This window comes from Pogona vitticeps, chromosome 12, assembly GCF_051106095.1.
Source record: "Pogona vitticeps strain Pit_001003342236 chromosome 12, PviZW2.1, whole genome shotgun sequence".
Taxonomy (NCBI): Eukaryota; Metazoa; Chordata; class Lepidosauria; order Squamata; family Agamidae; genus Pogona; species Pogona vitticeps.
The window spans coordinates 24487039-24718572 of NC_135794.1; the positions used below are offsets into that span (position 1 = coordinate 24487039).

The 231534-nt window shown below is 45.5% G+C and overlaps 4 protein-coding genes across 14 annotated transcripts; 3 read left to right on the forward strand and 1 right to left on the reverse strand.

The window, feature by feature from the left end:
* Nucleotides 1-8797: 8797 nt before the first annotated feature.
* SHC4 (SHC adaptor protein 4) lies at nucleotides 8798-34040 on the forward strand. Of its 4 annotated transcripts, none has more exons than XM_020790172.3 (13): nucleotides 8798-9146; nucleotides 9447-10448; nucleotides 17891-17961; nucleotides 24240-24303; nucleotides 25148-25267; nucleotides 25651-25704; nucleotides 25942-25993; nucleotides 26583-26709; nucleotides 27033-27153; nucleotides 27767-27827; nucleotides 28390-28599; nucleotides 29758-29981; nucleotides 31075-34040. In XM_020790172.3, exons 2-13 carry the CDS (start codon nucleotides 9855-9857, stop codon nucleotides 31222-31224), a joined length of 1848 nt encoding a protein of 615 aa, XP_020645831.3. In that variant the 5' UTR covers nucleotides 8798-9146; nucleotides 9447-9854; the 3' UTR covers nucleotides 31225-34040. The 4 variants fall into 4 exon arrangements, with proteins under 4 accessions (XP_020645831.3, XP_072837702.2, XP_072837703.2 ...); XM_072981601.2 differs by having other exon boundaries at nucleotides 28420-28599; XM_072981602.2 differs by lacking the exons at nucleotides 8798-9146; nucleotides 9447-10448 and adding an exon at nucleotides 11092-11427.
* A 1489-nt stretch (nucleotides 34041-35529) lies between these two features.
* Nucleotides 35530-65694, forward strand: CEP152 (centrosomal protein 152). Of its 5 annotated transcripts, none has more exons than XM_020790157.3 (28): nucleotides 35530-35591; nucleotides 37001-37161; nucleotides 39646-39737; nucleotides 39937-40006; nucleotides 40490-40822; nucleotides 41526-41697; nucleotides 45341-45481; nucleotides 46417-46556; nucleotides 46814-47014; nucleotides 47933-48080; nucleotides 49093-49184; nucleotides 49877-50037; nucleotides 51047-51245; nucleotides 52206-52313; nucleotides 53238-53368; nucleotides 54380-54508; nucleotides 54648-54783; nucleotides 56118-56309; nucleotides 56807-57070; nucleotides 57586-57720; nucleotides 58689-59342; nucleotides 60552-60726; nucleotides 61182-61403; nucleotides 61975-62065; nucleotides 62528-62631; nucleotides 62865-63021; nucleotides 64078-64181; nucleotides 64406-65694. In XM_020790157.3, the coding sequence occupies exons 2-28, from the start codon at nucleotides 37075-37077 to the stop codon at nucleotides 65341-65343; spliced, it is 5376 nt and encodes a 1791-aa protein (XP_020645816.3). In that variant the 5' UTR covers nucleotides 35530-35591; nucleotides 37001-37074; the 3' UTR covers nucleotides 65344-65694. The 5 variants fall into 5 exon arrangements, with proteins under 5 accessions (XP_020645816.3, XP_020645815.3, XP_072837686.2 ...); XM_020790156.3 differs by having other exon boundaries at nucleotides 35563-35682; XM_072981585.2 differs by having other exon boundaries at nucleotides 35563-35682; nucleotides 60555-60726.
* An 8846-nt stretch (nucleotides 65695-74540) lies between these two features.
* Nucleotides 74541-220578, forward strand: FBN1 (fibrillin 1). Of its 4 annotated transcripts, XR_013538980.1 has the most exons (67): nucleotides 74541-74625; nucleotides 75089-75698; nucleotides 97474-97556; nucleotides 97945-98043; nucleotides 103184-103279; nucleotides 106845-106940; nucleotides 128069-128266; nucleotides 130735-130860; nucleotides 135566-135691; nucleotides 140267-140425; nucleotides 141618-141779; nucleotides 142256-142408; nucleotides 143799-143918; nucleotides 145378-145503; nucleotides 147975-148097; nucleotides 151633-151755; nucleotides 153501-153653; nucleotides 154408-154461; nucleotides 154835-154960; nucleotides 156943-157068; nucleotides 158603-158722; nucleotides 159460-159597; nucleotides 160380-160430; nucleotides 162139-162264; nucleotides 163133-163360; nucleotides 165131-165256; nucleotides 165538-165666; nucleotides 168257-168382; nucleotides 170066-170191; nucleotides 171245-171367; nucleotides 173526-173651; nucleotides 174670-174795; nucleotides 180431-180553; nucleotides 181586-181708; nucleotides 182113-182238; nucleotides 183154-183276; nucleotides 183949-184071; nucleotides 184741-184905; nucleotides 185316-185384; nucleotides 185505-185630; nucleotides 186647-186769; nucleotides 190310-190468; nucleotides 191064-191135; nucleotides 192003-192128; nucleotides 194681-194803; nucleotides 196599-196724; nucleotides 197342-197458; nucleotides 198049-198177; nucleotides 198987-199106; nucleotides 199527-199652; nucleotides 202335-202484; nucleotides 203480-203545; nucleotides 203960-204076; nucleotides 204321-204440; nucleotides 204968-205090; nucleotides 206199-206330; nucleotides 206829-206954; nucleotides 207849-207918; nucleotides 208042-208248; nucleotides 209205-209330; nucleotides 210098-210220; nucleotides 211274-211390; nucleotides 211804-211932; nucleotides 212920-213039; nucleotides 215965-216196; nucleotides 216508-216685; nucleotides 219257-220578. XR_013538980.1 is itself a non-coding variant. In XM_072982080.2 (66 exons), the coding sequence occupies exons 2-66, from the start codon at nucleotides 75394-75396 to the stop codon at nucleotides 219644-219646; spliced, it is 8754 nt and encodes a 2917-aa protein (XP_072838181.2). In that variant the 5' UTR covers nucleotides 74541-74625; nucleotides 75089-75393; the 3' UTR covers nucleotides 219647-220578. The 4 variants fall into 4 exon arrangements, 3 of the variants coding, with proteins under 3 accessions (XP_072838181.2, XP_072838184.2, XP_072838185.2); XM_072982080.2 differs by lacking the exon at nucleotides 207849-207918; XM_072982083.2 differs by lacking the exons at nucleotides 74541-74625; nucleotides 207849-207918 and having other exon boundaries at nucleotides 75020-75698.
* LOC144584609 (uncharacterized) lies at nucleotides 78119-83746 on the reverse strand. The gene is made up of 2 exons (XM_078381007.1): nucleotides 82625-83746; nucleotides 78119-82558 (listed from the first exon to the last, which is right to left on the reverse strand). The coding sequence occupies exons 1-2, from the start codon at nucleotides 82789-82791 to the stop codon at nucleotides 78934-78936; spliced, it is 3792 nt and encodes a 1263-aa protein (XP_078237133.1). The 5' UTR covers nucleotides 82792-83746; the 3' UTR covers nucleotides 78119-78933.
* Nucleotides 220579-231534: the final 10956 nt, after the last annotated feature.

Here is a 231534-nt window from a genome sequence, read left to right on the forward strand (position 1 = left end):
GGATATTCTCATGTTTTAATAGCACGGAGACAAAAAATAAGTCCTTTTCCTAAAGCTGCTGTTTTCAGGAATAGTCATAGTCTTTGTGTTTGTGTGTGTGTGTGTGTGCGTGCGTGCATGTGCCAAGTTGTGCCAAGTAATCAAGATAGTTCATGAATTCACCATGTTTTAAACTCTTAATTCGGTAGGAAGCCTTTAAAAAGTAACAAAGCCATACATGGAATTTGTACAGCTTTATGCCCAGTCCTGCCCTGCAGAAACAGTAAAGAACGGGACTAATAAAACTTTAAAACCATTAACAGTTTTAAAAAAAAGATCAAAATAACTGACACAGCCCAGTTAATGTTCCTATGTGGTTCATGTATTTTTAAAGACTGTAATAAAGTAATGTCTGTTAATCTTTGATACCTGTACACTTGTAGTAACAGAACGTAGGTTTAAAATAGAGAAGCATTATGAGTTTACTTCATGAACAGGTTCTGTCTGTGTTCTCCTTTTATGAAGGATAATTCTGTCTACCATACTTTTTTGGAGTAATAACTGCTTTTTGCACTATGTAAATACTAGTGGGGGTTCTTCTGTAATGAATAAAAAAATGATTATAAAAAAGCGGTGTGATAATTACACCAATCTGTTTGTGTTCTGTGTCAGCCTCGTAGTGCGAGGGTGCGACGTTCGAAGGGGAGTTAGCTTTCCGACTTGGTTGCATTCGGTGTAATGACTATGGTAAGTCACAGGAACCTGACTCTTAATAATTGTGTTATTAATCCAAAATATAGAGTGTATTCTAGCTTATCCTGTAGAATACTGTACTTGGTTTCTACCTCACCTCTCCATTCATCTGTCCGCTTGGGGAACAGGTCCCACACAGAGAGAGGGGAGGGACAGATCCTCGTAGAGGGATAGTTTTATGTAAAAAAAGAATAATAAGAATAATAAGAAAAAAAGTACCTGTGCCAGTTTGGTCACTTGCGCTTTCCAGAGGTCATTTCTGTTAGCCATGGATTGGTCTAGATTTTTTCTGGCTCGTCTTCTATCTATGGATGATTATAACCTTGTTAGGATCTGTCATTCCGCACTGCAGGGGTGTTAGCAAGGAAGGGAGATAGCTCTTTCAACTGTAGATTTGAAATGTTGCCGAGAGGGAAAAGACTTTCCTTGACTGCCCTGAAGGTAGTAAAAGGCCTACAGACAACTTTCCCGTCCTGTGGCCGAGTCTATATCAAAAGTCCAGTTTTACATGATGAAGCAAGAAATAAAACCTAAGTATTCTCGAAGGCAGAGAGCCTAAGCCCGTGGGGACATGGAAACTCTGATCCCATAGACAAGGAGGTTCTTCTGCCTGCGTTTCTGGTTGAGAGTTTGCCCCTGTGATTCAGCCCAAGAAAGAAGTGTTGTGAACTGGAAGGAGGGCTCTTGTGCACCCATGGCCCAACCTTAGCTAAGAGGGTTTAAAATAAGACAAAGCCAGGTAAGGGTATGAGTTTAGCTGCATGGACAAAACCCCAGGCTTTAATGCTGCATGCAGCCATAGTGACCGGCAGAGAACAGCTGGACTTATGACGGTGTGCAGCATTAAAATTATATCTACTGTATACACATACACTTTAAGAGCAAAGAAACCATTGATCCAGACCTTTTCATGAAGAAACCATGTGTTGTAATACATGGCATGCTAGAATGGACTCCATATTGTGGGTGTATTATTATTATTATTATTATTATTATTATTATTATTATTAGTGGCTTTTGTCTATATAGGGGTTCTATGGAGTCCTAGAAACAGGCTTAAAAACTCTCTGACCATGAGGGGGGGGGGAGTTGGAGTCAAGAGACTCGTTTTTCCGACCCCCCTCCTCCAGGCCACCCGAGGCCCGCGTGGGTAGGATTTGGGTGAGGGAATCGGATCTGAAAAAGGTGGCGGAGAAGGAAGCCGATCCTTGTGTTGTGGTCTATGTGGGAGGCGTCTCTCGTGTTGTGAGAGAGTTTAGGATCTCTCTTCAGGGATGGGGGGGCCTTCATCGCCTCGCGGTTGTCCTGCCAGAGGCTGCGGCCGGGACCAGCGAGGCGGATTTTATTGTGGACAACTCGCCCTGAGAGGCTGCGGTACAATCTGTTGATAAGGCTGTCCTGTAAAAAGATTTATTAGATCATGGCCGGTGTTTCTCTCCCCCAATCATCCCACATGGGTTCAAGGGGCTCCTGTCCTCCTCCTCCCTCCTCCCTCAGTTGCTATGGCCACTGACTCTTCACATGTGAGAGAGTCAGAATGAGAAGTGGTTTGTCTTGTGTCTTGAGAGGAGGCCGGGGGGGGGGAGTGGGTTTGGGGTGCAGGAGGGGGGGCTGGGGTGGGGGTCTCCCCCTTCCCCTTTCCCCCCTCCCTCTGTTCTTGCCGGGGCTGCCTTCCTTCAGCCCCTCGCAAAGACAGAACAGGGGAAAACACCCCCCCCCAATGATGCACAATGGCAACGGGGCTTTGCTGTGGAGAAACGAGACGAGGCAAATGAAATGGGGGGGGGGGAAGAGAGACAAGCCTCTCTCCCCCAAGACGGTTCCTCAGAGTGGGAGTGGGGGGAGGGAGCCAAGCGACATCCCCCCCAGCAAGCAAGCAGGCAGGCAGGCAGGCTCCCCTCACGTGGGCTCCCTCATGCTCAGCCTCCGTGTGTGTGTGTGTGTGTGCGTGTGTGTGTGAGTCCGTGTGCGCGTGTGGGGTGTGTGTGTGTGTGTGAGAGCGAGCGAGCGAGAGAGCGAGAACTGCAGTCACACGCCCTGCCTTGTGAGCGAGCAGGGGGCGGGAAGGGAACCGCCGGGCATGTGCCTTCCTTCCTTCCCTCCCTGCTTCTCCTCCTCCAGAGAGAGAGAACATCCCTGGTGGAAGGTTTTGCATTTCGTTGTTGTTCTTGTTTTCCTCAATTCATTGGCCTCCTTTAAAAAAAAAAAGACAAAAGCACACCCAAGCCAAGCCCCCCCTCCTCTCCTTCCCCCCCCCCCAGTTTCCAAGGGGAGCGATCCTGCTGGGCGTGTGACACGTGCCGTGGCCCTGTGAGGAGAGGAGGAGGGGGCCGGATCCCGTCTCGGGTGGGCGAGCGGGCAGGCCGGCGGTGGCTTTCCAGGCACAAGGACCGTTTTATCTCTGGCAGCCCTGCTTTCCCCCCTCCCTCTCCCCGCTCTCCTCCTCCTCCTCCTCCCCCCCCCTTTTCCAAACGGAGCAGACCGGCCTGTCTCTTATATAAGCCGGGACCCCCTGCCCTGCTTGGACTCCCTTCTCCCTCCTGGGCCTCCCGTCCTCCTCTCATGTCTCCAGGTGGGCTTCCTGCCACGTCCCCCGCCCTCCTTCCTGTAGGTATTTGGTCCACCTGGGTCGTGGGGCCTCTTCCCTCTCCCGCCCCCCGTTGTGCCACCACCATTTGGTGGGGGGACCCCCCCCCCCAGCAGCCCAGGGGTTTCCCCACCTGGGGTCACCCAGATGTTATTGGACTGCCATGCCCAGAAATCCAGGCCAGCACAGCGGGTGGGGAAGGCTTCTGAGAGGGGCAGTCCAAGAACATATGAGGACCCCAAGGTGGGGAACCCCTGCGCTATATAGGGTGGGGTGCAGAGCAAGGGGGGCAGGTCTCAGGGTGTGAACTGGAGTCTATGATTTTTGCCCTCCCCCCGCAGGTCCCTGGGCGAGGGGGTCAGGGGAAAAGCAGGACTATTTTTCTTGCTTGCGGTATCATGCCTGAGGTCCTTGTCTCTTCCTTGCTCCAAGCTGGGTCCAGGGCTCATCGACGTGCGTGGTGTGATGGGGTGTGTGTGTTTGTTTGTTTAAGCTATGCATGTTGCAGACACCACCTTTGTTCAGCAGGCAGTGTGGGAAAGGTGCCTCTCTCCCTCCTGTGCCCACACACATCTTGGCTGAAACCCAATAGCAAGTCACAATCAGAGTTGGCCCATTCACCCAGGGGAACCCTTGGAGAAACTGGCCCGCCGAATCCAATCAGATTTACCCGGCCTATTCCAATTGCAGCTTACTGTTGGATTTTAGCCATTGTTGAACAACTTCTATTTTGCAATAGTTAACAAGGGTGTGGGTCTGTTTGTCCAATTCCATGTCTTGAATGCTGCTGTCCATTTGTGGAGGTCCTGAAATTCACACTCAAACCTGGAGTGGATTCACCACCCCCGTGGAACTGGAGCCGCCTGCCTCCCCTGCTAACTCTTTGTCTCTTTCTGGCCATCACGCCCACAGTAAGTCCATGATGTAACAGAGACTGAAGGACAAACAGCCAGTGCATAGAAATAGGGACATCTCTTGGTCAAAAGTGCTGGTAAAATATTAGAAACGTACAATACATTTATGAACAATTTGCTCAAATTTTATGATCTCTAGAGCCAACTTTAATTATTTCATTAAAAGAGAAAGCAAAATGAGATGTGGGAGGTGAAGAGGTCCATCTATGTGTGACCATTTAGAAATTAAAAGGATGTAGTATTGTGAAACAAAGAAATAATCAGTGACTAGCAGGTTTAATTATAAATGAAGGACAAACTAATATACTGACAAAAAATATGACAGGAAAAGAAGAGAAAGAATTGGAAATTAAGACAGGTTAAAAAGTAGTGAATAAAGTGAGATACCTGGGTATAACAATAACTAAAAAGACAAAGGGCTTATTTGTACAAAATTATGAGAAGAAAGGGAAAGAAATTAAGAAAAATTTAGAAAGATGGAAACACTTAAAAATCCCATTGATGGGCAGAATAGCAATTATTAAAATGATGGTATTACCTGTGTTCATATTCCTATTTCAGAATATCCCAATAATAATAAATACTGTAACAAATCATTTCATTTGTGGAGAAAACAACTCTCAAAATTTATTTATCACTTATTCCAAGTGGACTTAGGCTTAAATTAGAAGCAGAACTGCTCTCAACAGAAGTAAAAACAAAGTAAAGCAGATTTTTAATATGGCTATAAAATAAGAATTGAGAAAGATATTATTAAGATTGCAAAGAAAATGTTTAGTGGAAAATAAGGAAGTAAAAATGTTAAAGACTTACTCTATTGCGAAAGAGATAATCAAAAGTTATTTTGGTATTGTGATAATTATTTACTTATTTTTATAATTTCTTTTTAAAATGCAATATAGATTAAAAGTTAAAGAAAGAAGTTAAACGGATGTGTGCCTTCAAACATTTCCTGTACCCACTATGATTATTTTAATTTAGTCTGGGATAGGAAATAACCCCACGTTCAACTGAGAACAGTCTTAAAAGTAGCTGGCAATTTTTTTTCTGGCTATGCAGAAAAGCAGCTGATGATGAAGAGCAGAAACAGCTGCTATTGGGGGCCCATGATTAGAAGGGAAAGGCTGGTGCTGAAGAGGGCGCGGAGGTAGCGCACGCGTTCTTAGCTGGGGCGAAAAGAGTTGAGGTCCTCCTGGCACAATGACAGACTTCCATAAGGAATTTTAAAGTGCCTCTCCCCTCACCAGCTGATAGACTGACAGGAAAAAAAATCTTTCCCTCCAAAGTCTCTGTAATAATTGGGATAAAATGTCTCTACAGTCCTTTTCTCCTTGAGAAGCAAAGCATGCACACACGTGCACACAACAAAGATGCAAACAAACAAACAAACAAAAAACCAACCTTTAAGTGCTTCAGATTCTTAAACAAACTACAGTAGTGGTCATCCCAGTTTTGGGGCAATTTGCAGAACTGTGTGGATTGTAATATTCTGTGCAAAATATAGTTCTTTCCAAGCTGGGGTCTCTGTTAAAAACGCTGGTCTATTCCTTGCCTCTTAGGGTTGATAAGAGAATGGTATAAAATGTATTCGCGAAGGCTTTCACGGCCGGGATCTAACGGTTGTTGTGGGTTTTTTGGGCTCTTTGGCCATGTTCTGAAGGTTGTTCCTCAGAACACGGCCAAAGAGCCCAAAGAGCCTGAAGGTTGAAGATGCCGGCCACAGAGATGGGCGAAACGTCAGGAAGAACAACCTTCAGAACACGGCCAAAGAGCCTGAAAAACCCACAACAACCAAACAAATGGTGTAAAAGTTGAAAAAGCCCGTCAGAATGCCTCTAAAAGAGTAAATACATGTCACCTCCTCTGTGTCTGAAGTGCAGTTTAACTGCTACTTTAAAGTGCAAATTAGCTAGTAACTGTAACCTCCTTACCCTAAAAAGTAACCAGTTACAGGTAGTGACAGTAACTAGCTGTGAGCAAAGAAATGAGTGAAATTAAGGAGGTGCATTACTTCAGAACTGTGGCCTTCCAGATGTTTTTGGCTTGCAACTTGCATCAGCCCTAGCCAAAGTGGCCAAAGGTGAGGGATGATGTTATCTCTTTCTGAAGATGTTCTGCAATCCCAGAACATCTGGTGCATTGTTGATTTACGGTACTTAGCTTGGTAAACCAGCTCCAGGTTGAATTTCAGCCAGCTTCCCATCATGTGAACAGGGAGCATTGATCAGAGCCTTCATCTTTCTTTCTTCTGTAAAAGTGTGTGTTTGTGTGTGTGTGTGTGTGTTTTCCCTCTCTCCTCCTCCTTTTCTGTTTTGATTCAGAACACTTCTATTTCTGATTGTTTCTTTTTTTAAAAGAAAGAGCTTTTTTAAAATAAGAAAATCTTGCTTCACGTGTGCAGCACCCTGTGACTTACTAAAACAGTGTGTAGTCTCCTCCTACACCCCAAACTCACACGCTGGCGCCACTTGTCATTCCCCTTTCGTGGGAAAAAAGAAGAAAATAAACCTCCTCCCCCCAAAGCAACAAACCGTCTCTTTTGAAGTTCCCATATAGGAGCTCATTCAACCCCAAACTTCATAGTTTTCCTTGCGGGATCACAGCCTTATGGGGCACCCCAGATCGCAGGCCTGGATCCAGTGTGGCAGGAAAGGCTCTAAAGCAGTGGTCCCCAACCTTGGGCCTCCAGATGTTCTTGGACTTCAACTCCCAGAAATCCTGGCCAGCAGAAGTGGTGGTGAAGGCTTCTGGGAGTTGTAGTCCAAGAACATCTGGAGGCCCAAGGTTGAGGACCACTGCTCTAAAGAGTTGTAGAATTGGGGCATCTGTTGTGGTTTAGTGATGAGGGCCAGGGCGGTCCAGGTGGTTGTGCTCTATCCACAAAAAGCTCTCAGAAGACCTTTCAGATCCCAGAGATCCCCCCCACTCCCAGTCAGCAGCTCATTTGTGCTAGGTTGAGGCTGGCTGAGAGGCATCACGGCAGACAAGCCCATGGCCAGCAGAGGGGCCCGGCTTCTGTAGGTCACAAGGCTATGTTGACAAGGCTCTGTTGAGTGTTCCTCTGTCTACTCATGTCCAAAAAACTTAGTAGCTGGGGGTGCTCTGATTTTGAAGAAGCAGGGGAGAGGGTTTGCCTTTTGGACATTGTGCCTGTTGTTTGGGTGAAGGGGGCCGTACTTAATGTGCTGTAGGCCCTGGTTGATCACTGGTGGGGAGGGCTAGTCTAAGGCTGAAATCCTACACTTAAAGAATACTGTAAACCAATGAGGGAGCATGGATCGCATCAGACTGCCCTGATAAATCTATGGCTGCCTATGTGTTTTTCTATCTCTTCATGGTTCTGTGCCAGAGTTTCTACTGTGCTGGAGAATTCGGCATGGAAAGGGAACTGAAAGCCATACACCTGTCTCTGTGGCGTGATGGGTGGAAGGACCACCAGTGCTTGTTCAAGTCCAGACTTCTCTTAGGGGACAATGAGGGTGAAGCAAGATTTCTGGTGGTTAAGAAATGGAGCTTTAGCTCCCTGCAAACACCTTCTCCCTCTTTCAGAGAGAGAATAGGTCGCTTTGGGCGGGGGGGGGGACCTCTAGGGTTCAGTTCCTGGGAATCACTCCTGTTCCAAGCAACGGATGGAGCTCTCTGGCTGGGTTCCTGCAGGCACCTGCCACTGCTCGTTCTTTCCCAGCCTGGTGGCCTCTAGGTAGGATGGACTACGATTCCCATCCTCTGACATTGCCAGCTGCACACAGCTGGATGCGTGCAACCCAGCATAATTTGGAAACAGACAGGTTGGGATAGACTGGGATGGACCATAAGCAGAGAAATACTCTGATAGCTTTCAGGCTTTCCCCAAGACAATTAGGTTGGGTGTCTCTGCGTGTGTGTTTATATGTTTGCACACATGTATTTACATGATATAGGCAACCTGCTAATTCAGCTTTCTTTCCTTTTTTTTTCTTTTAAGCACTGTGCTTGTAAGGAAGAACGGTAGAAGCATCAGATCAACTCCTCGGTTTGATTCCGGGTGTCCCACCCCCCCACCCCCTGTTCCTTCCTAAGGGCTTTCCGTTGTCAGAGGATGCAACATACTTTATGATATTGCTCACTCCTTTGCAATTGTTTTTATTGTGTCTTCAGAGTAAATTGAAAACATGCACAGGAAGTGTCTTCAGAGAGTCGATAACTAGGGACTCTATTTCTAAAAGAAACGGGAGCTCGAAGCTTCCCTCCTCTTTTTTGGCAGAATTTTATACCATATGAACTAATGTCAGCGGGAAAGATTTTCCTTCCTCTTCCACCCCCACCCCCCCATGTCACGCTGCATTGCAGAAATAACTGCACATTCTCACAAATCCACACACGTTTTTTCCCCTCAACAGAGGAGGGAGCTTTGAGATGCTTTGGCCATGCTATGATGGATGTCTTCATTCATTCACTACCTTCGAGCACATTAAGAACTGCCCCCATCTCCAAAAGTCACATTTTGCATGGCTACTAGTTTACCGTATTTATGGTGTATGAGTCATCAGGCTTCCTCCGGATTGGCTGAAAACTGAACACCCCCGGGATTGTCAGTCAGTTCTCAGCCATTCTCAGCTTCATTCACAGATTTATTTAGCTTGCACACAGTGAAATTCATTCAGAAAACTTCATTCATAAAAACCTGCAACCTCTCTCTGTTCTCTCTCTCTGTCTCTCTTTCTCTCTCTCTTATAGAAATAAGCTACCATGACCTGGCGATTGAGAAAAATCTACAGATGACTCATTAGGCTGCCCAAGATGCTCGGCTATAATCTTTCCATTGATAAATGATGGTGCTGAAGGTTGGAGGTCCAATTGAGCCGGATCATAAACCTATGAGGACTGTTTGGGGGAATATTTCCGTGCAAAGCGATCTTTCCAGAATTCAGAAGGTGGTTATGGTTGTTGTTTTTGTTTGTTTGTTTAACTGATGCAAACGGAGCCTTATGGACCAAATGCTTTAACAGGGCATATGTCCCACCTCCATGTGTATGAATGATTCTTAAAAATTGCAGCTAAGTGCTGTTCTTTTCCAGTAGAAGAATTCAGTTGTTTATATATGCTTTTGGTTGTGTGTGTTTGTTTTTAAATGTAGGTTGTTGCTGATGAAGGAAACTTTTGAGTTCTCTCTTTTGGTTTGGCATGACATAATGTTTTCTCTTTCTCTCTTTTTATTTCATTTTTAACTGCAGCCTGGGCTTTGCTCTTCGTGATACAGAGACAGGGCAGGGAGTCTTCTGAGTCGAGGACGTCGCTCGCCTGCTTCAAGATGTCGGGGTGAAGGAGAGTTCTTCAGAGAAAGCAGCTATAGCTTGAACTGATGCTCACCTGCCTGCACATTGGCTTCAGTGGGGCTTAAGTTCCACATCGCCAGATGTCAGGACAGAATGAAAGTGGGTTCACAAAGAGGAAGAAGCCACATGGAAACCTGCCAAGAACCTCAGCAATGGCCAGATCTGCTTTTTTCTTCTTCCTTTTCAAAATTGTTCTGGTTTGCTTAATTCCATATTACTTTCTCTTATTCTTGCGAAGGCACCTGGCTTAGGGGGAAGAAAAAAAAAGGAAAAAAGGAAGGATTTATTAACAGAATTTTGAAGGCTATGAGAGAACGCATTCCACCCAGCCTCGGTGGACACATACAGTGTGTAGGACCATCGACTGACCCAGGGATGCTTCACCGAGCCAAATACAGTCGTTTTAGAAATGAGTCCCTCACGCCATTGGAAGAAGATGCGCTGGGCGATGCTCTTCGTCTCAAAAACTCTTCCTCTTCTCATTCCTCAGCCTCTCTCGGGCCTGCTGAAGACCTCGCGGTGGGCCCTTTGGACAGTGCTCTGCCGTTGGGTGCCTTGATACCTCGCGTGGCTAGCATGAAGCTGGCCAACCCCTCCACCCTACCGAGCTTGAAGAACTTTTGCCTACGGACTAAAGAGGTGCCGAGATTGAAACTCGCGGAATGCGTCGCGGTCCCCAGCGGTCCAACTTTGCCGGAGATCACCTTGACCACTTGTCTTGCCACCACGTCTTGCCCCCAGGGAGATCCGGACAAACCTTCCAAGGCAAGCGTCAGCATTGAAGAGGCCAGATTCTCTTTGGCCCCCGAAGACTCTGCCTTCCTCCCCAAATGGGACAAAGATCTCGGGCAGAAAGGAGGAAGCTCCGTGTTGGAAGCCGGGGTATCGTATGCCGTCCGCGTAAGTCGCTTCGTTTCTTATTGGTTGAAAGGATTTCGTGATTGAAAATATATGTCAAGTGTATATATTTTTTTAAAATAATAATGATAACAAGATCACTTTTGAATGTAAGCAGTGTGTTTGAATATTGTCCAGAGCACCCTAAGAGGATTGGATCTGGAACCAGCATTAGAGAGTATTTTATTTAACACTGAAATATCATAAACGGGATTTTCTTAAAGTCATACAGGACTCTTCCTTGGGCTGGGCTAAAACTGGAGCCATGTGCTGGTAGAACAAGCAGTATAGAAAATCCAAGAACTGTCTGGTAGCCATTTCTCTGTCGAGATGGAAAAGGACCACCAATTCTACCTCTCCTGCAGTAAAACATAATAACAACACACCAAAAACTGATTCCTCAAGATTTCAGCTCTTCATCTTGGAACTTTAATTATTTATCCTGCAGCTTCCGTGTTGAGCTAGACTTACTTTCGGCCTTCAGTGTTTTGCCCCTTCCTGTCCAAATGCTGCAGCAATGAGTCTGCTGAAGAGTCCTGTGTGACCCAAGGAGCTTGCCTCTTTATCCCCCCCCAACCCACTTTTGGACTGTGCACATGCCTGTGTTTCTTCTTGGTCTGTCAGAGTTTTCGAAGCCCTTCGCTTCACGTTCTCTCCACCCTCGTCACGGCCCTGCAAGACGGTGCCAGGGTCGCTTTCCTCTTGAGATGGAGACTCAGGGAGGGTTTGCTTTGCTTTGCAGCGGCCTTCTGGATTAGCATGAGTCGCACAGGGAAACTCTGGATTCCCACCTCCTTTGCCGGGTGTTTGCTATGCTAGCCCTTAGCCCTCCTCGTGTTAAAGGTACCCGTTGGATTAGACTGTAAAAGACGGAGGGAGGAGGAACCCACACAATTTTCTGGGCATCTTTTCCTGCACGTGAACAGAGATGAGGCTGTGGCCATGTGGACCCACGTGAGAACATTCTGCATGCAGGACAAAGGTGGGGTGCAGTTATTTTAAAACCAGACCTAAATCGGATCCAAAACAGGGCTGGTGTGCTATTTTTGAGCACAGTGGCATCGTGAAAGACTAACAGCTTTATCTCAGGATGAGTTTTCGTGGGATAGAATTCACTCGCTGCTCAGGGAGGAGGTGTCTGAGGGAAGTGGATGTAGCCGATGGAGGCTCACAACGAAATAGATCTCTTCGTCTCAGACACTTCTGATTTTATTTGCTTTTTGCTAGGCATGCAGGACCTCGGCAGTCGCTTTGAAAACTATTACATTCATATAGAAAATATAAAGGCAAATGTGTCATATAAGGTCACAGTTTTAAGAAAACCAAGCTTTTTTTTAATGCTGAGAAGCAGTTGTTTTATAAGACTAAAGCATCTGGATGCAGGCATGAATCATGCATGCTCTGTCAATGTATTGGCCCTAGGCTGCCCCGAATCTGATCGCTTCCCTCTCCGGCCTTACGAGGCCACTGTTAGGGCCGGCCCTGTCGTTGGGCAAAGAGAGGCAACCGCTTCAGGCAGGAAATCTGGAGCATCGCAAAAAGGCAGCAACTGCTCAAATTCTTTGTTGCTCCAGGTTTTTTTACTGCCAGGGGTGTCGTAGAGGCATCTTGTGGGATTTTCTGTCTCCTGGACAAAAATAATTTCCCAAGATTTGGGTATCATGCATCTTTGGCTTATGGAGGGGGGAGTAAGTTTGGTTTTGTTTCTGTGTGTGTGTGTGTGAGTGTGGGTTTTCAAAGCCTCAGTGTGTGGCTCTGTCTAGTCCCAGCAGACGCCCGGACTCCTTGTACGTATACTCTGTTTGGAAACAGTTGGTGCCCTCGATAGCTGGCAGCCAAGGAAAGGAGCGGGAGGTGTCGCTTCTAGCGGGGGCAGCCAGAGGCAAGGGCCAAGGGGTAATTTCCCCCTCCTTTGAAAAATGACAACTCTTTCTTCTGGCGTTCCTCTCAGGCCTGTAGGATAAAAGTTAACTGTGGCTAAGAATGAAAAAGAAAAGGGGGGGGGGAGGAAACAGTTGGAGGTGGATTTATACAATAGTAATGATCATATATAATAATAATCGTAGAACAGCAGAGCTGGAAAGAACCCCGTGGTTCATGGAGTCCAGCCTCTGCGAAGGAGGCCCGTAGTGGGGGGACCCAACTCCCAACCTCTGGCTCCACGGCCGCCTGGCCTAAACCACTCCACTTCCCAGCTTCATCCCTGGGAGGCCAGGGGTAACCGGTTAGGGTTTCAGGCAGCCTGTCCGGTTCTATTAAGTGCCTCACCTAGACTTATTGCCGTCATCCTTAACGCAGCCCCACCCTGCACAGAGCAGAGGCGCTCTTGCCCTGGGGAGGGTGTTAGCGGTGCAATAAGGCACCTCTTGAGCAGGGACAAGGTCCTCTGCCTCTCCTGTTCAGAAAAGGGCTAGGGGGCACTGGCTGGACCGGTGAGTTAGAGCAGGCAATGCTGGGCGAGCCATCCGGTGGGATGCAGAGTGGAGCAAATGACTTCAGGCGGCAGATGGGAAGGGGTCAGCCTTGCAGCCACCCTGCCAGCTGACCTTCTTGAGCCATCCCCTGCCCTCCTGCGCCCGCTCTAATCCCCCCCCCCAGCGGATCTTGGTTCAGGGAGGAAGAGCCGGATCCCTTGGCAGGTGGCTGCGCTCGTGGTCTTTTCCTCTTGGGCCGCGACGCAGGATGGCCCTGTTGGCTGGCAAAAGCCTTGAGCCCCTTACTGGAGATCCCAGGGGGTGGGGGGCACCCATCTGAGGATGCACGGTCATTTCATGGGAGGTGCTGACCACCACCAAACTCTTATCCTTCAACAGGTGGCCAACGAAGGCAGACTCTGCTCCACCCTGCTTGGTGCATCAACAGTTCCTGCCTCTAATCCCCCCCACCCCCGGCCATTTCATCCCAAGCACGAACATTTTGCTTTATTGTTCATTCTTTTGTGCATAAAGCTCATTATTTAGGTATATAGTTCCGGTGGAATTCCCCGTCAAAATTAACACATCTGTTGGTCTGGCTAGCTTTATTTATGCACACAGCTTCCTTTCTGCTTCCTGCTTCAGTAGCTTCTTCAGAACCACACTTTCCACTCTCCTTCCACGCCCACGGTGGGCCTTCCTGTGTCGTCTTTTGCTTCTGCCCTGGTGCAGCTTCTGGCCGCAAATTCACGCTGGGTTTTACACAGCTCAAGGTGCGGCCCATAGAAATATTAAATTATGAGTATTTTAATATAAAGTCCGTTAAGAAATAACACACACACACACACAGCATTGGAGAGAAGGCAACACATACCGGCGTGGCGAGAGCACAGCCGACAAACGCTCTATGCAGCTTCCCAGTGGGGATAAGTCTGCTCCGGGTTTTAGATGAACTTTACAGAGCTGTCCATTGTGCTGAACCGGGTCCAAGGCTTGGGAACCCTGTGTAACGTGTGGGGGCCTGACCTGCAACCTGTGACTTTTAAAAAAAGAAGTGATATGATATGAAATGATATGAAAAGCCTCCCTAAAGGGAAACGTTGTACATTTTCCTCTGAATTGACAGAAGGGAAGGAGTCAGGTGTAGCTCCTCTGGAAGCTGATTCCATAAAGTTGGAGTCACTGTGGAAAAGGCCCTGCCTCTACTAGCAGGCTTTCCGGTCTCCTTTGGGGTAACCACACAGAGGAGCCTGGTCTGGGAGGATCTGGTGGGTCGGGGAGATAACATTGGGGTCAGACGCTCCAACAAATCCCGTGGTCCCAAACCGTGAAGAGCTTTGTATGTAACGGTCAGAACCTTGAACCTGATCCAGGACCCAACGGGTAACCAGTGGAGGCGAGCCAAAACTGGAGTAATATGCTCACATTTGCTCTCGCCGATCACCAGTCTTGTTCTGGACTGACTTTAATCTCTGGGTCATCTTTAGGGAAAGCCCCACGTCGAGAGCCTTCTTCCATCCCAAGCTATTCTCTTAATTGTTTAGCAAGAAAAAGTGGATTTCATCTGTTCACCTCTGCTATGAGGCCAGGAGAGCTTCTGAAACTATTCTACACACGTGGATCAGTCTGTGTACAAAATGAGCCGTTTTCTAAAATTAGAAGAAGTAAGCTTGTCCTCCAGATATTTCAGTCTCTGCTGTTCGATGCAAATGAGGAGGGGGGAAGAGAGAGAGAAAGAACAGCCAGCATGTGAGGGAATCACAGCTTGGCAGCCGTTCCTGGCTTGACTCCCCCAACGGTATTTCTTCATTCAGCTCAGCCAGATTCAGTGGAAATGGAGCCGTAGGGTGTGCTCAGCCCGCCCACATCGCACCAGAAAGGGTCCCTGTGCTGGGAGCAAACCCTTCCCCGCCGAGAGCCACCCTTTTCTTTGGGGGGGGGATCTGCTTCAGGAAAGTCCCACCACCATCCCAGAGAGAGAGAGAGAGAGAGAGAGAGAGAGAGTCACTCTACCACCAGCTTGGCTACAAACTGGGGGCCGGGCTGGAGTGCTATCATGCGGTTGCTGGGAAATAGCTCGGAAGACCCCTTCTGTTATACCTGGGTGTGGGGTGCAAACGTGGAAGATTTCAGAGGGGAAGTTACTTTGCTCTTAGAAGTTTCTAAATACAGTGGTGCCTCGCTAGACGATGATAATCCGTTCCACTGAAATTGCTGTTTAGCGAAATCATTGTCTAGCAAAAAGCATTTCCCCAGTGGAATGCATTGAAACCTGTTTAATGCGTTCCAATGGGGAAGAATCGTTGTTGTCTAGCGAAGATTGGCCATTGGCTTTGCGAACTGCCGATCAGCTGTTTAAATCGCTGTCTTGCGAAGCTTAGGTCCCGAAAACACCTGTTTTGCGAGCGCGGAGGAAGCTGTCAAAATCGTTGTCTAGCGAAAATTGGTTTGAGAAGCAGAGACCAAACGTTGTCCAGCGAAATTCCCCCATAGGAATCACTGTGCAAAAGGTCAATGTCTAGCAAAAAAACTGTCATGCGGCGTGACTGTCTAGGGAGGCACCACTGTACCTCCCCCCTCATTTGTACCGCTCGTTTTTTCTCTTGAGGTAACCAGGTACAACAGCCATTAAGGCCTCGAGCTAATCCTGCATCGCATCCCCCGGTTGCTGCTGATCCCCCCCCCCCGCTGCCCCTGCCCATATCCTGGTCTCTCCTGGGAAGGAAATGAACTCCAGTGACTCAGTGCTTCTTCGGCTCATCCGTGATTCTGGGGTGGGGTGGGGTGGGGAGGGAGGGATATTTTTAGTGTCTAGATCCAGGGCCCAGGGTGCAAACATTTAATCAGAATATCCGGGTGATGGTAGCAAAGCACCCTCTGGAGCACAGGTGTCCATTTGGCAACCGCTGGGCGCTCCCGCTCGCCTCCGAGCGAGGGAGGAAGGGAGAGTGGGCCGCAGCTGCTCCCTCCATTTCCTTTGTGATGACTCCTGATGACTCACGAGGCTTGGCATCTGGTGGGCAATTGACCGGGCACAGAGGCCAGGCATTTGTGCTCGGTCCGAACCTCGCCAAGCTTTGCCCTCCACCCCACATGCTGGGAGATGCTTCCCAGGCAGCTGCTTCTCTCTCTCTCTCTCTCTCTCTCTCTCTCTCTCTGAAATGACAGATACACATGCAGGGGTGCTGCTCAAAATGAGGACCATGGCACACAGGTGGGGGAGGTCTTAAATTTCCCCCTATAGCATCCCACCCCTACATTCACTTCTCACCCCACAAGCAGAGGGACCAGAGGAACAAAAAGCCGATGGAGGGCTATGTGTTCTTTCTTTCCCTTTTAAGCCTCGTGTGTGTGTGTGTGTGTGTGTGTGTGTGTGTGTGTGTGTGTGTTTTTTACATTTCCTCTACATGTCCACCACCTGGGATTGGGGTCCTGCATGCTTAAGTCATAGGTGAAAACTGCTGTACAGTTAACAAAGCGCATCGTTTGAGTGGGACCCCAGCCCCAGGTTAAATAGCTAACTGCCTTGAGAAAGCTCTCTTTTTTGCCTCTTAATAATAAGTGTGTGCCATCAAGTAGCTTCTGACTTATGGCGACCCCTTTACAGGGTTTTCTAAGTACAGTACAGTAGAAGATACTCAGACGTGGTGTCCCATTCCCTTCGTCTGGGGGTGGGACGCCCTGGGACTGTGCCGCTGGCCCAAGGCCACCCAGGCTGCTCTAAGATACCCATTATTTATTTATTTATTTATTTATTTATTTATTTATTTATTTATTTATTTATTTATTTATTTATTTATTTATTTATTCATTCATTCATTCATTCATTCATTCATTTATTTCATTTATTTCATTTATTTATCTTATATGCCGCCCACTCTAATACCTTTGGGCTTTAAAAAAATCCAGTGAATGCAGACAACCTTCTGGATTAATTTACTTCCTCTACTCAACTTTTTTTTTAAAAGTAAAAGTGACCCTGGTGGAACAGGGATAAGATTAGCTCTCTTCAGGAGAATTTATGGCAATCTCCTGGTATTGATTTCTGTTCTCTCTCAACACTCTTCCCCACTGAAGTCTTGGCTCTGTTTAGCTTCCCACGCATGTATTTCAGGGCGATCTTACTCACAGTCATATGATCTCAGCCTATGACTCACCTAGTCTTCCTAATCTTTTGCTTTATCAAGGATGGTGAAGCACAGCCGGCCTCTTTGCAAGATTTCTGCTCATACGTGGAAAACACACACACACACATACAGAGAGAGAGAGAGAGAGAGATGTATAAATACACTTGTCGCTAAAGGATGCTTTTTCAGAGCACAGACTGTAAATGTGGCTTAATGGCTATTTAACCTCCATTTGCAAAGATGTGATTTGTGATTTGGTAACATGTTGGGTTTCTTTTTTCTTTTTTAAGTTTCTGTATCTTCACCTCATGCATCGTTTTCTCCAACTCTTTAGACCCGGGAATTAATGGCAGGATTTCTACTTAATGGAACGGTTCTTTCAGAACACTCTCTGTGCCCAGGGTTGGTAATCACCCTGGATCAGAAATAAGGAGGGACTCTTACCCACTGCCTCTCCGGAGGCTTGCTGGGGAGGGAAGAGAGTCCTTCATTGAAAGGGCTTCCAGGGGACCATATGTACTTATTTTGGAAGGCCTCCTCTGGTTGAACGGGGCCTTCTGGGCACATCCTCACTGCAGAGTAGCTAGAGGTTGGAGTAGAGATTAACGGATGATTCGAAGAGGTTCACCCACTGAATTCTCTGGAGGTGTGGCAATTGAAACACCATTTTGCTTCCCTGGTGTATGCAGGATAATATGAAAAGATTTTTATTTTGGAGTGAAAAAGTACATCTCGGAGCTGTGCTTTTGGCACCGCCTTCTGTGTTTCTGCCTTATGGATCATGGTTTTAAATTGAAAGAGCATGTTCTGTAAATATATTCTGATTGAAGCCTCTTTATTTTTTTTAGATAACTTTTAAACAGCTGTGATTTCCCTCTCTTTCTCTCTCTCTCTCCATATTTAGTATATGGGCTGTATTGAAGTCTTGCAGTCAATGAGATCTCTGGATTTTGGCACTCGGACCCAAGTGACTAGGTAAGTGGCTATAGACGGATAAGAGTTCAGCCTATCTGAAGGGCACCAGCACAGGTGAGGAGGCCTCCGCGTAAACCTGGGGAGGGCCTGGAAAGAGAGGCATCTTCCTTTATACAGAGCGGGGGCAGGATCTGTTCTCGATCATCCCCGAGTGCAGGACACATAACCATGGGCTCAAGCAACAGGAAGCCAGATTTGGGTTGAATATCAGGGGGGAAAAAAACTCCTTAACTGTTAGAGCAGTACCACGATGTAACCCATGACCTCAGGAGGTGGTGAGCCCTCAACGCTGGAAGGCATTCAGGAGAAAATCGCACCCCCTTCTGTCAGATCTGCTTGGATCGGGATTCCTGCCTCAAGCAAGGGGTTGGTCTCCATGGCCTTCGAGGCCTCCTCCCCACTCTAGTGATTCTGTGATCTTGCCCTATCCAGATGTGAGCCACTGGAGCTGGGGTGGTGGAGGAGGAAGAAAAGACCTGGGTAGCAACATTACATCCAACTCCAAGCCTGTCAGAAAGGTCCAAGCCCTGAAACAGGATGCTGATGGTTAGGCTGATGCCCATCTGAGCCTAGGGAGGGCCCCCAACCAAACTCTTCTTCTTTTAAGTTCTGTACACCAACAGGTGCCTTGTTTTGTAGTGGTGCGCGCACACACACACACACACACACACACACACAGAGTGTTCCTGTGGATATCCTTGGACGGCGTCCTCTGAAGCTGACAATAGATGCCCCTTTTTAATAGGTCACGGGTATGTGCTGGAGATGTCGCTGACCGTAGCAGTCGGTGGGCAGTTTATACCGCTGCTGAGGGCTCCGATGGCCCTGGGGTGGGTGTGTCATGGCTTGTACTGAAGGCAGTGGAAGGTTGTGTTCCATGAAGTCTGAGGTTTCTATATGATGAGCCAACAAGAGCCTGAAGCTAAAGATATAATTCTATGAGTATTATACTGGCTGTCACTCACCAGGCAGATGAGCCTCATAAAAGTCTCCATTTGGGAGGAAGTCGTAAAGACTGCACATGGTTCCAGGGGGGCTCTTTCAGCCTTGAACTAGCTTGCGCCCTGATGTCATCAAGAGAGCCCTGTAACGTCCTGTGAAACTTCTGCAAGCTGGTTTTCTTTTTTGCCATCCTGCTCTTAAAAGGAAGCGTGTGGTTTCCGAATTGAAAAATGAGCGCTGTAGAGAACTCCTTTTGAAGGTTTTTTTTTGTGGGAGGGAGAAACCTCACCTGTCTTTTACCCTCAAGAATTCGCACTCACTTTCTGACCTCCTCAAGAATATGGAGGAATAGCAGGGTGGGGTTGGTGTGAATTTCTAGTGGGTGCTGTAATTCTTCATTCTCAAGTTCTACTTTGAGAGACCGACCTCTTAGGGAGACCTCAGTGTGTTGCTCCCCTGGGAGCAAAGCTCAAAGAGAAGACCATGACTTTTCTGTTTTCATAATGAATAGAGAAGATGCTGAAATAAGTTCAGAAGAAAGCACCTGGTTATTCAAAAGGGCCCTTTCTAAGCTGAAGCCAGGCCTTTAAAAATGAATTGTTGAAAGCTTAAATCATTAAAGCTCTCCTCTGCTATGCTTTAATGCAGCCATAAAGGGTGCTCAGCCTTGCCTTGCCTTGCCTTGCCTGGAAGCTTTTGTGCTGTTGCAATTAACTTATGCATCCCTTAATGCAAAAAGGAAGGGGAAAAAAGGATGGCATATGCAACAGTTTAAAACATTTTATGTTTATTTTCTTCCATATAGTGCTAGAAACAAAACCCATATAATTCTTTAATTGCATTTTCTATCCATTTGCATTTTGGAAAAAGAAAAAAAAATGAAGGCCGTTCACCCTTTAAAATATAGCTCTTTGTGTCACGTTACATAGACGCGATGCAACCAAATGTTGCAGCATGAAGGAGAGGGGTGTAGCTGGAGTCCTGAAACGTTCACCCAATAGCTTGTCGGACATGGGTAGCCAGTCCGTTGTTCCTGAAGCTCTTCCAAAACCAACCATCGATAGCACAGCAGGCACACCCGTCAGCACCCGTCCCAGATATCTTGACTGAAGAACTGCACCCACGGGAGAGAAGCTTGTCAGGGAGACAATTCCTCCAGGAGCTACGGAAGGCCTGAGCCTCTCTAGTGGGCACGAAGTGCTGGGTCACCTTCGGGGGTGAGACAGCATCTTGGAAAACCCATATTCTTAGCAAGGATGGGACCTCCGTTCTCAATTCTGAAACTGTTTTTCCAGAGCTTGATTCTGGGGACTGTTTGAAAACCACAGGAGGGAGAAGGGAGACGGGTGTTCGGTGGCAGCCTCCGTCTTTTCCTCCCTTGTCCGAGCCTCCCGGTCCCAAGCGTGCCTCAGAGCGCAGGTGCTTCTGCTGACTGGTCTGCCTTGTTCCCACCTGAGCATCCTCTGCTGTTTTAGACGACTGGGAGACGGACGTGGCAACCAAAGGGAGATCCATCCGTTGGCGTGGCTGTGCGAAATGTTGATGTTCGCCAGGCGAGCCGCTCAGAAGAGCAGGCCTCTCTGAAGCTGTGGGCTTGTCCGCCGAAGGAAGGCTTGGCCTTCGTGAGGAGCAGACCTTTGGCTTGGTCCGGGGAGACAGTCTCTTTCTGTTCTGGGGGGGGGGGGAGGGCGAGGCGCAGGGCCTCCGAGGCTTAAAAACCAATGTTCAACAGCTGCCTTGTTCTTCGACATCAGCCCACTTTCCTTGCTCTCCGTCTCCTTCTGGAGGAACAATGAACAAAACTGGCCCCTGTGGCTGCGGGCGGGTGGGCGGGAGGCTCCCCTCCATAACCACATTCTTCTCCATCAGCTGGCGAGCGGAGTGCCGCGCTCGCTCGGGGCTTGACGCCCAAGAAGGCTGGCCTTGTCTTGGCGCACGAACGTGGCCGGCTCTCTTGCTCCTTCGGAGAACCAGGCCAGGGTCTCCAACCATTGGGGTGGCCCCGTTTCTATGGTCAACGTGCCACATTCCGGCTTCGCTAAACAGGAGCAAAGTGTCTGGATAGGTAGGGTGGCAGTTCTAAGAGTCCGAGGCTACCATTTGCACATCATGAGCAGAACATCCTTTGAAAGGCGGAAGACTTCTTAGCCTAGCCGGGGGTTGCCTTATTGGGCAAGTGGCAGATTAATTTGGTTCGGTTTTGTGATTGGCTGTCTGGGCACGGTTCACATTTTAAAATCTGATTGCTCTTTCTTTCTTTCTTTCTTTCTTTCTTTCTTTCTTTCTTTCTTTCTTTCTTTCTTTCTTTCTTTCTTTCTTTCTTTCTTTCTTTCTTTCTTTCTTTCTTTCTTTCTTTCTTTCTTTCTTTCTTTCTTTCTTTCTTTCTTTCTTTCTTTCTTTCTCTCTTTCTCTCTTTCTCTCTCTCTTTCTCTCTTTCTTTCTCTCTTTCTTTCTCTCTTTCTTCTTCTTCTTTTGGCATCTTGTGAGGGCTAGACACTTCACAACGAGGGATGGGCCAGCTCAGATCCTTTACCTTTGCTCCTTTACAGACCATCAAAAGAGTCGCAAGGAGGTAAAGGTTTGGGCTAGCTCCATAAAAGTTTTCTGCTGAATGATAAAAATAGCAGAGACCGCTTGGTAGCAACGTTGACCTCTCTCAGGCTCTTGTGGAGGGCCGGGGGGACTGGAATTACTGGATCGGCTAATGACTCCTGGAATTCTTCTGTTTTTCTGCTTTCAAGAATGAGGACCCTTGTTACTGGGTTTGCTCTTGGCTTATTCATTTTACCCAGAGCAACTGAGCGTTCCTTTATTGCCCAACTTCACTTTGGCCCTCCCTTTCCCTGGCAAGTTCATTCAGCTCCTCTCTGGGCTTGAGATACATAACAAGCTGCTCTGTTTCATCCATGTTCGGGCCCCTTGTCTGTGCTCAAAGAGAAGGTCTTGGTGTCTTTATAAAGGGCAATTCAGCCGCTTGCCGTCTGGCCAGGACCGTTTCCCCCAATTTCTGCAGTGTGGGAATTTAAACAGAACTTCAACAATAACTATAAACGTGTTTATATCGTCCTTTTCTACTTGGAACATACACGGGGCATGGCATGGCATAGCCCAGCATAACATTATAAGCAAGAAAAATTGCAAATTGAGCAGCAAACATTTCTGAAAATTCATAGCAAACAAACAAACAACCAAACTTTACAGCAGAGCAAGAGGTACTGAAAGGGAAGAGTGTTTGATCTGATGGCATGTAGTAGCTTTAACCAAAAATGATAAAAGAATCAGGCAGAAAAAGAAATATGATCTACTCGATAGGATACATTAAAAGCCCATAGATATAAAAGTGTCTTTATTTTCTGGTTTATTTATTTTCATGACACCCAACCTGAAAACGGAAGTTGCCGTCTAAGATAAGAGGAATGCTAACGACTGCTGGGCATTGATTGTCTGTTGATGAGAACAGGCGCATCTAACTGTTGATGACTTCACCAAGTGATTGCTTGATACCAGCTGGAATGAGGCTGTTTTACTTGCAAATGTTTATGAGGGCTTATCTGTGTCTTGATGACTGCTTCTGGGTCAGTTCGATGTGTGGAATCGTTTTAAGGAGCCTACGTGCCCACGGGTGTGCATGGCAAGCATAGGCAAACAGCACGCCAATAGAACGCCTTTGGACTCAACTCCTTCCTTGCAAACTGCAAGATGGACAAGGAAATGATTGCATCCGTGCCGGAACAGAGGATCCAAAATGATCCTGCTATCAGGCGCCCTTTTGTTGAACCACCGCTTGGGAATGGGGGAGGAGAGGGGAGAATTCAGCATGCCAATTTGCTATCCGGCATGCCTTTGATATGTAGGCCATTAAATGCCACACGTACTTTATTAGCCATCTGCCTGGTTCACCCCCCACCCTGCATTTCTTTTACAAGCTGCACACAGAGAGAATTTTTACCAGAGAGGAAGGCATACATTTCAATTTGGGTGGGAAGGAAATTGGATTAGCCCTTCTTGTCCTGTCTAACTTCCATCCTGGCTGATGGGAGGTTCCCAGGGCCAGGGCTGACTGGCTGAGAGCTCCAGGAACTGCCATGCTCCCCCAGATCTCTGGGTGAGGAGACGGACTGGGGAGAAGCTGCCTGGTGGCTTTAATGACTGGGCACCCCCCTCCCGAATGTTATCAAGGCTCACTGGCAATGGGTGAAGGTGCTTGGAGGTGTTTTGCTGCAATTGCAAAGCGTCTTGCTCCCTGTGATTTGTGGAATCCAATCTGGGGTCTGCCCCCCGTGACATCTGCAGGATCTACCCCTTCTCCTTGGTCCTGACATTTCAGAGAACGGGAAGCTGCTGATGTGGTAAACCTGCGTCACCAACTCCTGCCTATCAGGAAAAGCAAAGTATGCTGCTTATAGACCAGTGTTTAGGTGGCTTACAATTGAATTTTGCAGGTTACACATTGTCGTCCCCCCCCCCCGGTAAATTGAGTGCTCAGTTTACTGACCCCAGAAGGATGAAAGGCTGAGTCGACCTTGAACTAGCCACCCGAGCCTGTCAGGATCAAACATAGGCCACCAGCAGAGTCTTGACTGCAGGACTGCAGTTTAGCTGCTGTGCCATGAGGCTCAGGTAACTTAGGTGGCCCAAGAAAATCCACTGAAATGCCATGTTAAGCAAGGATTTAACATTTTTTTTTAATCCAAATCTACTCTGGCATTGAAAGAAGGGAAGGACGGTGAAACCCATCACATTATTGGAAACACTTTGATAGACATGCAAAGACACAACAGTGTTCTAGCTCATTTTAACATAGATCAATTCCTTGGATAATGGTTTTGCAGCATGACATTTAAGATCATGTTTACTGATACCTGAGAAAAAAAGCATCCCTAAAATTCGGCCAATCCGATCTTTGCAGGCTGCTCATAGCCGTTTTCTGCAATTGCTTTTCCTCCCCTGGAGCTAAAGGTAATTTAAACCTTCAACAGCTGCCCCATGCACTTCTCTGATAGCTGGAAAAACCTTTCTAAAGAAGAGGAGTCTGAAAAGGCAGACAACGTGCCAATGTTTTATAGAAAAAATAGTATTTGTTGATAAAATGATTAAAATGACAAGGCGGGGGGGGGGGGGGTGAAATGGATCCTTTGTGAGTTTTTGAGTAGAGCAGACCGGATTTGGAAATAGTGGTTAACGTTTGCCACGTTGTCTTCTCGCAGAGCCATTAGGTAAAAGGAATCCTCAGAAGGGCGGGTTGCTGGCTAAAGCTAAGGCTGAACCAGAAGCCCTGTTAGGAAAGGACGCACCAGGATTTGAGCGCTTCTAATCTTTTTGTTTTTCTTGGAAAGGGAAGCAATAAGTCGGCTGTGTGAAGCTGTTCCCGGAACCCAGGGGGTGACGAAAAAGCGAAAGGTAAGACAGGATGCCCCTCTCGTTGGCTGGGATGTCGTTGATTGCAAATCCTTGTTTTCTATCATTATCCTCCTTTATTTTTTTAATCGTCATAATAATTTAGAACGGAAGATGTGGAAGGGATCCTGTGGATCATGGAGCTCAGCCCCTTTGAAGGAGGCACCGTGGGGGAATTCGAACTCCCAGCCTTTATCTCTGCAGCCAGAGACCCCAAACCACGGAGCTGTCCAGGAGTTCGTAGTCTTCTGTCCCTCGTGTCTGCTGCATTATCTTTATTTTAATAGCTGTTGATCTAGATAAGATGCTCTCAAACAAGTAGTCTAAGGAAACATAATCCCCAATAATAATAATTGCATGCCATCAAGTTGATTCTTAGTTATGGCCACCCATTTTAGGATTTGCCCAGGGAGAGAACACTCAGAAGTGGTTTTCCATTCCCTTCTTCTGGGGTCGCCCTGGGATTGTGCAGCTTTCCCGAGGACCCACAGGTTGGCTCTTTGCCCAGGAGGCTCAACGGAGATTCAAACTCCCAACCTTTGGCTCTGCAGCTAGATACCTAAACCACTGAGTTATTGAGCCAGCCAATCCGACACACAATTTCTCTTAACAACCTCAGCATCCCCTTTGTCTTTCTGAAAGTGTCCGCACAGTGCGATATTGGAACTAGTCAAAAGAAAGGAACTGGGAAGGATTCCCCTGTATTTTCCTCTCCTGCTGCTAAGAAGAAGTTCATGAGCGAGCCTCCGCCAGGCTACTTAGTCGTAACGTGTAATGCAGTGGGTTCTTTGCAAAGTAACCTTCGGTGCTTCAACATTAACGTACACCCTTTGTGTTGCTTTTACAGCCTCCCGCTAAATTTCTCTCTCCTGTGCTCGGTAAAAGTAACCTTCAGTTTTCTGGCATGAATATAAAACTGACCATCTCAACCACCAGCCTTTCTCTAGTGAATATTGAGAACCAACAGGTAGGTCGACACATGCTGTTTCTCATGCTTCAACATCCACAGCCCTTCGGTTTGGTTCAAGCCCCGTGGGAGGCAGAGCGGGTGTATCAACGTATCCAACCCTAAGCGTTCATGTCAGAATTACTTGTTCAAATGCTTCCTTTCCAAGGAGTTCTAGACTATGCTGGCAAAGGAGCAGGTCTGTATTTACCATGGAGTGGGCTTTAACTCTAACCAGAACCACCTCCGTTCTAAAGGAATTCTTCTGTCGGTTGGCCACCTGTGGTGAAGACTCAGTCCAAAATGTACAAATCAGAGCCAGCTTGTGAATGTTACATCGATCATGGTTGGATGTTTTTGGGATGGCTAGAACGTGGCCTTAGCGAATTCATTATCTTTTCCAGATTATTGCCAACCACCATATGCAATCCATTTCGTTTGCTTCTGGAGGCGATCCTGTAAGTAAACGTAAAAAACCTTGTTGTTTTGGGAAGAGGTTGCTGTGTTAGTTTGGGCAAGCCTATCAGGCAAAATCCAAGGAAACAGAAATGTTATTGTCACGTGTTGGCTTTTCAGTGTCCCGTCCACTTTCTTTGAAAGAAATAGTAAAGTCTGCTGTAAAATGGCTTATGATCTCTTATTTATTATTCAGTAATAGACTTCTTCCACTTTTTTGCATTTATTGTCTGTTTCAGGATACTACAGACTATGTCGCCTACGTTGCTAAAGATCCAGTTAATCAGAGAGGTAGGCACCACCGTTTGCAAGAATGCTGCATTGGTTAAAAAAAAACAAATCTCTACTCATTTGACAATGTTGGCCACCTTCCTGTCCTCTCTTGTTGTGGAAAATTTAAAAGTAATTTAAAAGGCATACATGGACATTTTAATCTGGATTGGGACTGCAGCCCATAGAAGGAGGAAAGTTTACTTTTTTTTTCACCTTGTTTGGTTTTCTCATTGATCCCTTCCCTCAGAAACAGCTGTTGGTCCTAGGAAGAAAGCGTTGATTTTTGTCTGCGGTTCTTTCCCTGGGGATGGTGGGAAATGGTGTGGGAAATGCTTCAACTACTCCTGCTTCATGCCGTTGCTGCAGTATGGATCAGGGCTCCTGGAGATGCTATTAAATATTGCCTTGGTTCTCTGTTAAAGACACAGATGTTTCCTTGCTTTGGGCCCATTGTGACGGGAACAGGCCAGAAACCAAGCTGAATACATGCTCCTGCCTTGCATTACCTTTTACAGCCCTTCGGACTATTGCTCTGTTAAATCTTTCCTGATGCATGAAATCAATTAATTTGTCTTCCAATACTCCCTCCTCCCCGGAACCATTTTAGCCTGCCATATATTGGAATGTCCCAGCGGAGTGGCCCAGGAAGTCATAAACACCATCGGACAAGCTTTTGAGCTCCGCTTCAAGCAATATTTGAAGAATCCTTCTGCTGTGATGGCTTCCAATGAAAGGTCAGCAAAGGTCATAGTTCCCAAGGGCTGCAGATGATCATTGCTTTCCTGCTGTTTGTCCTGAAGGTGTCTTCAGAGCCCCCGTGTCTCTGTAAACTCCCTTACCTTGTTCCTCCCATCAAGAGAGCTTATATATATTGCTGCCTGTTTCCCGCCACCCACCATTGAAAAGATTTCTGGATTTTGCATTTCTTTTCTTTCGACTGTGAAGCCATTCGGGGTGTTCTGTGGTACCTCTAGAGGTCTTGATTTTCCTTGATGTCATTTTGAAATGTCAGGAAGGTGGAACAAACACATTGTATGTTTTCATTGATTTCGTACAGAGAAGTGGTGAATCTTGGTGGCTCCACATGGAACATTCAGGAGAAGGAAGCGCATGAATACTATAACGAAATCCCAGGGAAAGAACCCCCTGCCGGTGGATTGCTAGATACCAGAGTGAAGGTATGCAAAGAGCGAACTGTCCCATGGGCGAGACTGTAAATGGTTTACATGTACTTCCTCTGGCATTTGACCTTCTCTGTATTAAGAGGAACTCCATAATGACTAGATAATCACAGCTCTCTTACTGAGTGTTTTGAGTCTGATGGCCATTGGCTGATACACTTACCTATCAATCTATTAGATCATCAGCCTGGTCAATGTGAAGCTCCCTGCTTGCCTTCTAGTGTTTTTTGTTTGTTTTAGAAGTTGTCCATCTCTGACCCTCTGATTCTCCTGCCCTTCTGAACTCCAGCTTTTGCTGGTAGAACCACAGGGGAGCATGCCAAATCAACAACATTGTGTGGAATTTAATTCTTGTTGCTGAATTCAACTCACTTTAGTTCGTAATTTGAGAGATCACCCTAAACGTAGCCTTCCAGGGCACAGGTGTCTACTGAGTTGCTGAGGAAATTCATTGAGTCCACATAGTTCTTGACCGGTGGCCACTTTTTGCCTTAGAGCAAAAATGGTCGCAGAAGAGTTTTAGAGGCCAAAGAGGAAAGCAACAGATTGGATCTTCCTGGAAATTATCACCCGCTAACAACTTGCATGGTTATTTGCTACTTTTTTTCAGAATGACAGCCCAAAAGCCATGAATATTTATGAGAATTGCCCAGAGGACAACACGGCAATGGGTAGGTTACTTGTGGTTTCTATGAGTTAATTCACCCCTCATCTTATCAGATGGCTGGGAATGAGCCTTGTAAGTCTAGTACAGTGGTTCGTAACCTTTGTTACTCGGATGCTTTTGAACTGCAACTCCCAGAAACCCCAGTCAGGACAGCTGGTGGTGAAGGCTTCTGGGAGTTGCAGTCCAAAACTCCTGAGTAACCCAAGGTTAAGAACCAGTGGTCTAGTAAGCTATTTTAACTCTTTGTAGCTTTCCATCCTCTGAGATGGATGCTATTCCCACAGTTTGTGAAAATTAACTCTTTTAGACAGCAACTTCCAGAATCCCCCAACTGGAAGGAGCAAACTTTCCACGATTATGCAACAAGGAACATTAATGAATTGCTCCCAAAACACCATCATGAGTATTAAGAAATTTCTAAGCTCTTCAAATACTATGAAGATGTGCTTTTAAAAAGAGAAGAAGAGCCAAATATGTTACTGGACTCATTACCTTGTTCCCATAAGCTATGTTGGTGGATCACCGTCTTCTACATTTCATTGTGATTTTAAACTTATTCATTTCAGGGAATGTTTTTCTGTTGCAATTAAATGCAGATCCTTGTGAGCAAGGGAAGACGGCAAAAACAGACGCTTCCCTGCTGAAAGAGGCAAGCAAAATGGATCTTTTTGACGACCCCCGGTATATCAATACCCAGAACTTACAACCTATGCCTTGTACTACCACTGGAAGCCCTGTTTCAGTTGAGCCCTGTAGAAGTTCAATTCGCCATTCAAGTACGTAAGTCGGTGCCCCTGCTAATCTTACCCCTGGGGCTTGGGAAGAGATGCAGAACTTTGGAAGTAATGCAGTGGGCGTCCACACTCTGCTAAACATCTCTGTGTGCTGAAGAGCCATGGCCAGTTCAGAATTAATGGGGAACAGCAGGGCTAAAGCAGGCAAAGTCTTTCAGGAACATGGGGTAGACATGCAGGAGTCATTCTAAGGAAATGACATATGACTCCAGCTTGAGGCACACAAGTTTTAAAGTTTCACAAGAAACAAACAGACGAATAAAGCATCAGGCCCAAATATCGTCCACTTATACAATATTCTAGCATTTATTCCCCCCCCCCCGCCGATAAAAGCCAGGAGCCATAATTTAAAAATGGTGCTTGAGAAACAGGATGAGGATAGAAATCGTTCTTTCCTCTTATCCAACATAGAGTCAGCCCCATGAACCAGCAAACCAATTCCGAAGTCCAGAACTGTTTGCAACACAAATTTTGTGCTGAATAAAAGGGTTGGCTTAATAAAGATACTACCTCGATACTGACCCTTCCCCGTCACCCTCGCTGTTACTAATGTAAGGCCAATCCTCATGAGAGTTTTGCTAATTTATTTATTTCTTGGGGAAACAAAATCTTGCAAGGAAGCAGCTTTTGGCTAAACATTAGGAAGCAAAAAACATGTAGTTCTCACGGGATGTAGTGCCTTTTCCGTGTGCTGGGAGTGTTCAGGCAGAGGCAAGGCAGGTAGTAGATGAAGGATGCAACCCACATGTAGGCGGTCAACATGACCTCTGAGACAAAGCCGTCCATTGTGACAACCCTGCCAATTGAACACATTTTTGGAAATGCACTAGGTGTATTTCTTTTCGTTGTATTTTTTAAGCAAGAGAATCATTTAACAAGTTATGCCCTTACAGCTAAAGGTTCTGCATTATCAATCTGAAACACTCCACTGGATGATGGAGATCCTAATGACTAGTACTGTAACTCTTCAAAAATTATTTGATCAATATGCCTCTCAGTTCTGTTGAATGGGTAGGTGGAGGAGGGAGGCCAACTCATCCCGCCTGGAGATTCTCTGTCTTTATCCTGGTTATTTATCACACATCCGCAGGTGGAAATTAAGCTAGGTCTCTCTCTCCGTTTTCTTCCTTTTAATTTCAGAATCCTTGGAAGCTGTTGCAGGAGGTGCGGCTGATGGCAAGCCACAGCTGTGGACTCAAGACTGCTACCACGGAAAGTTAACCAGGAAGTCAGCGGAGAGTCTTCTAGTGAATGATGGGGATTTTTTGGTGAGGGAGAGCACCACATCCCCTGGCCAGTACGTCCTGAGCGGTTTGCAAGATGGACAAGCAAAGCATCTGTTGCTGGTGGACCCTGAAGGCAAGGTAGGAGGAATAACGGGCATGGATGCCGCTGTGACAGCAAGAGGGCCAGGCCCCTGAACCTCTGCTGGATGCACTCGACTGCCTGAGGCTAAGAACGCGATGCCGCCTCCCCTCCTTTCTGTGCCTAGAAGCCAAAGGGGTGGATTGGCTTCCACAGCAAGCCAAGGGACGGGGTTCCTTTGTCCACCCAAGGGAAGGCAGGAGAGTTTAAGAGGTGCAAGGAAGTGGGAAGATACGTTCCTCTTTTTCTACCAAGGAGAACTTGGGAGAACTAGTCTGGTGGGAAGCAGCGGCCACGGCTGCCTCCCCCAAGCATTTCCCACCCAAAGTAAATGACTGGTCGAAGGACGGTAACCATCCATGGATGGGCCCCTCGAGCAAAGGGGTTGCTGGTGCCCAGCGGTAGGGCTGGCCTTGCTTGTTGCCTCCGGCCCATTCGAAGGAGCAGCAACCAAGGCGGCTGGAAGGCCCAGCACCGCGGACAGCTCCCCGTGGGAGCCCCTGGTTCTGAAGAGAGAGCCAAGGGGGGTGGGTGGGAGGGAGAGGCCTCCTCCTCCTCCTCCTCCCGTCACCCAGAATGGGGACCGGACCGACACTTTTCTCCGCTTTTAACTTCTCCCCACCAAGCAGGAAGCTTCCAAGCTTTTAATCCCCTTGGATGCGGGGGGGGGGGGCTCCCAAGGAGCTTCTGCCAGGCAGGTTACTGTCAGCCTCCTCCTCATTGAAGAATGGCAGAGCTGGGAGGGATCCTCTGGATCATGGAATCCAGCCCCTGTCCAGGAGGCACACAGTGGGGGAATCGAACTCCCAACCTCTGGCTCCATAGCCAGGGACGTAAGCCCCTGAGCTATCCTTCTGTTCATTGATGCACTGCTCCCAGGAATAATAATAATAATAATAATAATAATAATAATAATAATAATAATAATAATAATAATAATAATAATAATAATGATGATGATGATGATGATGATGATGATGATGATGATGATGATGATGATGATGATGATGATGATGAAAGTGCCATCAAGTCAATTCTGACTTACAGTGACTCTGATAATGGGTTTCCATTTTCTCCTGTTTTTTTTTCCAGGTTAGAACCAAAGACCATGTATTTGACAGTGTGGACCATCTTATTCGCTATCACATGGAAAATAAATTGCCAATCATCTCCTCTGGAAGTGAATTAAATTTGAGCCACCCAGTAAGGAAAGGGTCTGGACACTTGCAATATAAGAAATAACTAATACAGGCTTACATAACCTTCAAAACAATTCTTCCTTCCTTGTTTCTCCCTGTCTATCTTTAATCTTCCTTCCTTCCTTCCTTCCTTTTTCTTTCTTTCTTTCTTTCTTTCTTTCTTTCTTTCTTTCTTTCTTTCTTTCTTTCTTTCTTTCTTTCTTTCTTTCTTTCTTTCTTTCTTTCTTTCTTTCTTTCTCTCTCCCTCCCTCCTTCCTTCCTTCCTTCCTTCCTTCCTTCCTTCCTTCCTTCCTTCCTTCCTTCCTTCCTTCCTTCCTTCCTTCCTTCCTTCCTTCCTTCCTTCCTACCTACCTACCTACCTACCTACCTACCTACTCTAAGGACTATTCTGAAATGTGGTTCCACTGAATGAAGCTCTACCAAGAGTCGATGTTGCCTCTAAATAGTGTCAGAAGAGACTTCTTTTTGTATGTGTGGAACAATAACGTCAACATGTTTGTCTTACATCTATTCCGTTTTTTTTAAAATCAGCTAGAACAGTTTCATTTTAGCAAAACGGAGCCCTAGAGAATGAGACACTGTGGAGAAATCATGCATCAGTGTTATTTACAAAAACTATATATATTTTGTAATGTAAAAGCACAACCCAACCTTCACAGGAAACAAAAGCAAAATTGTCTTGAAGAGACCTTTGAAATGTTAGTGTGTGCCTTTTTATCTAGGAGTTACAAGTAAATTAAAGAATATTTCTACTGGGCCTTTTTGTGAGAGCCAAAAAGATTAAACAAACAAATTTCCAGGTTCATTTAAAGGGGGAGAGGAATCACACATTTCCATTGTTATTATGCTGTCTTTCCTTGGGTTGTACCACTCCAACGCTCATGTTCGTTGTTCATGTTTCCTTTTTTTTTTCTTCCCCTTCCCCAGTTTAGGAGAAAGGTAAGTACGCTTAGGAGAAAGCCCATGGTGTTAGTTCCATTCTATACTTAATTTGTTAATATTAATAGCATTACAATTTCTCCCCTCTTTTTATTTTTCAAGGTAGGAGGAGACCTAACTCTCTAGGTTGCTCGGTTTTTAATATTATGCAGTGTTTGCTAAATTTAAATATATAAATGAAAAATAGTTTAGAAACAAAAGTTTGGCCAAGAGTTAGATTTAGGTTTTCAGGGTGTTTTTTTTTTTTAATACATCAGGTCGCCTTTATGCCTTTAAACATCAGTATGGCATGCATTGTGTGTATCTTTGAATAGCTTGGTAAAATGACAAATAAAGCATTATCCGCTACACACCAGGCAGGGTGGGTTTGATTTAAATTAAATTGATTTTAAAATCATTTTTAAAAGTTTACATTAGAAATTGAATTTTTAATTCAAATCGCGATTCAAATCATGAGTTAATTCTATTTGATTTTTTTCAAAAAAAGCATTGATCTTTATCCACCCGGATGCCTGCAGACCAAACTTGTGTTGAAGGCAGAGGCTATGAATCTGCAGAAATATAACATTAGAAACAACAGCAAAACCTGTTCAGATGCTAATCTTTTTGAACATCTTCGATATGGTTGTACTAACATGGCCAATGAATAGTGGCTATACCTTTCAGTTTTATTACCTTAAATTCCATTACATGTTTATGATATAGAAAAAACAATTATACATTATATTTTTCAGGGACAACTGTTTTAAGCCAACAACCATCTTTTTCCTTTCCATTCCTTTTTTTTTTAAACATGGCATGCTGTAGATTTCTCTTTCCTCTCCCTAATTTGTGCTTTCTTTATGCTACACAGGGTTTTACTTCATCCTAAACAGTTAAGAAAAGAAGTATTTTATAAACAAATAAAAATTAATGCTGCATTGTCTGTGTACCTGTTGTCAGTCTGAAATACCCTGTAGATTTACATATTTTGGAGTGATCCTGTAACTTTTAAATACTGGGGGGAGGGAAGTGATGTGTTTGGGACCCTAGAAAGAAGACCACACTCTTAAGCACACTTACCGTGGAGAAAGCCTTACTGAATTTAGCGGTCAAGATCACAAACCGTTGAAAGCCTGGAGTCTTGTTTTCATTAACAACAATGTCTGGATAACCAAGCTAGGTAAAGAAGGGCTTTGTGTGACATCTCAGCTGGGATCATGGCTAAGTGCTTGCAAACAATCCAGGATTGGCAGCACCATATAAATCTGGTTTAGTATCCTGGTTTGTTTGTCTGCACTTAACTAAAATCCCCAGGTTGGATGCAACGTGAAGCTATTGCTTCCTAGCTTGTTTACTTGCTCACAAGACTAACCAAAACAGATATAACAGGTGCCTTTACAACCAGAAGGGGAGAAAGTTAGTCATCTGGAAGAAATAATGGGGTCTTTTTCCATGTTGATTTTGCAAATGGGGGCAGCTCCAATTCTGCAACGATTCATGTCTTTATCTCCTCCAGTTGTGAAGCTGCCTGATCCTTTGTTTTGGCCCTTATACACTGCATGAATTACCACAATGATTGATGGTGTCATGATTGAAATCTATATACATCCTGATAATCATGAATACCTAAAGCCACAACTGATGGCTGAAAGTTATATGTCAGTGTGACCCGTAGAATTTACTCTCAAGTGCACATGCTTACGAGTGCACAGTTCATGATACTGGATGGGGCCCAAGGGGGGGGGAGAGTTTTCTTTTTATATAAGAGCAGAGTGCCACCAAAACCACTTTGAAAGAGCCGAACACGTTGGTAGAGCAATAGACTGTGATTCTCTCCTAGGATTCCCCAAAAATGCATATTTGAAAGGTATAAATCAGGAATGAATTTAGCTTTTAAAATCATGACATTTGAAAATAAACTTTTATCTGTGCACCTCTGATTATCCCGTTTGCTTCTTCCGTTGTTCTGCTACAGCCTATGTGTTGCCGGGCTCCTGACCTCGGTAGTTTGCCAGGAATGTGGAAATATGAGACCGTGAGAGACAATGATGTCGGCTGATTTGTTGGGTTTTGTGATTCTGTTGAAGGGAAGGGAGACCACAGTAGAATGAGTGTGACATTTCAAGTGAAGGGTGGACTAAGTTGGGGTCTGCGACAAAATGTTGCAGCACAGAATGCTCAGATCTGGGATACACACACACACACACAAACCACATTTCAGAATCCAAAGCAGTCTTATGTTTTGTTGAAAAAATGTCACAAAATAGTGAGCCATCTGCTACATCTTCCGGACATCTTCAACAGGCTGGGCGTCAAGTCAGTGGAAGGTAGCGAGTGGCTCCACGTTGAAACTGGGCGTGCGCGAAGGTAGTCGTCTTAGGAGGGCCTGCAGGCGATCGGCGGCCTAAATTCTGTCTTCTTCTGGACGCAGTGAGGGCGGGCTTCCTCCCATGTCCCAGCTGTCCAGCCTTGCCTTGGCCTTCAACCTTTCATGGGCGAAAGACGAATTCTTGTCCTGTGCGGTCCGGCTCCTTCTAGGTCCAGCCATTCATTCCCCTTTGCAAGGCCTGTGCTGGAAAACGGCAAAGCTCATGACAGGCACTTGAGTATCCAGAGCATCCAAAATGGCCTGCCAGTTGTGTGATCTGGGCAAGGAAGCTGTCAGGAATACAGTGGAGGGTCACTCGCAGAGAAGAGAGCGCTTGTATGGGGGAACCCCAGTCATAGAGCTAGGGGGCTGCCAGGGTGTGGGAAGGCTCGGCACCAGTCCTCGGGGAAGCTGAAGCCCCCTCCCCAAATGTCAGGGACAGTCCAAGCCCATCCATCCTGCCAAGCACTGCGTACCATTGGCCAGCCGCCCCTTCAAAGGGCGAGGACGCTTCTCCCACTGGGATTGGATGGCCAGCTGTTGGGGATGCTTCCGTTGTAATTCTTCTCCATTGGGAGAGGGCTGGACTTGATGACCTCTGGGGTCCCAAACAAATCCACACTTCTACGATTTTAAAAAGTTCCCTACAATTAAAAAATAAACCAATCTATAGATGATTAGGAATATGTCTAGACTTTTTTTAAAAAAATGAAAAACCATACAACTAAAAACAAATCTACCCCTAGTCCCCATGTTCAAATAAACCACTCTGAGCTGGAGAGAGGCACATCTGAGTTATTGGACTACAGTTCCCAGGATTCCCTTCAGCACATCTGTTCAGGTCTCTCCCCCGCCGCTCACCCGATTGGTTAAAATATCCAGCCAATCCCGGAGCAGATTTCCCTTCCCGCCTCACTCCGCGCCAGCGTTTAAACCGGGGGAAAGAAGGCACGGCGCAACCGAACTTGAAATAGAAAACCATGAGATTCAGGACGCCCCGCCCCTCCACGGGAGTCCGCCCACTTAGTGGCCTCAAACTCACGCCCATTAAAAAAATAATCTTCGGTGATTGGCCGACCTTCGTCGTCGTCCGAAACCACGCCTCCTGGAAGGAAAACAGGGTAAGTTGTGACACGGCAGCGAGAAAGCGGAGGCGAAAAAAAGGGTGGGGGCGTTTAATCCGGAGTGGGATTCGAAGCGGCGGCCAAGAAGGTGAGGAGGAAGCCCGAGGAGGAAGCCCGTGTCCGTTTGTGAGGAAAACGGGGGCGGCGGGGGAAAGGCCTGAGGGGTTGGGGGGGCGGCGGTTAGGTGTTGCCATGGAAACCAGGCGCCCCGGGCCTAAGTTGGTTGTGGGTCTGCTTCTCACACGCACACACACTTCATACACACGCACACCGGTCCTCCTTGGTGGGAAACAAATAGTCCCCTCCCTCAGGGTCAAAAGGCCAGCGCAGCGCCTTTCTCACCAGGCGCTCCTCGTTGAGGACTAGACCCTCTTCATGACCTGAAAAGGTCTAAACAGGCCCCGTTCGTTAGCCTTCCTCGGAGACCCTCCTCCATCACCATCATCCCCCAGGCAAGGGCCTGCTGAGCTGGAGAGTTCCCCTCGGCCCCTAGGGCTGCCAACTGGATGGTTTCCCCCCCCCCAAAAAAAACACACACACTCCTAACCATTTTAGGGGGGGGGAAACAGGTCTAAAATGTTGCTGGACTACAACCCCCATCATGTCTCACCACCCACTCAGCTGGCTAGGAATGACACCAGTTGCAGTCCAGCCCCCGTGGAAATCTCTCGTTTATGGTACCGCCTGGTTGTGCAGCAAGAGCGGTGAGTCTCGTCTTTGAGAAGGTCTGTCTCGTTTGGTCCGCAGGGGCTTCCGAAAACAGTCGTGGGGCATGAAATGGAGAACAAGCTTCCCCTCCCGTCTCCTCTGGGGTAAAGGTTGGGTCTGCCTGCTCTGCAGGTAGAGAATTAGCTGCTGAATTGTGGGGAGGGTGAGTGTGTGGGAAGATGTCGCTGAACTGCAACTCCTGTCATCTGCAGCCAGCCCGGGGAGAGGTGATGGGGGTTGTAGTCCAGCAGCACTGGGTGGGAGACAAATGGCCCGCCCCTGGAATAGATGATAAATATGGAGACATCAGTCATTTTGAAAGACCTAATGATCAAGGTTAGCTGGCCATCCCAGAATTCATATGCCTGAACCAATGCGTGTAGAGCAGAGTCTGACAACCAGACATGGCTTTTGAAAATCCTCTGAAGTCAAGAGCGAAGCATAAAGTCAATTTCAGGAACAAGAAAAGGTACTTTATTGACTGAAATGTTACAGTATTTATTGACAGTATCCTTTTACAATACATCATTAAAAGACAGCGTTGAAAGCTAAAAACAGGGAATATACAAATAGTAAAAAAGATCAAACAAAGCCTATACACTAAAAACCTAAGCAACCCCAAAAGCACATTCAAGGCAATAAGATACAACAATCCATTTAAAATGCAGCCTTTCAATCTATCACTTTTTCTTTTCTAGCAAAGATCTGAACCAGCAAAGGATTAATTGCAAATGATATTTTCACCTGACTGGAGCAAGACACCTTGGCGAAAATGTCACTCGACTTTGACAGTGCCGCTTTACAAATGCACCAGGAAGATGAAGAATATGATCAGGAGGATTATGCCAGGGAGCAAGAGGTAAACATTAAGATGTGACCATATCTCAGGGTCTTAATCTCCCCCCCACTCCAGATTTCTCTTACAATGGAAACGGTGGCTTGTTCAAATGCTGAGAACCACATTGGAAATGAATCTTGAGCTGGAAGCTTGTGACTTAAATGTGGCCAGTGTAGCCTTATGTTTATAGCATAAGCACACCCTTTTTGAATCTGCTGTTTCTTGTTAGGCGCAGACTGCGTAAAGGAGCAGGCAACTCGTCTGTGTGATGTTGTAACAGTCCAGGGACTTCTGGGCGGTTATTATTTTTAAGCCCAGCTTCTTCAGTCTTTGTGGGTTTTGGTTATTGTTTATTTTCAGTGAATCTTTAATTTCGCTCCATTTGGTGGTCTAATCTTTTATTCCATCTTGTTGCCGCACCTGCAGTACTGTTAACAGACTCTGAATGCTTTCCCTGTCTTAATTACGCTGTCCCAATTTGGAGAATTTGGTCATCATTTCTTTCAAGAGTAATCTCTAGCTCCTTCTTTTTAAAGCCTAATGCCTTGGTGTTGGGAAGAAAGATTTCTGATGACATCATAATCTCCTGAGTCTCCCATGACGTCACCCAAGCAGCTTCTTACTCATGTAGCTGCTTTCTTACAAAAAATACACCTTAAAATAAAGTGCCTATGTCATTTGTTGTGTCTAAGGCTTCTGTCTTTGTTGGGAGTCAGCCGTTGTAGCAGGAGTCTGGATTATGCTTCTTGTCTGCAGTATAAGGGAATGTGGGTGCTCCTTTCCAGAGTGAAGAGAGATTGTCTGATCTTCTGCCCAGCACTTCACTATGTACTTTTTGTAAGGTCAGATTTATTCTGGTATGCAAAGAAGAATTTGAGGTTGCTAGTTTCACTTTTTATTTGTTCTGCAGAATGTTGACAGTTTCCTAGCTTGTTCGGAATGCTAACCATAAAAAGGAGTTGATGATGTGTTGTCTGTAGAGTTTGAGCTCTCCAAGAACTTTTAAGAGGGCAGCCTTTAATTATACTTTGCTGTATCAGTTTTAATTTAGAATTCCAAGATGTTCTTAACTGCTTTGCCAAAAAAGCAGAAGTGTAGTTTTGCTGGTGGTTTGGACCAGCTTTATGGGTACCATTCACCTTTTTCGGTGATACAGTAATAGCTGTGTTCTAAATGAGATAGTGTTTTCCTGCTATTTGTCCGTCTTTCTATTTGGAAGCTATTGTTTCTGCTCCAGTTAGCAAAATATGCATAGGCTTTGTTAGTATGGAAAAGAAAGTTTGAGTGCCAAGCCCAGATGCAATAACTGCTCATGTTGCTATGTGTAGTTTTCTAGTAACCTTCTGAGAAAAAGAAAATGTACTGCACAGATGTGTCAGTTGGAATCCATTCTGTGTACCAGAACCTCACTGAAGGTTTGGAAGAACAGGTACACTCTATACAGGCTTCCTTGCTCCAAGTAAGTAAACAAGGCTTTCTTTTTTAAAAAAAAATGTAGCTGCTGAACAGCAATTGCTGTAGAAAGGGATTGTCGCTGAAATATTAAAGACTGGGGTGAGCTGGTGTTCTGAGAGATGTCAAAAGGTGTGCTATCTTTCCCAAAAAGCTTTTGGTCCTGCGGGGATTCACACAATATATCCATCCTGCTGCTTTGCTTTGAAAAAGACACCAGCTTAAACAAACGCAGCCTTCCTTCGCTATGTGATTTTGGTGGGCGTAGCAAATGTCATGTTGTTGGCATCTTTTCTGGTTTTGAAAGAGAATTAGGATGACTGCCTCTCATCCCAAATTACCGCAAGCGCCTCTGTAGGCCAGTGTCGTAGCATGATCAATATAATGTTTGCAACATTTCCCCATTAATAGAGAGCAGAATGAATAGCCTTTGCCCATGAAGATTTTTCTTGCCTCATAGGACTTGAGGAGGGGAATAGAGAGTGTGTGCGTCTAAGTGAAAAGGCGTGGCTGCAACCCTGTGTTTTGGAACTGGGCACAAGGGGAACGTCTGGTAGACGAAGGGAGTGGAGATCTCATGTTGGGTGACCGGCCAGTCATCCTTATTTTCAAGAATGAACTTGATAAGTAGAGGAGATGGCCTGAAAAGCGCAACCTTCTGGCTCAAGAGAGATTGCTGATGTGGTGCTTGGCGTTGATCTTTCTGGTTTTGCCAGCTGGGCCAAAACCTGCCCTTCAGAGGCATAGGGAGTGTCCCCTGCACAGCAGTGAAACGGACATGGCCGTGTCATGACTCCCTTTCTTTCTCTTGCGCCTGCAGGATCTGTGAGGAGAATGCTCTTTACTTTTTGGCAGAAATGTGAATGGCGCAAAAGGGGATTCAAGCATCTTTAAACTGTTGGGGTAGCCCCCTGGCCTTGGCAGGGGTTTGTCAAGCAGTCTAGCCTGCCTTGAACCTCTCTTGGCACAGGCTTCTCGTCTGCAGAGAAGTCTAGGTACTGGCGGATAGAGGGGTGTTCCTCATTAACATAGCTGTAATATGCTGTCTTTCAGCTGCAGCAGCTGCTGACCGGCCTTCCCCATGATATGCTGGAGGACAGCGGAGATCATCTCTCTGACTATAGCACACCTGAGGACCATGAACAGTAAGTCGCTTGAGCTTTTTCAGTTTCTTTGCTGCAGTATCTAAAATCTACAACAACTGTATTGCTTACTGTCATCCATGAAATAGAAGTTAGTCCTTTTTATTTAAAAAAAATCCTTATAATGACATGCAGTATATACATCACAGTTGCATTGCAAATATTAACGTGATTCCTAACCTCCTGTCTGCTTTCTGAGTAGAGCACATGAACCCTGGGATCAGGAGGCCCCTCGATGGGATGGCCACCCACTTGCAGCAAATCCACAAAGTGTAAGTTCTCCGGCTACACAGGGAGACTGGAATGGCTTGTTAATATTTGGCCTGGCTATTTCGGACGGGCTTGCAAGGTAGACTAATAAATCCTCCCTCCCTCCCTTTTTTGGGGGTGGGGTGGGGTTGGCCTGTTAAAAAAGCAAAATGAAACTTTGGATTGCTGTTTACAGCTTCCAAGTGGCCGTGTTTGGAAAGTTACCTTGTAAATTGAGATCTGTGAATTCTGCAAGAACTTGCGACCCTGTGGTCCTGGCATGGCCTTTCTGCGTCGATGCCTGTCTGCAGCGCTCAGAGCGAGCGGCTCGCTATTTATGTCCCCGCCCTCTGTCCGCTGCTGTCCTGACCCCTTTTCCCATCACCTTCTTTCTCATACATGGTGTCTTAGAAATCCTTTATTAATGCCAGTCAAACAAGTGTTATTTCAACTGGCCCCCTGTGTTGCATATAACGCTCAGTGACGTTAACTTTAACCCTTGGCAGGATTATGAACAAGGTCAGGATATGTACGTGGAACGTTACCTTTACGATCAAGGGAACCTCCAAGGGGAGATGCACGCCAGTGACTGGCCTGACCATCCTAATGAAGGTGAAGATAGAAGCATGTTTGAGATCTCCGGCGGGGCCAACGAAGAGGACTCCAGTGATGTGTATCTCGGAGGAACTGGGTGTAAAGTGCCCGGCCGCTACCAACAAACCAACGTGTATCATCTTCCAGAAGACTTCAGACCTTACACAAATGGCCACCAAGAAGAATTCAGTAACCAGCATGGCAAAAGAATGAACACGGCTGAGACGAAGAAGGAACACTTGAAGGTACATGGCATGAAACGGTTCTCTTCTGTGGTGTCCAGCTATTTATTTCCCTCCTTGTGTGGCCACGGCGGCTGGTGTTCCAAAAAAGAATGAACTGTCAGCCGGCCACTTTGGATCAGGCTGTTTCATGGCTATTTTTTTGGGGGGGGGGGAGGTGCAGGTGACACCAGAAACAGTGAAGGTCGGGTGCAAGGCCTGTTCACAAGGATTCCCCGTTGCAATCCGTAGGTCTTATTTCTTAATAGTTGTTTTCCAGTAAAGGTTTTGGGTCTCTTCGAATCCTGCCCTTGCAGTTCAAAATATGTGCCACCTACGGGAGGGGCAAACCTATTTAGCAGTCGCCTGTTGTCCTTTAAAACAGCGGTCCCCAACCTTTTTAGGACTGCAGACTGGCTGAGCCTCTGAAGAAGGTGGGGCACCCCGTGTGCGTGCTCTCAGGTGCATGTGTGCGCTCTCTTGGGCACATGCCCAAAATGGTAGGGGAGCATGCTCTCCAGCAGTGCCTCTCCCTCTTTCCTTTAAAGTGCCTGCCTATGACGAGGAGGAAGGGGTGGGGATTTGGTGAAGTTCCTTAGAGTGGAAAGTCAGCCTTCCAGGGGCTTCTTTTTTTAATACGTGCCAGTGCACTGGAACTCTGGGAGATATATAGGAAGCAGCTCTATTTTTTTTAAAAAAGCTAAGTCTTAATGTGTTTATGTTTCAGTTGCAGTTTGGCGCTTCAGAAACAACTGATAATCAGCCTGTGGAGGCTTACAAAGTCATATATAAGCCATATCAGAATAACATCCAGCAGCCAGTCACTCTTTCTCCAGATGCAGGAAGAAGAAACGAAGCATTTGAAGAGATGCAGCAAGAATTTCTGGCCACTGGTGAGAGTGAGTGATCGTCAGGACTTCTAAGAACTTATTTTCTATTCTGTGGCTTTGTGGTGATATTTTTCTGAACCTGGGTCAAAATGGGAGAAGGGATTTCTCCAGAGAGCTAGTGGGATAATTGGGTGTGATTCCTAGCCTAATTTTAATAATAATAATAATAATAATAATAATAATAATAATAATAATAATAATAATAATAATAATAATAATAATAATAATAATAATAATAATAATAATATAATTTATTGTCATTGTAAGTATATACACAGTATACCATACAACGAAATTCACAGACACCCAGAGACCAGACACATGCACACACATAACATTCCCCAAACACTCCCCACCCCCTAGAAGTCCCCCACTAAAAATACAAACATGTACACCTCAAGCCAAGTAACACAGTCCAACTAATTAGTCACTACTGGTGGTCTTTAAGCTCATTATTAATTGCAATTATAGCTCTAGGATAAAAACTATTGAGAAAACGTGTGGTCCGAGTCTTAATTGTTCTATATCTTCTGCCAGACGGTAACAGTTCAAAAAAGTTATAAGCAGGATGGGAAGAGTCTCTCAGGATGCTGTGTGACTTCCTCAGACAGCGGGATGTGAAGATGTCATCCAGGGTTGGTAGCTGGAGCCCGATGATATTCTGGGCAATTTTAATGGTTCTCTGTAGAGCTTTTTTGTCTGCTACAGAGCTACTCCCAAACCATGCCAGAATGCCATAAGTTAGGACACTCTCAATGGTGCTACGGTAGTAGGACAGAAGTAAATGCTGTGATAAATTTAACTTCCCAAGCATTCTCAGGAAATACAGCCTCTTCTGTGCCTTCTTTATTAGCATGTTGGCATTTATAGTCCATGAGAGGTCCTCTGAGATGTACGTACCCAGAAATTTAAAACTACCAACTCTCTCCACTTCCTCACCGTTTATGTACAGTGGTAAATGTACATTTCTCCTCCTCCTAAAATCAATTATGAGTTCTTTAGTTTTTTTGATGTTAAGTGTGAGATGATTTTCTTTACACCATAGTATCAATCTTTGTACTTCCTTTCTATAAGCAGACTCATTGTTCTTATTTATGAGTCCCACCACTGTCGTATCATCCGCAAATTTAATAATTGCATTGGTGTTATATAGTGGGGTGCAATCATGTGTGTACAGGGAATAGAGGAAGGGACTTAGCACGCAGCCCTGGGGAGCTCCTGTACTTAGTACCAGGGTAGAAGAATGGTGGGATCCCATCCTTACTGACTGTGGCCTATCTGTCAGAAAATCCTTTATCCACATGCAGATCTCCTGAGGTAATCCCAGGTTGATCATTTTTAAAAACAACCTATTTGGTAGAATGGTGTTAAAAGCAGAGCTATAATCCACAAACAACAGCCTCGCATAAGTTCCCTGTTGTTCTAAGTGGCTCAATACAGTATGGAGTACGATGGACACAGCATCATCAGTAGATCTATTTCTCCTGTATGCAAATTGCCATGGATCCAAAGAAGGTGGAAGACTAGCCTTAATGTAATCCAGCACCAATCTCTCAAAACATTTCATAATAACAGATGTTAAAGCTACTGGTCTATAATCATTGGGAGATACCACAGCTGACTGCTTCGGGACTGGCACTATAATAGATGTCTTCAGGCAAGTGGGGACAGAACACTGCAACAAGGATAGATTGAAAATATCCGTAAAAACTCCAGCTAATTCTGCAGCACAGCCCCTAACAACTCGTCCCATGATTCCATCTGGTCCAGCTGCCTTTCGAATATTAATATTCTGGAAAGCACGTCTCACATCTGAAATCTGCAGTACTAGTGGTTGTCTGTCGATGGTAGATTCTAGTGATGTATTATGGACAGTAGGTGCTGGAATAATGGTTGTTTCCACCTCAAAACGGCTGAAAAATTGATTTAACTGCTCAGCCAAAAAATCACTGCTGCTACACAGACTGTTTTTGTTACTCTGACCAGTGATTTGTCTTAGGCCGTGCCACACTCGGCGAGTGTCAGAACTTTCAAGGTGTTGTTCAATTCTCTGGCTGTACATAGCTTTGGCATCCCTAATGCCCCTTTTCAGTTTAGCTCTGGCCTCTCTATACTGTAGTTCATCACCAGAATGAAAAGCAGCATTTCTGGCTTTTAATAAAAGGCGCACTTCTCTATTTAGCCAAGGCTTGTTGTTAGAAAACACTCGTACTTGTCTTGTTGTAGCAATAACATCGATGCAGCTTTTGATATAAAACAGTACTGTCGAGGCATAAGTATCAATATTGTCCTCCTCAAACAGTGTCCAATCAGTGCTCCTAAAGCAATCTTGAAGTTGCTCAGTTGCATCCACTGGCCACACTTGTATTTCTCTAATTGATGGTCTGATTCTTTTAACAAGGGGTCTGTACGATGGAATCAAAAAAAGAGATATATGATCTGACTGTCCCAAGCTAGGCAATGGCTTCGTCTTATATCCATGCATGATGTTACAATATACCTGATCCAAGGTATTTTCCCCTCTAGTGGGACAGTCCACATACTGATAAAAGTTAGGGAGGACGGTCTTTAAATTGGCTTGATTGAAATCACCTGCTACCACCAGCACTCCATCTGGGTAGGCCTGCTGCTGTTTGCTGATAGCAGTTAACAAACAACTCAAAGCTGTGGTTGTGTTAGCATCAGGAGGTATATATATTGCCGTTATTATAACAACATTAAACTCACGAGGCAGGTAAAAGGGGCGGCATTTCACTGCCAAATACTCCAAATCAGGAGAACAGTGAATGTCCATTATTTTAACATCTGTGCTCCAATTATCGTTTGTGTAAACACAAACCCCTCCACCTCTGCTCTTCCCAGATTCAATAGACCTGTCTGCTCGATGTACTCTGCGTCCTTGTAGTTCAATTACCTCCCCTGGGATGGAAGAATCAAGCCATGTCTCTGTAAAGATCATAACACAACAGTCTCGAATATTTTTCTGTAGGGAGATAGTAAGTTCCAACTCCTCAATCTTGTTGGGTAGAGATCTAACATTTGAGACAAAAAGACTTGGCAATGCAGGCTTGTGAGGATTTTTGCCTAACCTCACTCGTAGACCAGCCCTGCAACCTCTTTTCTGCTTGCGTTTTCTCCGTGTTCTTTTCTTCCTGACAGGGAGAGCAGGCCGTCTTAAAAGCTCAGCTGGGATGTTGTAAGTTGAGACCCTCGATTCAAAGTTGCAACTGTTTCTGCCAATAGATAATAATTCTTGTCGACTGTAAGTTACTTGTGCCTGAGCACGTAGAGTCCATAATAAGGACCGATCTCTGGAATGCCTAGCCGCTGCAAATACTTGCGCCGCCATCTTGACCAATTTTGTTTCCTTGCATAATTGTTTACCTGTGGGCAAAGATTTCTGTGTCCTCTGGAAGTAGAATTCCCAACGTTGGCAGTGAAATCGTTTCCTCGCCCCAGTTCCGTTTAATAAATGAAAAACCGGAAACTTAAAAGGAAAGCGAAAGCTGTGTCGGAGGATAAAATATGTAGCAGAAAGCCGAGTGCTTCTAACGAGAAGGAAGTCTGGCCCTCAGAAGTCCTATTAGACCGTTGAGAAAGCATGCATGCATTTTAGTAGATGACATTGGAAAGCTATAATCTGAATTGACAGGTTCTTCAGAGAACATGCAGATCCTGCAACTTCAGGTGCTTAATAAAGCAAAAGGAAGGAAACTGGAAGAGCTTAATCTGCAGCTGGAAGAGAAAGCCCAGCAGATTAGGTATCTGTCTCACCAGCTTGCAATTCTGAAAGGTAAATCTCTCTCTGGTGGAGGGAGGGCGGAGGGTGGACAGGAGATGTTCCCCCACACCCTTCATTAATGTCCTAAAACGGTCACCCGGGGCTGAGCTCTCGGGTCATCTTGGCATCTGCTATTCCTCTGGGTATGGCTCTCCGGGGAGTTCGGTGTAGGCTTTCTCTGTGTGTGCAGGAGTGTTTACTGAACAAACCCAATTTGCCGTTGTCCTGCCACTTGTTTTTGGGTTAAAGACCACAGTGCACTTTGCCACAGAAGGAGTCTAGCAAGGGAAACAAATAAAAAGGAGTGGACGGCTGCCTGTTGTAAAGAGCCAAAGAGACACCCAGCTACGGGCTCTTTTTCCTTTCATTGCCTGCAATATCCTGACACTCCTTGTTTAAAAGTGCTCTAGTCGGGATCTGAAATTTAAGAGTGTGGCCCAGAGAGAAGTTGTGTGTTTGGTCTCCCCCTGCTGGTCAGGATAACTGTAGTATTCTTTTTGTGCAGGTGAGAGGGAGTTCGTTCTATTTCACAGATTTATGGGCCTCGGGTTTACTTTAAACATGGATGAGCATGAGGTTACTATTCCTCAGGAGGTGTGTTCTCTGTCTCCCTTTCACTGCCAAAAAGCTGTAAAGCATTAGCTATCAGCAGCATGCTTTATTTCTGAGAGCCGCATTCTAAGGATACCAGTCCGGCGTACACTGTGTCTTAACTGGCGTCCTCAAGAAGATGCTCTGTACGGGAGGGAGTGGGTTCTCCTCCATGAAAGCCCATACTGTTTCTGTTTTCATCCAATACGCTAAAATTCTGGAGCTTGGCGAACAGTATATAAAACCAACACATTGGACAGATCTACTTCTTCTGCCTCAACCAAAAAAAAAAGTCTGTAGCTGCTTTTTTTAAAAAAAAGAATGCAGTGATTTAAATATATCTTTCTGTTTTAAAGATGAAAAGGACGGCATGTGTCTTAGCCTGCAGGAAAGTCAGAAGCTGTATCAGAACGGCAAGGAGAAGGAACTTCAGCTTGAAAGCCAAATAAAAGTGCTTGAAACCCAAATTCAGACCCTGACTGCCAATGAAGAGCAGGTAACGTTATTCTTTTAGTTGACGTCTGAATCCTAAACTCTTTCCAACATAAAACTTTGAAGATGTGATGTGTGCATTAGACCTTTCTGGTAGCTGTCACGTATAAGACGGGTGGAAGCTCTCAGATTCCAGAGAGTGGGTCATCAAGTTGTTCTGGGAATGGACCATTTCGGTTGAGGTTTTTTTTTTAATGAGCTAAGGCAAAAAAACGGAAGTGTTCTTCAAAATATATATATATATTTGAAAATTTTCGTTAGCTGATCAAACAGTCAAAAGTGGCGGAGGTTGCCATGGAAAGCTTGCAGCAGCAGCTCCTGGAACTTCGGAGGTCGGATGCCCTTCAGCGCGCACGGGAGCAGCACGAGGCCGTGGTGGCCGCCCTCAAGCAGAGATATGAAGAGCAGGCTTCCTCTTTGCAGCAGAAGCTGGATGCGACCCACATGGCACTCCAAGAGCAGGTCAGATTCTGACCTAGGGCAGGGAGGTGGTTCCGTAAGGCATAGGACTCTGGTGAAATTTTGATTTCCCCATCTGATCAGCTGCTTAGTCCTCATGCTCTCTCTTTGGATAGGTCACGGAGCTTCAAAATGCACAGGACCTGTCTAATCACAGAGCTGTCATATTTAGCAAGTGCTGGGGGAAAATGGCTTGCGTTATCACTATTTTTATTTTAAACTAAAGCAAATGGAGCTAAACCTCTAAAGCCTTCACATTGTTGACTTCCAGGGACAGTTCTTTTAAAGAACATTTTATAGTGCTTATAATTATTTTTTAAAATACAGAACAGATTCTTGGCCAGTGAAAACCATCTCTTCCTGCAGCAAATGTTTGAGGTTCTATGTAGGATTTGGAACAGCTGTGCATGCTTTTGGGGGGGGGCAGTGGCTAATTAGCCCATGAAAACAGTAGCAGTGACTCCTTCAGCCAGAGCTCTTCTCTGGAGCCGTTCCCCATCGCTTTTTCCTTGTCTGTTTTTCCTCCCCACTATTTGAAATCTACTGTAACTATATTACAGATTGCAAGTAGGGTGTGATAGACTGTGGTTTGGAGAACCAGGACTCTCAGACCAGTCACTGTCTTTCAGACTGGCCTGCCTCGCAGGGTTGGTGTGATGCTCATGTGTGTTAGAGAAGAGACTTATGTGCTGTCGTCACGTCTGAATTGCCCCCAAACCTTTGTGTTTTGTTCTTTTGTTTTGCTTTTAAAAAAAAAACAGGTAGCTCCTACATAAGTAGGAAAAAGTGAGATTAACAGCAACGGCAATATTAAACTTAAGTGATAATAAAAATGAATTGTGATATTAATGTTTAAGAGATGACCATGTAAGCTCTCTTTTCTAAAACCAGTGTGTAAGTTAGTGCTGCATGTTTTATCAGTCAGAACTGTGTTGCCGTCTAACTGAGCATGTGAAACAACTGGAAAGAACTCTTGAAGAAAGCAGAGTGGAAAAAAATGAGATGATCGGTCGCCTCTCGAGAAGCCTCGAAGAAAGCCAAAACCAGTGTGCCAGCCTGCTGCAAACAGGTTGGCCTCCTTCGGCAAAAAGCCTGGGACTCTTTAAATGTGGGCAAGAGCATTCGCGTGAAGTGGTGGAGGAGGCGTGAGGCGTGGGGGGGGGGGAGGCCTGCATGGACAAGGTATTTCTTGGCCAGCAAATCACGATGAGAACGGCTGTCTGTGAGGAAGGTGGTTGCAGTGTGAATAACCTGGTGTTATCCTGGATAACTGACGCCTCGTGCAAAAGATTTTATGTCACTTTTTGGGTAGGTTGGCAAACGGAAGAGGTAGTTGGACTACAAGCCTAATGTGCTTCATAAATAAAGACAAGGCTCCTGTGAGAAAGGAAATTTGCAATGGAGGAAACCTTTCTGACACAATAAAATAAATGATAAGGAGTGTGACAGGCAATGCTTTAAGCACCATATATGCCTGGACAAAACTGAGACTGAAGAATATTAATTCTTGAACTGCCTCTCTGAGAAATATTAAATAGGCAACTGTATCTGAAGGCATTGTGTTTTTCATTTTAACTTTTTTTTTTTTACTGTTTGAATCATTTCTTTTTAACCCATTTAACATGTTAGCCTCACCCACCCAGTTCTTACCACGTAAGCCTAGCCTATCCTGGCATATTTTCACAGTTTCCTTTAGCTGGGGAGGTGCTAAAGAAAGGCAGACATTTCTCCTGTCTTGTTTACCCACTGTTGCTTTTATTTTAAGGTATAAGCAATAACTGTACAGGGGGAAAATCTATCACAAAGTTGTTCTCTTAAACTAAAAACTCGAATGTCTTCCATTTAGCATATAGTCACAATGTTTATATCGTCTTTTAGGCATCTTTAATAGACAAATCTATTTGTTTATTTTATTGAATTTCTACCCTGCCCATCTAGACTAAAGATCTACTCTGGGTGGCATTTAAAATCTAGCATTGAAAAAAAATCTAGCTTTATAATGCCAAAGTAACTTAATCTATTCATTTCTTGGGAAATAATTCTTTTATGTCCCAAAGTTATTTCCATTTCTCTCCCTACAGGCTTGGTCAATGAGATAAACCAGCTGCGCATGCAGCTTCAGCAAGCCCAGTCTGCCCAGTTACTAAGCAGTGAAATGAATAAAGCTTTGCAGGTTGGTCTATCTTTCTGTTGGAGGATTTCAAAAGTTCAGCCTTCTTGGGCCAATATAAAAGTGGCAGGAGAATTTCAGAGGAGGAAGTGCCTCCAGCAGAGAACAGGTACCACTGCAAGGCGCTTCTTTTTACTTCGGCCATATACTCACTCTCTGGAGACTTCCTGATGGGTAGTTGTATTTAGTTGCAATAATGAGACTTCTTAGTACCTTAAAATTTAAGAGATTTAATGTGGTGTCAGGTCCTTGCACCGCAGAGTCCACCTTAGCAGACAGATGTAGTCATAAGGGAGTTCGGGTGTGTATGTCAATATTGTCTAGACATGATAGACTGTATGAACAAGAAGCAACCTGAGCAGGTTTCTTTCCTTAAGAGAAAATCTGTACATAGTTAAGAAAGAGTCGCAGATGTAGTAATGCCTGGTGCTCCATCATTTCCACAGTGGAACAAGTATGTAGCCTACTGGAGAACTTTGGACCAAAAATCCTGCTGATGGTCAGTGTGAGAGGGATGGGGAAGATAATAAACACTCTGAGTGTGTAAGAGGCTTCTACTTTGTAATTTCAGAAATCATCTTGAAAAGCTGCAATTTAAGTACAGTGTACTTGCATTCACAGAATATTTGTTGTGTTATTCTCAGCCTGATCTAGATTTATTTCTTTGTCTCCATTTTTATTTTGTATATTTTTAGGAGGAACTGAAGGAGCTCAAAGAAGAAATTGCTCTGTATGAGTCTGCTGAAACACATGGGGTGTTTCTCAATGACCCAGGAGGAGAACTGAATGTAGAAATGACTGATTCGTATGTGGATTTAGGCATTAAAAAGGTCAACAAGAAAACAGGACTACACAGGTATAGGAAGATAGTCTTGCTAGAGTCCTACTAAAGTAGTTGTGTTTCCTTCTTGAAGGGATAGATTTGTGGTGCTTTCCCTAATAAGACTGCACACATTTGAAAACAGTGTAAAATCTTCAATTTCTTTTCAGTTGAACTTTCAATATAATGCGTTATAAAGACTATAAGTGGGTCTCAAGCATACAACTTGAGGCAGCCCACCATACAACTTGAAGTGGTTTGGTGGTATTAAAGAAAATGAAGATCAGATATTGCTTTGTGGGGTTTTTTAAAAGGTTTTTTAATCCACTTTTTAGAAAAGCCCTAAGTGGTATGCAATAGCATTTCAAAATATACGAAAACAACAATGAAAATGTTGCAGTTCGAAGAGAGCAGAAGAAATTCCAGATACGTTGCATAGACGGTGGAGGCTATTTCAAGCCAGAGTCGTACTTAAATCATTGGCTTCATGGAAACCAGGCGGGCGGCGTTAAACGCCCGTTTGATGACAAGTCCGCAGCAGAGCTGTGGCTCTTCCTTGCTGACCTGTTTGGAATGAAAGTGCTGAAACAGGTTATGTGGGCACTTAAGGTGTAAATCGCCACTCAACTGTACAAAGCTGGAATTAAATGGACTCGTGTGATGACTTAATTTGTGAACTCACCATTTTTCCTTTGACTTGACTAGCCTACTGCCTTAGTGTCCGTTTTACGCTGCTTTATGGACAATTGTTGAGAGTCATCGAGTTGAAGGGCTAGAGTGAGCCAGTACTCTTATCATTCTTTTGCTACCACACCTTCATAAACCTATAGCGTAAATACATCAAGATAAAATTGTATGTTTCATCCTAGACCCACAAGGAACACTTCATATTTGAGATCAACATCTCACCAAATTAATGGAGCTTAAGGTCACTGTCTTAGTAAATAAAATAATACCAAGCTAGGTTGAAAGCTTCAAAGCATTCTAGTGTTTATGTGTTACTGCAAAGCTAACTCTGATTCACACTTCTTGAAACCCTGAATAGTTCTGTGACGAATAAAGAGCAAGACAGAGGGCTTTCCAGAGACGAGATCATCTTGGACTTGAAGAATGAAATGAAGCGTTTACTGAGCAGTAACAAAGCAAAGAGGAACCGGGTTTCTCAGTTACAAAGTGACCTTGAAGACTGCCGTCAAACAATAGAAGAGCTGAAGCAGCAGCTAGTGAAAATGAGTGCGAAGGAGGTGGGTTTGTTTGTTTTGCATGTTTAGAAATGTGCATATGTTTCCTTGTACCTTTCCATGGTTTATTTATAAACAAAGACTTATCTTTAAAGCTTAAACAAGCCACGTTACTATGCTCAGTAAATATAGAAATGGAAGTGTCCTCTTAGACTTAGATTATGTTTCCCTGGAGCAATATGCAGTGATGGACTTCCTCCCGAAGTCTCCCTTGGAGGCCAAGAGTTCACGCCTTTCTGAAATAGATGGCGTCGTAGTGTATCCATTCTGACTAACACAGCCAGAATCGTTTGTCTGATTTTCACTGTCTCTCACAAACGGGTTTTGTTCCACTTCATATTGGGACATGCACCATTCAGCTAACCATACACACACAGAGAGAGAGAGAGAGAGAGAGAGAGAATGCAATCCTGTCTCTCTTGGTTTAGAAGCAAATCCCTATGACTTCAGGATGGAGGTTTGATGTCCCAAGGATTTTTTTCTTTTTCTTTTGGAAGATGGAATGGTTGAGTTCATTGTGACAAACACACATTTGTCGCTTGCCTGGATTTCATTCTTTATCTCTGTTTGGATTGACTGGAAAAGGGTAACTTCCTGTATTAGCTTCTGGAAAGTCTTGTGCTTCATTTCTGAACCATGGCATGCGCTTAGGAGTGGCTTTGGTCCCGTGGAAGTGGCATATGTGTAGTTGGTCCACAAGTGGCTGCATCAAGTCTTTTTTCCTTTGGCAGCTGCTTCACAGGAGGAGTGCTCCATGTGCTGGGTGAGCAAACTCGAAAGTAAGGACCATGAGCTCCTCCCATCATTTTTTTTGGGGTGGGTGGGAGAGTCAGTGTCCATAGTGCTCGTCATACTGTAAGTCTCTAGGTGTGGATAGTTGTCATTTTGTGAGATGTGTAGTGCGCGTCTGTTTTGTAGTGCTAACCGCAGTTGTTTGAATGTGCTATTTATCTCCCTTATTAGCTCAAAGGAAAAAATGTGGAGGTTCCGTCTGATGCGGTCCAGTCCGGCACCTCTGAAGAAATCTTAAGGCTCAAGAAGGAAAATGAGACTTTGCAGCAAGACGTTAAGGTAAGCTTGCAACCTCTCTGCTTTCTTTCCATCCAAGGCTGAGGATGCTACCGCTCAATGTGGAGCCCACTGAGAAATGGCGTTGCTCTGTAGAATTTAGGAAGGAGTGGGGAAGAAAAGGTGGGAATCCTGGTCCTGTGATCTCGTTCCATGGTACGTGGCATCCCAGACATGATGACCAGCTGCCAGGGCAGCATTTGGGGTGCGGTGTGTCACAATAGATGGTGTGAGAGAAGAGGATGTGAGGTAGTGTTTAAAGAGGCAGAAGCCTTACACATTCTGAATTCTTGCAAGTGAGACTGCGTGTCGGCATTTGTACAACGGCAGGTCTGAAGATGACTTTTCTTCCGGTGCAACGCCGTACGTTTGCTCCAGAGCAATCTGGCCATAGTTCTACCTAAGGAAACTTATCCTTGCATGGAACGAAACTTGCCGCTAGTCTCTCCAGACGAGATCAAGCATCACCCAAAGCAAGGCAGCAGTTCACAAGAAAAAAAAACCTCTGGGAAAACGGTGTCTAGTTACATAAATGTTTTTAAAATTGAATGTCCTCGGTGCCTACCTTCACAGGGATTATCATTGTCTTGGGCTGTAGACTGTCTGTGTGAAAAAAATCTTCAAACTTTGCAAGTAAAATGAATTAAACCTTGTCTTAAAAGGTGCTTCATTCATTCTAACAGAGGAACCATTTCAATGGAAGGGTTTTATCAAAATGTCCATTTTTTTTTTCTTATTGGAAAAGTTGGGGAGCTGCTGGGACTGAGGAAATGAGAGCGTTCTGACTTTTTCCCCACTGGCTCTTCCTAGACATTCCCACCTCTAGCCATTTCTGATGGTGTTGCCCATGATATGTAGGGTCACCTTAAAGGTAGAGCGGATTAATAGTTTTGACCCTTATTTTCCCTTTGCTTTTTCTTTGATTAGAGTCACAAAGTGCGTATTCAGGAACTAACAGAAAGCCAGGAACAACTGAAGCATGCAAACCAAGAGCTGTGTAGCCAAATGAGGCAGATGGTGCAGGACTCTGACCGGGATAAGCAAGAAGCTCTCGACAGGTGACTTGGGAGGAAGGGAAGCTGAACATTCAGTTGACTTTCCCATTCCTGTCAGTTCCCTCGCTGGTTGGGTGGGCATGATGGCAACAGAGGTATCCTCCCCCCACTGCCCACCACCCCAGTGGCACTCTGGTTTCTTCGGAGGGGATGGTCCTGTCCTCCTGCGTTTGCACTCTGGCTGTTGAGTCCTCTGTGCCTGCCCCTGTTGAAAGGTTTCTTTGCTGCAAGAGAAAAATGGCTCTCTTGTCAAATGTTCGTGGATTGTCGGCCAGTCTGTTCCCCTTTCTTGGAGGGGAACAACAGATATGGAAGACATAGAACAAGACTCGGACCATACGTTTTCTGAATAGTTTTTACCCCAGAGCTATAGTTGCACTTAATAATGAGCTTAAAGAACACCAGTAGTGAATAGTTGGACAGTGTTACTTAGCCTGAGGTGTAGATGCTTGTATTCTTAGTTGGGATTTATTGGGTGGGGAGTGTTTAGGGATTTTTTATGTGTGTGCATGTGGGTCTGGTCTCTGGGTGTCTGTGTGAATTTTGTTATATGTGTATACTATGTATATACTTACAATGGCAAAAAATGATTTGATATTTGATGATCTCTGTAGTGTGGATGGGATGTCAGTGGAACACCTCTCCTTCCCCATCTGTGGGATCAATATCTGCTGATTCACTTACCCGCTGGCTAAGAATACTAAACAACCCCACCCCACCCCAAAATATGTATGTATAGATGTTTCCAGGGTGTATTTAGAACCAGAACTGGCCACTAGAAGAAGCCAGAGACCACGCAAAGTAAATCATTTGCTCTTTCCGTGTTTTTTGGCATCCGTCGCTGGGGCTTGGAACGGATCTCCCACGGATACCACTGTCCTACAGTACGAAGGATTTGGTTCCCTTTTGCATGCATACGGAAGACGCCCTGAGCTTTTTTTATAAAACGGTGTGTCCCCCTCCCTCCTCCCTTCTGAAGTGAATCTGTTGCACTTGTTTCGCCACCTCCCCCAGGTGTGAAAGAACCTACCACCAACATTACGAAGAAGTGAAGAAAAAGCTTTGCGGAGAGCTTGCGGAAAGGCATGCGAAAGAAAGAGAGAAAATCATCCGTGCCTACGAAGAGAACATTACCCAGTTAAAGTACGGCTATTTTTGCCCAGCTGTAGGAAACGTGGAGGGTGGGCGGGTGGTGTTCCTGAAACAGAGGCACCGCTGGTCACGGAGCCACCTTTCCGAAATGAACGGCTTCTTGAGCGACACACTTTCTTGTGTTTTTGAGGGCTGACCTCGATGAATTGAACAAAGAGATGCTGACGGTGAAGGAATGTTACATCTCGGTCTGCAGGGAGAGGGACGAGCAGGAAGCCGGGCTGAAGGCCGCCTGGGAGCAAGAGCAGCGGCTGAAAGAGGAGGAGGTAAGATCCAACCACAGCTATATAAAACTCTCTCTCTTTTTTTAAAAAAATGTGGTGGGATAAGGGGAGGTCCCGATCAATTCAGTTAGAGAAATTAGGGTGGCTCTCCTCTTTGTTCATAATTTCATTGAAAAATGTAAGCTTTTGGAGGGAACGACTTCAGTATAACTCCCAACTTTTTTTCCAGCTTTAAAAAAGATTTTATTTTGTTTGCATTTGCTGCTATATGCTACTTTTTAAAAAGCACGTCAGACAAAAGTAAACTAGGGAGAAGTCTGACCTTTTCTCTCTTTTTTAAAAGTTTAAGTTGTTTGCTGTACTTGATAGTCTTCAGGGTTGGTGCTGGGTCTGCCAGTCTCTCCTTTCTCTGATTTAAATGTTATGGGCAGACAATTGTGACATCATCTATAGCTCCTCCTCACATAGGCCCTTAGGACAATTTTATATCAGTCTCTATTGAGTGGCCAGTTTTTGGCTTCCTGTTGCTTCTGGTTTCATTCCGGACCAAAATGTTTTAAGTCCCAACACCAAGTCTCTCTACATGGGACGAGAAGATGCTCTTCTCCGTCAGAAACAGAAGCGTAAGATACGAGTTTCTTTGTACCTGGTTGCATATTCTGATTTATATGGGCGACATTGTTATTTATGCCTTTACTGGGTGCCTTGAAGGTAATAAGAAAAATATAGTTTTGTGCCCTTCATGGTGGATGGACCGCAGAGGAGATTAATGGCCAGGCTGAACAAACAGGGGCCGGGTGGGTGACAGAGGTCGAGGAGTCACATGGGATAAAAGCAAGCCAAGGGAGGTTCACCCGCGTGCTCTTCGTTTTGGTGGTAGGTAAACACTCAGGTTTGCACCAAAGAGGATGAAGGGAGAGGCAGGTCCAGGTGTGTCCTAGGGATTAGGAAATCAGCACTGTGGTGTTTGGATAAGTTTACTTGGATGAGATGGTGTTCGCTTGGAATCCAGTGTTGGGGTGTTCTTTGGGCATCCTTCCAGGTTGGTGATCCAAGAGAGGCAGAACAGGCATCTTGTAACAAAGTAAAAAGAGAGGGGTTACGTTAACGAAACCACCACTGAACTCTGGACATTTCAAAGACTCTTCCCTTTAAAAGGCGCTCTCTTCCTTGGGCGGTTGTCCTCTGTGGGATTGTATGGTGGTCTCATGACAGAAGGATTGCCCTCGATTGGCAACTAGCAGGGAGGGAAGGCGTCCCAGAAAGAGGTGTCTGACCTGTAACGCTCTGTTGTCTGCCGGCATCTGAACACTGTCGCAAAAGGGCTGGCTGTTTTGTCCAGCTGTTACTCATCAGTGTTACTCAATTTTGCCTAGTTCCAGAAACAGTTCTTGAAGGAAAAGGAAGAGGCTTTGAAGACGCTCAGGACGGAACTGGAGGAAGAGTTCCAGAATTCCATGGTGCTCGCCAAGAGTCAGTGGCAGGCAGAGAAAGAAGCAGACCTGAAGCAGCACACGGAGAACGAGGTGGCAAAAGTCAATGCCTTTTGGGAGAAGGAACTGAAAGAGGTAGGCTTTTGCATGGAATGGAATTTTGTTTTGTTTATTAATGCACGTAGGAGGGCTTTGAACACACTGAAGAACTGTGAGTGGCTTCTCATTTAATTTGGTCTTGAAGGAACTGGCTCCTGATTTTTAAAACTATGTATCTCTTGTAAAACAGATCTTACTTTGTACCTGTTGGTGGTATAAGACTGTTTCAGTACACAATTGTGTGTGTGTGTGTTTTTGTGTGCAAAGATCTTGTGCAGTTTTGCTTTAGCACTTGAAGTCAGAGAATATTGTGTTAATTATGTTACTGTGGGAAAAGAAACGATGGGGAAGAAGGCCACCGTTTCTCCTGCTTTTAAAGGAAAAAAAACAAATTAAATCTGTTGTCATTCTGATGTTCACAGAGAGTCACATAAAATCCATCTTTTACATGTGACAGTTTAGTTAATTTAGGAATCCGTATGCGGACGTTTTCTACGGTGCTGGTAAAGATCAAAACCCTCCATTTCCTGCAGACCAAGGACCGAGCTGTTCAGGAAGTTGAAAAAGAGTGGCAGAGCCGTCTGGATCAAGCGCTGGATGCTGCAAAGAGAGCGGTTGTGGAACTCAAAGATAGTGGCAGCCAAACGGAGCCCTTATCCCTCAGAGATGATTTTCTACGCCCGCTGATTGCAGAAGCCGTTGAAGAGCAAACGCAGCCGTTTCAGGAGGCCCTGGCAGAAAAGGAAAAGGCCGTAAGAGAGCTTGAAGCAAAACATCACGAGAGTATTGCAAGCCAGGTAGCAAGCAGATACCTCCTACTTCCTCTTGCCTTGTTTAATTGGCCTCGAGTATGACCCGTTCAGCCACAAGACAAATCTAAGTTAGTAGGGAAGGCACATTGGCTTGATAAGGGGGCATAATTAGCCACCTTCCACTTGAATCGGTGAAACCTAAGGACTAATGAATAAACAAGTCTGAATAGTACAGCTTTTGTAAAAAATCTAGAATGAATCTGAATGTCTGCAGTGACTCAAAGCTGTAAATATTATTAAATTATCACACAACAGGCCGGCTACTACCTCATTTTTAAGGTCTGATGGGTGCTGTTCTGGGCGGGGCCAGCCTGTTTAAATTTGACGGATTTCAGTGCGGTTGAAGCCGTGCAAGTTGTACTCGGGCAAAAGTTGTTGCTGAAGGACGTAAATGAAAAGGCCTTCACTTTGTATTCCTTGAAACCGGACCGAAACCCGATGCGCATGCCTGTGTTGGTCTAAGCGTGTTGTCCTGTTTTGCCTCCTCTTGCTGCTCGCAGGTGGAATCTTCTCTGACCAAAGCTCGCGCCCGGTGGCTGCAGGAATTGACGGAGCTGGAGGAGTTCAAAGCGCACCTGAAGGCAGCCAAGGCGAAATGGGAGGCGGAGGAGTCCAGAACAGGCACTGCAAAGCAGGTAGCGGAGCCTTGTCCCATTTCTGACTGGTGGCCAGACTTCAGGGCCAGTTTGAGATGTCGCCAAATTAGGTTCAAATTGGAAATGGTGCAGAATTAAATCCAAGTGTCTGAACGGTGTGCTGAGCCTCTAAAAACCACCGTTGTTTCCAAGGAGATGGGTATTTAAGTCAGTAATAACATAGTTATTTAAGCTATGGCTGTCTTATTCTTTCCTTGTTTAACCTAGCTTGTTTTTAAAACACATCTGGTGTTAGTTCTGTCTGCTTTATTATTTTGGGATGAATTGATGCTAGAGCATCACTGAGTACGTTGTAGACAATTGATGCCAAGCAGGGGAACTGATCAGTATCCTGAAGTGGCTTACTTTATTCAGCCACCTCAGGATATGGGGAGATTGAAAGAGGGAAGCATGGTTTGGATCACTGCCAGCGATCACGTGGGCTGGAACTGATCCAGACCAGAGTGATCCTACTTGCACCAGAAAAGTGGGCGCCCCTCAACAGGGGCCACAAAAGCTTTGGGTAGGAACGTTCTGGGGATGGGCTAATGCACTCTATCTAGCAAAGGCGTCGTCTGTTGAGAGCACACCAGCCTGGAATTTTTGCGCTCCAAACAGCGGGCTAAGGAGCCTGTGCAGTTGGCCTCAAGGAGTGGTTTTATTAGTATCGCTTCCCCAGTCAGTTTCCATGGCCAAGTCGGGATCTGAACTCAGATCCCCTGAGTCCTAGTCCATCACTTGGCCCACTGCACCACACAAGGTAGCAACCAGCTGAAATTGGAAGAGATTGGAAGGGAAGGCCTGCCCAAGAGGGCAGGCTTGTGCAAACCTGGCTGTGCTTCTGATTGCCGAGTTGGCAGGCAGGATGAGGTCTTCCCCAAGCTGTTTGCCTCCTGCCTCTGGTTAGAACCTCCGGAAGATGATTTTGGAGGCTTGCTTGAGAGGCTGATGTGTCTTCTGTTCTTTAGGTATCGCTGGCTCTTTCTGCTGCAGAAGAGAAATTGAAGAAGGAGATTGAGAACAGCGAGAAGATTCGAGCAAGGACCAAGGAGCTGGAAGAGAAAACTTTTTCCCTGGAAAGGGAACTGGAGCTTAAAAAAGAAGAAATCCCTGCCATCGTTAAAGCAGAACTGGCCAAAGCAAGGACCCAGTGGAACAAGGAGAAGCAAGAAGAGATGCTGAGGATACAGGAACAAAACGAAAAAGATTACCATTTGTTTCTACACGAGCACAGAAATAAGATCAACGAGGTGCTAACAAAGGCCAAAGAAGAGTTTGCCAAGCAGAAGGAAGACCTCCTTGAGCAAAAAGAAGCAGAGCTGAAGATGTGTCTGAGTCGAAGGCAACAGGAATGGGCGCTTCAGGAAGCCAAGCGGTTCCACGCCGAAATTGGCCAGTACGAGGACAGGATTCTGGCTCAGGTGGCACTCACCTTGGACGACGTGCACAGAGAGTTGGTCAGATTTGCAAGTGACGAGCTAACCTGGCCCACCGAGTGGAACACCCCGAGTCCTGTTCAAACCAGCCTCCCGTTCAAAGAGAAATTGACGTTTTGTCTGCAGAAAGCTTATAAAAGCACCGTTTATGCTCTTTTAGAAAAGGCCAAACAAAAGTGGAAGGAGGTAACCCTAATGCAGCTCTAAATAACTGGGGTTTGTTTGTTTGTTTGTTTGTTTGTTGTACCTTTAAAAACAACAACAAAAATACTGGTTTGTTCTGATTTGTTGCAAAGCAAGTGGAAAAGATGATAGATACAGAGAAATGTTTATCTGCATGTAAAGATGGACAATCAAATATGTGTTCAGAAGTGCAGCCTTTTTAAAACTAAATATCCAGTTGAGAAGATACTTAGTTTTAAAATGAGATACTTAGATACTCTCGTCAACCTCTGTGTGTGTGTGTGTGTGTGTGTGTGTGTGTGTGTGAGTGTGAGAGAGAGAGAGAGAGAGAGAGAGAGAGAGAGAGCGCTTGAAAAGACCCCCCCAGGGAAGGAAGTACATTTTGGCCACCTTCAGATGCGTTTGCATCCCACATCCACCCACCGTAGGATACAAAATGCTGGGGGTTGGGAGGCTTGTTTGCTTTGTAACAGTGGCTCCTTGAGTTTTCCCATGCAAGTGGATTAACTCATGAGCACAGAATTCAAGGTATTGTCCTTAGAAATAATGCTAAATGTGTTTCTGTCACTTGTAACCTCGGCCTTTTGGTGGGGGGGAAGCACCCAACAGGCCCAGCCTTGTCTGCGTAGGCCTGTCCCAAATGCTTTCCTTATATATGCCAGAAGGTGGTAGAATGTAGGGGAACATACCGTGTCCTCCACGCCACTTTCTTTATTTTATTCCCTTTATAAACTGTGCCCTTTGCCAGTAGGAGGGGCCATTCCAGCCTGCGAACTCTCGAGCAGCATCCCTTCCTTTCCTTTCCTTTTCCACAGTTGACTTCTTAAGATCTCTGACAGCCGTCAAGCTGGGTTTTTCCAGATGGGTAGAAACGAATTGCTTGAGTGCTAAGCGCTCGGTCGCAGAATGCAGTGATTCTTTTGAGTGTGCTTTGGATACACTGTGCCTGCGTCCATAAGTTTTTATCGTTCATATTACAGTGGACTAAAGTTTTCCCGTCACAGCCGTCAGTGCATCCGAAAGGGACATTTAGTTGGGGAAGGGAGACTTCGATCCGGCAGGCACCCTCTGATTGGCCTACGACTTGGAGAAACTTCGGGGTCTTCCTCCGACAAGAGGAAATAAGTTCATAAAAAGGGAGGCACCTGTCCTGTGAGGCAATAGAGATCTGTTTTTGGTTTCTCATCTTCAGATTCACATTCTCCCTTGCAGAAGCATGAAGATCGGGTCTCTCCTTCCAAAACCTGTGAAGACTCCCACATGCGAAGCGGCGAAGGGGAGACGGGAGACACAGCCAGGCCGCTCCTGTACGACGTCGGGCAGCAAGTAGAGCTGGAACGAAGGCTGAGAAAGCCGCAGCCTTCGCAAGAGGCCCCGATGGGTTCCGGTAGTTATTTTTTTCCCCCTCCTCCCCTTTTCTTTTTGGACTTTCCTTGTGGTCTAAAGGTCTCTAGTTGGTGTGCTGTAGAACGTCGCTTTTCGTAGCCATACCCGATGCTCTGGGCAACAGCACTGCACAAACACTGTGGTGCGATTTGGAGACAGGTGATGGCCTTAGGAGGGTTAACTCTCCCCATTCATTCAGGTGGAGAAAAGACCGCTAATAGACAGATATTGGGTGCCTGGTGTGACACATGAAAAATTCCAGAAAAAGGCAGTCACTCTTGACTTTGGATTGTATCCAAGGATATGTGGCTTCTCCCCCCCCCTTTCCCCCCCTTTTTGCTTTAAAGCAGGGGTCCCCAACCCCCAGTCCGTGGACTGGGCCTGGTCTGTGGCCTTGCCAGGACCGGGCCGCGGAGACAGATCTCGTGCTTTCTTTTTGTGTTCTTCTTTTCTTAGTCCCTTCCGTGGCCTCGAACGGTTTGTGCTGGCCGTCTGCAGATTCAAAGTGTAAGACGAGGGACCTGTTGTTCCAGGAAGGTGCGTGCTGCCAACATTGTCACCAGCAGCTTGAAAAAAAGGAAAAAGAATGCCAGGATTTGAAACGGAAACTGGACAAAGCTTGCCGGCATCTGCAGTCTGCAGTAAAGGAGCAAAAAGCAAAGTCTGAGCAAATTCAAGGTTGGTGAGCCTCGTTTTCTCATAGTCATGCTGTGAATGGGTTATTGCCCTTCCATTTGGTGGCCAACAAGGTGAAACTTGGCCACAAGGGAGCTTCCCGGACACCCCATCCCAAAGCCTCTTCCCCTTGTCAAGTGGTGCATTCAGGAAATTCTTTAGGGCTTTTAAAAGTTAAAGCTGCTGCTTTAGAGAGGTTCCAAAATGCACCAGCAGCCAGCGCTCTTGTTTCAAGACTGAGGGGGCACCGTCTGTCCACCTTCTGGGTCCAGTCACTTGCGGCCAAACTTTCCTAATAAAATTAGTGTCCATGGGTTTGTCCCCAAAACCAAATAAATAAAAATATAAAAATAAATAAATACTAAGTTTTTAAAATGGAATTGCCTATACTTTATTTTTCTGTTGGATTTAAAAACATTTTAATAGCAGTAGACAAGAAGCAAGTATCCAGCGTTTTGTGGAACTCTACCCATGGTGGTGTCTACAGATAGTACATGTTTTTTTAAAAAATTGAATAGGTTCCTTTATAAGCACCCAGTTAAATTAATGCTTTATTATGTTCTTTTCTGTTTAGAAAGTGGAAAAATTGAGGAGAGTTTAACAGAAGAAAACCCTTCAATTAACAATAAACTGGAAGATTTCAAATCAGCCAGCATTCCCCCAAGGTACCATATGCATTTTTGGTTTAAGTTTAATAAAACAGAATAAGAACACGGTGGAAGTATGTAATATTATTAACGAGGGGCAGAAAAAGCATAGGGATGAATTTTTGTTCCTCTTGCATAATACTAAAACCAGTGTCATCCAATGAACATAAATACAAGAGATAAAATAAGGTGCTTCTAAATGCAGTGGGTTGTTAAACTGTGGAACTCACTGCCACAAGATATACTGACAGCCACCAACTTGAACAGCTTTTTTTAAAAAAGGAACACAGTCACAGAAGGTAAAATAATTATCAGAGCCTGCAGTTCCAGGAGAGTCATGGATCTGAGCAGAGCTAGACTGGTCTTTGATCTGAGCGAGCAGGAGCTTTTCCTTTTATGAAGCGGAGAATAAGAGCAAGCTCTTTTGAAACAGTGCGAACTGCACTCCTCTTATGAGTTCTGTATTTTGTGCTCTATTAGATCATCGTCAGAAGGGTGCATTTCAAAACCATGTGCTTCCTGTGATGCAAAAGCTTTGGAAGAAATGCGTTCTCAGTACATTAAAGCCGTGGGGAAAATTAAGAGTGAGTGTCTTTTTTTAAAAAAAGTTCCTCGTTCTTCAGTAATGAATTCATCTGTTTGTGTGCTTAAAAGTGGCTCAAGCAAGACTGCCCGTAAAATTGATTCGCTATGATACTGGGTTTTTTCCCCTTGTCACTTTTGTAATATATATCCTGCCTTTACCTTTCTGGACGAATCGTGGTCTTATGTGTGTGCGCTGTGCTTTGCCGAATATTAACTGATACCCTGTTTGTAGGTGATATGCTTCGTTACATCCACGAAAGTAAAGAGCGAGCTGCAGAAATTATTAAAGCAGAAGTGTCAAGGGAACGTCAGGAGACCACCCGGAAGATGCGCAAATATTACCTTATTTGTCTTCAGCAGCTTCTGATGGATGATGGAAAGCCTGAAGGGTGAAGTATTTTCAATTATATTAGGTGAAAAGATACCACTGACCGCTGCCTTCTGCTTGCCTATCAACTGTGGGGTTTATTCACCAAAAGTTGGTTATTTGTTCTTGCAATAGTTATAGACACACTTCCCTATTAAGTGCTCACAGTCAAGCAAGACCCACAGACGCGCTGCCTTCCCCATGAGATACTTTGGCCACCTTCAGTATTCGTTTTCCTTTAGATAAAACAGGAACATATTATTAAACTAGACGTGTTTTTTTATTTTATTTTTACAAACGTTCCGATTATATTCTCAAAGTGGCTGTACAGGATGTACAGCACAGCAAAACAACGCCAACACAGCGTTAAGATAAGTTGCAGAGGAGAGAGAAGGTCTTGCAGGTCTTGACGGGCAGGAGGTAGCTGTACCGTGACGTCTCCAGGCACACCACCATTGAGGGCAGTGCTTTCTCCAAGTCAGTTTATAAACCGGATCTACTTTGTAGGCTTTCCTGCTCTGCCTGCTTTTGGCAAGGCTCCCTCCTTGCCCCCCTGCCCCACTTTTTTTTCTGAGGAAGAAATCACCCAGGCTGTGATCTGTTTGGATGAACTGTGTGGAGCCCAGCAGGAAAAAAGTTGTCGTGGAATCTGGCTGGGGTGGTGGTGGGGAAATTACTTCCTTGCTGGTTGTCCAAAACAAAACTTCCACCCTTGCTTTTCAGCTCGTCAACAAAGGGGAAACGGTAGCGAGTCCCCTAGCCAGAGATGGCGCAGCCACACAGTCCAGGAACAATCTCTCTCCTCAGACCCTCTGAAATGTAATCCTATCCTATAAGCATTTTATGCACAATTCTGCAGATTTCCTGAATGATGGGTGTTTAAGAAGTCAGTAAGCACTCTTTTGACTAGCAAAAACGTCCGTAAATCTATCTGGGCCCTTTGCTGAAGCTTGAACCTGCCTTGAAAGACTTAACTTCTGTTTCCAGAGGAGAAAAGCCGCTTCCATGAGCTACTGTAGAGCCACGTTTAGTCTAGAAAGGACTGGGCTTCTGAAGACTTTTCTTGGGTTTTCTACAGGGCTGAGAAGAAGATCATCTCTGCTGCCAGCAAAATAGCAACCATGGCTAAGATACTAGAGACTCCGGTCCGTAACGCATCCCACCCAAAAGCTTCCCAGTCAGGTATGGTTCCACGAAAACCATGTACAGCGACGCCTTTCGTAATGATGGCAGGTAGTGTTTTGCATCCTGGTATGCATAGAATTTCTGCCTTCTTCTGATGAGGGTTCAGGACATGTGAAGAATTCTGAGCCCCTTGAAGGAGGAGTATTGACAAGGTGGGCTTGTTCACAGTTACTTGCTTGACCTAATCTGATAATCCCTTTTTCCATTCCTCCTCCGTCTAGCCCAGTCACAAAACACCAAGCTGTTTGCTGAGGTGGAAGAACCTCAGAGGCATCATCCTAGGCAGATCCCCGCGGAAAGCCACGCTCGTGGCGAAAACCCGGCTGCCCACAGACGCATCCCGTGGAGCCTCCAGCAACAGCTGGATGCAGAAAACCCGCCGGCCGTTGCTTCCCGAACCCAGACCGATGGGAGAGCTTTGAAGCCGCCGGGTGGTTCTTCGGCTCCCTCTCTGCCCGTGACAGTGTTCACGGCGGACGGAAGTGCCAGCTGTGGTCTGCCTCCCCTCAGCGCACCCCAGAATCCTCCTCCGTGTCTTTCTCAAGCCAAGCTGCAGGACCTCCTCCCAAGCAGCTGTACAGGCGGCGGGGCTGATTCAGGGGCGGCTTGTAGCGGGTTTCAGCACCCAAGTGAAAAAACGGGATTGAGAGAACCGGATGGCGTCCAGGCTGTAAAACATCGAACGGCAACCTTTGAGAAGAGTCAAGGCCAAGAAACTGTGGAAACTCCCGTAAGGGATTCTGGAGCCTCTTTGGACTGGACTTTGCTGAGGGATGCGCCTCTGCACCCTTTTCAGAAAGTGCATTCTGGAGCGCAGGCAGGACCCTGCGAACAGTTTTACACAGCCAGTCACTTTCTTCCGGCCAAGGACGATGCTTCTGTGTTTTGTTGGCGACCGGGTGGTCCCCAGGACACGTCGCCTGTAACCAGGAGGCAGGACCCGCCTTGTCAGGAGAGCCATTCGGCCGTGAACCCCTCTCGCGTGCCCTGTTCGAACCCGGACAATCTAAGCCCTTCTGACGCCCCTCGTAGCGGGGCCATGTTCTGTTCCACGGCCGGGAAAAGCTGCCACCCGCTGCATTCAAGGAAGCAGATGCGGGACGTGGCGGCTTTCCATCAGGACAGTGGCTTTGACAGCCCGCAGATCAACTTTGATTGAACCCTAGGGTTCTGTGCGCGGTGCTCCGTGAGAGAGAGGCTGAAATACATTGAAATGAAAGCTGTGAAGGAAGCGGGTCGTGACTGTTCTTGTGAGTGGTTTCATTTTTTAAAAACACTTCCCTATTTGACTGTTACATGAGCAGACCTGTCATAAACTCCTATGTCGGTTTGTTCTTCTGTCGCCTGACCTCCACTTTTCTATTGATTGCCTTTTTTATACGTGTGTGCGCGTGTTGAGTGTGTGTGTCGTGTGTCAGCTGATCTGTTTTGATACCTCAAAATTAGTGTGCAGGCAAGTGCAAACTTTTTTTATATTTATAAAGAAATAAATCTGATACTTTGTAGTCTATGTGTACAGTTGTCCCTACCATTTTCTTCGAAGTTTGGGGGAGTCTTACTTGGTTGAGGACAGCTGAGAAGCCCGATTGAAGCATTTGCCGTTAAAAACCTCTGGACCGATCTTGGTTTTATTCCACAAAAGCTGCAGCAGAAATCGGGCGCGTGCCCAGTTAGCACAAGTAGGTATGCCTTTTCTCATTTTAAAAAATCCTGTATGATTAGTGTAAGAGAAAACAAACTTGCATAGCACGGTAAAACTGTCATTATCTAACTGACTTTATTTTTATTTTTTTAAAAAGCACTGAAGATAATGCTTTAATACTCTGGCTTTGCCTATGATTTCACTTGTGCAAGCACAGTTTATTCAGATTAAGTGAAATTTGAGGTGTGAAAAAGCACCAGGGACTTGATGGTTCTATACTTCCCTCTACTGGGTTCCTGTTTCACATCATTCCGGACGTAAGACAATTGAAGCGAGTGATCGCACTTTTTAAAAGAAGCCTGAACCATCCCTGTAGCATCTCGCACGTCTGAAACTGCCCTTCCCGGAACTACCTTGGAGAGGTGGGATCTTTTTGGACAAGTTTACAGAAGGAAGCAGGTGTCATTCTTTAGACATTAATTATTTCCATACTTCCTTTCAAAGTGCAGTCTTGAGGGTAGTTGAAAGTATAACATAATAAAAACATCAGTGAAATAAAACAGAAGAAGCATTTCATCCCGAAACCAAAACAATAGCACTATTGAAACTACAGTTTGCAAAACGTTATCTTCAGTGTCAGTATTTAATTTTGAATGGACTGAAATATTTAGGTGTTCTTTATAGTCATTTTTAAAAAAACAGAGGAAAAGAGCAAGGTGAAAGAGACACGTTGATATGGTTCTGAGGGACTAACAACTTATCTTACAGAATGACTCTCAGAGAGCCCTTTGTTAGATACCGAGGTGGCATTGGTGGAAGCCCTTAAATCCCAACCAAAGGGAAGCCCCTCAAGTTCTCAAAGGCAGGGCAGTAAAGACACGGCTGTGATGGAGGACTTTTCCTAAAAGGCACAAAAACTAATCCACGATGCCTGCAATTTTGACCACAGGGAAAGGCCTAACAAGGATTTTTCCGGCCTCTAGTGGAAGAAGGAAGGAGATGCCGAAGAGTGAGCATGACGGGAGAGATGCTCTGATCGCACAAGGTCTTCCAGTGCTTTGCCCCTCTTTGCACAAGCCAGAAAAGCTCCCGTTAGGAAAGAGTTTCCCCAGTAGCGCAGGTATGCATGACCGAACGTACAGGTGAGATACCTTTCCCTCCGTGGGATCTCCTGGGCAGAATGTTCCTACTGTGTTAAGCAGCCCTATAAACGTACCGCTCGAACTTTGTAACAAATCCTGTGCATAATTTATATCCCGGACATCACTTTCCTGTGGCTGGAAACTTCATGAAAAGTCTTTGCTCGGTCAGTGGAGTTAAAATGGCTTGATGGGACCGTGGGGTGGGGGTGGGGGTGGGATTGGAGGGGCTACAAAAGGGAAGGTGTCATTTTGAGGGGAGGGCTAAGCATCTCCCACGACCTACCGACCTGTTTCTTTTCTGGAAATCCACTTCTTCCCAGCTCCCATCTTGTGTCCTTGTCAAACCCAGGATTCATATGGACGTGTCCCTCTTTCCTCAAGATGTCAGTTTAAAACATTAAAAGGTGGTTCTAGTCCTTTATAATGTTTGTAACGGATGGGGAGGGGGATTAAGTGTTTAGAGAAGGGATGGCGACCCGCGTTGGGTGGGAGCTACTTCGCCACTGGAACCTTGCTCTTGCCCTCTTTCTTCGACGGGGCCACTTGCAAGCCGTGCACGCCAAGCGGCTGCACACAAGGCACAACGTTGGTGTGGCTGCTGGGCGAGAAAACCTGCTTTTCCCGACACCCTGTTGAAGTTCTGCAGGAGTTCATGGCTGCCCCGGGGCAAAGGCCGCTCAGAGCCCAAGGGGTGGGGGTGGGGGGGTTCAGGCGTCTCCAAAGTGGTCGTCAGCACGAGGGCGACCGGGGAACGGATCGAAAACACATTGTTTTTCACATCTGTGCCTTGCCTGGAACAGGAGCATCCGCGTTTCAGGGAAGGTTCCCCAAACGGGATGGGATGAGATGGACGTGAAAGGAAGCTGTTCCCAGAGCCCGACAGGGTTTGCCGTCATCTCTCTCCCCCCCCGCCCGCCTTCCACCCCCTTGCCTAGGATCCGAGATGCTCCCTCAGCTCCATCAGTGGGACACTCCCGTCAAGCCGAAACATCTCATTAGCAAGGGACTGATTGGGTTAGAGGAGAGAGACCTCAACGCCTATTCCCATCACTGACATATGCTGTTTGGAGGAATGTCAGCCTTCCTTCTGCAGCTGCTGCTCCTCAGGTCAACAACCGGGGGGGGGGGGTTGGGGTTGGGTTGGGTTGCAGGGGCAGAGCAGAAGGAACTCCTCGCTCTGAGAGCTCCAAATTGGCTGACCTACATTTTTATTTGTACTGTAACAACACCCTTTTGGAAAGAAAGGGGAGGGGGGGCGAAAAAGGGAGAGAGGGAGAAAAAGGAGGAGGATTCTGGATGGTTTAGCCCACCATCGAATCCAGCAACAACCCATTTTATCCGGAGCAATGGGCATCCGACCCTGAGATGGCCACTCAGGGTCAGGCGGGTGGGTGTCCGTGCGTATCTGCCTGCAACGTTTCAATGACTGGTTAAAATTCAGGTTCAAATTTTTCCAAAACAGGTTTTTTGAGCTTGTAGTGGTGATTTAGAACCACTAAGCAGAATTCTCCAGCTTGTACGAAATGATACTGTTCCAGCCTTAGAGATAAACATTGGAAGGAGAAGCAGAGATTCATCCGTTGTCTTGGGAAGAGGGAAAAGTGGGAATATGTCTGGAAGCCGCCTAGAGTGGTCATTTTGAACAGATAGGTGGGGTAATAATAAGAATAGGAATAAGAATAATAAATCACACAGAATATGTCAGTTGCAGGAAACCCAAGAGAGAGGGAGTCCTGCAGGTACTCTGAAACTCGTGCGTGCATGATGATAGCCTTCCCTAATCTGGTGGCTTTCAGATGCTTGGAACGACCTCCTCCCTCGGCTAGCATGGCCCTGGGTTGAAGAATGATGGGAACGGCAGTCAATGTTCCATGGAGGACCCTGGGTTTGGGGAAGCTGTGTCGTCCCTTTGTGATCAATCCCTCAGTCTCTAACAGTAACTCTGCAAGGCTTTTTACCTTTTGCTCCACAGGCTAACCTCCCCCCCAAAAAACACTTAAAAACAATGGTATTCAAACTGCTGTGTATGGCATAGAAGTTGCTTAAACTTAAAATCAAGCTATGGAGAGGTTTTGAAATGGAGCAGGGGCGCTAAAGGAAGAATCTAAAATGTTCTCAGCTGGACTCAGTGGAGACCGACAGCAGATGACAGGAAGCTGCCTCCTGTCAGGTGAGACTGTTGATCATGGTGGCTCAGCAAAGTCTACCCGACTTTCTTTGTTGTGTTTTTGTGCTCCGTTTCCTCCTGGTGATGGGAATTGGCCAGGTTTTCCCAGGTCTGAGGCAGGGTTTCCTCCCCTCCGGCCCTGAGAGATGCAAGGGACTGGAACTTAAGAGAATTTGTTTTTAAACACTCCTGAGGTAAATACCAAGGCTTAACGCTGGAAGGTTGCCTTTCCTGAACTGGTCTGTTCTTTTCAAATAAAATATAATCTATATAACTCTCCGCTTACTACCTCTTTTCACGAATCCTTCAAGTAGGCCTTGGAGAGAAAGGATTTGGTGAGCTTTTCTCTTCTTTCTAGGTAATTTTGTGGCATATTTCTAGGGGATTTTTTTTTGTGTGACAAAAGGAATTCGGGTCCAGACGTGAGGGAGGCACCAGGGTTTAAACAATGGACATTTTAATATTCCCTCCCAGTATATAAACCAGTGACCCTTGGTGTTTTTTTTAAAAAGGCACACAAAAGGAATTGATGAGGTGCTGCATAGTTCACTGTATTAATTGATGGGCAGTCTACATGGCCTGTAACATTACCTCATATATTGTAATCCACATTGCAGCAAAACCCATGCGAGGAACCAACTAAATACATCATCAGTGATGTCCCACTGGACATTAACAAAGTAATGAGACTCTAATTGACTTCTTATGTGGGCTGGATAAGTCTTCTAGCAGCTGAAGAAAGGTTCTGGCTCCGTTGTGAGAAATATAAGCTGAAATGAATATAAACTGGCTTCTAAAGGACACCACCACCTCCAGCTGCCCTCCTCTTAGGCTGCGAGGCTGTGCGCACTGACACGGGAGTGAGTGGTGTGGAAAGCAGGAGACTGACTGCTGAGCAGAATCATATACAGTAAAAATATGCTGTAAATCTAATCTGCTAGTGTATTGGTTTATCTCCCTTTCTTCCACCCTTCCCCGATGCATTTTCTAGCAACCCTACTCAACATCTCTCTCTCCTCCAATGCTAAAGGTTAATACCTTTTGTTTAACATTTGTGAAGTTTCCCTTCATTTAAGCGTTCACATTCTCACCCAAAAAGGTCACGGTTTCTCCCCGTGTGATTGCTTTGTGTTTCAGTCGCTTTCCAACAATGGCTGCCTCCAATTTTTAAGAGTTAGGATGTCGCCTTCATCTGCCGGTCCTTCCAGGCCGACTTTGCCCACCTTGACCGGCAGCAATGCATCATGCAGGATACCAGGGACTGAAATTAGGGCCTTCCCACTGGATGCGTGCTGTACCGCTGAGCTTCGGGTGCCTCTTGACACTGGATGCTGCCTTCTAGCGAATCAGACCCTTTCCATTCTTTCCTAGCATTAAACAGAGTCGATGGTCTCCCATCCAAATTCTAACAATGCCTTACTTTCTTTAAAAGTATAGACTAATGGAGCTGGAAGGGGCCCCGAAGGTCATCCAGTCCAACCCCCTGCTCAAGGCAGGAATCCAAATCCAAGCAGATCTGGCAGAGGGTGGTCCAGTTTTCTCTTGACTGCCTCCAGCATCAGAGCCCTCACCACCTCCTGATGCCATGGGTTCCATTGTCGTGCCGCTCTAACAGTGAAGGAGTTTTTCCTGATATTCAGCCTAAATCTGGCTTCTTGTGGCTTGCACCCATTGTTATGTGGCCATTATTAGCTTCCAGAGTCTAGTGAGATCTGATGCATTAAGGTAACAAGGTGGATTCATAACCGTGTTCACAGAAAGATAAATATTGGTTTATTCCTTAATGCAGTATTAAATGGCTCCAAGTGGCACCTTGCAGTGAGTGCCCTGAGGCAGAAGAATTGAATCTGTTTGCAAGTGGTCGAGTCATTATGGAAGTCACTTGCCAGCAAAAGGACTCAGGACATATCTACGCTTGTCTCGTCCTTGCCTTCAGAGCGGTGTGAGTCAAGACGGGGCGGGCTCACTCAGGCATACCTTCATTCCTTCTCTTTGACTCTTCAACGTTTCGGTGACTTGATTCCCATCTCCATGGCAGAGCCCTGTATTTGAGCTGACACCGGGTAAAAAGTCCTTAGCAGCCGATACCTCTTGTCGTGGATGAGTGGCAGCAAGCCTTGGCATGGAAACGCATGGGAGGCAGAAGGAGGGGAGGCAGAATACCCACGGGCATTTAGAGAGAGGGAGAAGGAGAGAGGGAGATCTACCCACTGCAAAAAAATACTGGCCACCAGCAAAGAAACAGGGATTCACAGGATCCACTGAAGGAAAATGTTTTTTCCTGCAACTGCTATTTGCATAATTATGTTCTAAGCCACCCAGAGAGCACTTTAGCTCTGGAAAAGCGATGGAGAAGTCTGGAACATCAACCATGTTTTTCATCTTGTGAAACCCACAGAAATACGGAACGAGGGATGGAATGAATTCATTACAGGCATAAATATCCATTCATTTCCTTGACAAATCTATATGTTGAAATAACATCCATGGAAAGATGTCCCGGCATGAGTATGCAGAATGTACTGCATCACATTTCTCTTGAGGGTTAAAAGCAAACTGTCCCATTGGGGGAAGTCCTTTTGTATCTGTGACTACTCTGTGGAACGGGTAAAGTTCCTTCATTTGGCTGGAAGCTGTGAAAAGAAACTGAGGCACTCTGAGGAAGAGAGAGTAAGGTTGGAGAGGGAGAAAGGGGCATGGCAGACGGTCAGGCTGCGGCAATCCCTGGCCAAAATCTGCTTGCACCGTCGCCACCCAAAGGAAGGCGAACAAACTTCCAGATTTTCAAAACCTGGGACTTTGCCAGCCTTGCTATTATTTTGGCACCCAGGTGAAACCTGGCCATCCTCCTAAAGCATGTGACAGGCAGACTTTCAAGGCAAACCCTGGATTGGTTTTGTCGACATTGCTAAATTGTTCCAAAGTGTTTTCAAGCATTTGGATTGTTTTGAGTGACTTTTATTGATTCATAGTCGTTGTGTTGAGACCAGTTGATACAGAGCGGGTAAGAAATAAACAAAATGGAGTGTGCCTCTCTTATTTTTTAAAAACTTTCTTCATGGCTCTGATCCATCTCATGGCCTGCCCCTTTCTCCTAAGCGGTTGCTTGTACACTTGGTGGTTTAAAAGAAAATGTCTGAGAGCTGCATAGAACAGAGATAAAGTGTCCCCAGAATGTCTCAGTTCACTTTTATTTGGTTCTTTCATCACTGGGATTAAGTATAGGACTATTTTACTTGTGTACAGTAGGACTGCGGTATCTGTGGTGTGGGTCAGTTTCAAGCACACACACCCCGCGAATGCTGAAAACACACGGAAGTATCGAACGCTCTACACAGCTGTCAGGAAGGAGGGATGTATTTTTCCAGCACCAACACACAATTGTGAGCTATCTCTATTACAAGGCCAACATAGGAAGTCGAGACCCATTGGGTTCTACAAAAGGCCCCTCTCTCCCCATGGAAAGAAGCTCTGGAATCAAGACTGCATTTATGGATTCTCCTAGGAAGCCTGGCTCTGGGAAAGGGCACAAAGGCAATCTGCACGTCATAATTTCCACCTCCTCTTTACTGGACCGACAATCCTTGGAGCTGCATGTCAGAAAATGGGAGTCATTTTGCAGGATCGGATTCATGTCCTCCCTCCCTGGAGCAAAAGTCCCTCTCGGTTCCCTACTTCCTGGCACTGCAGTCAGTGCTGGTAATGATAGTGGCGATTGCCCTTTAGGTCCTCCCAAGTCTGGTTGAGAAAGAACGTTGTCTTAACTGGGGTGAGTGTCCATGCCGGTGTTTCCCTCAAAGTGGACCGAGGAGGGTTGCTCTCGAGTGGAATCGGGCCAAACCTGTGGCCTTCTTGCAGATTCTAAAAACGGTGGTCAGCAAGGCTGGAGGCCCTGTCTTTGCACCAGCTCATCTTCACCGTTTATGGGTTAATGTGTTGACCGTAGGATAGAGGTATGCAGACCCCACCACCCTCCGGTGAAGGCCAAGGTTCTGGCATTTTGGACGGCTGCAAAAATGCAACCTTGATTTTCTCCTCCCTCCGCCTTCGAAGTAATAGTTGGCTCTGTTCTCTTGGGCGCTTCCTGGTCCCAATGAATCTAAATAACTGGGAATGTAGCCATCGGCTGCGGAGGCTTGAAGACAAGACGGAGCTTTATGACACGGTTACCCCAGGGGACAGAATTTAACAGATGCCTAGGCCCTTCAGTCAGGGTGGGATGCCATACATTGTTGCTGTATGAAACATTTCCACGAAAAAGCTAAATTGATTTTACGTGATTTACAGTCCTCTGACCTGATCAGGGTTTTGCAATCTCCGAAAGCAAAGTTTATTTAGTTGGCCTGTTGCTGATCGGAAGTAGAGAGCACAGAGAAGGCAGGATGCTTGCAAGGAAGCTGGTGATGCCCGGTCCTCCTGCCCTGTTGATGCTGGGAAGGGCCCCGAGTGCCCTTTGCCGGGTTCAAAAAAGGGGGCAAACAAAAGTCTTGTGTTTAAGCATCTTGTCTGTCCAACTAGGGGGGGCTTCCGAGCCCAACGGTGTGATCCTGAGCCTGTCAGGTGGGCTTGGAGCAGGGCCTCCAGGAACCTGCAATTCCCAACGCCTGGCTGTGAAGCGGGCACAAGGCCACCAGAGTCCACCCACCCACGCTGGCCTACCTCTCAAGGGTGTTGTGCAGATCAAAGTTGGTGTGTGCGAGCGTGTGTGTCCGGACTCGGGTCACCTTCTGAGTTGTGCAGCCAGGAGCTGGGAAGAGGAGGCTCATGGAAGCCCTTGGACGACCTCCTCCTCCTCCCCTCCCGCCCCTCAGGAGAAGAAGGTTGGGGGGGGTCAGGGGCGCCCCGGGCAGGGCGGGGGGGGGGAATGCTGCGTCCCCTCCTTTGCCCGGTGGGAGGCCCGCCAAGGAGGCAGGGATGCTCCGATGGGCTCCGGGGGAGGGGGGGAGGAGAGGCGAGGCAGGGGCGACCCCTCCCGACCCCAGCAAGCCGGTCCCTGAGGACGGCGAGAGAGAAAGGCCGCCCGCCCGGGGAGGGGGCCCGGAAGGAAGGGGCGGCCGGGGGGGGTGTCGGGTAGCGCCGGAGCCTCTCCCGTGCCTGGGTTGGGGGGACCCCCGCAAAAATAAGGAGGAGGGGGCGGTGGGCGCCCCCGAGCGCGCACAAAGCCTCCCGCCGGGGACTTTCTCGGTGCTGCTGCTGCCGCCCCCCCCCGAGCGCGCCCCCCCTCCCTTGCAGGGCCGCCGCCGCCTCCTCCTCCTCCTCCTCAATTTTGGCTTGAATTCGGGTCCTTCTCCGCTTCCTCTCGCGAGAAAAGGGAGGCGATACTTGGAGAAGGTGGGAGAAGGAGAAGGAGTCGCCGGGGCGGGGGGGGGGTGCGCGGGGGGGCGTCTATCGGGGGGGAGGGGGGAGAGGAGAGAGGGAGGGGCAGCCCCGGCGAGGGGAGGGGAGGCGGCGGCGGCCAAGGGACCAGGAGGAGCCTCTCCCCGAGCTGAAGTGAGCGAGGGGGGCTTCGCGGTGGGCGCCGCCTGCCTTCGCCTCACGGGGGGGAGCCTGACAGGCGCTGAGCGGGGGGGGGGGAAAGGCGGCCGAGCCCCGCCGAGGGGACCGGCGCGAGACTGAGGCGGGCGGCCGGGCGGGTCACTGTCCGTCGGTCTCTGAGGGGGTGGGAGGCAGAGAGAGCGTGAGGGAGGGAGAAGAGGGAGGGAGGGAGCCCCTGCGCCCTCTTTCTGAGGGAAAGGACGGGAAAGGGAGGGAGGGAAGGAGGGGGGGCCGAGAGAGAGAGAGACGCCTGAGGGGAGGAGGATGCGCCCGGCCGTCTAACGGTCCCTCCGCTCTCTCTCTTCCCCGCTCACGCCCCCCTTCCCTCCCTTCCTCCCTCCCTCCCTCTCGCCCGGCCCTCCTCCTCCTCCGGCCCTCCTCCTTCCTCCTCCTCCTCCTCCTCTTTTCTCTCGTGCAGCTCCTGCGCCGAAGGACAGCCCGCGGCGCCCCGGAGGAAGAGGAGGCAGCACCGCCACAGCCAGCGCCGCCGCCGCCTCCGCCGCCTCCACCAGCAGCAGCCCCTTCTCTGCCTCCTCAGCCTCCTCCTCAGCCTCCTTCCCGCCGGGCTTGCAGCAAGGCGCGGGCGCGCTCCGAGGGCAGCCCGGGGCGCGAGTGGAGGGCCAGCCCGCCGCCAGGAGAGCCGGAGCCCCCGCTTGCCCGCCGGCAACCCAAGCACCCCCCCCAGCCACCACCCCCCATCTCCGGGCCCGCGGAGCACCAAGGATGCGGCCGCCCCCGTGGCAGCCGCCGCCGCCGCCGCCGCGCTCGGCCCTGGCCCTGGCCGCCTTGCTCATGATGATGCTCTTCCTCGCCGCCGCCAACGCCGCCGCCTCCTCCTCGCCTTCGTCCGCCGGCGAAGGGGGGCCCGAAGGCAGCCCGGGAGGGGACGCCGCCAACCCCAACCCCAACAACGCCGCCGCCGCCGTGGTGGTGGCCGCCGCGGCCCCCAAGGAGCCCACCGGCCGGGCCAGCCGGGCCAAGAGGCGAGGGCAAGCGGGGGGCACCGCCGGGCACGACGCGCTCAAAGGGTAAGGATGGAGGGGCGAGGGAGGGAGGGAGGGAGGGATTGGAGAAGGGGACCAGCCAGACGGGAGAAGGGCAGGGCAGGGCAGGGCAGCGGCTCACTCAGGGACCCTTGGGAGGCCAGGCGCCCCCAGAGACCGCCCCCCCCCGGAGAGCTGCGAGGACCAGGCTGTCCCCCCTCCCTCCCTCTCTCCCTCCAGCCCACCGCAGCTTGCTCAGCCCCCCACCTGCCACCCAAGATCGCCCCCCCCCGTGGGACGGCCAGCCCACCTGCACCAGAGGAGTCCAACAGAGCACCTGCTGGTGAGGTCAAGGGGGAGGAGGGAAGCGCCGGGCAGTGGGTGGCCTCAGCCTCTCCACAGCCTCTGTGGCCCTATAAAAGTGGCACCCTTGTGTTTAGGACCAGCAGGGAGCTTGGAGGGGGAGCTTCCAGTAGCCTGGCAGGCATCAGGTCTCAGACTACTTTGTCTTCCACTGTACAGTGTTATGGGCAGACCTTGGATGATTCCAGGTCAAGTCCGTTAAGGAAACCTCCAGTTTTGGGGGCCTGGGAATGATCCCAGAAGCCACGTTGGTTGATTGGTTGATAAGGCTTGGGTAGGGTTGTGAACGTTCCTGGTTCCCCCTCTTCCCTTTCGGCATCAAGATCACTTACAAAAACCAGCTGCGGATGATCAACTTCTTACCAGCAACATTGGCCTGGCGCATCATATTTGGTTGACTTTTCCTCTGGAGACATGCCACGTTCCTGTGCCCAAAATGTAAAGTTGCAGTCCTGCACAGACCTTCTTGGGAATAATCCTGTTTCATCTCAATGGGGCTTTCTCTTGAGTAGACACAGATAGGGTTCTGCTGCTTGTGGTTTCGATACCTTGCAGGTTTGTGGGACAGTGGTCGTTCTTAGCATCTCCTGGCTGTATCATCGCCCTGTGTTTGCAGGATAGATCCAGTGCATTGGTTTCCGAGGGTTTCTTTTCAGCACCACAAGAGGGAAGAGTGTTCCTGTAGAGTGACCACAGGCGCTAATTGCTACTTTTTATGCAAATTAGACAAGCAGACTCAAGGCACAGCTGGTGATGGCTGTGTCCTGAACTGGCCTTGTAGTGGTGTTTTTTTTTTTTTAAAGGAAAGAACTGTGTGTGGTACATAGAAAGGGGGAAGATGTTCAACATGTGGGTTCCCGGTATTTGTACTAAAAGGCAGAGAGGATCTGGGTAGGCAAGGAGGTGGATGACACGGGATGCTCCAGATTGATTAGAACAAGGGGAAACTGGAGTTTGCAACTTAGCCATATTGTGGCTGATTTGGAAGTGCCTGTGTGTCTTTTCTCTGTGCACAATGCTGACAAAGCACAGAAGGTAGCCACTGTTGTGTGTTGAACGTTGGTTCCAACTTTCTTGGAGTAGCATTTTTGCCAATTGATAGGAGGCAAAGACTCTGGGGTTTTGCTTTAGCCACCCACTAGCATGCACCCAACTTTCATTGTACTTCATAATATTGCTGCGTGCAAGCAACCTTGGTCATTGGGTGTGACATTTCACATGAGTCCTTGAATTGTTTTTCCCTTTGGGTTGGGTGTGGGTAGCTGTTCCAGGATCTGGGGCTGGCTGGGTGGTCTCCAGAGGCATGTCCTTCGAGGCTCAGATAATGTCAAGGGGTGGAGCCTTCCCCTCCCTCTGCCAAGAGAACACACCCTGATTTTTGTCAGTCCTTTTCTCCTGACACACTCAGGCGGGCACCAGCTACAAACTACCTTTCCCTGGTTAGGCTAAAGAATAGCTGCCTGAACTGGGAAACCTTTTCCTTCTCTCTGATGGTTGGTAGAATAGGAAGAGAGCACTTGTCCTCTCGGTGCTCAATAGAGGCCCGAGAAGCTGATGAATTAGAGGAGGAACCCCATCGGATGGAGGTCCCTAACCTTCCCTTAAACACTAGAGAGAGAGAGAGATAGCAATAGCAAGAAAAAGCTACACTCAAGGAACATGGAAATCATTTAAAGCTGGGTTTAGATTTTAAGCAATGTCTGAGCTATAACAGAGACTCACCCAATGAAAGGATGTTATATTCTTTTATGTAGTTGTTTACTTTGTAATGAGGCAGTAATGATCCAACTGTTACACTTCTTAACTAAAGTGAACTCTTGCATAAATGCATTAATTTATCTGAGTCTGCCCTTTGTCACTTAAAAAAAAGTGCTCAATGAGTTTGTAGATAAATGTTCAGTGATGTAATGCACAATTGTAATTCATAAATCTTCTTTCCTTCTTACTTATTTTTGGGTCACATCTTTCATGCTTAATGGGTATCCCTCAGAGTAGTTCAAGTCCTCTTGCACTGATTAAGAAAGGAAAAGGACTCATCACCACTTTCTACCAGATTATGATGATTCCAGTGTTCGTTCTTCCTTTTCAAAGAACAGAATCAGTTTTGAATAAACCTCCCAACATGCTGTGACAAACCCAGACCTACTGGGATATGTCACACAGTTACTAAGCTGCCACCAACCATTCCCTTTAAGAAGTCACACAGACCAGGGATGGATTTTTAAACAATAAAAAGAATAAGGTTTATTTTAAATACACACACAGGAAAATAAACAATCAGGTGAATAAAATAAAGTAACGTGGCTTATTCTCACTCATACAAGCATACAGTTTGGTTCACACAGAACCCTTAACTTGAAGCACAGACCCTGAACCTATCAGTTCTGGCTAACCAACAGACACCTGAACCTATCAGGTTGGTACTCTGACACACAGTAGTACCCTGTCTGACACACAGACTCCCACAACAGCTTCTTCTTCCCAGCTGCTGCTTCGTCACAACCCAGTGTCTCTCAGTGTCTCTCAGCATCTCATATTTATACAGTACAGCCCCTCCTCCTGATGTCCCGCCTTCCACTCCCCATAGGATGGAACTTTCCCTCCAAACCCATGACAGACAGGTAACATCAGTGCTGTATGTAACACCTCCCCTCTTTATAAGTTGTTTTGTAGGGGGAAAGCTAACGTGCTTTTCACCAAAAAAACAACCTGAATAAAACATACAACAACAGTTATACATACCATATAATACTTACTTATCCTTACACTCTAAGTTAACCATAGCAATTAGACATTTAAACATTTACCATATACATTACATCAATTTACCTTTATTCATACAAACCAAATTCAAAACCAGGTACATTTACTTTTTGTCATCATTATATACACATAGTCCATGTTTCTTTCGCCGTCTTCATTCTTCAGGTCTTCTTGATAAGGCGTCAGCAACACAGTTCACTGACCCTCTGACCACCTTCACTTCAAAGTCATAGTCCTGTAGGTTTAAAGCCCACCTCATAAGTTTGCTATTGTGGGTTTTCATTGTCTTCAACCATTGCAATGGTGAATGGTCAGTACACAGAATAAAATGTCTTCCCCAGATGTAAGGCTTGGCCTTCTGGATCGCGTAGACTATGGCCAAACACTCCTTCTCCACGGTTGCCAAATGTCTCTCACCTTTTTGAAGTTTCCTACTCAGGTAGGACACTGGATGTTGGTCACCATTCTCATCCTCCTGGCACAGAACTGCTCCTACCCCGCTGTTAGACGCATCGGTGTAGATGATGAACTCCCGGTCGAAGTCTGGAGCACGCAGGACAGGATAGTTGATTAACGCCTCCTTCAACCTCTGGAACGCCGCCTCACAGTCGCTGGTCCACGGGATGCGGTCATCAGCCTTCTTCCTCGTCAGATCGGTCAGCGGAGCCGCAATCTCGCTAAACCTCGGGATGAACTTTCTGTAGTAGCCCACCAACCCAAGAAATGATTTGACTTTTTTCTTGGTGTTGGGTCTAGGCCAATCACGAACCGCTTCTATTTTGGCCTCCAGGGGTTTTATCATTCCTCCCCCTACCATGTGACCCAAGTATTTTATTTCTGGGCTACCCAGCTGACACTTGCTGGCCTTTACTGTTAGCCCTGCTGCACTTAACCTCTGCAGCACTAACTCCAGGTGTATCAGGTGATCTTCCCAGGTATTACTGAAGATCCCTATGTCGTCAATGTAGGCCACTGTAAAGTCACTGAGCCCTGCCAAGGTCTGGTCCATCAGCCTTTGGAATGTGGCTGGTGCATTTCTGAGACCAAAGCTCAGGACTCGAAACTCATAGAGACCAAAAGGGCTGCAAAAGGCAGTCTTTTCTTGATCCCTGGGATCAATTCTTAATTGCCAATATCCCTTTACCAGGTCCAATGATGAGATGAACCGACAACCCCCTATGGTTTCAATCAGGTTGTCTAGCCTGGGCATTGGGTAGGCATCAGGAGTGGTTACACGGTTTAATTTCCTGTAATCAACACAAAACCTAATGCTCCCATCAGGCTTGTCCACAAGGACTATTGGAGAGGACCAAGGACTAGAAGAGGGGACGATTATGTTCTCCCTAAGCATCTCATCCAGCTCCTTCCGCACCTTGTCCCTATAGGGTCCCGTTACTCGGTATGGGGATACTGCCTGCGGGGGTGCATCCCCTGTGTGGATCCGATGCATCACTCCCTTCACTATCCCCGGCTTGTTGGAAAACACCTGTTGATATTTACTAAGCAGCATTTTTAGTTCTTGCTGCTGGTCTTGGGTGAGTGCAGGACTGATCTTTACCTCCTCTGGGTTGTATTTTACTTCCCCTCTACCCTCCCAGAAGGGCAATTCCGCTTCCTCACTCTCAGCTGCTTTTATAGCAAATAGAACCCTCTGTTCCCCTCTGTAGTAGGGTTTTAGGGCATTCACATGAACCACCCTCCTTGCTTGGTTCTCCTCCTGCTCTATAAGGTAGTTCAGGTCTGACATCTTGGAAATGACCCTGTATGGTCCTGCCCATTTGAGCTGCAGTTTATTCTCTCTGCAGGGCCTAAGCCAAAGCACTTCCTCCCCTGGGTCAAAGTGCCTCTCTCTAGCTTTGTGGTCATACCACGTTTTCTGTCTGACCTTCTGAGCTTGCAGGTTTTCTGCTGCCAGCTCTAGATTTCTCCTTAGGTCATTCATCAAGGTGTCTATGTATGTTACAACGTCTTGTGGGTCATCCTGGGTGATCTGCTCCCAATTTTGTTTGATCAAATCAAGGGGCCCTTTCACCCTTAAGTGTGCAGCAAACATGTCAGAGTGACCCCTTTGTAAGATCATGGGGCGATACTTTTCAGGTACCACCAGCTGACTTCTGATCCCATCTCCCCCTTTTGAGATATTCCTCAGGGTTTCTCTATATAAAATCCCCTTTTCCTCCAGAAATCTCACTGGGGTTTCAGGTGTTAGCTGGGCGTCAGTCACCTGTTCAAAACACTTCTGGAGAGTGGCGTCTGCCTTTTGCTCCTGTCCAAATCTGCTGTCTGTGGTTAAGGTTTCCACCACAGCTTCTGAACTCCCCTCTGCTTCCGCCTCTGGCTCATCATTACCCCCCTGAACTGTCCCTGTGGTGGCTTGTGAGCGTGTAATCACTAGCACCCGTTTCACATGTTCAGCCAGGTCATTTCCCACGAGCACGGCTGCTGGCAGAGTCGATGAAATTGCTAGCCGCCAATCTCCCCTCCAGCCTTGAAAGTTGACAGGTACCTCTGCTACTGGCAGAGAGATTACCTGCCCCTCAATCCCTGCCACCTTCATGCTCTCATTTGGGATTATAAACTCCCTAGGAATAATATCTGGATGGCACAGGGTTACCTGGGAACAAGTGTCCCGCAGCCCCCTATACTGACGGTCAAGTATTCCTACGTCCACCCCGGCTGTCTCAAACAACTGAGAATCTGTTTTCACCAGCAAGCAGCGTTTTACCTCCACAAGAGGACCATTTTCCTCAGCCTGATCAGCAGCGGTAGCTGTTCCAGACTGAGTAGCCATGGCAACAGGCTCCCTCAGTGACCCTGAGCCTTGCTCTTTCTGGACACAGAACACAGCTTTTGGCTTGGTCCCACTAGAATTCTGAGGCACCATTCCTTTTAGCTGCTTTAATTTCTCACACTCTGAGATTAGATGACCCTTTCCCTGACAGAAATAACATTTTCTGGTGTATTTTGATTCTCTCTCATCTTGTTTTGGTTTTCCCTCCAAAATCTGAGGTCTTAGTTTCATGTCTGAGGGCTTCCCTTCACCATGGGCCCCTCCCCCTTGCTGGCTTTTCCCTGGTCCCTGAGAGTACTTGCTGTAGGTTTCTTTGGGTTTACCTACAGATTTCCCCTCACCCAAGGGCTTTCTTATTTGGGAAATAAAATCTGCAATCTCTGCGGCTGCTGCCACAGATTTCGGTTTCCTTTCCCTCACCTGGAATTTCAATTCCCCATGCAGGACTGAATAGAACTGTTCCAGCGCTATCAAATCTTTAAGCTGCTCATAGGTCTCTGTCCCTTCCTGCGATAGCCATTTCTCAAGCAGCCTCACCAATTGGGCCCCCACTTGGGTAAAAGTCTGTTCTGGTTTTTTTGTGAGGGACCTGAATCTTTGTCTCAGCTGCTCTGCATTTATCCCATGTCTGGCAAACACCAGTTTCTTAAACTCTGCAAAATCTTTCATCAGTTCCTCAGGCATCTCGGCATAAACCTCAGCCAGGCTACCACTGATTAAAGACCGCATGATGGTCATCTTCTCAGTTTCCCTCACTGAGAAGTCCACAAACGCTCTTTCCACTAAGGAAAAGAACACCTCAGGACAATCTCCCTTGTGGTACACAGGGAATTTCTTCAGGTCAGCCTTAGACAATTGGCCTCCCTCAGAATCCCTATTGTTATTATTGTTCTTGTTCACCAGTTCCAATTTTCTTAATTCAAACGCCATTCTCTCTCTCTCCAATCTTTCCTCCCTCTCCATTCTCTCTCTCTCTAATTCAAATTGCCTCTGTTTCTCTCTTTCCCTTTCCTCCATCTTTTCTCTCTCTAACCTTTCCTCCACTTCAAATTGCCTCATCCTCAGTTCATGCTGTTGGGCTATGAGCAATTTTCTAAGTTCTGGGTTCTGCTCTCCTGTGCTGTCACCCTGCACTGAGCCAAATTCATCCTCAGAACCTTGGTCAATCTGGGGGTCTTTCACTTCACTCATGTCTGCTACTTGGCTTCGAGTCAAGGGCATAATCCCCCCTCAGAACAGGCTGCTTTAAAAGTCAAGCCTCAAAATAAAACGACCACTTTTTTCCTTCTTGCCTCAGAACCAGCTCTCCGTAGAGATTGCTGCTCTTCAGCACTTAACTTGCAACAGTATCGAGTCAGAGCCTACCCCCCCTCTGCTGGGCCTCTCAGCTGGCAAGCTAGCTCGCTGTTGCTACGCAGTTTTGCCTCAGCTTTTTCCCGCCAAAACTAGGCTGCCTCAGAGCACCTTAATCTAAGTCTCCCCAGTTGGCACGTTCTTCTACTAGCGCACCTCCCCGTGAGGTACACCTAGAAGATTACCTACGCGCCTCAGACTGTCCCTGACTAGACCCCCCTTGCTCTGGGCACACTTGCCAAGGCTTTGCTGGACCACTGGACAACTGGACTAGTCGTATCCCACACGCTGGACACCAATCAATGTGACAAACCCAGACCTACTGGGATATGTCACACAGTTACTAAGCTGCCACCAACCATTCCCTTTAAGAAGTCACACAGACCAGGGATGGATTTTTAAACAATAAAAAGAATAAGGTTTATTTTAAATACACACACAGGAAAATAAATAATCAGGTGAATAAAATAAAGTAACGTGGCTTATTCTCACTCATACAAGCATACAGTTTGGTTCACACAGAACCCTTAACTTGAAGCACAGACCCTGAACCTATCAGTTCTGGCTAACCAACAGACACCTGAACCTATCAGGTTGGTACTCTGACACACAGTAGTACCCTGTCTGACACACAGACTCCCACAACAGCTTCTTCTTCCCAGCTGCTGCTTCGTCACAACCCAGTGTCTCTCAGTGTCTCTCAGCATCTCATATTTATACAGTACAGCCCCTCCTCCTGATGTCCCGCCTTCCACTCCCCATAGGATGGAACTTTCCCTCCAAACCCATGACAGACAGGTAACATCAGTGCTGTATGTAACACATGCTTAGAGTGCATGTAAAGTGCTTGGTGTTCTAGGAAGACTTTTATGTGCTCTCAATGCTTCAGTGCATTCAGAGAACTCACCCTGGCGCCAGTACATTCCTCCTGACCCTGCCATGTAGGCCTGTTTTCCGGTGGATTTTGGGCATTTGGGTGGCTACAAGGACCCAGCCACCATTTGCTGCTAATTCAGGGTGGCTGCCGGTGTAAATTCTGCATTTTAAATGTCAGAAGAGCATGGAAGATAAATTTTGTACAGTACTTGCCACTGTCAGGTGATAGGTAGCCCAGGTCTCCCGCTGGAGAATTCTGTGCCTGTCTTAGAGCAGGTGTGTGCTAAGCAGGCTGGTTGAGGCAGCTTCCTCAGGTGGCAAATGCTAGGAGGGGGACATATAACTTTCCCCCTGAGCTCCCGGACTGTTTCCCCCCCTTTTTTGAAAGAGATCTGCACAGGACACAGGGCCCTTCCGAGCTCCTGTTGACCTTGAGTGCCGTGCAAGACACATTCTCATGTGCAAACAGCTTCTGTATCTGAGATGAGCGGGGTGGAGGGTGGGGGTACCATCTTCTGTTTTTCCTCAGGCAGGAATGTGCATTGACTTGCCCATGGCACGAAGAGTGGAGGGGGTGAAAGAAGAATCAGAATCAGACCGATGTCCCTGACCAGCCACCATTTTTAAAACCATCCTCTTCTTGCTCTAAAGAGAAGAAGCTGGACCCTTATTTGAGGGCTGGTCCCTGCCGGCTTTGAAATGGTTCTTGTCAACAGGACCAGACGTCATTTTAAAAGTGGGTTGGCACTTTGGAATACATCCTGATCCTTACTCAGTATCCTGAGTACCCTTCTCCATGTGACGTCCCATCAAGTGGCTTCCAAGATATGGCAACCCTACAAATCAGTGAAGCCTCAAAGGTGTTATCATCTATCGCCTTGCTTAAGTCTGACAGACTCAAGCCAGTGGCTGCCTTTATTGGATCAAGTCCATCTTATTTGACGTCTTCCTATTTTTGCCCCAAGCATCTTTAGAAAATAGATTAGATGGAGGGATTTCCTGGGTCATAACCAAAAATCTTGAACTGTTCTTAAACCAAATGTTTATAAATGAAAAAAAAGTTGAAGATAAGTTGCAATTATTTAAAGCCAAATTGGATTTTTATTTGGAAACAAATATATATAATGTTTTGGTGTGTTTTGTGTTCCTTTAAGCACTATGTAGGGGAAGAGCAAGCAGTTTTACAGAGGAAGAATTTTACAGATAAAGTGAGAATTTGCTGAGGTCCTTCCCAAGGGGAAGAGGTTTTAAAAGCCTGCTGAATTCTCCTGTCCTGGGCAAAATGTATTTAGCCTCAGTTGTATAATGTTAAAATTTTATTAGAAGATGTGTACACTAAAGACAAAAACCCCTTAGTTCATTCTCCAAAGTACAAATATATTCCGAGACCTAAGAATTACAGTATAAATCATTAGCAGATGCTGGTAGACTTTTGTTTTCATGTAACTGTAGTTTGCATAGAAAGAGCAGGAGGCGGGTAAAGTGGAGGGTGGAGGGGGGGCGGTCAGAGAGAAATCTCCCATCTGTTTTGAGAACATTTTTGGGTTGACTTTTAAGCACATGAGCAGAAGAGTCTCTTGAAAAGTTTGAAAAGGCATTTCGAGCTCAGATCCCTTCTTGATGGCCGTGGTGTACAGTATATGGTTTTGAAGTAGTCATTTTAAAACACCTCTCTACGGGGTGGAAGAACCAAAGAGATGTTTAGGTCATGCTGATGATGGTCTCCGGATCTTATACGGTCCGCTCTTATTATGAACCAGGGTCTAAACAGCAGAACTAGTAATAATGTATCCAAGAAGCAATTTCTTAACAGTTATTGTTGCAACATAGTTGAAATAAATAACTGTTTACTTGTTTTGCCAAAAGTAACTAGGCGAGTTCTTTTAATTACTCAAAGAAAACCTCTAAAGGCTGCAAACATGGGCTGTGATACAAAATACACTGGCTCTTTGTTGTCGTCTCAACAACCCGAGAACCTACTACAGCAGACACGAACCAGCTGATACTTGTCCTCTGTAATTTAGTGACAATACTCATTTTTAGTTCTCAGAGTGCTCCAAATTCCGAAGTTACCCTGTTGAAGGAATAAACTTATCCCTTGCAAAGTTTTGGTTTCCAATTGTGCAAGTGGAACATACAGACATTTTCAGCAGAAGCTCTGGCACTTATAAGTGTAGGTTTATAAGGCTGCTTAGAATGGGCCATGCGCTGACCAGTGTGGTATAGTAGACTTGGTCTCAGGAGTCCTGGGTTCAAGTCCTGCTGAGCTGTGGAAACATAATGGGGTTGGCAATGTAAAAAAAAATCACTTCTTGAAAATCTTTCAAAACCTTTATTAGGGTCATTTAAAGTCAGAAGCCTCTTGAGAGCATGTACCACCAACATCGTATTTATTCTAGCAATTTGAAATACGTTACAAAGTAATGCATACAATATAGTAAGCCAACTGAAAATAATAACCAGGGCAATGAGCACAATGCAGAATTCCAACAGTAAAGTTTTTTTAAAAAAACAACCCTTTAATCCCAATGATTTAAAATCTAGATCTTCCCAATAATAATTAAAATTAATTGTGAATGCCCCCTCCCAGCAAGCCACAAGATATGCTACGTTACGAACTATTGTTTAAAAAGTAACTTTTCCAAGCATAGTTTCTTGTCCCTCTCGTGATTCTCGGAACTGGGGCAACTTACACAAATTAAGAAAATGGAATAGTCATATGTTTCTCCAGCACTGCTATGTTGTTCTGTTTTTCCTTGCAAAACATAGTTTGAAATACAGCCTCTTCTCACTTCTGCGGTTCAAATCCCACTTGTTTTCTTAAGAGTTGGTCTCTTGAATATCCCAGCGGTAACCCTAACATCCCAGTTTATAATTAAGGCTTATGGTTTTTCCTTTTCCAACCAATATTTACCACTAAAAGCTTGCTGAAGAAAATCAGACTTACCATGCTGGTAAATATTGGTTTAGGTGGGGGTGAAATAAAAACCCTCAAATGCTGCTTTCAGGCTGTTGCTGGCCAGTCCACCTGGCCGGCTGGTTTCCTCCACTCCCTTTTGCCAATGCTATGCACCCGAGTGACACTGGATGGCATCAGGCCGATTGAATAGGGAGCGATGCATGAAAATGCCAGGAAGTGTATGCCATTTAGCTTGACATCTATTTGTCAATGACTCATTTGTCAAGAAGTAGTCTAGTTGTTTATGTTGTATGTTTCCTGCAGTTCAAAGAACATGAGCAGAAATCTAGAACGGTGGGGGCAGGTGGCGGGAAAAGCTTCCTTGAACTGACTGATGGATAACCAAACAGTCACATACTTGTAAAAAGGTTCATGCTGTATTTGGATAACTAGAATGTTTGGATAACTGTATTTTTAATATATATATGCATATTATTTATATATACCTATAAATAATATGCATTCTGTAGAATTTTGTTTGCCAATATTACTGGTCCTACGATCAAAGCCAGGAATTTAGTCATATTTATGGAGGTTCAGGCCTTGTTATTGAGATGTCTGCCTGCTCCAAGGTGTTGGTGAATAGTGTTGTGTTGTGATGCTTGTTGATTAAAATGTTCTATCGGTCCTGTTTTCTCTTGAACAGAGGAGATATAATCCTTGATCCTCAGCTCAACTGTTTTAAAAATTTATTTACAAAGGGGTTAATTCAAAGCTAGATTGGTTGAGTTCAGCCCCCTGCTCCCCCTGAAACAAGATAACTATGACTTAGAGGTATTTTATTCATGGAAAATGTTTTGAATGGAGACTGAGTCAGTTGAACTCAAGAGGCCCTGGGATCTAAGTCCACCTAACCTGGTCTGGCTCCAACCCAGTGCAAATAAATAAAATATAATTTGAGTCAGGGTGTGAAAATTCTGTCCTATGTCAAAACCCATGGCTCTGCTTTTTGAATAAAAGGTCTACGAAATGCAAACCTATGTATGGCAGCAGCAACAACAATAAGCAGAGGTAATTAGTCTAACTTAAACAAAAGCCTGGGAGATTAAAGTGCCTGAATATTTATAGTGCTCAGTGTCTGAAGGAGGCATTGGGCCACCACAAAGCCTGTCCTAACTCTAGTACCTTCCTGCCTGCCTAAAGGCAGGGTTGGCATCTGGATGAGACCTTTTTAGTATGACCATGTGCTGGAAGGGGCGTTATCCCCTCTTTCCCCTTTGTCTGTGATCCTCTCTTTCGCTCTTCCCCCCTATTCTCTCTGTCTTCCCTCCTAATGTCTCTGTCTTCCCCACTATTCTCTCTGTCTTCCACCCACTGTCTCTCCCTCTCTCCCTCCCTTCCTAGTAGGCTTCCACTATAGAGACTGCTCTTGCAGAACCCTGGGTTGAGTTAATGGCAGAGGGCTTTTGAAAATAAACCAAGGGTTGAATGCCACCAAGCAACACAGGGCTCAAGCAGGGTTTCTCCTTGGTAAACTTTTGCCTAAGCATTAAGATCTGTTATGAAGTTCTTCCCTTATGTCCCACGCGTCAAGAAAACATGGAATGCTTTTTTCCCTTGGTGGTTTTGTTGGTGCCAAATGTGAAGGGAGAGCAAAGGAGGATTCGTTGGAGGGAGCTCAAGACCTTTGGGCCGTGGAGTGGGGTGGACCCTGTGGAACAAAGATCATACGTGCAGAGATAGATTCGGATTATTGCCAAGGGGACAGAGGAAGATTGGTTTTTTTTTTTTTTTTTACATCAGCAACTTCGCTTGGGCTGAATATGGGGAACGAAGAAGACAGTAGAGTTAAAGGCTAAATGCTTGCATCGCCATCTGAAGAAAGAGTTTGCTAACTATTATTGGTTGGTACAGGGATGCAGGAGAGTGTGACCCTCAGGACAATATGGGATCCCAATGCCCATCACTCCTCATTGTGGGATCTCAGCGAACCGGCAAAAATCTCCGAGCCTGGCTGTGTTTCTCCATGACTCTGTTGGGGAGAAAAACTGCAGGGGGATTGGGGCCACAGGATTGTACGGCTGTGATGGTTTCAGTGGGTGGAAATGCACTCCTCCTCGTTCCCAGCTGATGTCAGGACTCGCTACCTCATGAGAAGAAATTTGCATGTCCATGGGAGGCAAAGCATTCGTGCAGGAAACAGTCCAGGAGAGACACCTGAGGTGTTTCACTCTCGCACAACTCCTGTGATATCACAGCGGCTCGACCCCATAAGCACCGGGGGATCCTTTTGATTATCTTTCCAGTGACTGAGACTGGATCACCTAAGATGAGCATGGCAAGTGGGGGGAAAAAAAGGCCCTGTGGTGCTTTGGAATAGTTAGATTCTGTAGATAACGGATACTTTGCATAACGTTAGGAAATGTTAACCGAGAAGCCAGAAATGAGCAGACAGGGCTGGCTTGAGCCAAATGATTCTGTCTCCCTGTGTTCTTCATTCTTTGTCTAAATAGCAGCCTAGCCATGGATTCTATTTTGCGGTTGTGACAAGGGGGCCCACCAGTTATATCACAAGAAGCCACCCCTATGTCCTCATTCTTCAACCCTGACATCTCACAGAGTAGGAAGCTGGCAAACTTTCTCGCCCCTGACGGGCGGAAGGCCACACATTTCTGATCCCAGATTTCCCTCTCCTACCTCCATTTCTTCCATCATGGAGCTCAAGAAGGCAGCCTCCCGCCTGGGCTTGGGTCCCGAGCCGTTTCCCTTCACCTTAAGTAACACGACTCCCTCACCTGTCATCAGAGCATCGTTTGAGCCCACAAGGAGGCTTAAGCAAAACAGCCTCTAGACGATTCATCTTTTTTTGTTTTTTTGGAAATGCAAGGCTGGCTTCCTTATTTTTTGCAACAGCTGTCACTGAAGTGAAACTTCTTGTTTGTATCCCTGGCAGCAGGCCACTCCGCAACGTGTTGCTTGTTCACTTAAGTACAAATTGTAACTGGTTTGTGTTGTGTACATCTCCCTTGGTTGAGTGTCTTTGAGGGAGGAGCGTGACGGCAGAATCTTGTGAATCTGGTCACTCTTACACCCGGGTTTGTTTGTTTGTTTGTTTGTTTGTTTGTTTGTTTGTTTGTTTGTTTGTTTGTTTCTTTCTTTCTTTCTTTCTTTCTTTCTTTCTTTCTTTCTTTCTTTCTTTCTTTCTTTCTTTCTTTCTTTCTTTCTTTCTTTCTTTCTTTCTTTCTTTCTTTCTTTCTGGTGAAGCTATAAAGAGAGGCCATTTGGTTTTACATCAAAGAGAAGAGAAATTCCACCATGCTGGAGCTTGGCATAATGGAACGGCCTAAAAACAATTGGTAGCCCCAGCTGGTGTAGACCGGTTGAGTGAGTTGCTGGATGGAAATCCCATTGATTCAGTGGACTGGTCATTGAATCAGTAGAATTTATGTAAGGGTTGACTTGCTACTCCGCAGCTGGTTCTACTCTAGTTGAGACTAATAATTGGATTTAAGCTCCAAAAAGCTAAGCTTTCCAAGCTTAACATGCAGGGAGCTTGGTGGTGTATCAAATGCAGAGTCTGTTTCTCTGTTGGCACGTGGGATGACAAAAGGACGTGCCCTAAGAACAGCTTTGTATGTGTTTTCTTGGAAGTGAGAATGGCACCCCTCGGTCTCCTCCCTGTAGCAGTGATAGGAAACTTCTGTTGCTTTTCTCAGAGGTCCCTTCAGTTTTGAGCAATATCAGTTACCCTATTTGGCCATTCTCAGTGTGATAGAAACTGAGCTCAGTGAAGCATTTGGCGCTGCGGTGTGTCATTTTGAATTCCTGACTTCCATCCAGGCCTCACAGCTGCAGAATCCCCAGTTGTTCTGCCTCTTAATTTTCTTGTGTGCTGGGAGGAGGCAGGATGCTGGAACTACCATGCGCAGCCTTCTCCGTCAAGAGAAGAATAAAAAGGGCACAGAGTGGACAAGGGTTTTTAAAAGTATATTTCCTCAAATTGTACCATGCGCAGTCAGACACATTGTACTAAATCGTTGCCATGCTAATGCCCACCACAGATGTTTTGCCTCTTGTTTGCGCCTTGCCTCTGTGCTCTGGAGGGCGAGTGGCTCAGAGGCTGATCACATGCCTCGCAAGCAAAAGGTCACAGATTCAAGCGCTAGCATCGTCAGGCAGGGCTAGGACTGGAAAGATGTTGCTGCCACCGGAGTTGGTCATATTGGGCTAGAAGACTAACGGCACGAGTCATTGTAAGGCAAGGTCAGTGGTTGGGGTCTCTGGCTGCGGAGCCAGAGGTTGGAAGCTCGATTCCCCCATGGTGCCTCTTTGACACGGGCTGGACTTGGTGATCCTGTAAGGTCCCTTCCAGCGCTGCTGCTCTTAGATTATTATTAACTGCTGGAGGGCTCAGGGGTTGGGGTCTGTAGCTGCAGAGAGGCTGGGAGTTAAACTCCTCACTGTGTCATTCTTACCTGCTCTCCAGTGATGGATGTCTCGTCTGCCCAAGTTAAGCAACAACATGGTTCATCTATTTCTGCTTTCTCATCAAACCTACGCTGCTGAAATTAACACCTGTCAGTGTGCAGAAATTACAAAAGCATCCAACTATTAGTGCGAACCCAGGAAGGGAGAAATACACTCTTGGGGGCTTTTGTAATTTCTGCAAGGTGCTGTTGAAGCTTAAGCCCCCCTCCCTTGCCTCTTTGGATGGCACACCTCGCATTTATCCTCACTGTAGCCACTGTTGACTCAAACCCAACCTCTGGCAGGTACCTAAACCGTGGAGACATCTAGCAGTCCTCCTGCAGGATTGTAGAAGTTGGAAACCTAGCTTGCATGGGCATGGGAGAAACTGAGAAAGAAAAATGACGCATAATTAGAGGTCTGTTTCACATGGGGAATGTACTCTTTCCATTTATAAAATGCCTCGAGATTTAGGAGACAGAGAAGCAATCTCCACCTCCCTTATAAGAAAAACATTTGCTTAGCTGTGGGTGGGCACCCAGTCTGGTTTGCCCGCCCGGAGGACCCAGTCCTGTTTCAAATGAGTTGTTGTTGGTTTTTCTTGTGTAATGTTGTCTACACTGAGAGTTTCTCAGGCCCCTCAAGAATGTCACTGCTTTAAGTCATAATGATGCGAGAGCCAGACTCCGTCCCATAATCATAGGACAATTACGGTAATTGTAAAAACAACTGGCTTTTATAAGAAAGAAGATTACAAGGGAGACAAATTACTTTGATTAAAGGTAGAGTTTGCTTCTTCCCAAAAGTGAGCAAGAAAAATTGGTCATGGCAGACATGTGAGCCGGCATCTTGGTCCAGAAGAACTTTCCTCTTTGCTAAAGTGCCGTTCCTAGCTTTCCAGTGAACGGGGATCACTCAGTTAGCACCTGGACCCTCGTAGGCGCATCCGAGTTCCTGCTGATCTTTCCCGCTCTCCTGTACTGGAGGCAGCTCTGTCTGTGGACATGCCGGTTGCACGTCGGGAGGAAGCTGTTTGTGACTTTTCAGTACCACCTCGGGATGAATTTGATCTGGAATAAGATGTCACCTGTTCCAACTCTTCTGTCTTTTCCGAAGGTACGTCCCCCTGCTCCACTAGGTCCTCCCAGGCCATAACCGTGTGGGTTGCCACCCTGAGAGAGGCCAGGAAGTCAGCTTCTAGAAGCAGGACTTTCTTTGTGGTGGTCCCAACACTCTGGAATCAACTGCTGGTGGAGCTTCATCTGGATCCCTCCCAACATTTAAAAGATGTTTGGAAACACTCCTTGATAGAGAGTCCTTTTTTTTTCTTGGCAACCTGTGTTTCTCTGCTGCTCTGTTTGTTATATGCCTCATGCCACATTCTGGCTTGTAATCTGTGTCTTTTGGAGTTTGTGGTTTGTGCGTTGCTTATTAGGTAAAGGTAAAGGTTCCTCCTGACAATTAAGTCCAGTCGTGCCCAACTCATCCGTGTTTGTAAGTGGAAGAGGTGGCGCTTGTCCGCAGACACTTCCCGTGGTCATGTGGCTGGCATGACTAGACACGGTTACCTTCCTGCCGAGGTGGTACATATTCATTGACTCGCATTTGCATGCTTTCGAACTGCGAGGTTGGCAGGAGCTGGGACAAGCAACAGGAGCTCATTCTGTGGCGTGGATTCGAACTGCCGACCTTTTGATCAACAGTCCTGTGGCTCGGCAGTTTTAACTCACATGCCACCTGCATCCCTGTGTGGCTTATTCATTTTATTTAATTCATGGGTTACGCAAAGCAATAATGAGACAATCTGTTGGTGTGTGGTGTCCTTTTCTCCACGGTGGTGGTGGGGTTGACGACGGAGAATTCATGGAGGCAATGTGTCTGTTCTGGGTTTTACTGCGAACTTTATGGGAGCTCTCCAAGGTGCTGAAGGCTAGGCCTCCCCTTCCTCCCCAAATATGCTGAGCACCTTAGATCGCTCCTTTAAATTTTAGGCAATACTCAAAGTGAATTTACTGCTTCTGGCAAAGCAGAGGCCTCATCCTTCATCTGGTAGTGCATAACTGAAATGGGATCCCGATACATCTGCGTCAGAGAAGGGGATTCGAGCAGTGTTGTCATGATGCCCAGATAGCCTTTAGCTTCGGTACTTCTCAGTTTTAAAAACATAAACCATGATTAGCAAGATGAGCATTGTAAAAGTTAGCTGCAGGGGGGAAAGTAAGAGTAGATCTTATTTAAAAAAAACACAGCAGGACAGAATGGATGCCAGATGTCTGTTTAGATTTAAAAGGCCCAGAGACAGAATGAGAGCAGCGGCTTCTCCTCTTCACCCTGATCCTCACCTTGACACCAAGAGACCATGGATTGATGTTTCTTTGTCCCGAATAATTGTGCTTCTCTTTGACAGCCCTTTTATGTAAGCTTTAAATTAAGCAAATTCAGCCCTCCTGTAGCAGACAAGTTCACTATGAAACCAGCCATTCACAGAGCATATCTGGCATCTAATAAAGAGAATGGCACCCCACAACTCTCTTTATTAGGTGCAAATTAGGCTAACATTCTTAGTTACATATGTCCGATTACATATGTCCGATGAACCTGCAGGCTGAAGTCTACAGGTGAAAGTCTAAGGCATTCCCGTTCATCCCTCTGGCAAAAGGAAGAACTGTAGTGTTGTACGAAAGCTCCCATTGGGCATTGATTTTACTGCCAAAATGGAGAAAAGGGCTGTGTGAGATACCCATTCAAAGGAGGCCTCCACTCTGTGCGCAGACACTGAGAAAGAGTCCTGTTTCTGTGTCTGGGTTGAGCAGCCTGGAAGAGCAAGCCTTCCACCTGTGATCCGTGATACCTTTCTCTTTTTTGAATGGTGCGTTTTAAAAGAAATCCGCCATTGACCCCCCTCTCTCTCTTTCTTTCTTTCTTTCTCTCTCACTCTTTCTCTCTTTCTCTCTTTCTTTCTCTCTTTCTTTCTAAAAGAAGCCCTTTCTTATGTGCCGGCATCGGGTCTGCTCCGCCTTTTCCAGCCCCTTTAATCCCATGCCTGTCTCAGACTTCCTCTGTCACTCTGCTGCTGCTGCTGCTGCTCTCGGGTATTCTCAGACTTGCCCTTCCCACTCTGTCTAGCCTCCGAGGATTAATTTATTGAACTCCTCCGCTTTTGCCAGCCTTCGCCGGCAAGGGCCAGGATTTCTGGTGGAATGCTTCCCCTTCGCAGCCCAGCCTGCCTGCCTGCCTGCCTGTCGTTGGACCAAACCCTGGTGCTCCTCCTCCTGCTCAGGGACCTTGATGGGGATGGGCAGCGTCCTGTGCCCAGAATTTGGTTTCTGCTTGGTTGGGAAGGGTCATCCCAGGGGCAATTGGGGGACAGTCTCATCTACCACTTCCTGTGAGTGATCTGTCCTCCCCTCCTTGTTGTCGTCCTTCTCCCCCCCCCCCCCATCGCCGCCTCTAGGAGGCCCTTTCTGGGATATTCTAATTGCCCATTTTCCTTTGGGTTGTATCTTTTAACGGAAACGTCCCGCTGAACCAGGTTACTTTTGAGCCATGTGTTCTGGGATCTCTGAAATCTGTGGAACCTTGGGAAGGAATATCCAGACACTGGGCAAAGAATTGCGGGAAGGTCATTTTTTTTTTTGTTGGGGGTGGGTGGGGGAGGAGGGAGTTTTAAGAATAAGCCCTGATCTCTGAAAGAGAAGCCTGCCCACCACAGCCATTCATTCCTGGACTGGGTTGATCTGTCTGAAGTGTTCTTGGGGAGATGCTTGCTGTAGATTAACTCAAAGTGACACCAAACAATGCCCTCCACGAACCCTCTCTCTCTCTCTCTCTCTCTCTCTCTCTCTCTCTGTGTGTGTGTGTGTGTGTGTGTGTGTGTGCGCGCGTGTGCGTGTGCGCGCGCGCACATTAGAGTGTGCCCTAGAATTCTTTACAATCCACAGGGGAGTAGACAAGGAAAAGTTTATTTGGCAGCCCAATTAATGTGAAAAGGGGTTCTCTCAAGGCAGAAGATATAAAATTAAAAAACAACAACAACTGACTCCTTGTTCCTTGGGTAGTTTCTAGAGGATGATGCAGAGAAACAAAATGTAGTTTTTCTGGCTTCTTGTCAATGGGTGAAATAGCTAACGAGAGCTTTGCTGTTGACGGAAAGCCCCCCCCCCCAATTCCACTAGTCTATTGTTGTGGTCTCCTTAACAAAGCAGCGGTGGTGTGTTTGACATTGATGTTGTGTTGGTTGGTGGGACCTTCCTGCCCTTCGCTGTCAAGGACAAGCTCATCTGAGTTGACAGCTGGGTATTGTTCCTTCTGTTATGAATTCTGTAGCAGTTGCATCTTTTGTCATGTTGATTAGAGAAGCGCGTGTATGTGCGCACGCACACATACATTTTTTCTGAATTAAATTTTTGCTGGGGTTGAGTGTGTGTAAGCAAGGGAAGAGACGGTTGATGGGGTAAGTGGGGCAGGGGGAGAGGAGACAACAACCACAAAATGGGAAAGAATGGGGAACATTGAAGGCATACAACCGGGATTTGACCCTGCTTGACCATCTCTTATTGGGCTCCAAAAGATTTTTTTGAGTCACCTAAATTTCACATTTCTGCAAAGTTCCATGAGGCAGTGTCTTAAGCCAATTGCAGTTATTAAATAGCTGTAATGGGCAATTCCATTCAAAGGTTAATTAAAATAGTCATGGGATCTATGTGTATAAACCAAAACCTCTGAGTTGGGTAATACTGTACCTTTATTGGATCATGACACCGTGATTAGCAAAGGGAGTTTTTGAACTTTTCAACTGACCGATGTGGCCTAGAACTCATTGTTGGACCTGTTGGGACCCATCTAAATTAAACGTCCCACTGAGTCTGACTCAATCTGCATTTGAAAATTTAGCTTGTTTCTGAATTGTAATTAGTCAGCTGGGAGATAGCACTTTTGTTTGTTTGTACATCTGATGTCTCAGGAATGTAGCACTGAAAGATTTGCATGTCCGGAGGGACAGCTGTTGTAAGAGGAAGAAAAGTATGTCTTAATCTGTGATTTGACTCTTAAACTGTTTCTCTTGGTCAGCCTGCCACTCTAGATCTAAAAGTATTCTCTATACTGAAATGTAAAACAACCATATTCTTTCACTGTTAGCTAGCAACAAAGAGTATTTCCTGTATGGATAAAATCTCATTTCCCCAAGCAGGAAACAAGGGCAAAAGAAATCGTTGCTTACCTTATTGGCATGAAGTACTGGAGCATGTTTGGCACTGATAATTGGAGAGCGCCAGATGTGTTTAGGGTGTTCTGACTGTGTGGTACGTTGCTGAAGTCTAAAGGCAGTCTGTTGTGGCTAGCCTCTCTCGACCCCCCCCCCCCCCGGAACTGGCTTTAGCAAACTGTTGGATGGAGTGAACTGCTCCATGGGAGCTGAAGCAGCAGTCTTACGGCAGAGGGGTGAAGGTGACTTGCTAATTCTTCATTCTTGTCAGGTTAGGCTCTCTTGATGAGACACCATAGACAGACACACAGCCAGGGTAAAAGGATTGCCTGTTTGTTTTTTAAAAAGGACAAAAAACAACTTCCCAATGTTTCTAATCCTTATTCCCTGAAAAAAAATCACAAAGCAAAACAAAACATAAAAAGGAAAATAAAAGCCCCAACCAACCAACCAACCAACCAACCAACCAACCAACCAACCAACCAACCAACCAACCAACCAACCAACCAACCAACCAACCAACCAACCAACCAACCAACCAACCAACCAACCAACCAAACAAACAAACAAACAAACAAACAAACAAACAAACAAACAGTAACTGTTGTCATTTTTGTACATGAGCAAGCTGGGCCAAAATCATCCTCTTTTCTTCTTGAGAGTGACTCAGGGAGCAAGGGTGTATGTGTCAAGTTTTATAGTGCCCTGTCTTTAAACTTACCAAAAGGTGTGTGTATGTGCGGGAGGATTGAATCAGCCAATCTATGCAGGTCCAAGTGCATTGCATTTGTAAGTCTTTGAAGAACAGATTTGAATCTCCCCACGCTCAGATGTCTTATGGCTGAACCCTTTAGAGTTGCCACCTTCCTGCCACCCAGGGAGTCCTTATCTTTGCCACTTACGTGGTTGATTGGGCACCACAAACAGGTCCTTGGCATGGAGCTGTTTGAGCTCTGTTGGAATGTCTGGAGACTCATCCTTCTGTCTTGTAAATAAACACCACTGCTCAGGAATACTAACCCGCTCCTTTGGCGCTGTAGGTGTGTATATAAGTAAATGATCATGGCTTTTAGAAAATGACACCAATTTTTTCCCCATGTAGACCCAACGTATGTGGATCACGATACAATGCCTACTGCTGTCCGGGCTGGAAAACATTACCTGGTGGAAATCAATGTATAGTCCGTAAGTTTTTTTTTTTCATGATTTATAATTAATTTAGTATATTACTATCTCAGCCAAACCATGTTTAGTCTGCAGAGGAGGCTCATACAAATGAAACTTTTTTAATGGACAGGGACCAGAGATTGAGAAATTTCTGTGGTTTACTGCTTTTTAATTTGTGTTTTAAAGCCACATCTCCTAGTCGTGGGAATGGTGAGTGATTGGCATGAAGCCGTGTCTGTGTGAAAACCCAGGCTGCTTCTTTATCAGGACTTCTCTGAGTCCAGACCCTGCTTGTGGCAAGGCAGTCATCAGGGCCGTTTATCAGAGCCGTGGACGAGCCTGCTGTTCTCTTTCAAGCTTATTCCTTGGCTGATATCTGTTTTCTTTTCCCCCACCCTTTAAACAGCTATTTGTAGGCATTCCTGTGGAGATGGATTTTGCTCGAGACCCAACATGTGTACGTGTCCAAATGGCCAGATTGCTCCGTCCTGTGCATCAAAATCAGGTATGGATTTCTTGGGAGCAATGCCTGCCTTTTCTTCCCATGCTTTAGAATGGGCAAAACGATGTGTTTGAACTCGGCAGTAAATTGGTAGCTCAGACAATTCAACATTGAGTCAGGATTAATCATTTACCACAACTAAGGCAAGTCTGGTGACTGGGGTTGTAGCTCCTGCAGACATTCCTTAGGGCCAAATTAAAAAATAACCAATACCATACACACATGCTGGCAACTAAGTTTGTTTGCCGATCATTTAATGCTTTCTGGAAAAACTCTTCCTGTAGCTGAAGTCCTTCACAGGGAGACAAGCAGAAATGAGTAATTTTTCTAGGTCTGCTGGCAAATGCTCCAGGGACATTTGATAATAGCCCCCTCAGAGGCAGACAAGAGTTGACTTCTGGAGGGCAAATGATCTAGTTTTAAGAGTTTCATATTCATTCTTTTCGAAATGCCTTTATGAGTGATGCTGCTATTCAGGAGATCTTGGGCTTGCAAGGTGAGGTTGAGATTCCCATGAGGGAGCCAGACTCCTCGAAAACAATTACAGTCGACAGCAACAACCATGACAGGAAACAGTCCCCATTACAGACCAAGACCGTGAGGTCACTGGTAATTTCTTCTACAAACCGGAAGTTTAGACGCCACACTCAGGGACATGCATGTGGTATTAACCGTTAGGACTACCGCTTGTTTCGATTTTAAGATTCTGGATTCGGTTAACAGGATAATTAGTGACACTCCTCTCGGTGGTGATTCAGTAAGACTAATATTGATCACTTCCCTTGCCATGCTTTGATAATACTTCAGGCTATTTATAATGGTTCAGAGGGAGCATGTTACAAATGTGGAACTGAATGGCTGGCTGATTCAGGAGACGCTCCTGCTTCTGTTCTTCTGCCTTTGTAATCGTGGAAGAGCCCTGCAGAAAAAGCCATATACAAATAAAAGGATGATGAGGTTATACGTACATGGGTTAGCTGGTCACCCACTCAGGAAGTGAAATGGTTGCTGGATTACTTCCTAAAATGAGAGATGAGAAAAGGAAGGAGCTGAATTCCCACTCTTAAGAGGTGGGGAAACTTTCAATTGGCAGAATTCCCCCCTCTTCTTCTTGTTTTGTTCATTTTTTTTTAAAGTTTATGGGGTTGGAATTTGGGTGGAGGAAGGTTTTAAAACTCTTTTCCCAGTATGCGGTGGTTCTGTTCTGGATTCGTGGCCTTGCAGGATTGATGAGATTTTTAAAATTTTTTTAAAAAAAGAAGAATGTGAGTCTTAACCGCAGACTGTATCCTGGACACAGACGGCCATTTCACCCCTAATCCAGAATCTCTGCATGCACACCATGTGTCCTGTTCTTGATCTCCAGCCCCTTGTCTGGCTGCTATCCCTGGAGAGGAAGCCTTCAAAGCCCAGGCCCTCTGATACGTCACTCATTCCTGTTATCGCCAGAACAGTCTCCCTATACAAATTGTTTTAGTGGAATCTAATGTTCTTTTCCCTTCGTTATCCGGGCCCGAGAGCTCCCCAAGTGATTCATTGATAAAATAAGATTCTTAAATGGAGAGTGAGTTTTCCACTCCCTGAATGAAGCAACCGCCTTGAGATGGTTTAATACTTCACATCTGTTCTTTGCCTGGACCTCAGCAATGAGATGGGGCTGGTGAAGACAGCTATGAATGTGTGTGTGTGTGTGTGTGTGTTTGTTTTTTTAAAAAAAATTCCAGGACCTCCTCAGCATTTATCCTCTCAGACCTCACAGATGTTTTCCAAGCATTTCAAAGAGATTGTTGATGAGAATGGAGCCACCTTCCCGCCCCCAAACACAAGGAGAACAGTGTGGAGTCAGACGGAAGGACCTCCTTCCTCGATATTGTTTCCAGCACCGTCTTGTCTGATGCCTCTGAGAAGTCAACAGGACGTTCATGAAGGGAATATCTTGGTCCTGATGTAGCCCCACGATAGCTAGTAGTCAGAAATAGACCAGGGCAGCACAGAATGTAGGTAACCTCCCCCAAAGCCTTACAACAATCCGGTTCACTATTACGATTTAAATTCCTAATTTGCCGGATTAATGAGAAGACATTTTACTTTGGAAAAAGCTCTTAGAACATAACGAAGGCAAATTATGGAAAGCTCTCGCCTCTCCCTGGACATTATAGAATGGTCTATAAAACAACCCCCCCCCCCAAAATGAAGGAAATATCTTTAGTACTTAAGCTACTGTTAAGCTTTTTATCTGAGAGGATTTATCTGTCTTTGGTAATCATATGGGAATAGAAGCTAACGTTTGGCAGGCTTTTATCTAAGTGAAATCAGTTGGTGGTTTAAGTTCCAGCTCTGCCTGATAGATGGGATCGTTTCCTATGTGTGTTCTAATCCCTTGAGTTTTCCCAAGATGTTTTGAAGCCATACATTCCTATCTTGTTCCACTTGACTTAGTTTGGTGTATATAAAGTTCACCAGCTCGTTACTCTCTCTGTTTGCAGATATATCAGCACAAAACTTGCTGGGACTGAGCCATTTTAAAGGGGAAGGGCAAGTTGTGATGGTTAGCTACTTACTTAATTGACAGAGGTGGTTGGTTTAAGGATTAAACTGGGAAAATGAAGAGCCCGGTGGCTCAGTGGTTAAACTGCAGTCAAGCCTCTGCTCACAACCTGAGTCTGATCCTGATGGGTTCCATTAGCTGGGTTCAAGGCTGCCTACCCCCCTTCTGAGGTCAGTAAAATGACTACCTAGCTAGCCTGGGGTCAAGTTGTTATTTGCGTAATTCTGTTGTGAACCGCCCAGAGAATGCTTTAACACAATGGAGCAGTACATAAGTTGGAATAACAACGACAGATGCTAAAGTTCATATTCCAAGCTCATAATAAGGACTGGTAGCATTTTGGGGACCCCTGCTCGATAGTGCGTAATCAAGGTGGTGGTGTGTGCTTCTTCCTTGCGCCTTGCGGGAATGCATAAACACTAGGGTTGGTTTATTGTGCGGTCTGGCCATTTCTCTTCTTTGGTTTGTTTCCTGCCAGCAAACCAGAGAAATAATCTCTCTTTGTTCTACAACCAGGCACAAGAGTAATCAGCCAGCTTTTTTCCAGCACAGTTACTAGTACAGGAGAAGCTGGGGGTGCTTCCCCTCCCTGGCTTGTTCTGTTGTGTGAATGTATTCTCTCTCTCTCTCTCTCTCTCTCTTTCTCCCACTTAATGGTCAGTTTCTCTGTGTGTCATTTACGAGGCTCATTGTGACACATGCTGTCAGCTACCAGGGAAATATATATACTTCAGCTGTGCATTATGGATCACCCTACACCTAGAATAAGAATAGCATGGCTTGGTCTCTTTCTCATTGTGGGTGTGAGGGGAAAAAATGAGGTGAGAGAAAACACAGCACTACGTACTAAAAGCAGGACCTTAAATCTAAATAACTTAACAGCCCTGCCATATCGGAGATGGTTTTGCTGCAAGAGATTCTTTTCTTCCTGCAAGTGGACAGGGCTGCAAAATGTCAAATATTTTTGGAATGGATCAGGGTGCCAGTCGGCTTAGCACCTGTCTGGAAAAGATAGTCGCTTCTGGCTACTGCCTTTGTGGCTCTGCCCTTTTCGAACACATCCGTTATTCCTGCGATGAACGTATTGGGCAGTCTGTTCCTTTTATGACAGTACAGCAAAAAACGCTAACCTGACAGTAATCTTATCTTGGGAGGAGCTTTTCATGTGGTTCCTGTTGAGATGGAATCCATTTCCTGGCTCCTTATTTAGAGCGTCTGCTCTGGTTGGCATCTGTTCTCCCACGGCAAGCAGAGAGAACTGAGTTTCTGGACGGCTTCTCTTCTTCCCCTCCCTTCCCTCTCTCTCTCTTTCTCTTTCTCTCTCTCCCTTCCTCACAGCAGTGAAGAACCCGGGGGTTTAACTGTTCTTTGCCACTCCATCCTTATGACTGGCATCCTACCAGGTGGGATTTCAAGTTTTGCCAGTCCACCATCAGACTGCTGGTTAGTGGCATTGAAATAAGAGGCAGACCATGATGTGATTCGGCCTTTTCTTAAGAGGAAAACTTTTTAACCATTTTCAGCCAAGGCCCTGCTAGTCAAGGCATGTAGTAGGCCTTCTACCACAGTTCTGCAAGAATTACACTCAAACACACCAACCCACACCCCTCCGTGCTCTTTTATGCTCGGAAAACTGTTCTTCAGAATTTGAGAGACCCCACTTTCCATCTGCAGCCAGCCAAGCCACTCACCAGGTGACCTTCAGCCAGTCTCTCTCGGCCCTGATCTACCTTACGAGGATGCAGTGGGGGTCCATGCACACCAACGTGCCTTTCTCAGAGAAAAAGCAGGTTCTAAGTGTAACAAAGCAATTAACAGTTCTGTCTCTTAATCTCTGTCATCTAAGCAAGCTGTGCTTATTCCGTGCCACAAGGTGCTTTGCAAAGGTATCAAAAGGCAGGAAAGCCTTGAGCTGGACATGCAGTTAAACTATATTCCTTTCACTGTTGCTGCTCGACATGTTTACCTTTTTACCCTTCTTGGTTCTGAACATGGCGTTGCTGACAATCTGGCTCTGAATCTATGCCAGCGAACTCTTTCCATTCCAACCCACTAGGATATTTAAAGCTGCAAGTTGGAAACCCTATTAAAAAGTAAATTGTGCTGCTTTCTATACCATCCCCCAGTGCTTAAAGCTCTCTCTCTCTCTGTGTGTTATAATTATGCAGGCTACACATTGCTGCCCCCTAGGAAGTTGGGTATTCAATTTACTGACCTTGGAAGGATGGAAGGCTGAGACTACCTGAGCCTGTTGGGATTGAACTCAGTTTGTGAGCAGAGTCTTGACTGCAGGACTGCAGTTTAACCACATGCCATGAAGCTCCTAATAAAGTACTAGAGCTGGATACTTAGCAAAAGGTATCCCTGTGTCTCTATAGAGTATGACGATGCAGTTTTGCCATCCATCTACATTTCCTGCAAAATCTCACGAGGGTTCACGGCAAAAGGCTGTAGACTTTTGCCATTTCTAAAGGGTGGCAGTTCCTGTGGTTGGTTCTTTACAGAAAGAAGCATTATAAAGACAACTAACCCTTGTGGTTCCTCTATTCCAAAGTATTGCAGAGTTGAGTAATGCGTGCTGTCTTTCTTTTCAAGTGCAACATTGCAACGTCCGATGCATGAACGGTGGCACCTGTAGCGAAGACCATTGCCTCTGCCAGAAGGGATACACCGGAACACACTGCGGCCAGCGTAAGTAGAAGGAGGGTCCATATCCTGCTAGGACTCAGCGTCGCTCAGGTGGTCCTTAGCATTGGGCGGCTCCCATGTGTTGACCTGGTGGCTTCTGTGAGGCTGGGGCAGAATGTCACTGAGAGCCGTTCGGCTTTTCAGCGACAACATTTTCCATAGGATTTTTATTTTGGGGAGAGTGTGGCAGTGGCAGCCTGCCCATTGGTATATGAATTAATTTTTTATAAAAAAATTAACAATACGCAAAATAATAAAATAGTTATAAACTATCAAACCCTACATAGTAAGCCTATCAAATGGTATACTAGTTAACAGAACACAACTTTCTGTAAATCAGCATGAATGAGAGGAAGCCAAGTTTTATAAAACTAGTCTGTACTGAAATTTTGGTGCCTCAGTTGTAAATTTTGGTATATTAATGTAATTTATGCACAGAGCATGTGCTGTTCGGACACAGTGCCTTGTGTCTTTGTGCATTAAAACATTAATATATTTAAGATTCTGAGGAGTGGGGAAATGCCCCCTTGCTCCCCCCCCCCTCTGTGGCAAGTAAATCCCTTTCTAAAGGCTGCTAAATCTTTTTGCCAGTCTGGGAGATATGTTGTGTCATGTAGAGTCGTTTATGTATTGTGTTGCACTTCTTTTGGTTGAAGGGGAGGGCGATCTTCTCGATTTCCCCAGGAGGAGAGATATTCTTGAAACTTGGAATGACAGCCCAGTTATGAAAGTTCTCATCTGAGAATTTTTTTTAAGCACTAGTTAACACATAGTAAACATTAGCTAGGATATAAAATGCGACCAGAAGGAGAATAAATGCATCTTTAGTAATCAACCAATTCTGGGCTGCTGGCGTGGTGGTTGCCAGTGGAATTTTTCAAGCTAGCACACGTGATATTGCTGTGAGTGCCAGGAGAATTCTTTCTGACTAGAACAATTAAAATAAACATTGGATAAAAATTCATAATAATTGGATATTGCCTGATGTTGCAGTTTTTCAATTCTTAAAAATTTCAAAGGCTTTGAAAAGTTTTACATACTCTAGGCCCGATCACATGGAACTGACCCTCTGTAGGGACCACTAGCCAGTCCCCCCTTCCTTCTCTGAGTAGGAGGTTGCAAGTGACTCCTTGCAGGAACGTAGGGTAGCCTTCACTCCCCCATCCAGGCTGCCTCATGGTACGCATGTGGCCGTGCGGCTGGGTGGATTGGAGTTTGGTTGGGTGAAGACTTTGCAAACCTTGTTCACTTGACACATATTTGGGATGCTGTCAGAAAATGCAAATGCTGTACTTTCGGGTGTCTACGGAAGCCACTGTAGCTCCTGCCCTTTCTTGGAACCGCTGGATAATGTGGAAGGTGGTCATGCAGAGGAGTGGCAGGATCTGTTCTTGGTCATCCCAGAGTGCAGGACATGTAATAATGGGTTCAAGCTACAGGAAGCCAGATTGAGGCTGAACATCAGGAAAAACTTCCTAACTGTTAGAGAAGGATGATAATGGAACCATTGACTTTAGGAGGTGGCAAGTGCTCCAGCTCTGGAGGCATTCAAGAGAAAATTGGAGTCCCATCTGTCAGATCTGCTTTGACTGGGATTCTTGCATTGAGCAGGGGGTTGGACTCAATGGCCTTAGAGGTGCCTTCCAACTCCACGAGTCTAGGATCTTGTGAGTTCTTGGCACTTAGAAAACGTTCCTATGTTTGGAGGATACTGGAAGTTGCAATCTAACAAAAATGACTTTTCAAAGCTCTTGTTTGTCCTGTTCCAATGCTGGTGGGTGACAAGAGAGTTAGGGTTGTGATGGAGTGACCAAAATTCTATGCGTTAGTGGAGCAAATTGCACTAGGGTAGGCTCACTCTGTCAATGGGGTTGAGTGAGTCAGCTCCTCATCAATTTCCTTTGATTCAAATGGGCCTGCTCTAAAGCAAGTCACAGTTGGTGTAGACACATTTGAATCATTGAAACTTACAGAGGAGTTCAATCCTTAAATCCTCATTGACGGTTAGTTACAACAGGATTTTGGCCATTCTGTTAGAAACCGTTTTGGATCTGTCCCTTAATTTACAGAAGGGCCAGGACTAGATCAGTTTACAGCACTGATGATGTTTCTAAATTATCTGGGCATTGGGTTGCACATACAATACCTTTTCTATAGTTTTTCCAAGTCAACGTTATTTATTTAATGAAGACGTCACTGAGTTTGATGTGAAATCCCTTCTAAAATATGCAGCTTCATTACAAGTGCCTCCCATAAGTAGTTCACAGAGTCTGGCATTTTCCACCAAAGCCTTGCTGGTTGGTCAAAATGAGTAAGGCTGTCAGGAGTCCCCGGCCAGCCCATATTTCAACAAGTACTTGAGCCAGGCAATGTGGAATTGTAATAATGTGTTTAACTGCAAACCATGTTCTTAGAAAGAAGCCTGTAATTCTGTTGTGCAGATCTGCATGAGGTTTCCTAGAGAGAGATTTGGGTGGGGGGCGGGGGGTGAGAGGAGAATGTTTTTATCTCTTTGAGTAAATGGCTTTTCATGCTGTGTGGCTTTGTGTCAGGGTGGGTGTCTTCCTCCTGCTCCTCCCTCCCAAAATTCAGCATGCCTTTGCACCAAAGCTGCTGTTGCTACTGAGGGACAGCTTGCCCTCTCCTCCCAGATTCATCCAAATTTTTTGTTGTTTGTTGTTGGTTTAAAAACCTCACACACCATTTACAGACTGTTTCCTTGAAGGAAAACTGAATCAAGGCATTGTTATGACAGACTCATCCTCCTTCGGAACTTGAGGCTTGTTGTGTCTTGGTGCCTGTAGTGTTGGTCACAGAGAGAGAGAGAGAGAGGCAAAAGTCTCTTGTGGGACAGATTTGCCAGCCTATGTGGTGAATCTGTGGTGAGAGACAGCAGCAGCAGGCCTTGGTGGCAGAGTGCAAGCGTGGGAGGTCACTTCCATGAAGAATGAATAGGATGACCACCTGAAGCCGCTCAAAACCAAGCAGTGGGAACTAAGCCGTAGAGCCCAAAACATCTTTTTGACTTGCTGCTCGGTCGCGGATGGATTCACCATGTTATCAATTATATTCATTCTTTGTTAACAGAATATATTTTGCATTTAAACTGGCCAAACCTCAGTCCCTCTAAAACAAGGGAGGGGAAAATGTGGCTCTAGGCGAGCTGCAGGGCAGGCGTTGTGACTTGCAGCCACCTCTTGCAGGCCCTGTTCCCCTGCTGAAAATAGCTTTTGCTACAGAAAAAAAAAAATAGGGCTAACAGTCCTGGAGGACCATTAACTCCCCTTTTGAAATGATCTTCTCTCTCTCTGTCTCTCTGTGCAGTTTTTCTAAAATTGCAAGTGGACGTAAAGCCAGTTTCAATTTATTGAAAGCAAGTCTCTTTTGGGAGGGAGGGGGCACCCTGACCCACCCAAGTTGTCCATCCCTTCTCCAAAAGGATCAGATATGCGTCTGGCGGCTGGTTTCTCAGGGGGAGCAGGGAGCCATCCCTGAAGCTGAAAAGGAAGGCCCCCCGTTGCATTCAGGAAGCATCCCCACTAACTCTGTTTGCTCCTTCCACTTGCAGCTGTCTGCGAAAGTGGGTGCCTCAACGGAGGGAGGTGTGTCGCGCCAAACAGATGCGCTTGCACTTACGGCTTTACCGGACCTCAGTGTGAAAGAGGTAGGTGGGATTTCCTTTTATCTGAGAAAGAAAGAAAGAAGTCGGTGGATTTTGGAGTGAGTGTATATAAATGAAGATGGTAGACTGAAAATGAAATCCTTATGAGGCAAGCCCCTGGGTTTTGTTTGTTTGTTTGTTTTGTTACTTGCTCTCCGGGTGATTCCTGAAACTCCTGGATGCCTGTAAGGTTTGATGATAAATGTGTGAGAGAAAACAGTTGTGGAGGGTGGGGAGAGCGAGGTGAGGAACTGGCTGTTTCCTAATCCATCACTGGGATTTGGACCAGGTCCAGATGTTAAAACAGAACGGGGTTTTTTTTTGGGGGGGGGAAGGGGAAGAACAAAGGCTTTGCATTTCCTCACCTTATCCTTCTGTGGTTGTAAAAATCTTGGTGGAATGCAGATCTACCATGCATTCTTTTGGAGGGCAACACACATTTTATTTAAAGATGGGGAGAAGGACAAAAAGCTTACAGAATCTAGACCTTTATTCTCTTTCACATCCCATGCTTAAATAAAAGCTGGCCCGTAAAAGAAGTATAACCGCGTACATTTTAACCAGTTGTTTAATATACAAAAATGTGCCGGGGAATATTTTTGGCAGTCCGAGGTGGACATAAGTACCAAAGTTATACTCTCCTCTGGCCTCATGCCTTGTGCTTTGTTTTGACTAAATATACGGAGTTTGTCTTCTGCAGAACTGGTATGAGTTTATTATCAGTTTTGTGAACTTTTCGCTACGAGTAGCCATAGCAACACCCACAGCTGTTTCCAGATGAGAACACAGCTCTGCTTATCTACCATACTGAAGTAGTTTCAAGGAAATTAAATCAAATTTAACAGCGTTCTGGAGAGAGATGACAGTAATAGCTGTTTAACTACAAGGATCATTGGGCTGTTGTGTATTCCTGAAGATAACATATGTTTTAATTTGAACGGCTAAATTGATGTCTGGAAAATTCATAGGATAGATTACAGATAAAGAAGACCATTCTGTATTCAATCTAGCAAATCCAAGTTTTCCTATTTCCGTTCTTTTATTCAAAAAGGAAAAGGGGATCGGGAGAGAGGAAGGTTACCAATAGATATGTACAATAGGTCTATGACTGATATAAATGTGACCTCCGTCCTGAAGTCTGCTGGTTACAGATCTCCATAGTCTGAATGAAAAACTGCAATGGCTTAGGACTAGATCCAGTTTCATGGTTACCTCTTCCACACAGGAAAAATAAGGGGTTCTCCAAGCAGCCAAAAACAAGGGGTGGTGAAAGAGGACTGTTTATAGTGTATTCATCTACAGAGTGGGAAGGAGCACATATATTTCCCAATGCTTTCCCACTGAAGGCAAAGCTTCATGGTGCCCAACGCAGCCAAGTTACTTTGGCACATAAGGGCAGAAATTTGGACAAACACCTCTTCCCTTTTTTTGACACTAAGCATTCAGTAATAACAAATTAAATAACGAATAGCTTTCTGCCCTTTTATGTCATGTGGGTCTTTTGCCTGAAATAGCTGCTTTACTCTCCTTAATGGGAGGGCCAGCCCCGGCTCCTCTTCCCACTCATCTGTTGTATTAAATTTGATGATACAGTACTAAGGTGCGCCTCAGCCAGAGATGATTCGTTTCCATCCCAAATAAATAAATAAATAAATACATAAATTTCTTTAAAATGCACATTGTGAAGGGCTGCTGTAGCAGATGAGGAAAGGTTAAATAGACAAAGCTTAATGAACTGCCAGAAGTGGTCGTGCCAGCTGACGATTCTTGCAGCTTGAATAACTTCCCACTTTTGTTATAATCTATATAGTAAATTAGGTTGGCCCTCTGTGGTCAGATGCTCACCAGGATCTGGTCTGTGATGTTTGCACGTTGGTCTGGGTTTGCTGCAACACAGTTTCATCCACCCCTTAATGGCAGCGTTAACTGGGAATTAAAATCTCTGCAGGCAAGCATGAAAAACATGCAAGAGGTTTTATTGACCTTCTTGCTTTATGTTTGCCTTGAGACCTTTTGTGGTTGTGGGTTGTTTACCCGAGGTGAGTCATGTTTTTGAAGAACCTGAGTTGTATTGAGGTTGTAGCACAACTGCTTCCATGGTGTGCATGCCTGTTTTCAAAACTTTTTAATGAGCCAAAATAATATATTGGCACATCCACAGTTAATGGAAGCCCCCTGGGTGGAACATCAAAGATATGCAGATCCATGTAACAAACCTAGTATTTCTTTTGATGACAGATGCGCTTTATTTCTGCAAAATAAATCATGATATGGCGTAATATGTCATGCGTTGTTGTTCATCTGTGGTTGTATTTACCTAATTTCCAGACCTGCTAAGGATCAGATGATTTTTATTATATCCTGATACGTAAAACCATAGAATTCAAAGAGGATGTACTTCCTCTTTCACGTGACTGTCTATTTTCCTATTATGAGGTGCGACTCTAGATAAATGAAATATGTGGGCTGTGTTATATGTATCATGCTAGGTGGATTCCTTGCTTTTGCGCTATGTCACTTTATTTAACAAAAAAAAGGGGGGGAAGCTGCCGCAGCCCACTGAATGACAGCCACAGAAAAAGGTGAGGAAGGGGCCAGGGAGGAGAGGGTCATGGACTGAAGGGTGGAGCAAATGGGACACATCCAAAGACTTGCCTGGACCCTTCTCACAGGAGAGGAAACATGGATCATTGTGAATGGAAGGATGGCACAAGTGAAAGATAAAATAGATCACACTAAAGATAAGAACCTTTTAAGGGCAATCCAGACGACTGCTCCAACTTCCCCCCTCTGGACCTGCCCTCTGTGGGCTGATGCGCCACCGCCTGCTTTGGTTTTGCATGAAAGAGCGCTGCTGAGACGCCACCTCTTCCAGCTCCGGTTTTGGCTTTAGCTTGTCCACACGTTCACTGTTCGCCTCGCGACGGAGCTTCACAGTGACCTTACCGTACCTCTTTTCTTGGTTCTAAGTTGCAGTGGAAAGAAAAGGCAGCCCCGGACGTCCATCCAGAATTTCCTCTTGAGTCAGACAGCAAGTTTGGACTGCAGTCACTTCAAATATTAAAACTGCAGCATGTGCCGCCTTGGTGTCCATATTCCATGTGCAAACAATGTCTGGTTTTTCTTCACCATGTCAGCCCCGTACGGCTCCCTTTTCCATAGCTAGATGTTTGTTTTTGCTCCAGAATTTTGATCTGTCGCCTAGCTAATGCTAAATTAGCCACACGTTTTTAATTCATCCATTTAAGCAAATTGTAATATCCTCCAAGTTAAATCTGCTAAGATTTGCAGCCTTTGTTAACATATATAGTATGCAAACATCCAAATATGGGCAATATTAAAATAGGGCTGCTTTAGTGTATTATGTGTTCTTTAACTGCTATGATACATGTTTGCGGAAAAGGCTCTGAATCCTTTGATCTATCCCTTCAGTGGTATTTAGTCTAAATGGGGAAAAAAGCAACAAAGGATAGATAAAAGTAGAAGACTATTCCCAAAACCTTACTTGGCATTTAAATTAGTATTATAACATATGGTTGGTGACAAAACATTTAAACATTTTAAAGCTCTTTTTGGGAACTGCCTTCCAAGAAATGCATGTGTTGAAAAAGAGAATAATCTTCAGCTGAATGGAATTTTCTCTATTTCTCTCTTATTTTTTTTCCTGCCATTTTTCTTCTTCTAATTTTCCCCCTACAACTGAAGTCATTATCTCTTGTTTTCTTTTTCTCTTCTTTCTCTAGTGTACCATTTTTAATATCATCATTATATTGTACAACTCTTTTTTTAAAAAAATACTAAGACAGTGTTTTGATTGTCTAAAGAGGCTACTTTGGTTTCCTGAATTTCAGCATAAATAAAAGACGCAAGGTTTCATTTAATGTTAATGCCTGTTGTTAAGATAAAATCCGTGCCATGCATGGACCCTCCCAATATTAGCACATAAGGCAGTGGCAGAAAACTTTACTTTGGGGGGGGGCAGCAGCAAATTTATTCCCACGCCATACTCTCCCAGCTGTTGGCATATGTCTTGCAAACAGGTTTCTCTGAGATCCTAAAAGCAAAACATGCCAGGGTTTCACAACAGCAGTATTAAGCAAGTAGAAACCTCCTCTAGAAGTCCACAAATAATGGTAAATGCAATAGTAAACAGATTAGAGTATTTCCTTATTTAAAGGATGACATTCCAGGTGAAGTACAAGACAGCAAGCAGAGCGGTTCTGATAGGGTTGTTCTTAGCGCAGTTGGCAAAACAAATTGCTTGCCTTGTTCTGCAGGTGATCTGGTGGCACGGATTCTTCTTCCATCGCTTCTCTGTAGCTCTCTTTAAGTTTGCAGTCTAAACAGGCATGCTTCAATTCATATTTGTTGTGTTTGCCTTCTGTGTTTTGTATACAAACTACTGAACTCAGATTTCTTTGATCTAGCGGTTTGAGTCTCTATTTATTTAATACGCCTTCTTTCTCTGAAGGCTGGGAACCTTTGTAGCTAAAGACAGTAGCATTAAAACAGAGTAAGAGTTGCAAATATCCAGCCTGTTAGGGCATTAAAATGCAATGAGAATGATAACAGTTTAGAACATCTCTGTAGCAGCGCTAAGCATACTTTACCTTGACAATAAAAATAAATAAATAAAAGGAGCATATCCAGCTGAAAATTTGTACTTGGGGAGCCAGGTTTGTACTCAGCCTGCATCATCATCATCATCATCATCATCTACTGATGGAAAAGTGGTGAGGAAGGGGCTGGCCTAGAGTAGTAAAACAAAGATCTCAAAGCCTAGACAAACACGTTTGGGAGAATCCCGTCTTTCTGATAGGGTTCTAGAGGTCATAGCTAGCACTTTTAATTGCTTCTGGAAATAACCAGTGAAGTTGTTAAAGGACAGGAATTATCTGTTCCCATTCCCTTGCTCTGGTCATCATCCTGCCTGTACTGTCTTGGCCCAACTAGGGCTGCCAAACCATCTTCAAAAGCCGCCCCACGTAGACCATATTCTACATAGTCATCCACCTTGGATGTGGCCAAAGCACGCATGGCTTTTATCCCTTTCGAGATAGGAGAAATAAATCCTTCATTTGAAGAGGAGAGTTGATGATGACTTTGTTAGGAAATACGATTCCTTTTCTTTTCTTTTTAACATTCAGCCCAGAAAGTTTTTAAAATGTTGTTGGTGTTGAGGGAAATAATCATTCAAGAGTGATTAACGTTTGCGACAGGCAGGTTCGTGCTTCCAGCTGGTCTCTGGAAGTTTTGTAAGAAACATGGAGCTTTCATGCCTGTTCTATTTGGCTCTCAAACGGTACTGCAGGGAAAGAGGCCTAAATAAGGTATGAGAAAGGAAGAAGATGATGATGTAAGAGAACAGTTTGATTGCAAAGGCTTAGGAGCAGAGAACCCAGTTTTTAATTCCATTTTGTGTGGAGCTAAGTTCTGTGTGAAGTCAGTCTATGGTTTGCTGGAATGAAGGGAAAAAGTTTCTCAGACCTTGCAAGGGCAGAACAGGGAAGGGAGACTTTTCCTGGGATGTACAGCGGGGAACCAAACTATTATTCTCTAGCTCTCCAGCCAGGTACCCAACTCACTGAGCTAAGGAGCAAGCATGTGGGTCTGAAGGGTTGCTACTATACTATTCCTGTATGAAAATTACCATGCCATAACATGACATCAAGGCCAGGGACCTTGTCCTCGGTTGATGTGTTCATACTGATGTGGCTGCGGGTGCCCCCCCCCCCCCACAGTTCATCTCCATCTGTCTATGGATAACTGTTGATTTGGAGTCTTTTGCTCAGCAATATTTTAAAAGAAAACTCTGAAGTGTGTTTAATCTTGACATCAAAATTCAGTATCTAGTATCCTAAATTCAGTAGCTAGCTATTATCCTGCTGAGCAGGAAGTCCCAATAGGGTAGGAATATAGGATCACACTGTTTGTGAAATCATGGCCATTGCCCAGATTTTTCTTCACAAGGGGCCGCTGCTTGTACAAGGAGAACAGCTATGCCAGAGATACAATCCTGCATTATTAGGTGGGTGGGCATTTCCAGTCAACAGAACCTCATTAGGGTATCGTTCTGTATGACTAACTCACAGCAGTTTAATCATCCAGACACTTCCTTCCTTCCGTTTAACCTTGAAACAGTCAAGAAGGCATTCATGTTCAGACCCTGTAATGAATTTCAACATAGAGATGTCTCTTTTCTTGCAGTCTAGGGCGATCAGGTCTTATTAAGCTGCTGCGCCCTTAAACCTTCGCCAGCATAGCCAAGGGTGAAGGCTAATGGGGCTTGCAGTTAAGTCAAAAGCTGTAAGGCTTGGATTACCCACTCCTATTTTACAGCAACTCAAGTACAAACTAGTTCTGTAAGCTGAGCTTATTTTGAAATTTGATCTGACTGTATGAAGTTTGTTTCAAAGTTATATCCTGAGGTTCTTTTGTACAGAAGGGTGGAACATAAGCATTTTTCATAAAGAAAATCTTCAAGGGAAGTTTATTCTTGCCAGATTCTGTCAGATGCTCTCGGTACCTTAACAGGATAGACAATCTAAAGTTCTGTAATATCCACAGACCCATCCCTGTAGGACTGGCCATGCTGATTTTCCTTATTATTTAGTGATGCAGGGCCTAATAGTGCAGGGAGAAACCTCTTATTCATTTTTGAACACTTATGCGGTAAGCGGTCTGTCTTTCAGAAGATATGTTAATGTTTTGTTATTTTTAAAGGAATGATTCTTGGGATAATGAAAACAGTGGCCACTTAATCCTTGTCCTTTAGGGTTAGCCAAGACATAATGGACATTTATTATGCTAAATGTGATTGATAGTGTTATAGTGTCTGAATGTTCTCAGAGCTATTTATTGTCTGGTTTTGATTTAAATATTATTTTCCCAAAGCTTTTTTTTTAAATGATGGCCAAACAATTGAAAAGAAGAAGAGAGAAATGGGAGTGAGAATATGAAAATGGAACAGCAAGGTTTAAAGTCAAGTCTGATTGTGTTGGTCTGTTTCATTGCTTCGTTTTGGATCTAGTTTCCTTCCCTGAAAGGCAGGGTCTTCGTGCTTTCTTTAGCCGTATTAGTCTGGCGCATCGGAAGAAGGGAAGGTGCCATCCAGAGAAAGATGATGCCAAATAAATCTTGTTAGTCACAAGGTTTGTTTCCCCTTCTTTCTTCAGAATAAGAGTTACTCTAATATACTTTAACCCTTGTGAAAAAGCAGGTCCTTATTGCAATTAGGTTTTGGAGTTTATTAATGGCCGAAAGGAAACGGATCATTGAGTGCAGAACTAGATTTGTTCCGTGCTCACTGTGTCCAGTTCTGGACTAAATCTTAACATGAACAAAGAACTCAACTGTTGTTAGTTTTGCCGGTCGTTTTCGTCACTCGCTATTCTCAAACTGATACGTGGTTTTGTTTGCTTTGCCGAAAATGATCCTCCCCCCCTCCCCCCCCCCCCCTCCGGGCATGGTGGAAGGTTTGGTCCTTGGATGGTTCTGCATCCAGGCAGTCTTTTTCTCTCTCTTTGCTTTTGGACCTGCTCTGGCGCAAATGAAGAGCAAGTATGAAGCTTCAAACTTGGCCTTGCTGGTGAGGGAAATGTCTTCCTTTCGTAAACTTGTTTCTAGCAAGTGAGAAAAAGAGGCACCTGAACCGAAGGGGTTTGGAAACTCCCGAATTGTCAAGTAGAGGCAGACCAAGCCCAACATGGGAGGGGTGGGCAGACTTGATGGTCTTTGCAAATCATGAACAGGGATTTGGGAAAAGACCAAGGAGGTTCTAATCGGCCTCTCCTTCCTTTCTCTCCCTTCCCTTCTTGTCCTCTTGTTACATGTGTTCCAATTGGGCTTCTGTCACAGCGCTGTGCGAGCGTACGAGGCAGAAGGAAATTTCAGTCCTGCCAAGGTATTAAAACAGCCGAGACAGGGTGGGAACGTCAGTTTTCTTCCCTTAAGATCTGGGGAACGAGAGCAGCCTCCCAGATGTTTACTTTGTCTCATTATTTGTTGATTGTGTCTCAATAGTTGGCATATATGTAGTTTCTTAGTGCATTGGCTTAACACCCTTCAGCTCCTTGCTAACTTGGATTTATCAGGCACCCTAACTTCCCCAGGGTTGGCTGGATCGCTCAGGGATCTGGCTGCTGAGCCAGAGGTTGGGAGTTTATTTATTGCATTTTTATACTGCCCCGGGGTTAACAGGCACTGTACAAACAGCCAGGATATCAAATTGCAGACACCATCACCAACAACACCAACAACTTAAACCTGTTAATGAGCTACAAATCAACAGACATAGTAATAAAGATACAAAGGGCATAATATCCTCTGTTGAACTGAAGAGAGTTAAATTAAAATGAAAAACCCAGACTAATATCTCAACGAACGAAACCTAGAAGAACCTGGTGCATGCTATAGCAGTGCTAATGTTCTCCCTGCTGTGCCCTGGGATAAAAGCCATGAAGACAGAAAAACCTACAGCTCAAGCTTCTTTTTAACCTGTTTTTCCTCTCCTGGTGATCAGTAACCACAGAATTGTTGAGATGCTGGGGCAGCATGTGTAGTCAACCAAGGAGGAAGCATACATGCTGGCCAAATCCATTTTTTGCTTCACATCTACAAAAAGTGGCATCTCTAAAGAAGGGAGGCTTGTTTACATGTGAGCCCTCCGCCCATCAAGCGTCTTGCTCATGCAGACAGCCTTTAGAAGTAGAGTTGTCCCATTTCAGATGTCCTGTTTCTATATGAACAAAGTGGAAGGGCAGCATACTTACTCCTTGGGTGTTGAATGCCATTCCAAGGATTGAATGGAGCTAGTGATACCTGTAGTCGGGAGAACAAAACGTGTGTTTTTGTTTTTAAGCTGATCATTTGCTGGATATGAGACTCCCTGCTTTTCCTGAGTTTGCACAAAAACATGGATGCCCATGGCTTTGCTTTAGTGGCCCAAACACAGGGTTAGCTTCTATGTACTGCCTTTCTTTACCTCAGAAATTCTGATGTATCCAAATGCTTTCGATGTTATCTAAGCTGAGTTGTCTCCTGCTGTATCTTGACCAAGTTTTTAATCAGAAATCAACTGAATAGCTTGTCCATGATTATGAACGGAGAAGTCCCTTAATGCATTAGCCAGTCAAAACAATGTTTGGAGTGTCTGGACCTTTGCAGGAAGTGTCAGGAATTACGCCTGGAATTAATCAATTGCAGCTGCCTTTAAGGGTGCATGAGCATTTCTCTGTCTGAGCTGATCCTTTCTGGTGGCACGTCAGAGATACTAAATCTGATAGTACTGTTCCACCATTTGTTAGACTTATATGGACCTGGAAACAAAGTGAGCCAAAAACACAAGGTCAGGATTATATCCTGGCTTCTTTACTTCAGGAATTGCTTTGTGGCTTCATTGCTTCGAAATACATCAGGAGAAAACGTTTCCTTCCTTCCTTCCTTCAAATAAATAAACAAGTATTATATTAAAATCAATAATTGAAGTCAATAGTAAAAACACATCAAAAGCCACAGAGCACAGCAATCCATTGCATTTGAAGTGGTCTGTTGAGAGAGATGAAGCATCTGTGCCCCCAAACTGTTTTAGATTATTAGCTAATAAGGTACCTGCATCCCTTTTATTATCTCAGAGAAGGTTCCCGTGCTGAGCTGTGGTCCTGCGTGCCTTTTGCTTCGTATCAGGGATGTCGCCTTAACAAAATATGGACACCAATGAATGGGGTGAAACAGGTGCTGCTGTCCAAGAGGTTTATAAAAGAGGTCTTCCTATAACAGCTTTAGAGTCTGTTATCACGCCTATAGCAAAACAGCCACGGGTAGGTTTCTCTTGGTTTCAAGGCTCTGCGTTGTGGCTGGGATGTGAGCCATGAGTTTGCTTTCGAATGTTTCCTACTCTTCTGTCTTCGCTTGATTACAGTAAGCTGTGTAACAGAGGGTGGAGGCCTTTGGTTCATGTCCAAAAGAAGTGAGTAATAATTGACCTAATGTACAGAGCATATGAATAAACTATTCTTTGGGTAAGAAATTCATGTTTTACAGGGTGTGCTACGGTTCACTTCCCTTTCTTTCTTTCTTTCTTTCTTTCTTTCTTTCTTTCTTTCTTTCTTTCTTTCTTTCTTTCTTTCTTTCTTTCTTTCTTTCTTTCTTTCTTTCTTTCTTTCTTTCTTTCTTTCTTTCTTTCTTTCTTTCTTTCTTTCTTTCACTCACATCTTCCCAAAGCTTTCAAAATGCTCAGCTGCTCTGTTAAACTGCTAATTCAACAAAAGACTCAAAAGCAAAGAATGTATGAGATAAAATGCTTTGAGATGAATCCAATTACTGTACTGGGAAAAGGGAATTTAAAAAAAAAATCCCGTCTTGAAGCAGCTGTTTGGAATTTTTTAGTGAAATAATAGTGTCTGCGTTTGTAAATACTTCATACCAGATGCAAATTACAGAACATTTTGCTTCGTGAAATTGATGAGAAGAGGTTGCAAAGTTTCAGATCGTTCCCCGAGATAGACTAGGTGCTATGATTTCCTACAAGCACAAAACTTCTTTTTTTTCTCCACAGCTGGTCTCCTGATTAGGCTCATGTCTTCACCTCTGCATTCACACGGGTTCTGGTATCACTGCCTGAAATATTCCATTTTATAAGCAAATCATTCATTATCTGAGAATTCAGGGAAATGACCATGTGTCCTGCATTCCACTTTAGAAATATAATTGAATACTACTTAAGAATCAGTTGTTGTTCAGCAGAATATCCAGGCTACAAATTGCAGCTGAAATGTCTTGGTAATCCCAAGACATCTTCCCACCTCTGGAAGCGCCAACCATGGTTCACCCTTAATTTTCCCAGCTACCTAAAGTGTGCCCGGTGCATACACTCATAGCCCCCCTAAGGATGACTGACTCTACGTGCTTAAAAAATCAGGATATCCACAGCTAAAGCATGACTGACAGATGGCTTGCTATTTTATTTTATACCTTGACTTTCACCCAAGTAGGCGATCAAAGACAGATTACAAATGTGTTTGTGTGTGTCTGTGTGATGGAAACTCACTGCTGTATGCCAACCATTTGTGTAGAAGCCATCTCACTTGCGATTGCAGCCTGTTGATTTATGCAAGCAAGCCTTGAGACCCTGTCCTGGATCAAAGGTGGGACACATATCAGATCCGTTTCTTTAAATAGATGTATATCTCACAACACGGCCCTAAAAACAACCGCCAAAGCAGCATAAGGCAAAAGCAAACATCACAAATGAATAATGAAGATCACGTTGGAACAGTGAGAAAGTAAAGATTTCGCATTTTGCCAACTCATAACTATCAAAATGGATATGTACGTATCAATGGAACTGTGGCTAATTATTTTTTAAAGTAGCTTCCTGATCTCTGAGCTGGACCTGTATTGGTTCCAGAAGACAGTTTAACTTGTGAATCAATTTACATCCCTCCACACATTAAGCAGCGTTTCTCCAGAAGAGTATTTCTTGGCACACACTTTGGAAATCTCAGGATTAAGGTTTCCAATATGAGTCTCTCCAGAGGCTTTTAAAGCCTCCAGCCTCTCTGTCTAAGAACTCCACACACAGCCCCTTCTTTCTGTAATATTTGATATTACAGTATATATGGCAATTCTAACCACAGTTATAGTTTCAAATAGCTTACGACTGATGGCATGGTTGCCATGCGACCGGATGGTGGAGGCTGCTTTTTTAACGCACTGCATTCACAACAGCTTAAATGTCACATCCTTTTCTTATTTGGTACAATAAAAACAACAGAGGTACTTAATTCACCAACATGCTGTGTTCCCAGTGTCTCTCGTTTTCCCTTTCCTTGCAAGCATAAGTTTGGGAAAACAGCGCAGTGTTGTAACGAAAGGAAAATGGAACAGTCCGGTCATTGGGAGATGTGAGTGATGTGGGATCTGCTACATTTCCTTGTCCTGCTTTTCATTATCTTTAGTTATTAATGCTGGAATAACAAGAGGAGGGATCTCCTCCACCCAAGAGGAGGAAGAGGGGAAAGACTCATGAGAGGATTCAGGCCTCTTTGTCAGGAAGACGGGGTGGGCAGTAAGCGCCCTGCTTCATGATGGTTGCACGCTGGTCTCTGTTCAGTTGTCTCAGTCAGTAGGATGCTGGCGTGGACATTACGAAGGGCAGTTGCCTTACATTAGGCAGCTGCTGGAGGTGTTCCAGAGAAAACGGGGCCCCTCTCGGTCTGATCTGCTTTGCTTCGGGTTCCTGTGTGGAGCAAGGGGATTTATTTATTTATTTGATTTATACCCCGCCTATCTGAACTACCAGACCACTCTAGGCGGCTTGATGTCCTGTGAGGGCCCTTTTCCACTCCAGGATCCTACAGGTATTTCTTGCTCCTTTTCCTGATGGGGAGCAAGTGTACAGAGGTCTGGCCATCTTCCTTGGGAACTTTCCTCTAGATCCCAAACTGTCTCTGTGTGTGTGTGTGTGTGTGTGTGTGTGTGTTGGGGGGGGCACCCTCAAAGAGGATGGGGGCCAAAATACAGCACAGGTCCCCACCTTGTGCCTTGAAAGACACAGAGAGAATTTTTGGTTTACAAAAAAGATAGTTTAAAAAAAAAACTTCTAGGGGACATCCGCAGGCTGTAATTTTGCTCACATCTGGTTTAGTGAAACAACACGTTGCCATGGCAACGTTGAGCTTCCTCACTCCTTATCTACCTCCCCCCTCCCTCCCAGGCTGGCTTTTGGGGCCACGACTCAAGGGGGGGGCAGTCTTGTGGCTGCTAATTGGGAAAAGATCAGGCATGGACTTTCCCCGCAGGACTCCTTCAAGGTGGCTGCCCTCCTCCTTCCAATCTCCTGATCTCTGCGTTCCGGGTGCTGTTCTTCTCTCTGTGGCCCCCAAAAGCAGCATTAATGTCTCCTTCCAGAACCCCTCAGTTGCGAATGAATGTCCCACCATACGTTGGCTGCTCCTGAGCCTGGTTGTGGCATCGTCAGTGTCATCCAGCGCACTTTAGCTAATGAGAGGCTAAAATGAAATCCACAGTGAAACTGATGTCCAAGAGAGAATTCAGTTCTGGTTCTGTTCAAGGAGGATGCTGCTCACGCCCAAATCAGAAGGACTAATTGTCTGTTTACTTTCTTGAAACAAACAAACAAACAAAAGTGGCTGCAGAGAAACAGCGCCTCCTGGCCTCGGTGCTTCTTTTGCATCGTACGCCCAGGTTCGGGTACCTCTCCCCGTCTGCAAAAGTGCACGTGGGGGAGCCCAGTGAGTTGGAAAACTAATTAGGCTATCTAATTATTTTCACCTGAGCTCTTGCGAGGAATTCGCTCTGTTGCTGACACGGTGTCTTATGCGGCACAAAACATTCCAGAGGAATAATTCTCAAAGATTTGATGAAAAATTGACAGGCGACGGGTGCACTGGAACATAGGATGGGGAGTATGTGTGTTGTGCATGCATTCATGCATGCATGTGTGTGTGTGTGTGTGAGAGAGAGAGAGAGAGAGAGAGAGATTTTAGTAGGAGAAAGGGTTTCATGATTGCAATGGCCTTATTAATCAGCAGCAAGTAGAGGTTATGGATAAACACAGCCTAATTGCTTTTGCAACAAACCCAAGCAGACGCTGGTGAGTTTTTTCCTTTTGGCATCTTGCGGCAAATGGTAATTTATCATGCCTTGTAATTTTAGTAGTGCTAACCATTTGTTAGTTCTAGCTCATCAGATTTTTCTTTAATTCTGATAATATGGGAGCGGCTAGCCAGGGGTGATGCTCCTTAATTGGACTAAACAGCCATGCCTTTCATGTACAGTAGTTTAGAAAGCTGAAAGATTTTTTTTACCCCTTATTTTAGCTCACTAATCCTTAAAACAACATTGCAAAGTAGATCAACTGGAGTGGTCGGACCCACAGGTAAAGCTCAGCCAGGTGTTAGCGCTGTGAGCACTAGGTGGAAGCACTAGGAGATCTCCTGATGCATTTGTGTTGTCTTTCACTTGGGCCTCTGGTACCCAGTAGCATCTGAATCCTAGAAATTATTTGGGATACAAACGCGGAGTTCAATATCCATGGACAGTTGAGTGTACTGTATATCAGATAATTACCCTGTTCCAGTTACCTAAAAGTTAGACAGGGAGGGCAGAAATAAGGTCATTTAGGTATGTGGATTTTGTAATGCATCAAAAACTACAATAATTTTTATTTATTTTTATTTTTTAAATTCATACCCCACCCATCTAGACCAAAGCCTAACCCTTTAGTAAAACAAAAGCGAAACCTGCTTCCACTGAAACCTGTCCGAATCTCTGTACGCATGTGATGGATGTTTAAGCTGTGTGATAGCTTTCCTTGAACAGCTTCATTAGTTCCAGATGTTGTACATATTTATGCTGATACACTAAAATTATTGTCATGGCAACCAGTCTGTCTCTCTTTTTTAATCACCTTTCAATGGAATGACATGTGTGTAGTTTTGAGGCGAACAAGGAGCCTGGATTTCGATTTTTCCACTGGGCGCTGTCCAAAATGTCGTTTGGAAATCCTAATGTAAAGGAACTCCATGTACTGTGTTGGCCCCACTGTTGGGGGGTATGCTTGGATAATTTGGAAGCGTCCAGCGAGGAGCCGAATCTTCCAAACCCGGCTCTGTGTTTTCCTGCCATTCTGGTTCACCTGCAGCTCAGAAGGCCAGCATTTTGAACTGGATGATACCACAGATCGGTGCCCTGTCAGCTTGCAGGATAGATGGAGAAGGCAGAAGGGAACGGACCAGTTTTCAGCATGGAGAAAGGAACCTACAGAAATGTTGACGTAATGAGTCCATTCAATAGGCCTCGTCTAACTTGGAATAAAACTTTGGTTTATCCTCTTCTATATTGCTCTACTGCCAATTTACCGCCTTTTACTGTTTTGTGCCTTAGTCAAACATTCCCTGTAGCTATGTTTTTATTTTTAAAATGTTGTTAAAATTAAAAAAATATCCCTTAATCTCCCCCAGATCAACCCCACAAAGCAGAATTTTATAAATGATAGGTAAATGTTGTTCATCATTTCACTAAAAAACGTAGTACTGTTATACAGTAATTTTAAAGAAAGTAAGGTCATTGCATTGCCGAAGTCGTGTGTTACAGGTAGCGTTGCTACTAGTTCTTCTTTCCAACAAAGTTTTCTCCTTCTGTTTAGGCTGTTTCACTTGTTGTGTTACTTGTATGGGAAGAGAGCGAAGCTTTTTCACATAGATGAGTTTCTCTCCCTGAGAATGTTGGCTGCATCAAGCGTGTTGCATTCTGATCTCACTGACACAGGGATAAAGCCCACAACCCGTTGGTTCTGCCAATGGAGTTGATTTCAAACTTTGGCCCTGTTGCAAGACTGCTTATAAATTAGGGCATGCTATCTCCCCAGAGCTTCTCTGGGATAAGTCCGGATGGTGGTGCCTGATGCTGACTGTTTAATCTATGTTAATCTACGTTTACATTTTTTTTCAAATGTTTTTTTCCTCCCAGAGAGTTTTTAGAAGGTGAGCAGAAAAGCAATCATGGCAGAGAGGTCCACCCCTTGCCAGCTTTGACCTCTTAAAACGGAAAAAGTACACTGCTTGTCACTGAACAGAGTAAGAATATTTAGGATTAACCCACCACAATGTTTGAAAGTAGATTTAAGTTTACAGTTGGGAGTCTGTGGACTTGGGGCTCAAAATGTGTGGGTGGGCAGGATTTAAAAAAAAAAAACCAGGATGAAACTTCTAAAGGGAAAAATTTTTATTTATCTATCTATCTATCTATCTATCTATCTATCTATCTATCTATCTATCTATCTATCTATCTATCTATCTATCTATCTATCTATCTATCTATCTATCTATCTATCTATCTATCTATCTATCTATCTATCTATCTATCTATCTATCTATCTATCTATCTATCTATCTATCTATCTATCTATCTATCTATCTATTTATTTATTTATTTATTTATTGGATTTCTGTCCCACCCATCTAGACCAAACGTCTACTCTGATGCTCCTTTAAAGTGTAAAAATCATTGCATCCTTCCCAAAATAGTCTGCAAGCTTTTCCAAATGCTTGCCCCCTTCTATCGTTTACCCAAATATTCCCATTGTTTTCCTGTAAATTAGATGGGTCTGCTTTGGCAGAGAGGTGACCCCCGTCTTCAGAATCCTAAATTTGCTGGTTTTATTTTGTAAAGCTGCGCACAGAGATAGGGCTGCAAGTGACTGAAATGTTGTGAGTTCATGATGGTGAATCCTGTGTTAACAGAATTGTCAAGATGAATAGATGGAAGTGTGTCTCTCTGGGAGGTGGTCGCATGCATATCCAAACATACCCATTTAACTTTCTTGTTTATGGCTTTTGTTCAGAGCTGAAAAGAGAAAAGAAGGAACGACATTGAGTCTATGGACTGCTCATTCTTGCAATTGGGAATAATGGATAGGAGAGCCATCTTTTCTGTTATGGGCTTAGTTTTGTGTGTTGGATTTGAGTGTGCATAATAAATCACTCCAGAAACAATTCTTGAACATTACTTTCTTTTTTTATTATTATTATTACTTTCCAGCTGCAGGAATAAAAAACTGGGTCAACTGCAAGAACAAAATAATTTTTTAGGAAAGATGAAAATCTTTTTGTCTTGAACAAGGATTTTCAAATACTTTTCAAATGTGTTAACAGGAGGCCAGGTCCTGATTCAGAGGGGCTCCTGGACCTTCCAGAGTTGTTTGGCAGGGGTCGGGTCGGAAGATGTGTCTCCTGTCATTGTTTAATCTGTAGTGGGCGGGCGGGTGGGGGGAAGAGCCATATTGGCTGAAAAACTCACATGTGGCAAAGTCAAAGGAATCTCAACCAAGTCTGGATTATCAGCACCCCTAGGCAGCCAAAGAATGCATTTGACATGAATTATGGCTGGTAAAAAAAAGGAAGTTAGGACTGGCTTGTACAGTTTGTGATTTTCCAGCTCAAATGCAGAGCAGACCGCAGACTTTGCATGGCAACCCACCAAATTCTCCAACGAAACCTCTTGTTTTGCCAGCTGCCAGGGACAGCAGGACCCGGGGCGAGGGCTGGAGAGGGCTGTTGTGAAGGACCTGGCAGGACCTGGACTGTACATGCCTGTGGAGTTGCGCTCAGCTTAGAGCGGGTCACAGGTTGCACAGACCTGAGTGAGGATAATGATTTCCAAATGGTGAATCAGGAGTTTGGACTCCTGTGTGCAAGTTTTTTCCAGGCTCTGAAGGAGGAGATGATGGTGCACCAAAGGATTACTGGCCAGTTTAGGAGGCAGTCCTGCGAAAAGGCAGTTCTGTTCATTAGCCTTGTTGGGGGAGCGTTGAGGAACCAACCAACGTTGGGTTAGTTAGGCTTAGAAACAGGTTAAAAAATAAGCGGGTAAATGCAATCTTGTACCGTGACCAGTGTTTGAGGAATCCTAGTAGGTCTCCGAGGGAGTCATTTAACTGTCTCGTTTGATGACACTTGCTCATTGCTTTTGTGCCTAGTGGACTTTAACTGCACAAAGAATAAGACTGAAACTTAGAAAGATGATAGCCGTCTCCCTGGATTTCTCTGAGTGAGAAATTGGTGGTGGACAAAAAGTCTGGAAGCCAACGGCATGCTGTCTGACTCCGGAAATGTAGTGTCCAGTGTTGGCTTCAGACTGCCACAGTTTCCCCTGTGCGTCCATGGGCCGTGTTTAGAATTCAGCATCAGCTTTATGCATGCACAAGTGGCCCTTTTGGTCAAAACCTGTGGAAACCAGGACATCTGATTGAAGGGCATGAAGGAGACTCTGCTTCAGATCCTTCCTTTGCGCCGAATTCAGGGATCAGCTTTGTTAAACCCTAGGTGGAATAAGGTCTGCATCAATGGAAACAGAAATATTCTGATCCGCTCTTGGAAAACAGCAAGAACATATGGGAGAAAGAATGCACAATTTTTTCACACCAAATTTGCAGCTTGGAGTACTTTTTTTATATGCTTGGGGTTGGGTGGTTGTTGTTTTTTTGGTCCAGTGGTGTTGAAGGCTTGAATGTTGAGATTTTTCTGTATGAATTGCCATTGGCTATTTCAGCATCCTAAGGAAGTGAAAATTAACGGCATTGCTTTGTTTAATGTACTGACAGATAATTGTAGGAAGCACTGTTTGCAAAAGGGCCGGAGTTCTGATGGGCTGCTGCGTAGCTGAACCTAATTGATTCCATGCAGGAAGTGTGTAATGCTGGGAAGGGTCACAAGGATTGGATTTATCTTGCCAGGAGTGTTTAGGAAGGAAGACCCAATTAGGTATATATAAATTCTAGTTTCCTTTTAACTGCCTTACATCGGCCAGTCCTCCCTCGCTGTTCCTGATGCCTAAAGATGACCCTCAGGAACTCAGAAGTGACACCTAAGCGCATACTATTAAAGAACAGAAGATTAGGGCAAACACACACTCAGGTCTTTTAGTTGTTTTGAGGTGTTGCAAAACCTATATTTCTTCTGCGACTTTTCTTAATTGGCCTGGAAATCATAGCTTTAATTTCTCTTACTTATTTTTCCCACCTTCTTGTTCTTCTTTGCATCTCAGAGGAAGGTTAATTTCTGCGTTGCTAACTTGAAACTTGTCACACCTCTGCCCTTATGGGTATTTTGTTATGCAAATGTGTTGGCTGTCATTTGGAGATTCGGGAGTGCAAACAGCTATGAAGAATGTGCCATATTTCTAGAAGTATGATGGTTCTTTGCTCTGCCAACGGTTGGGAATGCAGCACAGTGAATTTATTAGTTTTTATTAATCCTTTTAGAGCTGCAAGCATTAACCGGCTTAAAGAGCAATCCTAAAGATCGTTACTAGGACATTTTTATCACTCAAACCATTCCATGTATCAATGTGGGAGGGTCATTGTTCATTAGGGCTGTGCCTAATTTAATTTTTAAACACTGCCAACGGTCTGAAGTTCAGCAATCTTTCCCAGTGACTTTCTCTGCTCTCTGCAGTTAATGTGAAAAATACTTCTTCAGTCTGTAATGTTGAGACTCTTATGTGCATCACCAATCTATTTTGATAAATTTTAAGACTTGTAGCAGTAAATAACATGAAATGGTTTTTGTGAATATTTTGTTCCGATGTGGACCGCCGATCGTTGTAATTAGTTCAGGTGGGCATAATGCACTTAGATGAGAACTACATGTATGCATATCCACGTGGTGTAACTCAATGGGACTGGTGTGGTCACTCCAAAATCTGTGGGAATTTTTGGATTCTAGAATCCTGGATCAAGTGGGCATGATAAGTGTACTGTAAATTAAAAAGTACAGATATGTATAAGTGGCCTTCCCATTAAAACAGTCTACTCCCACTTCCTCTTTTATTGACAGAAGGGAAACCCATTGCCTTAAAGCACACTGCAGTCACAGAGAATTCATGCCAACATTATAACAGATCCATGGTTGTGAACTCCATGGGTCAAACTACACATTACAGAGAGCTCGACATTAGAAAAAGCAGCTGCTTAAGAGCTGAAAGACATTTGAGTGTCAGAGTAGAACCTTTTTCACATTTCTCATTGATTACAAATCAGGTTGCTTCATTTTCTGATTGGTCAGTAGTGAATAAACACTTCAGGTGATTGCAAGACATTTTCAATGTGTGCCTCACAAGGTACGTGTGATGAATAATCTGGCAACCGGATGTGCCCTATAGAGTTCAAAGAGGCAACCATGTTAGCCTGTTTTAGGGCATATTCTAAAAACAAAAAGCCTTTAAGGCCAACAGATTTATTTTGGGATGAGCTTTTGTATATCTGCGAATATGTCTGGGTGGAAAGATCACACCAAAATAAATCTGCTGATTCCCAAAAGCATCACCATGCTTTGTTTTTTTTTTTCCTTCATGATATGTCTGTCAAGCCGATGTTACTGTCAAAGAGGTAGGTTTCGCTCAGTGTCCTTTGTGGCAACAGACTAGAATTTGGGACCTGAAGATTCGAGAGAAGAACCTTCGTCCTTTGGCTTTCACATCCCGAATCAGGGAAAACTTTTAGGACAGACCCTTTATTTCTCAAACCCTTCACGTGAGGCACCCGGTGTATATGTGTGTGTGTGTGTGTGTGTGTGTGTGTGTGTGTGTGTGTGTGTGTGTGTGTGTGTGTGTGTGTGTTCGTGCGTGCAAGAGATTGATTTGGAAATTCTACTGTTTTCTTGTTGCTGTGGAGGAACAGAACAAAATACTAGTGGGTATTTTATTAATGTCCCGGTTTAATTTTGTCTCTTGGATAAATAGTTTGTCTTACCATAAACAAACCGAAGTAGACGTGTTCCACATGCTCTCCAATTTAGCTACTAACAAGCGTTCGCCCAGAGCCCCCTGGGTAGGGCTGGTGCCTTGTGCCGTTGACAACGGAGCTGAAATAACTCCTTGGTAAGGTGCAGCCCCAAAGGTCTGCTTTGGTGCCCTGGCAGGGAAAATACTACGCTTGTTCTGCTCCTAACACTTAACTGTTGTGACCTGGAGATATTACTTACTAGGCTAAGCATGTTATACAATGAAGGCGTTCAGTGTCCCGCACACTTGCTTCTAGTGCTTCAGGTCTCCGGGTTCTGGCCAAAGATGGAGAGAACACCTGCGCCCCGCTGGGTTTCCCCCAGGGGAGAGAGGAGGACAAATCTCATGGCTGGAAGTGTGGGTGGAGGAGAGATTTTAATTTTGATTGTATGTCATCACTTTAATGCCCAAGTGCTCACTTTTTCTCTGCTCCCAGCTGGTGCCCAGAATCACAGACTCAAGGTGTTAGGGTATTGCATGCATAGGGGTTTTGGAGGTAGATGAGGAAGCTGACATTGTCTGTTCACTTTCATTTGCATACACACACAACAGTTGCACAAAGGTCCACCTTCTGCAATGCCCTTGACACCCACGGTCCCAGATTTTGGCCTTTGAACCTCAAGGAATGGGAAGCTGCTGACCGGAGAATCCTGCTTGATTCCATACCACTGTATGAGATTAGCAGGGACTGAATTAAAAGCTCTGCTCATCCCATCTGCCTTTGAATGGGGCAGGGTGGAGAAAGTGTATTCTTCATGCTGGTGTCTTGATTCTTGTATATGACTTCATGCCTGTTTTAACACTGACACTTTCTTGTTGTGCTCTAGATTACAGGACAGGCCCATGTTTCACGATGATCACCAACCAGATGTGTCAGGGGCAGCTCAGCGGAATCGTCTGCACGAAAACCCTCTGTTGTGCGACCGTCGGGAGAGCGTGGGGCCACCCCTGTGAGATGTGTCCGGCTCAGCCCCATCCATGCCGCCGGGGTTTCATTCCGAACATACGCACAGGAGCCTGTCAAGGTAGGAAGCGCCAGGAAGCTCCTGAAATTTTGCTAGCAGGCGAATCACGATGGAATTCAAAACTTGCAATCCAAAGCTATGTGTCAGCATCGCACTGAGGAAGATGCAGGGAGGGTGGGTGGGTGGGAGAAATCTCCAATTTATTTCTTCCTCCTTTACTATTTACCTGGAGGAATCTGTAAAACCTGAAAGATATCAGCAGAAAAGTTAATGAATTTCTTCCCGGGGGGGGGGGGGGGAGAGAAGTCCCTGTGCAGAAAAGAAAGTGCGCTAAGAAACAGCGAGTCTGTGATGAAATTTGGAGCTCCAGTTTTCATTCCCAACTAATGTAGATCCATTGCAATCTGATCATTACTAATCTAAGACCCATCGATTGAAATAGCTCTGCTCCAGTTGCACTGAAACTAGGTTTAACACTCCGAGTTTCATTTTACCATTATGGCTTGTTATTATTTGTTTAAAGGAGATCCATATAACAATCTGAAGGTTAGGTTGCTCAAAGCTGCCGGCCCCATATTTTATGCAGTATAGAAATTGAATTGCATTTACATTTGATTTTGAATCGTAACGTCTGCCAAGATGTTGCTTACATTGAGCGTGCCTTAACATTGTGCACTCTTACATTGCTTTTTGGCTTTCATTCTACTACTTCCAGCTGTATAAATTCCTTTATTGTGTAGCTGTCTGGCGGGGAGAAGGGAAAAGTGAGTGAGGGCAACGGTTACACGCTGAACTGGTGTAGATTTTATATTCCCAGGATTGCATCTCTGCAAGAATTTGTTTTAGGCCTTCTCTAAAATTTTGCCTAGTGAGATAACAGTAGTTAGTGGGCCTTGAGGAAACACAGAGTATGAACCTAAGGCTGATTTGGTTAATCCAGAACTCCTGGAGCGAATCTGAGCATTCCCATGTTTTAGAAATTTGGGTTATCATCAAGCAAAACCTAAGCTCTTTCTCATGTCTTTTTAAACAGCTGCAGTACCTCTATAAACTGCCCAGGCTACTTGTATACAATTTATTTGGTCACGTTCTGACCTTCCCGTGTCTGAAATTAGCACAGCCCTCTATCTAAACCGAGTAAACTCCAGTACAGTATTTGGAGAACATTTCCCAATCAAATATTTTACACACACCAACATGTGTTCCACGTTTTGGCTATTTTATAAGGAGGGGATTGTTGAATGATTGTCATTCTGCCTCAAAACACTACAGTGTGGCAACGCTACTGCGAGGATCTGGTTTGGTTTTGGTTTTGGCAAAACCTGATGGGCCACCATCAGATTTAACGTCTTGAAACAAGCGTTCATGTTGGCTGAAAGCACTCAGCTGAAAAGGACGAGTCTTAATTAAAGCCGGCTAAATGAAATAGATGCTTTTTTAAAAGAAGGCATTTAAGGTAAGAAAGTATTCCAAGTATGGTATACTAGATAAAGTGGTGGACTAGGACTCTGAAGAACAGGGTTCGAATCCCCCACATGGCCATTCAAACCTACTGGGGGAGCGGAATTGGCAAAGCCACTCCTTAAATATCTCACTTACCTTGAAACCCCTATTAGGGTCCCTGTCAGTTGGTCTGACTTGACCGCACAGAACACACACAGTGTAAGAAAAGGTTCACCAACTGCCTCTGAAGGGGCCAGTGATGAACTGAAGAATATATGTGGTTCCCCACCCCTGTATTGGGGGAATGTAAACAGAGCACACACCAAACATTCATGTAGTCCATCCAGCATCCTGTTTTCCCATAGTCACACCAAACTTATGGTCCTGGCAGGATCGCTAGCAGGTCACTAGGCTTTTAATGATCTCATGGTATGAAGAACAATCTTGGGCTTCGTGTTGCTGGAGGAGGAAGACGTTTCAATTTAAGACGTGTGGTGGGTTTATGGCCTAGGCACCCCATTCAAGGCTCCCAGGCTCAGTGTGAGAGCTTTTGTGCAGATGAAACACACCCAAGCTTTTTTAGAAGGTGGTACAGGAAATTCACATCTCCTTCTCTCCCTCTCTCATGCACACACATACACATACACACGGCAATCAGAAATAGTTTAGGTCCCAATTTTGTGTTCTTTACAGAGAAGCTGGTAATACACCTTCTGTAAATTGAAATCATCACTTGTGTATTTTTTATGTTTGAACTCAAGCATCTTTAAAACAAGAGTACAAAATGTACAGTTGTCCAGTGCCTTACATTTGACATTGGGTTTTATTATCCTTGGCAAACGTGGAGGGATGGAAGTGCCCATAATATGCTGTACCCTAGGGTCTGGGTTGCTGAAATGGATCTACATCCCATATCCTTTGCTGTAATAAACTTAAATATAACAATGGCCGGAATTGGTTTGCCTTGTTTTTAACAGGATATATTTAATTAAAGGGCACATCTCTCTATTTGTTTGTAATTTTTATGCAGGCCAATTGTTAACAGTTCTGTGGGTTTTGTTTTTGTTGGGTTTCTTGCATGATAGATGTGGACGAGTGCCAGGCCATCCCTGGGATCTGTCAAGGGGGAAATTGCATTAATACTGTTGGATCTTTTGAGTGCAAATGCCCAGCTGGACATAAATTTAATGAAGTGACACAAAAATGCGATGGTAAGTCCTTTTAGAACTTTCATATGGAAAGCAGGAAAAGGTTCTCGCCCTCAAATGAAAGGGTGTTTTCAATATTTTGGCACTTCTTTCCTAACAGACATCTGATTATTGCTCCTATTAATTGCACAAAAGTGTATCTGTGAATTTTATGCCTCTCTGTGCCTAAAACCTGTCGCATTCCTAGCTCTCCGTGACATTTAAATAGCTGTGTTCCATCTCTGTTTGCATAAAAAAACCTAGATTTTTAGATCTGGAACAGCGGGTTAGAATGAATTAAAAGATCATAAGGGTTTGTAGTAACCATTCTTGTGTCCAGAATTCCTGACTTATTAAAGCACTGCATGCAAACCTCATACTGGTGTACACAGTTTGCCTCCCACACAAGTGGGGAGACAATAGGCATTGAGAGCCAAGAGTTACATCTGTACAGTATTTGGTTTATAATTTATTATGACCTAGTTCCGATCAGGCTTTGTTAAGGGGCTTATGGATCTTCTCATGTTTGTGTACATTAATCTGTTTTTTGGGGTTAGTACCTATTAATAAGGTATCAATATCTGGTTGGTTTTCCTGCTTGCATAAGCAGCTAAGCAGGACTGAGTGAATCAGCACATCAATTTATCACTTTGTATCTTAGTAACTCATTAAAGCCATATATGATATTGGAAATGGCAGTACTTATTTGTCTTCTTGTCTCATCTGAGGATGAAGCATGTTCTCCTTGTGGCAAGGATGACAGTGAATCTCCGGGCACTCCTCATAGCTTTGCAATGGCAAGAACAATGCCTTTTCACAAAAAAGGGTGGTTGTGCAAAATTGCACAAATTGCTCAGAAGCTGAATAACAAAATTACCCAAAACTAGGCTGATGGCTGCTTTGTTCAAGAATCTGAAGCCAAGGATGGGTTGCTCAAGTCTTAGTTAACAATTGGCCAGTCTGTGCTTTCAGTGTGTGCATGCTTCTCAAAGGGAACGGTCCCTAAAGGCATTTTGTGCAACTCACAGAGACCATGATGGAAGGGAGGAATAGCTTTTTGACTTGCTCTCAGCTAGACATGAGGAAACTGTGGGCTTTAAAATTCCTCATTAAGATGCCTTGTTGTGTGGAAACAGCCTAAAGCAACAAGAATGAGGAATTTAGCAGGTCTTTTTTTTTTCTACCACTAGTGAAAAGCAGCCAATATTTTGTTTCAGAACTGGATGGAAAGATGGCAAAAGGAGTGGGGAACTCTGGTGAAACATATTTTGCATACTCACTGGCCCGTTTTCATCTTGGCCATCATGAGTAGCTGAAAGCAAGCCCATGCAAATGGAAATTTCTCCCCTTTCTCTCCTCATCCATACATTTTACTATTCACAAACAACTTCAGTCTTACTCCAGCTTCTTCCCACTTTCTTCTCTTTGAAAATTCTGGTAGGTACTTAACAGATCTCACCTTACTCCTTTGCCCTATAAAAGGACATCGTCAGCGGCTGTGCTTTGCAGCTTATTCATCACGATGGCCAATTCACCCCTTTACATATGTTTCAATAGCTTGGTTTGGGAAGACGAAGGAAAATAAATTCTCCTTTCTCAGTAGCAACGTCATTCATGACTATACCTTGGAACTCTGCGTAAGGCAGAAAGCATATAACCCCTTTTAAAGTTGTACAGTAAGGCCTTTTTAAGACCGTGTAAATCGGTCTGCCTCATAGCAGACAAAAATCAGAGAGTTTGCTAAAGTAATGATCTTTGCACAACTACTTAGTCATTTTTTTATTTTGTCTTATGTAAGCCAATTTGCAAAGAATTTGCTCCAGACACAAATCACATGGTTCGCCAGTCTTGCTGGCATAGGGACAGTTCAGGGCGGACGTGGCTCACTGCTGAGGCGTCACTGAAAGTGTTTCGGTCTGAAGGCCGTGTTCAGAGGCAGCTCAGCTCTGAAATGACTTAAACTGGCTTAGGACAGTCTCGCTCCATTGATACATATCCACTTAAATCTGCACTCTCTTGTTTAATGGGTTTGCGGATGGCGCTGACAGAATACAGAGAGTAAGGAAGATGCTGAGCGTGGAAATTTCATGACAGCATTCATGGTTGCAGGACTGAAGTCCTACACGTCACAAACTGTGCAAATATCACTGTAGCTATATTTGCCTTCTCATGGGCTAAATCTTATAGGGAACGACCCACTGCATTAGAGAAGTACATGTTGTACCCAAGCTTCAGTTGGAATGAATGGAAGTTCTGTTTGAAAACTCTTACTAGGAAATTTGCATGTTATGACAGCAATGAAGAGTCATTTGTTCAATAAGGCAATTTATACCTTTCTCAGCTAATGCTCCACTCATAAGATATTCAGCAGGTAGAAATGTAGTTTCAGAATACGCTGAAGCAGTTTTTAAAAGCTTCGAGAAATTTTATAGTCTGAGCAGGCTGACAAGTCCTGCTTTATGCTTGAAAAGACACCTGCTATGGAGAGTAGAACATGAATATTTCATTTATGGCCCCAAATCCTAGATGTACAACACAAATACCATAACTTTTGTAGACAAACTATCTAAAGCTGCAAAGTAGGTAGACATTATTTGCTGTGAATGGAGCTAACGTCTGTGCTGATTTTGTAACTTAAGTCAGTTAAAGCAAAGCAAAGCAAAAGCAAAGCATGCTGCTTATATACCGCCCCATAGTGCTTGCATCAACAAAAGTGTTGCGTTCACGGATATACCTAATAGGATTTCAGCCATTGGAGGTCTACTTCTCTTCCAAAGTTAATGGAGATTCACAGCAAAATTAAAAACTGAGCACTGGTTAAAATGCACAACATGATGTGATATAAAAAGTGACTGGAAGCCAGATTTTGGTTGATTATCAGAAAAAAAACCCTCTTCCTAATTGTTAGAGCAGTACAACAATGGAGGTGGGGAATGCTCCAGTGCTGGAGGCATTCAAGAAAAAGTGTAGACAATCACCTGCCAAATATACTTTGACCTGGATTCTTGCATTGAGGAGCAAGTTAGACTCAGCGGCCTTATAGACTCCTTCCAACTCCATGAGTCTACGATCCTATGATCTTGTGGAATCATCATTAAACAAATCGTAAAATAAAACAGTGTTTTGAGCCATTGAAATATGGCGGTTGTAGGGTTATATTGCTTGCCCCATCTTCAGAAGTTGGGGTGCTTTCCAACCACACTTCGCCTCAATCAAAATTCCTTTGCTTCCTGTCAGGAGGGCTTCATGGGGAAACGATAGCTATCTCCAGCATCTCAGCCACAAAAAGAGGAAACCTCTAGGAGGAACGACCTAGTTATGTATGAACTGAGGCCTGATTAATGAGGAATGAGGAGGGTCACAGTTGCTGTTAGGTTAGGTTGAAATATATTCTGACTCAAATTCCCCAATGTTTACCTTCAAGTTAGTAATGTCTCTGTTTATAGAGGGGTGGGCCTTATTTAAAGCTTTATTCAGAGACTTTATACCAGGACCAATCCTAACCCAAACAGCATTTCAGTGCTTACATTGGGGTCAGCATTAATATAAATACTATTGTCCTGGTTTTAAGTGCTCCAGTTTCATTGATGTAGCAGTAAATACGGCTTTCCAGACATTCGTGACTTGAGACAAGTATGTCTATTTAAAAAGGTGATGTCATTTTATTAGTTTTGTTTCTTGAATTGGGAAAGCCAGCATGATGTAGTAGTGGACAGAGTGGGAAGACGAGGATTCAGGACTCACGAGATCTGGGTCCCAATCCTCCTGGAAACTAAATATTTCACATCCCTTGAAAACACTACTTAGGTCTCCATAAGTCAGAGGTGATTTAACAGCACATCACCACAAGAATTCTTGTGTGGGCGCTGTCATAATGTGGTTACTTTCTCATTCACATCACGACAGCCTCATCAGCTCGTTCTTTGGAATCTGTTTGTAACGGTGGCATTCAGTGTGGAAGGGTGACTGTGGCCTTTTGATTGCCTTTCACCACAATTTCATTTCCCACATGAAAATTCATTTTCTGGAATAATTTATTTACCTTTTCCACTTCTATATCCCAGGGAACTCGGAGGACGCAGTCATGTCTTATAGAGAACTCTCTCTTATGACGAGAGGAAATTCCTTAAGTGTGGAGGGTGTGTGGTGGCCACAGCAGGAGCCTCTCTCACCTTCTGTCATTCACAAACGAGTGTATCTTTTTTTTTTTTGCACTTCAAGTCTCAAACACACTGTTCCTTTGCCTGTCTGATTTCTCAGACGTGAGACACTTGAACCTTCATTTGATTCCAGCTCTATCAGCAGCTGATCTTTGATCTATGGTTAGGGTTTGCTGATCAGGGATCACCAGCTTAATGGCCACATCAAAAGATCCGTGGCCAGAATGGAAAGCTACTTGGAGATTGTGGAAATGGTGATCAGCGTCATGACCCCTGTCCTCTGAGGTGAAAGCCTCCCCATTTCCCCAGCTTCAGGCCTGTGGGACCTCTCCTTCGCTACTTGTTGATGCGGAAAAGCTTTGTGCTCATTGTCTGAAGTTTGACATGAGTCTTCCCTAGAGATGTTTACATGTATGGAGCTGTGAATATTGATGGCCGTAATTTTAACTGACCATAGATATTTGTATACTAATATATATCTTCTGAATAGCACTGATATTTTGATGCTGTCATATTAAGATTACCCAACTATCTTCTCTCTCTTGTTTTTTTTTTTTTAAACTCTGTAGATATTGATGAATGCAGCACCATCCTTGGTATCTGTGAGGCAGGAGAATGTTCTAACACAGTTGGAAGTTACTTTTGCAAATGTCCTTCTGGATTTTACACATCTCCAGATGGCTCTAGGTGCATAGGTGAGTAAGAAAACTGCAGTTTGAGTCATTAGTCTTTATTCACACTCGATGACATGGACTAGAAGCATTAAAAAAAGTATAGCTTGGAATTTCAATACCCACGTTATTGCACTATTATTCTGTGTACTTGAATATTGCTTTTTTCAAAGTGACCTTACAGGTTTGGGTTCTTGTGCTTCCTTCTGCCCCCACCCCCTGCAAGAAATAAATATCAAAATTATCAAATTCTGGAATGCTGACTTTCCTCTTTAACGATCTCCCCCAGCTTCAGATGTGGTTGCTTACAACGCCCATTATCCCCAGATAGCATAGCTAATGGTTGGCAGTGATGGAAGTTGTAGTCAGTAGCACCGGGATCCAAGTTGGGGAAAATAGTTCTTTAAACTCCAATGCTGGAATCCTGTTGACCTTGAGGAACATGCACCAACAGTAATGGGAATGGTGTGTATGATCTTGCCGGATGCCGATCACATGCTCAGAGTTGCATGGTTGGTTGAGCACTTGGAGTGTGTGACAGGTGGCCAGCAAAATGTGGACACCCCTAGGAAGACGGCCTTTCTGAATGCAACATTTTACTGTGCGGTGCTGGCCTGTGTGTTTATGATGCGAGTGGTCTATTTTTTGCAATAAGAAAAACCCTGTTCATCTATTTGGGTGTCTTTTTACAATAGGCTCTGTAAACAACGTACTGTAATTGATGGTCTATGTTGCTTTCTGAAATTGCTGGATGAAACAAACATTCCAATCATTTGCATTTTAAAACCAGTTACAGTACTCAGGTGGAAATGGCATGCCCTGTTCAGTAAACCTGCAAAAATCATGGTACATACTTGAGTGCTGCCTTTCTGGTTTTGGCTGCTGAACGGTGTGTGTGTGTGTGTGTGTGTGTGTGTGTGTGTGTGTGTGTGTGTGTGTGTGTGTGTGTGTGTGTGTGTGTGTGTGTGTGTGAGAGAGAGAGAGAGAGAGAGTGAGAGTGAGAGAGAGAGAGAGAGAGAGAGAGAGAGAGGCGGCAGGAAGTAGTAACCGCTCCCTTTAGCAAAAGGAAAAGATTTTAACACCCCCCCTTCTCCCCTTGTGACTTAATGTCTTTCTTTTGTTAAGTCTGGGTGGTTTCTCCCTGTGTGTGTGTGTGTCTGTTTGAAATGTAATACGAGAGAGCCGAGTCCCATTGTCCATGTCCAAAGAGTTCATTTGAGGGGAAAATGCAGACCAAAATTGACATGGAATTAGAACCAATCTTGTAAAATTTGCTCTTGCTTTAGAAATCTGGAATAGATTTACTTTGGGAGGTGATTCATTTTGGAAGGTTTCAGGGTGGGTTTTTTAAAAAAAAATACACTAAGCACTGTTTCCAATGTCTTATGTAGTTTAGACATTACGGAGGGTATGCTTATAATAGTTTTCTCTGCTAATGCAAAGTTTCACATGCATTGTTATGCATCTGCTTTCTTTTCCATTATTATCATTGAAAGTTGTTGATGTTTGGAATTTCAGACCACAAAATTTGATTTAGAGGCTTGCTGCGGTCGGAATTCTGCTGTTTTATGTCCTGTCCAACCAAATTCACTGGAATTTAATGCTATTGTTTGATGCATAGTTCTGGAAATGTAGGCTGCGACTCTATTGTATTCCTTTTAATGTTGTTAGTTTCCCTGTGTTGGGTGTTACGCCAGAATTTTAGTTTGAAAGTCAGCCTATACATTTAAGGGATGAATAAAAATTTGAAAGAAATAGCAGTTTTCTGACCATTTGTAAAAAAAAATCAGCCCCTTTTGTGTGTGTGTGTGTTCCTTTCCATATCTCTTGGTGATTTCCCCCTTTGTATTTGGATACTGCTAAAATAGCATGAATTACTTTTGAATGAAAGATGTTTCTTTTAAGCCAAGCCCTGGAACAATGTGGTTCATTTTTCTGTTTTTCTGTGCATCTCTTGCACCTCCAAAATATCCCTGGCTGTGTTCAAATTGGCATTAATACCTGTAGAAGCGGGTATTAATCTACCTTGGATTTTCTTTACAGCTTCCACAGCTTCCAGTTATGCAGGCCTAGCTGTGGAACAGGATTGCAGCCGTTGAGTTGTGTTCAGACCCTGCCCAACTGCGACAGGAGTGTTGCCTGAGGCAAAGAGGAGGCTGGTTCCTCCCTTACTCTATTTCATTTGCAAAAGGTGACTGGACCGACTCGTGGTTGATATTGGCTTCAGTCTTGGTGAGAGAGATACTGTCTCTGAGGGACCTTGATTAAAATTTAGTGGCTTATTTGGGAAAGCTGGGTGGAAGGGAGGCCTTCACAGCCCCATCGACCAGCATTTAGGGCTTGGAGGCAGCTGCCTCACTCTGCCTAATAACAGAGCTGGCAACAACCCGAGTTCTAATGCAACAACCTAAGCCAACTGGAATGGCGTTTGATTTGAGAGCTGTTCCACGTATTTCGTGCAATGTTGCAAAAGCCTTCCGGAAACAATTCGTATTTGAGATAAGGGTGCGTGCACACGCTGGAAGGCTCTGCACAGCATTTTGTGTGATGTAGGAAAACCTTCTGGAACACCTTCCTCGGCACAGCTCAGGGTGGCAAAATGTCCTGGACAAGCCCGATCTTTAAAGCAGGACATCTTAATTTTATTCCAATTGTGTTCCCAGGACTCCCTCAAAGGGAGCCCCTGCTGTTTTCAGACTTAGTTGCAGTTATCCCTGCATTTCCTCTGTTGGTGACCTTTCTGTTTCTTTACAAACAAGGAAGCTTGTTTTATTTACTCGGCATCAGATTCTACCCTGGCTCGTTGTGTCAAGCTTGACATGAAGGCCTTCATTGTGAAATAGTGGCTCAACACTCAAGATTATATTCTGTGTTTTCGAAAGGGCCTTATTTTCTCCTTTCTCCTCATCTGTCTGTCTCCTAGACAGACACAGTTCTTTGAAAGTGTCTAATTTTGAGGGAGAAATTTTGGGTACATTGTGTTCTCCAGACAGGGTACACTCGTGCATTTAAGATATGAAGCCAATTTGTTTCTATAAACAATGTTGATGGCATTGATTGATTTGTATTGTTCTTGCTCGCCTTGCGGCATGTATCATTTCAAACATTCCCTCGGCAGGGAAAGTCAGGACTGGTGGAAAAACTGAACCCATGCTTGATGGACCAGGCCCCCAGTAGAAGAACCTTGCCATTCTCTACCCTCCTTCAGTTTTGGTCAGAAACAGAAAACCACATCCAGTAATGCAGCATTTTGATGGTTTATTCTAGGGAGAAGCTAAGATTTCTTCCAGTTAGTGTTCCTTTTTTTTACATTTCTCAGTTGCAACTCTCTTTCTGCATTTCTCTGCAGATGTAAACCTTCCTGCTCAAATAAAGGCTTTGAATTCTGTTTTAATGTCTGTCTGTCTATCTCTCATTCCTTCCTTCTTCCTTCCTTCCATCCCTCCCTCCCTCCCTCCCCCCCCCCTCTCTCTCTCTCTCTACCTACCTACCTACCTACCTACCTACCTACCTACCTACCTACCTACCTACCTACCTACCTACCTACCTACCTACCTACCTACCTACCTACCTACCTACCTACCTACCTACCTACTGTATCTGTCTGTCTGTCTGTGCTTGAAAGATATATTGATACATGTATGCTGACACATTTAAGCCAGCAACATGCTGAAATGTCTGAATAGGAGGATAATGATGCTCCTACCTATCCCTGGGTCCAAAAGATGTGGATCATAACATTATGGATAGTCATTGCAAAATCACTTACTTATGAGTTACAGGCCTCTGTGGATTTACACCCTGTCCTTCAGTGTGCTTGCTCTGCTCCAGCCCTATTCTTTAGGGCGCTCTTGTTCTCCACGTGCGTGATGTGGACGGCGTGAGCTCTCCTGCTCCAGTTCCTGCACACCGCCAATCTTGCCATTCCAAATATTACTCTGATTTCCCATCACCACAACTTTGTGCCTCCAGCTGTAAAAATAAATGTTGAGCCAACAAAACCGAGCATCCTATGGTGCCCGAGTCCACCTGGTCCAGATAGCCCTGCAGGGCAGCAGCACCAGCAGCACCCCCCCACCCCCACCACCAACAAGGTGGCTGGAAGATGCAGCACCAAGGAGAGCTCCCTGTTGAGCACCTTGCCTGCAAGATGGGTGGAGGGGACCCGGCAAGGCTCTGTCCAGGACGCCGCTCCCTTTCCCAGCAGGTAGGAATCCTGGAAGGGAAGGCTCCCAGGTCTACCCTTCGTTGCCTCTTCAGGAGCTTCTGGTGGACCTCGTGCTGAGGTTAGATGACTGGCTTCTGGGACCAGGGCATTCCTGGATGAGGGCGGTCTGCCCCACTGATGGGGCCAGGCTCATGGGCACAGAAGGCTCCATGTCAAGACAAGTTAGCGGTGACAGCTCTCGGAGTCAGACCTGTCGGAGAAGAAAGGCAGAGGAATAAAATAGTCCATACGCTCGTCATACATGTCGTGTAGCAAAAAACTGGAAATTTCAGCCATTCAGAAAACTCTACACGGTGGGGGGGGGTATACCTTGTCAGCTGGAGGAGTCTTCTCAAGAATGGAAAATAAGCCGTTTTCTTCCCCTTCTGCAGATGTGCGTCCAGGATACTGCTTTTCCTCCCTCACTAACGGCCGCTGCGGAAACCAGCTCCAGCAGGTGTTGACCAAAATGCAGTGCTGTTGTGATTCTGGACGGTGCTGGTCCCCTGGTGCCACGAGTGCCCCTGAAATGTGCCCCATCCGGGCTACCGGTATGGAACAGTTCATTATACCGTTAAGTAGGCGACTCTTCTAATTACCAGTAATATCAACCCTGCTTAAATCTCTAACTAACGCTAATGGGGCTGGTTGGATTTTGATGGCTTGTGGATTAAGGAAATCTCCGTTAGGTGGCACAGACATTCCTCATGGGCTTTTATAGGTGGCAGCTGGTTCTTAGGGGTTCCATCTAAGAGAGCTCAAGTGTTGTAAGACGGTGACAGTTGATGACCGATTAAGGTTGAGAGAGCAGCAACTCCACACTGCAACATCTGGCTGGCATGGGAGCCGTCCACTGACGGCACTCTTAATTCTCTTTTTTGCTAGTCTAGCCAGGATTGCTGAGCCTTGCCCGCAGCTGCAGCCGATACCATGTCGACCTCCAGTCTGGCTCCTTTCCAGGGCTTAAGGAAGCCTCTCCAATTCAAACCCTTAAAGACCCCCTAGTTTTAAGCGTGATCTGGAGAAAACACAGAGGAGCATCCTTTCTCTCACCTGTGGGTCCCAGCGCTCAGAGGTCCTGGCCGGCATAAACGCCAGTCCTTGCAAAGATGCTCCAGGGTGTCTTAGTGACCGTTCTTTCTCCCCCTCCCACTTCACTACAAGATGACCCACTGGTTTCAGCACGCCACCCGTCCCCTTATCCTGTTTCCCACTTCAGGGGCCATGGGTTTCTGTTGCTCCAGGCCAAAGGGGTTCAAAGCTGAACTCCAAAGATTGTCTTTCTCTGGTGACACCTGTGAGGTGGGGTTAGAAGGCATGGCTGCGAGGCGTGAATGGCTGTGGAGGCAGCCAAGGGACAACACGGAGTGCCTTAGGACTGGCTGTCCAGCCAGCTTACATTTGCAAATCCACCCTTCCCATTTCTTCCCAGAAGTGAGGCACAAGGTTTCCTCTCGATTGCCCTTTCAGGGCATGGGGAACGTAGAGGCATGTTTGAGGGAAGCCACCAAAGAGGGACTCCCTGCCACCTGACTCCCCTGTGTCATATGATGCAGGCCAGCCTGGTTAGGCACAACCTTAACAGATGGTTTCACTTAAGCTACTTAACAGAGTGTATGGGTAACGCTGCTTGACAGCAGCTATATTTCAGAACTGCCATTGTAAGTCCCAAGCGCACCATGAAGTTAGCCGTATACAATGACACATCAGTTTTCATAGGATCACGTTGTTATTTTCTTTCAGAGGAGTTCCGGAAATTGTGCACCCTTGCGAGCATGCTGCCTGCCAGGCCGGACATCCCCGGCGTTCCAGGTCTCCTGCCTCCTGTCTTTCCACCCGAGGTGTATCCACCCCCAGTGTTTCCACCTGACGTGGTTGTGCCGTCCCGTAGACCGATAGTACCAGGTAAAAACACAATGAAAAATTTAGCCCACCTGCCCTCCTCTGAGTGAATATCCCTTGATTCACTGGATACGTAGCTCGCATCGTGCGCCCGGCACACCTCAGGGCGAGGAGATAGCATGGCATGCCCCTTGACATCCAGTCTGACATGTTTCAGACCCATATTGTCATATGAATTACCTGTGAAACATTTATGTGCTTTAACAAAGGACACAATATAATTTGTTATATTGTGAGTTTTATGTCATTTATTGACTTGCTTTATTTTATTTCTTCTTGTTGTTGTCATATTATATACTTTGTCTTATCAACCGCCCCAGATTAGAGTTTAACATGAATCGGGTGGTATAAAAGTTCCATAAGTAAATAAAAAAACAAACTGTAAAATTGTATAAAACTAGATTTAAACTGAAGTTACAGTACTTGAGGCATAAAGTACATTGGACTTTAAACCTTTTATTTTAAAATTTTGGTTTCAGGTGTTGTTCCAGTTAATGTGACCCGACCTCAAGTCAACTTCTGCCAGTTGTATCAGAATCTCTGCCTTAATGGACGATGTATCCCGACTCCAGGAAGTTATCGCTGTGAATGCAAGAAAGGATTTGAACTGGACCTTAGAGGGGAATGCATCGGTATGTTTTTTCTTTCTTCTTTTGCATACTTTCACAAAGGACAACTTACTGAAAGGCTTTGCCACTAGTGATGGCATGATTTTGCTTTAGAAAAAGATAAAATACCAGCAAAACTGTTTAATCTTCCCACGACAGCGATCATGGAATAATGTCTTATTGCTCTCCTCCAAAGTAGAATAGACTCACTGACTCAATTGGGTTTCCTTAAGGGTTGACTTATTACTCAGCCTATGATCTAATGGATCCATGTTGAAATGAGACAAGCAGTACAGTCATGTTTCCATCTTTTGCCCCATTTTATTTATTTCTTTATTTCTTTAACTTATATGCCGCCCACACTACCCAAAGGTCTCTGGGTGGCTTACAACAATTTGAATACAATAAAAAGATAAAACAAAATTGTTTCAGTATTAGTATTAGTATTTAGTATTCCATTAGCACATAAGCCTTGAAGGTAATGTCCAGTAGTATCCCTTTATGGGCTTGAGAGAGGGGCATCACCCCAACATTTTAAGAGTTCCCCTTGCATGGTTTTGAGAGCCCTGATGGCGTTCTGGCCCACCTGGAGAGAGACTGCAGGACAGCAGCCAGAGAAGCCTTCCAATGTCAGCACCAAGGACAGCTCCTGGCCAGCGCTGGGTTGTCTCGAGCTGGTGACCCAAGTTCCAACCCTTCTCAGAAAACCTTTCGGCCTGATCCCTGGCGCATAGTCACCTCTCTGGGTGCCCCTGCTGAGCATGCTGCCGGCACAGAGCTCCCGGGTGGGGGGGATGTCCGAGTGCTGGGTGCAAGAACAAGAGACTCCACGTCTGTTGAGGGCACAGACGTTTCAAGTTTGGGAGTCTTGAGGGTGACTCCCTTTGGAGCATCAGACCTCACTGGCTCTCCCCAGCAGCCAGTCCTGTGTGGACTGGGGCAGTTTCCTCCCTCTGCCTCATAGTAGGGCCAACCCTGGATTTTATCTCCTGGCGCTTAGATTTAGGAAGTGGGAGTCCTTAAAAACCTTGACCCCTATCCTGCTCTGCGGGAACTCTGTGTCATTCTGAAAAGAAGGTCAGGAAGATCATTTAAAGGAAAACCACCTGGCTGGGCCATGATTGAGAGACTCATATCAATTAAATACTTTCTTCACCTGAAAAGGGGTGGGGGGGGAAAGGAGGGTGAGGCAGGTGGAATTTTCAGCAGGAGAGACCTATAACACAAAACTTGCCTTGAGGAGGATAGAAAGGGGAGGAAGAGAAAGGGTCTAAAGTTAAAGCACTAAATAGCCACAGCCTTTTTTTTTAATGTTGTTTTTGCACTTGTCAAGGAGACCAACTGGAATAAACTTCCGGATCTGCACAGATGCCAAGAATAACTCGACTAAAACACACTCTCTCTGTCTTTATAGATATTGATGAGTGTGAGAGGAATCCCTGTATCGGTGGAGACTGCGTGAATACGCAAGGGTCCTACATCTGCCAGTGCCGGCCTGGCTACCAGAGTACCCTCATGAGGACCGAATGCCGAGGTACAAGACTCCTCTGCCCTCAGAGGGACAGCTCGCCTTCCCAAAAGGCCCCACGTCGCTACAGGAGCGCTGCTTCTTCTACTTTTGGGCTGTAGACGTGAACTCCTGTCGCTGCCCTTTGGGAGCCTGCTTGCAAAAGAGGAAGCTCGGTGGGAAGCAAGCGGGACCCTCTTGGTCCTGACCTGGTTGCTGCTCTGCAAAGCCACGGTTTGAGCTTCAAACAGTCCGTGCCGTCCCAGGCCCCATCCTGGCTCTCTTCCAGGAGAGATGGGTAGCGGTGCTGAGCGGTCATCGCTCTCTCCTTTCTGGGAAGGTTGGGATCTCATCTGTAATCCATCCTGGCTCTATAGTTCAGGGGGGGAACGACACGGGGGACCTTTGGGCCTGACGCCTTCAGTGAGGCCCCACTTCTTCTCTCTGGGTAGCTCCTGCCCTCAGGGTCTGTAGTTCTGCCTTTTCCTCCTTCTGCTTCCTGGCTAATGAGCAAGCAGTCAAAGGAGCGGCGCGCTGGCGCTTCTCACGGCGACCGTCCATTCATCGGTTGGCTGGCTCGCTCACCCCCTACAGCCCGGTGGAAAAGGGCAAGTGGACAAGATAGCCACAGTGTTGAAAAAGAAGGATGGGTTCAAGGAGTGTCTTTTCAGGGCTCCCTTGATGCATTGTGGGCCTTTGGCGCAGGGCCATCCATACTTGATGTTGGACCCATGTGCAAGGTTTCAATAGTGTGGAGGGAAATTTCTCCCCATTTAGGCCACTAATTGCATCCTGTGGCCCAAATGTAAGGCATTTTGGCCCCTAGTATTGTTAACATCTTGAGACAGAACGCTGCTCATGGCTCAGTGGTTAAACTGCAGTGCCGCAGTGAAGACTCTGCTCATGGCCTGCATTTGATCCTAGGCTCAAGCGGGTGGCTCAAAGGCTCGCTCAGCCTTCCATCCTTCTGAAGTTTGTAAAATGACTGCCCAGAGAGAGCTTTAAGCACTGCGGGGCTGTTTATTAGTAGCACACTTTGGCTTTGCTTGTCATTTTAACCAGAACTTTCTTAAGCTACGTATGAAAAGGAAAACCAGCCCTGGGTGGAAAACCTTGGTTTCATTTTGGTGCTTGTTCTGATGGTGAGAAAATCAGGGGAAGCCAGGCAGGAAGCTTACAATGAAAGTCAAAGTGGAGCTCTCATCTCTTGTTGCCTTTATATGTGAAGACTGAAGGTATAATTAGTGGAATGTGTATCAATATATGGACATGGAGGGCGGGGGAGGCACAGATCTAGAAATCTCTGGAGGCTTAAGGAGCTCAATGGCACCATTTATTTCCACAATGGCCCTGTGAGTTAGATGAGGCAATTACTGCAAAGGTATAACTGATCTTTAGAGAGGAGTCGTGATAGGAGCCTCGATTTTGTGTCTGGCTGGGCTGCGTTTTGTTCAAGGCTGACCTCTCCGTTTTTCTGTCCCTCCAGACATTGACGAATGCTTACAGAATGGCCGGATATGTAGTAACGGGCGGTGCATCAACACGGACGGCAGCTTCCACTGTGTTTGCAATGCCGGGTTTCACGTGACAGCAGATGGCAAGAACTGTGAAGGTCAGGGTCCCCTCGTCCCTTACGAATGCTTCCCCCTCCCTTCTGTATGTGACTCTGTGTGTGGATGTGTGCGTGCATGCACATGCATGCGTCTGTGTATCCACAAGTCTTCTCACAGGGTCCAAGAATGCAGCTTCATAGCAAGATCTCTATAGACTTTCAAAAGTCTGATTCAGAATAGGGCCGTGGCTTCCCTTTTTCCCAATTTCAGACCAGATTTTTCAGACGTTTTCCCCAGGGTTTTTCTTGTTGTTCTGCAATTCCGGCAACCAGCGCCAGGTAACAAACTGGCTGCAGCATTTCAGAGCCACTGAAGTTTCCGAACACTTTCCAAGGGCAGCCCCAGGTACAGTTTGTTACAGTAACCCAGCTGGGATGCAACTAAGGCATGTGTCATCCTGGCTAGCTCAGACCGCTCCAGAAATGGTTCCAGGAAAATACACCATTTCTCCGTCCTGCCGTGAATGGTTTGTATCATGACAGGGGTTGCTTCCAAGAGCCTAAGAGGGGCATTCTAGCTGCACGGAGCATCTTTAACTCATCGTTTTATATTGCTTAATTTGCATCATGGTGGGGCCGCATTGCAACATATCTTGACTTTTAAAGACATGTCTCTCCTTCAGGAAAAGTAAACGTAATTCAGTGTGTTCTTACCTCCCAGGCCTCTAGCTATTGAAATAATAATAACAATAAAATATTTTATCATGTTTCCCAAGGTCTTTGGGAGAGTTTCCAGTGATCCTGTTCATATGTTACAAAGAATTTCAGGCGCTAGTCATAGAAACATTTTTTGGCGGAATATTATCTCAGTGATTCAGCTTGAAGATTGGATGCCAAAATTCCTATTTAGGAGAGATGCACATTTTTAAAAATCATAAATTATTCTTGTCTGATTTAGAATGGAAGGGGGATGTAAACATGGCATGTGTAGAAGGATAATTTCAGTCCAAGGCAGCTGGAATATGAAGGGAAGGATCTTAGCTCCGGATACGGTTTTAAAGTCACTGGGATCTAGCAATAAATGCTGGCTGTAATTTTGTTAATCCTTACTGGAGACAAACTCATCAGGAATCCATACGTCATCCTCCCTTAGAGTGGGAATGGTTAAAAATTCAGCTCTTTTTAGAGGTGAGATCTAAGTATCCATGTCATTCATATATATATGGAAATCCATCATAGCATTTCGTTTTTACCTCCCTCCCGGCTCTCCTACTAAATCCCATGTGTTAACAATAATAAGAACCAGTGCAATACAGAAGACAATCTGCTAAAACATTTTTCATTCTATAAAAAAGGCTGCCAAAATGTCTGTGAGCAGATTGAATTGCATCAGCTTCTGAAGTAATTGCTTCTATTACACCGTCGCAGCCCGGTTTCCCTTGTCAGGCTCAGCTGTAACCCTACGTAGTGTAAGTAAGCGAAGACCATAAGAGCTGAGGGTGCGTGAGTGGGTCTGTTGTCTTCTAACCAACGACTCTCCTGTCCTCTCTCTGGCTTGGTTTATTTTTGATGGCAAGTAGGAAAAAAAATGAACTGCCGCTCTGTGCAATTCTGCACAGAGCAATCCCAAGGAATTCCGGGGGAATGGCTTCTCAGTCAGCGTGCAAGTTCTTTTGTTTAAAAGTTTCTTTAAAAGGCATGCATGGCGTTTTGTATGACAGGAGGAAAGGACATTTCTGTCCTCTCTTAGCTGCTTCCATTTGACCAACAGCAAGGGGAAATGAATGTTCAAAACATCCGTAAATGAACACAGAACATTGCCAAATGGGAATATCCATCCGTTTGAAGTTTAGTTGAAATAAACAGAGGCTTAAAGCGAAATGATACAGTGAGACTGAAGGATCTGTGCCTCCTTCCCTCCTCTAAATACAACAGGAGACCCCCTTGCAAAGGGGGTCCTACGAGGCCTTTTATGTCTCTCTAGCCATGTTGTCTTGGTTTAAATGTTTCTGGGACTGCCAGCCCTATCAGGTTTGGGTTGGCTATTATAGCACCCTTCCCGTATTGTCCCTGACCAATCCTGTAATTCAGTTTTGAAGGCAAACTAGGCTACAGTTACAACACAGAGAAAATAATTAAAGCTCCCAAGCCCTGCGTGCTTTATTATTACTGCATTTAGTAAAGGAATGAATAAAAACAGGAGATCACTCATAGACTGTTCAGGCAACAATGAATTTTTGGCCCTTAAAAGTCTAAGTTCTGTTCTTAAGAGTAAATAACTGCTGCCAGCTCTCAACCCAGTGAGGGTTTCTCTTGGCAAGGCAATGCCATTTCCCCCCCCCCCCCGGATCATTTGTTTATGCTCAATAAAGTTATTTCTGCTAGGAAGTTATTAAAAGGTTAGGAGCATTCTTGAAATCCAGTCATTGTTCACTCTATACTGGAGCAAGCTGGATGATCTGGGAAGAAAAAAAAAGTCATACTATATCCTCTTGATACCCTGTTGTCTGTTTTTGTGTGCAATTTTATAGATATGGATGAGTGCAGCATACGGAACATGTGTCTCAACGGCATGTGCATCAATGAGGATGGAAGCTTCAAGTGCATTTGCAAACCCGGTTTCCAGTTAGCTTCAGACGGCCGTTACTGTAGAGGTGAGTGTGGCGTTGCTAATACGTCGCACATTGGTTACTTCAGATGAGGCATAGGATGCTGAGATTCCTTTTGGACTTTTTTTAAAGCCATGTGAGAACAATGATAATTTTGCTTACTGCTTTCTCCTGTGCAGTTCAGATAGGGAAAGATTTCCCTTGATGCATGTGGCTGGACCTCAGAATCATACCATACAGATAAAGTTCCCGTGTCGGCTTTAGAGACTCTGTGGTATAACATTTCTGTTTCCTTTATTCCTTGTTTAAAAAAGGATTGTGGTGCTGCACTGGTGGGGAGTGGTGGAAAATGCTGTATGCATATTGTTTAACCTTTTTATTATCTTCTTTTCCTTTCTCGTGTCGGGTAATCAGGAAAGTAATGACACTCTTTTACACTTGCTCTCTCTCCCCCCCCCCCCAACTCTTTTTCCCCCTTTCTTTTCATTTGGAAATGATTTCATTTTTTTCGATAAGGTGAGCTATTGAGACAAAAGTCCCAGCCAAGCCTTAGGACAGTGTATAATAATTGGTCTGTCACTTCCTCTTTGAGCATGCAAAACTCAACACCTCTTTTATCATGGCTTTTCCTTGACTCTACTGGCTTTCTGCAAGTGGTTAATTGGGCCGTGGGGGGGGGGGTACTTCAGATGTCATTTCCTCTAGTCGGGATTCTCTTCTCCAAGGAGAACTAGACAATGTGATAGAGCTGAACTACATTTAGAGAAATAAGTCTCAAAAGCCAGAACCGTTGAGTGTGTGACCAGACAAGAAGCACAGGGACGTTTTACTGAGGCACAATCTTAAGTAGGGCTTTTTCTGTTTTCTTTTAAAGGCTGGCAGTAATACTGTTGTATCAATCAACCTCTCCCTCCCATTGCCCCCAGTTGCATGAAATAGAACTTGTTAATCTTTCAAGTGGCCACAGCATCCTTGGTTGTGTGTATTCATAGGGAGTAGGGTCTCTGGTGTCCATTTCTCAGCACTTGGACCAAACCGAAAAAAGGATTGCACCACCAAAAGTTCCCTGAAGGGCATTGCATCAGGGCTTCAAATGAAAAAAAGGTTTTTTTGATGGTTTTCCAAAGCAGCAGGCTGCACTGCTAATAATTCCTGTTGAAAGCCGGAACGGATTTTATAGCACTTTTCCCTTCTTATTCCTTTCAGCGCTTCGAGAGAGCTGTCTTTTCAAAGTGGCAAGTGCATAAAACTCTCTCCAGTCTGAGCTTGTTGGGGGGCCCAAGAGTTTAAGGAAGGTGGACGGAAGTCCTTTCATCTCTAAGGATTCATAGGGGGCCTTAGATCTCCGTACCTGGGATAATGGTTTTGTGGCAGCCCCACACACTTGGGGGTTCCCATCCTGTCTCCTCTGGTTCTAGGACACACCTTCCAAAACCTTTTATTTTGTAAATGCAGAGCTTCAGAAAGCCAGACTGATTATCTACAGAGCGAGGAGAGACTGTAAGCGGATACCCCCAGCATCTTAGTTTTGAATCTGCAAAATTCATCTTGGCTTGCTCGCAGTCTGACTTCCAAAACATTGGGCATGAAATATGGAACAATGTGGGGGTGGGGGAGGAGGTTTTACCATTCCCTTTCCCTCTATGCTATCTTTGCTTAATGAAAAGTTCTGCAGAGGTCAAATCCTGTCTTCAAACATTTTTAGTAAAAGTGTTACTAAATCCACAATGTTATTTCTGTGCATGAATCACGCAGATCCTTTACTTGTAAATGGAAGTAAAGATATATATAGATAGATATATTTGTTGGGGGCAGAATGTCTACCTAAGAGCTATTCTGGAAACTGAAGGTGGACTTAAAAAGGTATTGACCTTGCTGCCCAGGGCCGATCCATTAGCGTTAAGATGCTGATGCGCCCGAGAGACCTACTTACAAAAATATCTATTTTAAAATACAATTAGAACACCGGTTCTTGGACCAGAGTTTCCGTTTTCTGTGCCAAACCATACAAGCTGAGTGAAACACATGGAGGTGTTTTGCACTCCGTCTGCCCTTTTAAGGCTGGGGGGCGAAAAGCAGAAAAGGTCACGCATGCTGGTCATTGTGTATATTAAGGCGAGCTGTTAAGATGTGATTACATTGTTGCATGGTACACACCTCCTCCCACACAGCGTTTTAGATTTTATTCCCTTCTTTAATCCTCAGCTTTCAGGATCAAATAGCACAATCACCATATCAGGGAAAAAAAGTTCCTTTTGATATTTCTGCAGGGACACCATTTTTATTTATTTATGGTTAAGTTGAAAAGCCCGGGATCTTAGCTGAGGCCCTGTCGGTCCACGAAAGGTTTTGACATTTAAATCCCAATATTCCCCACCCAAAAGGGAAACGGTAGGAGGCAGCATGAGATGAAACCCACTACCCCACCTTTCCTCTCCCGACGTCTGCCATTTCCCCCGTGTTGAGTTTTAGACCGCAAGCAGGTCGTGACAAGAAAGTCCTGAGCTCCCTTCGACAAACCCCAGGCGGCTGAATAAGAGAGACACACAGTGCAGGAGTTGCCGTCACTAGCAAAAGCAGCCTGGAAGCAGGTGGAGGGCCGAAATCTTACTGCTTGGGCATCTTATCAAGGGGCTCTCAGTTCTGGGGATAAGGCTGCAGAACCCCACAAAAACCTTACCCCGTCTGGCACCGCCAGGGAGCTTCAGGGCTCTAGAGGCACCCCCATGTGTGGGAGGGAGGGAGAGAGAGATGCCAGTGATCGGGGCTTTCCATTTCCAGGCTGAAATCCAGGAGCCAAGTCCCAACAAGAGTGGGCCCCACTGAATCAGTGGGGATTTGGTGAACCTACTCCTCCAAGCGTTCAGTGGATTCAATGGGCTGACATGAGCGGCAAGCTTACTCCTGGATTTCAGCCACTGATTCCCTGCTGGAAAGGCTCACATGCTTTAAACAGGGGCGAAGGAGGCTGCCGGACAGCTGCCCATAATAGCCTCTCTACTCAGACAGGCTTCCTAGTGAGTTGAGGATTATCGACTTTTCCTTGGATCCCTGATAGGCCGTTGTGGTCTGTCCGTTGACTCTTCCAACGCAACGGCCCATTCGCTGCCGCCTCTGGGAGTCCCGGCAGGAAGTCTGATGGTGAAGACATTTGGCCCTTTTGTGAAACACTATCGCCCACGGTGTGTTTTGCCCCTCGGACTTTCTGTCCGTCCCTCCTCCCCTTCTGTAATGTAGACATATCATTAATTTGGGGAACACTTTCCTCCTGGGAATGTGGCATGAAATTGTATCCCAGACACAAGGAAGAAGATGCAGTTCAGACAGTTTTCTTATCCCACTCATGGAGTTGGATTTCCCCCCCACCCCTCTGAATGATGCCTTTGTTCTGAGCATTTCGTGGGGGTGAGCTAATGATGGTTTAAGTTCCTTTCGCTGAAGTTGGATTTCCCTTTACTGCTTTATTTGGACGTGTTGCGAATAAAGCGATATGGAACGTGAGCGTCTCCGCTCAAGCAAAACTACTTAATTTCAGCAATTTATTCCAAAAATGGAACCTGTTCTTTTTGTTTCTTGGCAGACATTGACGAGTGTGAGACACCTGGAATCTGCATGAATGGGCGCTGTGTGAACACCGAAGGCTCCTTCAGGTGCGAATGCTTCCCAGGCCTTGCAGTGGGGCTAGATGGACGCGTTTGCGTTGGTAAGGAGGCCTTCCCTGTGCTGACCGTTACCGCCTGGTGTTAAATTAATGATCTCAAAGGGTTCTAAAATAAATGCCTTTTTGTTTATTTGCTTGTTTCAGTGGTAAACCCTGATCCAGCTTGGGTTGCACATGATGCTCAAATCATACTGCTATTATGTCTCCCCTTTATGCCAGGGAAACATACAATACCCATCCTGGCAGTTTGAGTTTGTTTGGATATAACTTCCCTGCAACTGCCCTTTAATTAATAGTTTCCTCCTTGACCTCTTCTTCATGGGAATAAAATGAGCAAGTGGTTAGGCTGCAGGAACAAATACAGTGATAAATATGGCTTCTTACCCCAGTAGGTGTACTTCAGGAAAGCCGTAACTGCTTTGACTAAACAGGAGGTGTCCTTTATGAAACCAGTAATGTGAAGGAATCTGCTAACAAAAGGGGTAAAAACTCAGTGGCACTGCACAGTGGGCAGGCTCGTCTTAGACTGAACTCGACCAACACCAAGAAAGACCAAGAAAGAAAATATGGGAATGCAGTGGCTTAGCAGTGTTTATTTGGATTCTCCCAAGTTAGAAAAAAAGAGAATGCTTATTACAAACTAAGTGGATATGATGGAAGCAACCAAAGTTATTTACAAAATGACAAGGGATTCAAAATGTTATTTACTTAAGACAAGCATGCCTGTCATAAGTCCCAATGTTGGATGTGCAGAAAATTAACAGACCTTAGCAAATGGCAACCAGGCTTCCTTCTTCATTTTCAGTCTTTGACAACTTTTGCAAAGTAAGGAAGTAGAAATGTTTTATAAAGCAGAGCGTGAAGTGTTCAGAGAGGTGCACCCCCAGGCCAGGTTGAAACATCAAAAGCTTGGTTAAATTGCTTCTGACAGTCTTTTCATGTCTTTGCATTTGGGGTTGTCTAAAGGTGGTTTAAAATGGAATGCCACCGTCTGGATTGCTACCTTTCTAGGACCCAGTGCTACTGCACTGGTTAGGGGGGGATTTGGGGCATTGTAGTCCAAAAAAATAATGTATCTGGACTCTGGGCAGGAGTTAGAATGAAGACCCACAGTGCAAATAACAAGGCTCTTTATGTTGCAATAATGAATGTTTTCTACATCGAAGAATTAAGTAGATAAAGTGGGCAAGATGGGGTATAGAAGTTTACAGCAAAATGGAAGGAGAGGGTCAAAGGCCCCTATGAGTAACGCTGAAAAATTCCTGTTTCCTGGTAGTCCAGGAGCTTAAAATTTTGATGGGAATTTAGATGAAACTGCTTTATTTTTTGCCTTTCAGAGGGGGAACAATACTGAGTTTTTGGCAGTCTCTCAGACCATCCATGCCACCATATAGCAGAGATGTTTTTTTTTTTTTTAAAAATTACTTCCTGTCTTCAAAAGACCCCCCCCCCCAAGTCCACTCAGGCATGTTGCTATTGGCCAGGCTGCTTGGAAGATGATGGGAATGATCGCAAAAGTAACACCCCCAAACTCTGCCATCTAGGAAATCCCATGGCTAGAACTGTCCCCCTGGCACTCCGTCCTGTGTCTTCTTGGGGCTGCAAATATTACTTGCTGTATTGCTAATAAATTATGGGGAATACCTTAAATATTATATCAAGGGTGGCTTTAGGGCTGGAGTGTTTTTTCCACCTCTCGTTCCTGGAATGATTCTTCCTGAATGTTTCCAATGCCTTTTTCCTCACTGATAATGTCAACCTGCCCTCCTCCTCTGCTTCTCGTTCAGACACGCATATGCGAAGCACATGCTACGGTGAATACAGGAGAGGCCAGTGTGTTAAACCGTTGTCTGGAGCAGTAACGAAATCAGAATGTTGTTGTGCCAGCACGGACTATGCCTTTGGAGAACCCTGCCAGCCTTGCCCCGCACAGAGCTCAGGTATGATGTGAAGATCATCTTATTTTCCTTCTTCGGCCCCTATATTCTACATTTATTAGGTCTGCTATGATGTCTAGAGGCTATAAGCTATCCTCACACCTACTAGATAATTCTCATTTTAGGTGTGGTTTCTGATGGGGTTAGCAGTTCCAGTCTGAAAAAGTGTTTTGAAATTATAAAATCTTTTGCTTCAGGAATATGTTTGCAGAGGGTGGATTTCAGAGCGATTTCAAGGGTTTGAACGTGGATTTATGTAAAGACTCAACTGTAGCCTCTGGCACCGACGACAGAGAGGTGGCTGATGTTCAGAGCCTCTAATGTGGGCAATTTTAATGCATTATTTTATAAAATAACATTGTGATTGTTTAATGTTTTGATCGATGTTAGATTTTATATTGGGTTATTTGTAATGGTTGGTTATAATTATTGTTTTGTTCTGTTGCTGTATTGTTTTAATCATTTTGTTTTTGTTTTGTTATTGTGATGATTTGAGGGTTAAACCTAGCCCTACGTTTTTAACCCTGTGTAAACTGTCCAGTGTAGTGCTTGCCCTGATATCAGTCAGTCAGTCCGTCAGTTAATCAATCAATCTTGCCCTCTTTAGCTGGCCAAAAAACTATGCAAATATCAGGATGTTAAGAGACATTCTTTGATCCTGGATTTCTTCCAGATATTGTTCTGAAATAATTTAAAAAGTTGATTCAGGCATTAAAAAGAAGTGATCTGGTCTGATTTGATATTCCTTCTGCCATAGATGAATACCACGGTCTTTGCAGCAGTGGTCCCGGCATGACTGCAACCGGAACGGGTAAGAGGATATGATGATTTAATGTTAGATGTATGTGAGGCAGCGGCCAAGGGAATTGCTAAGGAATTCTTTGAGGGGAGAGCTACGTAACTTGGTTTTGTGTCCGTTATAAAGAGGTCAAAAATTAGGATTTCTATGACGTTTCACATTTTCTCTGCAACCTCCATTTGAACCCGCAAGGGAGTCTGAACATGTTGATGGGGGTCACCTGGTCTTTCTCGCCAGATTACTCATCAACACGTTCAAACCCACCCTTAAGCTCAAACATAGGTTGCAAGAAAAAGATGTAACATGTCCCCCCTCTAAGTCATGACCTTAGTTGCATTTAAGACATATAAAAAGGCATAAGAGAATGTATATAATTTCTTCGTAGATATAAATGAATGTGCTTTGGATCCCGATATTTGTCCAAACGGCATCTGTGAAAACCTGCGCGGAACATACAAGTGCATCTGTAACTTTGGCTATGAAGTGGATTCAACTGGGAAAAACTGCTTAGGTATGAGATTTTTTCTCTCTCTTCCTATCTGACACATTCCCAGATGGTGCCTCATTGTTCCGTAGCAGTGCCAGCTGGTGTTTCGGAATGGTCTGTCTTGTTTCCTCTTGACCTTTCAGCTTCCTTTCCATTTTTATGTTCCTGTCTACGCCTCCCCCCCCCCTTTCGCCTCCTGTTATCAGGCTGCCAGATCCTAATTTATTCACCGTTTTTTGGGAGGGATCTCTCCCCCTTCCTTTAAGTGAAACAGGCAAGAGGAATGAGGAGTATTCCTGATCTCCCTTTGCACCGTGTGGTTTAGCTTCTTGCTTGAGTCTTTGGTTCGTAGGTGTTCCTACGTGGTGAGTGTGTGTCCGTTCTTTCGTGGCCGCCGCTCTGTGGTTTGGCTTGCATAGATGCACCCGAGGTGGAGTTGCAGGCTAGCAGGTTCTGTTTTCAGAGAGGGCACCAACTTCGCTAACCAAGGATCGAACGTACCGTTTTAACCGTGACCCAGTATTCTGCAGTATTGTAAGACAACAGAATAGCCTGCATGGCTGACAACAATGCAGACCATCTGCACTGGGACAAGCTCTGCATTGACCGAGTCCTGCCATATACCTGTACGTTCTGATCTCTCTTCCCAATGGTTTCGGATACAACCCAGGCATCCCAAAGGTGCTTGTGAGCGATACCCAAGGATTCCTCCTCCTGGTAGCTTTTAAGGTTAAATGCTGTTGGATTTCTCTTTGGGTGATTAGGATTCCACTTTGGTGGTGGTTCTAATGACAGAGTTCAAGGCCCAAATGCCTATTGGGCAAATGAAATTGTTACTTGAAAAGAAATGGCTAGTATATTATTATTTTTAAAAAAGCAGGGCCACATACCTCTGGATGCTTGTTCATTTCTGCATGCATTGGCTGTTGCTAGTGTAGTGATGCAATGTTCCACACTGTCTTGAGCTCGGCGAAGCAGTAGATTGGATTAGATGATTTTCTTGCTTGTAGCGGACACTCTGTTGATCATGCAGGTCAACAAAATGAAACTAAATTAAACTTCCTGTTATTCACTAGTAAAATGTTTCTGCCCCAGCTGTTGGGCTAAAGGTTCTGCTGTTCCATGTCATTCCTGTTCTTAAAGAATCGCTTCTTATTCTCTTGACCGGATGCAAGAAATAATGACTTCTTCCTCTGAAAGCAAGAAATTGTGAATTGGCGCTACCAAAACCATCCCTGCATAGCTGGCGCTTCCCAGCTACCCCTTGGTGGCTTTTTTTAAAAGACCCGTTGTGTGTTTCTGTGTTTCCATGCACATGGATGGTGTTCTACAAAACGGGACCTGCTCTAGCACAGTTTTGAAGGCCGCGTGGTCTATGTGTATTGCTTGCTTTGGCAGGCTGCTTTAAGAATCCCATCGCAGCCCACTCTGGCAAAGATCTGTCCTGATGGCACTGCTTTTTCAGGGAGACACACCTGGATCTGGCTTGGCTCTCCCACTTTCTTCCTACCTGCCTCTTGAAACTTGCCCCACGTCCTTCAAAATCTTTCTCTTGGCTCCCCCTTACCTGGCTACAGGCACTGGGAAGGAGTGGACCAAAGACCTTTGGGAAGGCTGCATGGCCATGTTTGGCCTGACCCCCTTGTCATGTTAGAACAAATGATTGCATCAGAAAAAATGTTCTGAATGTGGCAATGGCGTTTCGATCGCACACAAGGTCTCTTGTGGCTGCTTTGGGTCACAGAGAAATGTGATTCTTTTTTCTGCCAGGGGCAGGAAGTTTGGGAATAAGTGAAGCCGCTGAAAGCCCCAAACCTCGTTCCTTCTCCAGGGGGTTCATTTTCATTTCACTCCAAAGAGAGGCATTTCTCTTGCACCACCCGGAGAATGGTCCCCCACCCGCGAAACCTTGTCCGCTTGTTTTAAAAAAAGGGGTCCTTGATGGCTCCTCATGAGGACAAAACCTTCTTTAGTCTCAGTAGGGACACTTCTAATTGTTTTTGCAGACATCGATGAGTGCGTCTTGAACGCCTTGCTCTGTGACAACGGCCAGTGCAGGAATACCCCGGGAAGCTTCTCTTGCACGTGTCCCAAAGGGTTTGTCTACAAGCCTGATCTGCAGACGTGTGAAGGTAATTAGAAACACCCCTTTGGGTTGCCGCTGATTCTGAGTGCCTGGTTGATTGTTTGCTTGCTTGGTTGGTTGATTGGTTGGTTTGTTGATTGGTTGGTTGGTTGGTTGGTTGGTTGGTTGGTTGGTTGGTTGGTTGGTTGGTTGGTTGGTTGGTTGGTTGGTTGATTGATTGATTGATTGATTGATTGATTGATTGATTGATTGATTGATTGATTGAAACTGCCTTATCGCTGGGGTTGTATTTGACCCATATCATATGTGGATAAATGTGCCAGTGTTTAGAGTGAGGTTCATTTAAGGCAGACTAAAGCCATTTTATTTTTTTAATAGGATGCCCCAATGCTGACAGTTTTAAATTTGGCCCGCCAGAGCAAAAGACCTAACAATATTCGCCTGCCAAGCAAAAGAGAAATTTGGAAATGAATATTGTCCATTTTGACTAAAGGAAAAAAACAATAAGCAATTTGAGTTGCCATTGAATATTCTGGGTGGGAATTCAGTAGTTCTTTGAGAAAGGCTTCTCCTCATTGTTTCTCTTGTGCCAGCAAAGCAGTGGAAAACTTTCCTAACATTCCGTAAAAGAAACTATGAAGATCTTAGAAGCTTAAAGCTGCAGAGCTGGAAGGGGACCCCTTATGGATCCTTGAGTCCAGCCTGTGTCAAGGAGGCACCGTGGGAGGAATCAAACTCTGGTTCTGCAGCCGGACACTTAAACCCTTGAGCAGTTAACTCATCTGGGTCCAAATCCCAGAGGAAGCCATGGACTCAGAGGGCATCACTCTTTCTAATGAGAATTCTAATGACTGATTCTGTGGAACTGCTGTAGGCGTGTTTTCAGAGACGATGCTTTGTGATATTGGGAAGATCCCAATTAGGGAACAGATGGGTCTCCAGATTTTGGATGGTGGCTCCCATCCCATTGTGACCATCTACTGTGCTGGTGAAATTGATCAGTGTTGGAGTCCAGCCACATAGACACTTGATCTAAGGCACTTTTCATCAGATCATCCCTGCAGCAGTTCAACAAGATGTGGAGCGTGGATGTAAAGTGAATAGGCTTCACTGCAAGTCTGAAATGGCACCGAAACCTCCTTTTAAGCTTTGAGTTCAGCCTGTTCACTTTGGCCTTGACCCAGTACCTTGTACGTATTATATTCTTTGCATGGAGATCCGGTGCTTGCAGTTTGGCCTGCACACTGGTTGACAACGAAAGTCCTTGCTTGCTTGCTTGGAGCCATGGACTGACTGTTGTTGTGGTTCCTGCCACTTTGGGTCACAGAGCGAAAGACAAATATCCGAGGCAAAAGACTGGGAGATGAATGCAGTGTAGTTATAAACTTCCTGTGCCAGAGCAAATGTACAAACAAAACCCGCCAAGAGTCGGGCCCAATCCCTGCCAATGTAGATTTCTGGATCAGAGCCACAGTATGACCAAGAGAAGTGTTTTGTTTCTAAGTAAGCAACCAGAAAAGAAGCCACTCAAGGGTTCGGGTCTGCTGTTAGGTATTCATTTTTTGCTGCTTCTCTTCTAGATATTGATGAGTGTGAATCCAGTCCGTGTGTTAATGGAGTGTGCAAAAACACCCCAGGCTCTTTTGCTTGTGAATGTTCGCGGGAAAGTTCTTTGGACGCCACAAAGACCATCTGCATTGGTAAATTGATTGACGTTCTTTATGTCGGATGTGTTCTGAAATCTGACAATGTCTTGCGTGTAATGGGGCATACACATATTCGCTTCTCTGTTTCCCAGGAAACTTTTAAGAGAACTTCAAATATTAGCTGAAATAAAGCTAAGAAAGTGTTTGAATGGTTGGTTTGCCATTTTGTTAAGTGTGTTTAAAAGTGTCTCTGCGGTGTTTTCCTGTTGTGTTGAAATTCGAGAATTATTACTGTACTGAGTCAAAAAGCAAAGAAAGACTGAGCTGGCATTTAGCTGAGAGGAAGACAATGGCTTTATGAATAGTTTGGAGAGAGATGTCAGAGGCTCCACAGCTGTTTTTGCACTGAGAGGATAATAGTAAAAGGTAGAAGCAAATGCAAGTATTTTGCTGCATTAAAAAACAACAACAGACAAGTAGGGTGCTTTTAACAACAAGGACATATCGCGCTGTTTTTGCAATGTCTCATTGGGATCCCATGCCGTTTGCACCCTGGATAAATAAAGGGTAGGAAAAGTCTTGTAAGAAGAGTAGGAAGGTTCATACACTTAGGAAGTCATCATCTTCTGTGGCTGACAGGCTGCTTCCTCAGCTGTAGCTTGCATCTGGTGAAGTGGTCTGTAGTGTACCAAAGCTGGTCTCTTTAAGGAACACCTCCGCTGCACGTGATATACTGCTATCCGGTAATGCCACTGTCTGCTTATTTATTCATTTTATTGTTACCTTGACAGAGACTGTGAAAGGCACTTGCTGGCAGACCATTGTGAATGGGAGGTGTGAAATCAACATCAACGGGGCCACTTTGAAATCCCAGTGCTGTTCCTCTCTCGGTGCTGCGTGGGGTAGTCCTTGCGTTCCCTGTGAACGAGGTACGTCTCTTTCCTTGACTCTGGGGAAGGCGGCTTATCTGGAGCCCTAGAATGAGAAAGCCGAGCGAGGCTCATCCCTGCAAGTCTAATGCCATCACCACCACCTCTTGAAATATAGTGCTTTTTTCATCTCCCTTTTCAACAAAGCCTGGGGCCTTCCCTTTTTTGCACAACAGCTGTGTATTCTTGCTTCTAAATACATTAAGTAGGAGTAGCACTGAATCTAGGTCGATTTGCTAACTCATGTTCTCTGGTTTGGCATTAATCAAGGGCCAAAACCTACCCACCAGTCATAAAACAAAGCAGGACCACTTGCCAAACATGGAAGTGAGAGAGGCTTGGGGAAACCGAGGTCTTCCCTCCATTTCAGGGAGCTCCGCTTTTGAATGCAGAGCTGAACTTTTTCTGTTGTTTGCCCCATGATCCAAGCAAGCTCTCTCCAAGTCATCCCTGTGACAAATGTGACATGTAATAAGTTGTGGCTAGTGATTTAATTCATTTCACTTGTATTTTATTTCACTAGTTGCAGAAAGAGGCAAGCAAACCCATCTGCTTTTACTTTTTGAGGAATCCTTTAAACACAGAGGACTTAATTTTGACTAACTGTGCCTAGTATTGTATCGTCAAGCCTCGTATGTTCTTTTTTCCATCCATCCTCCTTCCTTTGTTATGGCTGATTTGGAGCTTGAGTTACAGAGAAGATCTAGAGTTTATTTCAGACATATTTTGGGGTTCTGTTGTGCAAATTTTCAGCTCTGTGCCCATTTTCTTTTCTTTTATAGATCCAATCTGCTCAAAGGGCTACTCAAGGATTCGAGGAACACTGTGTGAAGGTAAGTGCAGCACGCCGGGAAAAGGCAGATGCGAAAGAGATTGGAAATGACAAGGGAAGGGCTAAGGGAGGTTAAGAGGGGGCGACCAACCTGCCTCTTCCATGGGGCCTCCCTCTGCTTTGCTGGGGTGATCCCTCCTGATTCCGACACTGGCCACTTTTTTCCAGTTATTTCTTGTTTGCAAAGGTCCCTTGTAGCCGGAGGTGTCGTAAGGGATGGAGGAATGGTTTGTGTTTCAATGACAGCCAAAGTCCTGCCACCAAAATCCTCCCAAGAGCTTCACAGCATGTTGGGTCAGCGTGACTAACACAACCTGACATGACACAGCAGCTTAGCTATTTGAAAAACAAACGATTCCCATATGTATTGTTTAATTACATTAAAAAAATAATGAAGAGGGAGAGAGAGAGAGAGAGACTATGGAGGAACAGCCTTTCTCCCGCACTCCTCGGCAACCTTGCCTCTAATCACTTGCCCTGCTTTCCAAGGAATGAGAAAATCTTTTGGCCTCTTTTCGGCTTCAGATCCATGGTACGCACCAGATAATCTGACCTCAAAAGTTGCTCCACCCGGTCAAAATCACAAGGGAATACTCTGGACATTTTTTGGTTCTCAGAGATGAGAAGCTGTTTTTCCAAGATAGTAGCTGCAGAATTTTCAAGATTTTTGATATTCTGTGTGCCTCGGCTTAAAAAAACCAGCAATCCAGCTGGACAGTGGTTTCACATAGGGATCAGTTAGAGCATCCAAAATATCTCTCATGCGCTCTTGATATTTTCTTACATATGGACAGAATGTGATTCAACCTGGCAAAAATATGTAACTCCAGCATGATATCAGCTGGTGCCACTTACCGTAGTAACTTGGTTGCTGTATTTGCAGGTTTGCCCAATAAGGGGGAAAAAACAAACAAGCCCATGTCTGTGGAACCCTGGAGCAGTCCATACCTCTGATTGCTCTTCTAACTATTTTTATTCGTCTCCCTGTCACCATCTCAGAAATGTCCTGCCATTTTAGCCCATGTGGCTGGAGGGGACCACTGAGGTCATCTAGTCTAGCCCCCTGCCAAAGTGGGAAGACCCCCTAAAAGTTCTCTGATAGATGGCCATCCACCCTCTGTTTAAGCAATTCCAGTGTTCCATGTGGTCCATTCCGCTGTCGAACCCCTCTCACTGTTACGAAGTTCTTCCTAATGTTGAGTTGCAATCTCCTTTTTCTATAGTTCAGATCCATTACTTGGGGTGGAACAAACTCCCTCCGTCTTCTGAGGAAGAACACTTTGATTATTTGAAGCTGGCGCTCATATTGCCTCTCAATCTTCCCTTCTCCAGACTTCACTATCAGTATATAGCATGGAAAGGTGTTCTCCAGGCTGTAAACAGAGGAAGCTAATCCTCTTTATGGAGAAGCACAGTTAATTTCACACTTCTTAAAAGGAAAAACAATTGAGGAGTGTGTGGGGTTCTTTGGACAACCTCTTGCAAGAATTATGCGTTTCAGTCTCCTTAGGCTATTCCCAGCCCAAAGTATATGTCTTATAGTTTTATTTGGGCTTCAAAAATAGTTGGTAAACCACTTCAACCCCTAAGGTACCACATAAAAACCAAAGTTAATGTTCTTTTCTTATGTTTGTAGAGCGTTAGTATGATGGAAGCATTAGACTTTCCTGTGACTTTGCTACCCCCCCTTTTTTTAATTGCATAAACAGATGTCAATGAGTGTGACGTGTTTCCTGGGGTGTGTACAAATGGCGTCTGTATCAACACTTTGGGGTCCTTTGTCTGCCAGTGTCCCAGTGGAATGACCTTGGATGCCACCGGACGAAGATGTATCGGTAAGGGCTCAGTGGCTGAAGCATTCATCTGGACAACTGTGGTTCAAACCCCAGAGTCCGAAAGCTCAGCCAGGCTTCTGTTTTGTGCAGGTTCTTCTCCTGCTCATCCACGTATGTGGACGGTGACCCAAGTAACCTTTGAAGGAGAAAGAACACCAGGCTCAAACTAGACAATGTGTTTAGCCCATCTTTAGAAGAAGTGGCCCTCCTAGTGAGAAAGGGTGGCTCTTTGCCATCACACTTAATTTTCCTTACTTACGTTCTTGCATTTAGCGTGCTTTGTTTTGCAAAGCTTCGTTACTGAATCATGCCTTTCTGATGAAATCTCATTGTAGGGGAGAGGAAAGGGGAAAATTGTAGGAGAGACATATACCTCGAGAGATAAGCTAGACATTTAACATTAAAAAGCTTAGACATTTAATTCCCCTTAAACGTCTAGCTTGACCCCCTCTGGGCATAGAATAATAGAGTCAGAAGGGAAGTATAAGGCCATTCGAGTCCAACTCTCGCTCCATGCAGGAATTTATGATTATATGTTACAGATAACCTTTCACTAGAAAATGAAGTTCTTTGGGGGGGGGCGTGTGGGTATGTTTTGGATCTTCAGACTATGAACATGTTGTTCCTTTGTATGTCTGAGTCCTTAAGACACGAAAGCCTGCCTCAGTGACAGCTCTCGATACTAACGTGATTGTAGCTCTAATGACGGGCCGTCTCCAATGCAAAAGCTGGACCCGTCTCATGGAATCCTTTACTCGGACCCTTTATTTCTGCATTTTAACGTTTTCCATGGGTGGGTTGTTTTAGTTATCCTGTTGTCGTGAGGGCAGCCTTTCCAAACGCTTGACGACTGAAACCTCTCCAACAGATATCCGTTTGGAGACCTGCTATCTGAAACACGATGACGAAGACTGCACCTCGCCGATCGGAGGGCGGCATCGGCTGGACGCCTGCTGCTGCTCGGTGGGTGCCGCCTGGGGCCCGGACTGCGACGAGTGCCCCACGAAGGGAACCCCGGAGTACGAAGCTCTCTGCCCGCGAGGACCGGGGTTTTCCACCCGAGGCGAGATCATCAACGGGAAACCCTTTTTCAAAGGTAGGCTGAGCTGAGAAAAGTGCAGGCATTTGGGGACGACTGCCTCCTTCTTTACTTAGGTCCGAACTGGAGGTTGCTTTCATGGGGGTGGTAAGGAGCCACATTTCTGCCAGTCCTTTTACTTTTCTTCTCTTTTTAATGTTCATAAGCAGGATTTAGTGAAATGAAGGTAGCACTTAATAAAGAGATGGATTGACTTAATAAAAGAAGCCGCGGCCTTTGGTTTGCAAGTGTGTGTGTGTGTGTGTGTGTGTGTGTGTGTGTGTGTGTGTGTGTGTGTGTGTGTGTGTGTGTGTGTGTTTAGGACCAGCTTGTGGCTAGGGAGCCACACAGCTCCTGCATGGGTGGGTGCCCTTAGGGTAGGAGTGTGGAGTTCCTGTGGTTGAACATTGATCCCTAGATGGCTGGATGCAGCTGTTGTCAGAGATTTAAAGACGAAGCTCGAAGAGGATCCGTCCATTCTTGGAGCTTTTATTTAGCTTCCTCTCCCTCGTCCTGCTGAGTAGTTGGAAAACGGCACTGAGCCCTGTAGCATCTCTTGCTTGTTCCCTGATTCTTCGCCTCCTTGTGTTATCCTCCTTCGTTGCTTGGGGAGGACGGGTCACCCCACGCGCTGGGACAAATGGGCTTTTATTTCCACGCGGAGGGAAGGAATGCCCAACTCTCTTTCATGGTTGTGTTGGGTTCTGAAAAGCCAGCGCTTAGCATGTGGAGATGATTGCCGTGTCTTTGCAAAGCCCACACAGGATGGAAAGGAGTCGGGGGGGATAAGGAGCAGGAGGGAACAGTTTATGATTCATGGCTTCCTGATGGTTCAGAATAGGAGTGGCTGCCTGCAAAAGTCCCCGTGGTGATTGTTTCTCCGCTTGCCTTTTCGAAGAGTGGAACATGATGAGACTTAAGACGAGGAAACTGGCTGCGAAAGAGAATTCTTTAAAGAGCCAGTTGTTGTGCCAGCACAAAGGCTGATTTTCCCCAATGAATTAACTAATCCTTTGTGAATCATGACCAGAGGAGGTAAGGTGCTGGTTTTCACAAGGAGACAAAAAGAAGAGGAGGAGGATCGTGACCCTACCAGCACCACCCTAGAAACTAGAGGGACAGAACATGCAGGGTCCCTGTTTGTTGCCCTGTGAAATACAGTGGTTTAGGGATCTAGCTGTGGAGCTCAGTCCCCCAGTGTGCCTTCAAGGGAGAAGAGCCAGCCTGGGTGGCCTTGGGCCAGCTGGCCACAGCCTTGGGGCCACGCTCCGGAAGAAGGGAAGGGTAACTCGCCTCTGAGTACTCAATAGCTAGGAAACCCAGGAAAGGGCCACGATAAGTCAGGGTTGACTTGACAGCGCATGATGATAATGATGATTGTTTTTAGGATGGAAAGCCTACATTTCTAGTCCTCATATACAGAGAGGAAAACAGAGCCCAAGAGATGAGTGCCAGCTGCTCAGAAGCTCGCAACTTGGCAGGCTTCCCACTTCATTACTGGAGGTGCAGAACATGCTTTTATAGTGAAATAGATATTGGGGGGGGGAAATGCCATGTGGTGTATAGGTAGATAGTTCAGCTTCAGGTGAACAGAAGAGTTTGACAGATACTACACGCTGCTGTATGAAGGCTAAATGCTACAATCATTTGAATGTGTATATTGAATCCACTGAAGCACAGTTACTTAAAAAGTTTTTTTTAATTTATGCCTGTGATTTTTTTTTGTGAATTAAAGGTTCACTATATTGAATTACTGTTGTCTTTTTAATACAAATCCTTCTGTTTTAGATATCAATGAATGCAAAATGATTCCAAGACTTTGCACCTATGGAAAATGCAGAAACACAATCGGCAGCTTCCGGTGTAAATGCGACAGTGGGTTTGCGCTGGATTCAGAAGAGAGGAATTGTACAGGTAAATACTGTACCTTGGCTTGCAAAGTATGTGGTTTATATAGGGTGCCTTCGGCATGTTATTCCTTGACAGTTCAGGGGAGGCCAGAGACTCCGGGAAAGGACATCCAAGAAAAAACTCACAATGTCCACATAAAGTGCCGGAATTGAATTTCTGAAATCTAAAACGATATTCATTCTACTACATGATTGTTAACAAATGTACTTCTTTTTTTATTTTTTTAAAAACTTACTGTATATACGTTTGGATTCGAAATAACTTTTCCCCCTTTCCAATTGCAGATATTGACGAATGCCGCATCTCTCCAGACCTTTGTGGCCAAGGGCTTTGTGTCAACACCCCCGGAGACTTCCACTGCGATTGTTTCGAGGGCTACGAAAGTGGATTTATGATGATGAAAAACTGCATGGGTATGTTACTCGAGGCACATTTGCATCGAGGCACAAATTTAATTCTGGTGAGGTCTCCGAATCACGAGTGCAAAACCTCATTAGTTCAGCTCAGATTTGAGAATACTGTAGGGAGATTGTCTTGAACCGTCGAAGTTCAAAAGATGGGTGGAGGGCTTACGTATGGTTTAAATATTGCTAGTGCTTCGTTTTTGTTTAACTGGAAAGAATGTTGTTCCAAAATACTGTGCATTTGTAGGGCTTTGTGCTGTGAAAAGCTTCACTTTAAAATAATGAAAAGTAACTGTTCTTACTTAGCTTGATTTGAAGGCTGGTCCCTAAGTGAGATCTTTGGTTTCAACCCAAGAAGAAATCTAATAATTTTTTAAAAAAATAATAGCAGTTCACAAGCGACATGGGTTTCTTAGCTCATCCGCAAGTTTTCCATCTTCCAGATTTCAGCAGTACCTGCCCTCCTATGATTAGCCTTGATTAGGAACAGCTTTTATAACACACCATGATATCACCTTGACGTGAATATGGCCAAGTTCACTTTCCTTGCTGTTCCATCACTGGGAGATGAAGAACGAGGGATCTTCCCTTCTTCATCTCATCAAAACAGCAGAAAACACTCTCATAGGGGAGTTCACGTCTTATATTTCTGTTTAAATCTAAATTGTGAAGAGTTTGCGTATATTGAATAATGACCCGGGCATTCATCTGTTTCTTTCCATAACCTCGGAAAGTCTCTTGAGTTTTTTTTTGGTCACTCAAAGACAGTGAGCCTGAGAGCTGAAGTTTAAACTGGTTTCCCCTCATACACCAATTCTGTGAAAATAGTTGCAGTGATTAAATTTTAAATATGTACCTGCTCTGACAATTTGCAGTGTCCTTGGTGTATGCACGGCTCTCTGGGCCATTTCGTACCCTGATCTTGGTGCTGAGACAGCCCTCCATGCTGTATCCCTGGGCTCTGCTCAGATTCTTATCCCTCTGGTAGATTCTGCCAAAGTTTAAACCCCGTCTGGTGTGTCCCTCAAGAGCCCAGGATCACCTCAGGACCATAACGAGGGCAGGGAGCAGAGCTTGGAAGTAAAAAAAGGGTCAAGTAACTGCATGACTTTTGTGATGGTAACAAAGCTGGAATGAAGTTACATTGCAAAAGCAGTTGTAGTCTGCTTGGATGAAGTTACTTTTCTGATGGAATGAATCCTGTTTTCTTCCCATATTTAAAAACTTATTTTTCAAAGCATTTTTAGAGCTATTTTGACAGACTTTTCCCAAAACGTTTTATGTAATTAACTTAGGTAAAGGTAAAGGTTCCCCTTTGCGTTTAGTCCAGTCATGTCCGACTCTAGGGGGCGGTGCTCATCCCCGTCTCCAAGCCGTAGAGCCAGCATTTGTCCATAGACAGTTTCCGTGGCCACATGGCCAGCGTGACTAGACACGGAACGCTGTGACCTTCCCACCGAGGTGGTACCTATTTATCGACTTGCTTTCGAACGGCTAGGTTGGCAGGAGCTGGGACGAGCGATGGGAGCTCCCTCCGCCGTGTGGATTCAAACTGCTGGTTTTCTGATCTCGCAGCCCAGAGGCTTTGTGGTTTAACCCACAGTGCCGCCACATCCCTGTTATTCACTCCCCCAGCCCCAAAGGAAGGTGGAGTAGAGGCAGCAATGTAATGAGTTACTCTGTCACACACTTGGTTTCCCTCCCCTTGATCTAGATCCTCTCTGCCTTTTACTTATGAGCCGCTGTTGTGTTCCGTATTTTCTCATGGAGAGCTCCTGTGGTGGGTTAAAAAGGTGTCCTTCATGGGCCTGGTGATGGGCAGCCAACACCTCTTTGGGTCACCACGGCCATTGAGGCAGGTAAAGCTCTGCCTGCCTGTAAATACTGAACAGGCCACTGGCCACTATGGCATTAACTGTGACAGCGACTGATTGGGTTTGTTGTCTTCAGCCCCCAATGGATCTGTGTTCTTGGCAGAGGGATCCTCTTATTCTTTCTCCCTGCCCAGCTTTCTTTGGCATTTGCCCCTTTGTCTAGCTCTTAGATTGACTCGCCCTGTGTCGCCTGATCTCAGGGCGTGGGGCATTCAGTAAACCAGGAGACTCCTGTCCAGATTCTTGCCGCAGCCTTGCCCGTCAGCCTCTCTCTGTATCTTTGGTCCGGAACCAACAGCTTTAGCTTGGCCCTTTGACTGTCCAAAAAAGTTTTGCGTCAGAAGGACGTAGAAGAAGAACCCAGTGGGCTAGGGAGGTTGTGTCATTGTGAGGACTCTCTCTGGGCGCAGGGGCTGAGATGCTTGGGAAGAGGGACCGAGGCTGGCTCTTGCGCTCTGCTCTTACACACAGGGAAGGGAAGGAAGTGCAACAGCTGGGAGGCGGCGAGAACCACTTCTGGCAGGAGAGGAAGGGACACACGGAGGAGGAGACGGAGGCAGTGGCTAGCGGGCAGAGCTCCAGAGGCCGAGCTAAGTCTTGGCACAGGTCCACCGCTTCAGCCTTTCTAGCCTGCTGAAATTTTAAGAACTCTAATGTGTTTGCTTCTCCCTCCCTCCCTTCCTTCCTCCCTGCCCCCCCTCCGCCCTTTCGGGTTGCTTCTGCAGACATCGATGAATGCGAGAGGAACCCTCTGCTGTGTCGAGGTGGGGTTTGCATCAACACCGAAGGAAGCTTCAAGTGCGACTGCCCTCCAGGGCATCAGTTGTCTCCAAACATCTCCGCCTGCGTAGGTAAGGTGGCAGAAATGGCCCCCCTGCATCCGCTCCATTCTCAGCTCCCCACCTCCGCATGGCCTTGACTTTGTGCGTCACCAGTAGCCGTCCGTCCGTCTGCTCCATTGGCGTGGCTGTAGGTGCAGCGCTTCTCTTTGGCCTTCCACCAGATCGTCGTAAATAAGGCATGGAGGTCCCGTCCCGTACTCCAGGCCAGGAAGCATTTACTGGGACCTTGAGAACCATGATGGTTCTTCGTTGGTATGGCTGTTGAAACTCCAGATTTCTAAGGTTCGGGAAACCAACTGCTAAACATGACTTCTGCACAAGGCTTTCAAATGTTCAATGCTCTCCAGATCCATTATTTCATTATCCTCTTTACAAGAAGCCGTAGGGCGGGTCAATATTGTTAAACCCACATTGTACTTGGAACAGATGTGTTTTAAAAAAGGAAAGCCCCCCATTGGCGGCCATCCCGTGTCCTGTTTTCCACTTTTTCCTTTCTTACCAGCGGGCCTGCAGTGGCTCAGTGCGCTCTAGCGCGTTGGGCGACCAGCGAGGGGGGCAGCATAATTCTCAACGTTCTCCCTAGATTCCCCTTGATTTTTGGTGTTCATTTCACACCCTCTGTGAGGCAGGGCTCAAGGAGTGTGGTTGCCGTCAATGCATCTTGACAAACCTGGCCGTCATTGCAGTCCATGGTGGCTTTTCTTGCTGTCTTTCCAAAACTCGGGGTACTTTCCAAAGCCCCGTTTACCCAAGACTTCAGAAACAGATGAAAATTACGTAAAGTGTCAGTGCAAAGACCAGATTAGAACTCCTCTTTCTTCAAGCGTGTTGTTCCCGATAGCCAGACTTTCCCCAGAGCACAGAGATCGGGACGGCCTGCACCCCTCCGTTTAGTGAAGATCCCTGGGGAAAAGACAGACAGAGAAATCTTGGATGTGTTCCCCAAGTCCCTGCTTCTCCAGAGAACATTTACGCAATCATTTTGAAGGGATGACAACTGACACCTGGTGGGTTTTCCTTGTCAAATCTAAAAGAAAATTAAGTGAAATCATGTTTGTCCTTAAAAAATTAGCCCGTAGAGAGTAAGGCTTTCCTTTAACCCCATGGGGAATTATTCTATGAACAGGCAGAAATAGGGTGAAGTGCATCATTTAAAGGGCCCCTCACCCCTCTGCCTGCAGTTTCAGAGGTGAACACAAGTTCAGAGCCCTCCAAAAATTTCCCCGGTGTGTGTTGAGCCTCTGCCCATTCATCGGGAGCCTTTGGGGGTCCTGAGTGAGGCACAGCCCGGCCTGAGATTCGGCTTGAAATGCTGCTGTTCTCTTCTTGTTTTCTTTCCCTTCACCTCTCTGAGTTGGAACATTCTTAGACTGGAATCTGGCTTACGGTTCCTGGCATCGCTTCCCACAGGTTGGCAGGGAGGGCGGCTTTCCTCTGCCAAAGAACAGCGGCTGGACCCGGGGCAGCTTTCGTAACCTGGAGCCCAGGGCCTTTCCCCATCTCTCGGTGGCTGCCTCTGACACACCCTTCTCTCTGGTCCCTGATCTTGTCGCAGACCTAAGTAACACCCTGCGCTTTGGCAACACGGGGGGGGGGGGCAACTCCAGCTTGGCGACATTCCTGCGGCAGTGGTGGGAGGCGACGGCTGTGGGTTGGGATTTGAAAGGCTTCCTTCTTTTTTATTTCAAACAGATATTGATGAGTGTCAGCTCAGCGTGAACCTGTGCAGAAACGGGCGCTGTATCAACGTCATTGGGAAATACCAGTGCGCCTGCAACCCGGGATATCAGTCCACACCGGACAAGTTGTTCTGTGTTGGTAAGTTGTTCTTCTCTCGGGTCAGTTGTAGTTAAGTGGCAACCCCAGTCCCGAAGAGTGCGGCTTGTCCTTCTTGTCCTTCTCCTCTCTCTGAGTGACCCTGTTCCTGTAAAATACACAGCCTTGCTTTTTGCAAGCAAAGGTCTGACCCCTTCCAGGTTTTGCTGGGAAAATGCACTCCCCCCCCCACACGCCACACCCTTCATTTTGTGTCCCACCCCAGGTCCCAAGGAATCAAAGTTGGTCTCCAGCCTATCCCCGCGTATCCTGATTTGTAACCAGTTATGGCAGGGATTCATAGGGCATCTGTACCAGGGATGGAGGGCCCGCTTGGGGTTGAACGTTAGCTGTTCTCCTGACCTTGGATGAGACCCAGGTGAACAGCCATGGCCCCTGATCTCTCAAGCCGCCCTGCTGATGGGAGCTTTGAGAATGGGTGCGTGATCTGGAAAGGTCTCCTGGTTCACTCCTCTGAGAGCACACCAAGTTAGCACTTGGAGACCTGGCTGAGCCCCAGCCTCTGGGCCCTGTGTGGCTCCGAGAAAGCCGTGTGAATGTGGGGTGTGTTCCTCTCTTTCAACCTTCTCGGCACAAGAAAAGCGAAGCTGCGGTAAAGCCAGGTGTCCTTGGTTGGCACTTTGCGATGGGGAAGCGAAGCCGATCTCGTAGGGCTCTGCCTCTGTTCTGAAGGCCTGGGAAACGGGAGCCGGAAGAACTCCATTGGGCAGCTGAAGCCCCTGACGGGCTGGATTCGGCCCTTAGGGTGGTCGTCATCTTCCGTGATGGACACAGGGTGCTTTATAAAACCAATAAACCTATCCAAGAGGTTGGATCTGTTCTTCCTTTTCAATGTTAAGGCTGACATTTCAACATTCGGTTCTTTGATTCCCTGGTTTAGAATTATTTTTATTCCAAGGCGTTGCTTTGTGCACGTGCGGTTTGGTCCAGGGCTGGTCCAAAAAGAGATCAAGAGCTCTGGACTTTCTGCAGTATTAGAGGTGTTGGGAAATATGTGAGATCACTTGACACAGTCACTTCCTTGTTCCTTTGTAGATATCGATGAATGCAGCATCATGAACGGGGGCTGTGACACCTTCTGCACGAATTCGGAAGGCAGCTACGAGTGCAGCTGTAGACCGGGATATGCCCTCATGCCAGACCACAGGACTTGCACTGGTAAAGGAAATATGTGAGCATTTGTACTGACGGAGGTGGTCAAGCTCTTCCTGATACCCTGTGGTTGAGCAGAGTTAGCTTTTGATGACTCTCGGTCAAAGTCAAGGTCAGAAGTGTGACTGAAGAAGGAGTAAATCATCCCGGTTTTACATAAACCCAGCACAGCGAGAGCATAATGCAGAGGAAAGAGTGACCCTCACATCCTTGCTCTCTTAGACGTTGATGCTCGGCACAGAGGAAAACAAGTGCTCCCTCTCTTGAGTGTCCCATCCTGTGGCCCTTGCTTCTCATCCGAGAATAAGGAGAAGCAAGTGATGAAAAGGTTCAGGGGCGGATGGGAAATAACAGGTGCCTTTGGCATCCTATCCGGGGGCACCTTAAAAGAAAAATAAAGAAAAAATGAGGTCAAAAGACTGATCTTCCCTCCTTGTGACATAAACACAAGGTATGGTAAATTGCAATGGCCGTGTGAGTCTCTGTGTGTAGATGAGCAGTAACAACCAGGCTCCTGTCACACTTTGAAGGGCAACAGATTTGTTGCGGCCGTGGGATGCTTAAAGGATGATCCTACGCCCGGCAGTTGCATATTCTGTGCCCTCGAGTCAGAACCTACGTCTAGTGATGCTAATAAGGTTTTCAAGGTTGGTGAGGTTGTTAAGGAGTGGTTTTACCCGTTCCACTCCCCCAGTGGGTTTGTATGGCTGAGCAGGGACTCGAACCCTGTTTTCTCCAGAGTCCTAGCCCGTCACTCTATCTACTACACCATCCTGGGGATCCTGCATCTCTTACAGAGGAGGGAATGCAAAAGGGGGTGGCCATCGTCCCATGTTTCAAATTAGCCATCAGCACTTCTTGGAATACACTTTTTGTTTATGGTCTGCAGGTAACTTCTTTTGCATATCAGCTCAGAGAAGGCTCCCGTTATAAATTGCTTCTGATTGTGATAACATCATGGGATTAAAAGAGAGAGAGAGAGAGAGAGCAGTAGCCAACATCAGACATCTTCCAGGTTGCACCCCCTTTCAAAAACAACAGTTAGAACACTTTATGCTTGTTTGGTGTTAGCCAGGAACACCAACGTGAATAATGGTCTAAAAACTCTTGGACTCAGCAGTGAATATGAGTTAAGTTTTCTGCAGCTACATCATTCCTCAAAGCCACAATGGACTCATCTCCTGGAGCGTTACACCCTTTCCCTCCAAAGGGACGAGGCGCAGGGCTAAAGCTCTTTTGTTTTGCAAATATTTCCTTTGAGTAACCAAGCAAAGTCTTGGCTCTCTGCTAATATTTTGGTGGTCCTGAATGGGACAAAAAAGAAAAACCACGAGGAGTCCTAAGAATTTATTTTGCAACACTGTGAGCTTCTAACAACTTACAATAAATTAAGGCAGCTTTGTGGCTGAAAAACATTGGAATCTTCTGTGCCTTAAGTCAGTCCTCAGTCACTGATTGTAAGAATAGACGCAGAGAAAAAAAATGTAATGTTAAATTCTGGGAAGTTATCTCCCGGAGAAAAAATGGGGATAAAATGCTCAAAAGGGATCACAGTATAATAAAATCATTGTAGGGGTGGGGGGGGAATATCTAGTCCCATCTAGAGTTAGACCTATGAGATTAATGTGATTTAAGAAAGGATTAGCAGTGCATGTGAAGGCTATTCTAGTTGTGGTTCATTATTGGCTTTAGCCATATTTTGCATTTTCTAGGGTGTCAAGACAAAAGGGACAGGGTTTTGTGTGTTGATAAGTATCTACCCTGTTTTCCCCAAAAATAAGACCTAACCTGAAAATAAACCCTAGTATGATTTTTCAGAATGCTCGTAATCTAAGCCCTATCCCAAAAATAAGCCCGAGTTAAGTGAAACCCCGCCATCCACCACTGTGCAGCAACCAGAAGAAGAAGAAGTGACTGTATTTGAATAAATGTGGATTGTTGTACATGAAAAATAAAATAAAACATTCCTTGAAAATAAGCCCTAATGCTTTTTTGGAGCAAAAATTAGTATAAGACCCTATCTTATTTTTGTGGAAACACGGTAAGAGGTGGGATGTCACCCCCTGTGTGTTAAGAACAGCTGTCGTCGAAGTGTGAGTCAGGAGAAAAAAATAGCTTTGAGAGTCAACTAACTTCAAGGTGTATTTGCCACTTTTCCTTTCAGATATTGATGAATGTGAAGACAACCTTCACATCTGTGACGGGGGTCAGTGCACCAACATACCTGGAGAGTACAGGTGCCTTTGCTACGACGGCTTCATGACCTCCGAAGACATGAAAACCTGTTTAGGCAAGTGGAAAACCTGTGATCTTAATCTCATTACTACCTTCTCTGTCTTCTAGCAAGGCGTGTGCCCGGAGGGGGAGAAACAGAGTTTTACTATTTCAAGGGAGTGACTAGAGAGAAAAGCAGAAAAGAAAACGGAAATGTTTGACAACATGCACTTTCTCAATTGTGATCTTGAATTTATGCATGCTGTCCCTGTCAAGAGTGAACACCGTTTCAGCAAGTTTCTAGGCCTTTTTCCTCCTAAAAGGAATAACCTGAGGTAGGCTAAGAAAGACTCTGTGAATATGGAAACTGCCAAAGATAAAGGCTTATAAAGTGAGCCGGAATTCAGGAAGCATTATTCTGAACTTTTCAGACTTGAAATTGGCTTAAGCAACAGAGAAGCTGCAGATGCCTCACATGAGTCGATAATGCTCAGTTATTGAAACCCTGCTAGGTGACAGTTCCTTTTATGAGGCAGACTATGTTCAGAGTGTAGGCCATATTTGTTCAACATTGCATGGTTTGGACTCAGGAAAGCAGAATGTAAGAATTGCAATCTGGGGCTGCTAAATGGAGGAGGAGAGATGTCATAGTAGCAAACACTGGCAGCTCGAAGGGGATGGCTCTCCCGAACGTTATCTGTGGCCTGTTTCTGTTCGCATCCAAACTGTGATGATGATCAAATTCCCGTGGGATGAACCTTCAGCCTGTTGAGACTGAGTTCACCTTTGCCGGACCTGGGAAGGAGACCGGCCTCTACCTGTGGCAGGTTCTGACCGGTCGAGTCAGAGGCGCAGAACTTAGCCCTGCAGGATCCCCCCCCCATCAAAGTGCCAGGAGAGGAAGAGCGCCAGCCTCCCCCCCCCCACCCCGAAAGCGGCTTTCCCAAACAATATGCTTTCCCCTGCCGAAATTTCACACTTGCTTCCTTGTTTATAACATTAGGTATGAATACATGTAACCGAAATGGCATCTGAAGATTTACTTCTTAAAGATCTTACAAATATAAACCCTTCTTCTCCTCCCCCCTCTGCAGATGTTAATGAATGTGAACTGAACCCCAATATCTGTCTGAGTGGAAGTTGTGAGAATACAAAAGGCTCCTTTATCTGCCACTGCGATCTGGGATATTCTGGGAAGAAAGGGACAACCGGTTGCACAGGTATGTTGTGTGTGTGCATGGGTGCACATTTTAATGGGTTAACAGGCATTTGTTGATTGAACAATGATGCGCTACCATGATTCGCCAAACTCCTTTGTGTGTTACATCCATTGTTCTCTGCGCTGCTCATTGGTCCGGCTAGATTATAAGAGATATACTTTTTGGCCGATGGAAGCCGAGGCTTAGCTCCTCCATTTTCACCCCTGGAGTTAGTGGCAGCTCACGGACCAAGAGGAAGGGTGCTTTGCTCCAGACAGTATTTGTGAGGGGTGCTCTACAGCTCTGGTCACAAGTCACCTACAAATATAGAGACGTGGGGTCTCCTGCTTCTGGAAGGGTATAACGTGAGACCTGCCTTTTCCTCCAGCAAGGCTTCGGCGCTGGGTTTTCTCCTATCCGCGCAACTGGCACCACTCCCAGTTGTGAGCGAGACCCAACCAGCACACACAGTGCATACATTCACGACCCCATGACATGACCACCAAGGGCCTCGTCCACAAGCCCCTGGAAGCTTAGGGTTGAGTCGCCCTGTGCAGCGTCTGCAAACGGCAGACTCTCTCCTCCCAGTGGTTTCTTGGCAGGCACTGCAATGTTTGGGTTGTTTTTTCTCTCTCTTTTTCTCGTGCTGTCAGAGTGTCAGCAGTATAGATCTTTCACTTAACTCAATTAGACCAAGGTGTTCTGGAAAAAAAGAAAAACCCGTAGGATTTTCATGCAGTTTACCGGCCAAAAAAACACTGAAGTACAAATTTACAGAGTTGGAGCAGCATCGGATTAATAATGCAGGAAGTTGGCATTTCAGCCAAGGTGCTCCAAATCATTGCTAATGCTTAAAATATGAACTCAAGCGTATGGTTAATTTGATTTTTAAGAATGCAGGTTTAGAACAAGTACAACTTGCACAGGCTCGAGTGAGAGGCCAATAAGTCACTTCTGATGAGAAACTGAAATTAATGTTATAAAACAGATATTCGGTGCAAACGGTGTGGGAACATCATGTATTGCTGTTTATTAGTGACGGCTACATTCCTTCAAGTATACTTTAGGAGTAGTGTGGACCTAAATGAACCTTAGTTTTAACTTTAACTTTTGGACCAACTTTCCAGTATGGTGCAGATAGATCTAAATATTCAGAAAAGGCACAGGAAGATGGCAATAAGCCATTTTAGATCATGGAAATGTGGCTATATCACGTCTGAATTGACCGTTTGCTTAGAGAACTTCTGACACATTGAAGATTTAGCATATATAAAAAAATAGTGGTAGGATAGAATCTTTCCCTCTAACATGTCATTTTTCCAGGAACAAGATGCTTTGAACATGGGGAACATTTGCCCTACACAGTGCCCTCCTGAATGTTATAGCGAAAGAGTCTTGGAAGTCTGAATCCCATAGTTTTCCAAAGATTGGTTACTGGGGTGTTTCTGTAATTTTAACAAAGCTCCAACGCCTGAATCTCATTGCTATTTCCAAGTAGAGTTAGGCCATCAAAACACGAGGGTTGACGTAAGATTTGACTGATCCTTCAGAGGGGACCTGCTCTTATTTGTTTTAGAAGTTGGGCTTCCACTCATATGCTCTTTTGTCCACCCACCCTCTTGAATCTGAACGGATTAAGGCCCTTGCTTAGGATTTGCTTGAGTCCCGTTTTTAACGCCCTCCTGGAAATATGAACCTCTGTTTGCTGCAGCAGAGAAAGGAGGTGGCGTTGCTTTCCAGGGAGTGCCTCCCTGAAATGCACTTGCTTATTTTGCTCAAAAGCTTCAGAAGATAGAAAGATACCATGGAGGAGTCAGGACACGGGCAAGATGGTCCAGGGGTATAAGGATCGGGCAGTTGTCCAGGCGGTGGTCAGTTGGTTAGCTGCAAAGCAAGGATGGATTTCCAGCTGCCAGTGTCACCGGGCTCTAAGTACAGGCTAGGATGGGGATTTGAGTTGTGAAAGCATCAGGTCCTTTTAAATACTTTGCCCTGTTTCAAAAGGCGAACCTAGGCAGTGTGGAGTTAGTTCTCCCTGAGAAAAATATCTTTGTTTCTTCTTTGTGTTGTCCGAAGAGTCAGCTGAGCACTTGGGGAGTTATTGGGCAGGACGGGCGCTCTTTCCTGCTTGCCTAAATGTATTTGCAGCTGCCTCTGGAAAGGGGACGGGCGTGGAGGAGGGGCTCTTCCTTTCATCCCCACTGTCCAAATTCCTTTGTCGAAATGTAATAACGCAACACGGTCGGTCGGCAGCCTCTTCCGAGGCTCAGGCGGAGCGCCAGGAGCTCTGTTTCCCATTCCCAGACGGGAGACCCCAGTGACATAGCGCTTCGTGGCCGGATTCAAATGTGCGCGTTTGTGTCGAACAGCCTGACCGCACAGATCCGTTCTTCATTTCTGGCAGACCTGCCAAAGGCACCCACACTTAAAAAGAAGGGGGAAAAGCAGAAAAAGAAAAATGAATTGCAAAAATGTGTATACAGCTTTGAACAGTAGTTCTCTTGTTCCCTGGGAACAGCTACAGCAAGTCCTTTGAGTTCTCTGACAGTTGCATTTACATATTTCAGCCCTCTTGTCATTATGGATTGTTTCCACTTCAACAAGTAAACATGTTTTCCCTCCTTCACCCCCTGTGCTCCCCAGTCATTTAACTGCGTCGTAATCCACCCCATTGAGAGGCCGTTCCAATGCACACAGATGTTAATGTTTTTGTTGTTGTTGTTTTCACTTCAGTTGTTAGCCAGAATCTGAGCATAATTTAGGGAACTTTTTTTTTTTGGGTTGTTGTTCTATCCAAAGATATACATTACCTAGGACAGAAATCTGGGTGGAGTTCACACCCTCATTTTCAGTTATCTGAAAGAGAAGGTTGGCTGGATCTCCAATGCTCTTTATCTGCCCCTCTCCTCCAAACTCTGCCACACCCAGAGTGAGTCACTGTCCTCAGGACGTTAGTAGTCCAATAAAGTTATTATTATTGATTGTTGATTATATTTACACCCTGCCTGTCAACTAAAAGATAGTGCACAAGGCAGCTTATAAAACTTTTTCGCTTTTGGATTTTCAATTTTATTTAACAAGTCTCATGCCTTAAAAAACAAATCTAAAGAAATACAACATAGATAGCTCACAGGGTGCCCCCCACCCCACCCCAGGACCACTGGGGAGAGTTTCCTTTCCTTTCCCTGGGTGGAGCCCTCTTCCCCTTCCAAAAATACATGGACTTTTGTGGAGGTACACAACCCTTCCCCTTTGTCAATACAAAATCAATAAATTCTCGCCATATATCTCTAAACACATTTTTATTTTATATAAATTTCTTTAAAAACTCAAAAACAGAGGAACCCACATTTAGCTTTAAAAGTTCAATAAAATCCTATCAGACTGCCCCCCCCCATAAAAGCATGAAAAGCAAGCAAAAATCACCCTCGTGTTAGACCTGCCTCAAAAACCCCTCTCCCCACCACTGCCCATTTTATGATAGCAAATTCATTTTATAAATGAAGGTGGAGAGCTTGGATTTTTTTTTTAAAGGAGAGTTTTTTTTTGCAGGCAACCTCCTTAGAATGGCCGAAACTCTGCTCTGGGTTGGCATCAGAGGAATTGGATTGCCATGCTTCTTCCTAAGGGTGTGAGGGAGAACGGTTTGCAAATTACAGTCCAGGGCTCACAGGGTCTTGATAAGGAGAGATGAGCTGCCTCAGAAGACGGAGTAGGAAGCCCTGAGGCAATGGAATGGGTGGCTGGAATGTTTGTTTTCCTAGGCTTCCCACAGCTTTATACTTGAAGGGAATCTTTGCAAGGAAACAAAGGTTAGGAGGGGCGGTCGGGAAGATAGTGACGACGGTGTTTACACAGTCTTTGACACTTTACTCTTTTGGGTCCAGAAGTCAACGGAATCTTTGGCTCTTGCCTTTGGCGCTAATTTCGGGTATCTTTAGTCATGCTGAGTGGTGGCCTACTTCACAGTGGTGTCCTAGGAATCCCAGAGACTTGGTAGGATTTTTTTTTAAAAAAAAAAAATCTGGCCTTTTCTTTTCTTTTCTTTTCTTTTCTTTTTTTGTATTGCTGGAGAGTGGAAAGATAATTTTTCTTTCGATTCCATGGGAATCGAGAAGGTGGAACCATCATGCTCTTTAGAAGATGTTTCCACATTTGGAAAGAGAGCAATTTAAAAGTTGTGCAAGATATGTATGAGAAAGGCTGTGGAACATCTTGTGATTTGATTGGTCACGGAGTGCCAATTTTTGGTTCTGCTACTGTGATGGGCAGACCAATGGGGCCAAGGACGAAGAAGAGTAATACATTTTATTATTAAAATGTATATGGCAGTATGTGTGTGACCAAGAGATTCCAAAAACATTTGTTTTAATTACTAGGAAATAAGATACAGTCTGGAAGCATTGCCTTTGAGCATATGCATTCCTGATTCCCCAGAAAGGTTATCTTAACATTAAAACACACATACACACACCTTGTCTGTAACAAGGTATAGTCACACAAAGACCCTTTGTAAAGTCTTAAAAATTCAGTGTTGGTCAAGAATCCAAAGAAGGCAAGTCTCCCAGTTACTCTATGTTGGCCATGGGTAACTCTACTGAGACTTGGAAACATGGAATTCGTTCAAGTCAAGAATGCCACCCTCTTCTTGACAGACAGACAGACAGACAAACCAACAAACCAACATTGCCCTTGGAGAGCAGGACTCTGACTGCTATGGACCTGTGGCTACACAGTGGCTATTCGGGTGCTTGTACTTATCCCCTGCGCTGAGGCAACCCTTGTATAAAAAGTGAGATACTGGAAGAAGGGGGGTTCTCGTCTGCCTGGAAGGCTGGATGTGCTGTTCTCCTTGTGTGCTGATCAGACGTGGGGCTTTTCCTTGGAGCTTTGCCTCAAGCCTGGCTCAGGCCCTCCTAAGCCTGTTTCCTCAAAATGCCAGCCTGTCGCTTTGCTGCTATGAAGAAAACAACCTCTTCCACCCACGGAGACTCTCAGCGCTTCCCAAAATGGAGGGGAATCAGGAGTCCTGACTGGCGTGGAGAAATTCCATTGGTCAAGGCTTTTCTTCTCTACGGACCGACCTGTCACTGTTTACGTGAGCAAAGCCAAGAGAAAAAGGGAAAAGGACTGGCATGCTTCTCATGTGTTGAGTCCGCGTACCGGGAACACCTGAATCCAGGGTTGGGTCCCACAGAGATAAAGAAGTGGGTTTGTAGAGAGAAAGGGCTGCAGGGCTGTGCAGCCTAGAAGGACCTGTCCTCCTGCAAAACCCCACTTACACGTGAGTTCAGCGGAGGAGGCTGCCACCTCTGCACGATCTCCCTCATTTCATCTCTTTTGTTCGCGTCTGGTAACCGAAGGTTTGGTTTCAAAAGCAGGTGGCTCTAGGGAGCCCTGCGATTACACAACACTCAGCCAACCGTGCAGGATTAGAATGGAGGCCAAGAGGAGGGTGTCGCTCTCTTAGGCCTTGCTGGAGATGCTTCAAATTGCAGTCCAAGGAGGCTCAGATCCTTAAAAGATTTCCCAGTTGCGTATCAAATAGTAAAGCAGTTTAAGGGGGAAAAGGTGTGTCTCGAGAGATTTGAGATAAGGCTGAACAAATACGCTTACCTTTATTTCCCCCACCCCCTTTTCCACCCCTTCTCCACAGATATTAACGAGTGTGAAGTCGGGGCTCATAACTGTGACCGCCACGCTATATGTACAAACACAGCTGGAAGCTTCAAGTGCAGCTGCAGCCCAGGCTGGCTTGGGGATGGTATCAAATGCACAGGTACGTCCTGAGGCGTTCGGTGCTCCTATGGCTTTTTGAACCTTTGAACATAACGATGGTTTTGGCCTTGCTGGCTTCCTATGCGAACCTTCCCCCTTTTTAAGTGATAAGAAAGAGGTGCTTCCCAGTTCTAGAGTTGACCTGATTTAAGTCCCGCCGTCTTCACCAGCACAGGCCTTCCCAGCAGACGCTTTCGGTGGTTTATCTTACTCCTCCCTCAAAACTTGTGGAAAAGGAAATTCGCCTGCTTCCTTTGGGCCACTTGCGCTGTTGTCTGTAAGGCCTTAAAATAAGCATTTTCCCCGTTTCAAATAATCAACTTAAAATTACTTCCGCTTCCCTTCCTGAGAGGAAAAGCTATTGTTCTCATCCTAACGGCAGCATCTTTTGTTAGGAACTGACCATTTCAGCTTCAACAGCTAGCATTTAAATTCTTCGTAAACGAGTTCTGACATTTGTAAATTGTAAAATAAGGCGTTTTTATAATCAGATGGCTTGGGTAGTGATAAAAATAGATACGGCCTGTTTCGAAGACTTGAATTCTGTTAGATCTGGAAATTTGGGGTTAACGCACGAACGGAATGGGTTCTAATGAGGAACACAGCCCATGAACGCAAGGTACTAGATCTTTGTTTCTCCAACTGAAATCCTTCATGCTACATAGCATAGAACATTTGAAATGGGGGGAAGTTTCAAAGCTATTTTTATATAATAATAATCATCATCATAATCTTAGAAGTGCAGAGCTGGAAGGGACCCTATGGAGCATCGGGTCCAGCTTCTGTCAAGGGGGCCCAGTGGGGGAATCGAACTCCCAACCTCTGGATCTTCAGCCAGAGAACCCAAGCCATAGTAAAAAAAAACTCTCATAAGAGCTTTCGTATCTATGCTACCGTTGCCAGACCACTGTCAGTGTTTGTGTTCAGCAAAATTTTGCCCCACAAATTGTCTGCCATTATTTCCCCTTGACTGATTTTAGCTTGAGCATGCCCAGAGTGATAAAAGCTTGGGCCTTTTCCCCACCTCTTTTAGACCTAGATGAATGCTCCAACGGGACACACATGTGCAGCCCACACGCAGACTGCAAGAACACCATGGGTTCGTACCGGTGCCTGTGTAAAGAAGGATACGCCGGGGACGGGTTCGCATGTACAGGTGAGCTTTCTCTTGGAACAACCCATGGGCACTTCTGCTTGGTTCGAGCAAAGGGGTGGGGAACAACGGGAGGAAGATGATAGAGGCGCCTGGCCCTGTACGTATGTGCCCCGAATTTAAGCTGGCCCTTCTGCCTTCGCTCATAGTCGAGGCTGCTGTTCTGTCATCAGTGGTAAGATAAGATTTCAGGCGTCAGTACGGTCATCCACCTTCTGCCTGTGGGATGCAAGATTCCAAATTAAAAAAAGGGAAGCGGGAGGAAAATTGCAACAAATGCTCTTAAAATGTAGATATGGCACAGGTTTAGAAGCGTGGGCCTTGGACGTGAGCTGGTTCTTTTTATAAAGAAGAGGAGGAGAGAACGTGCATCCACATCAATGGAGCTTGTGTTTGTTTGTTTCCAGACATCGATGAGTGCTCAGAAAACTTGAACCTCTGCGAAAATGGTCAGTGCTTAAACGCCCCTGGAGGTTATCGCTGCGAATGTGACATGGGATTTTTGCCAAGTCCAGATGGAAAAGCTTGTGAAGGTAAAATGCTTAGGGTGTAACTCAGCTTGATTTGACAACTCAGCGCAGTTAAGAAATTCTCTGTTACGATTGGTTTAGACCTCCTGAGGATTTTTTTAAAAAAATTAAGTTAAGGACACATCTTCAGAGGAGGCCCCTTCTGGGAACTTGGGGTTTCGTCTTTCCTTGTCTGACAGGCCATCCAAGGTGACTTCTGGCGGCTTTCTCCTTGGCTTCTGCTAACTTTTCCCTTCGCGGTTCTTTCACCTCTGTGGCTGAGAGCAAGAGAGACCCCATCAGTTAGCCACAGAGAGTTGTGCAGACTTTATGCAAACACCAGTTCTGTGTTCTCATGAAGAGCAGCATGAGAGAAATCAAATATATATGTAATATCCTATCTAAACTGAAGTGTTGTTTCGTGTTGTGACTCTGAAACAAGCTAAGGCAGAAATAGGCAGTCAGAAAGGTGACATTGTACAGATAAGAGCTGGCATGTTTCTCAATGGTTAAGAATGGGGGGGGGGCGACAAAGTGCATAGGCTGAAACCAGCCAAGAGTTTGGGATGTACACCCAGAACACCCCCAAAACGAGCACCGAAAGGGTCAAGGGACATGGCTAGCCTTCCCCTCCCGTCTCCTGTCCTTTGGGAAATATATTTAATGCCCATCTCCTTAGGTGGGCCACTATCATTCATTCAGTCCTGAAAGTGCACTGATGAGAAGGTGGATCCAGAGATACGAATCATTGCCCTATGAAAGAGGGGTGGGTCCCCAGGATTCCTTGGATTGTCGTTGTTTATGCTGTTCGGTTGTGGCTGCCGAGTTTTGCTTCTCGTCCATTTTCATCTCTCCCTTTTTTGAACACTTTTGCACACTTGTTCCCTGTGGAAGTAATCCAGGCACCTCCCCTCTCTTCCCCCTCCTCCTCTTTTATAGACATTGACGAGTGTACTCTCCCCAACATTTGCGTCTACGGGACTTGCCACAACCTGCCTGGCCTTTTCCGATGCGAGTGCGAGACGGGATATGAACTGGACAGAAGTGGTGGCAACTGCACAGGTAACGCCGTGGTTTGGCCGGTTGGAGGGACGAGGTTCGGCCTCGTTCTTGGACCTTGCTCACCCAAAGCCCACCTTTAGGCCCTGCTTGGACCTCCGCATGTCCTGCTCATGTGGTCGGGTTTTCTTTTCAAGTTATTCCAATTTTGAGCAGTTCACTGATTTGAGTACGTTCTCACTGAGGATATCCATTTTCAGTAAGTTCAAACATGTGATCTTTTCTATTAAAGCGAAATAAGTCATGAGGTGGGAATTTCCATATCCCCTTCTTATGGACTTTTCCAGCCCTTCAGAAGGGCATTTTGCAAACCACTTTTGAATGGATACATGGAAAACTGTTTCTCTTTACCCTAAAATGAGAATGCAAAGGCCTGTTTCCGTTTGCACAGAAATGTGGACTAAGGCATGTAAGCTATCCACTTTTTCCTATTGCCTGTATGGATCTTACTTGTGAAATAACCTTCAGACTGAATGGGATCCTGAAGCCTGTTGGTGCTTAAATGCTTCCAGACATGGGGAAAATGCCTTTGGTTCTTCTGAACTTCCTTGGAAAGGGCCTCTGGAGCCAGCGTGTCTGAGCCTGGCATGCAGCTGCTGCTGTTTGCGTAACCGGTGGGCCGGTGTGTGGCTTTTGGCTCACTCCCTGGGTGCTGTTGGCTTTTCTCCCACCTAGATATCAACGAATGTGCGGACCCGACCACCTGCATCAGCGGCACCTGCCTCAACATCCCAGGCAGCTACACCTGCGAGTGCCCGCCGGATTTCGAACTGAACCCCACCCGCGTCGGATGTGTTGGTAAACGCCTTGAGCCCTTTTTGCTGACCGCAAGGCTTCTGCCCTGGCAAAGGGAAGACACCCGATGCCTCGCGCGTGGCTTTGTGTATGTTAGGATCCAGGTGGGAAAGAGGAATGGCAGGTAGCAATTGAAGACGCACCATTTAGGTGCTAAATGCGGCCGCCACGTCGGCAAAGGCTTTGGGTCCCAAGTCCCAAGTCTGAGTCCCTATGAAAAAGAAGTCCGCCCCCCCAAAAAAAGGGAAGGGTGGGTGGGTTCCGAGTAGAGTCTGAGTCATTAAAAAACAAAAAACCCGAGTCAAATCTGAGTGGAGTCACCAGTGTGACTGAAAGCTGACGTGACTGCAAAGTCCCACAACTCGGGGCCCCAATCCCTGGGACATGGGATGGCTCCGATGAGACATCAGGAAGACATGCTAGCAGGAGGTGAAAAATGCAGAGTTATAAGAAGAGGAATTTCTAAAGCATTGACAGCAGTAGCATGGCTTATATGGGAGGTATATACGTGTATATGTGTCTATATATGCACGCACATGTGTGTGTGTCTGAGTGGACACACACAGACACACACAGACACACACACACACACACACACAGACAGACAGACAGACAGACTGCAAAGGTAACTTGTCGTGGTACCAGGAACCTCTGGCTCTTTTTGCCCTCCAGATACACGTTCTGGCTACTGTTACTTGGAGATTAAACCTCGAGGAGATAACGGGGACGTGGCTTGCAGCAACGAAATCGGCGTCGGCGTTTCCAAGGCCTCTTGCTGCTGTTCCCTTGGCAAAGCGTGGGGGATCCCGTGTGAACAGTGTCCTGCCGTGAACTCAAGTAAGTGAGCCAAGGGGGCTGGTTGGGCATCTCGGTTGGCTTGCTCTCTTGGTGGGGGAGTCCTGATCCCTAATAGGCCCCCCCATGGGGTCAGGGTCCTGTGCTAAACGGCCGGGAGTTGGTGCTCTTTCTGGTATAAAAATGTGCCAGCTTTGCAATAGCGCTGAGGAAACAGATGATGCAAGAATGTATTTGAAAATAATAATAAATTGCTTTGGGCACAAATGAACTTTTGAGCAGAGTCCAGTACATCTCTGTTTGATTTCTTCCTAAGAGCCTCTAGGTTGGGGGTGTCAGAGGTGCGGGAGATGTTGCGGAAGGAAAAAAACAAAATAAATGCCATGTTTTTCCATCAAAACCTTTGACTATGGCAGACCCCTAAAACCTGTTTTTTCTTTTCTTTTTTCCAGCTGACTACAAGCTGCTGTGTCCAGGAGGAGAAGGATTCCGCCCAAATCCCATTACAGTCATTTTGGAAGGTGCTTCTCTCTTCACATGGTTTCCTTACCAGTCGTAATGCAGCAGCAAACAGTACTGGACACGCTGAGTGTGGCTGCGTTGCTTAATGAGACACTTTTGTTACTTCTTTTTGCGGATAGATATTGACGAGTGTCAGGAACTCCCTGGGCTTTGCCAAGGTGGGCAATGCATCAATTCCTTTGGCAGCTTTCAATGCCAGTGTCCATCCGGCTATTATCTGAATGAAGACACTCGAGTCTGTGATGGTAAGCAAGCCGGGGGTTTATTTTAATATTGGGGGGTGCTTGCTTTTAATTCCATACTGCGGAAATGCCACCCGTATACGCCATGAAGGCGTATCCTTCGCTGGATATCCAAGTGTGGTGTCCAGCATGAGATTGGTGAGGGTGGCGGCGGCGGCAGCCACTGTCCCTCTTCCCGGTGTATTTTTATGGTGTAAGGAGCAGGGGCCGAAACCTTGAACTCTCCAGTGAGCATCACCTTGGATTAACACCATGGCATTCCTTTAAATTTCCAAGTGCTTCCTTTTTTCTTTGTTCCTTCATTCTCTCATGGCTTATCCATCTAATAGACTCTGCAAACCCTCTTGGTTTGATATTGTATACCAACCCTTGTTCTCTGTGAGGCGCAGAATATTGTCTCACTATGCAAACATTAAACAAGATTAAGAGAAGCACTAATTATTCCCAGTAATTTCAACTTGGTTGATTTATGCACAGAAGCTGTTCAATTTTGCCCACACCTTCTGTCTTTAAATAGCAGCCCTAACGTTGATGTGGCTTTACTGAGCACCTTTGCAGGTGATACTTGGGCAGATTTAACTAGAAGGAAGGAAGGCAAAGGAAGGGAAGGGGAAGGAAGGAAAGTATAGAAGGACGGACGGACGGACGGACGGACGGACGGAAGGAAGGAAGGAAGAAAAGAAAAGAAAAGAAAAGAAAAGAAAAGAAAAGATAGAAGGGAGGGAGGGAGGGGCCATTATCCTGTACAATAACCTGCCTAGCTTTAGTTTTTTCAAGGCTAACTGAATCTCTCTGCTCTTGCCAATATCAAACCTCCACTCAGCACTGCAGTGGTGACCATGTACAGGTGGCTTTCTCTCCTCACCCTCTAGTCCCCATCAGCTCATAAAAATCCAGGATTTAGCAATGTAGTGGTCATGCAGGTTTTCTCCATCTTCTCTCTCTCTCTCTCTCTCTGTCTCTCTCTCTGTCTCTCTCTCTCTCTGCTATTAATCTCCAGATGGGTCTTTTGCTTGCAGATATCGACGAGTGCATCACCCCTGGCCTCTGTGGGCCAGGCACTTGCTACAACACCATCGGGAACTACACGTGCATCTGCCCTCCGGACTACATGCAAGTGAACGGTGGAAACAACTGCATGGGTGAGTTGGTCTGTGTGTTTTAAAAACTTCTGGCCGGCATCCAAACTGGAGTCGTGATACACCAAATGGAAAGGCTCAATGGTGGCAACCCTGGACACAAGTGAAAATATCGGTGTGGTGAGGCAGAAATGTCCGAGGGAGAAAAAAAAAGACTAAGGAGGCAGCTGCTGCTGCTGTTTTACACCTTGACTTGTACCCTGAGGAGATTCTGAGCTGGCCACAGGCAGCGTGACCGAGATGAACTCGAGCGAAGCCCGTTTCCCCCCAAACAAGACCGCCCCATTTCTTTGTGCTTCTCAACTGAGTGGTTGTTAATTTCATTTAAATCCTGCCGTTCCCTCAAGAATGGAGCTTAAGGCACCTCACAACGAGTTCAATAAAAAAGAAACCAGGTGCAACTGAAATACCCCACAAGGAGTTAATATTAAAACACACACCTCTAGAAAATAAGCGGTTTTGTCACATGTCTTCCTACATGTCTGATTAATCAGACAGCACGGTTTAATTTTAGTGCTTCCTTCCCAACATTAATGGAAAGTTTCATTTTGAAAAGAACGTTCTGTTTGCATTCTCTGGCAAGACAGACTCTTCCTGCCGGTGGGTCAATGAACAGACGTTCCTAATGGGTTTTTTTTTCTGGCAAAAGCTGGCAGCCGGCCGCTGTGCTTTTAGCAGGAGAAAGCAAGGCCAGGTCTCATGGCGTTCAAGGTAGCTACAAAACTTCCATCGTGTTCAGGGGTTTCAAGGCCAGCAGCCAGAGACGGGCGAGGGGAAGCACCATGGGGTAATGTAGCATCGAAGACCAAGGTCATAACCTTAGAACCGCAGAATTGCAAGGGGAACCCTACTGATCATGGAGTCACAGAGGCCCAGGGTGGGAATCAAACTCCCAACCCCTGGCTTTGCATCCAGAAGCCTAAACCGCTGAGCTGTATATAAGTGCAGTTGGATGCAGTGATGGCAGTTTTGTAGTTAAATACAGAACAATTATACAGAAAACGCATTTATTGGCGGGCGGGCGGGATGTGTGCACACCCTCCTGTTCAAACTCAGCCCTGCTCTTCCCTTCAGAAAGGATCTGGATTTTTCTGTTGCTGTCCTGTTTAACCCAGCCTCACGAGGTTTCAAAAATCAGAGGATCGTGCTGAAGGGCGGATGCCACGTGCCCAGTTCCTCCTTTGGGTCAGAAGACAGGTCAGCCATTCAGCTGAAAAATAGGCTGAATTCAAGTGCCTTTGAAGGGCCTCTAGTGAGCATAACCCATAGCCTGACATGGAGGAGAAACAAGTTATGACTTTTCGAAAAGAGTCAAACTCCTCTCTTTCTATAGAGTCAAAACGAGTGTGCAGCTCCAGGCAGAAGCCAGTCTTCATGCCAATCAGGCCCTTGTAAGTCTCATTTTGTTCCGGGTCCTGCAGGCTGGTGAGTTTCTGCCTGGTTTCCCCTTCCGCTTTCATGTGTCGTGTCCTTCAGTCTTGTGCTTCTGCTGAATTGCTGTCGAAGGTTCCAAATGGGTTCTTGACGTCTTCAAGCCAAACTAAAGCCAAAGACGTGCAACATCACCATCCAGCATTTCGCCAGAAGTATGTGAAATCGGGACTTGTGTAAGATTTTAAATAAGAGCCCGTGGTGGCTTGAGGTTCGCCCGTGTCTAGCCTGCCAAAGTGCTGTGGCTCTTGATGAGCTTGTTCTGAGACACATACTTAGAGAACCAAGTGGCACATATGTGAAATTTTGGATGGCCCTCCAAGACCTGTTTCTCCTTAGAAGGTGACGTAACTCTACAAGAGCTGTCAACTTCGTAACCTAAGAATGCTGGATTCAGACCAACCTTTTTGGGGGAAGGAAACAGGAGAAGAAAAAGCTTAAGACAGATGGCTTAACTCATAAAAAACAGAGCAGTAACTAGTCATTTTGGCAACTGGGCAAGCTGTTTCCACTTCCCGCCCGCTCAACGGTGAGGCGCACGGCCTTGAGCCCCCCGTATAAAAAGGAAGGAGTGATATTTCTCCAAAAGAAAGAGGAAGTTTGTTTTACACTCTCTTTTCCTAATATTCACGAGTAGAATTCACCTGCGGATTTGGCTGCCTTCTAAAAGTTGGTGCTTCGCCCGAGTTACAGCCCCAAATGAAACAGGGAAGCAGCACGTATTCATTTCCAAAGACATGACCCTTTCAAGACATCATGGGACTGAAAGTTAAATATAAAAAAATAAAAACGGGGAGGCCACTCCACCCCTACTAGTTATCATGGGATGCGGTCCTTCAGAAGTTCTCCCCCGGGCAAGCTTAATTCCAACTCCTGCAAATTGTACAGCAGCCCTACTCTTGCGATGGTTATTTTGAGTTCACTGAAGCTTCTACCCCATGGGTCAGCTATCGCAATCTCTTACTCCAACCCAAGGAGACCAGACCCAAGAAAACTAGGATTTTTTTCAATGCACACTGATTTTACCTGGGGCACGATCCACCACAAAGTCGAGCCGCTCTTTTCTCTGATGGGGAGATGTCGCATTCGAAGGGGGGGACATCCTCAACCTCTCATTGCTGCTCTGAACAGAGAACCGCTATCATGTTGCAAAAGCCATCATCCTTGAGAGGGTGGGATGAGGAAGGGATGGGGTGGTCAAATCTGGTCTTGACCATGAAGCTCCCTGCTTGACTTGAGGCGATTGGATCCATCCCCAGCATGAGGAGCAGAAATTTTAGATACTCCACACAGCTGGAAGAGTGAATTCCTGAACTATAAGGGGTTCTCTCACCTCCAGGGATTTTTTAGAGTAGCTTGCTTTGCTTGCTGAATAGTCTTTAGGACGTAAGCATGCTATTCCTTTAAAGCATGGTTTCAGAAACATGGAAGAGAAGAATGCTGCAGTCACCTCTTTGCGACATTAAGGTTAGGGATGGGATTTCTGGATATCTTGGACTACACATCCACCTGGTATAACTCCCGGAATGGAGGCTTATGGGATTTGTAGTCTAAAAAACCCCATCCCTAATTAAAAAGCTGCCAGCTCTACTAATGGGCTCTCTCTTAATCTGCTCCTGGTCTCAATTGAATTCACCTCGTAGAACTGTTGTAAACAGAGCAATGGAAGACAAGAGCGGGTGCTGTCTCTATGAGACCACTAAAATAAACCCACAGACATTTGCTAGCCTGGGCATTATAGAATGGTGGAGAAAAGACAAGGACATCCCAGACTCCATGGCCAGATGTTCAGTTCCAAAATGGGTGGCGGGGTGCTGGATCTGTCCAAAGGTGGTTGCTTTCAGATTTCACCTCTGGTGGCGTAGATAAGGATGTTTCTCCCCGGTCTTGTTTGGCAAAAAGTTGCCAGTGAAACAGAGCGGAGGAGAAGGAGGAAGGAGGCGTTGCCCCCTTGGACTTAACCGATGGAAAGGCATTAAAGCCAGTGGGTAGAATGGGGTTTGCCTCCTCTTGCTTCTCTCTGTCCTGGAAATCTCTGAAGTGGTCCTGAGGTCTATGGTACTAAGACACTCCGGTCTCTTCCCCGCCTGTCCCCAAATCCTTGTCTTGCAGATATGAGGAGGAGCCTGTGCTACAGGAACTATTACGCTGAAAACCAGACCTGTGACGGGGAGCTGCTCTTCAACATGACCAAGAAGATGTGTTGCTGTTCGTACAACATCGGGAGAGCCTGGAACAGGCCCTGCGAGCAGTGCCCCATCCCCAGCACCGGTTCGTGCCTTGGCCGACGGGAGCAGCCAGACCCGCAAGCACAGCGCAGAGTAGCATGTGTGGAGGGACTTGGATCAAGGCCGCTTCAGGTCTTGGTCCGGGAGTCTCTTTTGATTGCCGCCAGCAGAAATGGGCCGGCAAAATCACCCGAAGCTACATCAAGCCAGGGTCAAAGCAGAGGGAAGGGATTATGAATGCAGATATGGCTTCTTCTTCTTTTAAATAGTCATCTAAAAAACGTAAAGGGTTGTCGTCTACAAGGGTGCATTCCTATAAAAGGATTTGCATCCAGTTTGTTGTTCCTGTCGTGTATAAATTCGGGATGATGATTTGACGTGTCTTTTCAGGGATGCCCCCAGAAAGCTTAGGCAAAGAGTCAATTTCAAAGGGTTGGTTTGCTTGAAGCATTGTTATCTTACAGAAGATGAAAACACACAACAGCTTAATAACGAAAACAGTAAAAATGACTGGAATGGAATGGAGGAGGAGGAGTCCGTCGGAACTGACTTTGGGACTTCAACAGATGGAAAAGTCAAAAGTAGAAATAAAAGATTTTATGCCTTCATAACCTTTCCTTCCTTTTCGTTATGTTCAGATGAATTTTCAACCCTGTGTGGAAGTCAAAGGCCTGGTTTCTTCATCGACATTTACACGGGGCTGCCTGTTGGTGAGTTGAAATTGTACCCGATTATTATTATTATTATTAATTCCATAGGCTATATTTTATGGGAAAGGGGTTTGTTTTCATTTCATGAAATGCCTTTCCCCAGGAAGGAGTGGAGACTAAACAATGCGAGTGGAAACGCCACCTCCACCTCGTGCAGTTTTAGCTGGGCCAGGCCGGACGCCTTTCCGGGGCCCTCTCGGCTTGTCCGTCAGGGCAAGCAGTGCCTGGGAGAGAGTTTGTGGGAAGCTCTGCTCCCGTTGGGATTAAACGTCCCTTGGTGGGGCTCTAGGTACTGATGGGTGGGAAGCTTTCTGGGAGAGCTGCCAGCCAGGAATGGCTCGGAAAGGGAACAACCGGGAGCCTTTTCTTCTTGCTAAATGCAAAGATTTTTATCTGACGTTTCACATCAATTGCTCTGGGTATTTATTAGCTTTGAGGAGAGGCTCCTTTCTGGTTTGTGCTTAGTTGAAGGAGGAGAGAGAGAGACAGAGAGAGGCAAGGAAAGAATTTGGACCGAATGTTTTTCACACATAGTATATAAGTGTGCTGACGTTTTATAGCTAAGGCTTCCAAATCTTAAACCCAGGGGAGCGGGAAATGGGAGGAATTTATGACAAGACGCCGACTGTATTCTTAGCCGGAAGTCCCTCCCGCCTTTCTTGTTTTTATTCACAAGAAATAAATTGTTAATCATTCATGCACACCAGAGCAGTCCATGGTGCAGAAAGGAAAACTGGACAAAAATTCTTAAGGAGCATCGTTTTAAAAAGTCATAATATTGGTCTTTTTTGTAAAAAAAAAAAATTAATGGCTTTCTGTTTGATCTGATCACTTTTCACTTCATGCCTTTGTATGTCGTTCACACAGATATTGACGAGTGCCGCGAGATCCCAGGCGTCTGCGAGAACGGCGTCTGCATCAATCTGGTCGGCAGCTTCCGTTGCGAATGTCCAGCAGGGTTTTTCTACAACGATAAGCTCCTGATCTGTGAAGGTGAGAGAGGAGGCCGAGCCCCCATGGACTGAACAGAGCAAAGGCTTGGGCAAAGGGAAGCCACAGGCTGGTGCATTCAAGGGCAGCGTGGGTCAGGATCCGACCTTGCTGCCTCCTCGCTCTCCAGTTCTTTCCCGGCATCATCCTGACCCCCAGAAAACATTCTGCTCAGCGACGGGCAAACAGGATTAAAAATAAGTTAAAGCAAGTTGAAAAGTAAACCCCAAAGTACAGTAAATGGATGAAAATGATCACTCAAGCAATGAAGAGCTGTCCAAGTGACCATTATAATCCATAAGGGAGACGGTTTCCGAAAGCCAGTTTGAAGGGAGAGGTCTTCACGCCTTTTCTAAAACTAGCGAGAGTGGAAACTGAGTGCAGCTCGGATGGGAATGACTTTCAAAATTTGAGAATTACACGGGAGAAAGACTTCCTCCTCTACATGCCTGTCTAGCAGGCTTTCACAGTGGAATCCTACCGTGACGCTCAGTAGGGAATCACATGTTGATCCTAGCCTCTAAAAGGAACCACCAACAACCAAAGATTGTCAACTTAAGGTGGTGGTTCCCAGCCTTGGGTCGCCCAGATGTTCTTGGGACTACAACTCCCAGGAATCTTGGTCGGCACAGCTAGCAGTGGACGCTGCTGGGAGTTTTAGTCCAAGAATCTCTGGGGACCCAAGGTTGGGAGCCCCTGTCCTAAGGCATGCCCTCCTAGAGACAACCTCCTTCTTCATTTTTATGGAGGCAAGTCAACAATGGTGATGGATCGTCTTCCAGAATCAAGAAAGGCACAGATAAAGATGTCTGGAGAATTCAGGAAAATGGTCTTGCTGTCTTCCTATGCGTTCAGATTTCATGGCCACCATAAGTATTCCAGGCAGAGCCGGGACAAAAGAAGGGAACGTCATGGTGGCGGATTCCTCTGTTTGGTGGAGGCGTTGTACAGGGGAGTAGTGTTGGTTGCTACAAGAACCACTCAGGGAAAGAGCGTCAATCACATCTCTTTCCTCCAGTCCTAAAAAAAAAAATAATCTGAAGGTTCTTAACACGAGTGAACCTAAGCCTTTTTCATGAAAAGCCTCCTATTAACGTTCCATTCAGACCCTGTCATTGGAGCTGTGCTTTTCATCCTTGGCAGAGGCACACGGCTCGGTTTGGGGCCCTTGTGTGTGAGGAGTGGCTAGGGCTTCCCAGAGGCAGGGTTTCAAACCTTGTTTGCTTGGACCGGCCCTTGCATGGCTGAGAGTGCAGCTGTTCCCATCGGGCGTGCCTCCATCTGTGCTAATAAACTCAGAAGGACTTTTTCCTCCGAGGTGCTGCTGTGGACGAGCGTGGCAGATGGAAAAGTACTGCTCGGTCCTAGGCTGTGCTCTCTCTCTCTCTCTCTCTCTCTCTCTCTCTCTCTCTCTCTCTCTCTCAGTCAGCAGGAAAGGAAACTAGGTCAAATAAAAGTAGTGCTAATTAGTAGCTAGTAATGAGCTGTGAGGGGAAGAAAAGGGCAGGGAGCATGTCTTCCAAAAAGTTACGCTTCCTAATTAAGACCAGTGACATATGTCACTTTTCCTCGTCTGGACTAATTAATGATGGATTTGTGGATTTCCAGTCATTCTCTAAGAGGCTCCCTATGCCCTCCTCGTGTAAGTGGTTTTTACTGGGCAAAATGGTTCATGGCTCATTAATTCCCGCACCAAAAGAGCTGCGAAGCTGAGAGTTTCCAGACGGGCAACTGAAACAGAGACGTGTTTGCCCAAAGCACCATGGAGGGCAGCTTTGCACATTACTGAAATGCATGGTGGAGCCTAGACAGCATCTTAAAAAGTAGAGACATCACCTTGCCACCAAAGGTCTGCATATTACTCCCTGGAAAAGCCCCTGATGTTGGGAAAGGTGAAGGCAAGAGGAAAAGGGGAGGACAGAGGACGAGATGGATGGACAGGGTCATCGAAGCGACCAACGTGAATTTGACAAACTCCGGGAGGCAGTAGAAGACAGGATGGCCTGGCACGCTCTGGTCCGTGGGGTCATGAAGAGTCGGACACAACTTAATGACTAAACAACAACAACAACATTGTGGAGCTGTGGCTCATTCTCTTGATTTCTGGCCTTCCTTGTTTTTCTCAGGACGGTGCTTAGGAACCCTGTGTCAGGCCCAGTATGAAGCCTCAAAAGCGGATGCTTTGCTAGCTGCAAAACAAACAAACAAACAAACAAACAACAACTTTGAAAACAAAACCCAATTAATGCTCACAGCATGAGCATTGCTCAGTCTGTTTTACCTGCTACGTGGCCTAGTAGTGGATTTCGTTTTGCTGCTGTGTGATCAGCCCAAACCCTTGGCCACGCTGGCTTTCTGCCTTCTCTGTGGTATATCTGCTTGCAACATCTTGGTTTCTCTCTGTCCTTGCCCTTTCCACCATACACACCTAAAGATTCTCTAAAACATCTACCAAAATTTAATTGACACGCCAAGGTAATTTTAAAAATAATCTGCATTCTTTCTTTTTCTCCTGATTCATTTGAAAGCTGATTTTCTTCTTCTGTCGCCAACAGACATCGATGAATGTCAAAATGGGCACATATGTCAGCAAAATGCGGATTGCATCAACACCCCTGGCAGTTACCGTTGTGACTGCAAACCGGGCTACCGATTCACACCTGTTGGCCGGTGTGTGGGTAAGTACTTTCAAGCTCCTGTATGCCAGTAAAGAGGTTGTTGTTTGTAGCTACATGAATTGCTCGCTGGAACAAGTTTGTCTTTTTGCAAAGACCGGTCCAAATGGCACTTATTTATATGACGAGAACATGCATATTTTAAAAAAATCTCTATTCAAAATGCAATTACAAAGTGCTTTGACCTTGAGCCTGCAGTGTTTGGTGGTTGTTTTTCTCTCTCTACAAGGTGCCAGAGAAACTTCCTATATTTTTTGAACTGTATGTTTTTTTGGCCTGGAAAGTTCAACAACCCACCTAGCCAAGGGAACGCAAAGTCTTTTCCTTTTTCCTCTGCATACAGATGCCATTTATTTTGCTAAGTGTACTGCAAGTACACTCTTTACTGTAAGCAGTTTTAGGGGTGTTTTTATATAAACATAGTAGTTTTTATCTGTGGAGCAATTTTGATCACTTAATTGAGAGCCCAGACCTGAAGGTGCTTTGATCTGGAGAAGGTATATTTCTGAAACCTTTCCCTTCCCTGTAGCCAAGGGGGCAACTGTGCCACTAGGAGGGTTTCCTTTTTGGAGAACAGCCAAGATGTGCATGTGTTCAAGTGCTCAAGGGCAGAGGCTTATTTCACATGGCGACCCACACACTCACCTCTTCAGCATTGCAAACCGTCAGACAACCAACAGAGTGAATTCTAGGGATGCCTTTCTGTAGCCCAAATGGTGTGAGCATCAAAAAGTGCCTTTAATTTGCTCTAAATCCGTTGGAAACATTGATCTTGAAAAATCTGTTTACCATTATGAGGAACTCACCCATTCTTGTGAAAAAAAAAAATAAAGGACTGAAGCCACATTTCCCTGGCCTTTTCTGTTCTGCACATTTCAACCTTTGGAAGAGCCCCCTTTTCCCCTACCGCGTATGGTTTTACAAAGCTCTGGTGGGAAAAGGGTGTAGAAGCAGAACTGAATTTGAGCACCGAGAATGAAAGGCTTGTTTTGTTTGGGCACAAACAGGGCCTTAGCGGGTTGTGAACATAATTATACTTAAAATCCTTCCTTGAAACAGTAACAGGAAGATCCCGGCCAGAAGCTGATAGGGAACAACAATGCCCTTTAATGCATGTTGGCACCAAAATTATTTCCCTGAATTTTGCTGTGGCTTTCGTAGGAAATAAGGTGCAGTGTTAAACTGTTGATAAACATGCCGTTTTAAGTAACACAGAGAAAAGAGTATAGCATATCAAGGTTGTTTCCAAACACGTAAATCCTTATACTGTTTTTTCATCACGTTGAGTTATTTATTCCTTGTTGTATTTTGATGGAATTCTTCCATTGGCCATTGTTGCCGATTCGGGTTTTTTAAAAAATAAATCGCACCCCGCCACCTTGAGTTTAAAATCAAGTTAGTGTTTTATGCTTCTGATGAAGGTCATTAAGTTAATCTGGAAGATCTTGCAATTGCAGAAGATATATTTTGAACGGGGTGGGTGGGGGTGTAACACAATTCTCTCTCATGTCTGGAAGAGTGAAATGAGAAGGTTTTGGGCAAGCCTCAGCTCGGAGTCAAAGGCAGCATTTAGTCTCCTAGAGCCTAAGGAAAAGGCAAAACTTGCCAGTTCCTTGACCTTGCTATGATGAGAACACTTGTGATGCCAGGCAGTAGGAAAGATGGGAAGGACCATTGCTTGTGAGCTTGGAAGAACCAGCCCAGTCCTGTCCTGTCCTAAGCTAACTGAACCCGCGAGTGGACTGGATAGGAGAAAAGCTTCCTCGAGTCCTTTTTTATTTTTCACTTTTCTATTCAGATCGCAACGAGTGTCAAGAGATCCCCAACATATGTAGCCACGGGGATTGCATAGACCGCGAGGGAGGCTACATCTGCCGTTGTCACACTGGATTCAAAACCAATGAGGATCAAAACATGTGCATAGGTAGGTATGGCATCCGGTCCCAACCTTTCAGGACAACAAGAGGACAAAGCTAATAGCGGGGATGTTAAAAGGCCGTCTTGATATTCAACTTTTGGCAATGGCTAGTGCAGAAATATCTCAGGACAAGACTTGCCACTGAGATACACAAAACCCAGCGGAGGCCTTTGTTAGTGGGAAACTGTTCATGCTCCCCGTGCTTTCTGCCATGTCAAATAGTTTAATTTTATGGTTTGCTTGGCTTTTTTCTCGTCACTGTTCAAGGTCTATGCTTTTCATGCTGAGAAGGGTCTCAGGAAGGGGATACTGGCAGTTACGCACATCCTTATGATCTCTTGGCTCCATCTTGTGCTCTCATTGTCATCTTGAGGTAGATAGTGCGCTTATCCGCACCATATTTTGACTAGCCTGCAGCATCTCCTGAAAGCATAGGTGGTCTCTCTGGGGGTAACCCCACGGTCCCGGACGGTTTGTCTCTACCCCTCTGCCTTTCTCCAGGATGTGCGAACATTGTAACCAAGTCCTCCAAAGGGGTTTTATCTCGAGCGATGGATGCAGCCCGATTTGTGTGCCTTCCAAGTTGTGAATGATATTGACGAACGGTGCTATTTTCTTCGCAGATATTGATGAGTGCGAGCGAGACCCATGTGGAAACGGCACGTGTAGGAACACAGTCGGCTCCTTCAATTGCCGCTGTTTCACAGGATTCATCCTTTCTCACAATAATGACTGCATAGGTAAAGAAGCCTTCCAAGAATCCCGCAAAAACTCTTAGGGCTTTTGTGCAGGGCAATCAGATTCATGACGGAACAGCTGGAGGAAAATGGCAGAGCAGCAGTTACCACAACCACTGTGTTTTATTTATTGCGCGCCACACTGGCCTGTTGGAGCTGTCCTGCATTGCCCTGGCAGAACAGGCAGAGATGATACCGCTAAGCTCGGAAGACCATCCATTGACGATGATGGCATCTGGCGTCACATTTATATGCTGCTACACAATGGCAGAACAGCTGCCCCTGCCCCAAGTCTACTACTAATAACTGCTTCCTGTTGAGTCAGTTCTGACTTAGGGAGACCCTGTCCAGGGTTTTCTAGCTAATCAATACACAAAAATGGTTTGCCATTCCCTTCTCTAACATATTGTGATATCTTGCCATTGACAAGCCTTGTAAGGACAGTTGAGGTTAATTTTTTTTTTTAAAAAAGAGACATTTTGAAGGCTTTAATCATAGTCCTTTGCTTCGGTTGCCCCCACTTTCCCCTCTGTCTTGCATTCTGTTTCTCTTCCTGATCGCTGACGGTCTCCCTCATCCTTCTCTCCTTGCAGACATTGACGAATGTGCCAGCGGCAATGGAAACCTGTGCAGAAATGGCCGATGCATCAATACCGTCGGTTCATTCCAGTGTCTCTGCAACGATGGCTATGAGATGCCTCCAGATGGAAGGACCTGTGTCGGTAGGTCATCATAAGCGCAATGGCCATGTCTGGCTGCCATGTTTGGGTTGGGCCAGGGGTTAGCGGCTCACGTTCTTGTGCGTTGTGGTGAGGAGGAGGAGAAAAGATAAGAGCAGAGATCCTGCCGAAATTAAAAACATTTTCCAAAAAGCCAGTGCCCTGTGGAATCCAATCAACTCTTTCCCATTATTAATGCAGGCATACTGTATGGCTCTTGGGACCAAATGTTTATAACTGCTTTTATTGGATTCCCAGGTAGTTTTTGCTTCAGGCTGTGCATGTTAGAGAATCTTGCTCATAAGTAAAATATTCTGGGTTGTTTTTTCCCCTTTTCTTTTGCAATTTGCATATATCTCACAGACTGGAATTATAAATCATAACATCAAGGATATATATATATATCCCCAGGGTCAGAATCCATTCTGCTGTTGATGGATGTGACATCCCCCCCCTTGGGATCTAACTTGGCTTCACTTGGCCTGGATTGTTTCCAATATTTTTATAATGAATTATAAACAACTTCAATTCATTGGGGAGAGGGGCATAGTGTTGTGCATGTTCCCTTTTTTCTTTATTTAATGAGCCCCGTTCCTTCTTCTTATGAATTATTTAATTCACCTTGTGGCGTGGAAAATGGGTTCTTTCTGTTCGATGCTTCCCTAGTCCTAACCCGGCCTATTTCAGTCTCCCCTTTGTTTGCACTGAAAAAAAATTCAAGGTAAGCAGCGTTGACAGAAAGAAAGGGAATGAGGTCTTGTGAAGAGAAAGGAAAGTAAGCGAAACCTCGCCCTGTTCTTGTCTCCTTTCAGACATCAATGAGTGTGCGCTGGATCCGACCAAATGTGTCCCAGGGACCTGTCAGAATCTGGATGGCTCGTACCGATGCATCTGCCCGCCTGGATACGTGCTGGAGAATGACAAATGTAACGGTACGCAAGGATCTTTCATTTCCCAAAGGAGAACGACAGACCTTGGGAAGGTCAGAGGGAGAGCTTGTGCTGTCCCCCTAAGGAAGAGAGAGGCTTCCTTTTGAATTGGGGCAGAGTGACCTTGTCCCTTCCTCCCCTCTTCCCAACACAGCTCGTGGGCAGGAGTCTCAAAGGATCTGCTTCTGCCGTACTTTGGTGTTTCGCACAAGCAGGCAAAGATTTCTTCTCCCTCTCTCTCTCTCTCTCTCTGTGTTCCCTAAAGGGACGTGAGACTGCCCTAGAAGGGGAATGGTTTTGGGGATGGCTCAGGAGCAAGCACAGTCTGCAGACTGACTTTGCACAGACAGATGTGGACTGTGCAAGGCATTGCCTCCTGGCGTGATCGCTTTTATATAGAGCCAAAGTGTTCATGCTTTTCAGATATTGACGAGTGCGTGGAAGAGGCAGAGATTTGCGCCCTGGGTACCTGCAAGAACACCGAGGGGAGTTTCACCTGCTTGTGCCCCGAAGGGTTTATTGTCTCCTTGAGTGGACGAAGATGCCAAGGTAAGGTTTCTTTTTCCCTGCCTTTCCTTGTTATTTTGTTCAGATATGCAAGCTTCGAAATTAACCGTGGTCTCTCTCGGATAAGAAACCGGCTCCTTGTGAACACGAAGAGCCACTCGGTTGTCACGGGCTTGCAAACAGACTTTCAGACCAGTCCCAATGACGTTTACACCAGTGAACACCCTGCTGGATTCGGTGGGATTCACTCCCATGTATTTTTTTGTCATAAAGCTGCAACCTTTGCCTGGTTCTTGAGGACAGAACCCCCTATGGGATAGATAGCCTCATCAGAAGAGAGAGAGCCCTGGAGAGAGACTTGAGAAACCAGACTTAAAGCACTCCCGTGCCTAAGTCATCACCTAGTCTAGTCTAGACTAGTCACAAAGAAAGCAAACTGATTTGCAAGCTCAGGGAGGTGAGAAAAGCTCCTACTGTGACACTCACAGGCAATCAGCCCTTAAAGACTTTCCTCTTCTGTTGATGGGCTGTCTATAATGTTTGTTCCTACTCTGTGACTCTTATATTGGTGCAGTCTCTCCAGTCCCTGGGTGCAAGATCCATTCAAGGGCCATTCCTATAACATTAGCATGCAGTTCAGCACCTTCCTTCCGACTCCTCAATGTTCTGCTTTATCGGACAAGCAATGGCTTTATGCAGCAGCTTGGACTATCGACTCCATCTCAACGTTTTGTCAGTAGCAAAACTGGGACTGGAGACTGATGCCCACCGATCCTTCCTGCTACGGCCAGTATGATTAATTTGGCCCGGGAACAAGTATTTATCAGAATTCCAGAACCACTTTGTGGTTTGGCCCCTTTTGTTAAAAAAATGTGCTTGTGTTAAAGAAACGAGGAGGAGTGTTTGTGGTATAATTTTGTAGCTGAAAATATCAGACGTGTCTTATGCCGGTGGTTTTAGCCTTTCCCAAGTGGAAAACACTTCACCCCTTTTAAGACGGTTACAGCTCAGCTTAGAAGAACTTCGTGGGGGAGCTTCTTCCTTGGAGAGCCCTTGATTCCTGCCCTTGATGCCTTTCTCCAGGGTGACTAATTCCGTGATTTCCGTGAGGAAAACCCGACAAAATAGTTGTTTTTTTAAACTGTAAGATATATTAGTCATTCTTCTGCCTTTGTTTCTCTCTCTGTCTCTCTCTCTAAAATTAGTCTACGCTACAGTATAGGTAATATGCAGTTTTATTCAAATTTAACAACTTAATCCCTTAAAAAGCAAATGAGATGTTAACTAAACATTCTTTAATTGATTGCCTGAGTATGCATAATAAGTCCAGAGCCCTTGGAGGTCTTCTTTCTTCTTTATCTAAGGCTTTAAAAAAAAAAAAAGCCTGGGATATTGCTTGGTGTGAATCTCCCATCCAGGAATCCTGGAGGAGCAGCTGGTTCTGCAGCTGACGCTGGGGGCTGTTCTTTGGCCAGCAGCCTGTCTGGGAGAGGCTTGTGGTCTCTCCTTTGCTCCAGACTGTGTTTCAATTACTGGGCACGGAAGAGCACAGGGTGGCGAAACAAAACCAGCAAAGGTTTCCATTTAACCTCTGGGTCGTTTGCCAGCCCTGTTTGTGGTGGTGGTGGTGGGGGGGGAATAGTCACTGGCTTGAAACAGTCTTAGTGCTACAGCCCACTTTGGTATTCTCCCCCCCCCCCCTTTATTACATTATCTACTGCTCTTAATTTCAAACCCATCTTTGGTTTATAAACATTGCAGCAGGAATTGAGTAGGGAAACAAAATTAAAATAGCCCCTTGGAATTAAAGTAAGAAAGTTTTTTTTTTTTTTGCCTGCAATATTACACTTTTTTCATCTACAGTTCTTTCTTCTTGGCATTGGTGTTCTGGATGTTTTCAGATCTATGAAATGCAGGAGTGTTCAGCAATAAAAATTGTTGTAAAATAGAATTTTAAAATTTTGATCTGTAATCTGTAGCTTCTTTGGTCACATAAAAAGATGAACTGGAAAAGGCCATGTGGTTCAGGATTACATACGTGCAAGCGTGATACCTTTCTTATGTGGTTTTTTGAAAAATAGTTCAATACTGTAAAGGTATCACCTAACTTTTGCATTTGTATAAAAGGATGAAGTGAGAGCTTCAGATTGGAAACACTTGTAAAGTGTGTTCATTATAGCAAAATTAAAGCCAGCATTTCATTGGAGTCTGTAGGGTGTTCTAGCAGTTGAAGAACCGGACAAAACCAAAATAGAAAGCAAAAGGATCTGTTTTGCTCCAGGGTGAGCTTTGGATGGATGGACGGATTGCAAAAGCTCATAATGAGATATAAAACATGGTCTTTGAGGTACAAGGATGTTTCTCTTTTTCCGTTCTGCTTTGTCCAGATGTACTTGCACAGGATTAACACAGCGACTTCAGTGTTACAGCTCTGGAATAACGCAAGGAGAAAGTGCAGAGATTTAGCTTAAGCAAAACCAGAGGAGCCGGGCAAAGATTTTATTTAACTGACTGCCGTAATTTGTCATACTTTGGAATTAATATTTACGGTGGAATTTTTCAGAAAACAACTTTTCATGTGCAGATCAGAACTTAATGTATTTGTGTATTGTAACCATCGGTAACTTAAATGATGTTTTAGTACATTCAATGTTAATCTTTTTCCTTTTAAATTTTTTTTTACAAACCCTTAACATATACTACTGTATATTTTCATTTGTGTAGATCTGAGAATAAGCTACTGTTTCACCAAATTTGAAGACGGGAAATGTACTGTTCCCAAATCCAGAAACCATTCCAAGCAAGAGTGTTGTTGCAATATGAACGGAGAAGGATGGGGTGACCCCTGTGAACTCTGCCCGGAAGAAGCAAACGGTATATATGGAATCTCTCATGGGACTGTTTTAATGCCTTTCCCCAATCAAAATGACAAGTCAATCATTTTGCTATCAATAAGTTTGTGAGGAATGGTGCGTGTTGGAGGGGGGAACCTTTCAGATGGTTGTTGCAAGATCTTGAAATGGAAGCTCCCAAGAGGGTGGGACCCCACTTGCTTGCAGCTCATGATCTGATCCGGTGGTTTGTAGCCTTCTACCTAGATAGGTTGTGTCACCAGAATGCAGAGTTTCAGCGACCGCTGACGTTCAGGAGACCCAGTCTGGGTGAAAAGGGGTTTTGATCAGTTTGCCCTGGACCAGAGGAAGGGAACCTGAAAGAGGAAAGACTTGGCATGCTTTAATGTCATTTAAGGAGAGGAAATAGGACCATGAAATATCGTAACCAAGTAAAATCTCATGTACTATAAAGGAGCAGGTTTTGTTGGCCATCAAGCATAGACCTTATTGCTCCGTTTTGCGCAATCTCTCGGTAAGTGTTCCGATGTGCTTGCTGTTGCCAGCCGAGGGACTGAAAGGGTCAGTCCATTAAATTGGTTGGGAGGATGAGAGCAGGAAGTCCCATCAGCAATTCTTGGCCAAGCTATCCAGGGCTGGGAGAAGGTGCCCCCCTCCCCCATCTCGAGGGCTACATTCAGTGCTGCTCACCCCACAATACTTGAGATTTTTGGCTTTTTATATTGATAAAATGAATGCACTCAGAATATATATACTTACAGCAGTAGCTACAATTTGCCATAAGGAGACATTTGTTCTTATTGATCATAGCTCTTGTAAGAGAGTTTGGAGGTTGAGAGATTGCGCCAAATGAACAAATCATTCCAATTGTGTACACACACACACGTGCACGCATGCACACACTCTCTTAGAAATGAAACCTATATGTGAGGTGTATGTGCTCTTCATTACATCTAATGGTTACCACGACAAAACTGGCTGATTTTCTGTGGTTTCATATCTCTGTTTGAATTACAGAAGCTTATCGGCAAATTTGTCCGTACGGATCTGGCATTCTGGTTGGACCACATGGTGAACGCATTGGTAAGTGATCTGTTCCTAGTTTCACTTCATCTTCTTTTGTCAGACCTTAAAATCTCAGTGTTCATCTATGATCTCTATGCAATTATATCCTCTTGTTCAGTTACTCAAAAGGCCTAACATTTGGTGGCAAATTGACGTTGACCTGTTGGGCGCCCAAGTTGGGCGACAAAGATTGCTTGACTGATGGCCTCTCAGTGCCACCTGTAGAGTCTTATTTTAGTTCAGGAGATACACAAATGTTGATAATTTCTTGAGGTCTTGATTGGAATCGCCTGCCTTCCTTTTCTTACAACGGAGGACCCTCGTTCGCTTGACTAATCTACTGTTTGCGTTGATGGATGATGTAAGGTTGTTTTGGAATTCTTCAACATAGCATTCACCGGTATTTCTTTTTGATTAATTTTGTGGGGTAAGATGCGGACGAGTGTCAAGATCCTGACAACTGCAAACATGGGCAATGTATCAATACCGATGGCTCCTTCCGTTGTGAATGTCCGTTTGGTTATGTCCTTGAGGGGACCGAATGTGTAGGTAAGTTGAAGTGCTGGTCTTGATTGATCTCTCTCTTTCTGTATTTAGTTTACCCTTGTCTTTTCACTAAAAACAGTGCTTGGGGTGGCTGTCAAGTATTAAAGAATTGAAGCAGTAAATTGGTCTGTGTTATTCTTCATAAATTAAGCCCGACTTTTCTACAAATTGGCAGCAGTGGCAGCATTCTGAGGATTGTGACACCCACCCCACCGTGCTTGGGTTTTGTTTTCTTTCCTATCCCCAGATACTGACGAGTGCTCGGTAGGGAATCCGTGTGGCAACGGGACCTGCAAGAACATCATTGGAAGTTTTGAATGCAGTTGTGAGGAAGGGTTTGAGCCTGGACCGATGGTGACCTGCGAAGGTAACGGCCCTCCCGCTTTCTTCACATACACTTCAGGGAAAGCCCTTAGGAAGGTCCATGTAAGGCAGAGATCCGTGCTTTTCCACCAGTCTGTTGTCCTTACAAAGAGCATCACAGCGTGTTAGTGCAGGTCTTTTTAGGGAAAGGAGGAAAAGGTCACGCTGCTCCCTGACTCACATGTCGCTCTGAGGCTTTGGGATTCTGAGGAAGCCGTCCCTTCTCCGCACTTAGAAGGAATACAATCACAGACTTTGATGCTTGTCGGGCAGGCCTCGGGTGCAGTAGGTGGAAAGGAGCCCCAAAACACCCGGTTCGGTGTTCTTCCAAAATCTGGGAAAGATGAACGGCTGTGGAAGAAAGAGGGATTTCTCACTCCGGGTCCCTTACTTAGGAAGGCTCCTTCATACCTGTTGCTCCTTTTTTTTTCCACAGCCAGAGAAAGGCAGAGCACGGTGTGGAAATGTCAGGGGCCGCTTTTCAACAAGGACAACTGGCTAACTTGGAATTGCTTTATCTGATTTATACAGATGTAAACGAATGTGCTCAGAATCCTCTGCTTTGCGCCTTCCGGTGCGTGAACACCTACGGATCCTATGAATGCAAGTGTCCTGCTGGGTACATCCTTCGAGAAGACAAGCGGATGTGTAAAGGTGAGAGTCCCCCAAACCCCTCTGTTGGCGATCAGACGGATTGTTGGATACCCCCAACCAAGCTAGAGCTAAATCATCTAAAATCCCTCTTGACTAACTTTCAGATCAGCACTTCCTGTTTTGATTCAATTTGTGAGAAGCAGCTGCTTAATCACAGAGAAAAACAATTTTTTAAAAAAGCGTCTAGGTTCTGAATGTGGCTCTCTTTCTCTAGGTGTCAACAGGAATCAACCCTGTTGCGCTGCCATGTTTTAAAAAGGATTTTGAATAAACTTTGTATCAGAGGGTTTTGATTTATAGCAAATACAAGTCCAGGAGAATTTAATACTTTTCTTCAAAGTTAGGAATATAGATCTGTTCCTCTAATTCCTGTTTGGATGTAATCTTTTAATGACTGAACTGTATTATGCTTGATGAAACACTGTTCTGCTGTTGCAAATTTTAGTGCCATGTATGCAGTGGGTCCAGCCCCAAGCAACGGCTGGTCCTCCAGTGCTTGGCCTGGAATTTCCACCCGACCTAACCTGCTCAGTCAACAGAGAAACATGAGGGGAGGATCTCAGGTCGCTAACCTATGTGTGAGAGAGATCAAGTTCTTCTGTAGTAAAACCTCATTTGTAAAAATAATAATAATAATAACCATCCGGATCACTTTTTCTTAGAAGAAAAAACTCATGACAGAGTAACTCTCTCTCTTTCTCTCTGAGATGGCCACCTCCCACAGAATCACTAAAATAATGAGCGTAGATACTGCTATCCCGGATTCACAGCATAAAAAAAGAAATACTTCAAAATCAAACGTAGGACATTCCATTATATATATTTATTCTTTCTGTTGTACCTCTGACCTTCTAAGTTTCATAGCTGATGTTCAGAGTAAGCTGTGAAAGGCGACATATTAGTTTATCTAAACACATGCTTTCCTTTTTTACTTATAAGGATAAAAACTAGGTTTGTGCAGATTTTGGATTCCAGACCACAAACCTGCCTAGGGAATTTGGTATATCGACATAGTATGTCCCCCCCAAACCCAGATTTTCACAGCTCTCGGAAAACCTGCTTCAGCCTTCCCCTGCTTTTTGTCAGTATGTTCGCCCGATGCTTTCAGATCAGAACGAGTGCGAAGAAGGGATTCACGACTGTGACTCAAAGCAAATGACGTGCAAAAATCTGATCGGCACCTACATGTGCATCTGTGGACCGGGATTCCAGCCTAGGCCAGATGGGGAAGGTTGCACAGGTGAGTGAAGACACGTCCTTCTCTCTAGAAAATAGACTCGTCAAGGCAGGCAGCAAATTCATTTCCAGGAGGAGCGGCTGTTAAGGCAGGTCGGATTGGGTGGCTCTCGGTAACGTGATTTCCCAGCAGGACGATCCCTCTCCCTTCCCATGAACAGATAAAATAAATTCCCAAACCAAGGTCCTGCCCCCGCATAAATGTGTTGATGGAAGTTTTATTCTTCCTCCCTGCATTTTCCTCCTCCTCCCCTCCCCCCACCAATGGAAATGAAATCTGTTTGCACTGTAAAACGATTCCTTTGGATCGCTCCTGAAATTGCTTAGTGGGGCTATTTTATACAATTCAAAGGCCATTATTTCTTAGTGCATTTAAAATTTCTCCCTATAAATATCTATCCTCTTTAGAACCACATGAACAGGTTTACAGTGTGTGTCAGTGAACAGGGAATTAATGTATGTTAACGATATGATTCTGTGACATTTTATTGACCCTATACAGATGAGAATGAATGCCAGAGTAAACCTGGGCTGTGTGAAAACGGACGTTGCATCAACACGCAAGGAAGTTACCGGTGCGAATGCCACGATGGATTCAATGTCAACGAAGCCCAGAATGAATGCATAGGTAAGTATGAGAAGCAGAGAAGGGAAGGGTGGTCTGGAGAAACCAATGATCCATGTTTTGACTACTCGTTTATGGTTTTGCCTGCTTTCGCCTGTTATTTGGCCATAATAAGTCCAACTGACATCCACGGTGTAGCTGTTTCCCTGTTGTGGGAGGCAACTGGGGGTGTTACTGGAGTTGTCCAGGTCACAGGAGAGGAAGAGGCTCTAAGCACAGCTAGGTCTCTTAAATGTTGGTGGTGGAAACGATGGGAAGTCCTGCGCCACCAGACTCGTGGGACTCCTTCAGACATGTGCGTACATCATTAATCCCATAGCCGGTGGAGGCTGAATACAAAGAAAGAACCCCCACAGAAAAGCATTCTGTTTGAGGTTCGTTGGAATGGCATGATGGTTTTAACTGCTGTGATGGCTGTTTCATACATTCAAATGATCTCTTGACATGACAGCCACCCGATGATGGATGTGCCTGGGTGAACTAGCCCTTTCTCAGTAAATGCAGGTGTGTCTCTCCCTGCTCTTTCCCGGCATCCAGCTGACTTCATTGCCCTTCCACACCAGGGGTCCCTCAAGCACGGATGCACATAAGCACACCACATACCCTGTCTCCCTCCTGTCCCAAGCATCTCGGAAAGACGCCCCACCATGGCTGGAATTGTCAGGACGCATTTACAAGGAGGGGCGGATTAAGCGGGTGCATGGACCCCTTCTCTTTGACCTCAGCCAGGCTTAGGTCACTTCTGCTTTTTTTTCCCCAACCATTTTTCGGAAAACCTTTGGACTCTGATGATTCACTTCTTCTCTCCTCCTCCTTCGGGATCCGATCGCAAGGGCCGAGCGCTCGATCCGGGCAGGATTTCCCCTTTACTAACGATCTTTTCTTTCTTTTCCTCAGACGCCTTGTCCTCTTTCTTCTTACTGCCTGGCTCTCCCTCTCCCTGTTGCAACTCACTAACGATGGCTAAGTATGCTCCTCTTTCGTTTACCCTCAAATTCCTTCTCGCCCGGGGCCCTTGCCCAAACCCAGCTCACGGCTGCTGACATTTCCCAAACTAACAAAGGGCCCTTAATTTGCATTTCTTCCGCAGACAACCGAGAGGGCTACTGCTTCACCGAGGTCTTGCAGAGCATGTGTCAGATTGGCTCCAGCAACCGGAACCCCATCACCAAGTCCGAGTGCTGCTGCGATGGGGGGCGAGGGTGGGGCCCCAACTGCGAGATCTGCCCCTTCATGGGCACCGTCGCCTTTAAAAAGCTTTGTCCCCACGGCCGTGGATACACCACCGATGGCGCAGGTACGTCCTTCCGTTTGAACCCCGGGGGGGATCAGGAACATCTCTCCCACCCAATGGAACACTTCCCTGTCGTTTACGGCTTGTACAGCCAGCAAAGGGGCATTAAACCCAGTTGGCAGTTTTTTTGTTGGTTTGTTTGTTTGATGAATGGCCTTGGGAAGGGACGACAGAGAAGCCGGAGGACCCTGAGTTTTTTTCTCTCCACCCACAGTTTCCCCATTAGGAGTCTTAAAAGTGGCTTTTTAGATTCAAGGGGGGGGGGGGAATAGAGGATGCAGAATATAATTTGCCCCTTGTTCTAGTCGGTGGTTCGAGGTCCCAGTTGCTAAACTTGACCATGGAAGCACCCTTTGTGGAGCTTGACCCGCCCCTCTTGGGCTTATTCCTCCTTTCTGCGGGAAGACCATTCGGGACCAGTCTTATTCGGGAGGCTCAGCCGCCCCCCCTCGGCCTCTGGGATCAGCAACGGCAAAGGCCGTATTCCTCGCTTCGGGAGGTGCAGCTTCCGTCCTGCCCTTTTCCTGCCCTGCTGCCTGTTTGGACTCTCAGCCGCAGAGGGTGCCAGCAATGGCCTGAGGGTCAGGGCATGGTCCCAAAGTGCAATTCCCTCCCCCCTTCGCTCGCCCGTCCCCCCCCCCAATTAGAAGGAGGAGAAATTAAGGGCTGTGGCTGTGAAGGCATCACCGGGGACACAAACCAAGTGGAGGGAAAAAGAGAAAAGGCCAGCCCGGGGCAGAACCTGGGAAGGGGACTCCCAACTGGTCCCTTCTTTTAAGGATCCTGGTTTCCTTCCCTTTTCTCAACAAGCTTCCTAAATGGAAGGAGCATGCCTTGATCCATAAATTATATCTGTCTGCTGCGGAAGCACAAGAGTAGCACTGAATCTAGGCATGCTGCTTGTTTTTTCCCCCCACTTCTGTTTTACCTACTCTATCGTCCTATTTACTGAATTGCAGATATTGACGAATGCAAGGTTATTCACGACGTTTGCCGGAACGGGGAGTGTATCAACGAGAGAGGGTCCTACCGATGCCTCTGCAAGGAAGGCTACACCACCGATATCACGGGCACTCTCTGCATAGGTACGCTTTGCCCCTTTTTTTAAGAGGCACATGGAATGGGACACATTTTCGTGTTTATCCTACATGTACACTAGTCCGAGAACAGTGTTTTTTCTAGATGGCTAACAACATTAAAACTTCAAAGTTCGGTAAACAGACATGGGGGGAGGGGGGAGAAAGCAACCTTAAAATTTCACTAGTGTCGCAAATCGGCAATGACGTAAGATTCGCGGCACCCTAAAAACAGCACTGCTGTTCTCTGGTTCAATTTGACGAATTGTGCAAAGTTCTAAAAAGACTGCAGAAAGCAGAAGGTGACCTCAAACCAGGGCATCTGCCGCAAAAGACATTCGGGGTTTGGATAGCCTGTGACTCAAGGCAGCACGGAGAAGGCTTTTTCTCCCGTGGCCTCCCATCATCCCCTGCCTGGACTCTGCAGGGGGGAGTCTTTGAAGATGACCAGGGAGCCCAGGCTGGTACATGTCAGAAAAGGGGAACCTTCAAGTCACTGGATTGCCGCCTGCCGCTTCCCATTTATATACTATCTGCGTGTCTTTGAATTCATGTCTTGGAGGGAAGGCGACATAGAAATGAAATGAGTGCATACACTTTTTGTTCTATCCTGTTCCTGTGTCACGTGGTGGTTGTTTTTTAAAAGAAAAAAAAACAGTCCACGCGAAAGAATGGGACTTTTTTTTTTGCACAAAGATGGTCCCCACTAGTCCCTTTTGCATGCAGTATTCCATAGGGTTCTGTCCTTTTGGATGACCCTTCTGTTTTGTTTTCAGATCTGAATGAGTGCAATCTGTCTCCAAAGCCTTGCAATTTCATCTGCAAAAACACCGAAGGCAGTTACCAGTGCTCGTGTCCCAAGGGGTACATTTTGCAAGAAGACGGAAGGAGCTGCAAAGGTAAGAGCCGCCCGAGGGCAATGACGTCTGGAAGATGGGCCTGGACCTCTCGTCGAGAATGAGTTGACACAGCCATGCCTCAGCGCGGCTTGGGAAAGCCGGGCTACTGATTCTCAGCCCAGCCAGCATGGCTGTTCAACCATGTGAAGAGGCAGTTGAGCGTCTACTAGCTCCTCCTTGGTTCAGGGGTCCAACTGCAGTCCTGCAGTCAAGACTATGCTTGCAGCCTGGGTTTGAACCTAGTGGGATTCAGGTCAGCGGCTTCAAAGTTGACTCAGCCGTCCATCCTTCTGAGGTCGGTAAATGGAGTACCCAATTGGTGTGTCAAACTGCAGTGTGTAAATGTGCAGCCTGCATAATTGTAAACTGAGCAGAGCGTGCTTTAAGCGTTATGGGGTGGTATATAAGTAGCACACTTTGCTTTTTGCTTTGCTTTATGGAGAACAAATTCTTTTCATTAAGTGTGCCAGTGCTTGAGGTAAACCTGAGAGATCAGGTTGGCTTCCTGGACTTGATCGTGCATCAGGACAGATGATGAATATGGGCTGAAACAACCTTGCGTGTGGAAACATCCAAACTAATCAAAGGCATGCATCCGTGCCATGATTTGCTCATCTATATATTTTGTCTTGACAAATAATAGTTTCATGATGCTTGAAAGAACTGGTGGCCTAACCTATTTGTGTGCTTGTGTCATAACACCTGGGCTAGTCTCTTAGGTTCCACCTTATTTTTTTGTTACAATACAAGGCTCATATTGCTTAGAATGGCTACCTCTTTAGACTGCTCTTGTAAACGTTACTGGTGCTGAACTGCTGCAAAAGAAGGCAGTGTTCTCTTTTGAGATGTCAAAGGGGCAGAGAGATTTGCCTGCTGAATAGATTCTGTTCTAGAGTCCCAGAAGAAGGGAAAGGGACTTCTCTTAAAATTAGCCAGGCAGTATTCCTTGGTGCACTTCTTGCCTGGATAGATTTCTGTCTTCCAGCTCCCTTGTAGAGATGATTGGCTGTAGGAGGAGACAAAACTGAAATAAGTTATTTCCTTTCCTTCCAGATCTTGACGAATGCGCCACCAAACAACACAACTGCCAGTTCATTTGTGTCAACACGATGGGAGGCTTCACGTGTAAATGCCCCCCTGGGTTTACTCAGCACCATTCAGCTTGTATTGGTGAGTAAAAAGATGATGAAGGAATTCTGCCCGTTTGTTTCTGGGCTGCACACAGGTAAACAAGGCTGCTAGGGGTGGCCTGGATGCCTGAACACACCCACACGTGTTCAGCACCTGCGGGTTTCAAAGTAACTTTGGGAAGAAGAAAATCCTGTGATGGCCCCAATCCAACATGGCCAAAGAGGGCTGAATACAGCTACCCAATCTGGAGCGTGGTGTAAAAAATCTCCCGTGTGACATCTGGCAGCCGGCCTTGCTTGTAAAACATCATTTTGAGGGGGGAAAAATACATTTTTCATGGGATCTCTGTCCCCGTGGAGCTTTTTGTTGCAGAGGCTCTTCGGCAGCGGCCACGTGGGTGACCCTGGCTGAGCAAACCCACTGACCCCCCTCCCCACCTGTAATTCTTCTAGATAACAACGAATGTGCCACGGACGTCAATCTTTGTGGCTCGAAGGGCATTTGTCAGAACACACCTGGAAGCTTCACCTGCGAATGTCAGCGTGGCTTTGCCCTGGACCAAACGGGTGCCAGCTGTGAAGGTATGCGCGCCGGGTCTGGGTGTCCTGCCGTCCTCTCCTCTGCGCCTCCACAACCCACAGATTCCATTTAAATGTGCATTCGCTCCCGCCTGCCCTGGCCCGGCTGACTTCCCTCTGTGTTGGCTCACCTTCATCCTGTTTCTCATCCTTTCATGTCTTCTGAGCTTGGTGCCACCTCGCAAACCTGATGTTCTGTTTCCCATCCCTTACACCCATTTGCCCGTGAGAGGGACATGTTTGTCCACCTATGTGCTTCAGTCTCTGCCACCACCAATGGATCACGTTTTTCAGATGGTGGTGATGGGAGGTCCTCTGCAATTTGTTCTGAACAGTAATAGTTTTAGGGGACAAACACTGTAGCTCATTAGCAGACAAGCTCTATGGAATCATTTTCTCCAGTCACTCCTGCACCTAAACTTCTCATGGGGATTAATCAGTACACAGAAGCCGCTTTAGACCTGACCTTGGAATGGCTAAACTCATTCTGTTATGTTAAGTTGCCAAAAATCTGGCCTTTCTCATTCGAACCAAGCATTTGCACATGTTTTTGAACTTAGGAGAGGTCCCGAGGTGTCGCCCTCGGTCATGCTATCATAACATGATAAATCAGTGGAGGTGCTATTCATGGGACACATGGAGGGAGGTTAACATTTGGTGCTCTATTTCTTGACAGCTGATTGTAAGAAACAAAGACATCCCTGTGAGCAAATGATGCGTGGAGCTTTGTTGCACTTAAGGTGGAACAGAAGTGCTTCCACAAAGGAAACCCTTCCTGCTGGCTTTAGGAGCGAGTGAGAAGAACAGGCCCCAAAGCAAAGGGTGTTTCCAGTGGAGGAAGGCAGTAGCTCATTGTGAACCACGACAAAAGAAACTTAGATAGTTGTTAACCCCCGTGCTGTGCTTCACGCTTATGGCCACAGATTATCCCTACAGGCTAGAGAAATACTACAAACCCTTCTACCTGTGCTTTGTCCTCCTCCTCCTTAGATGTTGATGAGTGTGATGGAAACCATCGTTGCCAGCATGGTTGCCAGAATATAATTGGGGGCTACAGGTGCAGCTGTCCGCAAGGATATCTCCAGCATTACCAGTGGAACCAGTGTGTGGGTAAGAGCCCTTCCTCATTCTCTGTGCAGACAAAGCTATTGCTGTGTTAACGCTAAGATTTCAGCGTTGTGGATGACGTTCTGAAACTCGGCCGAGTCGGTTCAGAGACGAACGCTTATGTATCGTCATTGAAAAGGGAACAACGGGAAGGAAGTCCTTACAGTGACCTAGAATTGAGAGCCAGGGCCTGGATTCAACTGGAAAACCTCTGCTTGTAATTATTTATGTCACTCGGTCTTTAGCTGTGATTTCAGGCAATGTTCTTTCTGTCCTCGGAGAAACCATTCTGACGGAATGAAACTTTTTATGTGGATTAAACCACTGCCAAAGTAATTTTAACACTGCAGTTAGAAAGACAGGATCCCTCTCCCCAATTCTGCCTGGGCTACAGAGTGCAGGGGTTGTTTGCAAACCCTTTAAAGAACTGTCTGGTAGGGTGAACGTGGAGCCGCTCAGGTGCCTCCTGCAGGTAGAGAAAGACACTTTACCGGGAGGCCCCGACAGAGCAGGCTCTGGCAGAACGAGTCCTCCTTTTATTTTAATCATACCTTTGCTGTTTTAATATCAGAACATTGATGGACCTGCCACTTCAAGGAAATATTTTAAAGGCTTGCTTATTATGCTGGGTGTCTCCATTTAAAGTTTCCATTGTCAATATGCCTCTTGATTTTTAGATATTAATTTTCTCAGCCTCAGCCTAAATTGTTGTGGAACTTACGAGTGACATTGCACAAATACAAGCAGATCTGTCAACAGCCAACACTTAAATATCTGTCAGGGGGAGAAATTGCTTTCCTGGAGCTTGACACCAAACCCACAACTGTTTCTTATCCTTCATTTGTCCCAAGTACCCTTTTCTTTCTCTCTCTCTCTCTTTCTTTTTCTTTTTTTCTTTCTTTCAAGAACAAATAAATTAATCTGTTGAAATGCAAAGTGGGTTTGTTCTTTGGCCAGTCTTTAGTGGTGATCTGTGCCTTTGCAGCTTTGCCAATAAAGTTACTCACGGAGAAACTTACTAATCACTTCAAGTGTAGGGCAGGAAGGATTACTCTCCATAGTTATGGGAAACTAAATATGTGCAATGCAGCCTGCATGTCCCATCACCCATTTCCCTCCCCCCCCCAAAAAAAAACCAAAAACTCAGTGAAGGTTTTTTCCTGGTATCTAAATGAACGAGTCCATTTGAGCTGGAGTCCATTCCATGGAGAGATGGGCCGTGACCGAAACCAAGAGAAGGAACCCCTGCGTTTGGCATGGTTTACCTTCCAAGGCCTATAAAAATGCCTTTCCTTGTCATCATGGTGCTGCTCTAAGGGAGGTCTCTGGTTTTAATTATGCTTAAGAAAACTTCCTGACATTTTTACACCATCCTCCACTGGGAATGTAGATGTTTCGGCTCTGACAGTTGCTCAAAAATGTTTCTTGCTTTTTGGAAAGATGGGATGAAGGAAGGAGACATCTGATGTAAATTTTCGAAAACGTTAATTTGCCCTTCCTTAAAGCTGTTGTGGTTCCATAATTGTTAGGAACGGGGTTGGGGGGAGCCCCAATACGCCCTTCCTTATAAGTGAAGCCCAAGTTGTCTCCCGGAGGGTGTTGCCAGGCTAGCAAAGGCAGCGGTGCAGATTCGGGGGGGGGGCGCCTCCAGCTGGACACTCAATGAGCAGCAGAGGATGGGAGCAGTTGGAGACTGCGCTGGGCTTACTCGCATGGTCCCGCTGAGCTTAAGCCTGGTGGTCATTGTCTTATTTTTTTTTTCTTCCTTAACTTTATAAAAGAGGCAGTCAAGGTTTCTTGACCCTTGGTTGCATTAACATTAGAAATACAAACATAGCTTCTCTAGTTGCTGTGATGGTGCTCACTGCCCTCACCTTCAGAGACTTTTAACCTAAATTAGATTGAGGAGGCATCGCATTGCAGAGGAGAGACCGGACGAGCCCTCCCTCCCTGGTTCAGATCTCACTCACCTCTGCCACAAGCGCATGAAGTGGCCGTAGGCAGGCTGCCACCTTTCAGCTTCACAGCAAGGGGAGGGTCATAATGCTACGCTCCTGCCCCTTCTTATTAAATTACTTTCATCTCCTTGAAACCTCCTGACATCATCCCAGAATAGGGATAGAAGACAACTTAGAAAAACAGATTTCTAACAAAGCAGAGCGGAGAGCTGAGCAGCATCTTGTGCATCAGTTCTGCCACAAACGTTTTGGCAAACCTGCCGGTGTTGCATCCTGTGTCCGTCTCAGATACACTGCAGCCTCAGATATTTTGCAAATACAGTCAACAGATTAAGACTTTTGTAAAAATGGGTGGTCTCTTCTGAGTAAGGCGTCCTAAACGAATAGCGCCAATGCAGTATTTTCTCTAACTCAGTCAAAATTGTCTTGTGAGCACTCACTTAAGGCAAATCTGTAATTAGCCATATTGCATGAAGAATGAGTAATGAATCATGTTTTGCAAATCACGATGTGCATTAGTCAATTAATTTGGTCATTTATTAACTCAATTCTTTTTTTGCTTTCCTATTATAAAGAATAATTTTCAGAAGTTTGGCTGTCAGAACAATCTAATTGCCTGTTGAGTGAAAGCACGTTCAGTTGTGTCGAAATGATTGTGAATATTCATGCGCGCCCCTAGACTCAGGCAAAGCATAAGAGCAACAAATTGATCTAGGCTTGACTGACAGAAGGCCCATAGCTTCAAATTTGGTGGGGGACCCATAATCCTTTAGTTCAGAGGACCCTTATGAGTTCCCGTGGGATGTTTGCCTCCCTGTTCTTTTGACCAGCACCCTCTCCCCCCCGGCCCGCCCCCTGCCACCTGTGGCGATGGCTTGCTTGGGTCCGACAGAGCTTGTGTCGGTGGCTGGCTTTCCTAAGATGCTCAGAGAATGGGCGTGTAATTAATTCCCTTGGCTTCTTTTCCCAGATGAGAACGAATGCCTCAGCGCCCATGTCTGCGGTGGAGCGTCTTGCCATAACACTCTGGGCAGTTACAAGTGCATGTGTCCGGCCGGGTATCATTTTGAGCAGTTCACGGGAGCGTGCCAAGACGTCAACGAGTGTGGCTCTTCACAAGCTCCGTGCAGTTACGGGTGCTCGAACACGGAAGGCGGTTACGTCTGCGGCTGCCCGCCGGGGTACTTCCGAATAGGACAAGGGTAAGAGAAACTGGGCCTGAATCCAGTCTTGTGGACAGTCCAGATGGCTTGCGTTCAGATCATTGCCTCTCGCTGTGTTTGCTTAGCCAACGCATCTGAAAGCAGTTTAGATTTCGCTTTTTATGTAAACGTTGTACCCTTTGTGTACAAAGGGTACAAAACGGCCCAGACCACATCAACACAGAGGCAAGCCTAGCTGCGCGTTTCCTTCAGGAATTTTAATGGAAGAGATTTAAATGTCTTGGTACTACTGCAGACGATGGTACAAAGAGCGCTGGGGTTGACTTTCTCCTGTCCTTCTGATTTCGTAGACATTGTGTTTCCGGGATGGGTCTGGGCAAAGGCCACGGACAGGACCTCTCAGTCAGCGGTGAAGTTGATGACAACTCGTTATCTCCAGAAGCTTGCTATGACTGTAAAATCAACGGCTATCCTAAGAGGGGCAGGAAACGGCGAAGCACCAATGAAACAGAGGCACTCGACGCAGAGGTAACGTCCTCGTTGAGCTTCCTTGTCTTGGGGTGGTGGGGCTTCGTTAGCTTCCCAAGAGCCTTTGCGAGCCGGGTCCTTGGCTTACCTACCTTCCTAATGCGGATTCCTGTGGGCCGACGCCATTGCTTAAAATCGAGGTGACTCCTATGTCTTTTGAGTGTGACTCCCTATGAACGGGAGTCCCAAGGCGTGCTTTGTGAGGCAAGATCATGATAGACTGCTTTGACTTGTAAATGGTAAATGGCACCTCCTTGTGAAATTCCTCTATTGGGACCTTTTCTCTTGCTCTGCTTTTCTGACTGGCCTTGGGTGGAGTTATAAGATAAAGGGGAAACCCGAGAGAGAGCTGCCCATTTCTGGTCTTTGGCTCACATTGAGCTCTGCCCTACGGCAGGGATTTCTAAGTTAACGGAGCAAATTAAATGCCTTAATATTACTACAGATATTGTTGAGAGTGCCTTACAATGAATCAAACAACGGGTCCATCTGACCTCTATAAGACATAGTATAGATGGCACAGGTTTTTATGTTTGTCCAGGTGCCGAGTCAGAGGTTTACTGCTGTGTGATCATGTGGAGGCAGGAGCCCATCGGCACAAATCCAAAGCGGTAGATTATTTTTGCTGCGGTGTGCAAAAACACATGTCCCATGAAATCAATGCCTCTTTCAGCCGTGGCTCTCGGAAGAGAGAGGAAATGGGGGCTCGGATGCCGTGCCCTTTATCCGCGGGGTTCTTCTGAAGTCATTGCCGATGGTTCAGAGGAGTCGGCTTTCGTAGGTTTTCACTGACACACTCATTTTTGGTGTCATGTCGGCACTGAGGTTTGGAGCGCCCACCGGCTTTGCAGTGAGAAAGGTCCTCCTATAAAATTTGCATGCAGGACAGCACTTCCGAAGTTGTGTGTTATGGTCATTGTTTTCAAGAACCAGTGCTTTTGGTAAAAGTATGTGCAGTTGGGCTGCGTCTACCCAAATATCTGTTGGGGATACTGACTCAGCCAGGACTGCAAGCTTCCCCCTCCCCCCAATCCCTCCCTTGCTTTGCTAACAGCTTCATTTTTTGGAAGGTGGAAGAAGTGACAAAAAGATCAGCTGTCTTGGAATTGGTCTGAACTAAAAGGGAAGAACCGGTCAACGAGGAGGAAATAGTGGGAACTTTGGGTGGAAGTTAATTCTTTGGAATGAGTTATTCTGAGAAAAGAGAAGGCTAAGAATGGTATAATGTGCTCTCTGAGCTTTAGGAAAGCTGATCAGAAGCAGCCTGAGGGAACACAGGATGAGATCCCATGGTCAGAAATACTCCGAGAGAAGGGAGTCCGTGGCTGATGGAAATTTCTTAAAGGCGAGATTCTGAGAAAGGAAAGGGGAAGGATCGGCTGCGTAATGATCTTTCTGAAGAACTACTGTATGTCTTAAAAGAGAAATATATAAGAAATGGAAGGGGAGGCAACTCACCAAGGAAGGGAGCAAAGGAGTAGCCAGTGTGTGTGGACCACAAAGTTCAAATGAGCTCAGACTAACTAACAAAAGAGATTAAAAATAGCAAAAAGAGGTTTTTCAGCTATTCTACAGGGAAGAAGAACAAGGACAGAGCAGGTGCAATGCATGAGGAAGATGGAGCATTACTGAAAGTGGGCAGAGAGAAGGCAGAACTGCTGAAACCCTGCTTGGCTTCCACTTTCTCCTGAAACAGCCCACAGGCAGGCGCAAGTGGCGTGAAGGAGGGAGTGAGAGGGCTGCTGCCCAGGATAGAGAAAAGCATCGCGAAAAGAACATTTAACTTCTTTAAAACAATTCAGGTCACCAGGGTCATGTGAACTGCATCCAAGAGTACAAAAAGACCTTGGAGGGTGCAACTGTAGAGCCTCTGTCCTACAGTCTTTGAGGATTCTTGGAGAACGGGTGAGGTGCTTGAGGATTAGAGGTGAATAGCTGTTAACTTCCGTGTTCAAACAGAAGTGGTAGAACATGTCATAAAACAAGTCAGTCTAAGCAATGTTCTTAGAAAAGAACACTGTGATTTCTAAGACCCAGTGTGGGTTTCTAAAAAACAAGTCATACCAGAATAATCTTGTCTCTTTTCTGGATAGTGGCACAAGCTCAATAGATGGGGGGAATGCTGTAGGCATAGTGCATCTTGATTTCAGCAGGACTTTCGAGAAGGCCCCCTGTGATATTCTTGTGGACAAGCTGGTCGTAGGTGGACTAGACGATGCAATTGTTAGATGGAGTTGTGGCTGGTTGACAGGCCAAACCCAAAGAGTATGTCAAGTATTTCTTTTGGGGTGCGCTGAGCAAAGCAGGATTACAACCAGCCTCCAAGGTCCTCGCAGAGAAGAAAAAACACGAGAACAGCTTCTTCCTTAAAGCTTATATTACATATGTACAGTCTTCACAAAATACTCCAGCAGCATGTTGTCTAGCCAATCTCCAAACTCTCCACCCCACATGTATGTGCCTCTGTATCTTACCAATTGCTTGATTGCTGGAGGATGATTATTATGCATGCCCACACTTCTTTTTAAAAAAATCAAGAAGGGAACGTTTAAAGCATCTGTTCTTTTGCAGGATCAGCCCGAGATGGAGGCAGCTGTTAACCTCGAGAGCTGGGATGCTGAAAAACCAGCTATCCTTTCTTTCAACATCTCTGAACTTAATAATAAAGATCGCATCTTGAAACTGATCCCTGCTCTCACAACACTGACAAATCACAACCGATATTTAATAGACCACGGGAATGAAGGTGGTTTCTTTAGGATAAACCAGAAAGACGGAATCAGCTTCCTCCACTTAACGAAGAAGAGGCCCATGCCGGGAACCTATTCGTTACAGATCAGTAGTATCCCACTCTATAAAAAGAAGGAACTCAACCACCTTGAAGACAAACATGACAAAGACTACCTCAGTGGTGAGCTAGGAGACAGCCTGAAAATGAGAATTGAAATTTTGCTTCATTAATTCACCATCCAGAGACCAAATAAATCCAATAGAGCCAAAGATAGCTAAAGCCGAGACTTGAATGTTTCCCTTTCCCAGTAAGGTTGCTCCATACCCCACAGGTACAGCCCTTCACGAATACATTGGAACGTGTGAGCACAACGCCGTTTTGACCTAAAGCAAGGTACAAGAAGGAAGCTGTACGTACGTTCACAGCAACTACTTTCCCAGGCGCTTCTGGTAAGTGTAGCGATCTCGATATGCTGAATCTTGAAGACTGGGACTGCTGTCGGAAGTTTGTCCACAGGTGCCGGAGCAAAAACTCTCCCAGCAGTGATGCAAGAATGCAACTTCCATCTGCGGATTCTCTCTCTCTCTCCCTCTTTTTTTAAAAAAAGGATCTTAAAACTTGCTTCTCCAGCTACATCTTACTAGGTCAGCCGTTTGCGATATCCATTTGGTGCTAGAAAAATGTCCATCCTAGATTTTATAAATGCACTGTAATATATACACGATTTAGAAGCCAAAGAAAGTGCAATTACTCAGTTCTAAATACAGCAATCAACCAAAGTTTAGCTCAATAGTTTATCTCAGTTATACCTATAATACAATACATGTAAATTAAGTGTGTGTATACTGTAACCAAACTATTTTTATCCATGAAGCATTTGTAAACTAGATTTAAAACACCCTTAAATGGTGAGGGTTTATAATGGTGCTTATACGACCAACTACTCAACTGTATACACAAATTTGGTGATGAAATTTCTGTGACAATCAAAAATGCACTGAGGTCAGTGGGGATCAATAAACATTATCAGAAGTTGCATGATGCTGTGCCATCCACCGATAACGCCATGACAATGTAACACATGTCAAAATCACCTACATGATTCACATCAAGAAGGGTTCAGTGTCAAACGTCACAATAAAACAGTTCTTTTTTTAGTTCACTTTGTGGCTTCCTGTTCTTGCCCTGAATCAACACCAACAACATTCAAGTCTGCTCTAGGCGGGGCAACTTGTGTCCAACATATCTGCAGGATCACTGATGTTTTTGCACACTTCATCCACACCACCTCCAGTGAGATCTTTGAAAATCTTAACAGTTATATTCCGAGTCAAACTGAATAACACAAGCTACAAAACCCATCCTTCACAGTTCACATGGGGGTGGGATCAAGGGAAAGAGTGAATTAACAAATAACAAAAGAAAAATAACTTGTACGCTTATAAATCTTTGCAAATGCAGCAGAAAATAATCATTTGACATTGAAACGCAACATAATTATTGACTTACCTTTGTCCCAGATATTGGCAAAGATAAAAACAGTCTCACCATAATGGAAAATTAGCATAGTCTATGCCTATGTTTTCTTCAAAACATGTTGAGAACCAAATAATGATTGCTGTTGGAGTATTATGTATGTTGAAATAATAATTGTAGAATAGTTTCCCTTCACATTTATTAGAAACATGTTGTGATTTGCTGTTTTAATAGCAGCATGAACCTCTGTGTAAAAAGTTATTTTTGATGTTCTATCCCTGATTCTGAAGTAAGATGTCAGTGTTCTTAGAGTGGCCCAGATTCTCAACCTCCATGACTTTTTTTTTTTTTTGCATATGGTCTTGATTCTACGGTTGCTTCACCCTCTTCCCAGGTCCTAAAAGCATCCTTACTAGTCCTTCCAGATTTCTGTAGATATTCTACCATAGTCTTCTAAAGTCTGAAAGGTAAGATCAAATCACGGGGACATGACCAAAATAAGAATCCAAATGGTTAATGCTGGTCTTATTTTGCAAATTCCATCGTCATGAAAGGAACAAGAACGAAAACACCCTCCTTCCGCACACTCAACTCCTCCTATTGAGTGGAACCAGCAGGAAAAGATGACCTGCGGTTTCCTTGTTGCAGGTGCACACATGAATGTTAACAGCGTTTAGAGATTCTGGATGTGTGACTTCAGAAGTCAATAGCCCTACGCATGCGTTCAACACGCTTAGGTTGAAAGGGCTGGCGTTGGGCTGGGCTGGTGGCCTCCCTCCTAGGCTACCTGGATTGAGCAGAAAGGTCCCCGGGGAGATGTTGTGGCTGTGTTCTGCCGTGGTTATGATTTGCCAGCACAAACGAGGCTCTGTGGTGGATTGCCAGGATACTGTAACAGAATTCAGTGCTCCCATCCAGTTAGATGACTTCATACTGGTTTCATGGAGTGACAATTTAGTGTGGGAGGGATAAGGAAGACATTGCTGTCCTCTGTTCTCTGTTTCACAGTACAGTGAGATAGAAGCCTCTATCTATTTTGACATGAAAAATGTTTTACAAGTTTTTGCAGTTCCAAGACTGTGAAAGTGTTGGCATGTCTCCTTTGGTAAAGATGAAGGGAACACCAGTGGTGTTTGTTGTGGTCAGTTAGGGCATGTCCAAAATTGAAGTTTTCAAGGGTACTTCCCCCCCCCTTCCTTACACAAAACCCCACACTAATGTATGATAGATTTCATTCTACTCACGTTACCTGTCCCAAGGACTCTACATCCTGTAAGTAGGAGCACTGGCTCACATGAAAGCTTGTTTGGTGCTCTGTGGCTTCCATTTAATTTTATGGGACAAAGTAAGTTTGTGTAATAGAGTTCTAGCTTCCCAACTCTGAGCTTTACAGGGACACATAGGTTGAGATCCAGTAATAAATCACAACTGGAGTAGCCACATGGAATCAGTGGAACTTGATGGCTTTAAAAAAAAAAACATTTTACATGGTTTTAATTATTCAATATATTTTAATGAGTTTTATGGTGTAATTTTTTTAATGCGTAACTTACATTTTTAATGACATTATTTTTAGTACTGTGAGCCACCTTGCATCACCTTATTGGGAGAAAGGCAGACTGTAAATGAGAGAAAAAACAGAAACAGAGGCAGCTCACCAAATCCCCATTGATTCAATGGGCCTGCACTAGTTGTGACTTATTACTGGATTTCAGCCATATAGCTTTCCCACAAACTGTATATCATTGCTGGCACATAAGTCAGTTTATAACAAAGGAAGCCAGTTGAGCATATATAGTACAAAGTTTAAGAAAACAGAATGTGCTGTGATGAAATGGCTAACCGTCGGAGGGAAAAGACGTTTTGTTCCCTGGAGATTCACAAAATTGCTTACCAAGCAGAGAGTTCATTACATTTTTTCCCCTAAGCCAATGTTTTGCAAGTGAATCTCCTACAAATATGAAAATATCTTGGCAAAATATGCTTGGCTTTATGATTTAACTGAAGTCATAACAAAATACATTTGTCAGTATTCATTTAGGATAGATATTCTTCAGTGTAAGGTATAGTGCTGGGTTCAATATTAAATATATTTTCAGTATGAAAACCCTCCTTTCCACAGTGTCTTTTCCCAGCAAATGCTTGCTCTGTCAAAGACGACTAGAATGTTTGTAATGATTGCCATTGATTAAGGCTATACATAGAGTCTTTTCTTTAGCACTGCAGCTCCTGTAAAGGTCAACTGCTATTTACTAGTTGTTGTTGTTGGTTGTTGTTTTTAATTTTTGTACTAGCAGACACCACCAAAGTGGCTCACCAGAGTGTGTTCTGAAAACTGCACTCTGTAGAAAGCCCTTCTGTGGGCTCTTTCCTTCTGTGGGACACCTGCCGCCATCACCCTTCAACGAGTCTGTCAACTTCGTCAGATCCAAGCACCAAATGGATGTACTGATAAACAGATGCTCTCACCTGACCCAGGCTTCTGGTAGTGCGGGAGGCTCACCTGACTGATTTTAGAACAAACTGTGCACCAAGGTAGAATCATAACACCCGTGGAGTTGAGAGGGGCCTCTAAGGCCGTTGAGGCCAACCTCCCGCTCAAGGCAGGGATCCCAGTCCAAGCAGATGGGACAGCTGGTGGTCCAGTTTTTCTCTTGACCAACTCTTGGGGTCTTAGTTCACTGGGAAATTGTAATGCAACCGATCTGTAAATCAGTTGTTCCCTTTGCCAATCATGCCAATCTCCTGGCAAGAAAGTGGCCCAACAGCTTCTCGCCTGAACTGCAGTTCGGAAAAAAGAACAAACAGGAGACTCTTCCGATATTCCTTTTCTCACCCAAATGTCACTGCAAAGGGCAACATCTCTTCCACAGGTGTTGTGACAGAACACCTGTGGTTTGAAGAAGAAACAATATTTTCGCTAGGAGAATATCCGAACATGCAGGAGACGCGTGCTGCCGTCTGAATAGGGAACCAACGAAAGCTTGGCCAGGTTTGCACTGAGGTTCAGATATGAAAAAGAGTCATCCTCTTCCTGGTTTTTTGCTTTCTTCGAACTCCAGTGCATTTCAGAGGATTTGGAGTTTATCTTTGTTTATCTAAAGTATTGATTTATTGGTTTTTTGCATCCTGGAGACTGGGAAGCAAGGGAGAACAGACAGATTAAAACCAGACTAAAAACATTTCAGAAAGCAGGCTGAAAAGATTGTTGTTTGGAAGCAGATTTCAAATGTTCTAGTCTAAAAGACCATTTTGAAAACTCTTAGGGGCTTTTAGAACAACGCAGTTGTAGGTGCCTGCCAGAGCAGCAAACGAGATGCAACCAGGCCAGGTTCCCTTGGGAAAGATGTGCCGTAATCCAGGTATTGCTATAGAGAATGCCTGAATATGCAGAGAAACAGCGGCGATACAGCATCGGAGTAACAACATTAGTAATGAACATCGCTGTTTTTCTTCCTGAGCCCTGCAGAGATTATCACTCTTAAACCATTGCTTTTCAGACTAGAATCCAATTTACAAGAAAAATGGAATGCTTGGATTTCTGCTCAGCTAAGCTGGGAGACTAAACATAGAGGTTGCTTGCCAAATAATTGCTTTAATGTGAACTTCTGAAAGGGCTGTTGTTCGCTGTCAGGTCATCCGCGCCTTCGACTGATCAATCGACAAATACAATTACAGTACTGGGAAGTAATGTCCAGTTCTGAGGCATGCTGGCATCCATTAATTTCAGCCTATGTCCATCAATGTGCTGAATTGTTTTTAGTGTGAAGACTCTGCCAGCCCCAGTGATTTGGGCTGCAACTACAAGGCGGCGGCGGCTGCTTCTAGTCTAGTTTGTATTCTAGGTCTGCAGCTTTAGTTACACACACCTGTGCAAGGGTTTGATTTTTATATTGGCTCATGAAATGCTTTCCTCCTGGGTCGAAGAACTTATCCAGAGTCTGTATCTGGATGACGGCCCATCCAAAGCAGATGCTTGTTTATTTATCCAACTTTTTTTCTGGCTTTCAGAACACACCAAGTGCCAGGACATAATCAGCCCGATTGGCTGCTGCTATTTGTTCAAGGTTGCTCTTACAACAGCATTACATAGAGAGGAAGAGCGGTTATAATGTGTGCAGTCTCTCGCTTGAATCCTCCCTGCATGGTCTGGTGCCCTACCGCTAGAAGGAATTTCAAGTCTGATAAAACAGCATCTCTGGTGCCCTAATGGTTTAATGTATCAGTGTAACAAGCAAGACCTGTAGGTTTTCCCCAGATAACTTTACCCCAGATAACTTTCAGAAACATGAACACTGGGTAGAACAGGAGTCCTTGGACCATCAGACAAATGAAATGTGCCAACCTTAGGCTGTGGAATAATGTGTGTGGATATGCAACCCTTAAGAGCCAGAAGAGCAACGGCCAATAATTCTTCACACAGCACATAGTTTAAAATATGGAATTTGCTACTGCAAGAGGTAGCGATAGCTGCCAAACTGGACGGGTGCAAAAGGGGATGAGAGAAAATTAATGGCAGGTAAAGCTATTGAAGATCGCTGGCGCCAGTGTTTCTACACCTCTTGCAATTTCCCATAGGCATTTAGTTGAGATGGGAATATTGGACTTTCTCATGGGCTTTTCCTAAAATGCTTCCTTGGAAGGCAGACAGTCCACACCAGGGGGAATGTTCAGCGTGGGCTGGGCTGGCCTCTGCTGACATATCTGGTGGTTGATACATCCTTGAGTAAAAAGAAGCAGAGTGTGGTCCCAGTTTCTTCTATGGAGGACTGTCCCCTCTAAAGTATGAGTTAGCAAAGGTTAGGAGAACCAGTTGAGTTAGCCTACTAGCTATACATCTGCATAGCACTCTGGTAGATTCTAAGCACTCTTTCAAGTTTGTTTAAGCGAATCTAATTCTAAAGATGAAAATAATCAAATGTCTAGCCAGTTTGACATGGGTGCGTATGGAGAGACTGTGATTTCACCACGTCTGCCGAGTAATGGAGAAGGATGACAGACTAGTTTTTTTTTTATTGTCCCAAGAGATTCTATCAAGTTGACCTTAAGCTCATGAAAATTAATGGTTATTTTTCTGGCACCATGCTGCACAGCCCCATGGCTGGATTAGGCGCGACCATCTTGAACAACTGTGCAAGAAGAGCAGAGCCAGGAAAATGTAGCCGAGCCGGAAATTGGCTTCATGTTCGCAGCACGTATGAAATAAATATATTAAGCTGAAATGTGTCCGTAATAATAAACTTGAAAGCAGTAACCTAAAACAAACGGGTGAAGGCAAGTTTTGAATTTAATTTCAAACCCCTCAGAATACTTAGGTTGGTCAAGTTCATGAACCTCTCTTCTTGAAACTCATCTCATTTTCAAGAAATCCTGGACTGTGATTCAGGCCGGCCAAGGCCAAATGTTGAGTCAATCTGGAATCAAGTTCAGGTGAATAAGGGAATATTTATGCAGTGAGGTAGAAACTGTACAAACCTTGGCAGCTTTATGTAGTTTCAGCTTAAACTCAACAAATTATTGGCAGTACTTTCCGTTTGGGTTTTGAGTTTCAAAGCTGAAAGCAAAATGGCAGGATAAAGAAGCACCTACCAACAATCACTATTTGTGAGTCTGTAAAGGAGGCCGATTTCTTTCCTGTGAAGAGACTGAAGGGAGCAGGGCGAATCCTTTGGTCCGTAGGCACGCTTATGGGAGAAAAAAAATTTATGGCCCTGGATGGTTGTCTGAAGACATGTACGGCTCTCCTATATATACATGGAGCTGCAAAAGTCTTCTGTGTGAAAATTTATGAGGATTTGAGTTTAGCAGGAAGCCACAAGGTCAGCACATGAAGCAAGAGCTGACGGCCGTTCAAACAGAAAAGGGACCAGCTAAGGGACAGGGAAGCTACTCCAGCCTGGGATGTTTTGCAAATAAAGTTGTTCCAGAAGCGTGCTTAGGAAGGAAAGCTTCTAATCCTAAGCCTTCATGGGTCCATGGAGCGAGCAACTGCAGGCCATCAGGATCACCTGAAGAAAATGCTCATACTCTCCTACCTGTGCGTATCCCTGTACTCACCAAGAGACCTCCTTCTCCATGGAGGGTCTAACCAAACCCCTATTGCCCTCCCTGGGTCTGGGAAGCAGCTATGTGCATCTCAAAGGAAAGGTGCAACTGCTGCATCTCCTTGGTCTGTATCAAGGTCCTGGGACATGAGCTGCTTCTCCCCAATGTTTCACTTCTAGGTCAACCTCCCATGAGTGGATGTACGACTCTGAGGATCACGTTGCACTGTAGATGGGCTTGCTGGACTGCAGCTCCCATCAGTCTAGCCAGCTGCCACGCTGTGTTCCACTCGGTGACCTTCTGTTTTAGGTGTCTTCCAGAAAGACAGGGTGCTGATTCTTCACTGCAAAAGGTCAGCATTTGAGGCCAGATATGCTTAGTGAGGTCATTGGTGCTCCTACAATGCAAACTTTCTTGGATGCAGTGGGAGAAAGGAAGCTATGAAGACTGAAGAGCATGCTCTATGCATTATGCGTATGGTATATGACCGATTACTATATTCACAAGCTGAGTGGAATTGGACAGCTCTATGTTTTGCTTCAAGTAGGCCGATTCCGCCTAGACGGCCCACCCATGCATTGGAGTTTTAGGTATGTCTTTATATTAGCAGGCTTGGGGTTCGTTCTTATTCCAAAAAAGCAAAAACAAAACCCTCATTGGTGGACAAAGGTTATGCAGGCTAACAATCAGTTCTGCAGCTACATGCAAGCGGTTCCAGGAATGTCCGTCAGCCACACGGAAGGCAGTTTTCCACTTTGGTCTTGTTCCAGAACATAGCCTTTTGCCAAGAATATCAGTGTTGCACCACCAGGTAAGAAACCCTTCTATCGTGAAATGCGAAGTATGGTATTAAATGTATATAGGATTCTACTACAAATCCTGCATTTTAAATAGGAGACACAAATAATTCATCCCCACCTCAAACCGTTGCTTTGACTTTTATTCTCCATAATTGAGATCATGTGTTGTGCAGTCAAGAAGAACGCCAGATATTACTCATAATTCTTTGTGAACTTTGTAATGAAAGGGACGGGAAAAGAGGACAATTTCTTTTCATTTTGGTATGCTGAGGGCTTTAAATTATTAGGGTGGGGAGGAAATGTCGACGGAACATGAAAGCTCTTGGTGCTGCTTTCGCATGTGTTCATGCTTTCAAATCCACTGTGGCTGATTAGTTCATCGGAATGATGACCAAAAGAGAGCGAGAAATCAGAGGATGAGTCCAGGATGAACAACAGCTGGCTTCACTAGGAACAGGGAATGGGACTGGGTGGCTGAGAGGTGGCCATGAAGCAGGACAAAGGTGGTACGCATGGATGGATGGATGGATGGATGGATGGATGGATGGATGGATTTATAGTTATGTGCTGTCAAGTCAGAGCTGACTGACAGCGACTCCGATAGGGCTTTCGAGGCAAGGGAGATATTGAAGGAGGGGATTCACCAGTCCCAGCCCTTCTGTGGGGTTCCATAGCTGAATAGGGATTTGAACCCTTGTCTCTTGAATCCTTGCTTGACACACTGCCTGCTATACCACCCTTGGCCTCCAATTAACGGTCAAGGAAACTTCCTCTGGTTGTATGGCAGTTCCACGGAGAAAAGCAGCCGGCCCAAGGCCACCCAGGCTGGCTCTGCTCCCAGGAGGCACAGTGGGGGAATCGAATTCCCTGGCTCAGCGAGCTCTTGGGATTCTAAGCATCCTATTTCAGACAGTGCTATTTGCTGCTTTAGATTTAGATCACTCGACAGAATGCTTTAGGTCAGCCCTGGTGGCGAGGCCAGATAGCACCGAGGAGCTCATAAGAAAGCCATATAGGCCATCGCTTTCTATAATTGGTTTTCTCCCGGAAGCACAGCGCCTCTGAATGTGAAGCTTCTGGTTTGTTACCGTGGCTAATATTAATGCCTTCTAACACTAATTGTCATGTTCTCCCAACCACACATAAAAGCTATGTGAAACTTTATGCTTCCCCCTTACTAAAGACTCCACTTACAAATTCACTATGGTCATTACATTAATTGTGGCGAGCCTCAGGACCTGATCCCAGCCCAATATGTAGTTATGTGGGAATTCTGGTTTCTGGAAGAGACAGCTGTTCCCAAGCTGCCTGGGTGTGTCCCACATGTGGAGCCTTCAACGCAGAGAGAACAAGCTGTGATGATGCACCACCGTCTTCAAGCTTCTCCGGGAGGTTGCTTAGCAGCCCCACTGACCCTGAACAAAAAGCCTGGGAACGACCTCTTGCAAGGAGGGTGATTCAAGGCAGTTGAGGAGGAGAAAAAAGGTTGAAGGAAAACAAACACAGCCTCCTGTGCCACAAAGAGCCCTCTGCCTATTACTGACAAAACAGCATTCAGGGCCATCAATACCTTCCCATGACATATTTTCATCTGTTGCTAGAGCAGCGTCCAAACGAATGAATGTCCATTTCGTTGCAATGTAGTTTGGAATCATGTGGCCAGCTTTGCCTCCAGTCCTGTCAGACTCTGCAGAAATAAATCACAGAATTAGTGGACGCAATAAAATGGTGAATTTAGGTTCCAGAAGAGTGGCAGGAACTGCATCTAGACGCGCCCATGCGTCCCAAGCTGTACAGCGTGTCACTGAATTGTTATGATCACCAGCCTGTATCTGGTCCATTTGCTATTTTCCTTTATCTCTCCTTGCCCTGTCCTCCACTTAAGTAGGACTGTTAGCAGTCCTGACCAAGCCTCCCACCTCTGAAGACTACCCAGTGCTTTTTTTAAATGGCCCAATATATGTTTATAAAACATTAATGCAAACCATGCTTCTAGGCCTCAAGGTTTATAGCTTCGAGTTCATCATCTCAAATACCTCCTTGACTTCCTTAAAGAATATGGAAGTTAACCAGAGAAAGGCTATGGATCCTCTATGAACTCTCTTTTCCTTTTCAAAGGAGAAAGCCTAAGTTTCTACTTGTAGAAAATACGACACACAACCAGAGGTTGGTTAAAATGCAGCTACCACCGTGGGATCTAAGCTATATTGGCTTCATCTGCTTCAGATGGAAAAGAAATCAAAAGTTTTTTTATCCAGAGAGGGGAACACAAATTTTGTTTTGGGATTGCTGGAAACAGCTTTCATTTTTCCTTTTTGGCTACTAATCCGTAAACCACAAAATAGTCATGCTAAAAGAATCCAGTCCTAGCGACTTCTATGATTGTTCACTTTTCTTGATTATCTGTTTTGTGTTGCCTTATTTCACTAATCAACTGCAATCAAGAGAAAACTATGCTTCGCTTCAAAACACTAGTTTCAATCATTAATTGGATTATTGTTTAATATTCTCTTAAGAGGTATATTTCTTCTTATGCCAAGGTGCTCAAAAACAGTGCTGTTTAATTAAAATTGAAACCACAATCAGCACTTGAAAACACAAAAGGATGAACAAATAATAGTCCCATGCAAACATCTGGACTACCAGTGGTTCTAACAACTGTAACAGAAGATGGACCTCAGAATGCTTTCCCGAAGCTGGAAAGCATTTAAGTAAAATACTCATTTTCCTTTCACTTGAGGTTACCCAGGTATCCAAGTAGAAAATGGCAGGCATGCCAAAAAAAGCAGCTAAACTCCCACCCAAAGAAAAGGCCAGGTTTGACAGGGCTGGAAACGGGCAGGGACATAGCCGTTTACTGAAGACAGAAACTCCTTTAACTGTCCTGAAGCCCAAAAACAATGGCTGCAGACACGGAGGACCTATCTGGGTAGCGACAAGGGGTCCAGCCAGCACAGAAACGGAGAAATATTCACCAGGATTCTTATAGCTTTTCCTTCTCCTGGTTTCTCTCACACTTACAGCAAAGTTGCATAACATGCAAGAGCTGACAACGTGCAAGAACACTGTCAGGACAACACCAACGTTACAGGAGAGAGAACAGGATATGAAATTTGGCTGGGCTTGAGAGGGGAACATTTCTCTTCATTGTGATTTTCCATTCCTGTCGAAGCCCAGCAGGGAAAAAGACCCACAAGGCTTCTGCTCTGCTGCTCTCATGCGCCAGGAGCCATTGTGCAAGGCCCTTGGCCTTCCAAGTCTTATTTCAATTATAAACAGCGCTCTCTGCCTTGCTAGGTTATGCCTTTGCCAGTTTTCACTCAACGATGGCTTCGTGTTGCTTTCCACCAACGTATTCCCATTGGGAGTCATCAGTGATTAATGACAAACAAGACATCTATGAGAAATACCCATCGCTTGCTGAACACTGTGTTTCGGCTCGGCCCTCAAGTGCCACCTAGTGGTCAGTGGGCTAAACTGAGAGGCAACTCACCCCCTCTCCCCATCCGCTGACCACTCCTTAATAAAACATGTCAGCACACAATTAGAAATACGCTGAAAAGGAGGAGAAACATTGTTCCTTGCCTTTCGTGAAAGGAGTAGTAGTGATTTCCCTCCCTTCTCTGCTGCAGTACTCAAGCGGTTGTTATGAGACGTGGGATACGACTACGAAGGTGCCCGTGTCTCCCTGCTATATAGAGGTGACCTCAGGAAGGCGCCACATCGCATGGCTTGAGTGCTGACTTGTGCTGGGCTACGACCTCGAATTATGGGATAACCCTGAGAATGCTGGGAGA

What these genes read in the sequence shown, in the direction of transcription:
- CEP152 (XM_020790157.3), top strand. Translation starts at nt 37,075, where the DNA reads ATGTCACTCGACTTTGACAGTGCCGCTTTACAAATGCACCAGGAAGAT. An exon ending in CGAAGAAGGAACACTTGAAG is followed by an intron (nt 40,823 to 41,525) that starts GTACATGGCATG and finishes TTTATGTTTCAG; the next exon opens with TTGCAGTTTGGCGCTTCAGA. An exon ending in GGGAGAAGGAACTGAAAGAG is followed by an intron (nt 56,310 to 56,806) that starts GTAGGCTTTTGC and finishes CATTTCCTGCAG; the next exon opens with ACCAAGGACCGAGCTGTTCA.
- SHC4 (XM_020790172.3), top strand. Translation starts at nt 9,855, where the DNA reads ATGAGAGAACGCATTCCACCCAGCCTCGGTGGACACATACAGTGTGTA. An exon ending in AAGTTCAATTCGCCATTCAA is followed by an intron (nt 28,600 to 29,757) that starts GTACGTAAGTCG and finishes TTTTAATTTCAG; the next exon opens with AATCCTTGGAAGCTGTTGCA. An exon ending in TGGTGGACCCTGAAGGCAAG is followed by an intron (nt 29,982 to 31,074) that starts GTAGGAGGAATA and finishes TTTTTTTTCCAG; the next exon opens with GTTAGAACCAAAGACCATGT.
- FBN1 (XM_072982080.2), top strand. Translation starts at nt 75,394, where the DNA reads ATGCGGCCGCCCCCGTGGCAGCCGCCGCCGCCGCCGCCGCGCTCGGCC. An exon ending in TTGCGTTCCCTGTGAACGAG is followed by an intron (nt 159,598 to 160,379) that starts GTACGTCTCTTT and finishes TTTCTTTTATAG; the next exon opens with ATCCAATCTGCTCAAAGGGC. An exon ending in CCAGTGGAACCAGTGTGTGG is followed by an intron (nt 213,040 to 215,964) that starts GTAAGAGCCCTT and finishes TTCTTTTCCCAG; the next exon opens with ATGAGAACGAATGCCTCAGC.
- LOC144584609 (XM_078381007.1), bottom strand. Translation starts at nt 82,791, where the DNA reads ATGCCCTTGACTCGAAGCCAAGTAGCAGACATGAGTGAAGTGAAAGAC. An exon ending in CAGCATGAACTGAGGATGAG is followed by an intron (nt 82,559 to 82,624) that starts GCAATTTGAAGT and finishes AGAGAAACAGAG; the next exon opens with GCAATTTGAATTAGAGAGAG.